This window comes from Nicotiana tabacum, chromosome 1 (genome assembly GCF_000715075.1).
Source record: "Nicotiana tabacum cultivar K326 chromosome 1, ASM71507v2, whole genome shotgun sequence".
NCBI lineage: Eukaryota > Viridiplantae > Streptophyta > Magnoliopsida > Solanales > Solanaceae > Nicotiana > Nicotiana tabacum.
In genome coordinates, this window is record NC_134080.1 from 195,628,226 (window position 1) to 195,916,583 (window position 288,358).

Genomic DNA, 288,358 nt, shown 5'->3' on the forward strand with positions numbered 1-288,358 from the left:
CTCCGTTGCCGTTGAGGATGAGAATTTTCCTACGGTGGAGGAGATAGTTTCTCGTATCAGGAAAATCAGGTGTGAGTTCTCAAAAATGCCTAAGGATGAGCCCGAGGTCTCTGAGTTGGCCATGAAGGAAGCTGACCTATTAGAATTTAGGGCAAAATTTGATATTTCTGCTCGTATCGACTTGGTCTATATAGTGCGGGATATGGTACAGGTCCACCACCCTGGGTACTACGCTTTTGTGACGACCCGACCAGTCGTCTCATGAGTTACCGCTTCGTTTTCCCCATTTCAACTCCTTTACACTTCGTTATCCGTGTTTTATGTGATCGGGTTGATTAGTTTGAGTTCGGAGAGGATTTTAGTAAGGAATGAAACACCTAGTCTCTTTTAAGAAGGCTTAAGTTGGAAAAAGTCAACCGGATATTGACTTATGTGTTAGAGGACTTGGATATGAGTTCTGATGGCTCGGTTAGCTTCGGGAGGTGATTTGTGACTTTGGAGCGCGATCGGAATGCGTTTTGGAGTTGTAAGATTTAGGCTTGAATTGGCGAAATTGATATTTTGGCAAACTCCGATTTATAGGAGACATTTTGATATAGGGGTCGAAATGGAATTTCGAGAGTTGCAGTAGCTTCGTTGCGTCATTTGGGATGTGTGTGTAAAATTTCAGGTCATTCGGACGAGATTTGATAGACCTTTTAATCGAAAGCATAATTTAAGACTTCTTGGAGTTCTTAAGCTTGAATCCTATGTTAAATTGGTGATTTGATGTTGTTGTAAGCGTTCTAAAGTGTTGAACAAGTTTGAACAATGTCATGGTATGTGTTGGTACAATTAGTTTGAAGTTTCGGAGGTCCCGGGTAGGTTCCGGGATATTTTAGGCCGAAAATCATAGTTGTAGAAGGTCCAGGAGGGTTGCAGGCCCCGGAACTCACCCACGCGGTCCGCACAAAAATGAGTGCGCCCGCGGTGAGTGCTTTGCGGACCGCACAAAAGCGGGCACGGCCGCGGTAGGCGTCGCGCGGACCGCTCAAAAGTGGGCACAGCCGCGGTGAAGAACCTTCCCACTGGTCCAACTTCGGAAGCTCATATCTTTTGAACTACAAGGAATTTTGAGGTGATTCAAAAACACAAGTTGTAGCCCTTCGTATCTAGTTTCAAGAAAGGTAAAAGTATTGCAATTTGGACATATTTAGAAAAGGTTATGGCCAAAATAGTAAAGCCTGTCACTGTAGAGGAAGGCCTATGCAGCCGCAGTCATTTTTGCACGGACCACACTGGCTTGTGCGGACCGCGGTCAATTTGGTGCGGCCCGCGGTAGCTAAAATCTGAGGGGTACCTATAAATACGAGGTTTTAGGTTTTATTTAATGTTTTGACCTAGAGAGCTCGGATTTTGGCAATGTTTCGTCGGTTATTCAAGAAATTCATCGGAGTAAGTGATTTTAACTCAGATTTGGCTAGAATACATGAATCTATCACTGAATTCATCATTTAATTCGTGATTTGGGATGGAATTTGGGAAGAAAATTGTGAAACCTTTCAAAAATGTAAAATGATGATTTGAAGGACCAAGTGGTATCGGAATTGGATAATTTTGGTATGGTTAGACTCGTGAGGGCATGAGGATTCTGAAAATGTAAATTTCACCCGATTCCGAGACATGGGCCCGTGGCTCGAGTTTTGCCAATTTTGGGATTTTTGATATTTTCGAATGTTTTCACTTGGGCTATGTTCCCTTAGTATATTGTGACCTATTCGTTCTGATTTTGGATAGATTCGACGCGCGTGGAGGCCAATTTGAGAGGCAAGGGCATAGCGAGCTAGAGTTTGGCCAGTTTGAGGTGAGTAATGATTTTAAATGATGTCCTGAGAGTTTGAAACCCGTGAACGTAGTGCTATACTAAGTTGAGATGCAAGCTGTGTGACGAGCGTGAGGTTCAATGCTATGGGGATTGTGACTTGGTCCATCCCGAATGATATTTTACTACATTTTTTGATTGAGACATATACTTTATTATTGTGAATTGGGCTTGTTTCCATGCTTGGGGCCTTGTGCCGACCTGTAGAACCCTTAGGGGATTTTTGACTGGTTTTCCTCACTTATTTTGTTAAAGAATTTATATCCTCAGTCATGTTTCCAATTGTTTAAGAATGAAATGAACCAGATTTTTGAAATGTTAATCATAAATAGAAAGAGATATGAGGGCTGAGATCCCGACCGTACATTATGCCCGAGAGGCTATGATTTTTAAATGACTGAGAGGGGTCGAGGACCCAATAATGAGGATATTTTGTATGATATGGATCGGGCTGCACGCCGCAACAATTACATATATGGACCGGGATGCACGCCGCAACAATAATATAGCGCTTGGTCTGAAGGAGCCCCTCCGGAGTCTGCACACCCCCAGTGAGCGCAGTTGAATATTATTATTATAGATCGGGTTGTACGCCACAGCGATATACGGATCGGGCTGCACACTGCAGCGGTATATATATATTTATTGATTCGATTATCGTGAGAAGTATATGAATTGAGAACTGAGGATAGGAACGAATAAATGAACTGAAATGCTTGAGGAGTTGATTTATACTGATTATATTTGTTTTACTTGGTTTAAAGAATTTCACATGATTTCCTCATTCACTGCTGCTTAAATGATTTTACTGTTTTGATATAGAACTGCTTAGTGCCATTACGTGATTTCATACTGTAAGCCATTATTTATTGTTATTACTCACTGGGTCGGAGTACTCACATTACTCCCTACACCATATGTGCAGGTACAAGTATTCCTGAGGCATAGAGCGAGCTTTCCTGCCGTTATGTTTTCATTGGAGTTATCGAGGTAGCTGCATGGCATTCGCAGACCCGATTTCTCCTTCTATCGCCACTTATTATTCCGCATTTTAGACATATTTCGGTATTAGATTGTTGAAACCATGTATTAGAGGCTCAGACTAGTGACACCGGATCAGTGAGCTGTTTCACAGAGATTTTTTGTGATTATGATTTCCGCACATTTCATCTGTAAAAATTCATACTTCTATTCATATTAAATTGTTATTAAATCCCAAAAATTGGTATTGAATTATAAAGAAAGAGATTGTGAGGTGTTAATTGGTCGGACTTGCCTAGCATTGTGTTGGGCGCCATCACGACCGGGGTTGGGGTCGTGACAAATTAGTATCAGAGCCTAGGTTACTTGGTCTCGCGAGTCATGAGCCGGTTTAGTAGAGTCTCGTGGATCGGTACAGAGACGTCTGTATTTATCCTTGAGAGGCTGCAGAACCTTTAGGAAAATTTCATATTCTTGAAACTCTTGTCGTGCGAACTTGTTGATCCGAGTGCTAAACTTTCGTTATTCTATTCTCTCGCAGATTGCGAGGACTCGCGCTACCGGACGAGGTGGATGACCACCAGTGCCACCCACTGAGGTCACCAGAGGCCATGGGCGCGGTCGTGGACGTGGTAAAGGCAGAGTAGCGAGGGCAGCACCTGTTGTTCCACCAGCTGCCCCAACTCCAGATCAGGCTCCAGCAGCTGCACCGGTTCAGGAACCGGCAGTGCCCATCATGATTCCGGGTCTACAGGAGGCCTTGGCTCAAATCTTGACAGTTTGAACAGGCCTGGCTCAGGCAGTTTCAGCCACCACAGCAGCAGCTATTTCACAAGCCGGGGGAGGCAATCAGACCCCCGCTGCTCGCACACCTGAGCAGGTAGTGCAGGGACTACAGACACCGGGGGCACCTCCTGCTCAGCCGGTTGCACCAGCTCAGGAGTTTGTTGTGCTAGTCATGCCGAACGATGAGCAGCGTCGTCTTGAGAGGTTTGGTAGACTCTAGCCTCCGTCATTCAGTGGTGCTGAGGGTGAGGATTCCTAGGGTTTTCTTGATAAGTGTCAGCGGATGCTCCGTACAACAGGGATTCTTGAGTCTAGTGGGGTGACATTTACTACTTTTCAGTTTACGAGGGCTACCTTCACTTGGTGGGAGGCGTATGAGAGGCGTAGGCTGGTTGGTGCAGCGCCCCTGACTTGGCAGGAGTTCTCCACTCTCTTCTTTGACAAGTATGTACCGCAATCTCGTAGGGAGGAGCAGTTTGAGTGGCTAAAGCAGGGAGATATGACTGTGTCATAGTATGAGGCGAGGTATTCCGAGTTGTCTCGTCATGCCGTTTGGATGGTTCCAACCTATCGGGAGAGGATCAGGAGATTTGTGGATGGCTTTAACTACCATCTCCGTATCTTGATGACTAGAGAGAGGGTATTGGGTGCTACATTCGAGGAGGTGGTTGATATCGCTCGGGAGATTGAGATGGTTCGCCGTCAAGATAGAGAGGAGAGGGAGGCCAAGAGGCCTCGAGGCTCTGGCAGTTTCAGTGGTGCTCCTTCGAGGGGCTAGTTCCAGCAAGGTAGAGGTCGTTCTTTTAGGCCTGCTTGTCGGCCCGTCCACAGTATCGTGGGGCATCCTCAGGTCGTGGTTATCATGGGTCGCAGCAGGGCCAGTTATCACTCAGCGCCCTTCCAGCTCAAAGTTCATCTCGTGCCCCATCAGTCCAGGGTTCTTCCGTGGCAGGTCCTTCTTCTAGCCATTCTGGTGCCAAGGGTTCCCTTCAGTCCCCATCTCCAGCACTGGCTAATTGTTACGAGTGCGGAGAGTTTGGGCATATGAGGAGGTAGTGTCCTTGACTTCACGATCGTCAGTATTAGCAAAAGGGTCAGCCCTCGACTTCTGCTCCAGTTACTTCACCACCCGCCCACCCAGCTAGGGGTGGAGGTCAGGCAGCTAGGGGTCGCCCTAGAGGGGGAGGTCAATCAGGTAGTGGCTAGGCTCGTTTCTATGCACTCCCAGGCAGACCCGATGCTATTGCTTCAGATGCTATTATCATAGGTATTGTTTCAGTCTGCCACAGAGATGCCTCTGTATTATTTGATCCCGATTCCACCTTTTCTTATGTGTCATCATATTGTGCTCGTTATTTGGGAACGCCCCGTGAGTTTCTTGTTTTACCTATTCATGTATCTACCCCGGTGGGCGATACTGTTGTTGTAGATCGTGTGTATCGGTCATGTGTGGTGACTATTGGGGGTTTGGAGACCCGAGTTGATCTGTTGCTATTGAGCATGGTAGACTTTGATGTTATTTTTGGCATGGATTGGTTATCTTCGTGTCATGCTATTCTAGACTATCATGTTAAGACATTCACTTTGGTTATGCCGGGTCTACCACAGATCGAGTGGCGTGGTGTGACTGATTATATCCCTAGTAGAGTGATCTCTTTCTTGAAGGCCCAATGTATGGTTGGGAAGGGTTGTCTTTCATATCTAGCGTTTGTGAGGGATGTTGGAGCTGAGACTCCTAGCATCGATTCGGTCCCAGCTGTCACACCTCCTTTTTACGTACCCGAGAGGGTACAAGGGAGTTTTTTCCAATTAAAGGACAATCGAAACGGGATTTATTTATTAATTTCAGAGTCGCCACTTGGAAGATTTAGGGTGTCCCAAGTCACCAATTTTAATCCCGAATCGAGGAAAGAATGACTCCATATTATAGTCTGCGTACCAGAAATCCAGATAAGGAATTCTGTTAACCCGGGAGAAGGTGTTAGGCATTCCCGAGTTCCGTGGTTCTAGCACGGTCGCTCAACTGTTATATTTGGCTTATTTATCTGATTTTAAATACAATATGAACTTATGTGCAAATTTTATCTTTCAACCGCTTTTATCATTTACTGTTATTTTTATCAAGAATTGCAACGTTATAAAATGTATCTCGAACCACGTTACAATCAATGTACCCGTGGTCGTCGACACACTTTGACTCCGTTGAGATTTGGATTTGGGTCACATCAATGTGCACCCGAGTTTAAGGAAATTAAATTATTAAAGGCGCGCCTAAAGCGACTAGCGTAGTTATTTTGGGTAGGACCGTGGAATTTTACTAAACGGTCCATCCCGAAGTCTAAACAATTTTTAAAGCAAATATTTACTGAGGGCCCCGCAATTTGTATTTTATTTGGCGAGGCTCATCTCATTCTTATTTTTTTAAAATGAATTTGCAACGTCATGTACACGCATCTCGAACCACGTCACAATCAATGTACCCGTGATTAGAAACACATTTCGACTCCGTTGAGAATTGGATTTGGGTCACATAAATGTGCACCCGAGTTTAAGAAGGTAAGATTTATTAAGGCGCGTCTTAAAGAGTTTAACATATTGTTATTTTAGGAAGAGGCCGTGAAGGTTCATTAAACGGCCAAATCCAAAGTCTAGTCAATGGTTATGTATTTTATTGAGGGCCCCGGCGGTTTGTGATTTATTTGGCGAGGCTCGTCTCATTTTTATTTTAAAGGATAAACCTATAGTGACTACATTTTTCTATTAAATTCGTCTCTAAAAATAAAAGAAAATCTCTTAATTATTTACATGCTGAAAAAAACGTAACTTATTAGTTATTAGTTTGACTAATGTGAACGAGAAATTGCGATCGAGTTTGTACAAGGAAAACTGCTTTAATTCTACATTCTATTATTTACTAATGCTATAACATGAGATAGATACACAATAATATCAAAGCAGATTAACTATTCTTCAAATAATTTAAACTAGCATTATTAGATGAAGAAATCATACATATGCAGCCTCATTACTCATTAATTAATCGACTACATTTTTATACAAAGAGAGGAAAATTAATATTCAAACACAGATCCAAACAAAAGAATTCAACAGGAACAGGAGCCTGATTAATATTTCATTTTTCGCTTCAAGCCAAGAGTGTACAAATGTGTACCTGGAAACAGCAGTACAAGAACAAAAGAAGTAGGAGTCAGCAACAGTAATAACGCGACAACAGCAGGTTCAGCAACACCGCAAAACCAGTAACAACCAGTAGAATAACCCAGCAACGGATTGAAAAATCAGCAGTGCCAAAGTGCAATCACAATCAAAGCAGAGAAGAGAAAAGATACGAGATGCAGTAGCTTCGGATTTTTGAATAACACTCGAAGAAAAACAAACAGAATTGTTCGAGTGAAAGTTCAAATTGTCTTTCTCTTCTACTATCACAAACTCTCTCAAATATCAAAGTATGTCAACTCTCCAAGTCTCTCTTAATAATATTCAAGTTCTAAAAACTCTCTTCTTTTTTCTCTCAAAAAAAATCCTCTAAATGTTCTCCTTCTAGTCCCCTTTTTAATGTCAAGAATGTCTCTATATATAGCAAGACAAGTCTTCCATTCCCAATCCCAAAATTATTCCCCCAATGGCATGTTTTGGCCCACTATTAAATGTCTTCTTTATTTTAAATTTTGTCCCCCATACCTACATTAAATAACTAACACATTCCCAACCCATTACAATTTGTCCCCCATGCCTATATTAAAAAAGTACAAGATTCATCCCCATTATAATTTGTCCCCCATGCCTATATTAAAAAAGTACAAAATTCCTCCCCATTATGTTTTGTCTTGTCCCCCATTATATTAAACAAATACCTCAAAAACCCCACCCCATTATATTTGTCCCCCGTGCTTAATATAAAGAATCAAAATAATGTTCAATTACCAAACTACCCCTCCGACCTTATTGCAATTACAAATCTACCCCCGAATGCAATGCAATTTACCAAATTACCTCTCTGCTCTAAACAATCAATTAATCATAACTCAACCAAAATATAGTCAAGATGACCAATTTCTCAACAATCTTCAACAACAATTTACATGAACATGATGAACAACACAAACTCCAAATTAATGGAATGAATTAACCATATCGGGAACCAATCCTGGTTAATTTAGATCATGAATGTATGAGCAAGAACACAACAATACAAACAACAATATGCATGATTCAAGTTAAATCAACAAATCACAAAACAAACATAAACTCACATTAAATCACTGGATTTAAACATGAACTTCAAACAAATATGAACATGAATTAAATCTGTTTTTAAGCAACAAACACGACGGATTCAAACAACATTAACATTTTCTGGAAAATTCATAACAACATGAAACAAATTGAAGAAATAATTAATTAAATTTCAATTTGAATCTAACAAGCATTAAACTAACAAATATTCACTTAAGCAACAATACGAACATGAAATAAACATGAAAAACAATTAATTAATCTTTCATTTGGAATCTGAAAAATTAATTTAACAAACAACACATGAACATGAACTAAAAATTAATTCAAACGATAAACAAAACAAACATTTGCCGATTTTAGATTCGAAAATATCAAAACAAAATACGGACAAAATAAAGCTCAAAAATCTACCAACCGGATTGAAATGACGAACAACAACAACTAACGACGAACTCGAACAATGATCGACGACCTCGTCCAAAACCCATCCATGTGCGCGAGGCAGAAGTGAAGAAGACGAAGTGAGGCAGCAACTGTTTGGACGCCATGGATGTGAGAGAGCAGAAACAACGACGGACAGCCATGGACAGCCATGGACAACCATGAACAACCATGGATGCCATGGACGTGAAGAGCAGAAGCTGTATCCTGGAAGGAAACAGAAGTAGCAGCACTACTTGGAGTAGCCATGGACGCACATCGCAGCTGGACACGGGCAGCAGCGTGACACAATGGTGTCGACTTGCCGGCGAATAAGATGAGGGAAGTAGCAGCAGCTCGATGGTTTTGTTCGGCTTAAGGACGTCGAAGGAGAAGGACGCAGCAACAGCTGCTCGAGTTCGGACGAGGGGGGAAGGTGACGACGAAGACGCAGATAAAGCCATGGGAGGCAGCCATGAACGGGGTTAAAGGTTTTTTTTTCCAGTTTTTCAAGAGGAAGGAAGAAGGTGATGAGATGGAGGGAGCTGGAAGTGGGTTGTTGTCGACGGGGGGGGGGGGGGGGGGTGCGACGACGATGGGAAGGTGTGCTCGTGTGAATGTGTTGACGCAGCTGTGTGTGTGTGCGTCGATGAGGAGCTTGGAGGTGGAGGGTGATGAGGCTTGGTGAGGGCAGCCATGGATGCTTGGTTGGAGCTTTGAAGGAGTATTGAGTTTGGGAAGAAGAAAGCCAAAAAGGGTGGGGGCAGATAGTTTTTAGGTTTTTTAGGGTTTTTTGGTTTGTCTTTTGACAAAATGAAGAGTGGGTCTTGGGTCAATGGGTTAATGGGGCAGACCGAGTCGACCCGGTCTGTAGTGGACTGGGTCGTGGACAATTGTTTGGGCCTGGGGTTGAAAATTCAAGAAGTGGCCCAATCCGATTTTTATTTGTATTTTTGTTATCTTTTCTTCTTTTATTTTCTAAAACTAAATTATAAGAATACTTAAATTATTATTAAGAACTAAATTAAGTTATAAAAGCGGAAATTAACTACCAATAACAATTAACGCACAATTAAGTAATAATTAAGCATAAAATTGTTCATTTGGACATTAAATGCTAAAAATGCAAAAGATGCATATTTTTTGTAAATTTTTTAATTTTGATAAAACTAATTTAATTACTAACAATTATAGAATTAAATCTTACATGCAAATGCGACATATTTTTGTATTTTTTATTAATTTAGCAAATAAACAAACACAGACAAATACAAATAATAATCCAAAAATGTCACAAAAATACTCAAAATTGCACACCAAGGAAAATCATTTTATTTTGCATTTTTTGGGAGTATTTCTCATATAGGGCAAAAATCACGTGCTTACAGCTGCCCCTCTTTGCCCGGAGACACGAAGGGTTTTCGTGCAAAGATAAAGCGAGCGATTTTTGCCCATCCGAGTACTCCGTGTGAAGCATTTTTTTTTTGAAAAAGATTTAACCGAACCTTTGCTTCAAAGGTTTCCTACATATCCCTGGCTAAAGGGGAATCAGGTTAATGTAGTTCGGGAAGTTTTGGTAGCTGGGACTACCGTGGGACTGCAATGTTACTGTTGTTGCATGCTGTTATCACTGCTTACTGATCTCCTTATTACACCGTGCTTAAAATAAAACAAGAAGCTAGGCTAGATTGAAATTTGTTCTTGTTGCCTTGCTTTCTTGTCGGCTTGTGCTTCTTCCGGTGCTTTTCTTCCTTGAACTTGGAATGATACTGGCCATTTGCTTTTCTGAATATCATTTTGCTCGGTCCGCTGGGGACATGGCTTTCTTCATTAAGCTTTTTGGCGGTTCCTCTGGTGGGTACGAATTTCTTCATCAGACTTGTTATGTTGGGCATGATTTAATGTTCACCAGCTGCTTCTTTCAAGACGCCTCTTTTCTTCCTTTTGACTCAGGCGCCTGAATTTGTGCTGGGATCTCTTGTTGCAACCTTCTGTTTCCCGGTACTGGGGATTTTATTGTTTCCTGCTGGGGATTCTTGTTGTAACCCTCTGTTTTATTGTCTTCTGACTTGATCTTGAAATGTATGCCTCTGTTGTATGGGCGGGCTCCCAACTTCAACACTTGAAAATTAAAGACTGAAATGTATGCCTCTATTATCTGGGCGGGCTCCCAACTTCAACGCTTGAAACATAAAGACTGAATGTATGCCTCTGTTATTATGGGCGGGCTCCCAACTTCAATGCTTGAAAGTAAAGACTGAATGTATGCCTCTGTTATCTGGGCGGGCTCCCAACTTCAATGCTTGAAAATAAAGACTGGAATGTATGCCTCTGTTATCTGGGCGGGCTCCCAACTTCAATACTTGAAAATTAAAGACTGAATGTATGCCTCTGTTATCTGGGCGGGCTCCCAACTTCAACTCTGGAAATATAAAGACTGAATGTATGCCTCTGTTATCTGGGCGGGCTCCCAATTTCAACACTTGAAAGTAAAGACTGAAATATATGCCTCTGTTATATGGGCGGGCTCCCAACTTCAATACTAACTTAGGAGGAAATGCCTCTCCTATGGGTAAAACTAAACTTAGGAGGAAATGCATCTCCTATGGGTAAAACTAAACTTAGGAGGAAATGCATCTCCTACGGGTAACACTAAACTAAACTTAGGAGGAAATGCATCTCCTATGGGTAAAAATAAACTTTAAGGAAGTGCGTCTCCTATTGGGTACAATAAACTTAGGAAGTGCGTCTCCTGTGGGTACAATAAACTTAGGAAGTGCGTCTCCTATGGGTAAAACTTACTTAGGAAGTGCGTCTCCTATTGGTGAAACTATTCTTAGGAAGTGCGTCTCCTACTGGTGAAATAACTTATCTTAGGATGTGCGTCTCCTTAGGAAGTGCGTCTCCTATTGGTGAAATTATTCTTAGGAAGTGCGTCTCCTTAGGAAGTGCGTCTCCTTTTTGTGAAACTTCTTAGGAAGTGCGTCTCCTATTGGTACAATGGATCTAGGAAGTGCGTCTCCTATGGGTAAAACTTAACTTAGGAAGTGCGTCTCCTATCGGTGAAACTTAACTTAGGAAGTGCGTCTCCTATTGGTGAAACTTTTTAGGAAGTGCGTCTCCTATTGGTGAAACTAAACTTAGGAAGTGCGTCTCCTATTGGTACAATGGATCTAGGGAGTGCGTCTCCTATTGGTAAAACTTAACTTAGGAAGTGCGTCTCCTATTGGTGAAACTTTTTAGGAAGTGCGTCTCCTATTGGGTGAAATAAAATTAGGATGTGCGTCTCCTATTGGTGAAACTTTTTAGGAAGTGCGTCTCCTTTGGTAAAAACTGAACTTAGGAAGTGCGTCTCCTATGGGTAGAACTGAACTTAGGAAGTGCGTCTCCTATCGGTAGAACTGAAACAAACTTAGGAGGAAATGCATCTCCTATGGGTGAAACTAAAACCAACTTAGGAGGAAATGCATCTCCTATGGGTGAAACTAAAACCAACTTAGGAGGAAATGCATCTCCTATGGGTGAAACTAAAACAAACTTAGGAGGAAATGCATCTCCTATGAGTGCAACTAAAACAAACTTAGGAGGAAATGCATCTCCTATGAATGAAACTAAAACAAACTTAGGAGGAAATGCATCTCCTATGGGTAAAGACGTGGAATGTATTCCCTTGTTATACAGGTGGGCGCCTAATGGTAAAGACACAAAATGTATTCCCTTGTTATACAGGTGGACGCCTAAAATATGAAATGCACAGACAAAAGTATTCCTCTCGTTATTCAGGTGGGCGCCTGTCAAGAAATTTAAAGACTGAAATGTATTCCTCTCGTTATACAGGTGGGCGCCTGGTAAGAAATTTAAAGACTGAAAGTATTCCTCTCGTTATACAGGTGGGCGCCTGGCATGGACAACAACTTTAAAAATAGAATCCTATTCGAGGGCGGATGAACCCAAAATATCCTATTCGAGGGCGGATGAACCCAAAATATCCTATTCGAGGGCGGATGAACCCAAAATATCCTATTCGAGGGCGGATGAACCCAAAATATCCTATTCGAGGGCGGATGAACCCAAAATATCCTATTCGAGGGCGGATGAACCCAAAATATCCTGTTCGAGGGCGGACGAACCCAAAATATCCTGTTCGAGGGCGGACGAACCCAAAATATCCTGTTCGAGGGCGGACGAACCCAAAATATCCTGTTCGAGGGCGGACGAACCCAAAATATCCTGTTCGAGGGCGGACGAACCCAAAATATCCTGTTCGAGGGCGGACGAACCCAAAATATCCTTAAGGCTTGAAAATGTCTTACCTCAACACTTGCTGGGGATTATTTACTTACCTTCTGGGGGATAAAATGTTATCAGCTGGGGGTACCTGACTTCCAGAAAATTTTTCTAAATGGAAGGAAAATTTTCTGCCCCAGTTTGATAATATCCCTTGTGGCATGCAGTTCTGGCATCAATGCCATTTCCATTACCTGCTTCAAATCAAACAAAATTTTGTTAGTTTAAAACGCGGTGGTTGGTTGTGATACTCCTACTGGGATGACTTTCCCTTTCTCTCTTCCTTGCTCTGTGCTCCACAACTTGTTGGGGATGATATTATGTGCTGGGGATAATCCCTTCCTGCTGGGGATATCCCTCTTCTTTCGTGGCATAGCTCGGAAACTGGCATTTCCCCGACCTTTTAGTCTAGCATGAATTTCCCCAAATCATGCACACTGCTTTCCTTGCTTTGTTCATGGGCCTTGGCCTTGAGGTTTATAACTTTTGGTAAAGGCGATGGTATCCCTCTTGACACTTGTCAATCTTTTTGTCAACTCCCTTTTGGGGATATCTTTTTGACACTGGCCTCGCGCTTGTTCCTTGACGACTATACCATTTGGGTGCACTAGTCAGATCTCATCTGGCATAATTGGAAAGCTGATGGCATATTTTGAAGTCAATTCACACTTGTTCTGACCAGACATACTCTATTGGGGATTTTTCTATGAAAGGAAAAAGATAAAAAAGGAACAGAATAAAAAGACCAAGGGAAAGACGACTCTTTAACAAAAGAAACTATAAATAAAACCTATCAAATGCAGATACCGACTCTAATGGCTATGACATGCGCATGTGGCCTATCCTTTACCGTCAATCATCTTTCAAGATCTTCAATTGGCGATTCCCCATCGGATTCTTAATCTTATTCGACTTGTAGTGCCCGAAGGGTTTTCGCTATCAAGTCTCTCTCATTTTTTGTTCCTCTCTCAGCTTTCATCGCCTTATGGTGCCTGTGAAGGTTTTCACCAATAAGACTCTCTCGTTTTATATCTCTCTCCAGCTGGGGATTTTGGAGTGTTTCTGGTATGACTCTTTCTGTTGGAGATTAGAGTCCTTACTGCTGTGGAACAGAATGTTATGTTCGCCGGTAAGACTCTTCATTTGTCTGACTTGGCATCTTTTGAAAACTGATCAGAAGGTCTTTCTTTGGACCGTAATGTGGGTTTTGGATACAGCTAGAAAGAAAGGGTATTAAAGGCTCAAAAGTGCATCGATTCTGGGTTATTAATTACAACTTTCGGAACCAGATTTATTTACAACGAATGCAACCTCTGCCCCAGTTTCTTGCTTGGGGATATCTTAATTGAATTTTTTTTTTTCAAAACTATGACCGAGCCGTGAAGTGCCTACGTATCCTCTTTGAGGAATCAGGTCAAACGTAGTTCCCAATTCCTCTTTTTCATTTGACTTTTTTTTGTTACCATTTTCTTCTTTTTTTTCGTTTTGTTGTTTTCTTTTCTTTCTCTTTTTTTTTTCTTTTGTTTACCTGCCGCACTTGCGTATTCTATTCGTTGCTACTAATTCCGAACGAGGGGTATGAAAGGAAAATAAATAAGGCTCAAAAGGGGTTAACGAAGGATAAAGTGTTTGGGTAGCAGAACAAAATGCCTTCGTCATTCCAGTCTTCAAAACATGCCAAGTGCAAACAACACAATTAAACAATAGATTTATAGTCTCTTCCGATGGTGCTGGACTTGACAATTATATTCAACATATGTTTGTTCATTTGTCACTTCTAAAGCACCGTTGGGCGACACTCTCATTCTTATTTATTATGAACGACCCTCATGCCAATTTAGGCGAATCTTTCTTTAACGGTTTTCTTTGTGTTTAACTTGCCCCAGTTCCACATGACTCGGGCTCCAAATAATCTCAAACCGTTCTTATTTCCTTTAAATGCTTTGATCACCTTCCCAGGGTTTTATGATTAACTTTTAAGACTAGGCCCAAACTGGGTGCGCATGTCATGTCCCTAGAATCGGCATTGAACAAAAATGATAAAAGGACTAAACAAAAAGATGACTGAAAATAATAAAAGACCGGATTTTGTATTAGACTACCGGTGAAATGGTTTAAATAACAAAACAAACAAAACAATCCAGAACAAAATCCTAAAACAAACTGGACAAGACAACATCCGACTTATAACCCTAATAATCCGAACAACAGAAATGACAACAAAATGAGCCACCACAAGCTTCTCTCTTGCTGACCAAGGAATGAAACGTCCTCCCACTTTATCAAAATTGGCATTTTAGCCACTGAGCTTTGCATCAATACTGCCGAGACCATTACCAGCTTCAATCTCATCAACCTCCGTCGGCAAGTTCTTGAGGGGGTTCGAGTGCTCCATGTCGCTGTTATTAATCACAACCCGCCCTTCTCGGATCATTTTCTCTACTTCCCTTCTCCAACTATGACAGCTCTCAATTGTGCCCTATGACATTGGAGTGGTAGGCGCATCGCGCTGCCGGATCAAAGCTCCTTGCAAGTGGATTTAGAGTACATGCGGGGAGTGGCTCAATCGAGCCAGCATGCCTTAGCCTTTCAAACAGACTGACATAAGATACCCCGATGGGGGTGAGAGCCTTTCCTCGTTTCAGCAGCCTCTTCATTCTTGCATGTTGACAGGGCCAGAAACCTGATCCAGGTGGCTTTTGGTAGGCTTGTGTATGTGGGTAGGCATTTTGTGGAGCCGGGTGCCTGGAAAGTGAAGTATGGCGGGGAAAGAAGTGGTGTTGGGGAGCGGAGAAGCATTGAGGAGTGATGGAGCTACTCGGGTAGCTGGGAAAGCTGCCATAAGTGGGTTGGGATGGAGAGTATGGGGGATCTTCCGTTATGGTGTTGGGTGCTTGGGAAATGACAGAGTTCAAGAGGCTTGGCGGTGGAGGGGGTGGTGCTTTTCCAGTTATCCATGCCTGATACATATCTGTCACATGTTGTCTCAGCATTTTCACTTCCTCTACCAACCCGTTATTCCGTTCGACCAATTGTTGTCGGTCATCGATACCGACCCACTCGGTTCTGCAGTTCTGAGCCATTGTTCTTTGATTTTGCTTTGTAGGGAAGAGCTACCACAACCAACCACTTTTCTATATATGAACACAGCAAAGGGAAGCCATCAACGTTAGTGTTAGGGCATTTGACAGACAATCATATATCAGAGATACAATTGTGCCCCTCCGAAAATTTCCCACACTTTCCTTTATTTATTTATTCTTATTCTTATTATTATTATTATTATTATTATTATTTTTATTTTTTTTAGTGGTGGTCGAATCTTGTGGAGATTGCCTACGTATCATGTCCCCGCATGAATCAGACCTTGCGTAGTTCGGACCAAATGAAAGGTAACAACAATGAGACACATTTTTTTTATCAATTTTCACAATAAAACAAACTGGGTTTCAAATGTTTAAAGATGAACTGCGAACTCGAAAATCAAACAAACCATATATTCTAAACAAGAGATTTATAAACTCAAAAACAAAAGGCTAGCTCCCTTTCTCTGTTCGACAAATGCAACCAAATGGTTATTTTTGCAAATGTGGTCGGGGAGGATTATTTAATGACACTTTACAAACTTGTCCGTTCTTTTACGAAAATAACCCTTCGACAACTGAAAGATACTCTATGGCTATTTCGGCAAGAACGGTTTAAGACGCGGCCGAAGCTGGCTCGGCTTATTTTGACCAAAAATCCAAACGGTATTCACCTGACCGCTGACTCTTTGTTTTTTTTTCTTTTCAAATTGCAATAAAAACCTGGTGTTGCAAACACGGCCCTTCAGCGCCTCAGGGACGAAGATTTTTTAAGGCTGTGTGGGTCAACTGTACCAAAATCCTAAACATGACCCAAAAAGGTGGCTGTTTATGCAAAGTCAGCCTTCCGGCATCCCTTTCGGGGACATTCGGCTATTTTTGACAAAATCAGCATCACCCTGACTTATTTATGACTCTTTTTATCATTTTTCAAAAATAGAAACTCAATATTGCAAACACGGCCTTTCAACGCCTCGGGGACGAAGATTTTTAAGGCTGTGTGGGTCAACTGGACCAAATCCTAAACATGACCCAAAAGGTGGCTATTTATGCAAAGTCAGCCTTCCGGCGTCCCTTTCGGGAACATTCGGCTATGTTTTGACAAAACAGCATAACCCGACTTCTTCATGACAAAATTTAAATTTTGACATTTTTTTTTAATTTGTTTTTGGCTATTTTAGCAAAATGTGGGGTTGGACCCGATGAGGGTTGCCTACGTATCTCACATCCGGTGAGAATCAAACCCGCGTAGTTCGGGCAATCAAGAATAAGTAGATGAACTAACTTTTTTTTTTTTTTTAATTTGCGAAAGAACTACTCTGAAAGAAGAAAGGAAGTATTTTTTTTTGATTGATTTTCCTTTTTTAAAAGAAAGACTTCTAAGATATATATTTTTTGAATTTTCGTTTTTTTTTATTCTAAAGAAAAGAAGAAAATATTTTTCGGAATTTTACCTTTAATAAAAGAAATGCTTCTCAAAATGTTTTTTTGAATTTTGAATTTTCTTTTCAATTTTGAAAGAAGAATCAAAATATTTTCGGATTTTTTTATTATTATTATTATTTTTTTAAAAAAACAATTAGAAAGACTTTCTAAAGAAGTCCATAATGGAAAATATTTTTGGATTTTTATTGTTTTGAAAATTGGGGGTCTAAAAACTTTTCTAGAATTTTTGGCAAGACAAATATTTTTGCAACAAATAAAGACATATATATATTTTTTTGGAAATAAAAAAACTTTTTGGATTTATATATATATACATATATATTTGTGACAAATAAAGAAAGACTCTTTTATTATTATTTTTTTATTTTTGCATTTTCATAAACAAATAAAAAAACATTTTTTTTAAAAAAAATAAGACTCTTTTCATGGCAAAACAAACTATTTTCTTTTCTATTTTTTTTGAAAAACAAAACAAAACAATGATGATTTTTTTTTATATTTTTCCTTTTAATAAAACAAACTAAACATTTTTTTCTCATTTTTCTTAAAATTTCGACAGAGTTTTGACAGTATTCGGGCATTTGGTTTTATTCAAAAATAAGCAATCAATTCTCTAACTGCTATTTCCTTTTTTTTTTCGCATTTCAAAATGTTATTCCTGATATTCACAAGACAGTCAACACACAAGTTTGAATCAAATAAATGCGCAAGTAGTAGCAAGTAAGATGCATCAGGATGGTCATTTCCATTTTTGGTACACCTGTCCTAGACAGACCCAACCCCTGTGTTGAGCCTCCAAAGTCAAATGCACGTGATGCAAACAAACGTTCCTACTAGGGATCCGACATGAAGTTGAGTTATTCTAGGTTCATAACCTGGGTATTTGTTCTAGACTGTGTACCCGAGCGGACAACTCGAGTCGAGGAGGGGGCTACGTACCGGGGACCCGCGGGATCGTCCGGCTTTGTAACTTGTCCGGCCTCTTTCTTATTTTCAGGTATTGACACTAACAGAATAGGGAATCTCGACCAGCGAGCTTCTCCCCTGGAGGTAAGAAGAGAAGGGTTTCGGCACAGTTTATATATACAGTCCAAACAATATCAAAGCGGTAAAAGCAACATTTAGCACCTTAGGCTCAAACATGTAAAAATCAGATAAAGCCAACTATAACAGTTATTTTAAGCTCGAATTTCTAACCCTGAACCAGTGGTTCTGGGTTTTACATCCCCAGCAGAGTCGCCAGAGCTGTCACACCTCCTTTTTACGTACCCGAGAGGGTACAAGGGAGTTTTTTCCAATTAAAGGACAATCGAAACGGGATTTATTTATTAATTTCAGAGTCGCCACTTGGAAGATTTAGGGTGTCCCAAGTCACCAATTTTAATCCCGAATCGAGGAAAAGAATGACTCCATATTACAGTCTGCGTACCAGAAATCCGGATAAGGAATTCTGTTAACCCGGGAGAAGGTGTTAGGCATTCCCGAGTTCCGTGGTTCTAGCACGGTCGCTCAACTGTTATATTTGGCTTATTTATCTGATTTTAAATACAATATGAACTTATGTGCAAATATTATCTTTTAACCGCTTTTATCATTTACTGTTATTTTTATCAAGAATTGCAACGTTATAAAATATATCTCGAACCACGTTACAATCAATGTACCCGTGGTCGTCGACACACTTTGACTCCGTTGAGATTTGGATTTGGGTCACATCAATGTGCACCCGAGTTTAAGGAAATTAAATTATTAAAGGCGCGCCTAAAGCGACTAGCGTATTTATTTTGGGTAGGACCGTGGAATTTTACTAAACGGTCCATCCCGAAGTCTAAACAATTTTTAAAGCAAATATTTACTGAGGGCCCCGCAATTTGTATTTTATTTGGCGAGGCTCATCTCATTCTTATTTTTTTTAAAATGAATTTGCAACGTCATGTACACGCATCTCGAACCACGTCACAATCAATGTACCCGTGATTAGAAACACATTTCGACTCCGTTGAGAATTGGATTTGGGTCACATAAATGTGCATCCGAGTTTAAGAAGGTAAGATTTATTAAGGCGCGTCCTAAAGAGTCTAACATATTGTTGTTTTAGGAAGAGGCCGTGAAGGTTCATTAAACGGCCAAATCCAAAGTCTAGTCAATGGTTATGTATTTTATTGAGGGCCCCGGCGGTTTGTGATTTATTTGGCGAGGCTCGTCTCATTTTTATTTTAAAGGATAAACCTATAGTGACTACATTTTTCTATTAAATTCGTCTCTAAAAATAAAAGAAAATCTCTTAATTATTTACATGCTGAAAAAAACGTAACTTATTAGTTATTAGTTTGACTAATGTGAACGAGAAATTGCGATCGAGTTTGTACAAGGAAAACTGCTTTAATTCTACATTCTATTATTTACTAATGCTATAACATGAGATAGATACACAATAATATCAAAGCAGATTAACTATTCTTCAAATAATTTAAACTAGCATTATTAGATGAAGAAATCATACATATGCAGCCTCATTACTCATTAATTAATCGACTACATTTTTATACAAAGAGAGGAAAATTAATATTCAAACACAGATCCAAACAAAAGAATTCAACAGGAACAGGAGCCTGATTAATATTTCATTTTTCGCTTCAAGCCAAGAGTGTACAAATGTGTACCTGGAAACAGCAGTACAAGAACAAAAGAAGTAGGAGTCAGCAACAGTAATAACGCGGCAACAGCAGGTTCAGCAACACCGCAAAACCAGTAACAACCAGTAGAATAACCCAGCAACGGATTGAAAAATCAGCAGTGCCAAAGTGCAATCACAGTCAAAGCAGAGAAGAGAAAAGATACGAGATGCAGTAGCTTCGGATTTTTGAATAACACTCGATGAAAAACAAACAGAATTGTTTGAGTGAAAGTTCAAATTGTCTTTCTCTTCTACTATCACAAACTCTCTCAAATATCAAAGTATCTCAACTCTCCAAGTCTCTCTTAATAATATTCAAGTTCTAAAAACTCTCTTCTTTTTTCTCTCAAAAAAATCCTCTAAATGTTCTCCTTCTAGTCCCCTTTTTAATGTCAAGAATGACTCTATATATAGCAAGACAAGTCTTCCATTCCCAATCCCAAAATTATTCCCCCAATGGCATGCATTGGCCCACTATTAAATGTCTTCTTTATTTTAAATTTTGTCCCCCATGCCTACATTAAATAACTAACACATTCCCAACCCATTACAATTTGTCCCCCATGCCTATATTAAAAAAGTACAAGATTCATCCCCATTATAATTTGTCCCCCATGCCTATATTAAAAAAGTACAAGATTCCTCCCCATTATGTTTTGTCTTGTCCCCCATTATATTAAACAAATACCTCAAAAACCCCCACCCCATTATATTTGTCCCCCATGCTTAACATAAAGAATCAAAATAATGTTCAATTACCAAACTACCCCTCCGACCTTATTGCAATTACAAATCTACCCCCGAATACAATGCAATTTACCAAATTACCCCTCTGCTCTAAACAATCAATTAATCATAACTCAACCAAAATATAGTCAAGATGACCAATTTCTCAACAATCTTCAACAACAATTTACATGAACATGATGAACAACACAAACTCCAAATTAATGGAATGAATTAACCATATCGGGAACCAATCCTGGTTAATTTAGACCATGAATGTATGAGCAAGAACACAACAATACAAACAACAATATGCATGATTCAAATTAAATCAACAAATCACAAAACAAACATAAACTCACATTAAATCACTGGATTTAAACATGAACTTCAAACAAAGATGAACATGAATTAAAACTGTTTTTAAGCAACAAACACGACGGATTCTAACGATTCAAACAACATTAACATTTTCTGGAAAATTCATAACAACATGAAACAAATTGAAGAAATAATTAATTAAATTTCAATTTGAATCTAACAAGCATTAAACTAACAAGTATTCACTTAAACAACAACAAATATTCACTTAAGCAACAATACGAACATGAAATAAACATGAAAAACAATTAATTAATCTTTCATTTGGAATCTGAAAAATTAATTTAACAAACAACACATGAACATGAACTAAAAATTAATTCAAACGATAAACAAAACAAACATTTGCCGATTTTAGATTCGAAAATATCAAAACAAAATACGGACAAAAAAAAAACTCAAAAATCTACCAACCGGATTGAAATGACGAACAACAACAACTAACGACGAACTCGAACAATGATCGACGACCTCGTCCAAAACCCATCCATGTGCGCGAGGCAGAAGTGAAAAAGACGAAGTGAGGCAGCAACTGTTTGGACGCCATGGATGTGAGAGAGTAGAAGCAACGACGGACAACCATGGACAGCCATGGACAACCATGAACAACCATGGATGCCATGGACGTGAAGAGCAGAAGCTGTATCCTGGAAGGAAACAGAAGCAGCAGCACTGCTTGGAGTAGCCATGGACGCACGTCGCAGCTGGACGCGGGCAGCAGCGAGACACAATGGCGTCGACTTGCCGGCGAAGAAGATGAGGGCAGTAGCAGCAGCTCGATGGGTTTGTTCGGCTTAAGGACGTCGAAGGAGAAGGACGCAGCAACAGCTGCTCGAGTTCGGACGAGGGGGGGTGACGACGAAGACGCAGACAAAGCCATGGGAGGCAGCCATGAATGGGGTTAAAGGTTTTTTTTCCAGTTTTTCAAGAGGAAAGAAGAAGGTGATGAGATGGAGGGAGCTGGAAGTGGGTTGTTGTCGACGGGGGGTGCGACGACGATGGGAAGGTGTGCTCGTGTGAATGTGTTGACGCAGCTGTGTGTGTGTGCGTCGATGAGGAGCTTGGAGGTGGAGGGTGATGAGGCTTGGTGAGGGCAGCCATGGATGCTTGGTTGGAGCTTTGGAGGAGTTTTGAGTTTGGGAAGAAGAAAGCCAAAAAGGGTGGGGGCGGATAGTTTTTAGGTTTTTTAGGGTTTTTTGGTTTGTCTTTTGACAAAATGAAGAGTGGGTCTTGGGTCAATGGGTTAATGGGGCGAACCGGGTCGACCCGGTCTGTAGTGGACTGGGTCGTGGACAATTGTTTGGACCTGGGGTTGAAAATTGAAGAAGTGGCCCAATCCGATTTTTATTTGTATTTTTGTTATCTTTTCTTCTTTTATTTTCTAAAACTAAATTATAAGAATACTTAAATTATTATTAAGAACTAAATTAAGTTATAAAAGCGCAAATTAACTACCAATAACAATTAACGCACAATTAAGTAATAATTAAGCATAAAATTGTTCATTTGGACATTAAATGCTAAAAATGCAAAAGATGCATATTTTTTGTAAATTTTTTAATTTTGATAAAACTAATTTAATTACTAACAATTATAGAATTAAATCTTACATGCAAATGCGACATATTTTTGTATTTTTTATTAATTTAGCAAATAAACAAACATAGACAAATACAAATAATAATCCAAAAATGTCACAAAAATACTCAAAATTGCACACCACGGAAAATCATTTTATTTTGCATTTTTTGGGAGTATTTCTCATATAGGGCAAAAATCACGTGCTTACACCAGTTGTGAGGGATTTTCCCGATGTGTTCCCTGCAGACCTGCCGGGCATGCAACCGGACAGGGATATTGATTTTGGTACTGACCTGGTGCCGGGCACTCAGCCCATTTCTATTCTGCCATATCGTATGGCACCAGCAGAGTTGAAGAAATTGAAAGTACATATTCAGAAACTCCTAGATAAGGGGTTCATTCGGCCTAGTATGTCCTCTTGGGGTGCACCAGTTTTGTTTGTGAAGAAGAAAGATGGCACGATGATAATGTGCATTGATTATAGGCAATTGAACAAACTAACAATTAAGAACAAGTATCCTTTGCCTCGCAATGATGATTTATTTGATCAGCTTCAGGGAGCGAGGGTGTTCTCCAAGATTGATCTCCGTTCGGGTTATCACCAGTTGAAGATCAGGGATTTAGATATTCTTAAGACTGCTTTCAGGACCGGATATGGTCATTACGAGTTCCTGGTGATGCCTTTCGGGCTGACCAATGCCCCAGCAGCATTCATGCATTTGATGAACAACGTGTTCCGGCGTTATCTTGATTCGTTCGTTATAGTATTCATTGATGATATCCTGGTGTACTTGCGTAGTCAGGAGGAGCACACAGAGCATTTAAGAGTTGTGTTGCAGAGATTGAGAGAGGAGAAGCTTTATGCAAAGCTCTCCAAGTGTGAGTTTTGGCTCAGTACAGTGGCTTTCTTGGGACATGTGGTGTCCAGCGAGGGTATACAGGTTGATCCGAAGAAGATAGTGGCGGTTTAGAGTTGGCCCAAACCGTGCTCTGCCACAGAGATTCATAGCTTTCTTGGGTTGGCAGGCTATTATTGCAGGTTTGTTCAGGGATTCTCATTTATCGCATCGCTCTTGACCAAGTTGACTCAGAAGGGTGTTTCTTTTGTATGGTCGGACGAGTGTGAGGAGAACTTTCAGAAGCTCAAGACAGCTTTGACCACAGCTCCAATATTGGTTTTGCGATCAGCTTCGGGTTCATATACCGTGTATTGTGATGCTTCGAGAGTTGGGATTGGTTGTGTATTGATGCAGGAGGGTAGAGTTATTGCTTATGCTTCTCGTCAGTTGAAGCCCCATGAGAAGAACTACCATGTTCATGACTTAGAGTTGGCTGCTATAGTTCATGCCTTGAAGATTTGGAAGCACTACTTATATGGCGTATCTTGTGAGGTGTTCATTGATCATCGCAGTCTTCAGCATTTGTTCAAGCAAAAGGATCTTAATTTGAGGCAGAGGAGATGGTTGGAGTTTCTTAAGGATTATGATATCACTATATTGTACCATCCGGGAAAGGCCAATGTGGTGGCCGATACGTTGAGCCGAAAGGCAGTGAGCATGGGGAGTTTAACATATATTCCAGTTGGGGAGAGACCCCTTGCAGTTGATGTTCAAGCCTTAGCTAATCGATTTGTGAGACTAGATATTTCTGAGCCCAGTCGGGTGTTAGATTGTGTGGTTTCTCGGTCTTCCTTATATGATCACATCAGAGAGCACTAGTATGATTATCCGCATTTGCTTGTCCTTAAGGACAGGGTTCAGCATGACGATGCCAGAGATGTGACCATTGGTGATGATGGCGTGTTGAGGATGCATGGCTGAATCTGTGTGCCCAATATGGATGGGCTTAGAGAGTTGATTCTAGAGGAGGCCTATAGCTCGCGGTATTCTATTCATCCGGGTGCCACGAAGATATATCAGGATTTGAGGCAGCACTATTGGTGGAGAAGAATGAAGAAAGATATTGTGGGATTTGTAGCTCGATGTCTCAATTGTCAGCAGGTAAATATGAGCATCAGAGACCGGGTGGCTTGCTTCAACAGATGGTTAATCCCGAGTGGAAGTGAGAAAGGATCACTATGGACTTTGTGGTTGGACTTCCTCGGATTTTGAAGAAGTTTGATGCTATTTGGGTGATTGTGGATCGGCTGACCAAGTCCGCGCACTTCATTCCTGTGTGTACTACCCATTCTTCAGAGCGGTTGGCAGGGATTTATATCCGGGAGATTGTTCGGTTGCATGGTGTTCCGGTTTCCATCATCTCAGATAGAGGTACTCAGTTTACTTTGTAGTTTTGGAGAGCCGTACAGAGAGAGTTGGGTACTCAGGTAGAGTTCAGCACAACATTTCATCCTCAGATGGACGGACAATCCGAGCGCACTATTTAGATACTGGAGGACATGTTGCGTGCCTGTGTTATTGATTTCGGAGGTTCTTGGGATGAGTTTCTACCGCTTGCAGAGTTTTCCTACAACAACAGCTATCAGTCCAGCATTCAGATGGCACCATATGAGGCCTTGTATGGGAGACGGTGTAGATCTCCAGTTGGTTGGTTTGAGTCCGGCGAGACTAGGATGTTCGGAACAGACTTGGTTCAGGATGCCTTAGAGAAAGTGAAGGTGATTCAGGAAAGACTTTGTACAAAATAGTCGCGTCAGAAGAGTTATGCGGACCGGAAGGTTCGAGATGTGTCTTACAAGGTTGGTGAAAAAGTCTTACTGAAGGTTTCACCCATGAAGGGTGTTATGATATTCGGAAAGAGAGGGAAGTTGAGCCCGTGGTTCATTGGACCATTTGAGGTACTTAAGAGGATAGGGTAGGTGGCTTATATGCTAGCCTTGCGACCTAGCCTGTCGAGTGTGCATCCGGTATTCCATACGTCTATGCTCCGGAAGTATGTTGGGGATCCGTCTCATGTTTTTGACTTCAGCACGGTTCAGTTGGATGATGATTTGACCTTTGATGTGGAGCTAATAGCTATTTTGGATTGTCAGGTTCGGAAGTTGAGGGCAAAGTATATAGCTTCAGTGAAAGTGCAGTGGAGAGGTCAGCCCGTGGAGGAGGCTACCTGGGAGATACGGAGCAAATATCCTCATCTGTTTGAGGCTTCAGGTATGTTTCTGTTTTGAGGATGAAAGTTTGTTTAAGTTGGGGAGGATGTGACAACCCGGTTAGTCGTCTCATGAGTTACCGCTCTGTTTTCCCCATTTCAGCTCCTTTACGCTTCGTTATCCATGTTTTATGTGATCGGGTTGATTAGTTTGAGTTCGGAGAGGATTTTGGTAAGCAATGAGACACCTAGTCTCTTTTAAGAAGGCTTAAGTTGGAAAAAGTCAATCGGATGTTGACTTATGTGTTAGAGGGCTCAGATATGAGTTCTGATGGCTCGGTTAGCTTCGGGAGGTGATTTGTGACTTAGAAGTGCGATCGAATGGGTTTTGGAGTTGTAGAAAAGATTTAGGGTTGAATTGTCGAAATTGATATGTTGGCAAACTCCGGTTATAGGCGAGATTTTGATATAGGGGTCGGAATGGAATTTTGAGAGTTACAGTAGCTTCGTTGCGTCATTTAAGATGTTTGTGTAAAATTTCAGGTAATTCGGACGAGATTTGATAGACCTTTTGATCGAAAGCATAATTTAAGAGTTCTTGGAGTTCTTAGGCTTGAATCCTATGTTAAATTGGTGATTTGATGTTGTTGTAAGTGTTCCGAAGTGTTGAAAAAGTTTGAACGATGTCATGGGATGTGTTGGTACAATTTGTTTGAAGTTTCGGGGGTCCCGGGATATTTTAGGCTGAAAATCATAGTTGTAGAAGGTCCAGGAGGGTTGCAGGCCCCGGAACTCACCCACGCGGTCCGCACAAAAATGAGTGCGCCCGCGGTGAGTGCTTGCAGACCGCACAAAAGCGGCCGCGGCCACGGTAGGCGTCGCGCGGACCGCACAAAAGTGGGCACGGCCGCGGTGAAGAACCTTCCCGCTTGTCCAACTTCGGAAGCTCATATCTTTTGAACTACAAGGAATTTTGAGGTGATTCAAAAACACAAGTTGTAGCTCTTCGTGTCTAGTTTCCAGAAAGGTAAAACTATTGAAATTTGGACATCTTTAGAAAAGGTTATGGCCAAAATAGTAAAGCTTGTCACTGTAGAGGAAGGCCTGTGCGGCCGCGGTCGTTTTTGCACGGACCGCACTGGCTTGTGCGGACCGCGGTCGATTTTGTGCGGCCCGCGGTAGCTGAAATCTGAGGGGTACCTATAAATATGAGGTTTTGGGTTTATTTAATATTTTGACCTAGAGAGCTCGGATTTTGGCGATATTTCGAAGGTTTTTCAAGAAATTCATCGGGGTAAGTGATTTTAACTCAGATTTGGCTAGAATACATGAATCTATCACTTAATTCATCATTTAATTCGTGATTTGGGATGGAATTTGGGAAGAAAATTGTGAAACCTTTCAAAAATGTAAAATGATGATTTGAAGGACCAAATGGTATCGGAATTGGATAATTTTAGTATGGTTAGACTCGTGAGGGCATGAGGATTCTGAAAATGTAAATTTTACCCGATTCCGTGACGTGGGCCAGGGCTCGGGTTTTGCTAATTTCGGGATTTTTGATATTTTTTTTGAATGTTTTTGCTTGGGCTATGTTCCTTTAGCATATTGTGACCAATTCGTTCTGATTTTGGATAGATTCGACGCGTGTGGAGGCCAATTTGAGAGGCAAGGGCATATCGAGCTAGAGTTTTGGGCAGTTTGAGGTGAGTAATGATTTTAAATGATGTCCTGAGGGTTTGAAACCCCGGATTTGCACAACATAGTGCTATACTAAGTTGAGATACACGTTGTGTGACAAGCACGAGGTTCAATGCTATGGGGATTGTGACTTGGTCCATCCCGAATGATATTTTACTACATTTTTTGATTGAGACATATACTTTATTATTGTGAATTGTGCTTGTTGCCATGCTTTGGGCCTTGTGCCGAACTGTAGAACCCTTAGGGAATTTTTGACTGGTTTTCCTCACTTATTTTGTTAAAGAATTTATATCCTAAGTCATGTTTCCAATTGTTTAAGAATGAAATGAACCAAATTTTTGAAATGTTAATCATAAATAGAAATAGATATGAGGGCTGAGATCCCGACCGTACATTATGCCCGAGAAGCTATGATTTTTAAATGACTGAGAGGGGTCAAGGACCCAATAGTGAGGATATTTTATATGATATGGATCGGGTTGCACGCCGCAGCAATTACTTATATGGATCGGGCTACACGCCGCATCAGTTATATAGAGCTTGGGCTGAAGGAGCCCCTCCAAAGTCTGCACACCTCCAGTGAGCGCAGTCGAATATTATTATTATGGATCGGGCTGTACGCCACAGCGATATACGGATCGGGCTGCACGCCACAACGATATAATGATATACGGATCAGGCTACACGCTGCAATGATATATATATATTTATTGATTCGGTTATCGTGAGAAGTATATGAATTGAGAACTGAGGATAAGAACGAATAAATGAACTGAAATGCTTGAGGAACTGATTTATACTGATTATATCTGTTTTACCTGGTTTAAAGAATTTCACATGATTTCCTCATTCACTGCTACTTAAATGATTTTATTGTTTTGATATAGAACTGCTTAGTGCCTTTACGTGATTTCATATTGTCAGCCATTATTTATTGTTATTACTCACTGGGTCGGAGGACTCACATTACTCCCTGCACCATGTGTGCAGGTACAGGTATTCCTGAGGCATAGAGCAAGCTTTCCTGCCGTTTTGTTTTTATCGGAGTTATCGAGGTAGCTGCATGGCGTTCGCAGACCCGATTTCTCCTTCAACCTCCACTTATTATTCCGCATTTTAGACATATTTTGGTATTAGATTGTTGAAACCTTGTATTAGAGGCTCCGACTTGTGACACCAGATCACTGGGCTATTTCACAGAGATTTTTCGTGATTATGGTTTCCGCACATTTCATCTATAAAAATTCATACTACTATTCATATTAAGTTGGTATTAAATCCCGAAAAGTGGTATTGAATTATAAAGAAAGAGATTGTGAGGTGTTAATTGGTCGGGCTTGCCTAGCATTGTGTTGGGCGCCATCACGACCGGGGTTGGTGTCGTGACAGCTTTCTACGCCTACTATTTCTATGTTGGTTACATTTGTCGTGTCCCTTTTTCTCGCGAAAGAGGGTTTTGACATGTGACAACTCTTTTAAATGGAGGAGGTATTAAAAGAGAAGAGCCGCCACCTAACAATTTTTAAGATGCGTTAAGGCAACTATTAATGAATTGGTACAAATTTAATGATTAAAATGATGCAACTACATTGGTCTATATTAAACGACTAAGAGTAGATAACAAGTACGTAAAGGAGGGTGGTCCTATGTTTTTTAGCCTAAAGGTTTACCCCGTGCAACATAAATAGTATTTCGCAACTCCCTTAAGGCAGGGGTTACTCATATTATTCAGCAACCACAGTCTATCATCTCCTGCTACCTAATTACTATGTTGAAGTTATTTACTTAAAGGCGTGATAATTCAATTATAAGTCATGTCTTATGTGTGCACTACCCGTCTCATGTGTATCGTCCATGAGGCTTTAGACCTCTATTTGGGAGGTTCTAGACTTACTTAGGCTGCTCAAAAATGATAAAACTAATCGCGCATATAAAACAAATAGAACTGCACATAATAGCAATGAGTGACTCATGTTAACCTCCACATATAAGAAAAGAAGTTGCATACTGATTTTTCAAATTAAGCAGTAGAACATTTTGAACTTAAGACTTTGAGTCCTTTGATCCTATAGGCATGATCTCTATATGATTCCAGTATCAAACAGGTAATACTGCATTGTTAGGCTAAAGTATGGACAAATTAAATCGTTGTAAATCCTATAGACATGGCTTCTAAGTGATTCAGAATTTAGCAATATACAGGAAACGAATTTGCAAATCACAAACCTATAGGCATGATTTCTAGGTTATTCACAAAGGATAGTGAAATGACACCAGAACCATGAACTAACAACGCTGATTTTAGAGACAAGTTCCTTAGGTAGGTGACAATGTCCTAGAAGCATGATATCTAATAGTTGGCGATTGACATTGATTTTATATAGTTTTTATTGTAGGCATGCTATCTAGATGAGTAATACAAATGATATGGCCAGCTGATTGATTATTAAACCTATAGGCATGAGCAGAACAATGATAATTGAGACAACTTATACATTAATCATTCGAAGTCCTATAGGCATGGAATCTAGGTAAGTAGAGTATTGCATTGCTATGCCCTATAGTCATGTTATCTAAGCAAACACAGTAGTAGAGATTGGTACATCAGATATTTGAAAGAGCATATGTTTAAGTGATATGTGTGAGAGTGACTCCTATATGCATGCTTTCTACTCATGAAATCAAAAACATCTAAAAGCAAATAGCGAATAGACCACATAGATCATATAGGTATGCTTTCTACCCACTTATGCAAGTACTAGAATGCCCTTTTTTTCCCAATTTTACTAAATCCCCAATTTTTTATAAATTATTATAGTCCCAAAATAAAAATAATATAGGTTCAAATATTGCAAATTGAAACGATCACAGGCCCAATACATAGAGCAGGCCTAAAAGAATATAACCCAGTAACACCTGGGCCTTCAGCCACCTTCTCCTTTTACAAGAGCAGTGAACCCAGGACCCAGCATGTTTCAGAGTGAGAATATATCAGTTATAAATTGGGTCCATACACAATTCATACCAGGCTTGAAAGGGGAAACAATACATGATAACCAATTGACAGCCTAAAGTCTATAGGTAATAGTCGTAATTCTTAGAAGCTAATGGAACAAGATTGGTTAAGCAAGAGGGCTTGAGCATGCCAACTGGGCAGACAACTTTGGCATAACAAGTTTGACATAGAAGAACTAACAACATGTTGATCAAACATTCGACAAACGGAAAGTTATAACATACATTAGGAAGGTTGAAGAGGCAAGTCTATAGAGTTAATCAAGACAAGCACACACATATGCTAATTTCTCAAAAATCATGTTTAGTCTGGGACATTAACCAAAATGTGAGTGAAGATTTTAAATAAGTGAGCCTTATTCGAAACAATCATAGTTAGAGGGATATGCAGTTTCACATGAAGATGACCATAAGCAGCATAGCAACAAACTAACTACATAGTCTACTATACACAACAGTTAAGGGGAATGAGACAAGCAGGCATAACCCTTCGTACCAATTACCTAGACGACAGAGAAACTAACATAGCAATTTGCCCTAAAAGTCATTCTAAACCAAACATGCAACAAAACTTAAATAGAAACATGCCTTATTTAATTAATACAGCCTTAGATATCTATCATATTGGGAAAGAGGAGCTTCACAAAGTCTAGAATACAAACATAACAATGCAGGACCTAGTAGAGAACACACATTGTCTAAAATAATAACTAAGGAAGCTGGAATCTATTCCAATAATGAAAGCATCTCAGATGTATTGAAACCTACTGAATTCGACTAATAGAGAACATAGAATTGCAAGGAATTATAAAACAACTTTATAGAAGTACAGTATTAGGGATTCATAAACAATAAAGAAACTGAATCATAGTTACAGATTTTGAACAACATTAGCACATAGAACACACATGTTATAAAACAAACAAAAGGAGAATAGTTTATATTGTAAGAGTCAAGGACACTAACCAGTAGCAAAATTAAATGAGCAAAAGAATAAGGAGTTAAGAATACTAGTAGCAAGGGAATCCCATATCCCCGATGCTTAAGAGTTCACAAGAGCCTCGAGAAGGGCTCCGAGCATTCTTTGCACCGAAGGAGGTTGTTTTAACAATATTATGGCCTTGGCTTTCAGTCGGCCAAGGATCCAAGGGTTTCAGAAAATATTCAAGTGTCTAAGTGAACGAGTGATATAAGAGTATAATGAGTGTAATAGCAGTGGAATTAGGTCTTTCTCGAGGGAAAATTGGGGAGGGGTTTATATAGTCTTCAAATTGGGCGGACGAACATGGAAAATCATCAGTCAAATACAAGAAAGGAAAGAATATAGCACATGCAATCAAAATCAGTAAGGAAAAAGGAAAATCTCAAACCCTAGTTGTGACCAATGGCCTTGAATCGAACCAGTAATGCAAGATCCAATGTGACGTGTATATAGATGAAAGTTCGTCCAGATCTTCACAAAATCAGAGTAAATCAGGTCTATTCTAGAAAGGCATTTCTTATCAAAAATGGGGTAAGAACTAAGTAAGACCACAGACACGCACATGCGTATCACAAAATAGGTAAGTATATCATGGATTGATTCCATGTTTGGATTAAAATCGGAGAGGATCAAAGGTAGAGCGGCTAGGGTTTCTCAGAGATGAGTGGAGTGGATAGGTTTCAGAGGCGGCTATAGGTGGGAAGTGAGGATTATTGTTTAGGGGTTGGGTTTATTAAAAGGGGAAATGAACGAGGGCCATTGATCTTGAGAGATCAACAACCATGATTAAAAAATGGAACCAGGCTGGTCATGGAGGTGGGTACAGACTGATTTTTAGTAAAGGGTCGTTTGGTTTGGGCTGGGGGTTGTTGGGATGAAGATTTGGGAGAAATTTGGTCCGAAATTGATTTAAAAACTGGGCTATAATTTAAATACACAAAATTTATCAAAGGATAAATTTCAGATCAATAAATGATAAAATTATTGTTTAAGTAGAAAAGTCTTAAAAATAATAGCTTAGTATTGTAAAAATATAGGGAATGATAGTTTAGCACAAATAATGTAATCACAATTATGTGTAAAATAGAGGTTATTACTGCAAAATTAGGTAAATAACTAAGAAATTTAAATGCAATCCTGTAAAAATGAAATACAAATGTTTAATACATGTATGTGGGTATAAATAACAAATTTGGATATTTAAGTCATAATAAATAATTTAAGGGGATAATATTTAAATAACTTAAATGCTAAAAATTAATTTTAAAACTCTAAAAATTGCGGAAAATTATGAAAATACTTGTATAAATCTTGTAAATAAAATAATGATGCAAAAATGACATTTTGACAAAAATATGTACTATATGAAAGAATGTGAGGGCAAAATTGGGTATCAACAACTGCCCCTCTTTACCTGGGAATGTTGATAGAGTTGTCGGGTAAATAAATGATGACCAATTTCGGCCGAATGGAGTGGGGAATGGTGTGATTGAAAAAATAGGGGCCGAACCCTGATTCATGAGTTGCCTACATACCCCTGGTGTTACGGGAAGCATGCCGTTCGTAGTTCTTGATCCAACGACGAACAGAACCAACGTAGTTGTTATAAGAATGGTCGTATATTTTGAAAAGGTTTCTTGGGTAAGATAGTGTTGTAAGTAACGAACAATTTTAGGCGGAGTCATGAATGCAAATTTTGGATATTATGGGCGTATAAGGCATATATTCGAACAGTCGTAGAGTAAAAGGTAGTAAAATGCTGATAGTCAGTTACGTCAAAGAATATGAACATTGTGAACGGAAACTAGAGCGAAGATTGCTCCCCGTTTGTAGGACGGTTACCTCTCGAATTACCTACAAAACTGAAAATACGGTTCATGGGAATATATATGGGTTACTGCGACAATTTTAAACATGATGCAAATTTTCTTTGGACCATGAAGGTTGTCTCTGGACGATGAGGATGATGTCCTTAGACCATGACGTCCTGGGCCATAAAGAGTATGATAAGGGATTTGCAGGCCATGAAATGGTGTCCTCGGGCCATGAGGATGGTGCCTCTGGACTATGACGCCTTTGAATAATGATGTGCAGTTTCAAGAGATCCTCAGGCCATGGAATGGTGTCTTCCTGGCTATGAGTATGGTGCCTTTGGACTATGATGCATTCAGACAAAATAGCGTTATTTCAGCCTATAAAGTGCAAAGAGATGATGCTTAGTTGTATGCGAGGTTGAGACAAGACAAGGCTTAGTCTTACATGAGGTGATGGCAGTGATTAGCCCTATGCGAAGGAAAGGGATAATGATTAGCCTTATGCAGTGTACTGGAGATAATGTTTAGTCTTATGTAAAGAAAGGAGACAATGCTTAGTCTCATGCAAAGAGATGGAGATAGTGCTTATTCTTAGGCAAAGGAGGGGAGACCATGCTTAGTCTCATGCCAAGAAAAGGCAGTGCTTAGCCATATGTAATTACGGAGGCAATGCTTAGCCTCATGCGAGAAGTAGAGACAGTTCTTAGTCCCATGCAAGAAAAGGTAGTACTTAGCCTTATGCAATTACGGAGGCAATGCTTAGCCTAATGCGAGAAATAGAGACAGTACTTAGTCTCATGAAAGGAAAGCCAGTGCTTAGACTTATGCAATTACAGAGGCAGTTCTTAGCCTCATGCAAGAAATGGAGACAATGCTTAGTCTCATGCAAAGAAAGGCAATGCTTAGCCTTATGCAATTACGGAGGCAATGCTTAGCCTCATACAAGAAATAGAGACAATCCTTAGTCTCATATAAGGAAAGATAGTGTTTAGCCTTAGGCAATTATGGAGGCAATGCTTAGCCTCATAGAAGAGATGGATACAATGCTTAGTCTCATGCAAGAAAAGGTAGTGCTTAGCCTTATGCGAGAAAAGCAAGGAATAGCTGTGAGGGAGTAAAATATTTCTTAGCTTGATGTGTTGCGTTTGGCAACTTGTTGTATGAAGATAGTGATTTTGCTGTGTGTATATATTTGCGAATATTCCTGTTGTGTTTATTGTGCCTGTATTCATATAAAAAATGTTTTTGAAAAATATGTATGCATTTGACAAATTATTTGTAAAATGTAATTCTTTAAAATATATGATAGTGCGTGAGATAAAATAATTTAGATGAACCGATGAATGTGATGCATTTTACAGACATTGCAAGCTTCTTGCTTTAGAATATTGAGGTTCCTCCTCAAAATTCTGCCCCAGTTTAAGTGCATACTCTTGACAACATGTTCCTTGGTTGTTCTATACATGATAAAGTTTGACGAACTCGCAATCTTGCCCCAGTTTTTGATCATGGGGAAATGAAGATTTTATTAAGATGTGGCCGAACCTACAGGACTGCCTACATATCCCCTCTTAAACTGGAATCAGGTCAATCATAGTTCAATTACATCAAATGAAAAAATGCAAACAATCTCAAGCATAGTATCTCTTAACTGCGTTTGAATTGATAGGTTTTGGTCAAATCTCTTTGTCCATTTCTACAAGTATAAGTGCTCCTCCTGTTAGTACTCGATGAAACATGTAGGGACCTTGCCAGTTAGGTGAGAACTTCCCCTTGGCTTGATCCTGGTATGGGAAGATTCTCTTTAGCACCAATTGCCCCTGTGTGAATTGCTTTAGCCTGACCTTTTTGTTGAAAGCTCTTGCCATTCTATTCTGGTAGAGTTGATCGTGACATATCACATTCATTTTTTTCCTATAAATGAGAGCTAGTTGTTCATAGCAGCTTTGTACCCATTCTGCATTGCTGAGCTCAGCTTCTTGTATGATTCTTAGAGAAGGGATTTCTACTTCGGCAGGAATAACCACTTCAGTACCATAAACCAGTAGGTAGGGAGTTGCCCCAGTTGATGTACGAGCTGTGGTGCGATACCCGAGCAAAGCAAATGGTAACTTTTTGTGCCACTACTTGTAGTTATCCACCGTTTTCCTCAATATCTTCTTGATGTTCTTATTGGCAGCTTCTACGACTCCGTTCATTTGCGGCCTGTATGATGTGGAGTTCTTATGCCTGATCTTGAATGTTTCACACATGGCCTTCATCGGATCACTGTTGAGATTGGCGGCGTTGTCAGTGATGATTGACTCTGGTACTCTGATCCATCAAACAATATGATCCCAAACAAAATCTACTACGACCTTCTTAGTTACAACTTTATAAGATAAGGCTTTAACCCATTTTGTGAAGTAGTGTATGGCCACTAGAATGAATCTATGCCCATTTGAAGCAGTGGGTTCTATTAGGCCGATGACATCCATATCCCAAGCAGAGAAAGGCCACATTGAGCTTGTTGCGTTGAGTTCATTGGGTGATACTCCTGTCATGTCAGCATATATCTAGCATCGGTGACACTTCTGAACATACTTGATGCAGTTTGTTTCTATAGTCATCTAGAAATACCTTGCTCTTTATATCTTCTTGTCTAAAATAAAACCATTCATGTGCAGTCCGCAAGTTCCAACATGTATTTCTTCAAGTAATCTGGAAGCCTCCTTAGCGATAGCATACTGTAGTAATCCCAGATCTGGAGTCCTTCTATACAGAATTCCCCCGCTTTAAAAGAAATGGTTGGCTAATCTTCGAAGCGTGCCCTTCTGAGTATGGGTAGCAGTCTCTAGATATTCTCCCTTTTCCAGGTAGTTCCTGATATCGTGGAACCACATATTTCCATCAATCTGTTCTTCAACATGTGCACAATAAGCTGAATTTTTATGAATTCCTATTGGGATAGGATCAATGAAACTCTTGTCTAGGTGTTGTATCGTGGAATACAGAGTGTCTATCGCATCTACGAACTCATTCTAGATCCTGCGAACATGCTTGAATTCTATCTTTGTGAATATCTTGATCAACTCTTGTACATAGTGCAAATATGGCAATATTTTGGTGTTCTTCGTAGCCCATCCCTCTAGAACCTGGTGCACCAAGAGATCTGAATCTCCGATTACCAGTAGCTCCTGAACATTTATGTCAATGGCCAATTTAATCCTAAAGATGCAAGCCTCATATTCTGCCATATCATTGGTACATGGAAACCTGAGTTTTGCGAAGACCAGATAGTATTGGCCGGTCTCTGATACTAAGACAACTCTGATACCCACTCCTTTGAAGTTTTCAGCTCCGTCGAAGAACATTCTCCAACTATCATATGCCTCGGTGATATCTTCTCCTACAAATGATACCTCTTAATCGGGAAAATACATTTTCAATGGTTCGTATTCTCTATCTATGGGATTTTCTGCTAGATGATCTGCCAATGCTTTCCCTTTGACTGCCTTCTGAGTTATGTAGACGATGTCAAACTCGCTCAATAATATTTGCCACTATGCTAACTTACCCGTGGGCATTGGTTTCTGAAAGATGTATTTTAGTGGGTCCATCCATGATATGAGATATGTGGTGTATGCACATATGTAATGCCTCAACTTCTGAGCTATCCATGTCAAAACATTGCAGGTGCATTCCAGCAAAGAGTATCGGGCTTCGTAAGGCGTGAATTTCTTGCTCATATAATATATCGCATGCTCCTTTCTTATAGTTTCATCATGTTGTCCCAGAACATAACCAAAGGCTCCGTCCTATGTGGACAAATAAAGTAGTAGAGGTTTTCCTGGTTTTGGTGGGACCAGAACAGGTTGTTTAGTTAGATACTCCTGGATTTTGTTGAAGGCTTTCTGGCATTCTTCAGTCCAGCTTGTTGTAGCATCTTTCATCTGCATCTTGAAGATTGTGCTATGAAGCGACTAATGTAATTAAAACACCCTAAAAAGCTCATCATGTATTTCTCATTCTTTGGAGGTGGCAAGTCCAAGTTAGCTTTGACTTTTGATAGGTCTAACTCAATCCCTCAGCGGCTGACGATGAATCCTAAAAATTTTCCACCAGTGACTCTGAAAGCCTATTTTATAGAATTTAGTTAAAATTGTACCACCGAAGCTAGTCGAAGAATTTCTTCAGGTCTGCTATATGATCCGAACTCCTTTTAGATTTGATGATAACTTCATCCACGTACACCTCTATTTCCTTATGTATTATATCGGGGAAAATGGTTGTCATGGCTCTCATTAGGTGGCTCCAGCATTCTTAAGGCCAACCAGCATATTTTGTAATAGTATATCCCCCACGCTATGATGTAGGCTATCTTTTTAGCATCCTCTTCATCTATCTAGATCTAATGGTACCTTACACAGCAATCCAGAAAGGATTTGAGTTCATGCTTGGCACAGTTGTCAATTAGTATGTGTACGTTGGGCAACGAGAAATCATCTTTGGGACTTGCTCTGTGTAGATCTCAGTAATCAACACATACTCTAACTTTCCCATCTTTCTTTGGAAATGGCATAATGTTTGCCAACCAAGTTGGGTATTCGAACACTCTAAGAACCTTGGCTTTGATTTGCTTGATGACCTCTTCTTTTATCTTCAAACTCATATTCGTCTTGAACTTTCTGAGCTTCTCCTTTACCGGTGGACACATGGGATTAGTGTGTAGCTTGTCAGCCACTGTGGATGTTCTCAAACCAGTCATATCGTCATAGGACCATGCAAATATGTCTTTCTACTCTTTTAGGAATCTAATGTACTCTTCCTTCTCTGATGGTGATTGGTGAATTCTTATGCGTGTTTGCTTGACCGCTTCAGAATCCCCTAAGTTAACTGCCTAAGTTTTCTCCAAATTAGACGTTGGTTTGTTTTCAAAGTTTTCCACATATCTGAGGATTTCCTCGTGTATGATATCATTTTCCAGAACCTCTGAATCACTATTCTTATGTTGTATTGTCTCATTACATGTCATAGTCGTAGGTTCATCGAATATATAATAAAAATAATGCTCTAAAGAAAATGTAAATAATAATACTAAATATGAAAAATAGTAATAAAATCTTAAAAACGTCAACAAGTGCGGCTCGATGACTCGAGCAATTATTTCAAAACAAAATACTGAAAAACGTCTAAAATGCTCAAAACTATTTTTTAAAGTAATTCATGCTTATTTGCCAGGCTACCCAGGAACTCGACGGGGCCGGGATAGTGTAGCAGTCCATTTGTTGAGAACAACTCATTTCTCCATGGTCTGAATGGTACGGTATTCCTTCCCCTCCTCCTCAACTATTGCATTGCAGTCCACATCTTCTTCGTCTAGGAATAGCTTCATCATGCCAGCTAAGACTTCATCTTCCTCAGATACCCACATCATGTCAGCTTAATGGAACGTCTGGTGCAGAGGTGGTACCGGTTGTTCTAGTTGATAATAAGGACCACGCCATGGTGCCGACCAATTCTGGTATTCTTTCCAAGTGTATTCATATCGGAGTCCAAAAGTTGTGCCATGACTCTACGGTTGTACGAGTTTGGCGATCCCTTGAAGGTTTTTGCCGAGACCTTTGCTAGGTTCATACCTTGTCCATAACAGTATGTTTTCTATCTTGTTGCTCCACCATCGGTCTTTCTGAATAGCATTGACTCACTCAATGCAATGGTATGTTTCTCCACCCAGCTTCTTCCTATTTTTTGATGACTGGAGCAGTCTGATTGGTGTAAATGGGGTTACTTCCATCTCCATGAATAATCATCTCCTTATGATTCCATTCAAACTTCATAGCCTGACGTAGGGTTGAAGCCACTGCTCTGGAAGTATGTATCTATGGGCCCATCTGTATGCTGAGGTTGATTTCTCCGATGGTGGCTCTTTATGATCCATCAAACGCCTTCACATTCATGCTTTCCGTCTGTATCTCGTGCACGCCTTTACCTAATCTCTTCAGACTAGTCAGTGGGAATATGTTTATACTTGAACCCCCATGTATCAGGACACTAGCGATGAACTTATCCTCAAATTGCACAGTGATGTGTAGTGCCCTGTTGTGACTTAGTCCTTCTGGCTGTAATTCATCCTCATGAAAGATGATTTTGTGGCTCTCTAATACCTGCCTAACCATGTTAGACATCTCCCCACTGGTGATGTTGGTGGGTACATAGGCTTCACTCAATACTTTCATCAAAGCATTCCTGTGCGTGTCAGAGTTTTGCAGTAGTGACAAGATGGATATCTAAGCAGACATTTTGTTCAATTGGTCAATAATAGAGTATTCTCTTGCTTGTATCTTTCTCCAAAGATCATCAGTGCTAGTTTCGATAATAGGTGGCTTAGATTCAGCTTCCTTGCTTGTTTCTCCCTGGTTCTCATGTGTATAAATTCTGCCACTCTAATCATGTCTTGTGCTGCATCTGTTTCCTCCTTTTTCGGTTTCCCTTTTATTCTTGCTTCCGCAACATAGTCCCATGGGATGGAATCAGACTTGTAGGATGATGTGGGAGCTACCATCATGGTGAAAGGTGTAGATACCTCAACTTAAAATGGTACTTAGGTTTGTACCGCAAATGGTACTTAGGTTTGTACCACAAATGGTGTTTGGGTGACTGGTGATGTTTTAGGATCATCTCCCTCTCGAAATGAGCCTGATTGACCCCTCCGAATCCCATTCTTCGTCATTCCCTATCATATTCACTCCCTAGCCTCTATGATTCGGGAGAGGATTGTTAAAAGCATTTGGTGCAGTTTCCTTTGCCTGTATGAACTTAGTGTCGATCAGTGTCTGGATATTGTCTTTCAATGTACGACACTCATCCATGGTATGACCCATCATGCCTGAATGATAGGCACATATTTTGTTGGGGTTGATCCACCGGGAAGAGTTCTCCATAGCAACGACAGAAATGGGAGTGACATAACCAGTAGCCTTCAGTCTCTCATAAGTTGGTCTATCGGTTTAGCAAATGGGGTGTATTGTCTAGGCGGCCTACGATCGAAGTTTGGTCATGGTTTTTGGTAGTTTTGGCGGGCGGGTGGTGGTGAATGGTAATATGCAGGTTGATTATTATATGCATGGTAGGTGGTGGCAGGCTATTGGTATCTATGAAGGTTGGTATGTGGGTGGAGGTGTTTGGTAATTGGGCGGAGGTGTTTGGTATGTGAGAGGAGACTTAGGACCCTAGGCTACCATTACGGAATCTACTTCTTTCTTTTTCGAAATATGTCCCGATTGCAAGGCCTTATTTGTGGTCTGTAGAGCCTGATTATTGGTCATCATCCTTGTAAGCACGTGATTTTTGCCCTTAATTACTCTCAAAAAATTCAAAAATAAAGTAATTTTTCTTGGTGTGCAATTTTGTGATATTTTGTGATATTTTTGAATAATTATTTGTATTTATCTGTGCATGTTTATTTGCTAAATTAATAAAAAATACAAAAATATGTCGCATTTTGCATATAGGATTTAATTCTACAATTGTTAGTAATTAAATTTGTTTTACAAAAATTAAAAATTACAAAAATAGACATCGTTTGCATTTTTAGCATTTAATGTCCAAATATACAATTTTATGCTTAATTAATACTTAATTGTGCGTTAATTGTTATTGGGAATTAATTTGCGCTTTTATAACTTAATTTAGTTCTTAATAATAGTTTAAGTATTTTTATAATTTAGTTTTAGAAAAATAAAGGAAGAAAAGAGAGCGAAAATATAAAGAAAGTCGGAATTGGACCTCTTCTTCAATTTCAAGCCACAGGCCCAAAAAATGGCCCAATCTTCTCTACGACCCAGTCCATTTCGAAATGGGTCGACCCAGTCCATAACCCAAAAGACCCAAACCCCTTTTGTCTTACATTTTACAACACAAAACAAAAGAAAAAAAGAAGAAAAAACCCTAAAAACTAAGGAAAGCATCTGCCATCCCCCCCCTATTCTCCTTCTTCTTCCTCACAACTCCAAAGCACAACCATGGCTGCCTTTTACCCCACCCCCTCTCATCCAAACACCATCAACAAACAGTTCGTCATGACCAAACGACCCCAAGAACCATAGCTACTGCTGTCCGCGTAGCTATCTCTGCGTCGTCACTTCATCTTCTTCGTCTTTCGTCAAGCTCGAGCTTGAGCTCGACATCCATGGCTGCCTAGTCGTGGTAGTTTGTTTCCGTCCCCTCCATCATGCTGCTGCTGCTCGTAACCATGGCTACTGTCTCGTCTTCTCCGGCGTCGAGTTTGAAGCTCGACACCCATGATAGTTGTTGCCTTAGTTTCGACCTCCATCGCACATGGCTGCTGCTGTCCGTTCTCTGAAACCATAGCGTCTTCCTCCTGCTTCGCTACGTCCAAACCCGCCTTGTTTTGCTGCGTTGTTGCCACGACGGGCAACTTATTTTGTTTCAGTTGCTGCTGCCACCATATCGTTTGGTCGAGTTTCAGCCGAGGTCGTCAAGCTTCGTCTTGAGTTCGTCGTTGAGTTTGTTGTCGAATCAGGACAGATTCATTCCCATTCGAGGTTCGTCGAAACAATCCGTACATATTTCATTTCGATCCGGTTAGTAGTTTTTGAGTTTTATGTTGTCCGTATTTTGTTTTGATATTTTCAAATCTAAAATCAACAAATGTTTGTTTTGTTTATCGTTTGAATTAATTTTTAGTTCATGTTCATGTGTTGTTTGTTAAATTAATTTTCAGATTTTAAAATGGAAGTTTAATTAGTTGTTTTCATGTTTATTTCATGTTTGTTTTATTGTTTAAGTAAGTATTTGTTAGTTTGATGTTTGTTAGATTCAAATTGAAATTTAATCAACTATTTCTTCAATTTGTTTCATGTGTATGTATTGTTAGAAATTGTTAATATTGTTAAGTTCAAGTTTAAGTTCATAATTGTTTCTTCGTCGATCTTGTTATTTGTTTAAAGAATTTAGTTGTATTAAAGGAATATATTGTTTTAATCGTTTAATCCGTCATGTTTGTTGTCTTAAAATAGATTCAATTCATGTTCATACTTTGTTTGATTGTTCTTGAATCCGAAATTTGTATAGTTTGATTTCTTGTTTATCATTTATGATTATTTCTTGAATTTGTCTCATAATCTTGTTGTTTAAGTTTAATATAGGAATTGTTGGTTGTAATATTGTTAGAGTTGATTTTAAGTTCAATATGATTGAATTTAGAAATCTTCATACTTTGTTTGTTGTTGTTGTTTCCGAAAATAGAATTGTTTGTTGCCAAAATATTGTTCAATCAAATTTTAGTTGTTCTTTGTTGTTCAATTTGTGTTCATGTGATTTGTTGTTGAAATGTTGTTAAAATCATGTTCATGTGATATTGTTGTTATGATGTTCATCCATGTTCATATTGTTGTTTGAACATTGTTAGAAATTGATCATATTGACTATATTTTGGTTATGTTTGATTAAATGATGTGTTATAGCTGATGGGTAATTTAGTAAATTTGTAGTACGTTCAGGGGTAGTTTGGTAATTTCAGTAAGGTTGGAGGGGGTAGTTTAGGAATTGTACATTTTGAAATTGTTTATTTGAAGCACGGGGGACAAAATGAAATGGGGTGGGTTGTGATATGATTATTTAATATAAAGGGGGGACAAGATTTAAATTAAAGGGGAATCTTGCATTATTTTAATTAAAGCATGGGGGACAAAATATAATGGGGTGGTGTGATATGTTTATTTAATGTAATGGGGATGAGTGGAAAGATAATAGGTTGGGTAGAGAAAAAGTATTGATTTAATTGATTAAAAGATTTATGGGATGAGATTATATATATGGGAAGTCTTGAAGACAAATGGGAAGAACAAGAAATACATAGAGAACAGAAATAGGAAGAGATACGAGAAAAAATACACACAGATAGAGAGAAAAAACGGACAGAGAATAGAAGAGATAAAAATTCCGAAAAATATTTAAGCTTTCAAAAATAAAAATAAAAACTAAAAATCTACTGCTTTCTTTCTTTGTTTGAAATTAGTATTAATGGTTGTTGTTTCATTTAAAGCTTAAAGCTTTTGTTTTTTGCGATTACTACTCCACCGGTCTGTACTGGGTTGTTACTGTTGCTGGGCAGTTGTTGCTGTTGTACTGTTATTACTGCTGCTGATTCTCATCTTCATTTTCTTTTGCTTCCGATATCAGGTACACAACTGAAAGCTGGTTATTGTAATCCGAATATGAAACATGAATACGAAAAAATAAATAGTTGAAATTTTGAATTAGTTTTAATTATATTCTGTATTTTATTTGTATGTATAATTCATTTAGTTTGCAAAAAAATCAGAATCGTGTAGCTATTTAATACATATAGTGGAATATCCGACGATAGCTTAACGATTGAACTACCTATATATTGCCAAAAATAAATAAATGGTGTAGTAACTTTGTCAAGTAAAAATCAAACGAATAAGCCATCTAGTAAGAATTTGGTAGAAATATTGTTTAGTTAAATAATATTGGTTAAGTTCATCATGTAAATGGTCTAGGATTAAAATTGGATTGCTATTTTTTAATTTGACAAATTGAGAACCTGCCTAGTATAATGTAACTAGGTAATAACATGTAAATAAATTAAGACATTTTCTCTTTATTTTGTAAAGAAAAATTTCAACAGAAAATGTAGGCATTTTAGTACTATTTTTTTTAATAAAATGAGATGAGCCTCGCCCAATAAAACACACTAATTGTGGGGTCCTCAATAACTGTTTAATTGATTACTTAGACTTCGGATGGACCGTTTAACAAATTTCACGGCCTTCCCCAAAGTAAATAAAACGCCAATTGCTTTAGGCGCGGTATAATAATAATTCCATTCTTAAACATGGGTACGCATTTATGCGACCCAAACTAATTTGCATAATTAGGGATGCGTTCGCGTGACTTGATTATACTTCTAAAGGCATTTCGGATTATGCGTTCGCGCAACTTCGAGCAAATTTTTATTAAAAAGGGGTTCTTCGGAGAATATCAAATTAATTTCATATAACCTGAGATGTGCAGTTCACTATTTAATCATACAAGAGCGACAGACGTTCTTAATTTTATTTTAAGCACAATTTCGAACTTAAGTCTATTTTTTATAAATAAATAAAAATTTCGAAAAAAAATAAATAAATTATATTATCAATATCATTGTGTATACGTACGCGTAACACGATTTTTCACGTTAAAAATATATAATATATAAAACGGATACACGTATGCGTGATTCGATTCGAAGAAGGGTCCTTAATTACAAGCAGTCTAAATAGAAGCGGTAACAATAAAATTGGGCAATAAATATGCATTTAATAAATCAAAGTCAAATATAATAACAGTTAAGCGACCGTGCTAGAACCACGGAATTCGAAAATGCCTAACACCTTCTTCCGGATTAACAGAATTCCTTATTCAGGATTTCTGGTTCGCAGAATAACAAACAGAGTCATATTCTCCTCGATTCAGGGATTAAAAATTGGTGACTTGGGACGCCTTAAAATTCCCAGGTGGCGACTCTGAAACAAAACAAATAAATCCCGTTTCGACTGTCCTTTAATTGGAGAAAACTCCCTACGCACCCTCTCGGGTATGTAAAAAGGAGGTGCGACAGCTCTGGCGACTCTGCTGTTAGTTTTTATTATTTGCAAAAAAGAGTCGTTGTTCTGTCTTGTTTTTAAAAAAAACAAATTTGAAAAAAAATAGTTTGTCTTGCCATAAAAACAAAAATGAAAATGAAAAAGAGTCTTGTTTTAAAATGAGTTTTTATTTATTTATTTGTTTAGATACAAAAATAAAAATAATTAATAAAATAAAAAGAGTCGCGTCGAAAGTGGTTTTATTATTTGTTGCAAATATGTATATATATAAAAATCCAAAAAGTTTTTCTTTATTTCCAAAAAATGTATATATATCTTTATTTGTTGCAAAAATATTTGTCCTGCCAAAAAGTCTAGAAAAGTTTTTTTAGACTCCCAATTTTCAAAACAAAAAATCCAAAAATATTTTCCATTATTGACTTCTTTAGAAAGTCTTTTTAATTATTAAAATATATATATATATATATATAATAAAATAAAAAAATCCGAAAATATTTTCCTTCTTCTTTAAAAATTGAAAAGAAAATTCAAAATTCAAAAAAAAAATAATTTAGAAAGCATTTCTTTTATTAGAGGTAAAATTCCAAAAAAATATTTTCTTTCTTATTTAGAATAAGAAAAAAACAAAAAAAAATATCTTCCTTTTACTTTTGAAATTCTCAAAGTTCAAATCAAAAGAAAAGGAATTCTTAGAAGTCTTTCTTTCAAAAAGAAAATCAATCAAAAATCCAAAAAAAAAATATATACTTCCTTTCTTCTTTTAAAGCAGTTCTTTTCACAAATTCAAAAAAAAAGAAGTTAGTTCATTTACTTATTCTTGATCAGCCCGAACTACGCGGGTTTGATTCTCACCGGATGTGAGATACGTAGGCAACCCTCATCGGGTCCAACCCCCATTTTTGCTAAAATAGCCAAAAACCAATAAATAAATAAAAAACATGTCAAAATTTTAATTTTTTTTCATAAATAAGTCGGGCAGTGTCCAGCCTCCACTTTTTGCTAAAACAAAATAGCCAAAAAAAAATATGTCAAATTTTAAGAGTCATAAAGAAGTCGGGTGACGTTGTTTTATCAAGACATAGCCGAATGTTCCCGAATGGGACGCCAGAAGGCCGACTTTGCATAAACAACCACCTTTTGGGTCATGTTTAGGATTTTGGTCTAGTTGACTCACACAGCCTTAAAAATCTTCGTCCCCGAGGCGCTGAAGGGCCGTGTTTGCAACACCAGGTTTTTATTGTAATTTGAAAAAAAATAAAAAAAAAATAGTCGGCGGTCAGGTGAATACCGTTTGAATTTTGTCATAATAAGCCGAGCCAGCTTCGGCCGCGTCTTAAACCGTTCTTGCCGAAATAGCCTCAGAGTATCTTTCAGTTGTCGAAAGGCTATTTTCGTAAAAGAACGGACAAGTGTGTAAAGTGTCATAAAATAATACTCTCCGGCCTCAAAATTTGGACGGGGCCACATTTGCAAAAATAACCGTTTGGTTGCATTTGTCAAACGGAGAAAGGAAGCTGGCCATTTGTTTTGGAATTTGTAAAACTTTTGATTATAATATGTGGGTCGTTTGATTTTCAAGTTTGTAGGTCATTTTTAAACCTTTGAAACCCAATATGAAAATTGAAAAAAAATGATTAGTATTGCTTATCTTTTATTGGTCCGAACAATGCAAGGTCTGATTCATGCGGGGTCATGATACGTAGGCAATCTCCATAAGATTCGACCACAACAAAAAATGAAAAAGAAAATGAAAAAAAAGGTAAAAAGATGTTGCTAGTAATAAGAACCGACTGAGTCCATTCTAACATGTTTTGTTTTGAATTGTGAAGAAAGTTGAGTTGGTCGGTTTGCTCAGAGGGTTCAACAAGAGTCTACTGTGCCGGAAAAATAGACTACTGAAACAGCAAATGACTGGAGTGTGTCAAGCATGGGCCAGTGGGCAAGGACAGCCTTGTCATGAGTCACAATTTGCGACACAACAAGAGCAGTACCACTCTCCTAAGTACCACCCGTACTCGTTTGATCTTCCTGCAAAGATTGAAGAGCCTGCCCGAAAGATGGTACAAGAAGAAATGACCCAAAGAGTGAAAAACTTAGAACAATGGTTGAAAAACAGGCAAGGGTTGTCTGGTCAAAAGAGTGTTGCCTTCAAAGATCTATGTATGTTCCCCGATGTCCACTTGCCGCCTGGTTTCAAGACTCCCAAATTTGAAAATTACGATGGACATGGAGATCCCATTGCCCACCTGAAAAGGTATTGCAATCAAATGGGAGGTGCGGGAAGAAATGAAGAATTGTTGATGGCTTATTTTATGGAAAGCCTTACGGGAGTAGCTTCCGAATGGTTTATGGATCAAGACACATCTCGCTGGTATGTTTGGGACGACATGGAACAAGCATTTGTCAAACAGTTCCAATACAACGTCGACATTGCCCCAGACCGCATTTCCCTTTCAAACCTGAAAAAGAAACCAAGTGAAAGTTTCAGGGAATATGCCATTAAATGGAGAGAGCAAGCAGCTCGAGTTAAGCCACCCATGGATGACCACGAGCTAATAACTGTCTTCCTTCAAGCGCAAGAGCCAGATTACTTTCAGAACATGATGTCCGCAGTTGGCAAATCCTTCTCGGAAGCAATCAAAATGGGAGAAATAATAGAGAATGGTCTTAAGACAGGAAAAATTATGAGTCAAGCAGTTTTTAAAGCTGCAACTCACGCTGTCCGGGTTGAGTCTGATAATTTTTGCGACACAAATGAGAAGCTTGAAGAAATCATGATGACCTCAGGGTCAAGAAGAGGTCCTAGGAGAACATCTCGAAGGTATGAGAAGCCTCCTAAAGTTATCTATGAATCCCCTGAGCAATATTATCCCCCTCAGAACCCACAACACTCTATTGTTCCACCTCAGTATGTTGCCCGACCACCAAAACGCCCCAGAAGGCGAGCACGAGCGTCACAAAATCTCCAGAAGCCTCCACATAACTTTCAGGTGCCCTATAACCCACATCCAAGCCAGAAGTATAAAGGGGAACGAAGGTTGAAAGATAATTTTACACAAATAGGAGAGTCCTATGAAAGCTTATTTGAGAGGTTAAAGCATCACGACATGATTGCATCTATTCCTCCAAATCATCTGGACACACGTGCAAGAAGCTTTGACCCTTCTAAAAGGTGTGAATACCATTCCAATGCCCAGGGGCACAATGTTGAAAGTTGTCGGGATTTGAAAAAAGAAATAGAAAAGATGATCCAGGAAAATCTGATTGTGATCCAAGGTAATGACACCCAGAATATCGCGCAGAATCCTTTACCTGCACATCATGATGCACACTTTATGGGGAGGATGCCTGGTAACATGGAATTTTAGAGTCATCCCGGAAAGCCACTAACTGATGATAATGATATCGAAGTTGGAAATGGTCTGGACAATACTGCAAAGCTCAGTGGCTAAAGATGCCAACTTTGATAAAATGGGAGGACGCTCCGTTCCTTGGTTAGCAAGAGAGAAGCTTGTGGTGGCTTATTTTGTTGTCATTTCTGTTGTCCGGATTATTCTTAGGGTTGTAATCCGAATATTGTCTTGTGTCAAACCTTCTTATCTTTCCAGTTTGTCATATCAATTTGTTTAAGTTTTGTCAAGGTTGTGTTAAGATTTTATTCTGGTTGTTTTGTTTGTTTTATTATTCAAACCATTTCACCGGTAGTCTAATACAAAAGCCGGTCTTTTATTGTTTCCAGTCATCTTTTGTTTAGTCCTTTTATCATTTTATTCAGCGCCGATTCCAGTGACATGACATGCGCACACAGTTTGGGCCTAGTCTTAAAAGTTAATCATAAAACCCTGGGAAGGTGATCAAAGCATTTAAAGGAAATAAGAACGGTTTAAGATTATTTGGAGCCCGAGTCATGTGGAACTGGGGCAAGTTAAACACAAAGAAAACCGTTAAAGAAAGATTCGCCTAAATTGGCATGAGGGTCGTTCATAATAATGAGAATGAGAGTGTCGCCCAACGGTGCTTTAGAAGTGACAAATGAACAAACAGATGTTGAATATAATTGTCAAGTCCAGCACCATCGGAAGAGACTATAAATCTATTGTTCAATTGTGTTGTTTGCACTTGGCATGTTTTGAAGACTGGAATGACGAAGGCATTTTATTCTGCTACCTAAACACTTTATCCTTCGTTACCCCTTTTGAGCCTTATTTATTTTCTTTCATACCCCTCGTTCGGAATCAATAGCAACGACTAGGAAATACGAGCCTGGAAGGTAAAGAAAAATCAAAAAAAAAAAATGAAAAAAAACAAAAACAAAAGAAAGTAAAAAAGAGGAATTGGGAACTACATTTGACCTGATTCCTCAAAGAGGATACGTAGGCGCTTCACGGCTCGGTCATAGGGTGCATAGTGTGCATAATGTGCATGGTATGCATGGTGTAATAAATAAATAAATAAATAAATAATTAAATTAATAATCCCCAAGCAAGAAACTGGGGCAAGGGTTGCGCTCGTGGTAAGCAAAATTGGTTCCGAATGTTGTAATTTTTAACCCCAAATTTATTTTGTTTTTGAGCCTTTAATACCCTTTCTTTCTAGCCTATCCAAAAACCCACATTACGGTCCAAAGAAAGACCTTCTGACCAGTCTGCAAAAGATGCCAAATCAGACAAATGAGAGTCTTACCGGTGAACATAACACTCTGTTCCACAACAGAAAAGACTCTAATCTCCAGCAGAGAGAGTCATACCGGCAACACTCCAAATCCCCAGCTGAAAAGTGATACAAATGAGAGAGTCTTATCGGTGAAAACCTTCACAGGCACCATAAGGCGATGAAAGCTGAGAGACAAACCAAAAATGAGAGAGACTTGATAGTGAAAACCCTTCGGGCACTACAAGTCGAATAGGATTGAGAATCAGATGGGGAATTGCCAATTGAAGATCTTGAAAGATGATTGACGGCGGAGGATAGGCCACATGTGCATGTCATGACCATTAGAGTCGGTGTCTGCGTTTGATAGGTTTTTGTTTATAGTTTCTTTTGTTAAAGAGTCATCTTTTTCCTTTGTCCTTTTATTCTGTTCCCTTTTATCTTTTCCTTTCATAAAAATTTCCCCAGTAGAGTCTGTTTGGTCAGAACCAGTGGGAAATGACTTCAAAATAGGCCATCAGCTTTCCAAGATAAGATCTGACTAATACATCCAAGTGATATAGTCAGGAAGGAACAAGCGCGAGGCCAATGTCAAAAAAGATATCCCCAGCAAAAGGGAATTGACAAAAAGATCAACGAGTGTCAAGAGGGATATCCTTGCCAAAATCAGAGGTTATTAAAACCTCAAGGCCAAGGCCCGTGGACAAACAAGGAGAGCAATAAGCATGACTTGGAAAATTCATGCGAGACTAAAAGGTCGGAAAAATGCAAGTCTCCGAGCCATGTCACGAAAGAAGAGGGATATCCCTAGCAGAACAGGATTATCCCCAGCAAATAATATCATCCCTAGTGGAATGCAGAGCAAGGAAGGAGAAAGGGAAAAGCCATCCCAGTGGAGTATCACAACCAACTACCACGCTTTAAGCTAACAAATTTTGTTTGAGTTAAAACAGGTAAAGGAAATGGCATTGATGTCGGAAATGCATGCCGCAAGAAAGATTGTCAAACTGGGGCAGAAAATTTTCTTTTCAGTTAGAAACTTTTCTGGAAAATCAGGTACCCATTTGGGGAAGAATAAAGATAGCACCAAGGAAGTGGTCTTTGAACCAGGGTTGCCCCCAACATAATAAGTTTCCAATGGAGGAAATTGATCCCCAGCAGACAGAATAAAGGGATGACGCTTGTGCTCAGAAAGCAAAAAGCCATTATCATCCCCAGCAGCTTCCAGAAGAATGAAGCATCGATTTGAAGGGATAAAATTCCCCAGCAGCGTTATCCTCAACAACGTTATCCCAAGAAGATAACACTTTTATCCCCAGCAGTGTTGAGAGAAAATAAATTCTAAAAAAAAAAAAAAAATTGAAGGAGGGGAAGAAAGAAGACTCCCGCAGTGGTATTATCCCCAGCAAGCAAGAACAAAGCAGCGCAAAGGAAAAAGAAAAGAAAAGAAGAGATTGCAAAGGTAAGTTTCTCAAATCATTGATCTTTACATTTTTCTCCTAGGATAAAAAGTCCTAGTATGATGAATTTCCCTCCCGAGTCAAAATCTTGGTCTGATGAAATTGTTCTCCCAAGATAAAATCTTAGTCGGATGAATCTTTCTCCTAAGATCACAACAAAATGGACCTAGTCTGACGATTTATCTCCTAGAGTCAAAATCTTGGTCTGATGAAATTGTTCTCCCAAGATAAAATCTTAGTCGGATGAATCTTTCTCCTAAGATCACAACAAATGGACCTAGTCTGACGATTTATCTCCTAGAGTCAAAATCTTGGTCTGATGAAATTTTTCTCCCAAGATAAAATCTTAGTCGGATGAATCTTTCTCCTAAGATCACAACAAATGGACCTAGTCTGACGATTTATCTCCTAGAGTCAAAATCTTGGTCTGATGAAATTCTTCTCCCAAGATAAAATCTTAGTTGGATGAATCTTTCTCCTAAGATCACAACAAAATGGACCTAGTCTGACGATTTATCTCCTAGAGTCAAAATCTTGGTCTGATGAAATTGTTCTCCCAAGATAAAATCTTAGTCGGATGAATCTTTCTCCTAAGATCACAACAAATGGACCTAGTCTGACGATTTATCTCCTAGAGTCAAAATCTTGGTCTGATGAAATTTTTCTCCCAAGATAAAATCTTAGTCGGATGAATCTTTCTCCTAAGATCACAACAAAATGGACCTAGTCTGACGATTTATCTCCTAGAGTCAAAATCTTTGTCTGATGAAATTGTTCTCCCAAGATAAAATCTTAGTCGGATGAATCTTTCTCCTAAGATCACAACAAATGGACCTAGTCTGACGATTTATCTCCTAGAATCAAAATCTTGGTCTGATGAAATTTTTCTCCCAAGATAAAATCTTAGTCAGATGAATCTTTCTCCTAAGATAAGATATCAAATCCTAGTCTGATGAATTTTCTCCTAGGATAATAATTAAAAAAAATGAAAAAATTGAAGAAGAAATCAGGCGTCCACCTGGAGAATGAGGATGAAGAATTAAAGAAGAAGTCAGGCGTCCACCTGGAGAATGAGGATGAAGAATTTAAGAAGAAGTCAGGAGCCCGCCTGAAGAGAGGAATGGCGATTATTTTCAAAGTTGTTGTCAGAAGCCCGCCTGAAGAGAGGAAAGGCGTTTTAAAAAAAAAGTTGTTGAAATCTTGCCAACCTAAAGAAAGGAATGGCGATGTATGGTTTGAAGTCAGGAGCCCGCCTGAAGAGAGGAATGGCGATTATTTTCAAAGTTGTTGTCAGGAGCCCGCCTGAAGAGAGGAAAGGCATTTTTAAAAGTTGTTGAAATCTTGCCAACCTAAAGAAAGGAATGGCGATGTATTGTTTGAAGTCAGGAGCCCGCCTGAAGAGAGGAATGGCGATTATTTTCAAAGTTGTTGTCAGGAGCCCGCCTGAAGAGAGGAAAGGCATTTTTAAAAGTTGTTGAAATCTTGCCAACCTAAAGAAAGGAATGGCGATGTATTGTTTGAAGTCAGGAGCCCGCCTGAAGAGAGGAATGGCGATTATTTTCAAAGTTGTTGTCAGGAGCCCGCCTGAAGAGAGGAAAGGCATTTTTAAAAAAAGTTGTTGAAATCTTGCCAACCTAAAGAAAGGAATGGCGATGTATGGTTTGAAGTCAGGAGCCCGCCTGAAGAGAGGAAAGGCGTTTTTAAAAAAAAAGTTGTTGAAATCTTGCCAACCTAAAGAAAGGAATGGCGATGTATGGTTTGAAGTCAGGAGCCCGCCTGAAGAGAGGAATGACGATTATTTTCAAAGTTGTAGTCAGGAGCCCGCCTGAAGAGAGGAAAGGCGTTTTAAAAAGTTGTTGAAATCTTGCCAACCTAAAGAAAGGAATGGCGATGTATTGTTTGAAGTCAGGAACCGCCTGAAGAGAGGAATGGCGATTATTTTCAAAGTTGTTGTCGGGAGCCCGCCTGAAGAGAGGAAAGGCGTTTTAAAAAAAAAAGTTGTTGAAATCTTGCCAACCTAAAGAAAGGAATGGCGATGTATGGTTTGAAGTCAGGAGCCCGCCTGAAGAGAGGAATGGCGATTATTTTCAAAGTTGTTGTCAGGAGCCCGCCTGAAGAGAGGAAAGGCGTTTTAAAAAAGTTGTCGAAATCTTGCCAACCTAATGAAAGGAATGGCGATGTATGGTTTGAAGTCAGGAGCCCGCCTGAAGAGAGGAATGGCGATTATTTTCAAAGTTGTTGTCAGGAGCCCGCCTGAAGAGAGGAAAGACATTTTTAAAAGTTGTTGAAATCTTGCCAACCTAAAGAAAGGTATGGCGATGTATGATTTGAAGTCAGGAGCCCGCCTGAAGAGAGGAATGGCAATTATTTTCAAAGTTGTTGTCAGGAGCCCGCCTGAAGTGAGGAAAGGCATTTTTAAAAAAAAATTGTTGAAATCTTGCCAACCTAAAGAAAGGAATGGCGATGTATTGGTGGAAGTCAGGAGCCCGCCTGAAGAGAGGAATGACGAATTATTTTCAAAGTTGTTGTTGAAGTCAGGAGCCCGCCTGAAGAGAGGAATGGCATTCATTTTTGTTGTTAAAGTTGGGAGCCCGCCCATAGAACAGAGGCATACATTTCAGTCTTTAATTTTCAAGCATTGAACTTGGGAGCTCGCCCAGATAACAGAGGCATACATTTCAAGTCTTTAATTTTCAAGTATTGAAGTTGGGAGCCCGCCCAGATAACAGAGGCATACATTTCAAGATCAAGTCAAAGAACAATAAAACAGAGGGTTACAATAGGAATCCCCAGCAGGAAACAATAAAATTCCCCGGCACCGGGAAGCAGAAGGTTGCAACAAGAGGTCACAGCACAAATTCAAGTGCATGTGTCAAAAGAAGAAAAGTATCGGAAGAAATGCAAGCAGACAAGGAAGCAAGGCAACAAAAACAAATTGTACTCTAGCCTAGCTTCTTGTTTTCTTTTAAGCACGTTGTAACAAGGAGATCAGTAAGCAGTAGTAATAGCATGCAACAACAGTAACAGTGCAGTCCAACGGTAGTCCCAGCTACCAAAGTTTCCCGAACTACATTGACCTGATTCCTGTTTAGCCCAGGATATGTAGGAAACCTTTGAAGCAAAGGTTCGGTCAAATCTTTTTCAAAAAATGCTTCAACGGAGTACTCGAATGGGCAAAAATCGCTCGCTTTATCTTTGCACGAAAACCCTTCGTGTCTTCGGGCAAAGAGGGGCAGCTGTAAGCACGTGATTTTTGCCCTATATGAGAATTACTCTCAAAAAATTCAAAAATAAAGTAATTTTTCTTGGTGTGCAATTTTGTGATATTTTGTGATATTTTTGAATAATTATTTGTATTTATTTGTGCATGTTTATTTGCTAAATTAATAAAAAATACAAAAATATGTCGCATTTTGCATATAGGATTTAATTCTACAATTGTTAGTAATTAAATTTGTTTTACAAAAATTAAAAATTACAAAAATAGGCATCGTTTGCATTTTTAGCATTTAATGTCCAAATATACAATTTTATGCTTAATTAATACTTAATTGTGCGTTAATTGTTATTGGGAATTAATTTGCACTTTTATAACTTAATTTAGTTCTTAATAATAGTTTAAGTATTTTTATAATTTAGTTTTAGAAAAATAAAAGAAGAAAAGAGAGCGAAAATATAAAGAAAGTCGGAATTGGACCTCTTCTTCAATTTCAAGCCACAGGCCCAAAAAATGGCCCAATCTTCTCTACGACCCAGTCCATTTCGAACTGGGTCGACCCAGTCCATAACCCAAAAGACCCAAACCCCTTTTGTCTTACATTTTACAACACAAAACAAAAGAAAAAAGAAGAAAAAACCCTAAAAACTAAGGAAAGCATCCGCCCCCCCCCCTATTCTCCTTCTTCTTCCTCACAACTCCAAAGCACAACCATGGCTGCCTTTTACCCCACCCCCTCTCATCCAAACACCATCAACAAACAGTTCGTCATGACCAAACGACCCCAAGAACCATAGCTACTGCTGTCCGCGTAGCTATCTCTGCGTCGTCACTTCATCTTCTTCGTCTTTCGTCAAGCTCGAGCTCGACATCCATGGCTGCCTAGTCGTGGTAGTTTGTTTCCGTCCCCTCCATCATGCTGCTGCTGCTCGTAACCATGGCTACTGTCTCGTCTTCTCCGACGTCGAGTTTGAAGCTCGACACCCATGATAGTTGTTGCCTTAGTTTCGACCTCCATCGCACATGGCTGCTGCTGTCCGTTCTCTGAAACCATAGCGTCTTCCTCCTGCTTCGCTACGTCCAAACCCGCCTTGTTTTGCTGCGTTGTTGCCACGACGGGCAACTTATTTTGTTTCAGTTGCTGCTGCCACCATATCGTTTGGTCGAGTTTCAGCCGAGGTCGTCAAGCTTCGTCTTGAGTTCGTCGTTGAGTTTGTTGTCGAATCAGGACATATTCATTCCCATTCGAGGTTCGTCGAAACAATCCGTACATATTTCATTTCGATCCGGTTAGTAGTTTTTGAGTTTTATGTTGTCCGTATTTTGTTTTGATATTTTCAAATCTAAAATCAACAAATGTTTGTTTTGTTTATCGTTTGAATTAATTTTTAGTTCATGTTCATGTGTTGTTTGTTAAATTAATTTTCAGATTTTAAAATGGAAGTTTAATTAGTTGTTTTCATGTTTATTTCATGTTTGTTTTATTGTTTAAGTAAATATTTGTTAGTTTGATGTTTGTTAGATTCAAATTGAAATTTAATCAACTATTTCTTCAATTTGTTTCATGTGTATGTATTGTTAGAAATTGTTAATATTGTCAAGTTCAAGTTTAAGTTCATAATTGTTTCTTCGTCGATCTTGTTATTTGTTTAAAGAATTTAGTTGTATTAAAGGAATATATTGTTTTAATCGTTTAATCCGTCATGTTTGTTGTCTTAAAATAGATTCAATTCATGTTCATACTTTGTTTGATTGTTCTTGAATCCGAAATTTGTATAGTTTGATTTCTTGTTTATCATTTATGATTATTTCTTGAATTTGTCTCATAATCTTGTTGTTTAAGTTTAATATAGGAATTGTTGGTTGTAATATTGTTAGAGTTGATTTTAAGTTCAATATGATTGAATTTAGAAATCTTCATACTTTGTTTGTTGTTGTTGTTGAATCCGAAAATAGAATTGTTTGTTGCCAAAATATTGTTCAATCAAATTTTAGTTGTTCTTTGTTGTTCAATTTGTGTTCATGTGATTTGTTGTTGAAATGTTGTTAAAATCATGTTCATGTGATATTGTTGTTATGATGTTCATCCATGTTCATATTGTTGTTTGAACATTGTTAGAAATTGATCATATTGACTATATTTTGGTTATGTTTGATTAAATGATGTGTTATAGCTGATGGGTAATTTGGTAAATTTGTAGTACGTTCAGGGGTAGTTTGGTAATTTCAGTAAGGTTGGAGGGGGTAGTTTAGGAATTGTACATTTTGAAATTGTTTATTTGAAGCATGGGGGACAAAATAAAATGGGGTGGGTTGTGATATGATTATTTAATATAAAGGGGGGACAAGATTTAAATTAAAGGGGAATCTTGCATTATTTTAATTAAAGCATGGGGGACAAAATATAATGGGGTGGTGTGATATGTTTATTTAATGTAATGGGGATGAGTGGAAAGATAATGGGTTGGGTAGAGAAAAAGTATTGATTTAATTGATTAAAAGATTTATGGGATGAGATTATATATATGGGAAGTCTTGAAGACAAATGGGAAGAACAAGAAATACAGGGAGAACAGAAATAGGAAGAGATACGAGAAAAAATACACACAGATAGAGAGAAAAAACGGACAGAGAATAGAAGAGATAAAAATTCCGAAAAATATTTAAGCTTTCAAAAATAAAAATAAAAACTAAAAATCTACTGCTTTCTTTCTTTGTTTGAAATTAGTATTAATGGTTGTTGTTTCATTTAAAGCTTAAAGCTTTTGTTTTTTGGGATTACTACTCCACCGGTCTGTACTGGATTGTTACTGTTGCTGGGCAGTTGTTGCTGTTGTACTGTTATTACTGCTGCTGATTCTTATCTTCATTTTCTTTTGCTTCCGATATCAGGTACACAACTGAAAGCTGGTTATTGTAATCCGAATATGAAACATGAATACGAAAAAATAAATAGTTGAAATTTTGAATTAGTTTTAATTATATTCTGAATTTTATTTGTATGTATAATTCATTTAGTTTGCAAAAAAATCAGAATCGTGTAGCTATTTAATACATATAGTGGAATATCCGACGATAGCTTAACGATTGAACTACCTATATATTGCCAAAAATAAATAAATGGTGTAGTAACTTCGTCAAGTAAAAATCAAACGAATAGGCCATCTAGTAAGAATTTGGTAGAAATATTGTTTAGTTAAATAATATTGGTTAAGTTCAGCATGTAAATGGTCTAGGATTAAAATTGGATTGCTATTTTTTAATTTGACAAATTGAGAACCTGCCTAGTATAATGTAACTAGGTAATAACATGTAAATAAATTAAGACATTTTCTCTTTATTTTGTAAAGAAAAATTTCAACAGAAAATGTAGGCATTTTAGGACTATTTTGTTTTTAATAAAATGAGATGAGCCTCGCCCAATAAAACACACTAATTGTGGGGTCCTCAATAACTGTTTAATTGATTACTTAGACTTCGGATGGGCCGTTTAAAAAATTTCACGGCCTTCCCCAAAGTAAATAAAACGCTAATTGCTTTAGGCGCGGTATAATAATAATTCCATTCTTAAACATGGGTACGCATTTATGCGACCCAAACTAATTTGCATAATTAGGGATGCGTTCGCGTGACTTGATTATACTTCTAAAGGCATTTCGGATTATGCGTTCGCGCAACTTCGAGCAAATTTTTATTAAAAAGGGGTTCTTCGGAGAATATCAAATTAATTTCATATAACCTGAGATGTGCAGTTCACTATTTAATCATACAAGAGCGACAGACGTTCTTAATTTTATTTTAAGCACAATTTCGAACTTAAGTCTATTTTTTATAAATAAATAAAAATTTCGAAAAAAATAAATAAATTATATTATCAATATCATTGTGTATACGTACGCGTAACACGATTTTTCACGTTAAAAATATATAATATATAAAACGGATACACGTATGCGTGATTCGATTCGAAGAAGGGTCCTTAATTACAAGCAGTCTAAATAGAAGCGGTAACAATAAAATTGGGCAATAAATATGCATTTAATAAATCAAAGTCAAATATAATAACAGTTAAGCGACCGTGCTAGAACCACGGAATTCGGAAATGCCTAACACCTTCTTCCGGATTAACAGAATTCCTTATTCAGGATTTCTGGTTCACAGAATAACAAACAGAGTCATATTCTCCTCGATTCAGGGATTAAAAATTGGTGACTTGGGACGCCTTAAAATTCCCAGGTGGCGACTCTGAAACAAAACAAATAAATCCCGTTTCGACTGTCCTTTAATTGGAGAAAACTCCCTACGCACCCTCTCGGGTATGTAAAAAGGAGGTGCGACAATCCTATTCTGTATCCCTTCTTCTATTCTTTCTCCTAGCTTGATGATGTCGGAGAATTTGTGACTTTCAATAACCATCAACCTTTCATAATACTACGGGTCTTGACCTCTGACAAACAACTTATTTATTTGTTCTTCTTCAAGTGCTGGACTTACTTATGCAGCTTCCAATCTCCAATAAGTAGCATACTTGCGTAAGGTTTTTGTCGGCTTCTTCTTGAGGTTTTGAATGTAGAAAACGTCTGGTGCATTTTTCGTGTCGAACGTGAATTTGTCCATGAAGTCTAACGCCATGCTTACCCAACTAACCCACTTCTTTGGGCTCTGACTGATACACCAAGATAACGCATCTCCTATGAGGCTCCGCATGAACAGTTTCAAGCGGATTTGTTAATTTTGCCCACTCCTACAAGTTGGTCACAATACGTTCTCAGATGCACTTTTGGATCACCAGTTCCATCGAACATTTCGAACTTGGGAGGTTTGTAACCCTCCGGCAGTTCCACATCCAGCTGAATACACAAGTCTTTATAGTTTAAACCTTCGATGTCTTTACCATTTTCGACACATTGAACTCTGCCAGTGAGCTTCTTGAGTTCCTCTGCCATGTTCTTAATGAGCAAGTCTTTCTCGATCGATTCAGGTATGTATAGGGTTTGTTGTGGGGTGTGGGGTAAAGGTTCCATATAAATTGGATTGCTTTGATGAACTATGGGAATCTGGGCATAAGGGTAGTCATTCGTTGAGTTTTGAGGATCAAAAGTAGGTTGTGGTACGTTCTAGGGAGTGTGATATGTAGTGGTTTGTGGGTATTGAGTTGGATGATGGTGGTGTTGTTGAGAAGTTGGTACTAGTGGAGGGTTAAGGTTCTGAGGAGGGATGGGGTACTGATGTGGTACATGAGGATTTAGTAGTGAGTTTTGATTTTGTTTGTTTTGTGGTGGTGTTTGGTTCTAGGTAGTCGAATTTTACTGGTTAATATCAAGGACATTGAGAGTGAGGGAAAGGTTTGCCAAATTTCGAGCCTGCTCAAGTTCGTCTTGTAGTTGCAGGATTTTCTGTTCCAGACATATGACCAGTTCATTATGTGCTGGAGTACTTCGACCATCTGAAGTTTCAACATTTTCTCCTATGATGGCGTTGTCCTTTCTAATACCACTCAAATCATCCTTTTTCCCTTTTCTTTTATTTTTGCTTTTGGGACCGGTTGGTTGAGGAGGAGGTGGATGACCTTTAGATCTAGTGTGATATGCTGATGATGCCAGTATGCACGAACCAATCTTGGGGATAGGAATAATCAAAAGAAAAAGCAAAAAGGTAACCAAGTTAGTAAGGGATATTGCAAGAATACTTGCAGTATTAAACATGTTTCGCAAAGTAATGAAATAATTCGCGTCCAAATTTGGGGACCTCATTGTTCTCGAAGTAGGCCTAAGCGACATAGACTTGGAGAAAATCGATGCCAATAATTGCGTCATTTCATTAATGTGAAAATGAGCCAAACCTTTACTAAATCGACAATAATAATAAAGTTACTAATGGAATTTATCCTTATAATAATCAAAATCTAAAACTAAGCTAGAAAGTAGTAAAAACATCACTTCCTAATCTACTTGGTCCCTGAAGGACCTTCTCCGTGCTTGGCTCTTTTGACTCCATCAATCAGGTTTTCCAGATTGCGCATATCCAATAATAAGTAAGTGTTTGCTAGATGCCTTCCTCCACTGCCATTTGTGCTTTGACAATCTGAGAGTCTCTTTCTCATCTTTCCCTCAAGCTCCATCAACCTTTGTTCCAAGTATTCCAATCTCTCTGTTGACTTAGTGGAAATTTCCTTCCATTCTTTTATTTCTTTCATGTCCACTTTGTGTTGTTCCAGATGTCTAGCTTCAGACTCGAAAACTCTTTGCGTAGCCTTTTATACTTAACATGTGCTTCAGCAACACCATCTATGATCGTGTTTTTTTAGATTGATTCTTAGCTTAACGTCTCCTTTTATATCATCCACTAAACATGATGGATAGAAGTACACATGACCGGCATGATACATGTCTTGCTCAATGGTTTCTTTTTCCACAATGATTTCTGGTTCCACATATGTTGTGCCTCAAACTTGAATGGAATGACGTCCCCTTTGAAAGCTGCATTGTACTGAGCCATGTTGGAAACTCGAGGTATAACCTGTTTTCTTCCCACTTGTCTTATTACCCTTATAGGAGCATAAGGATAGATGCCTCGCAACCCGATCAGTACCAGATGAGTAGTCTCTCTTTGACTTGATGATGAACTCACTTCTAGGAAACCACTCAAACTTACAACATTTCTAGGTTGTGCAAATCTAGTTAGGATAAACATCATTTTCTTTGGGTGATGGTAAGCTATGTAGTCATTCAACGGCGTCGTCGAAGCTCTTAACAATATTCTCCCCTCTGAAAGTGTTCTAACAGCTAGACTTACAGTACTAGATTACTACCTTCAAAGTGTACATATCACGGCTTGAACTGATCTAGAGCGCGGTACATTTCAGCTAAGATCATAGGGATGATGGTATAAATTTGTCCCTCTATGCCTTCCATCAAAGTCCTGGCGACCATGGCTAAAAAAGTATGAATCCTTCCTCCTTTCATTAGAAATATCCATAACCCTAAGAAGTAGACGATGAACACATAAACCTGGGGGTGCATCCAACCCAAAGAAGTAATGGCGAGTTCACCAGGATGAAGACGATGCGACTTACTGTGCCCATAACACTCGTAAAGAAATTCAAAGGGGATGTATGATCTCATTAAATAGAGCAGTTCATCATTTTTATTCAAACCCAGCATCTTTAGAAAATCGTGAGGGTGCGATTCTCTAGTACTAGTAATCCCGGACTATCCCATGGAAACTTAGCAAAGCCTCCTATTTCTTCTAGGAGATGAGTCATTTCTATTTTACCAAATCGGAAGATGGCTCTTTTCTCATCCCAAAACATGGTAGTGGCCTTGATCAATGCCCTATTTGGTAGGATGTTAAGCAAGGATGGTAGGTCACCAAGTAATCTTCTCACATGGTTCTTGTCGCAAGGTGCAAGGTCTTTCCACTAGCTAAGTTGCAAGTTGGGATGTTTTGGACCTTGTCGAACCTAGGGACTGTGCTTCATTTTCTGCAAACAAACAAAGGTTAGCCCTTTCCCCATCTAGATTTGACTACTTATGCCATAATGATCAATACGTTGGCATATTCTTTTCAAGTAATGCATATAACATGATAGTGTCCATTGGGATTGCGGAAATCATGTCGAACTTTGGACAAGGTTTATCTTAGCGGGCTATTACATTAATATCATTCTAACTCGTACTAGGTTTAGCATGATGCATGTACATTTTAAGTTGGAGTAAGGTTTCTAAGGTGATCTAGACTGGCAAGTGGACAACTGGAGAGGTAAAGGCACGAGACCGTTGATTGCACCGTTGATCGACTAGTCTACTGCAAATAAACCTTTCTGATTTAAAAGGGTAGTTTTGGAAGAATGCGGACACTCATCAAGTGCCGTTATATTGATAATTGGCACGAGTGGAGTATGATGTAGAACATGTTTTATGCAAAAATAATAACATGATGTCAAGTATTTGTATGATAAAATATGTAAAAGCAGTAAATAAGATAACAAAAGTAATCATAGAAAGAATAGAAAAGAAAGACAAAAAAGAAGAAGTCAGTTTTGTTCATGGAATATATGTAGGAATGTAATAAAGCAAGTAAAGAAGTAGGCATGATATAGCAATTTTTTACAAGATGAAGAGCGGGCATAACAGATAAAGGTGAATAGGGGAAGGGATGTACATGTCATAGCAGGTTTAAACAAATAAAGGTGAGTAGGGAAAGGGGTGTGCATGTCATAGCAGGTTTAAACAAATAAAGGTGAAGAAGGGAAGGTATGTACATATAACAAAGAAAGTAATTCACATAAGCATAGTTCATTATGGTAAGAGCCTCGGTGTAAATCCCCAGCAGGCTCGCTATGCTGTCGCGCCCCTTTTTCTCGCGAAAGAGGGTTACGACATGTGACAACTCTTTTAAATGGAGGAGGTATTAAAAGAGAAAAGTAGCCACCTAACGATTTTTAAGGTGTGTTAGGGATCCTATTATGCAAATAACTCTGTTTGACTAGTCAACGTCACCAAAAATAGGGTAAGGGCTCAAATTACCTCAATGAGAAGGTGTTAGGCACTCTTCAAGGTCCACAACAATGGGTCCCGGCCGAACTCAAAACTATGTGGATTAGGTAATGAGGCTAGGCGATCAAATTAAAAAAATATAACAATTGAAGAGTTTTATTATAGCACACAAGAATTGATATAAATCTTAATGCTTACAATGATACAACTACATTGGTCTATATTAAACGAATAAGTGTAGATAACAAGTATGTAAAAGGGGGAGGGGGTCCTATGTTTTTCAGCCTAAAAGATCACCCCTTGCAACATAAATAATTCTTCGCAACTATCTTAAGGCAGGGGTTGCTCATATTATTCAATGTGCACAGACTATCAACTCCTGCAGTCCAATTACTATGTTGAAGTTGTTTACTTAAAGGCGTTCTAGTTCAATTCTAAGTCTTATCCTATGCGTGCACTACCCGTCCCATGCGTATAGTCCAAGAGGCTTTGGACATCTATTTGGGAGGTTCTAGACTTATTTAGGCTGCTCAAAAATGATAAAACTAATCATGCATATAAAACAAATAGGAGCGCAGATAATAGAAAAGAGTGGCTCATGTTAGCCTCCACATATAAGCAAAGAAGCACGCAGACTGATTTTTTAAATTAAGCAGTAGAACATTTCGATCTTAAGAATTTGAGTCCTTTGATCCTACATGCATAATCTCTATATGATTCCAGTATCAAACAGGTAATGCTGCATTTTAGGCTAAAGTGTGGATAGATTAAATCGTTATAAATCCTATAGACATGGTTTCTAAGTGATTCTGATTTTAGCAATATACAGGTAACAGATTTGCAGATTACAAACCTATAGACATGATTTCTAGGTTGTTCACAAAGGGCAGTGAAACGACACTAGAACCATGAACTACCAACGCTGATTTTAGAGACAAGTTCCTTAGGCAGGTGACAGTTTCCTATAAGCATGATATTTAATAGTTGGCGATTGACATTGATTTTATATAGATTTTTTTTTCTATAGGCATGCTATCCATTTTAGGCTAAAGTGTGGACAGATTAAGTCATTATAAATCCTATAGACATGGTTTCTAAGTGATTCTGATTTTAGCAATATACAGGCAACGGATTTGCAGATTACAAACCTATAGACATGATTTCTAGGTTGTTCACAAAGGGCAGTGAAACGACACCGGAACCATGAACTACCAACACTGATTATAGAGACAAGTTCCTTAGGTAGGTGATAGTTTCCTATAAGCATGATATCTAATAGTTGGCGATTGACATTGATTTTATATAGTTTTGTTTCTATAGGAATGCTATCTAGATTAGTAATACAAATGATATGGGAAGTCGATTTATTATTAAACCTATAGGCATGAGCAGTACAATGATAATTGAGGCAACTGATAGATTAATCATTTGAAGTCCTATGAGCATGGCATCTAGGCAAGTAGAATATTGCAATGCTACGCCCTATAGTCATGTGATCTAAGAAAATATAGTAGTGGAGATTGGAACAAGATTGGTTAAGAAAACTCATACCAGGCTTGAAAGGGGAAACCATACATAATAACCAATTGACAGCCTAATGTCTATAGGCAATGGTCGTAATTCTTATAAGCTAAAGGAACAAGATTGGTTAAGCAAAAGAGCTTGAGCATGTCAACTGGGGAGACAACTTTGGCATAACAATTTTGATATAGAAGAACTAACAACATGTTTCTCAAACATTCGAGAAAGGGAAAGGTATAGCATACATTAGGAAGGCTGAAGAGGCAAGTCTATAGAGTTAATCAAGACAAGCACACACATATGCTAATTTCTCATAAATCAATTTTAGCATAGGACATTAACCAAAATGTCAAAAAAGATTTTAAACAAGTGAGCCTTATTCGAAACAATCATAGTTAGAGGGATATGCAATTTCACATGAAGATGACCATAAGCAGCGTAGCAACAAACTAATTGCATGGTCTACTATACACAACACTTAGGGGGAATGAGACAAGCAGGCATAACCCTTCATACCAATTACCTAGACAGCAGAGAACCTAAACTAGCAATTTGCCCTAGAAGTCATTTTAAACCAAACATGCAATAGAACATATATAGAAACATGTCTTAGCTAATTAATACAACCTCAGAGATCTATCATATTGGGCAAGAGGAACTTCACAAAGTCTGGAATACAAACATAGTAATGTAGGACCTAGTAGAGAACAAACATTAATCTAAAAAACAACTAAGGAAGTTGGAATCCATTTCAATAATGAAAGCATCTCACATGTACTGAAACCTACTAAATTAAACTAATATAGAACATGAAATTGTAGGGGATTACAAAATAAATTCATAGCAGTACAATATCAGGTATTCATAAATAACAAAGAAACTGAATCATGCTTATAGATTTTGAACAACATTGGCACATAGAACACCCATGTATAGTTGATATTGTAAGAGTCAAGGACACTAACCAGTAGAAAAATTAAACGAGCAAAATAATAAGGAGTTTAGAATACTGGTAGCAAGGGAACATGTCACACCCCAAACCAGGGAGGCATGGCTGGCACCCGGTGCCGTAGTGGCCCGAGCGAACCACTCTTTAACTTATTCATTCCTTTTGTAACTATCATGGGCTAGCATGGCTACAACCGTAATGTACAATTATAAGTGGGCAAATATTATTTCAATGAACCATCGTTCATAAAACATGAATATAAATATATAACGCCATATGGTCATGAGTCAATGTACATGTAAATGAATGCAATACATGACAAATATGTTAATAAAACCTCTCGGAACATTATAAGACCATTGTGAATCTGATTAATATCATAAAACAAATTTTATCAACTTACGTATTTTCTGAGACCCATGAACATACGATAGAATAATAAGACATATGGGAATTCAAGAACATAGACCTCCCTAATACTTCTATGAATAGAGTCATTCATGAATGTTGTGCATTTTCTCGTTTCGTTCGTGTCATATAGATCATGCCAAAAAGAAAGAAGGGATAGCCTTGACATACCTGAGCCGATTCTCTATCAGAAACAATCTCTCTACCCTGTGGGAGGTCACTACCCTCTAAACTTCCTAAATTGAGTTGGTCCAAAGTTTTTCCGGTAAAACTAGAAACGTGAATCAAACCTTTCAGCCCCGTGTTGTGAGCTTTCAAGAATTATCCACTTAAAAGATAGTGTGATAAATTAGATGCCAGCCCGATAGGAATTTGATAGATATGGGAATTCAAACCAATCAATGAGTAGAAACATGTTTAAATGCTTCAATTGAAAGTTGGTTTTCAATAAGTTCTAAAGGCTCCAACTCCCATGCAACTTATCATTATTCAGCTATTACCACATTACTGCTTTTAATAGTTCTTGACATATTGAAGTTATCATAATTCAATGTATTAAATCAAGCCATTTCAAATAATCAAAATCTTAACAAAAAAGAAGAAAACATTTTCGGACCATGAAAGAAGAACATTTGAACAGAAGAAAAGAAATCAAATCAAACACATTGAAAGGATAACTCAATGCTAAAAAAAATAGGAGGAGAAGACTTTTAAAGTACATAAATTGGAAATGTTATTTTATAGTCAAAATCCTAAATGAAGTGTCTTGGAATCCACATATTAGGTTGCCACCTTTTACTCGACTTTAAGAGTCATTGCTTTGAAAGTCAGGGGCTGCCACGTGGGGTGGGTAAGACTATCCAAAATATTGAATTAATTAATTATGTAATGACCCGTTATCGATAATTAACTAATTACCCACGTAATTAAAAAATTATCCCAAATTATATAAAATACTACTCACTTTTAATACACATTATACACCTTACTATAATATACTTTACTATCGTGGTCATGTGGTACCATATAAAATTAATACATACATTATTATTTTATTAAAATATCCATGTAAAAAATGCACATATTTTCTCAACTTTTAATTTTCCTAATCTCATAAAAAGAGTACAAATTTTCGTACGCTTAATTCTTAAAATTGTAAAAAGGTAACCTTCTTTTCATGTGAGAAAACAACTTCTATCTTTACAATAAAGAAAATCTCATAAACTTTCTCATATTATGCGTATAGTTGAAAGAAGTAATATTAATAACTATATAAAATAATATTTTTCAAACTATTTTTTTTCTTTACAAAAATGTTCCACTCAAAATACCATATCAAATATATATATCGTTATCAAGGTTGTTAAACCTACGGGGTGTAACATCCTTCCCCTCTTTAGAACATTCGAGGAAGAATGTTAACTCTTTAGAGATTTGCAAAATTTTTTACTAGGGTCTCCTCTATAAATTAAACTAAAACCAAAACTATATCTGATGTCTTGACTATTCACAACTTTTTGTACTTGAGTATCTCGTATCTTCTTTACCTTTACCTTGCTTACTTTTCAATCTCGCATCGTATCTTCTATTTCTTTCATAACCTCTCTTCCACATTACGCCTTAAAGCTTTAATGTGATACCTGTATCTCTGGTGGAGACAGTGCTTTGTCCCATGCAAGAAAAGGCAGTTCTTAGCCTAATGCAATTACGAAGGCAACGCTTATCGTCATGCAACAAATGGAGGCAATGCTTATCCTCACGCAACAAATGGAGACAATGATTAGTCTCATGCAAGTAAAGGCGATGCTTAGCTTTATGCAATTACGGAGTCAATGCTAGCCTCATGCAAGAAATGGAGACAATGCTTAGTCTCATGCAAGGAAAGGCACTACTTAGCCTTATGCAATTACGGAGGCAATGTTTAGCCTCATGTAAGAAATGGAGACAATGCTTAGTCTCATGTAAGGAAAGGCAGTAGTTAGCCTTATGCAATTACGAAGGCATTGTTTAGCCTCATGCAAAAGATGGAGACAATGCTTAGTCTCATGCAAGAAAAGGCAGTGCTTATCCTTATCCGAGAAAAGCGAAGAATAGCTGTGAGAGAGTAAAGTATTTCTTAGCTTGATGTGTTGCATTTGGCAACTTGTCGTATAAATATAGTGATTTTGCTGTGTGTATATATTTGCGAATATTCCTATTGTGTTTATTGTGCCTGCATTCAAAGAAAAATCATGAGTTTTGCGGAGGGACGGTTGGTTCGCGCCATTGATTCCTTGATTCGCCTTTACTCCTGTCTTGAAGTCTCGCTTGAGTCACCCTGGGTAATATCTGGTTGTCATAAAAACAAAGTTTTAGAAAAACATGTATTCATTTGGCTAATTATTTGTAAAAATGTAAAATTATTTGTAAAAATGTAATTGTTTAAAATATATGATAGTGCGTGAGATCAAATAATTTAGATGAACCAGTGACTGTGATGCATTTTAGAGACATTGCAACTTTTTGCTTTAGAATTTTGAGGGTCCTCCTCAAAATTTTGTCCCAATTTAAGTGCATACTCCTGACATCACGTTCCTTAGTTGTTCTATATGTGATGAAGTCAGACAAACTCGCGATCTTGCCCCAATTTCTGATCATGGAGAAATGAAGATTTTATTAAGATGTGGTCGAACCTACATGGCTGCCTATGTATCCCCTCTTAATGGAGAATCAGGTCAAGTGTAGCTCAGTTACATCAAATTGAAAAATGCAAACAATCTTAAGCATAATATCTCTTGACTCCGTCTAAATTGATAGGTTTTGTCCAAATCCTCCATCCATTTCTACAAGTATAAGTGCTCCTAATTTTAGTACTCGATGAACCATGCAGGGACCTTGTCAGTTGGGTGAGAACTTCCCCTTGACCTCATCCTCGTTTGGGAAGATTAGCTTTAGCACCAATTGCACCGGTATGAATTGCCTTAGCTTGACCTTTTTGTTGAAAGCTCTTGCCATTCTATTCTAGTAGAGTTGACCGTGACATACCACATTCATTCTTTTCCCATCAATGAGAGCTATTTGTTCATAACGTCTTTGTACCCATTCTGCATCGCTGAGCTGAGATTCTTGTATGATTCTTAGAGAAGGGATTTCTACTTCGGCTGGAATAACCGCTTCAGTACCTTAAACCAGTAGGTAGGGAGTTTCCAAGTTGATGTGCGAACTGTGGTACGATATCCAAGCAAAGAAAATGGCAGCTTCTCATGCCATTATTTGTAATTGTCTACCATTTTCCTCAATATATTTTTGATGTTCTTATTGGCTGCATCTTCGGCTCCATTCATTTGCGGCATGTATGCTGTGGAGTTCTTATGTCTGATCTTGAATGTTTTACACATGGCCTTCATCAAATCACTGTTGAGATTGGTGGCGTTGTGTGTGATGATTGACTCTGGTACTCCGAACAAACAAACAAATAATGCGCTCCCCAACAAAATCTGCTACGACCTTCTTAGTTATAGCTTTGTAAGACGTGACTTCAAACCGTTTTGTGAAGTAGTCTATGGCCACTAGAATGAATCTATGCCCATTTGAAGTAACGTGTTCTGTTGGGCGATGACATCCATACCTCAAGCGGAAAAAGGCCATGGCGAGCTTGTTGCGTTGAGTTCATTGGGTGGTACTCGTATCATGTTAGCATGTATTTGACATTGGTGACACTTCTAAACATACTGATGCAGTCTGTTTCCATAGTCATCCAGAAATACCCTACTCCTAGTATCTTCTTGGCTAAAATGAAACCATTCATGTACGGTCCGCAAGTTCAAGCATGTATTTCTTCAAGTAATCTGGATGCCTCGTTGGCGTCGATACACCATTGTAATCCAAGGTCTGGAGTCCTTCTATATAGAATTCCCCCACTTTGAAAGAAATGGTTGGCTAATATTTGAAGTGTGCGCTTCTGAGTATGGGTAGCAGTCTCTGGATATTCTCCCTTTTTCAGGTACTTCCTGATATCCTGGAACTACGATTTCCATCGATCTTTTCTTCAACATGTGCACATTAAGCTGGCTGCTTATGAATTCCTATTAGGATAGGATCAATGAAATTCTTGTCTAGGTGTTGTATAATGGAAGACAGAGTGGCTAACGCATCTACGAACTCATTCTGGTTCCTCGGAACATGCTTGAATTCAATATTTGTGAATCTCTTGATTAGCTCTTGTACAAAGTGCAAGTATGGCAATATTTTGGTGTTCTTCGGAGCCCATCCCCCTATAACCTAGTGCGCCAAGAGATCTGAATCTCCGATTACCAGCAACTCCTGATCGTTCATATCAATGGCCAATCTAATCCCGAAGATGCAAGCCTCATATTCTGCCATTTGTTTGTGCATGGAAACCTGTGTTTTGCGGAGACCGGATAGTGTTGGCCGGTCTCTGATACTTAGACAACTTTGATACCCACTCTTTTGACGTTTTCTGCTCTGTCGAAGAATATTCTCCAACCTTCATATGCCTCGGTGATATCTTTTCCTACAAATGATACCTCCTAATCAATGGTTTGTATTCTTTGTCTACAGGATTTTTTGCCAGATGATTTGCCAATGCTTTCCCTTTGACTTCCTTCTGAGTTACGTAGACGATGTCGAATTTGCTCAATAAAATTTTCCACTTTGCTAACTTTCCTGTGGGTATTGATTTTTGAAAGATGTATTTTAGTGGGTCCATCCTTGATATGAGATATGTGGTGTATGCACTGAAGTAATGCCTCAGCTTTTGAGCTATCCATGTCAAGCACAGTAGGTGCGTTCCAGCAAAGAGAATCGGGCTTTTTAAGGCATGAATTTCTTGCTCAGATAATATATCGCCTGCTCCTTTCTTCTAGTTTCATCATGTTGTCCCAGAACGCAACCAAAGGCTCCGTCCAATATGGCTCTTCCTAGTTCTGTTGGGACCAGAACAGGTGGTTTAGATAGATACTCCTTGATTTTTTTGAAGGCTTTCTGGCATTCTTCGGTCCAGCTTATTGCAACATATTTCCTCAGCATCTTGAATATTGGCTCACATATCATGGTTGATTGTGCTATGAAGCAGCTAATGTAATTGAGACGCCCTAAAAATCTCATCACATCTTTCTTATTCTTCGGAGGTAGGAAGTACAAGATAGCTTTGACTTTTGATGGGTCTAACTCAATCCCTCGACGGCTGATGATGAATCCTAATAATTTTCCAGCAGGGACTCCGACGGCACATTTTGCAGGATTTAGTTTCAAATTGTACCTCCAAAGCCGGTCGAAGAATTTCTTCAGTTCAGCTATGTGATCTGAACTCCTTTTAGATTTGATGATAACGTCATCCACGTACACCTCTATTTCCTTGTATATCATGTCGGGGAAAATGGTTGACATGGCTCTCATGTAGGTGGCTCTAGAATTCTTCAGACCAAATGACAACATTTTGTAACAGTATATCCCCCATGATGTGATGAAGGTTGTCTTTTCAGCATCCTCTTCATCCATCTAGATCTGATGGTACCTTGCGAAGTAATCCACAAAGGATTGGAGTTCATTCTTGACACAGTTGTCAATCAGTATGTGTAAGTTGGGAACCGAGAAATCATCTTTGGGACTTGCTTTGTTTAGATCTCGGTAATCAATACATACTCTAACTTTCCCATCTTTCTTCGGAACTAGCACAATGTTGGCCAACCAAGTCGGGTATTCGATTACTCTAAGAACCTTGGCTTTTATCTGCTTGATGACCTCTTCTTTGTCTTCAAACCCATATCCGGCCAGAACTTTCTGAGCTTCTACTTTACCGGTGGACACATGGGATTTGTGGGTATCTTATGAGCCATTGTGGATGTACTCAAACTAGTCATATCGTCGTAGGACCATGCAAAGATTTCTTCATACTATTTTAGAAATCTAATGTACTCTCCCTTCTCTGAAGGTGATAGGTTAATGCTTATGCGTGTCTCCTTGACTGCTTCATAATCTCCTACGTTAACTGTCTTAGTTTCCTCCAAATTAGACTTTGGTTTGTTTTCAAAGTTTTCCAATTCTCTAACGATTTCCTCATGTATTATATCATCTACCAAATCCTTTGAATCACTATCCTTATGTTGCATTGTCGCATTACATGTCACAGTCGTAGGTTTATTAGGATAGGTAATAATAATGATGTAAAGAAAATGTAAAGAATAATAATAAATACGAAAAGTATTAATAAAATCTTAAAAACGTCAACAAGTGCGGATCAATCACTCGGGCAATTATTTCAAAATAAAATACTCAAAAACGTCTCAAATGCTCAAAACTATTTTTAAAGTAATTCATGCTAATTTGCCAGGCTACCTAGGAACTCGACAGGCCCGAGATGTTGCAGCAGTGTAGTTCTTGAGAACAACTCCTTTCTCCAAGGCCTGAATGGTAAGGTCTTCCTCCTCCTCCTCATCCTTAACTATTGCACTGCACTCTATATCTTCTTCATCTAAAAACAACTTCCTCATGCCAGCTAAGACTTCATCTTCCTCAAATCCCCACATTATATCAACTTGACGGAATGTCTGGTACAACGGTGGTACCGGTTGTTACAATGGACAATAAGGACCATGCCACGGTGGCAACCAATTCTGGTATTCTTGCCAAGTATATTCATATCCGAGTCCAAAAGTTGTGCCATGATGTTGCGGTTGTATGGGTTTGGTGATCCCTTAAAGGTTTTTGCCGAGACCTTTGCCAGGTTAAAACCATGTCCATAGCAGTATGCTTTCTATCTTGTTGCTCCACCATCGATCTTTCTCAATAGCCTTGACTCACTCAATGCGATGGTATGTTTCTCCACCCAGCTTCTTCTTGTTTTCGATGACTGGAATAGTCTTATTGGTATAAATGGGATTACTTCAATCTCTATGAATAATTACCTCCTGATCATTCCATTCAAACTTCACAACGTGATGCGGGATTGAAGCCACTGCTCCTGCAGCATGTATCCATGGTTTTCCCAACAATAGGTTGTAAGTAGCAGATATATCTAGCACTTGGAACTCGATATCAAACCAGGTCGTGCCCATCTATAGGCTGATGTTTATTTTTCCGATTGTAGCTCCTTGAGATCCATTAAACGGCTTCACATTCATGCTTCCCATGTGTATCTCGTGCAGGCCTTTACCTAATCTCTTCAGATTAGGTAGTGGGCATATGTTGAGACTTGAACCCCCATCTATTAGGACCCTGGCGATGAACTTATCCTCGAATTGCACCATGATGTGTAGTGCCCTGTTGTGACTTAGTCCTTCTAAAGGTAATTCATCCTCATGAAAGGTAATTTTGTGGCTCTCCAATACCTTCCCGACCATATTAACCATCTCCTCACTAGTGATGTTGGTGGGTACATAAGCTTCACTCAGTACTTTCATCAAAGCATTCCTATGCTTGTCAAAGTTTTGTAGCAGTGACAAGATGGATATCTGAGTGAGCGCTTTGTTCAAGGGGTCAACAGTAGAGTATTCTCTTACTTGTACCTTTCTCCAAAGATCATCAGTGCCAATTTTGACAATAGATGGTTTAGATGCAGCTTCCTTGCTTGTTCCTCCCATGTTCTCAGGTGTATTTATTCTGTCAGTTCTAGTCATACCTTGTGCTGCATCCGTTTCCTCCATTCTTGCTCTCCTTTTTCTTCTTGCTTCCGCAACATAGTCCCATGAGATGGCATCAAACTTGTAGAATGGCGTAGGAGCTACCATCATGGTGAAGGGTGTAGATACCTCAACTTCAAATGGTGCTTGGGTTTGTACCATAACTGGTGTGAGGGTGACCAGAGATGTTTTAGGATCATCTCCCTCTCGAATGATCCCTATTGACTCCTCCGGATCCATTCTTCATCAGTCTTTATCACATTCACTCCCTCACCTCTGTGATCCGGGAGAGGATTATTACAAATATTTGGTGCAGTTTCCTTTGTTTGTATGACTTTTGTGTCGATCAGTGTCTAGATCTTGTCTTTCAATGTGCGACACTCATCCATGGTATGACCCTTCATTCATGAATGATAAGAATATGTTTTGTTGGGGTTGATCCACTGGGAATAGTTCTCCATAACAATGATAGGAATGAGAGTGACATAACCAGTGGCCTTCAGTCTCTCGTATAGTTGGTTTATGCATTCATAAATTGGGGTGTATTGTCAAGGAGGCCTGCGGTCGAAGTTTTGTCGTGGTTTTCGGTAGTTTTGGCAGGTAGGTGGTGGTGAATGGTAATATGCGGGTTGAGTATTATATGCGTGGTAGGTGGTTGTGGGCTGTTGGTATCTGGGGGATGAAGGTTGGTATGTGGGTGGAGGTGTTATGTATGTGGGCGGAGGTGTTTGGTATGTGAGAGGAAACTTAGGACCCTGGGCTACCGTTATGGCACCTACTTCTTTCTTCTTTGAAATACCTCTCGATTTCAAGGCCTTATTCGTGGCCTGTAATGCCTCGAAATTGGTCACCATCTCATTCTTAATCCCTTCTTCTATTCTTTCTCCTATCTTAATGATGTCGGAGAATTTTTTATTTTCAATAACCATTAATTATTCATATTATTGCGGGTCTTGAGCTCTAACGAAGAACTTGTTCATTTTTTCTTCTTCAAGTGCCGACCTTACTTTCATGGCTTCCAATCTCAAACGTTTAGCATACTCGCAGAAGGGTTTTACCGGCTTTTTCTTGAGGTTTGGGATGTAGAAACTGTCTGGTGCATTTTCCATGTTGAACCTGAATCTGTCCATGAAGTCTGACGCCTTGCTTACCCAACTGACCCACTTCTTTGGGTTCTGACTGCAATACCAAAACAACACATCACTTGTGAGGCTTCGCAAATAGTTTCATGCGGATTTGTTCCTTTTTCCCCACTAATACAAGTTTGTCACAATACGTTCTCAGATGCACTTTTGGATCACCAGTTCCATCAAACATTTCGAACTTTGGAGGTTTGTAACCCTCCAACAGTTCCACATCCAGCTGAATGCACAACTCTTCATAGTTTAAACCTATGATGCCTTTACCAGCTTCAACAATCTAAACATTGCTAGTGAGCTTCTTGATCCTCTGCCATGTTCTTAATGAGCAAGTCTTTCTCGGTCGATTCAGGTATGTATAGGGTTTGTTGCTGGGTGTGGGGTAAAGTTTCCACATATATTGGATGCTTTGATGAACTCGGAGAATCCGCGCATAAGGGTGGTAATTGGTTGAGCTTTGAGGATCAGGAGTAGGTTGTGGCGCATTTTTGAGATTGTGATAAATAGTGGTTTACGGGTATTGAGTTGGATGATAGTGTTGTTGTTGAGGAGTTAGTATTGTGGAGGGTTAAGGTTCTGAGGAGGTGTGGGTTACTAATGTGTTGCAGGAGGATTTGGTGGTGGGTCTTGGTTTTGTGTGTTTTATGGTGGTGTTTGGTTTTGGGTAGTCGGATTTTGCTGGTTAATGTCAGGGACATTGAGTGTGAGGGAAACGTTTTCCTCAAGTTCGCCTTGTAGTTCCAGGATTATCTATTCCAGAGGTAAGACCAGTTTATTCTGTGCCGGAGAACTTCGGCCATCTGAAGTTTTGGCGTTTTCTACCATGGTGGTGTTGTCCTTTCCGATACCACTCAAATCATCCATTTTCCCTTTTCCATTGTTTTTGCTTTTAGGATCGCTTGGTGGAAGAGGAGGTGGACCTCAGGATTTAGTGTGATATACTGACGATGCTAGTATGCATGAATCAACCTTGGGGATGGGATTAATCAAAAGAAAATGCAAAAAGGTAACCAAGTTAGTAAGGGATATTGCAAGAATGCTTGCAGTATAAAACATGTTTCGCAAAGTAATGCAATAATTCGCGTCCTAATTTGGGGACTTTGTTGTGCCCGAAGTAGGCCTAAGCGACACATAGACTTGGAGAAAATTGATGCCAATAATTGCGTCATTTCATTAATGTGAAAATGAGCAAAACCTTTACTAGATCAGCAATAATTATAAAGTTACTAATGGTATTTAGCCTTATTACAATCGAAATCTAAAAATAAGCTAGAAAGTAGTAAAGAACATCATTTTCTAATCAACTTGGTCCTTAAAGGACCTTTTCTGTGCTTAACTCTTTTGACTCCATCAATCAGGTTCCCCGGATCGTGCATATCCAATAATAAGTATGCCTTTTCTAGATCACCTCCTTCCCTGCCATCCGTGCTTTAACAATCTATGAGTCTCTTTCTCATCTTTCCCTCAAGCTACATCAACCTTTATTCCAAGTATTCCAATATCTCTGTTGACTTAGAGGCAATTTCCTTCCATTCTCTTATTGCCTCCATGTCCACTTTGTATTGTTCCAGATGTCTAGCTTCAGACTCGAAAACCCTTTTGTGTATCCTTCTATACATAACCTGTGCTTCAGCAGCATCATCTATGATCCTGTTTTTTAGATTAACTCCTGCCTTGACGTCTCCCGCTATATTGTCCACCAACCATGATGGATAGAAGTACACATGACCTGCATGATACCTGTCTAGCTCAATGGTTTCTTTTTCCACAATGATCTTCTGGTTCCACATATGTTATGCCTCGAACTTGAATGGAATGACGTCCCCTTTGAACTCTGCCTTGTATTGTACCATGTTTGAAACTCGAGGTATGACGTGCTTTCTTCTTGCTTATCTCATTACCCTTATAGGATCCTAAGGATATATGCTTCGCAACCCGATCAGTACCAGATGAATAGTCTCTCTTGACCTGATGATGAACTCACTACTAGGAAACCACTCAAATATCCAATGTACCTGCTCGTCTGTCAAATTTATAAAGAAATGCACCCAACTTACAGCATTTCGAAGTTGTGCAAACCTGTCTGGGATAAACGTCAATGGTAAGCTATTTAGTCATTCAACGGTCGTCGCAGAAACTCTTGACGATATTCTCCCCTCTGAAAGTGTTCCAACAACCAAACTTGCAGTAACAGATTACTACCTTCAAAGTGTCCAAATCCCTACTTGCACCGATCTAGAGTGCGGTACATTTCAGCTAAGATCATGGGGATGATGGTATAAGTTTGTCCATCGATGCCTTCCATCAAAGTCCTGCCGACCATGGCCTAACAAGTTTGAATCCTTACTCATTGCATTAAAAATATCAACAACCCCAAGAAGCAGACGAGGAACACATAAACCCAGCGGGGCGTCCAACCTAATGAAGTAATCGCGAGTTCATCATGATGAAGACGATATGACTTACTATTCCCATAATGCTCGTAAAGAAATTTAAAAGGGATGTATGATTTCTTTAAATAAAGCAGTTCATCATTTTTCTGAAACTTAGCTAAGCCTCCTATTTCTTCTAGGAGAGGAGTCATTTCTATGTCACCAAATCGAATGACAACTCTTTTCTTATCCTAGAGCATGGTATCGGCCTTAATCAATGCCATATTTGGTCTAATGTTAAGCAAGGATGGCAGGTCGCCAAGTACTCTTCTCACATGCTTCTTGTCGCAAGGTGCATGGTCTTTCCGCTAGTCAAGTAGCAAAGGTGGTATGTTTTGGACCATGCTGAACCTAGGGACTTTGTGCTTCATTTTTTGCAAACAAAAAAAAGGTTAGCCCTTTCCCCCTCCATATTTGACTACTTACGCAATAATGATCAACACGTTGGCAAATTTTCTCCAAGTAATGCACATAACATGATAGTGTCTATTGGGATTGTGGAAATCTTGTCGGACTTTGGACAAGTTTTTCTTAGCGGGCCATTACGTTAATATTGTTCTAACCCGTACTAGGTTTAGCATGATTCATATACATTTCTATTTGGAGTAAGGTTTCTAAGATGATCTAGACTGGTATTCTCAAGTGGACAACATGAGAGGGAAAGGTATGGGACGGTCGATTGCACCGTTGATCGACTAGTCTACCGCAAATAAGCCTTTTCGATTTAAAAATGCTATTTTTGGACGAGCGCGGACACTCATCAAGCGCCGCAATGTTGATAATTGGAACGAGTGGAGTATGATGTGGAGCATGCTTTATGCAGATATAATAACACGTTGCCAAGTATTTGCATCATAAAATATGTAAAAGCAGTAAATAAGATAGCAAAAGTAATCATGGAAAGAATAGAAAAGAAACACAAAAAGGAAGAAGTCAGTTTAGTTCATGGAATATATGCAGGAATGCAATAAAGCAATTAAGGAAGTAGGCATGATATAGCAATTTTTTACAAGATGAAGAGTAGGCATAGCAGAAAAAGGTGAATAGGGGAAAGGATGTCCATGTCATAGCATGTTTAAGAAAATAAAGGTGAGTAGGGGAAGGGATGTGCATGTCATAGCAGGTTTAAACAAATAAAGATGAATAGGGGAAGAGGCGTGCATGTCATAGCAGGTTTAAACAAATAAAGGTGAAGAAGGGAAGGGATGTACATGTACCAAAGAATGTAATCCACATAAGCCAAGTTCATTATGGTAAGAGCTTAAGTGTAAATCCTTAGCAAAGTCGCCATGATGTCGCGCCCCTTTTTCTCGTGAAAGAGGGTTTTGACATGTGTCAACTCTTTTAAATGGAGGATGTATTAAAAGAGAAGAGTCACCACCTAATGATTTTTAAGGTGCGTTAGGGGACCTATTATGCAAATAACTCTATTTGACTAGTCAACGTCACCAAAAATCGGGTAAGGGCTCAAATTACCTCAAAGAGAAGGTTTTAGGCATTCTTTGAGGTCCACAACTGTGGGTCCCGGTCGAACTCAAAACTATGTGGATTAGGTAATTAGGCTAGGCGATTAAATAAACAAAATTTAACAATCAAAGAGTTTTTATAACACACAGGAACAAATCTTAATGATTACAATGATAAAACTACATTGATCTATATTAAACTACTAAGTGTAGATAACAAGTACGTAAAAGGGAGGGTCCTAAGTTTACTAGCCTAAAAGATCAACCTGTGCAACATAAATAATACTTCGCACCTCCCTTAAGGCAGGGATTGCTCATATTATTCAGTGGGCACAAACTATCATCTCCCGCTACCCAATTACTATGTTGAAGTTGTTTACTTAAAGGCATTCTAATTCAATTCTAAGTGGTGTCCTATGCGTGCACTACCCATCCCATGCGTATAGTCCAGGAGGCTTTGGACCTCTATTTGGGAGGTTCTAGACTTAATTAGGCTGCTGAAAAATGATAAAACTAATCGCGCATACAAAACAAATAGGACTGTACATAGTAGCAAAGAGTGGCTCATGTTAGCCTCCACATATAAGCAAAGAAGCACGCAGACTGATTTTTCAAATTAAGCAGTAGAACATTTCGAACTTAAGACTCTGAGTCCTTTGATACTATAGGCATGATCTCTATATGATTCCAGCATCAAACGGGTAATGCTGCATTTGTAGGCTAAAGTATGGATAGATTAAATCATTATAAATCCTATAGACATGGTTTCTAAGTGATTCTGGCTTTAGCAATACACAGGCAATGGATTTGCAGATTACAAACCTATAGGCATGATTATTCTAGGTTGTTCGCAAAGGGCAACGAAACAACTCCAGAACCATGAACTAACAATGCTAATTTTAGAGTCAATATCCTTAGGCAGGTGACAGTGTCCTAGAAGCATGATATCTAATAGTTGGCAATTGACATTGATTTTTTTTCTATAGGCATGTTATATTGTCACTACCCCAAAATCAACCCGATCGTGATGGAGCCTATCGTGGAACTAGGCCAGCCTCAACTCAAGAATAAAACCGATAATAATAAGTTTGAAAATATTTATGGAAGCTTTTAACAGCTAAAGAACTATTTGAAACATAAAAAATTCCAAGAATAGATACAATCCAGTCCAAAATCGGGGTGTCACTGAGTGCATGAGCGTCTAAGGAAAATACAGTCTATTATAACGTCTAAGGGAGCAACTGAAATACAACTGTAAAGTAAGGTGGAGAGTCACGGCCTGCGAACATTGTGCAGATACCTCAATAATCTCCTATGTCAGAAGCCTCGATCAACAACCTCCACTGGATCCAAAAGTGCCTGAATCTGCACACAAGGTGCAGGGGGTAACGTGAGTACACCAACTCTGTAAGTAACAAGTCCAACCTATTGACTGATACTACAAACTCAACCTCATCAAAGATAACAGAAATAATGTACATAAACGTAGGCATGCTTTCAGTTAAATAAACAGCTCGAACAGTAAAATAGAGCAAGTATGAACAAGGTGAAGAAGTGTAACTCTGCTACATCTACATGTCAATGCACATGATGTGTGGAATGCACAATGCTGAGTGCCTCATGTGCCCACAATCTCGAATGCTCGTCCACTCAGTACAGTATATGGCTCCTAAGGCCCAGGGAAGATCCATCCTAGAATATATACATCTCTGACAGCAGTCACTCAGTACTGAGGAAGGCCAATCCAGCCTGTGAAGAAGATCCATCTCCAGATAATAACGATGATAACAACCTCCCAACCACTCGGTATTGTATATGGCTCACAAGTCCCAAGGAAGATACATCCCGGAATATATATACACATCACACACGATCGGTCTCCAGTACCGAGGAACAGGACAATCAACCTCATGGAGAAGATCCATCTCCAAACCAAGGGAAGTTCCATCCCTAAATATAATCAACTGCACTCACTAGGGTGTGTTACAGACTCCGGAAGGGCTCCTACAGTCCAAGCACTATCATAATAATCAACATAATCGTTGTGGCATGCAGCTCGATCCCATATCTGTTACTCACAATCAGGCTCTTGGCCACACTCAGTCATCACTCTCCACTCTCACATGCACGGGCTCAAAATGTCATGAAACTACCCCGAAACAATGATATGATGTGCCAATAATAATAACTGAGACTGAGACATGATATGATATGATATGCATGAGAAAGACTAAGTATAGAATATCAATGAATGTAATGAGATGATGTCAAGAAACAACCACTCGAGTCTCAACAGTATCAGCGTGAAGCCCTAACAGGATATCTAGCATGTTTTTACAGCACAATTACTTAATCACATGATAGAAACACGGATGTCAACAAGAGAGAGTTACTAAGCGGTGCCATGGAATGGTCCAGGCCACAATTCTCACGGTGCACGCTTACACGCCCATCGCATGGTATTTGCGTCACCTCGATAGTAATCATAGAACACATAGTTTGGGGTTTCAAACCCTCGGAACCATATTTAGAAGCGTTACTTACCTCAAGCCAAGCCAAACTCTAGCCCGCGATGCCCTTGCCCCTTGATTCAACTTCCAAATGCTCCGAAACTAACCAAAATCAGTATATTATCATCAATATACTCTAAAGGAGTGAAACCATATGAAAATTACCAAATTAGATCAAAAATCCTAAATTTACTCAAACCCGGCCCCCGGGCCCACATCTCGAAATCTGATAAATATCACAAAACTAGAAAGCTCATTCACTCACTAGTCTACCCATATAAAATTCACCAAAATCCGACATCAAATGGCTATCCAAATCCCTAAAATTAACTCTCCAATTCACCTCCACTTTTTCCCCAAACTTTCACCCTAAATTCCCAATTTAGATGTTACAAATCCAGACATAATCATGGAATTTAGCTAAAATTAAGTAAAGAACACTTACCTCAATCATTTCTCTGAAAACCCCTTCGAAAATCGCCTCTTGCCGAGCTCCCACTTCCATTTTATGTTATGAACTTGGAACTCTCGTTTGGATCTTGTAAATCTGCCCAGATACACAGCCATCGCGATCGCGAAGAGGAAGAAAAAGATTTCCTTGAATGACCCTACATGATCGCATAATAACCTTCGCAATCGCGTTAAGCACCACTGACTGAACTACGCGTTCGAGGAACTAACCTCGCGAATGCGAAGAGATAACCACGTTACCTCAGCTCAGACCCAACACTACGTGAACGCATGCTCACCAACGCGAACGTGATGCTCCATCTGCCACACCCTTTGAGAACACGGACCCATGTTCGCAAACACAAAGAAGAAACAAACAGCCTCAGACCTTTCCCTTACGTGACCGCGTCCTTCTCTCCGCGATCACGAAGAAAGACCTTCTGCAACAGAAATACCAGCAAAACTGCCAACTTTTCAAGTCCAAGTATGTCCCGTTGAGCATTCGAAACACACGCGAGGCCATCGGGACCTCAACCAAATATGCCAACACATCCCATAACATCATTTAAACTTAGTCGAGCCTTCGAATCACTCAAAATAACACCAAAACACCGAATCAACCTCGAATTCAAGCATAAGAACTTATAAACTTTAAAATTTCACAAACGACGCCGAAACCTATCAAATCACCTCTGAATGACTTGAAATTTTGCACAAATGTCTCAAATGGCACAATGGACCCACTTCAATTTGTCCGGAATTCCAACCTGAGCTCTTTATCAAGATTTCCAATGCCGACAGAAAAATGCCAAATTTCCAATTTCGCCAATTCAAGCAAATCTACCATGGACCTCCAAAATACATTCCAGATGCACTCCCAAGTCCAAAATCACCTAACGGAGATAACCAAATCATTGAAAACCAAATCCGAGATCGAAGACAAAAAAGTCAAAACTTGGTCAAACCTTTCAAATTTAAAGCTTCAAAATGAGAATTGTTCTTCCAAATCTATTTCGATTATCCTGAAAACTGAAACCAACGATTTAAATAAGTCATAAAATATCATACGGGGCTAGTCATGCCCGAGAACTGGCGAGCGAAGTGCAAATGCTCAAAATGACCGATTGGGTCGTTACATCCTCCCCCACTTTAACATACGTTCATCGTCAAACTTGCCCAGAGTTGTTCCAAAAACCATCAAATCGCTGTGTAACCTTACCATGCATATAACCGGGGGTGATCCCATGTTACCCTATCCCATATTGGTCCAATGACACAGCATAACTGAAATTTCACAATTCACCCTAGTCCTTAAACTTAGTACTAATTTTTCACTTCTGAAATTATCTATAAGATCAGAATCTCACATGTACACGCTGAATAAGTCTGAACACACTGTATCAAACCATAACCGCAATTAAAGATGAAAATCACATGATATACCACACAACTCAAGCACTTATAGGGATAACTTCTAGTAACAGCAGTTGTTCAAACAACCCAATTCCTGTAATAAACCTCTTATCAAACCAAGGCCTTATTCCAGCACTTTCGTATACTGCCAATGATTAATGAAACACACAGAAAGTCATAACCATTCCTCAGATCTACCAGTCGTGGAGCTCCCTCTCCTTCGTTAAGGACCATAGTAGATTCTAAGGCGAATCCCGATATTATCCTTCCAACATGCTGAAATCGAATCTGATAGTATTTATTCTAGATCCCAATGACCTCATCTCATCCAACACGACTGCTCTAGTGATATGACACATCGATACAATCTAAATCCACAACCCGTGCAACTCACGCACCAATAAGCAACAGTCCAAGTGTACTCAAATCATGGAAAAATGACTCAAATGAGAGAGTTGTAGCACAAGCTCACTAGTACCACCACAACACAATGATGAGAACCCATCACACGTCGTAGAACCAGAACCCACGAATCTAATCCGAAGGATCATACCTCCACATAACTTCGCTCCAATGCGCGACCTTATCCAAACACTGGTCCACATGAAACACCTCAAGTCACTATGCTCAAAATCAACAACCACGCGCAATTTGATGCCTAGTACCAAAAGCAAATCATCATAACCATGGTGAAGTAAATGACATAACACCACACAAACCCGAAAGGACATAACCAATACGCCATCTACCTAGCAATACCCAATACTCTTTCCGCTCAAATTCCATTATGAGACCCTAATAGAACTGCATAATATGTCCCTATAACCAACAAATCATAATGCCTCACATCACGGAAAGGTAACTCATAAATCACCCCAGAACAAGAATAAGCTCAATAACAATCGAACAACACATCCCTCAATAATAGCAATTCGGAGTCAACAAAGTCGACTCGATGCAGAACACACATCCGTATTGGCCTACCAATGAACCCCTTATCAAGGAGTTCCCGAAGCTGCTCCTTCAACTCCTTTAACTCCACTGGTGTCGTACGATACGGTGGAATAAAAATGGGCTTAGTGCCCAGCACCAAATCATTACCAGATTCAATAACCCTATCCGGTGGCATGCTCGGCAGGTCTGCAGGAAACATATCATGAAAATCCCTCACCACCAGAACTGAATCAATGGTAGGAGTCTCTATACTAACATCCCTCACGAAGGGCAAATAAGAAAGACAACCCTCCCAGGCCATCATCTAGGTCTTCAAAAATGAAATCACTCTACTGGGAACATAACTCGTCGAACCTCGCCACTCAATCCGTGGCATTCCCTGCATAGCCAACATCGTCATCTTAGCACAGAAGTCCAGAATTGCACAACACAGAGATAATCAGCCCATACCCAATATCACGTCAACATCTACCATACTAAGCGACAAGGATCCACTCAGGTCTCCAGACCCCCAATAGTCACCACACAAGACCGATATACGCGGTGCACAATCATGGCATAACCTGTCTATGAGAACTCCCAGTCTCCAAATCCATAAGGCACACGAATCACCATATCCGATCCCAACTCCACTTCTCGAACATCTAACATACATATGATACTCGATCATTCCATGAGGGATACTCCTATACTTCTTCTGTGCTACCAAGCAAACTTGAATATCAGTAGTCGATCCAACAACAGAGTGCCGCAATACTAATGAAGTATCCTTAACTCAAACACATTGCCCTTTCTAAAAATGTATACCCTCATCAAGCCACCCCAATTAGTAATATCATTTCCCTAATCTTCTGAAACTGCCCATGCTACCTAAGAATTTATGACCTTCCTTACAGAACTGATCAGTGACATTACACATGCAAATCTTAATCCTACACAACATACCACATATACCATACCATCCTAGGATAAACATGAGAACTTCATGTCCATTCCGAGCCACAAGCAACTACGTACTCAACTAGAAGAGAACTTTCCATTTGATCCCATCTAGAAGAAAATCACTATGCATCACATGATCCTCACGCCAGTAGAAAATATACATCTCTAACCATGGTAGAAACCATCAATAACTCTCTGAATTCCATTTGCACAAAACCAAACCGTCAGGACTGAACCCTCCTAACTCAACCAAGCTACGCAGGTCACCTAAAACCCAAGAGCATTGCCACGAAACACCTGTAGAAAATTATTACCTCATAAGCACCCAAAGAACTAATCATATCCCTTACCATGTTGATCCAGCCTACTACCATGTTGTCCTATATATCCAAGTTACATCTAAATTTCCTTCAAATTGATATCTCCTCTTGCCATAATACCGCAACCCTCAACCCAAACTCAACACATGATAGCAGGAAACCACACCGTCTAAGGCTCACAAGCCGCTGAATACTCTCTTAAATATTCCCAAAAGTACCACATTCAAAATACTTACCCTGAAGAGACTTCCTGTGAATCTAAAGCCATTACATTCACCTTTATGATACTGATGTGTAGAATCCATAATGATATAGAAATTCTACAAGTCTTAACAACCTCCAATGTAAACCTCAGTTCCTGGCCAAATACACCCCCTTAAGATCTCCAATTAACATATAAGTCTTGAATCCATTAAAACTATTCTCGGGAGTCATCCACTCTACTCAGATTTCAATTACACTAATCAAACGGACCGGACGACCTCTTCCCCATCAACAACACCTAAAGAAGTAACCCACCCTTTTAAGCAAACGAGTGATATCCTACTCCATACCCGTTATATCCCTTACAATAACAACTAATTCATCCAACATTTCTCATATACTCATGAAGTATAACACAACCCTTATCCAAATTTTCCTTTACTCGAGCCATCCTCGATCACAACCCCTACAAGCCACAACTAATTCACTAATATACCTCAAACTGAAACCAATACAACACATATTCATGCAGTCAACTAATCAATAGCAGACTCCCCCACTTGGTTCAAAGACATAGGTCAAAACACACAGAACTCACAATGCCCATACTCTACTACTGCCATAATACCATGGTGAGGTTAAACTAAATCCTTCATAAGCTCGTGCAACACAACCCATCTAGTACTTCAAATCATCTACAACACTCACATTCATCCTTGTAACAGACAAGCCCACTCTCATACACAATCTAAACTCAAACTGCAGCACATGTAATTAACTGGTAAAAGAGGACTTTCAACAAATAACATAGGGATCACACAAACTTTAGAACACTCCGCAGGAGATGACCCACCTGCTCCGCCTCAAACTAACTTCTCTTTATACCCTTCCACCGCCATAAACATCACACAATCACCCAATCTTCCTGAGTCTGAACTCAACTCATGATATAAAATCGACCTCACTCCCCAACTAAGCAACATGAAAATATCCTTCAACACACCCCTAACTCGGGGCTATATATCAAATCAAGATGGAAGTCAAGCACCAATTAGTTCTTTCTACCCTCAAGTAAACCCTTCTCGTTACATTCAAATCATATGAACACATCTCGCAATCACATCATATTCATCACATAACCATCCAGTCATCACTTCCACTAATAGGGACATTACCGAACATATAAATCCAGAAGCACATGCTCACACAATCAACACCTCAGTGCTCAAGCTACAAGCAAATCCCGGCCTCAAGTCCTCTAGACTGGCCCAACGTCAACACACAGAAATCACATCTCGCCCTTCGATTATTGAATCACAAGTCGTCGATGCACAACTGATACTGAGAAGTTGTGCGCGCATACAAATGCATGGAAGGAATTCAAAGAGTTACATTTCAAGTTGAATCAATGTCACACGATAATAATTCAAGAATGTTGGATTTCCTAAAGGTTCTACAGCCTCTCGAAGATAAGTACGGACGTCTCCGTATAGATCCCAAGACTCTACAAAACTCGCTCATGACTCGTGAGACCTATGTATCCTAGGCTCTGATACCAACTTGTCATGACCCCAAAACCGGCCTGGTCGTGATAGCGCCTATCGTAGAACTAGAACAGCCTCAACTCAACAATCAACCCGATAATAATAAGTTTAAAAACAAGTACAGAAGCTTTTAACAGTTAAAGAACTATTTGAAACATAAGAAATTCCAAGAATAAATAAAATCCAGCCCAAAACGGGGTGTCACTGAGTGCATGAGCGTCTAAGGAAAATACATAATATATTATAACGTCTAAGGGAGCAACTGAAATACAACTAGAAAGTAAGGTGGAGAGTCAAGGCCTATGAACGCCGTGCAGATACCTCAATAATCTCCTAAGTCAGAAGCCTCAATCAACAGCCGCCACTAGATCCAAAAGTGCCAGAATCTGCACACAAGGTGCAGGGGGTAATGTGAGTACACCAACTTAGTAAGTAACAAGTCCAACCTATGGACTGATAGGTAGTGACGAACTCAACCTCATAAACGATAACAGAAATAACATACAGAAATGTAGGCATGCTTTCAGTTAAATAAACAACTCGAACAGTAAAATAGAGCAAGTATTAACAAGGTGAATAAGTGTAACTCTACTACATCTATATGTTAATGCACATGCTGTGTGAAATGCAACATGCTGAGTGCCTCATGTGCCCACAATCTCAAATGCACATCTACTCAATACTGTATACGACTCCTACGGCCCAGGTAAGATCCATCCCGGAATATATACATCTCTGACAGCAGTCACTCAGTACTGAGGAAGGCTAATCCAGCATGTGGAGAATATCCATCTCCAGATAATAATGATGATAGCAACCTCACAACCACTCAGTACTATATATGGCTCTGAAGGCCCAGGAAAGATCCATCCTGGAATATATATATTCATATCACAGACCATCGGTCTCCAGTACCGAGGAACAGGCCAACCAGCCCCATGGAGAAGATCCATCTCCATACCAAGGGGAGATCCATCCCTGAATATAATCAAGTGCGCTCACTGGGGTGTGTTACAGACTCCGGAGGGGCTCCTACAGCCTAAGCGCTATCATAATCATCAACATAACCGTTGTGGCATGCAGCCTGATCCCATAATTATCACTCTCAATTAGGCTCTCAGCCACACTCAGTCATCACTCTCCAGTCTCACACGCACAGGCTCAGAATATCATGGAAATAGCCTGAAACAATGATATGATGTGCCTATGATAATAATTGAGACAGAGACATGATATGATATGCATGAGCAAGACTAAGTATAGAATATCAATGAATGTAATGAGATGACAGCAAGAAACGACCACTTGGGTCTCAACAGTATCGGCATGAAGCCCTAACAGGATATCTAGCATGTTTTTACAGAAGATTTAATTAATCACATGATAGAAACATGGATGTCAACAAGAGAGAGTTACTAAGCGGTGCCATGTAATGGTCCAGGCCACAATTCTCACGGTGCACGCCTACACGCCCGTCACTTGGCATTTGCGTTACCTCAATAATAATCATAGAACACATAGTCCGGGGTTTCGAACCCTCATTACCAAGTTTGGAAGCGTTACTTACCTCAAGCCAAGCCAGACTCTAGCCTGCGATTCCCTTGCCTCTTGATTCGGCCTCCAAATGCTCCGAAACAAACCAAAATCAGTATATTATTATCAATATATGCTAAAGTAGTGAAACCCATATGAAAACTACCAAATTAAATCAAAATTCCCGAATTTGCTCAAACCTGGACCCCGGGCCCATGTCTTAGAATCCGATAAAAATCATAAAACTAGAAAGCCCATTCACTCACGAGTCTACCCATATTAAATTCACCAATATCCGACGTTAAATGGCCATCCAAATCCCTAAAGTTAACTCACCAATTCACCTCCAGTTTTTGCCCAAATTTTCACCCCAAATTCCCAATTTACATGTTACAAATCAAGACACAATCATGGAATTTAGCTAAAATTAAGTGAAGAACACTTACCCCAATCATTTTTCTGAAAACCCCTTCAAAAATCGCCTCCTACCGAGCTCCCACTTCCATTTTATGTTAAGAACTCAGAACCCTCGTTTGGATCTTGTGAATCTGCATAGATACACAGCCATCGCGATCACGAAGAGGAAGAAAAATATGCCCCTGAATGACCTTACATGATCGCATAATAACCTTTGCGATCGCGTTAAGCACCAGTTATTGAACTATGTGTTCGCGGAACTGACCTCGCGAATGCAAAGAGATAACCATGATGCCTCAGCTCAGACCCAACACTACACAAAAGCGATGCTCCATCTGCCATACCCTATGCGAACGCGGACTGATGTTCGTGGAAGCGAATAAGAAACAAATAGCCTCAGACCTTTCCCTTACGCGACCGCGTCCTTCGCTCCGCGGTCGCGAAGAAGGACCTTCTGCAACAGAAATACCAGCAAAACTGCCAACTTTTCAAGTCCAAGTATGTCCCGTTGAGTATCTGAAATACGCGCGAGGCCCTCGGGACCTCAACCAAACATGCCAACACATCCCATAATATCATTCAAACTTAGTCTAGCCTTTTAATCACTCAAAACAACACCAAAACACCGAATCAACCTCGGATTCATGCCTAAGAACTTTTAAACTTTCAAATTCCACAAACGATGCTGAAACCTATCAAATTACCTCTGAATGACCTGAAATTTTGCACACACTTCCCCAATAGCACAACGGACCTACTCCAATTTCTGGAATTCCTATCCGACCTCCTTATCAAGATTCCACTGCTAACCGAAAAATTCTAAATTTCCAATTTTGCCAATTCAAGCCTAAATCTACCATGGACCTCCAAAATACATCCAGAGTGCTCCCAAGTCCAAAATAACCTAACGGAGCTAACCAAATCCGAGATCAAATACTAAAAAGTAAAAACTTGATCAAACCTTTTAAATTTAAAGCTTCAAGTTGAGAATTGTTCTTCCAAGTCTATTTCGGTTATTCTAAAATTCAAAACCGATGATTTACATAAGTCATAATACACCATGCGGGGCTAGTCATGCCCGAGAACTAGTGAGCGAAGGGCAAATGCTCAAAATAATCGGTCAGGTCGTTACATATATAGATGAGAAATACAAACAATATGGGTACCTGATTGATTATTAAACATATAGGCATGAGCAGTACAATGATAATTGGGGTAAGTAATAGATTAATCATTCGAAGTCCTATAGGCATGGCATCTAGGTAAGTAGAATATTGCATTGCTACTCCCTATAGTCATGTTATCTAAGAAAATACAGTAGTGGAGATTGCTACATCAGTTACTTGAAAGAGCATATGTTTAAGTGATATGTATGTGAGTGACTCATATAGGTAGGCTTTCTACTCATGAAATCAAAAACATGTAAAAGCAAATATCGAATAGACCACATATACCCTATAGGCATGCTTTCTACCCATTTATGCAAGTATTAGAATACCCCTTTTCCCCAATTTCACTAAATCCCCAATTGTTTATCTTACAAATTATTACAGTTCCAAAATAAAAAGAATACAAGTTCAAATATTGCAAATTGAAACGGCTACAGGCCCAATACACAGAGTAGGCCCAAAAGAATATAACCTAGTAACACCTAGGCCTTCAGCCAGCTTCTCCTTTCACACGAGCAGTAAACCCAGGACCCAACATGTTTTAGAGTGAGAATATATCAGTTATACACTCAGGTCCATACACAAACTCATACCAGGCTTGAAATGGGAAACCATACATGATAACCAATTGACAGTCTAAAGTCTATAGACAATGGTCGTAATTCTTAGAAGCTAAAAGAACAACATTGGTTAAGCAAGAGGGCTTGAGCATGCCAACTGGGTAGATAATTTTGGCATAGCAAGTTTGACATAGAAGAACTAACAATATGTTGATCAAACATTCGACAAAAGGAAAGTTATAACATACATTAGGAAGGCTGAAGAGGCAAGTCTATAGAGTTAATCAAGACAAGCACACACATATGCTAATTTCTGATAAATCAAGTTGAGCATAGGACATTAACCAAAATGTCAGAAATTTTTTGAAATAAGTGAGCTTTATTCGAAACAATCATAGTTAGAGGGATGCACAATTTCACATGAAGATGACCATAAGCAGCATAACAACAAACTAATGGCATGATCTACACAGCACTTAAAGGGAATGAGACAAGAAGGCATAACCCTTCGTACCAATTACCTAGATGACAGAGAAACTAACATAGCAATTTGCCCTAGAAGTCATTCTAAACCAAACATGCAACAGAACTTAAATAGAAACATGCCTTAGCTAATTAATACAGCCTCAGGGATCTATCATATTAGGAACTTCACAAAGTCTAGAATACAAACATAGTAGTGCAGGACCTAGTAGAGAACACACATTAGTCTAAAAAAAATAACTAAGGAAGCTGGAATCTATTCCAATAATGAAAGCATCTCACATGTACTGAAATCTACGAAATTCGACTAATAGAGAACATGTAATTTCAGGGGATTATAAAACAACATTATAGCAGTATAGTATCAGGGATTCATAAATAACAAAGAAACTGAATCATGCTTGCAGATTTTGAACAACATTAGCACATAAAACACACATGTTATAAAACAAACAAAAGGGGAATAGTTGATATTGTAAGAGTCAAAGACACTGACCAGTAGCAAAATTAAATGAGCAAAAGAATAAGGAGTTTAGAATACTGGTAGCAAGAGAACCCCAGATCCCCAATGCTTCAGAGTTCAAAAGAGCCTTGAGAAGGCTCCGAGCAGTGCTTGCACCGAAGGAGGTTATTTTAACAATATTATGACATTGGCTTTCAGCCAACCAAGGATCCAAGGGTTTCAGAAAATATTCAATTGTCTTAGCAAAAGTAAACGAGTGAGAAAAGAGTATAGTGAGTACAATAGCAGTGAAATTAGGTCTGTCTCGAGGGGAAATTGGGGAGGGGTTTAAATAGTGTTTAAAATGAGCGGAAAAACATGAAAAATCATCAGTCAAACACAAGAAAGGAAAGAATATATCACATGCAATCAAAATCAGTAAGAGAAAAGGAAAATCTCAAACCCTAGTTGGGTCCAACGGCCTTGAATCGAACCAGTAATGCAAGAATCCTCCATTGTAGCGTGTATATAGATGAAATATCGTTCATATCTTCACAAAATAAGAGTAAATCAGGCCCGTTCTTGAAAGGTAGTTCTTGCCAAAAATAGGACAAGAACTAAGTAACACCATAGACACGCATATAATAGTAGAGTATCACAAAATAGGTAAGTAGATCATGGATTGATTCCATGTTGGGTTGGAATCAGAGAGGATTAAGGATAGCGCGGCTAGGGTTTCTCAGAGACGAGTGGGGTGGAGAGGTTTTAAAGGCGGCTGTAGGTGGGAAGTAAGGATTAGGGTTTGGGGGTTGGGTTAATTAAAAGGGGGGAATCAACGAGGGTCGTTGATCTTGAGAGTTCAACGACCAAGATTAAAAAAATGGAACGGGGCGGGTCATGGAGATGGGTACCGATCAGGTTTTAGTAAAGGGTCATTTGGCGTGGGCTGGGGGTTGTTGGCCTGAAGATTTGGGCCAAATTTGGTCGGAAATTGACTTAAAATGGGCTATAATTTAAATACACAAAATTTATCAAAAAATAAATTATAGAAAATGACTAATAAATGATAAAATGTTGTTTATGCAGAAAAATACTTTAAAATAATTGCTTAGTATTGTATAAATATAAACAATGATATTTTAGCACAAATAATGTTGTGGACGCAATTGTGTGTAAAATATAGGTTATTACTGTTAAATTAGGTAAATAGTTAAGAAATATAAATGCAATCGTGTAAAAATTGAATAAAAATGTTTAAAACATGTACGTGGGTATAAATAACAAATTGGGATAATTAAGTCATCATAAATAATTTAAAGGGATAATATTTAACCAATTTAAATGCTAGAAAATTAATTTTAAAACTCTAAAAATTGCTGAAATTATGAAAATACTTGCATAAATCATGTAAATCAAGTAATGATGCAAACATGACATTTTGAAAACATATATACTATTTGAAAGAACATGAGGGAAAAATTGGGTACCAACAACACTCTCCCCCTTCTCCTACTTGCCGAGGAGTTGTGCCGCTTCTATGGCATTTGCCTGGCTCAGCTTTCACCGTACATCTACAAGCTCATCATAATGCTTACAAAGTTCGCAGAATTGGCCGGGGTCGATATCACAGTTCGGCATCTGATGCATCTCTTCGCCCCCAGTTTCTTTAGAGGGACGATGTTGCACCTTCGCCATCATAGAAGTAAGTGCCTGGTAGTAAAGATGGACGACAAGGCAAATCGTTAGTTCTGGCACAATGTTTTCTTCCTCAGAACCGAAGACGTGGGGGCCAATGTGGATAGTTCCCCGAAACTTGAAACCGCACTCGTAAGTTTAATTTTTTCTCGAGACATTTTGATGTATTTGCTCAAACTAGTTTTATGATATTTTGCTCATTTCTTGTGCAGCAAGGAATGCGCCACCTCCTTTGGTCGGGGATATTTCCTATTGGGTTGGCAGGCTTCTTTCTCATATTGCTGGAATTCGTGAATGGCCGGGCTTTTTTAAGAAGTTCGACTCTACTCCTTCTCTAACAAGTGAGTTAGTTCGTTTTCTTTTGTTCGTTGGCCTCTTGGTCTCCTATTTCCTTTATTTTCTTTTGTTGATAATGAACCTCTTTTGGTTCCTCCTTTTTTAGGTCGAGGACCTTTGAAGAGGCAGAAAGCTCCCTTTCATTCATTCAATAAGATGAAAGATGCCTCATCTTCAGCGTCTATTCCTTCTACAACTGAGGTTGGGACTACTCGCTCTTCCGTTTTCGTTCCCTACTCGATTGTGGCCAGGTCTGTTCGGTCTTCGGCCCCGTCAATCGCTGACTTGGCATTGGCTTCTTGAGGCCTACAAATATTTTGTCAGCGGGGCCTCCGACTTCCCCTTTATACCGTCTAATAGATGAGGAGGAGGAATCTCCGCCATGCAATGGAAATTTGATGCCCCACAATATAAGGGTGGCAGACGTTGGTGATGGGGTCGTCCGGGAAATAGATTCAACAATGGATGACTTAATCATCCGTGAGATGGCAAACATAATACTTGACGATGATGTCGAGTTGGCATCTAATGTTCCGATATCGGCGGAAGCCATTGAGGGCGTGCCTCTGTGGAGGTGGGAGATGATGCAGCGGTTGTTGAGGCTTCTAAGAATTTGCGGTAGGATGGGTCGTTGACTTCGCGGTCGGCTACTGGCGCTCCTTCATCGGCCAATGTGAGGTGCAAAGACATTTCGAGGATGGCTACGAGACAGGTTCTAATCTCGATGCTGATGAGATGAGGATGATGGAGAAGGAGTTTACCCAGCTTTAAGTGAGACCGTAGAGGTCCACGCAGGCCATTGCAATCCCTATGGACCGTGATTTACTGAAAAATTCAAAGAACGTGGTCCCTACTCTTGGTCCCCTTTGTTTCGACGTGGTGGGTGTAACCCTTGAGGAGTTGGATGATGCCACCTTGTCAAGGAGCATAGTCAGCCTCACTCTCAGAGTAAGCTTTCCAAGGCTTCTTTTTCTTACCTGCTTTATTTAGATTTTCGATCATTTTCAGTGTTTTGCCTTTGTTGGCAGAGACTTTCTTGTGTTTAACCTTTCATTTGTTGCAATATTTTTGTGGTTGCAAACCATGATTTTGGAAATTGAAAGTGCTCGGAGAGAGGAGAGGCGCAATGCTATTTTTATGAAGTTGAAGCGAAAATACTGCGAGTATCATGATAAGCACCGAGAAATTTGTAGGCGATTTGGTGATAGTGGAAATTTTTGGGCTCTTCGAGATGAAATGGAGAAGAAAGATGACAAGATGGTGAGGGTTATCGAAAAATGCAGCGTTCTCGAGGGGACGCTAAGAAATAAAGAAGAGGAGCTCGAGGTTAGCAGGGGTTGAAGCCCAGTGTAGCGATCTCCAAGCCCAAGTTGTCTCATATACCACTGCGTGCCTAGCTCGAAGAATGTCAATTCAAAGCGGGTTCTAAGTGTGGTGAGGTCGCCGAGAAGGTAGAGGATCTTGAGAAGGCAGAGTCTGCTCGGTCGGGGGCCATGAGGAAGGCGGAGGATTTTGACATCGTGATCCACATTCTTCGTTCTGAGTGAGAGAGTTCATTAAACACGGTCAAGCTAAAGGAAGAGTGGCTCGATGAACGGATTGGAGAATTGGAGAAGGAGGCTTCTGGCATTTATGACCGTGTCGCCGCTCTTGAGGCTGGAAGACCCAATTACTAGCTCGACCGACCTCTTCCCACACTTCTGATTTTTCTGATGTCCCTCTAGATATGTACGAGGAGTGGATTCACGTTGAGACCCAGCTGGATATATTTAGAGATCTAATAAGTGCAAGTACAGTTTCAGAAGCCGTCTTCGAAGATGTTCATATTAAGTCATATGGAGCACGGGTCACTTGTGGTAATGATCTCAATACACCGGAGGTCGGTGACGATGAAGAGGACGTGGTCATGGACCATATTAAAGAGGATGCCTAGTACGAGGATGTGTACCCTTGGGGCGGTGGTAATGGCGAGGGAGTAGATGGAGATGGCCCAGGTGGGCAAGCTGATGGCACTGCTGGGCCTGGCGGTGACCAGTAGTTTTTCTTTTTCTTTTTGTTTTGTTGTAAACTTGTACGTCTTTGTGGGTGTCTTTACGTGCCTTTGTAAAATCATTCTAAGTATAAAATGCCAGTTTGTTACTTGTACCTAATTCTGGTTCATGCTTTGATGTTTTTTGATTTTGTCGCTTGGTTGCCTTTATTTTCTCAGTCGTAGTCACTTAACTTGAATAAGGTTGAATCAAAACCTATATCTGATTAAGACCGAGGACCAGTAGATGTCAGTTTGAGCGAGGTCGAACATACCATGTTGAACTATGGCCGAGGGCCAGTTAGGTGTTGGTTCGAATGAGGTTGACTATAATGTATATTTAGTTATGGCCAAGGGCCAGTTAGGTGTTAATTCAAATGAGTTTGAATATAACCTATATTTAGTTATGGTCGAGGTCCAGTTAGGTGTTAATTCAAACGAGGTTGAATATAACCTATTTTTAGTTATGGCCGAGGGCTAATTAGGTGTTAATTTGAACGAGGTCAAATATAACCTATATTTAGCTATGACCGATGGCCAATTAGGTGTTAATTCAAATGAGGTCGAATATAACCTATATTTAGTTATGGCCAAGGGACAGTTAGGTGTTAATTCAAACGAGGTCGGATATAACCTATTTTTACTTATGGCCGAGGGCCAGATAGGTGTTAATTTGAATGAGGTTGAATATAATCTATAGTTAGTTATGGTCGAGGGTCAGTTAGGTGTTAATTCAAACGAGGTCGAATAGGACATATATTTAGTTATGGTCGAGGGCCAATTAGGTTTTAATTCAAACGAGGTCGAATATAACCTATTTTTAGTTATAGCCGAGGGCCAGTTAGGTGTTAATTCGAACGAGGTCGAATATAACCTATGTTTAGTTATGGTCGAGGGACATTTAGGTGTTAATTCGAACAAGGTCGAATATAACCTATATCTAGTTATGGCCGAGGGCCAGGTAGGTGTTAATTCGAACAAAGTCGAATATAACCTATATTTAGTGCATTGTTTGTCAACATTGTGAAGGCAACGTTGCCTTGGTTGCAAAATTTGGAGAAATAGGAATAAAATTCATACATTTGTTCTTTGTTCATACACTTGCAGAAATTAACATATTGTTTCGGGTGTTGGTTAGCGTTCCAGTCCCAGTCCCCAGTCTACTTAGTCCTTGATTGGTCGACCTGGAGAAGGCTTGCGAGGTTGAGCAATGAACTAGTCGTCCTGTGCCATCGTCTGTGCGTACTTTGACTTGAATTGTCCCTTTCGTCATCTTGTTAAAAACCTCATTGAGAAAACCCAATTGGAACAAAACTCAAGTGAGGAAAAAAAGAGTACGACTTGGGGAACTCTCTTTCTTAAAAGTTGAAGTGTTTGAGGTAGGTGATATTCCAGTTGTTTTGTAGTAGTTTTCCTTCCATTGTTTCTAGTTGGAATGTCCCTTTGTTCACTGTTGCCATGATTTTGTAAGGGTCGTCCCAATTTTTTCCCAGTTTACCATCCCGTGGGTGCTTCCTTGTGTTTTAGCTTTAAGCACGTAGTCCTTGCCTTTGAGTGGTCTGACCTTTGCCTTTTTGTCATATTAACGTTATGCCTGTTGTTTTTGTGTGACTGTCCTTATGGTAGGCTATATCCCTTTTATTTTTTGACTTCGTCTAGCTCTTGCCTTCTGCTTTCATCGTTCCTCATCCCGCTCTAGTAGGACTATATCAGACTAGGATCTCCAATTTCGGCCTGTATTACAGCATCAGTCATGTTGACTAACGAGTAAGGCATCTCTCATATGCTCACTTTTGGCATTGCCTCGGTAGTCCAGGAGTACTTCTGGTAATATTTTCGGCAATAGCCCTTTGGAGTCTTCGAGTTTTTTCTTCATGATGTTTAGTATCGACTTGTTGGAGTACTTCGCTTGCCCATTTCCCGCGAGGTGATACGGTGTTCAGAGTATTCTTTTAATAAGCCATTTCTCAAAATATTCGGCAACCTTTTTTCCTGTAAATTGGGGTCCAGTGTTGCAGTAGATTTCTTTGGGGAGGCCAAAACATCGTATGATGTTTTCCATATAAAGACGATCACTTCATGTTCGTGTATTTGAGCGAATGCTCCTACTTCTACCCACTTAGAGAAATAATCAGTAAAAACCAAAAGAAATCATATGTTATCTCGCCGCGCCAGGAGGGGTCTCATGATGTCCATTCCCCATTTGATGAACGGCCAAGGGGAAGTTACAGAGTAGAGGTGCTCGCCTGTTTGGTGGATCATTGCGGCGTACTTTTGGCACTACTCGCATTTTTTCACAAAATCCTCAGCCTCTTTTTATATGGTGGGCCAATAATGCCCTGCTTGTATGAGGCATCTATCCAATGCCTAATTTTTATAATAGGATCTGCAGTGGCCTTCATGGACGCGTCGTGTTTGATTTGGGCCCAGGCATTCTGCAAGTGGGCCGCCATACGTTCTCTTGTACAGGTCATTATGAATGATATTGTACCTGGCTGCTTGCATTCACTATTTCTTGGCCTCTTTTTTATCAACTGCGAGTAGGCTGACCTGCAAGTATGTAACAAGACGGTTGTACTAGTCCTAAGTCAGGTTTTTCTTACCTCGATTAGATCTATTGACGATTTGAGAAGGTGGACTATACTTTTATCTCTGGTTGCAATGTTTTTAGTGGTTACGGCTAATTTGGCAAGGTCATCCGCATCGACACTCTGCGCTCGGGGTATATAGTCGAGTTGACATTCGTCTAACTCGGGCAGCAGCTTGCAGATTTCATTTTGGTATTTTGGTTGACCTCTATTCCTTGATTTGGAAAGTCCCAGTGGCTTGATTGACTACGAATTGAGAATCATAGCGTAGTCTCAACCGTTTTGCCCCGTATTTAAGTGCCAGCCTTAACCCTACAACTACGACCTCATACTTGGCCTCGTTGTTAGGCATATCCGAGCATCTTATGGATTGGTAAATCACTTCGTCGGTGGGGACTTCGAGTATGAGTCCCAATCCGACGAATTGGATGCACCATCGGTGTACAGGACCCAAAGGTCTTGTAATTGGGGAAAAGCATGGACAACTTCTCTTTTGACTTCAGGAATTATTTTTGCGCTGAAATCGGTGACGATGTCTACAAGTACTTGTGACTTTATCACTGTTTGCGGCTGATATGTGATATCGTGCTCGCTCAGTTTGATGGCCCACTTGGCCAACCTGCATGATAGCTTAGGTTTATGCAAAATGCTTCTTGGGGTGGGGAGGGTGGGGGAGTAGTGACGACCGAGATGGGGTGGCATTGGAAATACGGTCTAAGCTTTCGTGATGCTACGACTAAGGCTAGAGCTAGTTTCTCGAGGTGAGGGTATCTCGTCTCAGTGTCGACTAATGTTTTGCTAATGTAATAGATGGGAGATTGCGTACCTTTGCTTTCTCGGACCAGGACTACGTTCATAGCCACTTCGAATATGGTGAGGGAGATGAGGGACATTACCTAAGCTCTGGTTTGGAGAGTAATGACAATGATGATAAATATATTTTTAATTCCTTGTTGCTCAGCAATTCTTTGAGGTGTCCCTGTCGAGGCATGTTTACGACCTCCTATATTAGGGAAATGCACTCCTCAGTTTTGTGTCCTCATTTTTGGTGGAACTCGCAAAGTGCATCCGACTTTCTGGTACTCAGATCTGACCTCATCTTTTGTGGCCACTTCACCTTTTGTCCGAGCTTCTCCAAGGCGTAGACTATTTCTATAGGTCACACACAAAACATTTGAGTAGATAACAAAGGGACCATACCTTTTTGTTCCAGTGATTCCCTGTACTTGGTCTAGGTGGGCTCTCTTCGTGGCGGGAGGGGGTGCAATGGCACTTCTGACATATGGTAGATATCGTTCCCTATTGGGTCGTGGAGATACAAGATCCCTCATGATATCATTTCTTCGATCTTTCTTGGACTTCAGCTTGTACCGAGATCAATTGATGGGCCATCCCATTGAGGTCGTCCTCATCTGCTCGGACCTCAGCACAATATGCATTGTGTATTTCATCCCAAGTAGTTGGGGGTACTTCATAAGCCGACTTAATAACTTTCTCGTTGTCCTTGAACCATTTCTGCTCAGCCCATTCTAAAAAGTTGCAACCGCCATCCTTTCGGATATATTCGACAAGGTCATACTTACCCGGTTGAAACGGGCGAGGATGTCCCTCAATCCCTCTCCCGGAGAATGTTTAATAGCAAATATGTCGTTTACTCTTGCTTCGGCTTTTTTGGCCCCAGCATGGGCCGTTACGAACTTGTCGGCCATTTCTTTAAAAGTCTCAATAGAACGCGCAGGCAGTTGTAAATACCATGTTAACGCTCCTCCCATGAGGGTCTCACCTAATTTCTTCAACCAAATGAAGGATGCTTGTTCCTTGGCGAGATCATTGCTTGTGACGGCGGTGACATAGTGAGTTACATGGTCTTCAGGGTCGGTTGTGTCATCCTATATTTTTATATAGGACGACTTTTTAAAGGTCTTTAGTATGACATGTAGGGCGGTGTAATCACTATATGGTTGCTCGACGAATCGACCAGCATCTCTCTTTGGCGAGAGCTTTGGGGCGCCCGGTATCTTATCGACGCTTTCTTGGTGTTCTCTCATTTGATCTCGAAGTGATTTGTTCTTATTCTCCATTTCCTCCATCCTTTTCAGAATGGTTGCGAAGGTGCCATCACCTACACTTGTAACGACATTATGAGTAATACCTGTCGTTGGAGGAAACTAGTCATGCTGCTCGTCCGCTGATGGTATAATGCAAGTCCTTGCATTTTTTGTAGTCGTGTCCCGAGCGGGCTTATGGAGGACACTGGTCAGCGTGTCAGTTAGCCAAGCCTCAAGGAGCTTTTTTACTACCGGCGACTCTTCCACCACGGACGTGGAGGCTTCTTTACCAAGAGATTTTGTGATGCTACAATGAGGAGGGGTGATCCGCTTCGCCTAGGGGAGGCGTTGGGCGTTGTATCCTCGTCCACTGCTTCAGAAGTCTCATTGATGGTATTCATGAGGTAGGTTAGGAGGTCGCTCATTATTCTTGTTCTTTGAGGTCGCTCATTATTCTTGTTATTTATTCTCTGTTACCTGCCATGTAAGATATGTGCATACAAAGAAAAGGAGGTCATGTTCTTACCCTCTTTTTTTTTTATGTTGGCGGTCCGTGTTAGTTATAGATCTAGAGGAAACTAAAATTTTAACTAAGAAACCCCCATAGACGGCTCCAAATTGTTTGATCAAAAAAATATTAACTTTTAACTAAAACGATTATACTTATTTCTTTTTGAAACAATGATTATACTTATTTATTGAAGGATTAAACCTAGTTAATGATAATATTCGTAGATAAGGACTTCTAATAGATGACTAATGTTAGATAGATCTAGGGTGGAGTTGGCAATAATATTTATTAAATATTTCAAAAAGTATGAGCAATGAAGGAGATATAACTAGCAATAAAATGCAATAAATGTCATTTATGTAAATAGGAGAAGGGGTTCACCCAAGAAATAATTAACTAGACGATGATCAATGACATTTAGATCTTAGAACATTCGAAATATACTTGAATTTGATGGAAAAGTGTTAATAACATAAGCAAAGATCTTGATAAAAAGGTATTCTTTGTATCTTTGCCAGAGTGGGAGAATCTTTTTTGTAAAGTTTGCTCTTATTACGGTGGATATCACATGCCTTTGGTCCTTCTTTTTTTTTCTATTTTTATGGGACATACCCCCAATAATCCTTAATAGTATAAGTGCAGAGAATATTCAATGGAATATTGTTTTTAATATTCTATTCTAATAAACTAGCTGTTACAACTCTTTTTGCGTTGCTCGACCTCGACTGTTGTTAGCATCTCGATCACGAGCCTCAATATTTCCTGATCTACTTCGGCTGACTCTTTTCTCGATGTTAACTTGCCCCTAGGCCCTAGTACTATGACAAATGTTGACGTATACAAATATAACACTTTGTATATTGATAATTATATATAGGAAATATAAATAAATATATTTCTACAAATTTATGCGCTTTTGACATGCTTTCTTATTTTTGCTGAACGTTATGTCTATTAATTATATTATCCTATTTCTGGGGTAATCTTGATGTATTTTTGGGAGAAACTTCGTACGTCTTTGCATCTTGTTTTGAGGCTTCATGAAGGGATTATATAATCCTTCGACGGTACTTAGTGGTTTTTAGAAATCCGAAATCATAAACTTTAAATTTTAGTTTTGCCTCTGTAATGATGGAGACCTATCAGATATATTTAGACCGGGAGACCTATAAGATATATTTACACCACCTTCTCCCTATAATTTATAAATGCTACCATACTAAAAGAATATCACAGACATAACTTTTGCTGGTGAAGAGTGAAGACTATGGAATTTGAATTGGCTCAACTATCTATCACCATTAGTCGGGACCACTGTGTAATAATATCTGCATACGGAATTATCATGTTTGTATTTGAGATAACCTCTGAAGAATTATTTGACCTCGGACACGATGGTTGGCAAAATCTCCATGGTCCTTTCGCCGTTTACAGTTAAAAAACAGTATTTAAAAATAAATATTACTTAAAAAACTCTTCTTCTTTCCACGCCATTGTTAGGATATGGGGATTAAAAACTAGGCTGGGATTTTTTTCAGAAAATAAAGTGACAGCTGTGGGATTTGAACCCAAGCACTTTCGGACCAGAGCCTAAATCTGGCGCCTTAGACCACTCGGCCAAACTGTCATATGCTTGAACGGCATCTGTTATAATTAAATGGATTAGTTAATTGTTAGATATGACACTATTTTTGAAGCATACACGGGATTCGATTTATTGAAAACCAAGTAAAATTTAATATAGTGATATTACACAATTCAAATTACGATGCAAATTACACAAGTAAGATAACCATTCAAATAACGATGCAAATTACACAATTTTTCGCCAAAGAAACGCAAAAATTTGGAGCTCACCCAATTTAGTGATATTCTTTCATGAACTTATATCCCCACCAGTTTCAATTTATGCGACACATTTCATTTTCGAAATTCAAACTGTCTAAAGTTAAACCGTTTTATCTTGCGAGGATAATATTTCAATACCTCGAATATTTAAAGGGAATAATTTTATTAAGGACACAATGGGCATTCAATGGGCTAGATTTAATTCCGATAATTATTTTCTAATTTTTGTTTCTAATAATCTTCAGTTTCTGCCTTATTTCTGTTCTTCTTGTTTCGGTTTTATTACAAAAATTTACTGTTATGTAATATTTTATTATAGTAATACAGATTCACAAACAATCTTAAAAAAATTATTATATATTGTAATCTGTATTCTGGCTTTGGAGATTAAAATCTTTGTCGTTTTTTACTCCTTCTGAATTTTTCTATTTCTAATTTGAAGATATAAAAACTTCATCGGAGTATTAAAATTCAGAAACGATTTGAAGAGCATAAAAACTGCATCTTTTTCTAGTGAAACAGTATATAAAAACTTCAGTTTTTTTATTAAACATACTATTTATTATTAATTACAGTACTGCTTACTGCTCTATTTTCTGCCATTAATTGAACTATTCTGTTATTGACATTGAGAAATGACAATTGAATATAGAAATCCTTCTACGACCGTTACGGCAACGCCGATAGCCTCGTCAAGCCGAACTGTTGTGCCATCGGCCGAAAACTCGGGAAAATTTTCTGGAGCCAACTTCAAAGGATGGCAACAAAGGGTGTTCTTTTGTCTTACCACGCTTGGTATGCAGAAATTCACCAGTGAAGACCCTCCAGTGCATGCCGCCGACATGCTAGACAACGAGAAGTTTATGATTGTTAAGGCGTGGAAACAAATAGATTTTCATTGCAAAGGCTACATCCTAAGTGTTTTTGTCACGACTCTAAAATTGACCCAGTAGTGATGGCGCCTATCGTGAAACTAGGTCAGCCGACACAAATTTCCAATTAACCATTTAATCAATAAAAGTTATTTTTTTAAGCCTTTAATTAATCAAATATCTCATAATGTATGTCTAAATGAACAGTGCGGAATAAATACACAAGCCCGATATCGGGGTGTCACAAGTCACGAGCATATACTAAGGTCTGAAAATATACTAAAAACAAACATAAGATTACAAGAGGGAGAAGAGCAGGGTTGCGAACATCGGGCAGCTACCTTGCTAACTCCAATGACTCTGCCACTGAGCAATCAACACCTGCTACCAGATTCAGAAATACTTAAATCTGCACACAAGGTGCATGGAGTAATGTGAGTATACCAACTCAGTAAGTAATAAAAGTAATGAAAGCTGAGTAGTAAGAAAACACGTAAACCACGTCAAAATGCTACAAAAAATGCAGGACAATTCCACCACAGTACAGAAATCATTTACTTTGTAAATCATGATCAGTTTCGGTAAAACCGTTTTAAAACAACTTTCAATAGTTTCAAACAAGTGATAAAACAGTGAGTAAAAATGATAAAAAATATAAACATCCCCTCGGGCAAAACATGTACCATAAACTGCCCCTCTGGCATAATATCAATAGAACCAGCCCCTTAGGCTACCTCACAATCACTCGTAATCAGACCCTCGGGCATAACATGAATCAAGAATCGCCCCTCGGGCAAAACATGGATCAACAACTGCCCCTCGTGCAATAATATGAAACAACAATAGCCCCTTGGGCTACATCATATCACTCACACTAGGTACTCGTGCTCACTGAGGGTGTGTAGACTCCGTAGGAGATCCTACAGCCCAAACGCAATAACAAGCCATCTCGTGGCATAATCAAACAGTCCCTCAGCCACATAACAAGCCACCTCGTGGCGTAACAAATCAGGCCCTCGACCTCATAATCATGAATTAGTACCACACTACTGCGGCGCACAGCCCGATCCCATAATATCCTCACAACACAAGCCCGCAACCTCACTCAGTCAGAAAATCTATCAAGCCACTCCGGCATAGTAAAACATGATGCTCAACCCAAAATATCATTTAAAATGTCAAAACGGAGTAAATATGGCTGAGTTATGAAAATAGTAGAATACCGCATGATTGAGTACAAATATGAAGTCAAAACAGTGAGGAATAGTAGTAAAAATCCCCTAAGGGTTCTAAACAGTTGGCCCTAGGACCAAATATTGCATTCAGCCCAAAACATGATCATACTTTCCAAAACACAATTGTATCAAATAGTTTTTAATCAAATACGTGACTTAACAGTCGTACGGGACGAACTAAATCACAATCCTCAACGGTGCATGACTCCACGCTCGTCATCTAGCGTGTGCGTCAACTCAAAGTAGCACAACGATGCGAAATTCGGGGTTTCATACACTCAGGACAAACATTTACAATCATTACTTATCTCAATCCGGCCCAAACTCTAGCCCGTGATGCCTTTGACTCACGACTCGACCTCCGAATGCTCCAAATCTAACCAAAAATAGATTCATACCATCAAAATATGCTAAGAGAACAAAGCCCACTCGAAAATAACTAATTTACACCAAGAATCCCAAAATTGGCCAAACCCGGACCCCGAACCCACATCTCGGAATCCTATAAAAATTACATCAATAGAATCCTCATTCCCCCACGAGTCCATACATACTAAGAACATCAAAATCGGACCTCAAATGGCCCCTCAAATTCCCAATTTACACTCTCCAATTTCAAGCCCTAATCCCCTAAATTTAGGCTTTAAATCTCACTAATTTCATGTTTAAACAAGTAAGAATCAACATAGGATCGAGTATTGAGTTCAAATATCTTACCTCCAAGTGTTCCCCTTCGATTCCCTCTTCAATCCTTCTCAAAAGCTCCAAAAATAGCTCAACAATGGAGGAAATAGACCAAAAATCGCGAAGCCCAATTTTAAACATTCTGCCCCAAGTATTATTTCCCTTCTTCGACAACCGGCCTCACTCTCGCATTCGTATAGCAAAATTAGCTACTGACCAAAATTCCTCCTACGCGAATGCGAGGACCATCTCGTGAACGCGATGCATAACTGACTTACCTTTTCACGAACGCGACTCCTACTACGCGAACGCGTAGAACAAATGCCTTGGGGTCCCAACTATTCCACTTCTTCTATGCGAGTTCGCGATGCACAACTGTATAGACCTTCGCGATCGTGGATCCCACTTCGCGAATGCAAAACACAAATCCTCTCTTGCCTCAAGTTCCCCTTCGCGAACGCAAAGAAGGGAAACCAACAACTAAATACCAGATTTTTCTGCAATTCCAACAAGTCCAAAACTAGTCCGTTAACCATCCGAAACCCACCCGAGGCCCTCGGGACCTCAACCAAATATGCCAACATATCCTATAACATCATTCAAACTTGTTTCAACCTTCGGAACACTAAAAACAACATTAAAACATTAAATCATCGAATTCAAGCCTATGAATTCCAAAAACTTCCAAATTTCGAATTCGATCAAAAAGTCTATCAAACCTCGTCTGAATGACTTGAAATTTCGAACACACATCAAAAACGATACAACAGAACTAGGGGTGTTCGTCGGTCGGTACCGTATGGTATTTAGATATTTCGGTTCGGTATTTTCGGTATTCAGTTTCTTAAAATGCAATACCAATACCGTACCTAATTAAATTCGGTATGGTTCGATTTTTCTCCTTTCGGTTTTGGTTTATTCGATTTGAATACTAACTAGTGCATAGAGTCATAGAATGTAATATTCTGAATTAAAGTACTCAAAAGTACAAAACGAAAAACATTTATTGACAAACGTTTTTGTCATAGCAAATATCAACTTAGAGAGAGAAAACTATACAAAAATAATAAATTTGATCATTAGAAATGTCTTGTTATTTAGTTAGAGTTAATTGCTGAACTTAGAGAATAAAGTAAAGTAAAATTTTAGATTTTTATATTTATGTTATAATTAATAATATGAGTATTGTGTAATATAATATATATATCGGTACAGTATCGGTATTTTGATATTTCATTTTAAAATACCAAATACCATACCTAATACCAATATTTTTTAAAACATAAACCAAATACCATATCGAATACCAAAATATCGAATATCAAATACCAAAATTTTCGGTTTCAGTACAGTAATTCGGTATTTACCAAATTATGCACAGCCCTAAATGGAACTATTCCAATATTCGGAATTTCATTCCGACCCCTATATCAAAATCTCGCCTATCAACCCGAAGACGCCAAAATTCCAATTTCGCCAATTTAAGCCTAAATCTACTCCGGACCTCCAAAATATATTCCGACCACGCTCCTGAGTCCCAAATCACCTAATAGAGCTAATCAAATCATAAGAATTCAAATCCGAGCTCATATACTAACAAGTCAAAACTTGGTCAAACCTTTCAAACTTTAAGCTTCAAACTGAGAACTGTTCTTTCAAATTCATTCCGATTACCCTGAAACTTAAAACCGACGATTCACGTAAGTCATAATACATCACATGAGGATAGTGATGTCGTCTCCCGAAAAAGGACAAGAAAATGGGACATGCCAACATAGTGAAAAAAAATGATGACATTGATGATTTGTGTGCAATGCTTTCGGAATGTAACTTAGTTGGAAATTCGAAGGAGTGGTGGATTGACTCTGGAGCCACTCGACATGTTTGTGCTGTCAAAGAAGCATTTGCCACTTACTCTACTGCTGGTCCGAAGAAGATTTTTCATGAGAAATACTGCAATAGCCAAGATTGAGGGTTATGGGAAGATATTCCTGATGATGACTTCCGGCAAGGTGTTAACGCTCAACAACGTTCTTCATGCTCTTACTATTAGGAAAATTTTAGTTTTAACTTCTTTATTTTTTAAGAATGGATTCAAATGTGTATTTGTATCTAACAAAGTTTTTGTAAGCAAGAATGATATATATATTGGAAAGGGCTACCTCACATAGGGCCTTTTCAAACTCATGTGATGGTTGTTTTCAGTATTAATAAAATTTTAGCTTCTTCTTATTTATTGGAGTCAAATGATTTATGGCATATTCGTTTAGGATATGTCAATTATAAAACCTTTCGGAAGTTAATTAATTTAGAAGTATTGCCTCAATTCGAGTGTAATAAACCAAAATGTCAAATATGTGTTGAATCTGAGTTTGTCAAATATCCTTATAAGTATGTTGAAAGGAATTCAAATCTTTTAGACTTAATTCTACTGACATTTGTGATATGAAGTCAACACCATCTCATAGTATGAAAAAGTATTTTATATCTTTTATTGATGAAGCAATTGATGATTAAAATGATTAGAAGAATGAAGTGGAGAAACAATTAAATAAAAAGATTAAAATGATTAGAAGTGATAGGGGTGGAGAATACGAATCTCCTTTTGCAAAAATATGTTCGGAATATGGAATTATCCATCAAACGACTGCCCCCTAAACACCTCATTCCTATAGAATTGTGTAAAGGAAAAATCGTACGTTAAAGGAAATGATGAATGCCTTATGAATAAGTTCCGGCTTACCGCAGAATTTGTTGGGGGAAGCTATCCTTACAGCTAACCGAATACTCAACAGAGTACCCACAACAAAAATACAATCTATTCCATATGAAAAATGGAAAGGAAGAAAACCCAACTTAAAATATTTGAAAGTGTGTGAGTGTATAGGTCAGGTACAAGTACCTTTACCCAATAGGGTAAAAATAGGACCAAAAATTGAGGTGTCATGACCCAAAATCCAACTAGTCATGATGGCACCTAACCCAACTCGCTAAGTAAGCCAACTAACAACATTTCCAACTTAATGAGGATTAATAAGAAAGGAAGGATAATACAACTACTTATATACAAAGAATTTCCTAAGAATTGGTAGTACAAATCATGAGCTTCTAAGATTTAGATTTTACAAAGCTGGTATGAAATAAATACATCATCTGTTTGTAATATTCTTGAACAGGTTAAAATGCTAAAGCTACCAAGGACAATAGGCAACTATGACCAGAATGTAGGTACATCTTACGATCCAGCTCCCGTCGTACGCAGCAACATCGGCATCCAACATCTGCACAGTCACGACCCAAACCGATGTGCTGCGATGGGCACCCGATACTTTACTTAGTCGAGTACCAATATAACGTATGTTTTTATGTCATACTATCATAGATAACTGAGCCGGAAGGCTACCGTTAGATAAATAGAATACAACATGTAATACCAACTTATACATAAGATATATGGGCCTCTAAGACCAAAATAACCACTCGTATACTGAACATAGGCTGGCAAGGCCATACAATCTTTTATGTACATGACATCTGTCTACAAGCCTCTAAGAATACATAATTTTTATAAATGTCGGGACAGAGTCCCGCCCGACCAAACAATACACGTCTAAATCATACTAACCAAACAAGCAACTCCGAAGCAAATGGAGCACAACAACATCTTCCGTTAATCTGATAGCCTACTTGGAGGGCTCTGGACCTGTCTATCGGGACCTGCGGGCATGAAATGCAGCATCCCCAGGAAAAAGGGACGTCAATACAAATAATGTACCGAGTATGTAAGGAATGAAAATCAGTAAATAATATACATGAGAGAAATATGGAGTAAGAGACTCGACATGTACGTCTGCATAGCTCTGTAAATCATTTTGTTTTTATAATTTCATGCACATGCGTATAAATGTCATACCATGCATAAGTATATGTTTCATAACATCATCAGGCCTCTGAGGGCATCCCATCATATCATCTCGGCAACTGTGGGCAAAATCATCAACGTATACCAGCTGATCAGGTGGTTGTGCGTATATAACGCCATAACCATTCTCCATATTCCATATAAATATAATATACATATATACGCGTATACAACATCATCTGGTCATGGGCCAATACACATGTATAAATGCATGAAATGCATAAGAAATACGTTAATAAGATTTTCTCAGAATGCTATAAAAAATCAATATGCCTTTCGGATAAACTTTATCAAATATGTATTTTTCTGAGACCCATAAATAGAAGATATAATAATAATTCACACAGGGAATCAAGAATATAGACACTCCTAGTATTTCTATGAATAGAGTTATTTATGAAAGTTGCGTATTTTGCTTGTTTCATTTGTATTATTTGGATCATTCCAAAAAGAAAGAAGGGATAGCCTTAACATACCTGAACCAATTTTCTTGACAATTTCTCTACGCACGTCTTTTGCAAAAATACGTATGGAGAATCGAAGTAGGGGAAAATCTATATGATATTCTTGAGAAAGATTGCACTGTACTCCCTTAGAATCGCAAAATCTCACGTTTCTAATGAGCTAAGAAATCTCGTTGGATTTGTTTTGTAGGAATTGGTTGAAGATTTCTTAGAAATCTCTTTGAAGACGTTAGGAATACTTATAGCAATTGTTACTGTCCGATTGTTAGTGTCTTTGAATTGGAAATGTTAGAATGAATTGCTAATGTTTGATTGTAGTGTTTTTGTAATCAAAACATGAGAAAATGAAGTGCTTTAACACTTCACTTTCATAGGTCTTTGTATTCCAAATATTAGGAATGATGGGTGTTATAATTAACACACTACTTGCCCCCTAGCCAAAATAACTAAGAGTCATTTGGTTAAAAAGCGGCTTGCTGCCACGTTTTTTCTTTGGTCCTTATCCAAAGTTTTTAATTAATTCATCATTAATTATTAATTAACTAGGTAATGTCCCATTACCCAATAATTAACCAAGATCTCATATAATTAAAAATTATTTCCCCTTACTTTAAATACTACTTACTTTTCACATACCTTATACACCTTACTATCATGGTCATATGGTACCTTGTATGGCAGTAGTCCATAAATACCGAGTATTTTAGCTCAGGCCGTATTTTATCCCAATATGTCAAACTTTGACGAAATTCATTTTCTTTGACTTGCTTCCCCTCTCACCTTCACAAATTTACTCATCATTTATTTGAAATAGTATAATGCTTATAATATCAAAATAATCCCATTCCCGACAAAACTTTAACATATGAAAATGCAGGATATAACATGCACGCAAGGTGCAGAAGTGTAACATGAGTACAACCGATCCCATGTACTCAATAAGTAACAAACCTAACCTTAAGTTGAAAGTAGTGACGATCTGGAATAAAGGTCGGAGTCCAACACCAATAGCCAACAACATTTCATAACATAATAAGAGTGCTAAAAGAAGTAACTCAGAGATAAAATGCTCAACTCTTTCACAGTTCCGGAAAATAGGCATGCTTTTCAAGTATCTCAATGAAAACCCCAAATCTTTTATCGAAGTCACCAAAAATATGATTAAGTTTGTAAAACTGCATTTTTTCCCAAAAGCCTTCAACATTAAACGTTTTATTTTCAAACGGCATGAGGAAAATACATATTTATGCGTATATGTCAATGTATGCATTCCATTAGTAATACCATGTAGTGATAAAACAATATGCATACTCTTGGTTCATCAATGCACTCAGTTCTCCCAATCACTCATTCCTCACAGCCACTCAATCCTCACAAACACTTAGTCCTCCCAATCACATGGTACTCGCACTCAGTAGGTACCTGCGCTCACTGAGGGTGCGTACAGACTCCGGAGAGGCTCCTTCAGATCAAGCGCTAAAACAAGCCAATCATGGCATAAATCAATAAAACATGTTGTAGCGTGTAGTGTGATCCCATAAATATCCTCACAATTAGACCCTCGGCCTCACTCAGTCATCACTCTCTCTAGTCACCCAGGCTCACAATGTCATGAAAATTATCCCAAAATAATAATGTGATGTATCAATAAATGGTAACAGAGACTGAGATATGATATGCATATGAATGCGTACGACCGAGTATGTAATTGCAATTCAAGCAAATAACTTAACAATAGAAATGACTTCAGTAGTTCCCAACAAAATAAACATATAGCCTAGATATGGTCTCTAACATGGTTCATAGCTCAATAGCTCTAGTACGTAGAGATTTCATGGTTATAGGTAAGATCAGGTAACTACACAATACCACAGGAATAACGGGGTCATAATTTACATGGTGCATACCCACACGCCCTATACCAAACACATAACATGTAATCCAAGGTTTCATACTCTCAACACCAAGTTTAGAAGTGTTTCATACCTCGAACAAGCCAAATCTAATACCGAACAAGCCAAGCAATGCTCCAAAAGTTCCATCCCACGCGTTCCGACCTTTGAACGGCTCGAAACTAGCCAAAAGCAACTCAAATACATCAAATAATGCAAAAAGAAACAAACCCAATCGATAAAGGTCGAATCTTTAATCAAAGCCCAAATATTATCCGAAAAGCCCAACCTGAGCCACACCTTGGAACTCGATAAAACTCACAAAATTCGACAATCCATTCAATTATGAGTCCAACCATACTAGTTTCACTCAAATCCGACTTCGAATCGATGTTCAAAATTCAAGAATTCAGTTTATAAAACTTTAGTCAAAACCCACAATTTCTCTTTAAAATTCATCAGCCAATTGCCAAAAATGAAGATAGATTCATAAAAATAAAATCAAAATCAAGTTAGACAGAAAATCTCATCACAAATGATGAAGATACAATACTGTTATATAACTACTCTCTAGTGGTGTTATCACAATTGACTACGTGAAGTCAAGAGATAACATATTGGATCCACTTATAAAAGGCCTATCTAGAGAGGCAGTTGAAAGATCATCGAACGGAATGGGTTAAGGCCTAGGACAAATTATCATGGTAGTAACTCTACCTAGCAAACTAGAGATCCCAAGTGCTAGGTTCAAAGAGATCAAACAAAGTTATGAATAAAGGTTTAACATTTTCAATTAACTCAACTCATTCTCATGATGAAGACAATATTCAGAAATTAGGGTAAAGCATTAAGGCTTTATTATGAGTAAATAAAGCTTAAAGCTTCTTAATGGTTTGCTAAGTCTAGCAGAAAATGACCAGATAGTGTGTCTATAGGATTACTCGTTTAGATATTACCTATGTGAGTGTGAAGTGTAAACACTTCAAGGGGAATTAAAGTAAAGGCCCATTCTCTAAGAACTGATGAAACCAGGCGGTGTTCATGGCTGAAACGAACATAACTATAAGAACCATAGATGGTTAAGGGTTGATTGGGTGACTTATGTTGTCTAGGTATAAAAAAAGGCTAGACGGTTCAAAGATATCAAATCTACCGATTGACCGAGTATATCTGATATACGTTTACTACGAAAATTTCAAAGGGAAACCAACTTATCCAGATGCAACTAATCCTTCCATGTAAATCACACATTAGTTCGTGCATTTCTTTGTCCTATAGTCATTCCCCATTCATGTGGGGAATTGTTGGGATTGAAGTTTGATGAATGGGAAATAGAGGGAAGAAATGTGAAGGGAAAATGAGCTCCCTTATGCTTTGGAAAGAGCAATTGTCCCTCATTGGTGGTGAAAAGAAAATGGAATGTGCTTATATTGAGAAAGTACTTCCCTTGGTGTAAATGGGTTGGAAAGAAGGTAAGCCTTGCACCGTCATAGTCGCTCGCTCACTCGGCTCGCTTCGGATTCGGTCAAAGATCGATTGATTGATTAATCTTTTTGGAAAAACAAATTTCAATTATTTAACTAATTAACAAAAAGTAACATAGAATAACCCATGACCCACGATTAGTTTTAATTTATTTTCCCAAAATATTTTAAACGGTAATCGTTCCCCCTGTTCCAACAGTCATGGTTGTTTCTGAAGGGTTGCAAATTTTTCAGAAACATTTCCAGAAAATGGCTATTAATATGCCTTGACCCAAGAATCTTTTCTTACGAAATTTTTGACTTCTTCTCCTTCTTCTGCACAAGAAAATTCCAGTGCAATTTACAGCCATTAAGTAGTTTGCCATTCACCTTCGTTTTTTGGTACCGATACTCTGGTGAGTTATATCGTTCTATCCCGCGAGGATAATATTCCAACACCTCTGGTACTTGAGGTAAATAATTACCTTAAATACATACTAATCATTCAGTGGGCTCGATTTCATTCCAATAATTATTTTCTAATTCTGGTTTCTAATAATCTCTAGTTTCTGCCTTATTTCTGTTTTTCTTGTTTCTGTTTTATGTTATAGAAATTTAATATTTTGTAATATTATATTATAATAATACAGATTTATAACGAACCGACCGGTCGTTTTGAGTGTATTAGCCTCGATCCCCTATTTACCACTTTCCTCATATCTTTTTCTACATATGTGACTTACTGGGAGGTTCTGTTTTTGGTTTCGCAATGTTTGGGACACTTAGTCCCTAAAACAAAAGCTTAAGTTCTAGGATTTTGACCGTAGTTAGAATTGTGTGAAGACGACTCCGTAATGGAGTTTCGTCGGTTTCGTTAGCTCCGTTAGGTGATTTTGGACTTATGAGCTTGTCCGGATTCTGAATTGGAGGTCTGTAGCTGAATTTGGCTTGAAACGGTGAAAGTTAAATTTTTGGGAAGTTTGACCGGAAGTGAAATTTTTAATATCACAGTCTGTGAGCACCTAATTTTTTACCACATTTAGAATTCTAACACTTTTTAATATTTAAATAATCTTTTACGTTTAATCTTTAAATTTTAGCCTTTATTTCACTTTTTACTATGTTTGTTTAATAAAATTAGAAATTACAAAAAAAGACTTACATTTTTAGATACTAGTTGTGTTTTATTTTCAAAAGAAAAGAAAATTTACAAAAAATATATGTTTCTTCTAATTTGATAAGACTAATAATTTTATAACTTTTCTTAGTAGTTTCTTATATTTCATCTAGTTTAAAATATTAGTGTAATAATTTAAATTTTTAGATTACCTTTAAAAAAAGATAAAAAAAAGAGCCAATGGAAAATTTTCACATGGCAAAAGATTCTCTCTTATCATTTGATAACTAATTCGCATGCACTATTCTAGTAATTTCCTACAAATAACACCTACCCTAGACAAACACACTTACACACTACAATAAAAGGGGAACGAGCAGCCACCCCACCTTTTCTAATCTCCAAAAGCCTCGCCCCCAATTCCCATCGTGACTCTCTCTTTCAAAAGAAAAAAAAACCAACAGCTCTCCCTTCACCAAGAACAACCATCGTCTCCATTCCTCTCTCGTTCGAAAAAAAACATCGTCTCCAATCCTCTCTCATTCGAAAAAAGGAACGCACACACACTTGCAAAAGAGAACGAACGGAGAGGGCAAAGAACAAAAATAGTGGCCTTCCTCTCTTTGGCTCTACCAGTTATTTGGGTTTCTATTTTTAGATTTTCTAGAATTGAACGCACACACACTCGCAAAATCGAATATGACTTTTTGGGACGATTTTTTAATTTCTTGCTTAAGCCTTAATTTCACTTATTAGAGTAGTTTCTTATAGTTATATTTATAGTATGTAAATACTTTTGGCTAGATTTGGGCCGTTCGGAGTCGGAAAATGATGGAAAAGGCATTCTTACTTATTGATTAAGCTTGGTTCGAGGTAAGTGGCTTGCCTAACCTTGTGTGGGAAAAATTACCTTAGGATTTGGTACTATTGTGTTATGTAAGCACCTTATATGTGAGATGACGAGTGCATACACGGTCTACTTGTTGTAAAATCCAATTTTTATTAAGTTATACCAGCATGTGTAGTCATCATGTTTAGCCTAATATCGCATGTCTACGTGTCTTAAATGCTTATCTGAACTCTGTGCAGCATGCTTAGTGGATTTCCTACTTTTTTTCTTGACTTGTACTTAGTCTAATCTGTAGGATTTTTTGTTATAACTGTTATTTCCATTGTTTTTGGGTTGCGTATTTACTTTGGGACTACGAGACGGTATCTCGGGAGATCTCCCCCCTTGTATATTTACTTTGAGACAATGAGATGGTATCTCAGGAGATCCCCTTGCATATTTACTTTAGGACTACGAGACGGTATCTCGGGAGATCTGCCCTTCATATTTACTTTTAGGACTACGAGCCGGTATCTTGGGAGATCCCCTACTGTTTTACTCCTGTGTACTGTACTATTATTTTTTTGTGATTTCCTCTTTGCTAAGTTCCAGTCTCTTATTACACTGTAATATTTTTTTCTGCCCTATTTATCATACATATGCCGGTAGGGCCTTGACCTGATCTCATCACTACCCGACTCAGGTTAGGCTTGGCACTTACTGGATACCGTTGGAGTGTACTCATGCTACTTTTCTGCTCATGTTTATGTGCAGATTCAGGTACTTCTTATCAGCCACGTCATCAGTGAGCAGCGAGATTTAGAGACTTCAAGGTATATTTACCCCATCCGCAGACCTCAGAGTCCCCCTCTATTCTCTCATTCGCTATTTACCTTTCTAGATCTTATTATTAGATTCTGGTGTGTAGAGATACTAGAATTCTTCTATAGCTTGTGACTTATGATGATTTTGGGGAAATATTGTGTACACTCAAGTGTTGGTTCTTGTACATGTCGAGCGGTATTTTTTTATTAGTTATTTAATTATCTGTTGTATTTAGTTGTTGGAGTTTTGCTTGAAGTTTTGTTATTTTCCGCAAATGTTTGGATTACCTAGTCGTAGAGACTAGGTGCCCTCATGACATCTCACGGAGGAAGGATTGGGTCATGACAAGTTAGTATCAGAGCTCTAGGTTCATAGGTGTCGTGACTCACAAGCAGGTTTAGTAGACTCCCGCGAATCGATATAGAGACGTCTGTATCTTCGAGAGGCTATGGAACTATTAGGAAAATTTCACTTCTTTGATTTCCTTGTCATGCAAAATTTGTTGACTTTGAAATACTAAACTTCTGTCTTTTATTCTCTCACAGATGGTGAGGACACGTACAACTAAATTATATGACCAGACACCCCCTCCCCCAACTAGAGTCACGAGAGGCTGGGGCTGGGGTAGTGGCTGAGGACGCCCATGTGGTATAGCCAGGGCAGAAACATGATATGCTACACAGGAGCCACCATTAGCTCCAGTCGGAGCACAGACATCTAAGATGCCTGTTACTGCACCAGCTCTTCAGGAGACCCTTGCACAGTTCCTGAGCATGTTCGATACTCTAGCTCAGGCAGGGTTGATTCCACTTGCTCCTACCACATCCCAGGCCGGGGGAAGAGCACAGACTCCCGCCGCCTGTACCCTAGAGCAACGGGTTCAGGTTGACCAGGTTCCAGAGGTTGTACCAGTATAGCCGGTAGAACTAGTTCATCCCTATCGCGCCCCCATTTTTCCTTGCGAAATCGAGTTTATGACATTTTGGGTTGGGACAACTCTTTCCTTTGAGGAAAGGGGGTTGCATTTTGGAGAGTCGCCACCTAACAATTTTTTAAGATGTGTTAGGGCATCTATAGGGTTCATTGATAACTACGTTTGGTAACCAGAGATAGGGTAAGAGCTTGAAATTATACTAAGGGGAAGGTGTTAGGCACCCCTCAGGATCCACTAGTGTGGTTCCCGGCCAGACCGTTTTTGTGCAATTAGCAAATAAACAAGTATGGCTCAAATAGTTGGGGATTTAAGTTTAAATACACAAGTGTTTGAAAACAATTAGTGAAAGGTTAAATTTTGGAAAGAATTATATTCTAAAGCATGATTATGAATGTAAAGGGGTGTCCTAGGTTTTGTTTGTAATATGGATCACATCAATGCAATACACGGTATGACACTCCTCAAAGAGGGGTCACACGTGGTATTAACGCACCAGTCATCATATCCATATCTACCTTCTCCCGCCCGTAAAGGTAATTAAAGCGAGGGTTGGTCTCGACCCCTATTGCATGCTTTTACCCGTCCCTTCCTATCAGTCCCGGAGGAATTTAGGACTTCTATCCTATAAGAAGGAGGTTCTAGGCAGACCCTCAGGTTTAAAGTCAAAATACTAAGGCGACATACAATGACAAGTAGGACTTCAATTAAGGGGAGTAGGGAAGACAAATAAAAAGCTCAAATATACCTCCACAACTAATGCACATAGACAGCATGACTACCGAAATCGAAAATTGAATCGAAATCGAAGCTTAATGGCTTATAAGTATCGGGTTAACGGTTTAATGGACGAATAACATATTGAATTTTTTTTATTAACGGCTTATCGGTTTGGGGGCGGATTATTCAATTTTCTTAACGGAAAATCCGTTAACCCGTTAAGAATATATATATATAAAAAAAAAAAATCAAAAACCATTCTTCCACTTCCAGTACTCTATCTACGAATGTTCCACGCTAAATATTGATCGATAAAATATCCTCAAAATATTAATCGGGTTTTATGCCCTTACAAGCCTAAATTCCTTCAACGAGATAATTTATGTTGGATAGAATTGTAATATTGAACTTTTCCAACTATTTTCGACGTTTGAATTCAACTAAACTTCTGTCTACTTGAATTTTTGTCAATCCACCAGGAATTTGAAATCGTTCCTGGTTCAAATTGATAACTGTTTCAAGCTCATATTTCTCCTCTTCATTGTTTTCGAGTATTAAGGTTTATATGCACTTATAACTTTTATCTTATTTAACATAATATCAAGACACATGATTTTCGTTTCAATTGTTTTGAATTATTAGTAGGTAATAATCTTATAAACTTTTTGTGATCCTACATTGTTTGATTCGTAAAGAAATCTCTTCCTATTCATTTTATATATAGTCGTCGTGTAGTAACTTTTTATATGTTTTATTTCTGTTCTATACAATAGAATTAAGATTTTAGTGTATGATTTTGTACTAATTGACACAAAATTATTCTGTGACTTCTACGTCTATAAATTAGAGATGCTAATTTTCACTTTCACCTAAAATTACATTTGTTTTTTCTTATTCTGGGCAAATATATCTTTATAAGTTCTAACTAACAAAACTCTTGGCCTAGTAATTTTGTCCAAGCAGATGACATGTAAAAATATACAGTATGCCCACTTCTAATCATAATATTAATATACCAAGAAATCTTTCACATGGACTAAGGCCAATGTGCATAAACATAAATAAGATTCTAGACAGATGATTTACCAATCACGATGTCTCTTCTGCTTCGTCTCTCTTAGTACGTCGACCACCTATTTAAACATACAGAGACTAAATTTTATTTAATTTTGATTGAATTAGGCTAATAAACCACCCGATAAGAACTAAACCGATACCAATCCGCTCGATATCTTATCGGGTGGCTAGCGGATTAATATATTTAAAAGCCGATAACCGATAAGCCAAACCGTTAAGAATAAATAACTGCCCAATCTGTCCGATAAGTAGCCCTACTAATACACAGTTAAAGTCTGAATTTAAATCCTATGCATGGTATCTAAGTGGCAACATCAGAACCAGATTTATTACATGACTCAGAAAAGAAGTCTGAATCAGGTTTGCCTACTAATTTTAGCATGCTGACAATTAAACAAGGATAATTCTATTTTTATTTAAGCAATTACCTAAGGCATGACTAGGCGTAAAACAATATGCAACAGTTATTCAGAATTATTAAAACAGTTTGGAGATGGTTTTTGCCTAAGAGCATGCTATTCTAATTCATACGAAAGCAGAGATTATTAATAATTTTATTCATAAAGCATCACGATGTGGGATTATTTTTTATCACCTTTTCATGAATTAGTAATGAACTAAGCGTCTTAAACAAAATGCGAACAGAATCCTAGAATATGATATCTAATATGCACATGCAGATGACAAGATTGTTAAAAAAAATCCCTAAGGCATGATTTCTAAATGCACACAAGAGTTACAGAATTATTGAAGTATGACTTCTGAAAATACAAGAGTAACAGCTTTTATGCTAATGTTGTTGTCGTCCTAGGAGTAGAATTTCTAAGTGATAGACATAAAACATGGATTAGTGACGGATGAGATGCTGAAGCAAGAAACATGGGACTAAGAGCATGATTTCTAATACATGTATAAACCCTAAGCATGGTTTCTCTTGCGCAATTAGGAATATAAACCTAACAACATGTTTTCTACCCCTTAACAATTATAGCATGCATATTTACCCCATCTCTTTTCACTAGCCAACCCCAATACTTGTTTGCAACAAGTTATTTCAGACCGACATTGAAACGAATTACCTAAGTGGCAATGAAAATAAGAAGTTACACTATAGGAAGCTTGATTAGGACTTCCTCTCTGAGTTATATAATCAATCACCTCAAGTGCCAAGATGGTTTCATAGCTTTTCCTCATCTCTAGGTGTGTCAGAGTTCTTTAAGGACCTCAAGGGATCCCGAGCAATGCTCACACCCAGATTTCATAGCCAAGACAGAGTAAGTGCAGTGTGGAAAGGCCAGCTTTCATGTGTCCAAGTTCAGAGGGAACTCAAGAGTCCCAAGGCAAGGCTCACACAAAAAGGGCAGAACCTAGTATTCTAAGAGTATAGTGAAAGTGCAGGACACATGTTTGAAATGAGTTTGTTTAAAAACTGGGCTGACAGGTCCATTTTGAAAGCGATCAACAACAGAGAGGGTTGAAAGAAGTTGTATAAGTAAGACAAAGTTCAAACACTTCAGGGTAAGACAACACATAGCAAGTGAATGAGTAATCACGCATGGGGGTAAAAGGGGGTTTGGGGATACATATATATTGCATACAGACACCTGACCTCAGCAGGAATTTTAGGACTAGTAGGGACCTGCTCAGAGATAGTTGGACACTGGCATAATCCCAAACCAGTCATGAAACACATAGAGGAGGGATAGGGGATTTGGGATTCACAAAATGGTAAAGTGCACAGTAGGTAAAAGAATACAATAGTCCAGGCATGCTCGAATCATATGAATTTAAAGGGAGGGGAATCGTATCCGCATGTTTAGATTCAAGCTTCACAACAAAAACCCAAGTAAAAGCAGGCCAGAAATAAAAGAAACTGAAGCAGGAATAGAAACATATTGTTGTTGAATCTTTAAATTAAACTAGGACATAACAATGAAGATTAAGGTAAACAAACGAAAGAACCAAGGCTTATAGATGATTAGCCTTGGCTTGCGGCCGGCCAATAGTAGTAGAATAACACAAAATTTTTCTTTTAGTGAGAAAGGGGTTTTTGAAAGCCAAGTCTAGTCTTGTTAATGAAAGACTTAGGGTATTTATAGCTTTGAAAATAGGTAGAAAATATGGTAACAAGTAAAGGTTTAGCACAATTATGGAAGTAATCACAATTAGAATCCAATTAATACAAGTACTCTCCTTTAATTAAGGAATTACAGCTTAAACAAATATCAACAGGGATAATTAAGGAAAGAAAATCAGTTTGAAAAAGATTGTTTTTTACCAAATAAGGGGTAGTAAAAGTATAGAGCATATGATTGAGTCTAAGTATAGAATATACTAATTTGAGGAAAGGATTCAGCAAGAATGAAGCACCACATCAAATAAGGGAATGAAATCAATCAACTTAAATAAACGAGTAAAATTTTAGGGGTTTACAAGAAAACCTTGCAATCAAACTGTAATATAAGAAAATTAGGATCAATCAAGAGGGAATCATAATTAGGCACTTCGACATATAAATAGAGAAGAATGCACAGGCGTATCAGACATGCAAGGTCAGCCATATCGACAAAAAGAAACAAGAGATAAACAAACTAGATGAACACAATCATACGAGTAGGCTAATGACCAAAAAGAACCCACTCGAAGCATGGTAATCAACAGAAACTTAACAAAGTCAAGTAGTCAGGGCTAACACATAGAACCAGAGTGAAGAAACCAGTCTAACACACAACAACAGGTAAAGAAGATCACGCCAACACACAGAACAAGTAAAGAAAGTCTTTAAAACTCACAATAACAAGTGAAGAAAATCTTTAAGAAATTAGGGGTTTTTACATAGTTGAATTAAAAAGAGGTAAGAACTTAGAATTGGTAAAGCTAAATAAAGAGAAAGGTCTAATTATAGAGAAATTAATTGAAACGGGTATACATACAAATCGCATAAGCAAAGACAGTTCCAGAACCCGGATAGAACAAAAATAATTAGGGTTTTCAATGTGATGAATCAGGTAGAAGAAAACATAAATAAACCGTTTAACATCATATGACAATACTGAAAATCAAAGGAGAAGTCTTTTAAAAAGAGGTTAAGAAACCCTAGTCTTTAAAGATGAAGAGTCATTTTGGGAAAAATTGGGAAAAACCTTTGAGGAAAATACTAAAAGCTCATAATATACACGAATCTAAAAGAAATTGGAAAATCTTTAGAGTTTAGGGTTTCAGAGAACCTAGAGAAGCAGAGAAAACCTTAGAATGTTACCGATTTCAGCCGGAAAAGTCATAGATCTTACTCGAACAACCATAGATGGCCGAAAAATGGCATGAGAAACCATGGGAGGTGAGTGAACCGCCTCTGGTTGACTTGAATGCCTCAAAACAATGTCACACGTTCAAGAGGGAGCCATAAGGCTGGTAGGTGGCGAGGCCACCATGGATTCAGGCAGGGAGATGGCCGGAGAAGGTGGATAAGGTTCATTAGAGAGGAGGGGAAAGAAGAAGGTTCTAGAGAGGACTAAAGATAGAGAGAGGTAGATGAGAGACCGGTTGAATGAATGAGAGAATAAGAGGGTTTGGAGGGGGGGTCATTTGGGTTTAATTTAGGAAAGGGAATGGGGACCGTTGATCTGAATGATCAACGGTCAAGATTGAATGGGGTAGGTGGGTCCAGTATGGTTTGGGTTTGGGCTTGGGTCCAGTGGGTTTTTTAAATTGGGTTTGGGGTCCATTTGATTTAGGCTAGAATTGAAAGCCAATTTTGGCTATAATTTAAATAGCTAGTTTTCCCTATTTAATTTATAGAAAATAGTAGATAATTTCTAAAAATAATTTAAAAAAGATAAAATGATTTATAATACATAATTAGCAATTTAAAAATACAGGATCTAATTTTATGCGTATGAAACATAATTAAATCTTAAAAGGGCGAATATTGCAATTATGTACAATTTAGCTTTAAAAATACCAAATGTAATTATAAAAATATGTAAAAATTACTTTATCCATATTTTGAAACAAATATAGAAATACAATAGATGAATTATCAAAATAACTATTTTGGAAATAATTATTGGGGATTTTATGGATAAAAAGTGAGAAAATAAATCAATTTAAAACTTTAAAAATTATGGAAAAATAATAAAACCTTTGGACATGCTTATATATAAATATATATGCTATTTTGAAGGTATTTTGCATGTTTAAAATATATAGGGAAAAATTGGGTATTAACAGTTGCCCCTCTTTACCTGGGAAAGATGAAAGAGCTATCGGGTAAAGATATGATGGCCAATATTGACCGAGCGAAATGGTTGGAAAAGGTTTAGGCTGCACCATGGCTTCTGAGTTGCCTACATATCCCTAGTTTCATAGGAATCAGGCCGCATGTAGTTCAAGATGCGTCGGCGGAGTATGCCGATGAAGACATTTCAAGAACGGACGCAATATCTAGGGCCGAGTGAGTAGACGGTTTACAGGATTGGTTAGGTTTGATATGGCTGCGGGAATTGGAGCGGGATTGCTCCTACCGGAATGGCCGTTGCTTGCCGGTTTACCTGCAATTAGAAATAATACAAGCGTATATGGCGCATAAATTTAAACATGATGCAAATTCCCATTGGACCATGAGTGTTCTCTTCGGACGATAAGGATGATGTCCTTAGAACATGATGTCCTGGGCCATGAAGCATATGATAAATGATTCGCAATCCATGAAATGATGTTCTCGGGCTATAAGGATGATGCCTCCGAACCATGGCGCCTTTAAATAATGATATGCAAAAGATTGAGAGGGATCCGAAGGCCATGACATAGTGTTCTCGGGCTATGAAATGGTGCCTCCGAACGATGACGCCTTTGGATGAGTTGGCGATATTTCAGCCCATGAAGGATGCAGTAGTATGATGCGGGCAACACAGGGCTTGCGAATTGATAGGAAGAACTTAGCCTGTAAGAGAAGCGAGATAAATAGCGCTTGGGATAGTGCTTAGTTTCGAAGAAAATTGGAGGCAGAGCTTAGCCTCGGAAGGCAGAATGGTAGCCTTAAGAAAATTTGAAGGCAGAATAGTAGCCTTATGTGTCGCGCCCCCTTTGTTTCTTGCAAAATAGGGTTTATGACATTGACAAATCTTTTAACAGGTATTAAAAGAGAAGAGTTGCCACCTAATGATTAAAGTGCATTAGGACACTAAGAAGAGTTTGATTTAGGAAAACCAGAAATTGGGTAAGGGCTTGAAATTATCCCAAAGAGAAGGTGTTAGGCACCCCTCAGGATCCACTAGTGTGGTTCCCGGCCATACTACAATTGTGACTTTAAGAAACAAGTAGGCAAGTAGAAGTCTCAAATAAAGGTTTTTTTTCCACATAATAGTTGCAAATAGATAAAACTAAAAGAAGTGAAAGTCAAGCTGAAATTTGAGAAAAACGGTTTAAAATTTTGAAAGGTAAACAACGAAACAAACAAGTAAAGGGAAGGAGGGGTCCTAGGTTTATAAATAATATGGATCACCCCACACAATGTCCGGTAATCGCTCCTCGACGAGGGGTTACACGTGACATTATCGCGTGGTCATCACATTAATATCTACCCTTTCCCACCTTGTTAAGGTGTTAAAGCGCAGAATAGTCTCGTTTACTTATTGCATGCTATTACTCGCCCCAATCCTATCAGCCCCGGTGGTGCTTGGGACTAGTAATCCTATAATGGTGGAAAAGTTGGCTTATTTGTGGTTTCAAAGGGTAAAAATACTAAGACAACAAACAAAAGCACGTATAACAAGTATGGGGCAAACACATAAGCAGATACGGCTCAATCAGACCTCCTTAAATCAAAGAAAAACATCTAGTTTAACATGTATTGCATGTACCGATTAGGGTTTGATTAAACTTAAAAGGGGAAAGCAGGCTAATTGTTTTCACATATTTTCAAATAAGAAGTCTTAGACCTGCCCGCTGGTTGTAATTACCAAAAAAAACTGGTGCAGTCATAACTTTTATCCTAAGGCTTGCCAAAGCGTGAGACGAATCCTATAGGTATGATATCTAATGGTTTCAGAAAAGATGAACTGTACTGATTTTAGAGGAGGCCGTCAGTTATTCAGGGAAGACGAGCTTTGACAAAAGATTCTGCAGATGTTGGACAATGATATTGCCGATTTTAGACTTATAGGTGAACAAAAATGTTTCATACTAGGTTGTTAATTCCTATAGGCATGCTTTCTAGGCGTTGTTGACTTTAAAAAGATTGTTATTAACATGCAGAAATCCTATAGGCAAGTCATCTATATGCAGTTAGTTATTTAACTCCTATAAACAGGTTTGCCTAATGACAGATGCACATGCAAATTGCAGGAAGTCTTATAGGCATATTATCTATATGATATGCATAATTTCAGAAATGACTTATGGACATGGTCTCTATATAATACAGAAGTGCATAAACTTATAGACATGGTCTCTATATAATGCAGAAGTGAAGAAACCTATAGACATATTATCTATATGAAATGCAGAAGTACAAAAATATAATAATTCCCTATGAAAATGGCATCTATATGAAATGCAGAAGTGCAGAAGTATAATAATTCCCTATGAACATGATATCTATATGAAATGCAGAAGTGCAGAAGTATAATGATTCCCTATGAACATGATATCTACATGAAATGCAGAAGTGCAGAAGTATAATGATTCCCTATGAATATGATATCTACCCCTTTGCATGCATGATTCCCTCCCTTTTCACTAGCCATCCCAATAGTTATTACAAGTTATTACAGCCCGGAATAAAATAAGAAAAGCTAAATTAAAAGTACAACCAAGGGGAGCCTAATTCAGACTCCATGTCCGAAATATAAGATGAACCAACTTTAAAGATCATGATCCAAAACCTTTCTCTCATCTTTGTATGTGTCAGAGTTCCCTAAGAGCCTCATATAGACTCCAGGCAGTGCTCACACCCAAATGTTACCAGATTAAGAACATAGTGCAGTGTGGAAGGGCAAGCTCTCAGGTGTCCAAGTTCAGAGGGAACTCAAGGTCCCAAGACAAGGCTCACAAGAGGGGGGCAGAACCTAGAAGCTAAGAGAGAGTGCAAGTGCCGAAGTGAAATTCTAAAAGGGGAAAAGGGGAAAAGGGAACAACTTAAAAAATAGTGCATATAGGGGTATAGAGGAGTAGGGAATTTGCAAGAACACAAGAGAAGCAGGATAATGGGCATACTCAGTAATGGGATATGCTGGCACACCCTCTAGCCTGTTAGAGGTTAGGACCTCACTGGTTCAGAACTCAAGTCATGGACAACAACTCATGTTGCCATGCCCTAAGTCATCACTTACAAACACATAGGGGTAATAGGGTAGGGAGCAAAGATTCACAGTAGAAACATGCAGTAGAATATAGGCATATTAAGTTAAATATTGAACTCTACATAAGCAGTAAGGTAGCCATGGATATAAAAACTTTAAGTAAACACATTGGGGTGATGCTGAAACTAAAATTAGGACATACCAGTTTCAGAGAAAACAAATAAAAAGAAAGCAGTAGTCTTGTAAAGCCAAATTGCAAATGAGCAATCAGAATGCTATGAGTTTAGAAGAGAATTGTGAAGTTTGAAGTGTAGAAGTATTGAATTGAAGGTGTCCTAAAGTGCAGAAGGATTTCGACTTAAGGAAAATCAGTACCAATCAATTAACCTTATTAAAAGGAATTTTGAATCAATCACAATTTCGAAAAACATTTTGAAGAAAGATTCCTCATATATAAAAGCACACAGACACGTTAAACATGAAGAAATTTGTCATGCTATTCAATAGAAGAGTCTAGTGTAGAAGAATCAGAATTGTGTGCAAACAAAAGAAGTTCACACTTAGTTCATAGACCCAGAAATAATTCTGAAAGAGTCAAGGGTCCTCAAACAGAACCCTAGTTTGATCATATGACCAAACTCGGAGGAAACCCCCAAATTCTAGGGTTTCCGACTCGAGTCAAATACAGAGATGAGGAGGCAACAGGCTCAGAGATTTCTTTTCAGAATCTCATGAGAAGACAAGAAAATACAAATAACATTCAAAGCAGACAGAGTGTAGGAGCATAATAAGAGAATAGTCACGACAGTAAAAGAAACGTGTTTAAGAAAACCTTTCAGAAGGGACTTAAACAGAGTTCAGTAGAAGGAAAACAAAACTTAAGAACACAGTAGGATATACATACAGTAGAAGAACACAAAAATACCGAAAAAGCATAGCAAAAGATCGTATAAGAAAATATAACAAAAAAACATGAGAGCATGGTACAAAACACAATAGAAAAATAAAGCACAAAAGAACATGTATAGCATAAGAAAGCAGTAGAAGCACATGCGTGACAAATACACACAAAGAAAGGAAAAGAAGAGTCGGAGAAACATTTTAAGCTTTTTCAGAAACCCTAAATCGGAAAGAAGTAATTTTTTGAAAGAAAAATTGGGGTAAACGTTTAAAAACTCAAGTAGAGAACAGATATAGAACCGATCTAAGAAAAAATCAGAGAAAACCTCGAATAGCTTAGGGTTTCAGGGGAACCCTAAAACGATAAAGGCTTTGAAAAGGTTCGATCTGCGTCGGAGAGGTTAGAACCATGCTCAAAACATCATTGTACGCCAGAGCAAACCGACAAGGGCCATAGAACCTTGTATCTGTAGAGATCTGAACGGACACCTTCGAGGTCAGACCTAGGACCTTCGAATACCAAGTGTTTGATAGCAGAGGGAGATGAGTTTAGGCCATCTATGGCTTGAGATGTCATGGTCCGGTGAGCTTGAGGTAGAAGACAGTGAGAGAGGCTAGGGTTTTGAGAGGGTTCAAGAGTGTTTGAGAGGAGAGGGATTTCAGAGGTAGCTGATAGAAGAGAATGAGGGGATTAGGGTAGTCATTAGGGAATTAAAAAGGTAAGGAATGATCGTGGCCATTGATCAAAATGATCAACGACCTGGATTAAGAGAAAGGGCGGGGCGGATCAGATAAGCGGGTCAGGGGTCGGGTTAAATTGAAATTGGGTTGGGTAATTTGGTATTTGAAATTGGGTTATTTGGGGATCAATTTGGGCTATAATTGAAACAAAATGGGGCTATATTTTAAATAGCCAGTTTTTCCCTTTTTATTTTATAAAAATAGTAAAATGATTTTTGAAAATAAATTAAAGGTACTAAATTAATTAATAATATATAGATATTATATTAAAAATGCTGGAACCAATTTTATAATTATACGCGCAATTAAATCTTAAAATAGGCTAAAATTGCAATTAAATGCAATTTAACTTTTAAAATACTAAATAAATTTACAAAAATGTGCAAAAATTATCTATCCTTACAAAAATGTGCAAAAATTAACTTAGCTATATTTTGGTATAAATATGAGAATAAAATAAATTATTCACCAAAATAATAATTTTGGGAATAATTATTAGTTTTTGTACTGCTAAAATAGGGCAATAAATTAATTTAAAAAACTTTTAAAATTAGGAAAAATACTAAAACATTTGGATATACCTATATATGCATACATATGATATTTTGAAAGTATTTTGCACATATAAAATATACAGAAAAAAATTGGGTATCAACATTATGCAATGCAGATACAGATGGAGGTAGAGCTTACCCTCGGAAGGTAGAATGGTAGCCTTATGCAGATTGGAAGGTATAATAGTAGCCTTATGCAATGCAGATGCAGATTGAGGTAGAGCTTAACCTCAGAAGGCAGAATGGTAGCCTTATGCAATGCAAATGCAGGTGGAGGTATAGCTTAACCTCAGAAGGCAGAATGGTAGCCTTATGCAGATTGGAAGGCAGAATAGTAGCCTTATGCAATACAGATGCAAATGGAGATAACGTTTAGTCTCGGAAGGCAGAATGGTAACCTTATACAGATTGGAAGGCAGGATAGTAGCCTTACACAATGCAGATGCAAGTGGAGGTAGAGCTTAACCTCGGAAGGCAGAATGGTAGCCTTATGCCGATTGGAAGGCAGAATAGTAGACTTATGCAAATGCAGATGGAGACAGAGTTTAGTCTCGGAAGGCATAATGATCGACAGAATAGTAGCCTTATACAAATGCAGATGGAGACAGCGTTTAGTCTCGGAAGGCAGAATGGTAGCCTTATGCAATGCAAATGTAGATGAAGGTAGAACTTAACCTCGGAAGGCAGAATGGTAGCCTTATGTAGATTGGAAGGCAGAATAGTAGCTTTATGTAATGCAGATGCAGATGGAGACAATGTTTATTCTCGGAAGGCAGAATGGTAGCCTTATGCAGTAGAGTTTTCTTAGCTGATAGTAGATTGCGGCGTTGTGATTACTAGGAGTATTATGACATACGGGACATCACTGGTGTGTGCTGATAGCAAATGTTGGCAAGTGCAACGGTTCAGAGAGTTGTATTCTTGAATAATGTTTGTTCCATAGGCGTACAGTATGTTTAATGATTTTGCAATCCTAGTGCCTGCATCCAAAGAAAAATCATGAGTTTTGCAAGGGGGAAGGTTAGTTCGTATCCTCGTTGGCTTTGCTTGCCTCGTTCAGCTCTGATATGGTGATACCGTCTATATGATTAGGGTAGCGTTGCTAAACAAAGCAGTTTCAATAATAATCATGCATAATGTTGTAAAAGTATGACATAAATATATAATTAAAAATAGCCTTTAGATGAACTGATGACTATGATATAGTTCAGAACATTGCAACCTCAACTGCTACGACATTTTGAGGGTCCTCAAATCTGACCCAGTTTGAGGGGGGTTGACGTTTCTGACTATTGCTCGTGCGGCGATCGGCTGAAATTACTTCAGAATTTTGAGGGAATGAAATTTTATTGATTTGTGACGGAACCCATAGAGCTGCCTACGTATCCCCTCTTAAACGAAAATCAGGTAAGGCGTAGTTCAATTTACATCATATAAGGAAAGCATAAAGATTAAACATAATAACACTTGACTGCATTAGAATTGATCAGCTTTGGACAGACTTCTCCGTCCATTCCTGCAAGTATGAGGGCTCCTCCTGTCAGAACCCGGTGAACCATGTATGGACCCTGCCAGTTGGGAGAGAACTTCCCTTTGGCTTCATCTTGATGCGAAAAATTTTCTTTAACACCAGCTGCCCCGGTGTGAACTGTCTTAACTTGACTTTTTTGTTGAAGGCTCTGGACATTCTGTTCTGATAGAGTTGACCATGGTAGATTGTATTCATTCTCTTTCCGTTTATAAGGGATAGTTGTTCATAACGACTTTTTATCCACTCTGCGTCGTCGAGCTCAGCTTCTTGTATGATCCTTAGGGAAGAAATTTCTATCTCAACGGGAATGACAGCCTCTGTACCGTAAACCAGCATATAGAGGGTTACCCCGGTTGATGTGCAGACTGTGGTACGGTACCCCAGAAGAGCAAATGATAACTTCTCGTGCCACTATTTATACTTTTCTATCATTTTCCTCAATATCTTCTTGATATTCTTGTTGGCGGCTTTCATAGCTCCATTCATCTGAGGCCTGTAGGCTGTGGAATTCTTGTGTTTGATCTTGAAGGTTTCACACATAGCTTTTATCAAGTCGTTGTTGAGGTTGGAGCTATTATCGATAATGATTGACTCTGAAATCCCGAATCGACAAATAATGTGGTCGCGGACAAAGTCTACCACGACTTTTTTAGTCACTGCTTTGTAAGATGCTGATTCCACCCATTTGGTGAAAGAGTCTATAGCTACTAGGATAAACCTTTGTCCGTTGGAAGAGGCAGGATCGATTGGTCCAATAACATCCATTCCCTAGGCAGCGAACGACCACGGTGAGCTTGTTGTGTTGAGCTCGCTCGAAGGTACCTTTATCATGTCTGCATGTATCTGATAGCGATGACATTTTTGGACATACTGGATGCAGTCCGTTTCCATAGTCATCCAAAAGTAACCAGCCCGAAGTATCTTTTTTGCTAAGACAAAACCGTTCATATATGGACCACAGGTCCCAGCATGAATTTCCTTTAGCAGCTTGGATGCTTCCTTTGCGTCGACACATCTTAATTATCCCAAATCAGGAGTCCTCCTATACAGGATTCCTCCGCTGTGAAAGAAGTTGTTGGATAATCTCCGAAGTGTGCCTTTCTGAGTAGGATTTGCAAGCTCCGGGTACTCTTCTTTTGCCAAATATTCCTTGATATCATGAAACCAAGGCTTTCCGTCTTCTTCCTCTTCGACATGGGCATAGTAAGCTGGGGCATTATGGACTTTAACTGGAATGGGATCAATGAAATTCTTGTCTGGATGCTGTATTATAGATGATAGGGTAGCCAATGCGTCGGCGAACTTATTCTGGACTTTGGGAACATGCTGGAATTTTGTCTTCGTGAACCTATTTCTCAATTCCTGTACATGATGCAAATATGAGAGTATCTTGGAGTTCTTGGTTGTCCATTCTACTCGTACCTGATGTATAAGCAAGTCTGAATCTCCAATCACTAGCAGCTCTTGAACATTCATGTAAATGTCCATTTTGAGTCCCAAGATGCAGGCTTTATACTCGGCCATATTTTTGGTGCAAGGGAACCTGAGTTTGGCAGACACCGGATAATGCTGACCAATTTCTGATATTAGGACTGCTCCTATGCCAACTCCTTTGAAGTTTGTTGCTCCATCGAAGAACATTCTCCAACCATCATAGGATTCCGCAATTGTAGACATGTGATTTTTGACCCTCCCCAAGATTTTTTATATTTTAGCATGTAAATATTTAAATTAGGCCTAATATCGCTATTTCAACTAAAAAATAGTTTCATTAATGTTTTGTAATCATATTTAATCTTGAAAAATACCAAAATAATTTTTTTTAACAGTCAGTCTTATTTTAAGCAACCCCCACTTCAAACCGAGAGGTTGTGAGTTTGAGTTTCCCTAAGAGCAAGGTGGGAAGTTCTTGGAGGGAAGGATGCCGAGGGTCTATTTGGAAACAGTCTCTCTACCCTAGGGTAGGGATAAGGTCTGCGTACACACAACCCTCCCCAGACCCCACTAAGTGGGATTATACTGGGTTGTTGTTGTAGTAGTCTTATTTTAATAGTTATTTAATTTAAGTAGGACTAATTAATAAATGAGGTCGTATATTAATCTCGTTCACAGGGAAAGAATAAAACTTGGGCTCGAGCAACCCATTTTTAAGTCTAATTTTGGACCTAGCCCATTGTTCCCAAGCCCATAATTCCTAGGACCAAACCTCTAACCTAATCCCTACCCCTATATAATAGTACCTAATCTCTAAATTGAGGGAGGAGACCTAAAAAAATCATATCCACCGTTGAACACATACAAAACCCCCCAACGAACTCGAGCTTCTTCCTCAACGAAAATGATAGAACTCTCCAGGGCGGTTTCTTCTTCTTCGATAAAACGAAACCAATGACCCCTCAGTTCTTTCTTCTTCAACGTCAACCAACATTTTGGAGTCTAAGCATCTCAGATTTGTTCAATTTGTTATCCCTCGATTTGCTGTGATATCGTCGTTCCTTCCGCCGGCGCGAGGCTCTGTTCGAGGTTTGTTATAGAGGTCGTTTGAATTTTGAAGTTTTTTCCTTCTGATTTCAATGAAGATGATTAAATTCTGCCCGTGTCGGAGTTTGTTTGAGTGTTCGTCGCCGATCGAGGTTCATTCATGGCTGTTAATTTCTGTTTCTTGGCTACGGTCTACATTGGATTTTCACCGCCAGATTCTTTTATACTTTGCTCCTAGAATTAATTGAAGTTTTGCAAATTCAGGTCCATTCCTTGATTTCCCCTTAATTTACTTGTGAGGTGACTAACGTATGATGAGAGCCTCGGGTAAAAGAGATGTAGGAATCTAAAACATATGGATCATGAAAAACATCCGTAGATTAAAGATTAGATGAGGTTTGCTTAATGATTAATGTGTGTACAAATACATGTTTCGATGCATTAGGATTCAATTACATGCTTCTGATATTAATAAGTGTGAAAGAAATTTTGATTGGAAGTCCATGCACTGTAGATTTATATCTTAGTGAGGATTACATATCTTGCAATTTATCTGAAAGTGGCCATTGATTTATTTTAATTGACAGTGGTTGTTCTATTTTGATTCAGTAACATGATAATTTTCTAACAACTGACCCAGATAAGCTTAGGGACCATGATCATGATGTTGTTAACTACGCTAGTCGCGCTCTCTTAACAGTTTAACTACTTAGTCCTTTCATTATTTTTGTGAGGTGTATGATTATGAGATTTATGATTTCTGTTTAGTTGTTTTTGTTCATATCATTGGTTAAGATTTACATGAATTATGTTTGGTTGATTTCGTGTTTATGATTCTAGATAAAATTGGCGAAATCTGGTTATTTTTGTCTATTCACGTTAGAATAATTTGAGGGGTGCCATTCCGAATAAAACCCCTAAGTCCATGGCCCTCGAGTAATCAATTTTAACTCTTTAGAAATCGAGGTGTGCCATTAGTTGAATTTTCCATGGCCCTCGCAAACTTAAAAGTGCGTGTTGCTTTAGGCGCACTATTTAAATTAATTTCCTTAAACTCAGGTGTGCATTTCATGTGACCCAACTCTAATTCTCAATAACGTTAAATAAAATGTGTCATGGACCGCGGGTGCATTTCATGTGGCGTGGTTCAAGGCGTGTTTTAAATAACATTGAATCTTCCTAAAAAATAATAAATAAAAGCGGTTTTAAAGTTAAAAATGCACATAGGTTTAAAAGTATTTTAAAATCAGATAATTAGGCCAATAATAACAGTTAAGTGACCGTGCTAGAACCACGAAACCTAGGAATGCCTAACACCTTCTCCCAGGTTAACAGAATTCCTTACCCAGATTTTTGTGTTCGCGGACTATAAAACAGAGTCAATCTTTCCTCGATTCGGGATTTGAACCGGTGACTTAGGACACCATAAATTATCCCAAGTGGCGACTCTGAATAAATAAATAAATCCCGTTTTTATTGTCACTTAAATTTGAAAAAACTCCCTTATACCCCTCTCGGGGTGTAGTGAAAAAGGAGGTGTGACAGTTCTGGTGACTCTGCTGGGGATGCGAACCCAGAATCTCTGGTTCAGGGTTCAAGAATTCGAGCTTAGAATAATTGTTATATTTGGATTTATTTATTATATGGTTTTAGTCACATGTTTGGGCTTAACGTGCTAAATATTTCTTTTTACCGCTTTGATATTGTTGAACTGTATATAAATTGTTACGAATCCCTCCTCTCTCTGAGTCTTCTAAATCATCAGGGAAGTGTGCACTTCGTGTGACTTCTCTTCTGTTAGAGTCATATTCCAATTTTAAAACGAGGTTCGGACAAGTTGCAAAGCCGGTGAAGCTTCTGTATTCCCGATACGCTGCCCCCTCGGCTCGAGCTGTCCGCTCGGGTAAGCCAGGTCTAGAACAAATAAACCCAGGTTTTTAAACCTAGAATAACATAGCCTCATGCCGGATCCCTAGTAGGAACGCTTGTTTGCATTGCATCTGACTTTGGGGACTCAACATAGGGGTTGGGTCCGTCTAGGACAGGTGTACCCAAAATAACAGACCATCTTGATGCATCATATGTGCTACATGTTGTATTTCTTCAAGGGTAAAAAGGTCATTTGGCAGACCAATGATAGTTGAGGGCAAATGGAAAAAGAAAAAAAAATGAGAAAGAAAAGAGGTTGAAGTATGAAAATGAAGCAAGTGGGGCCCAGTTATAATTTTCTTTCACATTTTTTTTTCAAAAATAAAACCAAAAAAATTGATAATGAAAAATCCAAAAAAAAGAGCTTGCACTTTCCCCGTCATTTTCTTTTAAAAAAATCAAAAAAAAGAGAAAAAGAAAATACAAAAAAGAGTTTACATTTTTCATCATTTTTTTTAAAAAGACAAACATATTTTTCTCTAAATTAATTTTTTTAATTCTCGCCCGTATCCAATCTGCCCGAACTACGCATACCCGATTCTCGTCTTTCGGGGCATGATACGTAGGCAACCCACATAGGGTCCGGTCTTCCTAGTGAGTCATAGATTCTTGGCTTCACGGGGTCTTAGCTAAATCTTGCATTTTAGCCACTTTTAGCCACATAGGTTAATTTTAGAAAAATAGTCACAATCATGTCTTGCATGTGTCTAATAGGAAGTGTTATTGTCTCACATAGTATTCTAAGTCTTTAATTCTATTTGGTCTTATTTTTCTCATACAGGTATGGATCTACTTACCATGACAAACACCCATCTGCTATATCAAGGAATTGCTCTTTGGAAAACAAGTGCACTGTTTTGTTATGAAATTGGGCTTTGATTATGGAAATGTCCTCATTCAGTCGGCTTTGATTGATATGTATGGGAAAAATGATGACATTGAAAAATTCAGTTTCTGTATTTTAGAGCTCCCCTAAAATAAGCCTCGAATGTTGTAATTCAATGATGTCATCTTTGATGCATCTTGGTGTCCCCAAGATGTGTTTAAGTTGTTCAGTTAGATGGTTTGTGAAAATATTGCATCTGATGAAGTGAGTCTGTACTTAATAATAAAGGCATTATCATTGTATAGATGTGATTTGTTGCACTGATGTGCAATCAAATCAGGTTTTGATTTTGATATTGTGGTATTATGTTCTTTGATTGATGCATATTCAAGATTTGGACAAATTAGGTACTCTTAGAAGTTTTTTGAAGCATTTCCTTCACCTAATATCATCGGTTTCACTTCAATAATTAATGCATATGCTCGGAAAGGAATGGGAAATGAATGCCTTGGATTGTTTGAAGAAATGATCCAAAAGGGCGTAAGACCAGATGAAGTAACATTCTTGTGTATGCTGTTGGGCTGCAACCATTTAGGTTTAGTTGAAGAGGGGAAAAAGATTTTTGGGTCAATGAGACTTCATGGGGTCTTTCCAGACAGGCGACACTATTCCTGTATGGTGGATCTTCTGGGCCGTGCAGGTCTAGTCATTGAGGCAGAAGAGTTGCTAACCATGCATCATCAACAGGAGATTCTGTGATGTGGAGCTCACTTTTGCGAAATTGTAGGATTTATCAAAATGAGCAATGTTGGAAGAAGAGCAACTATAAAATTAATGGATCTTGAGTCAGAGGATCCTTCTGTTCGGTTACAGGCCTCAAATTGATATTCTGAAATTGGGGAGTTCGAGACTGCAATATATTCGAGAGGTTGCAGTTGCGAGGAAGATGAGCAGAGATATTGGCCATAGTTTAACTCGGGTCCATGAGTGCCGCTAAATACACTTGAATAAAAGTGTGTAAAAAGGACATATGGATGGCTAATTGGCTGTTCGATCTGCAGTATACTCTGGATAAGCTTTTTCTTGAATATATATATATATGTTAGAATGGACACTTCCTCTGCCTCTATAATTTTAGGTTAGAGTTGCATGTATATTAAATATGTATGCGGGAAGGAAAATATCTTGTTCCAGTGGAAAAATAGGGCTTATAGGTAGCTGTGAGTTCTTGTAATCAGTGTAATGCAAGCAAATGATAATATATGTTGAAGAGGTGATTTTGAGTACAGATTACCCATCTTAAATTAATCCATATAATTCAGGCCATTATGATTAGATTACTCTAACCTATGTGATGTAGTATAGGTAACAAGCTGGGCAGAGGGGTTTTGAGTTTGCAAGGCTTTCAATTTGGGTATCAACTGGTGTAACTGATGCTGGGACTCGGAGTTCAATGTATATTGAAGTTTAAACACATGATTTCATGATACTTTCTATATGCAACTTTAAGGTATCAGCTTAAGAATTTACCTTATAAAAAAGAGTATCGGCTTAATAAAGAGAAAGCAGAGTGGATGATATATGTGATTGATGTTGGCCAGCGAGAGCACTTTGAAATGGTCTTTGCTTCTGCAAAACTTGCAGGACGGCTTCCCCAAAACGAGAATGACTTTCATAAGGCCAGACATGTAGGATTTGGTCTAGTTTTAGGAGATGATGGCAAACGATTTCGTACTCGGAGTACTGAGGTGGTTAAGCTAGTTGATTTACTTGATAAGGCCAAGAGCCGGTGTAAATTAGCATTTGAAGAATGAGGTAAGGCAACAGAATGGACAGCTGAGGAACTGGAGAAAACTGCTGAAGCAGTTGGATATGGTGCTGTGAAATATGCAGACTTGAAGAACAACAGATTGACCAACTATACATTTAATTTCGATCAGATGCTTAGTGATAAAGGAAATGTGACTGTGTATTTGCTGTATCCACATGCTCGAATTTGTTAGATCATCAGAAAGTTTGGTAGAGATATATAGGAGTTAAAGAAGGTAGGAGGTATAGTATTGGCTCATCCAGATGAACGTGCGGTAGGCCTTCATTTGCTCCAGTTTGCACCAACTGTCGGGTGGATGGTTCAGCGGAGGAAACAAGCAGGCTTCTGCTATGTGAGGCAACAACTGTTGTGATGAGAAAGTGTTTCCATCTATTGGGTGTGGGTCTAGAAATTAAAACAAAAGTTCTTTTGAGGTGGTTTTCTAAAAGGTGGTTTTCCTTTAGAAAATTAATACCTAGAACTTAAATTTAAAAAGAAAGTTGCTTTTATATTTTTGTTAATATATTAAGACTAAAAAAAAAGAATTTTCTTTTAGTACTTCTTTAAAAGTTTTCTTTAAGATATTAATTCCAAAAAAAAAAGATTTTCTTTTGAGGTTCTTCATTGGGAAATAGATGAAAATTGAAAAAAAAAATTCTTTTTATTTTCACTAGAACTTTAGAATATTGTACATCGAAAAAATATACTTTATATGTTGTTTATCTTTAGAGTTTCTTTCTTAGGTAATAAAAAACTAAAATAAAAAAATATATATTTTTTTACCTTTTTCATTTCTTGGTTCAAAATCTTTCCTTCAGGATATCACATAAAAATTCGAAATATTTTTTTTTGGTTCATTCTTTAGATTTTCTTTCTAAAAAAAGAATAAAATATTTTTCTCATTAGAATAGTCATTAAGGGAATAAAAAAAAAGAAAAAAGAAAAGAGAACGTTAGTTTGTTTACTTTATTCTCGATCTTCCCGGACTATGCAAAGATCTGATTCATGCGGCGTCATGATACATATGCAACCTACATAGGATTCGATCGAAATTTTTTATTTTTATGAAAAAAAAAGAAAAAAAGAGAAAAGAAAAAAAGGGGTGAAATTATGGGATGTGAGAAATAAGAGGAAAGAAAAGAGTGATAATTAGCAAAAAAAAAAGAAAAGAGGAAGGAAAATGAGCAAGCAAGTGCTAGAAAAGTAAAGAAAAGAGAAGATTGAAATGAACAAAATTGGGATGATGTCAAGTGACCTTGTGACCCTCGAAGTCATTCTAGAACTGATAACTGCGGCTAGGTGCATTGCACACAAAGTGAGATTATCACATGTTAAATGCCCTAACGCTAACGTGATGGCTTCATCTTCATAGCAGAAAGGTGGTTGATTTGTGCTTCTTAAAGTGGTAACTTTTCCCTACAACATAAGGTCGAAAGCCAATGACAAACCGCAACGGAATCGAGTTGGTTGATACTGGTGCCCAAAATCAATTGGTTGAACAGAGATATGAGTGGTTGAAGAGGTAAGGATGTTAAGACAACACATGGCAAACATGTATCAGGCTTGGATGACTGGGAAGGCACCACCCCCACCACCACCTAGCTTCTTAGATGTTACCCTTACCCAAACTTCGGTCATAGTGTCAGATGATCCCTCATACTCTTCAGATCAACCCGCTTATCACAGCTTTCCCAACCACCCTAGTAGCTTCGTCACTCATCCTCCAATTACCTCTCCCAAAAATTGCCCTCCGGTCATATCCACTACCTCATGATCACAACTTCTCAACAATCTTCCTTTCATAGATCCGATAATGAACACCCACTCAAAGCTCATGATGCCCAATATTACCCCTCATAGGTTGCCCACAAGGTTCCTGACTCATACAATTAGAGCCTTCGGAATGAGCCTCATGTTGAAAATGAAAAGTGTACAGGAAAAAAAGGGCGAGGTGAGCTATCCAGAAACCTGAAAGGGTCTAAAACGCTAAAGCTTAATTTATATGATGGACATGGAGATCCAGTAGCCCATCTAAGAGGTTACTGATGGAGGGAAAGGTAATTTGCTGATGGCGCATTTTAGTGAGAGCCTGAATGGGGCAGCTTTGAAATGGTATACTCGTCAAGATGTAAATAAGTGGTATACATGGGATGACATGGCTCAAGATTTTGTGTGACACTTTCAGTATAATATAGACATTGTCCCAAGCCGCTCCTTCCTATCTCAGATGGAAAAGAAACCCAAGGAAAGTATTAGCGAATTTTGGCTCAGATGGAATGAACAAGTTGCTCGGGACAATCCTCCCACCGATAGAAAAGATGTTGCTGAGCCCCGCCAATGACAAGATTGAATGGGCATTCCTGCTAAATGCTTTCAACCTCAATACTGACCCCATGAACATCCCCAAACTCCACATAATCCACCCCAGTATTATCTTCCGAACAACATCTAGCCATGTGTCCAACCACTAGGTCACTCCCAAAGGCGAGCACCAGCATCCCAAATTCTCGTGCGCCTTCACAACATTTTCAAGCATCCAACAATCCTAGAAAACTGAGGCATGGAGGGAAACAAAGGAAAAAAGATAATTTCACGCCCATTGGAGAATCCTACACAAACTTGTTTGAAAGGTTGAAACATTCTGGCCTGATTGAGCCTCTCCTCGGCTATACTCTGGGCCCGTATGCAAAAGGTTTTAATCCTACTGTACGGTGCATGTACCACTCTAATGTCCAAGGGCATAGCATGGAAAATTGTCGTGCTTTGAAAAGGTAAATAGAAAGAATGATTCAAGAAGGAATAGTTGTGGTCCAAGGCAGTAATACCCAAGTGTCACACATAATCCTCTATAGGTACATGACAATGCACAGATTGTTGGGATGGTTTGCAATGACAAAGGGTTGGTCAAAGGAGTCAATGAGCTACTTGGTGAAGACAATGTGATTGAAGTTGGTAATGGTCTTGATAATATTGATGTGGAGCTCAGTGGCTAAGATGTCGAATTTGGTAATTGGAAAGACGCTCCTTTCTTGGCTAGTCGGGGAGGAGTCTTGGTGGTTTATTTTGTTGTCATTTCTGTTATCTGGGTTATTCAAGGTTGTAATATGGATATTGTCTTATGACTCAAACCCTTCTATCCTTTTATTTTCCTAGTTCATTTAGTCGTAGTACCCTTTTTAGTGTTATTTAGGTTTTTCTAGGGTTGTAACCCCAATGTGTTTTGTTTGTTTTTTTTGTTCAAACCCTTTCACCGCCTGTCTAATGCAATTTTCTGCTTTCTGTTATTTCTAGTCATTTTTTGTTTAGTTCTCTTCTCCTTTTTATAGTTCTTTCCATGTTGGCTCTAGTGACATGGCATGCATGCATAATTCTAGGTCTGGTCTTAAAAGTTAGTTTAATCATGAAGCAATGAAATAATTTTGTAGATGATAGAGATGTCTGAGGGAAATAAGTACAGATTTGGACATTTTGAGATCATTTGAAGCCCGAACCATATGAAACTGGGGCAGATAGTTTGGAAAGTTAATGGGACAACAAGAATTTGTTACAAGAGAGTGCGTCCCAACTATTTGAAGCAAGAAACTTTGAGTTCAAGTGCATCTCAATTTACAAGATAAAGTCAAGAAAGTTTTCTCCAAATTAATGGAGGATATCCATTGTGAAGAGGGAATCACCCAATGAGGGTTCTGTACTTGACAAGGCGCTAAAGAAAAGTGGAAGGCATATCAGTGATATCAATGTCGAAGCCGCAAAAGAAGTATTGTGCATGATCTTCAATTTTCATCCTCAAGTTGCATGTGTTGTACTTGGCATTTTCAGGGATTGGGAGGTCCTCTTTCAGCTACCCAAACACTTATACCATTCGATACCCTTTTGAGCCTGTACTGATTTCTTCGACCTCCCCTCTTTTGGAGTCAAGTTAGAATCATACAGAAAATCAAATTCATGTCCCCATAGGTTTATTTTAGAACGTTCATTCCAAAATAAAAATTCAAAAAAGAGAAAAATAGAGATAAAGAAAAAAAGGAAAAAGAAAAAAAAGAAGAAAAAAAAGAAAAAACAAGAGAAAAGGAAAATAGTAACAAAAGTAGTTTTGTGAATTACGTTTGACCTGATTCTTGTCACCACAAGATACATAGGCAGCCTTACGGTTCGGTCATACCAAATAAAATATTTTATAATCCCACGAAGTTGAGAGTGAGGCAGTCTTTCTTAGAAATTCCATCTCAAAAAGGAAAAAAAAGACCTTTGTTTCAGAATTGGGGCAAAGTTTTAAAATGGATTCCAAAAGTTGTAAATAAACTAACCTTGTTATCTTAGTTGTTTTGAGCCTTTGTGATATCATTCCTTTCTAACCCTGTCCAAAAGCCACATTACAGTCTAAAAAGACCTCCCAGATTATCTTTGAGAGTGCTGAGTTAGCAATGCCAGGAGCGTATGATGTTTTTCCTATGGTCAATACCTTGTCATCTACAGAATCAGAGAAAAGAAGAAGAAAAGAAAAAATAAGAGAGTCTTAACGGTGAAAACCTTCAAAAGCACCATAAGGCGACGGTAAGTTGAGAGAAAGAACAAAATGAGAGAGGCTTAATGGTGAAAACCCTTCGGGCATTACAAGTCAAATAAGGATCGCGAATCAGATTGGATAATCAGAGCATTGAAGTCCAGTTTCACGATTTAGGGGTATAACACGAGTTGAACATCAGACTTGCTTGACAGATTAGGACACATGTACATGTCATGGTCATTAGAGTTGGTATCTACATCTGATAAGTTTCTACCTTGTAGTTTTCCTGTTAGGAATCATCTTTTTCCATCGTCTTTTACTCTGTTCCTTTTGTCTTGTTTACTTCCTCTTCCTGAGTCTATTTGGTCAGAGCAAGTGAGAAATGACTTTAAAATTTGCCGCCAGCTTTCCAACTACACAAAACGGGATCTAGCTAGCACATCAAAGAGGCATAAGTCAGGAAAGAACAGCGTGCAATCAACGTGTTTTGGGATTCATGTGAAATACAAAGGTTTGGTACATGTTAATTCATGAACAATGCAACAGATGGAGGGTGTTGGGTGAACGGATCAAAGGTATTTTCTGTGATAAGATTGACAAAGAAAGTGGTTAACTAGTGACAAACAAGGTCTTCTCCGTGGAAATCAAAGTTATCATGGCAAGTGAAGGAGCAATAGACCTCAAGGCCAAGGCCAGTGGTTTGAGTCAGGAAAGAACAACATGCACGCTGAGTGAGTGGCAATTGACTTGCTTTGGGATTCATGTGAAACACAAAGGTTTTGTAATGTCAATGCGTGAGCATAATGCAATAGATGAATGGTATTAGGTTTGAACGTATCAGAGGTATTCTCCGTGATAAGGGTGATAGAGAAAGTGGTCAGTCAATAAATAGGCAAGGTCTTTCAAGTTGAAATCGAAGTTATCATGGGAAGTGAAGGAGCAATCGCCCTAAAAGTCTAGGCCGCAAATCAACCACCATATTTATAAACTAACAAGTTTTCTTTGTTTGAAACAGGGACATAAATTGTGTCTAAATCAAAGCTCGAAAGTTTGAATTTTTTTCAAGTGTCGTGCCCAAATTTTGTCAGCACAAAGGCGGTTTGAGAAGGGGAAAGAAAATTTATTCAATCTACAGGAACCCTCCATGAGGAAAAGCATAGTTTAGGGGAAAGAAATTTTGTTCGTTTTGCAGAGATCCTCCAGGAAGAAAGCATGGCTCAGGTAAGTTCATTCTCGACTTTTTAAGATCCTCCTGGATAATGGGATTTAATTTAAAATTCTCAGGACCCTCCTGGATAATAGGACTTAATTTAAAATTTTCAAGACCCTCCTAGATAATGAGATTTAATTTAAAGTTCTCAGGACCCTTCTAGATAATGCGATTTAGTTTTAAGTTTCTAAGACCTTCATAGACAATAAGATTTAGCGTAAGTTTTACCTTTAGGAAATAGAATTTAGCTTTGAAGTTGTCACTCTTGAGATGAGATTTAATTTTTAATTTTTAGGACCCTCCTAGATAATGGAATTTAATTTTAAAAGAAAATTCAAGACCTGCCTGGATAATGGGATTTAATTTGAAGTTCTCAGGACCCTCCTAGACAATGAGACTTAGTTAAAATTCAAAACATTAATGAGTAACAAGATCTAGAATAAGCTCTACTTGAGAAAATATAAGTTGGTTTTGAAGTTTTCATTCTTAGGATGAGACTCAATTGGAAATTTTCAGGACCATCCTGGATATTGAGATTTAGTTTAAGACCTTCATAGATAACAAGATTTAGCAGAAGTCATACCTTTAGAAAATATAATTTAGCTTTAAAACTGTCATTTTACTAGGAGTTTTCAGGACCCTCTTGGATAATGGGATCTAGCTTTCAAATTCTTAGGGATATTTGGTAACATGGTTCAATTAACACCCATAGATGTGCCCAACAACCAAACTGGGGCAGAAAATTTTCTTTGTTTTGTCTGTTTTGTTGAAATCAGGAGCCCACCTGGAGAAAAAGGAAAGACAACACGAGCTTCAAAAATAGAAAGCAATTCAGGTTCAAGCAATCAGGCACCCACCTGAAGAAACAAGGGAAGACAGTTCAAAGAAAAGTAGTTTCAAGGAGAGGACAATTCAGATTCAGCAATCAGGCACCCACCTGGAGAGCAAGGGAATACAATTCAAGCATTGGTAATCAGGCGCCCACCTGGTGAGTAAGGGAATACAATTCAAGTGTTGGAAATCAGGAGCCCACCTAGAGAACAAATGGAAATCAACAACATTCAAAGGAGTTCAGCAATCAAGAGCCCACTGGAGAATAAAGGGAAGCAGTTCAAGTTTCAAGAAAAGCAGTGCAAGTGGTGGAAATCAGGCGCCCACCTGGAGAACCAAAAGGAAAGCAGCAACATTCAAAGGAGTTCAACAATCAGGAGTCCACTGGAGAATAAAGGGAAGCAATTCAAGTTTCGAGAAAAGCAGTGCAAGTGGTGGAAATCAGGCGCCCACCTGGAGAACCAAAGGGAAAGCAGCAACATTCAAAGTAGGTCAGCAATCAGGAGCCCACCTGGAGAACAAAGGGAAGCAGTTCAAGTTTCAAGGAAAAGCAATGCAAGTGTTCAGCAATCAGGAGCCCACCTGGAGAACAAAGGGAAAGTAGCAACATTCAAAGGAGTTCAGCAATCAGGAGTCTACCTGGGGAACGAATGAAAACAATTCATGTTTCAAGAAAAGCAGTGCAAGTGTTGGAAATCAGGCGCCCACCTGGAGAACCAAAGGGAAAGCAGCAACATTCAAAGGAGGTCAACAATCAGGAGCCCATCTGGAGAACAAAGGGAAGCAGTTCAAGTTTCAAGAAAAAGTAGTGCAAGTGTTCAACAATCAGGAGCCTACCAGGAGAACAAAGGAAAACAACAAGGTTCAAAGGTGTTCAACAATCAGGAGCCCACCTGGAGAACAAAGGGAAGCAATTCAAGTTTCAAGGAAAAGCAGTGCAAGTATTCAGCAATCAGGAGCCCTCCTAGAGAACAAAGGGAAAGCAACAAGGTTCAAAGGAGTTCAGCAATCAGGAGCCCACCTGAAAAATAAAGGGAAACAATTCATGTTTCGAGGAAAAGCAGCACAAGTGTTGGTAATCAGAAGCCCACCTGGAGAACAAAGGGAAGCATCAATGTTTAAAGGGAGACAACAATCAGGAGCCCACCTGGAGAACAAAGGGAAAGCAGAAAGTTTCGAAGGAAGACATGTTGAGTATTGGAAATCAGGTGCCTACCTGGAGAATAAGAGAATTCACTTCAGAATGCAATTCAAGTCAGCAACAAAAGAAACTCGCGACAAGAATGCGAGTCAACAGTCCGAGGTGATCAACAGAAGTTAGTCACCATAAAGAAAAAAAAGAGAAATGCAAGAAGTTAATCCAAATGCAGAAGTTGATGAAAGATGTGGGCTGCTCAAGACATGGCCAAGGTCACAAGCACTGCATGCCTAGTCTTGATCCGAAAAGCTGATGATGGATGAACTAGCACCTACAACTAGCAAGCGTCAATGTTCAAATCTAAAGTCTACATGAAGAACCACTCAAGACACAAGATCAAGCTTCAGAAGACTTATAGATAGGAATCTTGTAACTCGTAGTTGACAAGCTTAGTTAGTCTTTTTCATTTCTTTTGATTTTGATGTAATAATAGGAACACGGACCGGAACCTCGACGAAACGGCACCTCGATCGGCTCTTGACCTCGGTATACTCCATCATCTCACTCACTTTTGAACTACACATGGCCTGATTCCTATATAACCAAGTATATGTAGGCAGATCAGATACCAAGTCTCGGTTACATTCTCCTTTCTGTTAGCTTTTGGTCTCTTTAAATAAGGGTCTGGTCAAAAAACCTGTCTAGTCGTTCTTTGTCTGAAAATACTTCGTGTTTCCAGTCAAAGAGGGGCAGCTGTAGACATGTGATTTTTGACCCTCCCAAAGATTTTATATATTTTAGCATGTAAATATTTAATTTAGGCCTAATATTGCTATTTTAACTAATTTTGACTCTTTTACTTTATTTTATTAAAAAAATGAAAATTACAAAAAAATTGTTTCATTAATGTTTTGTAATTATTTTTAATCTTGAAAAATACCAAAATAGTTTTGTTTTAACGGTCAGTCTTATTTTAATAGTTATTTTATTTTAGTAGGACTAATTAATAAATGAGGTCGTATTTTAATCTCGTTCGCAGGGAAAGAATAAAACTTGGGCTCGAGCAACCCATTTTTAAGCCTAATTTTGGACTTAGCCCATAATTCCCAAGCCCATAATTTCTAGGCCCAAACCCCTAACCTAATCCCTACCCCTATATAATAGTACCTAATCCCTAAATTGAGGGAGGAGACCTAAAAAAATCTGATCCACCGTTGATCACATACAAGACACCCTCAGCGAACTCGAGCTTCTTCCTCAGCGAAAACGATAGAACTCTCCATGGTTGTTTCTTCTTCTTCGATAAAACGAAACCAATGACCCCTCAGTTCTTTCTTCTTCAACTTCAACCAGCATTTTGGAGTCTAAGCATCTCAGATTCGTTCGATTTGTTATCCCTAGATTTGCTGTGATATCGTTGTTCCTTCCGCCGGCGCGAGGCTCTGTTCGAGGTTTGTTATAGAGGTCGTTTGAATTTTGAAGTTTTGTTCCTTCTAATTTCAATGGAGATGAGTTAAATTTTGCCCGTGTGGGGGGTTTGTTTGAGTGTTCGTTGATGATCGAGGTTCGTTCGTGGCTGTTAATTTATATTTCTTTGCTCCTGGAATTAATTAAAGTTCTGCAAATTCAGGTCCACTCCTTGATTTCCCCTTAATTTAATTATGAGTTGACTAACGTATGATGAAAACCTTGGGTAAAAGAGATATAGGAATCTAAAACATATGGATCATGAAAAATATCAGTAGATTACAAATTAGATGAGGTTTGCTTAATTATTAATGTGGGTACAAATACATGTTTCGATGCATTAAGATTCAATTACGTGCTTCTGATATTAATAAATCTGAAAGAAATTTTGATTGGAAGTCCATGCACTGTAGCTTTATATCTTAGTGAGGATTACATATCTTGCAATTTATCTGTTAGTGGCCATTGATTTCTTTTAATTGACAGTGGTTGTTTTCTTTTGATTCAGTAACATGATAATTGTCTAACAACTGACGCAAATAAGCTTAGGGACCATGATCATGATGCTGTTAACTACGCTAGTCGTGCTCTATTAACAGTTTAACTACTTAGTCCTTTCATTATTTTTGTGAGGTGTATGATTATGAGATTCATGATTTCTCTTTGGTTGGTTTTGTTCATATCAATGGTTAAGATTTACATGAATTATGTTTGGTTGATTTCATGTTTATGATTCTAGATAAAATTGGCGAAATCTGGTTATTTTTGTCTATTCACGTTACAATAATTTGAGGCATGTCATGCTCAATAAAACCCCTAAGATCATGGCTCTTGGGTAATCAATTTTACCTCTTTAGAAATCGAGGTGTGCCATTAGTTGAATTTTTCATGGCCCTCGCAAACTTGAAAGTGCGTAGTTGCTTTAGGCGCGCTATTTAAATTAATTTCCTTAAACTCGGGTGTGCATTTCATGTGACCCAACTACAATTCTCAACAACGTTAAATAAAATATGTCATGGACCACGGGTGCATTTCATGTGGCGTGGTTCAAGGCGTATTTTAAATAACGTTGAATCTTCCTAAAAATAATAAATAAAAGCGGTTTTAAAGTTAAAAATGCACATAGATTTAAAAGTGTTTTAAAATCAGATAATTAGTCCAATAATAACAGTTGAGTGGCCGTGCTAGAACAACGGAACCTGGGAATGCCTAACACCTTCTCCCGGGTTAACAGAATTCCTTACCCGGATTTTTGTGTTCGCGGACTATAAAACAGAGTCAATCTTTCCTCGATTCGGGATTTGAACCAGTGACTTAGGACACCATAAATTATCCCAAGTGGTGACTTTGAATAAATAAATAAATCCCGTTCGATTGTCACTTAAATTGAAAAAAACTCCCTTATACCCCTCTCGGGGTATAGTCAAAAAGAAGGTGTGACAGTAATGACTTCTCCTATTAATGATATCTCTTCATTAGGAAAAATACGTTTTCAAGGGTTCGTATCCTCCATCCACGGGGTTTTCAGCAAGGTGGTCCGCCAGTGCCTGTTCCTTGACTGCTTTCTGAGTTACCTAAACAATGTCGAACTCACTCAATAGGATTTTCCACTTGGCTAGCTTGCTAGTGGGCATGGGCTTCTGGAAGATGTACTTCAAAGGATCCATCCTCGATATGAGATACTTAGTATAGGCGCAAAAGTAATGTCTCAGCTTTTGAGCTACCCAAGTCAAAGCATAACAGGTGCATTCCAATAGAGAATACCGTACCTTGTACAGGGTGAACTTCTTACTGAGATAATAAATGGCCTGCTCCTTCTTCCCCGTTTCATCATGGTGCCCCAGAATGTAGCCAAAAGCTCCATCTAATTCTGTAAGGTAAAGTAATAAGGGTCTACCTGGTTCGGGCGGGACTAAGACTGGTGGTGTTGACAGGTACTCTTTGATTTTGTTGAAGGCCTTTTGCCAGTTATCGGTCCATTTGGTAGCAGCGTCCTTCTTCAACATTTTAAAGATTGGCTCACTGATAACAGTAAAATGTGCTATGTATCGGCCGATATAGTTAAGCCTTCCCAAAAAACTCATCACATCCTTCTTGTTCTTTGGCGGTGGTAGTTCCTGAATGGCTTTGACTATTGATGGATCTAGTTCTATTCCTCGGCGGCTCACAATAAACCCAAGCAATTTCTCAGCAGGAACCCCAAATGCGCACTTTGCGGGGTTTAGTTTCAGGTTGTATCTCCGCAGTCTATTGAAGAACTTCCTCAGATCTTCTACGTGGTCAGTGGCCTTCTTGGATTTGATAATGAAATCATCTACATATATATCTATCTCCTTGTGTATCATATCATGGTAGTCATGACCCTCATCTCGGTGGCCCCTGCATTCTTCAGGCCGAATGACATCATCTTGTAACAGTACACTCCCCATGGCGTAACGAAAACTGTTTTCTCAACATCTTCCTCATCCATCCAGATTTGATGATAACCAGCAAAGCAATCTACGAATGACTGTAGCTCATGCTTGGCGCAATTTTCAATCAGTATGTGTATATTTGGCATAGGAAGTCATCTTTTGGACTGGCCCGGTTGAGATCCCGGTAGTCGACACAGACTCTGACCTTCCCATCCTTCTTTGGTACTGGCAATGTTGGCTAACCATGTCGGGTATTCTACTACCCTGAGAACCTTAGCTTTCATCTGCTTGTTGGATTCTTCCTTGATTTTCAAACTCATATCAGGCTTGAACTTTCTGAGCTTTTGCTTTACCGGTGGACACATTGGATCTGTTGGTAGTTTGTGAGCCACAATGGACGTACTTAGATCGGTCAAGTCATCATATGACCAGGCAAATATGACATCATACTCCTTTAGAAATTCTGTGTATTCTTTCTTCTCTGATGGCGATAAGTGAATGTTGATCCGTGTTTCCTTGACGTTTTCTGCATCTCCCAAGTTGACAATCTCGGTCTCGTCCAGGTTGGACTTAGACCTGTTCTCAAAGTTCTCAACTTCTTTGATAATCTCGTCAGGTATGTCATCTTCTTCCGAATCCATGTCCATTTGTTACGTTGTCTCATTGTATGTCAGAGTCATTAGTTCATCAAGACAAGTAATAGTAATGTTGTATTGGTTAAGCAAGGATAGAAAACGATAACAATAAATATTAATCCATAAGAAAAATCAGAATGCTTTTGATAGATTGAGTAACTGTTTTGAACACTGAAGATCTTATTGCGGGAATTGAAAAATGCGAAAAGAAAATCATTTAGTAAATAAAACAGTGAATAATGTTTGTTTTAGCCTTTCTACCCCGAGGCTCGTCAGGCTTTGGTTGTCCTGAGGGTCTAATTATTGAGATGTGCCTCTCTGCTCATAGCTTGTATGGAAGGGCCTTCCTCCCCTCCTCCTCAAGAATAATGCAACAATCTATATCATTGTCCGCCAGAAACAAGTTTTTCACTGCTTCAAGTGCTTCTTCTTCATCTGACCCATAAATAATGTCAGCTTGTTGGAAAGTCTGCTCCATATGCGGTATTGACTGCTCTAGTGGATAGTAAGGACTGCGCCATGGTGGTGACAAGTTATTGAATTCTTCCCAAGTGTAATCATATCCCAGACCGAAAGTAGTGCCATGTTTCTTGAGTTTTATGGGTTTAGAGATTCCTTGGAGGTTCTTGCCGAGGCTTTTGCCAGGTTCGTACCCACTCTAACTCGGTATACTCTCAATTTTTCTATCCCACCATTTGTCTTTGTCAATAGCATTAACCCGCTCAATGTGGTGGTAAGTTTCTCCACCTAGCTTACTTCTTCCCCTGATCGCCGTAATGGTCTGGAGACTATATATAGGGTTGCTACCGTCGCCATGAATGATCACTTCCTGGTGATTCGATTCGAAATTTTCTGCCTGATGCAGCGTTGATGCTACGGCCCCATAAACATGAATCCATAGCCGTCCCAGCAGCAAGTTGTAAGACGTTGGACATCTATTACTTGGAAATCAACCTCGAACCTGGTTGGTCCCATCTGCATGCATAGACTAATCTCACCAATGGTGGACCTATGAGAACCATCAAAGGCTTTCACATTTATTGCTCCATACTTTATCTCATGCATCCCTTTACCCAACTTCTTGAGTGTTACCAGCGGACAAATGTTAAGACTAGAACCTCCATCGATCAGGATTCTGGTGATGAAATAATCTTCTTATTGCATGGTGATGTGCAGTGCTTTTTTGTGCCCCATCTCTTCAGATGGAAGCTCGTCCTCATGAAGGTGATCTTATGGCTTTCCAAAACTTGTCCTACCATATTAGCTACTTCCCTGCTAGTGATGTTACTTGGTACGTTTGCTTCATTTAGCACCTTTAACAAAGAAGTCTTGTGTGCCTCAGAATTTTGCACCAAAGAGAGAATGGATATTTGTGCTAGCGTCTTATTTAACTGGTCGATGACCGAATATTCCTTGGCCTATATTTTCCTCCAAAGGTCATCCGGACCTGTCTCAATGAGGGGTGGTCGATTGGAGGCCTACTTGCTTGTTTCAACTAGATGTTCAGGGGTATAGACTCTACCAGTTCTTGTCATACCCTATGTTGCGACAGTTTCTTCAATCCTGACCTTGCCCTTCCTTCTCGCCTCGGCTGTATAGTCCCAGGGTACAACATTTGTATAGAATGGTGTCATGGTAGATATCGCCACTAGGATCGGCGTGGCTATCCTTACTTCCAATGGAACATGTGTCTTGGATGGCAAGACTTCAACCTCAAATGGTGCGGGTGGATTTGTCGGAGACACGAATTCAACCTCAATTGGTGCCGGTGTCTTTGCGGGTGGTGCTGCTTCAAATTCAAGAGGTACAAACATATTTACCTCAGTGTCGTCGGACGGTTAGATCTGGACTATGATTGGGTTGAGAGTAATATTCGGTTTCTTTGCCACAATGATCTTGTTATAAATCAAAGACTATATCTTGTCTTTCAAGGAACGACATTCATTGATGGTGTGCCCTTTCACCCACAGTGGTATGCGCAGGATTTGTTTGGGTTAACCCACTAAGAAGGATTCTTAGGGGTTGCAGCAGGGATGAGGGTGATATAACCAGCAACTTTGAGTCTCTCATACAGCTGGTTGATGGGTTCAGCGATGGCTATATATTGTTTCGGAGGTCTCCGATCAAAATTAGGTCGGGATCTACGGAAATTTTGGCATATGGTGATTGATAATGGGATGGTTGAGCATTATACGTTTGGTAGACATGAGCGGGTTGAGAGTATCTAGGTGAAGTAGGTTGATATGTAGGAGGTGGAGATGACTGATAAGTTGGTGGCAAAGCTTGGTATGAAGGTGAGAGTGCATGGTAATTTGGGGTTGGCTAGTAAGTGAGTGGAGGTGTTGGATATGTTTCGTATTTGAGGGGAGATTTGGTCCTCTATGCAATTATTACGGCCCCTACATCCCTTTTCTTGGACACACCACCGGACTGTAAAGCCTTATTTGTAGCTTACAGGGCCTCAAAATTTGTAACTATATCACTTTTAATACCTTCTTCAATTCTTTCACCTAATTTGATAATGTCGGAGAACTTGTGGTTCTCATTCATCATGAGTCATTCATAGTACTGCAGGTCATGCGCCTGGACAAAGAACTTGTTCATTTTCTCCTCTTCTAAGGCGGGTCTAACCTTAGCGGCCTCGGACCTCCAGTGAGTAGCATACTCGCGAAATGTCTCCGTGGACTTCTTTTTCAAATTTTAGATATAGAACACATCTGGTGCATTCTCCGTAAAGAACCTGAATCTATCCATAAAGTCAGATGCCATGCTTACCCAGCTTGACCACTTCTTGGGATCTTGGCTGATGTACCAAGATAATGCATCTCCTTTCAAACTCCTCATGAACTGCTTCATGTGGATCCTTTCATTCTTCCCTACTCCAACCAGCTTGTCGCAATATGTCCTCATATGGACCCTTGGATCACCAGTACCATCAAACATTTCGAACTTGGGAGGTTTGTACCCCTCAGGCAGTTCGACATCAGGCTATATGCAAAGGTCCTCATAGTTCAGCCCCTCAATTCCTTTGCTTCCCTCAATTCCCTGAATTCGGCTGGTTAGTTTCTTAAGTACTTCGGCCAAGTTCCTAATAAGAAGATCCTTTTCATCAGACTCAGGTGTGCCTGAGATAGGTTGGGTGGGGTGTGGCACGGTCTCCACGTAGATATGAGTGTTATGGTGGCCTGGTGTATGGGTGTGAAAATGGTAGTTTGTGGAGTTATGAGGTTCTGGGATGAGTAGTGGAGTGTTGTTTGAGGTATGGCAGGTGTTACATTGGTTCTTTGGTGGAGCAACGTGATGGTGAGGAGCGGGATGATTCTATTGTTTTGGGATATTTTGAGGAGGTGTAGGGTTTTGAGCCCTGGGGAAGTTGATATCTGGGGTGTTGAGGGAAAATGACAAGTTTGCCAGATTTTAAACCTGATCGAGCTCTTTCTGAAATTTCAACAGTTTGTGTTCCATGGCCATCAGTGGCCTCTACCCGTTCAACGGTGTTCTTCTTCCTGATGTTGTTCAAATCTTCCATCTTGCCTTTATTCTTGCCTTTAATGGGACTAAGAGGAGGAGTGGGTGGAAGGCCCTTGGATCTAGTGAAATAAGATGATGATGCCAGAGTGCACGAACTAACCTTCGGGGAGGGGAATAATAAAACAAAAAATAAAACAAAAGGTAATCAAGTTAGTAAGGATTATAAAAAGTATTGCAATATTTAAACACATAGTGCAAGAATGTAAAGTGTGTCCTAATTTGGGAACCCCTTTGTGCTCGAGGTAGGCTTAGCGATAAATCTATTTGGAGAACTTAGAATGCTAAATGCCTCATTTTATTGATAAAAATAGACGAATACCAAAACGACACTGAATAAACAAGAAATAAAAGTCACTAATGGCCATTGGCCTTATTATATTTATAAAGCGAAAAAGTAAATTCCTATCTATTTGGTCCTAGAAGGACCTTCCCCAGACTCGGCATCTCTGGCTCCTTTGAACAACTTCCCCAATTCACGAAGTCCTAGCAACAGGTATGCTCTGGCTAGATGTCCACCTTCGGTCCCTTCAGCTTTTTGACAGTCTTTAACCCTTTTGAGAAATTTTCCCTCTAGTTCTACTATGCCTCGCTCCAAGTATCCTATCCTTTTTTGGCACTAATAGCCATGTCTTTCCATTCCTCAATCAGCTTCTAGTTGGACTCTTGTATCTCGCGGTATTCGCTCTAGCATTCACGGATCCTTTTACGCAATTGGTTGTACTTAACTTGCACCTCGGCCTTTTCATTTATAATTCTGTGACCTCGAACGAACCTTGGCTGGCCTAGACCATCCCAATTGTCTTCCAACCAACCTGAATAGAAAGGATTACAACCGACATGATATCTTTCTGGCTCGATGTTGTCTTTCCCCATTACGGTATTGCAGTGCCACATGTGTTGGGCTTGGCACTTGTAGGGACTATCATCATTTTGGAAGTTAGCTCGGAATGGCTCATCTTGTCGACCCTGGGTATGACTTGCTTCCTACCTGCTTGCCTCATAACTTGAATAGGGACGTAAGGATATGTTCCTCTTAGACCAATCAGTGTCAGGAAAGGTACATCTCTGGATCGGGCGATGAACTCCTCTGTCGAAAACCACTCGAACATCCATTGAACCTATTCTTTAGTTAGATTATCAAAGAGCTCAACCCATCCTTTGGCATTCTCATGCTGAGCGAACATGTCGATGATGTAATTTATTCGCTTTGGATAGTGGAAAGCGATGTGATCATCCCAGCCCCTTCGCTGAATTTCTTGTCGGTATTCGCCCTTTTGAGATGTTCCATAAGCCAGAGCTGAAGTAGTAGATTGCAGCCTTCATAGTGTCTTGCTCCTCGTTGACACTTCTCTAGGGCTCGGTATATGTCTGCGATGATCATGGGCACAATGCTGAATGTCTGCCCACCAATCCCCTCCATTAGGGTCTTGGTTTCCATAGCCAACCTAGTATGGATTCTCCCTTTCTTCATTGGAAACACGATAAAACCCAGGAAGTAAAACATGAAGACGAATACCCTACGATGAATATGCCCCAAGGACGTGATGGCAAACTCGTCAAGGTAGGTACGGTAGGATTTGCTATGACCGTACCTTTCATACAGGTAGTCAAAATGGATGTACGATTCCTTCAGGTATACCAATTATGCATTCTTCTTCAAACCCATCATTTTAAGGAAACCCTTGCCTGTGCGGTTCTCAGGCATCAGAAACCCGAAGTTTTCCACGCTAGACCGGCCAGTCCCCCTATCTCCTCTAGCAAAGGAGTCATTTCGATGTCCCCAAAGTGGAACACGGCCCTTTCACAATCCCAAAATAATGTAGCGACTTTTATTATCATGTTGTTAGGCTAGATCTTTGGGAGGGATGGTAGATTGCCCAGATGTTTTCTGACGAGGGTTTTGTCACTAGAATGTAAATCTTTCCACCAACTTAGCAACCTTGGGTGGATGTTGGTGACCATGCCGAATCTGGGGACTTCGTGCCTCATATTTCTACAAGAAAAAGAAGGTTAGGCCCTTACCCCCACCATAATCGACTATTTAACATCAACAATTAGCATGATGCATTTAGTTCTCCAAATAAATGTACATAACTTGATGACGTCCGTTTGGGTTTACAGAAACCCAGTGGACTTTGGACGAGGCTATCTTAAATGATCATTATGTGGACAACATAACTGACCCGGCTAGGTTTGACCACGATGAATGCACAATTTAAACAGAGTAAGGTTTCTATGGGGTTTTAGACTAGTACCCTTGAGTGGAAAACTCAAGGGGGAAGGCACGGAACTGTCGACTACACCACTGATCGACTAGTTTTCCCGCAAATAAACCTTTCCGAATTTAAGGGGTAATGATATAGAAAGGGCGCAACCACTCATCAAGGGTTGCTATAGTATTTGTTTGGCATGATTGGAGTATGATGTTGAGCATGATTATGCAATAATTAAAAGCATGTTGACATGTATTTGCACATTAAGAAAGCAATAAATACATCAGTTTCATAAATTAAAGCAGTTATAAAGGAAGGAAACAAGAAAGATATGTCAGTTTTGCTTTTGAAAAAGAAATTAAATGCTTAAAGGAATTAAACAAATAATTGCACATAGCGAGGGGTACAAATTCACAAAACGGTATGAAATGGTAAAAGCCTTAATATCCCCAGCAGAGTCGCCATGCTGTCGTGCCCCCTTTTTTCCTCGCCGAATAGGGTTCATGACATTTTGGGTTGGGACAACTCTTTCCTTTTGGGAAAGGCGATTGCATTTTGGAGAGTCTCCACCTAACGATTTTTTAAGATGTGTTAGGGCATCTATACGGTTCATTGATAACTACGTTTGGTAACTAGAGATAGGGTAAGGGCTTGAAATTATCCTAAGGGGAAGGTGTTAGGCACCCATCAAGATCCACTAGTGTGGTTCCCAGCCAGACAGTTTTTGTGAATTTGTGCAATTAGAAAATAAACAAGTACAACTCAAATAGTTGGAGATTTAAGTTTAAATACACAAGTGTTTGAAAACAATTAGTTAAAAGCAAGATTTTAAAAAGAATTACAATCTAAGCATATTTGTGAATGTAAAAGGGGTATCCTAGGTTTGTTTATAATATGGATCACATCAATACAATACCCGGTATGACACTCCTCAAAGAGGGGCTACATATGGTATTAACGCACCGGTCATCATATCCATATCTACTCTTTTCCGCCCTATGAAGGTAATTAAAGTGAGGGTTGGTCTCGGCCCCTATTGCATGATGTTACACATCCGTTCCTATCAGTCCCGGAGGAATTTAGGATTCCTATCCTATAAGAAGGAGGTTCTAGGCAGACCCTCAGTTTAAAGGCAAAATACTTAGGCGACATACAATGACAAGTAGGACTTCAATTAAGGGGAGCAGGGAATACAAACAAAAGGCTCAAATATACCTCCACAGGTAATGCACATAGACATCATGAATCATACACAGTTAAAGTCTGAATTTAAATCCTATGCATGGTATGTAAGTGATAACAGCAGAACCAGATTTATTACATAACTCAGAAAAGAAGTCCGAATCAGGTTTGCCTACTAATTTTATCATGCTGGCAATTAAAGAAGGACAGTTCTGTTTTTATTTAAGCAATTACCTAAGGCTTGCTAGGCATAAAGCAATATGCAACAATTATTCAGAATTATTAAAATAGTTTGGAGATGGTTTTTACCTAAGAGCATGTTGTTCTAATTGATACAAATGTAGAGATTATTACTAATTTTATTCAGAAAGCATCACGATGTGGGATTATTTTTTTATCACCTTTTCATGAATCAGTAATTAACTAGGCGTCTTAATCAAAATGCCAACAGGATCATAGAACATGATATCTAATATGCACATGCAGATGGCAGGATTTTTAAAAAAAATCCCTAAGGCATGATTTCTTAATACACATAAGAGTTGCAGAATTATTGAAGTATGACTTCTGAAAGTACAAGAGTAACAACTTTTATGCCAATGTTGTTGTCGTCCTAGGTGCAGAATTTCTAAGTGATAGACATAAAACATGGATTAGTGATGGATGAGATGCTGAAGAAAGAAACATGGGACCTAAGAGCATGATTTCTAATGCATGTATGAACCCTAAGCATGGTTTCTATTGCGCAATTAGGAATATAAACCTAACAACATGTTTTATACCCCTTAACAATTATAGCATGCATATTTACCCCATCCCAACCCCAATACTTGTTTACAACAAGGTATTACAGACCAATATTGAAACAAATTATATAAGTGGCAATGAAAATAAGAAGTTACACTATAGGAAGCCTGATTAGAACTTCCTCTCTGAGTTATATAGTCAATCACCTCAAGTGTTAAGATGGTTTCATAGCTTTTCCTCATATCTATGTGTGTCAGAGTTCCCTAAGGACCTCAAGGGATCTTGGGTAGTGCTCAAACCCAGATTTCTTAGCCAAGATAGAGTAAGTGCAGTGTGGAAAGGCCAACTTTCATGTGTCCAAGTTCAGAGGGAACTCAAGGGTCCCAAGGCAAGGCTCACATAAAAGGGGCAGAACCTAGTGTTCTTTGAGTATAGTGAAAGTGCACGACACATGTTTGAAAGGAGTTTGTTTAAAAACTGGACTGACAGGTCCATTTTGAAAGCGGTCAGCAATAGAGAGGGTTGAAATAAGTTGTATTAGTAAGACAAAGTTCAATCACTTCAGGGTAAGACCACACACAACAAGTGAATGAATTCAGTAATCACACATGGGGGTAAAAGAGGGTTTGGGGATACATATATATTGACTACAGACACCTGACCTCAGCAGGAATATTAGGACTGGTAGGGACATGCTTAGAGATAGTTGGACACTGGCATAATCCCAAACCAGTCATGAAACACATAGACGAAGGATATAAGATTTGGGATTCACAAAATGGTAAGTGCACAGTAGGTCAAAGAATACAATCGTCCAAGCATGCTCGAATCATATGAATTTAAAGGGAGGGGAATCATATCAGCATGCTTAGATACAAACTTCACAACAAAAACCTAAGTAAAAGCAGGCCAAAAATAAAAGAAACTGAAGCAGGAATAGAAATATATTGTTGTTTAAGCTTTAAATTAAACTAGGACATACCAATGAAGATAGAGGTAAACAAATGAAATAACCAAGGCTTATAGATGATTAGCCTTGGCTTGAGGCCGACCAATAGTAGTAGAATAACACAGAAGTTTTCTTTTAGTGAGAAAAGGGTTTTTGAAAGCCAAGTCTGGTCTTGTTAATGAAAGACTTAGGGTATTTATAGCTTTGAAAATAGGTAAAAAATATGGTAACAAGTAAAGGTTTAGCACAATTATAGAAGTAATCACAATTAGAATCCAATTAATACAAGTACTCCCCTTTAATCAAGGAATTACAGCTTAAACGGATATCAACAGGGATAATTAAGGAAATAAAATTAGTTTGAGAAAGATTTTTTTTTACTAAATAAGGGGTAGTAAAAGTATAGAGCATATGATTGAGTCTAAGTACAGAATACACTAATTTGAGGAAACTATTCAGCAAGAATGAATCACCACAACAAATAAGGGTATGAAATCAATCAACTTAAACAAACAAGTAAAATTTTAGGGGTTTACAAGAAAACCTTGCAATCAAACCATAATTTAAGGAAATCAGGATCAATCAAGAAGGAATCTTGATTCTGCACTTCGACATATAAATAGAGAAGAATGCACAGGCATATCAGACATGCATGGTCAGCCATATCGACAAAAAGAAGCAAGAGATGAACAAACTAGATGAACACAATCATATGAGTAGGCCATGGACCAAAAAGAACCTACTCGAAGCATGGTAATCAATAAAAACTTAACAAATTCAAGTAGTCAGGGCTAACACATAGAACCAGAGTGAAGAAACCAGTTTAACACACAGCAACAGGTAAAGAAGATCAGGCCAACACACAGAACAAGTAAAGAACTCACAGTAACAAGTGAAAAAAATCTTTAAGAAATTAGGGTTTTTGACAGAGTTGAATTAAAAAGCGGTAGAAACTTAGAATTGGTCAAGATAAACAAAGAGAAAGGTCTAATCATAGAGAAATTAATCGAAACAGGTATACATACAAATCACATAAGCAAAGACTGTTCCAGAACCCTAGACAAAACCATAATAATTAGGGTTTTCAACGTGATGAATTAGGTAGAAGAAAACATAAATAAACCGTTTAACATCCTATGATAATATTGAAAATCAGAAGAGAAGTCTTTTAAAAAGAGGTTAAGAAAACCTAGTCTTTAAAGACGAAGAGTCATTTTGGGAAAAATCGGGAAAAACCTTTGAGGAAAACACTAAAAGCTCATAATATACACAGATCTAAAACTGATCTAAAAAAAATCAAAAAATATTTAGAGTTTAGTGTTTCGGATAGCCCAGAGAAGGTGAGAAAACCTTAGAATGTTACCGGTTTCGGCCGGAAAAGCCATAGATCTTACTCGAACAGCCATGGATGCCAGAAAATGGCATGAGAAACCATGGGAGGCGAGTTAACCACCTCTGGTTCACTTGAAGGTCTCAAAACGATGACACACGTTCAAGAAAGAGCCATAAGGCTGGTAGGTGGCGAGGCCACCATGGATTCAGGCAGGGAGATGGCCGGAGAAGGTGGATAAGGTTCATCGGAGAGGAGGGGAAAGGAGAAAGTTCTAGAGAGAACCAGAGATAAATAGAGGGAGATGAGAGACCGGTTGAGTGAATGAGAGAATGAGAGGGTTTGGAGGGGGTCATTTGGGTTTAATTTAGAAAAGGGGAATGAGGACCGTTGATCTGAATGATCAACGGTCAAGATTGAATCGGGTAGGTGGGTCTGGTATGGTTTGGGTTTGGGCTTGGGTCCAGTGGATTTTTAAATTGGGTTGGGGGTCCGTTTGATTTAGGCTACAATTGAAAGCCAATTTTGGTTATAATTTAAATAGCTAGTTTTTCACTATTTAATTTATAGAAAATAATAGATAATTTCTAAAAATAATTTTAAAAAGCTGAAATGATTTATAATACATAATTAGAAATTTAAAAATATAGGATCCAATTTTATGCATATAAAACATAATTAAATCTTAAAAGGGCTAATGTTGCAATTATGTGCAATATAGCTTTAAAAATACCAAATGTAATTATAAAAATATGTAAAAATTAATTTAGACATACTTTGGCATAAATATAGGAATACAATAGATGAATTATCAATATATTAATTTTGAAAATAGTTATTTGTGATTTTATGGATAAAAAGGGAGAAAATGAATTAATTTAAACCTTTATAAATTATGGAAAAATAATAAAACCATTGGACATGCTTATATATGCATATATATGCAATTTTGAAGGTATTATTCATGTTGAAAATATATAGAAAAAATTGAGTATCAACAATCCTGAGGGTAGGGCAATAGTTTCTGATGAGAAGCAGCGTAGGCTCGAAAGGTACAAGGAGTACCACCCTTCTACTTTCAGTCGCTTGGAGTCATAGGATGCCCAATGTATTCTTGAGGAGTGCCACCGTATCCTCCGTACTATGGGCGTAGCAGAGTTGAGTGAGGTTTCTTTCACTACGTTCCAGCTTAGAGGGGCAGCCTATCAGTGGTGGCGTGCTTATGAGTTGGGTAGTCCGGCTGAGGTAGCTTCACTTACATGGACTCAGTTCTCAAGTTTGTCCTTGGGAGAGTATGTTCCTCAGAGTCTCAGGGATGCTTGACGCCCAAAGTTTGAGCAGTTGCGCTAGGGTGCTATGACTCTGTCATATTATGCGATTTGCTTCAGTGATTTGTCTAGACATGCACCAGCCTTGGGTGCTACATTTCGAGAGAGGGTCCATCAGTTTATCGAGGGGCTCCATCCCAGCATTATGATTAACATGGCCCGGGAGTTAGAGATGGATATATCGTACCAGCAGGTTTAATGTGCCTAATAATGCTTCTACATCTATGTCTGTTAATTCTCATATTGTGCCTTCTTCTAGTGTTACTACTAATAAGCATGAAAACAAACTTAGAAGAAGTAAGAGGTGTAAAATTAAAACTAACTTTGGTCCTGACTTTATTACTACTTTCTTGAATGATAATATTGGTTCTGATATTTTGAGTGATGAATTAGTGTCAATCTATTTAATAGAAGAAGAACCCACGACATATAGTGAAGCAATGAGGTCAATAGATGCTAGTTTTTGGAAAGAGACCATTAAAAGTGAATTAGAGTCTATAGTTTCTAATCACACTTGGGACTTATCTGATTTGCCTAAAGGTTGTAAACTCATAAGTAGCAAGTGGATATTTAAGAAGAAATTGAGACCTAACGGTACAATTAAGAAATATAAGGATAGACTTGTTATTAGGGGTTTAATCAAAAGAAAGACATTAATTACTTTGACACTTATTCTCCTGTGACTAAGATAGCGACTATTAGAACTCTTGTTGCTTTAGCCGCTATTCATAATTTAGTAATACATCAAATGGATGCTAAAACGGCTTTCCTAAATGGTGATTTAGATGAAAAGATCTATATGTCTCAGCCTGAGGGATTTATGATCCAAGGATAGGAGAATAAAGTATGCAAATTGAGAAAGTCTTTGTATGGTCTAAAGTAGGCATCTAAGCAATAGTACGAAAAGTTTAACAACACATTAGTGTTGATACCCAATCTTTTCCTATATATTTTAAATATGCATAACTACCTTCAAAATAGCATATATATGCATATATAAGAATGTCCAAGGTTTTTATTATTTTTCCCATAATTTTAAAGGATTAAATTGACTTATTTTCTCCTTTTTATCCATAAAATCCCAGTAATTGTTTCCAAAATTATTGTTTTGATAATTCATCTATTCAATTTCTTTAATTAAGCTAAAATATGGCTAAGTTAATATATATATATATTTTCAATTACATTTAGTATTTTTAAAGCTAAATTGCACATAATTGCAATATTAGCCCTTTTAAGATTTAATTATGTTTTATATGCATAAAATTAGATCTCGTATTTTTAAATGGTTAATTATGTATTTCAAATCATTTTGGCACCTTAAATTTATTTTCTAGAAATTGTCTGTTATGTTTTATGAATTAAATAGGTGAAATTGGCTATTTAAATAACATCCAAATTCGGCTTTCAATTTTACCCAAAATTGGACCCCTTTCCAGCCCAATTTCACACCCAAACCACCCGACCCAGATCCTATACACGTCTATCCGACCCAAGCCATCCTAAATCCTGGTCGTTCATCTCTTAGATCAACGGCCCTCATTCAACCTTTCCTTTTTAATTCTGAGAGACCCCCTAACCCTATTCACTTTTCTAAGGGTGTCGCCCTCAGATGCTCTCGTCTCTCTTCTCTCTCGACCAAACCCTAATCACTTTTCACTGCCTCCTTCTCCAGTCATCTCCGGCGAACACCCTTTCAAACCCAAACCTCCAATGGGTCTCTCATCACCCTGCTCATCATCTCTAAGGCCCTCAAGGGTCCTAGGCAATGTCGATTTGGACCTAGAGTTTTTGTTCCTGTTACTTATGGGTCTCCGGTGTGATTTTGGGCAAAATCACACCTTATATGTCACGATCGGTGAAGTTTCAATAGGTTCCTTTAATTTTTACTTGGTTTTCTTTTTGAAACCCTAACTCTCTTCCGAATCTCTCAGATCTATGTTATTTTTATGCTTTAAGCCTATCTCCTTATATGACTTGCTTATTCTCGAGCTTTCTTCTGAAAGATCTTCTACTTTAAACAATTTTTTACTCCTTTTGAGAAACTAGGGTTTTCAGAGTTCTTTCTATACCTGTTTTGACTGATTTCTTTATGATTAAACCTTTTTCTTTGTTTATCTTGACCGATTCTAAGTTCTTACTGATTTTTAACTCAACTCTGTTAAAAGCCCTAATTTCGTAAAGATTTTCTTTACTTGTTTCTGTGTGTTGGCCTGGTCTTCTTTACTTGTTTTTGTGTGTTAGATTGGTTTTCTTCACTCTGGTTGTGTGTGTTAGCCATGACTACTTGACTTTGTTAAGTTTCAGTTGGTTACCATGCTTCGAATGGGTTTTTCTACAGAGTCCTTAGCCTACTTGTGTCATTTCTGTATGATTGTGTCCATCTGGTTTGCTCATCTCTTGCTTCTTTCTGTCGATATGACTGACCTTGCATGTCTGCTATGCCTGTTCATTCTTCTCTATTTATATGTTGAAGTACAAAATCATGACTCCCTCTTGATTTATCCTGATTTCCTTAATTTATGGTTTGATTGCAAGATTTTCTTATAAAATCGTAAAATTTTACTCGGTTGTTTAAGTTGATTGATTCCATTTCGTATTTGTTGTGGTGCTTCATTCTTGCTGAATCCTTTCCCTAATTAATGTATTCTGTACTTAGACTCAATCATATGCTCTATACTTTTACTACCCCTTATATTGTAAAAACAAGTCTTTCTCCAACTGATTTTCTTTCCTTGGTTATCCCTGTTGGTATCCGTTTAAGCTGTAATTCCTTGATTAAAGGGGAGTACTTGTATTAATTGGATTCTAATTGTGATTACTTTCATAATTGTGCTAAACCTTTACTTGTTACCTTATTTTCTACCTATTTTAAAATCTATAAATACCCTAAGTCTTTCATTAACAAGACACGAGACTTGGCTTTCAAAAACTCCTCTCTTACTTAAAAAACTCTATGTTATTCTACTACTATTAGCCGGCTGCAAGCCAGGGCTAATCATCTGTAAACCTTGGTTCTTTCATTTTGCTTACCTCTATCTTCACTGGTATGTCCTAGTTTAATTTAAAGTCTCAACAACAACAAGTTTCTATTCCTGTTTCAGTTTCTTTTATTTCTGGCCTACTTTTACTTGTGGTTTTGTTGTGAAGTCTATATCTAAGCATGCGGATATGATTCCCCTCCCTTTAAATTCATGTATTCCCTTTGTGTGATTCAATCATGGCTGGACAATTGTATTCTTTTACCTAATGTTCACTGACCACTTTGTGAATTCCAAATCCCCTATCCTTCCTCTATGTGTTCATGACTAGTTTGTGATTATGCAAGTATCCAACTATCTCTGAGCATGTATATACCGGTCATAATACTCCTGCTGGGGTCAGGTGTCTGCAGTCAATGTATATGTATCCTAAAACCCCCTTAACCCCACGTGTGATTAATGAATTCATTCACTTGCTATGTGTGGTCTTACCCTGAAGTGTTTGAACTCTGTTTTACTAATCCAATTTCTTTCAACCATCTCTGTTACTAATTGCTTTCAAAATGGACCTTTCAGTCTAGGTTTTTTATAACAAACTCCTTTCAAACATGTGTCCTGCACTTTCACTCTACTCCTAGTTAATAAGTTCTGCCCCCTCTAGTATGTGTACTGCTTTGGGATCCCCTTGAGAACCCTTGGAACTCTGGCATACTAAGGCTGGCTTTCCACACTGCACCGGTTCAATGCTTGGCTATTAAGTCTAGGTGTAAGCATTGCCCGGGGTCCTTGTGACCCTTAGGGAACTTTGATGCACCTAGACTCTGATTTGTCTATGGAAACAAGGATTGAAAACCATTGGAAGCTTTGGGTAACTATGGCCTGATCGTAGGCTCTCTATATAATGGCTTCTTAATTTTTATTTCACTAATGTAATTCATTTGTTGGCCTGTAATAATTTGCAAACAGATATTTAGGGCATTTAGTAAAAGGATGGGTAGATCTATACTTTATGGGGTAACTTGGGTAGAAATCCTGCTTTTGTATTTAATTTCGAATCTGTTTGCCTCACTAACTAAAGAACATGCCTATAGGGTTTCTGTTCATGTTGAAGCTGATTGCATTTGCATAGTAGAAGCATGCCTGTAGGGTTTCGCTTTCAATCTCATTTGCATCATAATAGAAACTATGCCTATAAGGACTTCACTTTTAATGTCACTTGCATCAAATACGAATCACGTTCTTAAATCCTGCATTTGTCATGTGGAAACCATGTTTCTAGGTTCCAACTCATCATGTTTAAATCAACTCAAGTGTAGATACTATGCCTATATGGTGTAATTTTGATTAAGCTAGCCTTTCATATGTTACTGCAAGTTGACTAAAAACAGTAATACGCCTAGATACCATGATCTAATTCGCAATTCTATTTGGTAATTCGAATTAGCCTAATAGATCGAATGTACCTCGCCTAGTTTACTTCTCAAAATCGGGCAATAACTCTTTTTTCTAAAATTAGTCCTTTCAAAACTGATGTAATCTCATTAGATATCCTACCTGTAGGTTTAAGAGGTATTATTTCAAAACTTGCTTGTTTCTGCATTAACATAAGTGTCAGTCCTGCATGTAGGTAAGCCTTAGGGCGTTTTCAAAAACTTGCACTACTCTGAAGCTGTTTCTGTCACTCAACGTTTCTGAATCCTAATGAGCTTTTAAAAGAGATCCTAGGCAACTAATAGCTTGTGACTTCTGCATCTGAAAGTGGTTTATTGCTGCATAATCATTTAGAAATCTTGCTTTAGGACTTTGATTGCTAAAGACCTTATTTGTGGTTGAGTCGTGCTGCATGTATGCTTGTTTGTGGAGGAAACTATGAGCCTTTAATTGCTCCATTTATGTGAAAGTCCTAAATTGCTTTTATTTGACTGTCGCCTTAGAGTTTTACCTTTAAGCCTTAGGGGTATGTCTAGAACTGCCTATAGGAAGAGGTCTTAATTCCCTCCGGGACTATTAAGAAAGGACGGGTAGCAGCACGCAATAGGATTCGGTGACCAACACTCGCTTTGCATGACCAATAAGGGGATGGGAAGGGTAGATGTGGGATATGATGACTATGCACTAGTGTCATATGTAACCCCTCATTGAGGAGTAGTTACTGGACATTGCGTGGGGTGATCCTGTAGGATAAACAACCTATCACCCCTCTTCACCACCTAACCTTCTCCTTGTTTAAAACTTTTCTTCATATGTGTTCAACCTTTATTTCACAACTTGACATGTTCAAATGTACTGCACCTATTTGACTCAATTATTTGTATAGACTAATTTGTAAAAATATAAGTTTGGTCGGGACTCACAGTTGTGGATCAAGAGGGGTGCCTAACACCTTCCCCTCGAGGTTATCTCTAGCCCTTACCCTAATCTCTGGTAATGCAAACCAACCCAAGAGTTAATCACTCTAGGTGCCATAACGCACCATAATCCGTTTGGTGGCGACTCTTCAAATACCCAATTCCACAAAAGGAAATGAGTTATCACACCCCATGGAATGTCGAAACCCGGACCTCTCTCCGCGAGGAGGGAAAAAGGGGACGCGACAGCATGGAGACTCCACTGGGGATATTTTTTAGGCTCTTACCATAACAAACTTGTCTTTACAAATTAGTCCAAGCATGCTTTATCCCGTACCCTCCTCCCTTATTTGAATTTAATTGTATGTTTCTTTTTAAGCATTTATGATTTCTTTATTACCCTAAAAACTGACTTGTCTCTTTGTTTTCCTTTTCTTGTAATTGTCTTTTCAATTATTTAAATGCTGTAACTATTTCTCCAATGTGAAAATACTTGCCTACATGTTATTAGCTTCTGCATAAATCATGCTCCACATCATACTCCACTAGTGCCAAACAAATACTATAGCAACGCTTGGTGAGTGGTTGCGCCCTTCCTATATCATTACCCCCATAAATTCGGAAAGACTTATTTGCAGTAAACTAGTCGATCAGCGGTACAGTCGACAATTCCGTGCCTTCCCCCTTGAGTTGTCTGCTCAAGGGTACCGGTCTAAAACCCCATAGAAACCTTACTCTGTTTAAATTGCGCATGTATCATGGTCAAACCTAGCCGGGTTAGTTATGTTGTTCACATAATGATCATTTAAAATAAAGACTTATCCAAAGTCCATCGGGTTTTCCGTAATCCCAACGAACACAACCACGTTTTGTGCATTAATTTGGAGAACTAAATGTCGATGTGCTAATCATAAATGTATAAATAGTCGAGTCCGGTAGGGGTAGGGTCTAACCCTTTTTGTTTTGCAGAAAATGAGGCACGAGGTCCCCAGTTTCGGTATGGTTAGCACGTCCCCACTCTTGTTAAACTGGTGGAGGAGTCTTCCATCGAATGGCCAAATGAATGAGTGGAAAGAGAGGGCCGCCAAAGCTAGCAAAAAGTTGGAATATCTGGAATACAGTTTGATGGAATTAGAAGGAAAAGTGAGGAAGAGAGTCACCGACTGCCAGAATACCGAGGGAAATGAAGGAGAACACCTAGAAAAGGCATTTTTACTGGTGAACCTATGCGAACTGGAGGATTTGATCAACGAGAGCATTCAACCTGAGGAAGGTCCTTCTAAGGCCAAATAGATTAGGTTTACTTGTTTTCCAAATGTAATAAGGCCAAGTGCCATTAGTGACTTATTATTATCTTTGTATCGTTTTGGGATTTGTCTATTTTTATATTATGAAATGAATCATTTATTGGCATTCAAAGTTCTTCAAATCTATTTGTCGCTAGGCCTACCTCGGGCACAAAGAGGTTCCCTAGTTAGGACACGCTTTACATTCCCGCACTATGTGCAATACTTTTTATAATTCTCAATGACTTGACTACCTTTTGTTTTATTTTTGTTTTTATTATTCCCCTTCCCAAAGGTTAGTTCGTGCACTCTGGCATCATCATCTTATTTCACAAGATCTAGGGGCCCTCCACCCACTCCTCCTCTTAGTCCCTCTAAAGTCAAGAACAAAGGCAAGTATAAAATGGAAGATTTAAACAACATCAGGAAGAGAACACAGCTGAACGGTTAGAGGCCACTGATGGCCAGGGTATTCAGGTTCCTAACGCGAATGTGTCACAACTTGAACAGAAACTGTTGAAATTCCAAGAAGAGCTCAATCAGGTTCGAAATCTAGCAAACCTGTCATTTTCCCTCAACACCCCAAATATCAACTTCCCCAACGCTCAAAACCCTACACCTCAAAACAGTAGAATCATCCCGTGCCTCGTTATCACGCTGCTCTACCAAAGAACCAATGCAACACCTGTCATACCCCAAACAACACTCAACTACTCATCCCAGAACCTCAGAACTCCACCCATACATCAGGCCACCATAACAGTCTTATCTACGTGGAGACCATGCCACACTCCACCCAACCTATCTCATGCACACCTGAGTCTGATGAAAAGGATCTTCTTATCAGGAACTTGGCCGAGGAACTTAAGAAACTGACCAGCCGGATTCAGGGCGTTGAGGGAAGCAAAGGAATCGAAAGGTTGAACTATAAGGACCTTTGCATACGGCCTGATGTCGAACTGCTTGAGGGGAACAAACCTCCTAAGTTCAAAATGTTTGATGGTAAGGGTAATCCAAAGGTCCATCTAGACATATTGCGACAAGCTGGTTAGAGTAGGGAATGATGAAAGGATCCGCATAAAGCTGTTCATAAGGAGTTTGAAAGTAGGTGCATTATCTTGGTACATCGGCCAAGATCCCAAGAAGTGGTTAAGCTGGGTAGGCATGGTATCTGACTTTATGGATAGATTCAGGTTTAATATAGAGAATGCACCAGACATGTTCTATATCCAGAATTTGAGAAAGAAGCCCACAGAGACGTTTCGCGAGTATGCTACTCATCCGAAGCTTCTAAGGTCAGACCTTTCTTAGAAGAGGAGCAACTGAACAAGTTCTTTGTCCGGGCTTAGGACCCGCAGTACTATGAATGACTGATGATAATTGAGAACCACAAGTTCTCCGACATTATCAAATTAGGTGAAAGAATTGAAGAAGGTATTAAAAATGGTATGGTTACAAATTTCTAAGCCTTGCAAGCTACGAATAAGGCTTTACAGTCCGGTAGTGTGTCCAAGAAAAGGGATGTAAGGGTCGTGATGGTTGCACAAAGGACCAAATTTCCCCTTAAATACCAAGCTTACCCAACACCTCCACTCGCATACCAGCCAACCCCAAATTACCAAGCACCCTCATACCAAGCTCTGCCACCAACTTATCAGTCATCTCCACCTCCTACATATCAACCTACTTCACCCAGATACTCCCAACCCGCTCAAGTATACGAAACTTATAATGCTCAACCATCCCACTATCAATCACCTCCTGCATGCCAAAATTTCCCTAGACCCCGACCTAATTTTGATAGCAGTCCTCCAAAACCATATACAGCCATCGCTGAACCCATCGACCAGCTGTATGAAAGGCTCAAAGCTGCTGGTTATGTCACCCCCATCCCTGCTGCAGCCCCTGAGAATCCTTCTCAGTGGGTTAACCCAAACAAGTCCAGTGCATACCACTCTAGCATGAAATGGCACACCATCGATGAATGCCGCTCCTTGAAAGATAAGATATAGTCTTTGATTGATAACAAGATCATTGTGGCAAAGGAGACCACTCCAAACATCCGCAACAACCCTCTGCCATACCATAAGGGTAGAGGTATCCACATGATCGAAGTAGAATATGACTGGGATCCCGAGGGATCAATCAGGTTGATCTCAGAAGGTGATGACCCTATGAAACCAACAATTACTCTCAATCCAATCATAGTCCAGATCCAACCCTCTAAGGACGCTGAGGTGAATATGTCTATACCTCTTGAGTTTGAAACAACGCCATCCACAAAGACACCGACACCAATTGAGGTTGAATTCGTCTCTCCGGCAAATGCACCCGCACTATTTGAGGTTGCAGTCTTGCCAACCAAGGCACATGTTCCATTCGAAGTGAGGATAGCCTCACCGATCTTAGTGGAAATGTTAACCATGCCACCATTCTATACAAATGTTGTACCCTGGGACTAAACAACCGAGGCCAGAAGGAAAGGCAAGGTCAGGATTGAAGAAACTATCGCAGCACAGGGTATGACAAGAATTGGTAGAGTCTATACCCCTAAACATCTAGCTGAATCAAGCAAGCAAGCCTCCAATCGGCCGCCCCTCATTAAGGCAGGTTCAGACGACCTTTGGATGAAAATACAGGCCAAGGTATATTCGGTCATCGACCAGTGAAACAAGACGCCGGCACAAATATCCATTCTCTCTTTGCTGCAAAATTCTGAGACGCACAAGAATGCTTTGTTAAAGGTGCTAAATGAAGCATACGTACCAAGTAACATCACTAGCGGGGAAGTGGCTAATATGGTAGGACAAGAGCTGGAAAGCCATAAGATCACCTTTTATGAGAACGAGCTACCACCTGAAGGGCTGGGAACAACAAAGCACTGCACATCACCGTGCAATGTGAAGATTATTTCATCACCAGAATCCTGATCGGTGGAGGTTCCAAAATCTTAACATTTGTCCGCTGGTAACACTCAAGAAGTAGGGTAAAGGGCTTCATGAGATAAAGGATGGAGCAATCAATGTGAAAGCCTTCGATGGTTCTTAGAGGTCCACTATTGGTGAGATTAGTCTATGTTTGCAGATGGGACCAACCTGGTTCGAGGTCGATTTCCAGGTAATAGTTGTAACAGTGTCTTACAATTTGCTGCTGGGGCCGTAGCATCAACACTGCATTAGGTAGTAAAGTTCGAATGGAACCACGAGGAAGTGATCATTCACGGAAACAGTAGCAACCCTATATACAGTCGCCAGACCATTCCAGCGATCGAGGGAAGAAGGAAGCTAGGTGGAGAAACTTACCACCACATTGAGCGGGTCAATGCTATCGACAAAGACAAATAGTGGGATAGCAAAATCGAGAGTATACTGAGTTGGAGTGGGTACGAACCTGGCAAAGGGCTAGGCAAGAACCTCCAAGGAATCTCTAAACCCATAAAACTCAAGAAACAGGGCACTACCTTCGGTTTGCGATATGAATACACCTGGGAAGAATTCAATAGCTGGTCGCCACCATGGCACGGTCCATAATACCCACCAGAGCAGTCGATGCTACATTTGGAGCAGACCTTCCAACATGCCGACATTATTTAGGGATCAGATTAAGAAGAAGCACTTGCAGCAGTGAAGAACTTATTTCTAGAGGACAGTGATATGGACTGTTGCATTATTCTCGATGAGGAGTGGGAGGAAGGCCCTTCCATTTAGGCTGTGAGCAGAGGGGAACATCTCAAGAATTAAACCATTAGGACAACCAAAGCCCTACGAGCCTCGGAGTAGCAAGGCTAAAACAAGCATTACTCATTGTTTTATTTACTAAATGATTCTCCTTTCGCATTTTGTTTCAATTCCTGCAATAAGATCTTCGATGTTCAAAACCGTTACTCAATCTATCAAAAGCATTTTGATTTTTTTATGAATTAATATTTATTGCTATCGTTTTCTCTCCTTGCTTTACCAATACATCATTACTATTACTTGTCTTGATGAACAAATGAATGTGACATGCAATGAGACAACGCAACAAATGGACATGGATTAAGAGGAAGATGACATACCTGACGAGATTGTCAAAGAAGTTAAGAACTTTGAGAACAGACCTAAGTCCAACCTGGACGAGACCGAAATTGTCAACCTGGGAGATGCAGAAAACGTCAAGGAAACGCGAATCAACATTCACCTATCGCCATCAGAGAAGAAAGAATACTCTGAATTTCTAAAGGAGTATGAGGACATATTCGCTTGGTCTGATGACATGACTGGTCTGAGTAAGTCTATTGTGGCTCACAAGCTTCCAACCAATCCCATGCCCACCAAAAAGCTAGCCAAGTGGCAAATTCTATTGAGTGAGTTCGACATTGTTTACGTAACTCATAAAGCAATCAAGGGATATGCACTGGCAGACCACCTTGCTGAAAACCCCATGGATGGAGGATACGAACCCCTAAAAACGTATTTTCCTAATGAAGAGGTAGTATTCATAGGAGAAGACATTGCGGAATCCTATGACGGTTGGAGAATGTTCTTCGATGGAGTAGAAAACTTCTAAGGAGTTGGCATAGGAGCAGTCCTAATATCAGAAACCGGTCAGCATTATCCGGTGTCTGCCAAACTCAGGTTCCCCTGCACCAACAATATGGCCGAGTATGAAGCCTACATCTTAGGACTCAAAATGGCCATTGACATGAACGTTCAAGAGCTGCTAGTTATTGGAGATTTAAACCTGCTTATACATTAGGTACAAGGAGAATGGACAACCAAGAACTAGATACTTCTGTATCTGCATCATTTACAGGAATTTAGAAAGAGGTTCACGAAGATGGAATTCTAGCATGTTCCCAGAATCCAGAATGAGTTTGCCGATGCACTGGCTACCCTATCATCTATGATACAACATCCCGACAAGAATTTCATTGATCCCATTCCGGTGAAAATCTATAATCAGCCAGCTTACTGTGCCCTTGTTGAAGAGGAAGCAGACGGAAAGCCTTGGTTTCATGATATCAAGGAATATTTAGCAAAAGGAGAGTACCCGGAGCTTGTGAATCCTACTCAGAAACGCACACTTCGGAGATTGTCCAACAACTTCTTTCACATCGGAGGAAACCTATATAGGAGGACTCCCGATTTAGGATTATTAAGATGTGTTGACACAAAGGAAGCATCCGGCTACTAGAGGAAATCCATGTTAGGACCTGCAGTCCACATATAAACGGTTTTGTCTTAGCAAAGAAGATACTCCGGGCTGGTTACTTTTGGATGACTATGGAAACGGACTGCATCCAATATGTACGAAAATGCCACCGCTATCAGATACATGTAGACATGATAAAGGTACCTCCAAGCGAGCTTTACACAACAAGCTCACCGTGGTCGTTTGCTGCCTGGGGAATGGACGTTATTGGACCAATCGAGCCTGCTGCTTCCAACGGATACAAGTTTATCCTAGTAGCCATCGACTATTTCACCAAATGGGTCGAAGCAGCATCTTACAAAGCAGTGACTAAGAAAGTCATGGCAAACTTTGTCCGCAACAATATTATTTGTCGATTCGGAATTCCAGAGTCAATCATTACTTATAATAGCTCCAACCTCAACAGTGACTTGATGAAAGCTATGGGCGAAACTTTCAAGATCAAATACAAGAATTCCACAGCCTACAAACCTCAGAGGAATGGAGCTGTAGAAGCCGCCAACAAGAATATCAAGAAGATCACAGAGAGTGGCACGAAAAGTTATCATTTGCTCTATTAGGGTATCGCACCATAGTCCGCACATCAACTTGGGCAAACCCTACATGCTAGTTTACGGTACAGAGGTTGTCATTCCAGCTGAGGTAGACATTCCTTCCCTAAGGATCATACAAGAACTTGAGCTCGACGACGCAGAATGGGTAAAAAGTCGTTATGAGCAACTAGACTTTATAGACGGAAAGAGAATGAATGCAGTCTGCCATGGTCAACTCTATTAGAATAGAATGTCTAGAGCCTTCAGCAAAAAAGTCAAGCCAAGACAGTTGACATTAGGACATCTGGTGTTGAAGAATTGTTTCTTGCATCAACATGAAGCCAAAGGGAAGTTCTCTCCCAACTGGCAGGGTCCATACATGGTTCACCGGGTTTTGACAGGAGGAGCCCTCATACTTGCAGAAATGGACGGAGAAGTCAGGCCAAAGCCGATCAATTTAGATGCAGTCAAGCGTTACTATGTGTAATCTTTATAGTTTCCTTATATGATGTAAATTGAACTACGCCTTATCTGATTACCGTTTAAGAAGGGATACGTAGACAGCCTTATGGGTTCGGTCATAATGTAATAAAATTTCATTTTCCCCCGCAATTGGAAATTGGGGCAGAATATTGAGGAGGGCCCTCAAAATTCCAAAGTAATTTCAGCCAATCGCCACACGAGCAACAGTCAGAAACGTAAACCCATCAAACTGGGGTAAAATTTTGAGGAGGACCCTCAAAATTCCATAGCAGGAGAGGTTGCAATGTCTTGAACTACATCATAGTCGTCGTTTCATCTAAAAGTTATTTTAATTTATGTCATACTTTTACAAAATCATGCATGGTTTTTATTGAAACTGCTTGTTTAGCAACACTACCCCAATAATACAGACGGTATCACCAGATCAAAGACAAACAAGTCAAGCAAAGCCAGCAAGGATACGAGCTAACCTTCCCCCTTACAAAACTCACTATTTTTCTTTGAATGCAGGCACTAGGATTGTGAAATCATTAGACATATTGTACGCCCATGGGACAAACATTGTTCAAAATACGATTCTCAGAACCGTTGCACTTACCAACATTTGCTATCAGCACACACCAGTGATGTTTCGTATGTCACAATGTTCCCAGTAATCACAACGCTGCAATCTGCTATCAGCTAAGAAAACTCTACTATCATTTGTTATCTTATTTCTTACATAAGGCTACCAGTAATCACAACGCCCCAAGAACTATTTATCTCGCTTCTCTTACGGGCTATGCTCTGCCCTTCAATTTGTAAGACTGAGCTCTATCTTGTCAGCATCATACTACTGCATCCTTCATAGACTGAAATATCGCCAACTCATCCAAAGGCGTCATCATTCGGAGGCAACATCTTCATATCCCGGGAACACCATGTCATGTCCTGAGGATATCTTTCAATCTTTTGCATATCATTATTCAAAGACGTCATGGTTCGCAGGCACCTTCCTCATAGCCCGAGAACATTATTTCATAGCATGCAAATCCTTCATTAATTCATGGACCAGGACGTCATGGTCTAAGGATTTCATCTTTAATCGTCCGAAGACAACCTTCATTGTCCAAAGGGAATTTGCATCATGTTTAAATTTTCTAAAATACATTTGTAGCATCTTCTATCTGTAGGTAATCAGTAAGTAACCGCTATCCTACTCGGAGCAATCCCACTCCAGTTCCCTCCAACCGTCCCGAGCCTTAAATGCCCACCGTAACCGCTTCCACACCTCGTGTCCGTTCTTACAAAATTTCATCAGCATACTCCGCAGGTGAATCCAGAACTACACATGGCCTAATAAAACCAGGGATATGTAGGAAACTCGGAAACCGGAACTCGGCCTCTGTTTTTCAAAACATCCCTTCCGGTCAAAATTGGTCATCATGTCTTTACCCATAAACTCTTTCATCCTTCCCGGGTAAAGAGGGGCAGCTGTTGATACCCAATTTTTACCTATATATTTTAAATATGCATAACTACCTTCAAAATAGCATATATATTCATATATGCGCATGTCCATGGTTTTTATTATTTTCCCATAATTTTAAGGGATTAAATTGACTTATATTCTCCCTTTTTATCCATAAAATCCGCAATAATTTTTTCCAAAATTATTGTATTGATAATTCATCTATTTAATTTCTATATTTATGCCAAAATATGGCTAAGGTAATTTTTATATATTTTTACAATAACATTTAGCATTTTTAAAGCTAAATTGTACATAATTGTAATATTAGCCCTTTTAAGATTTAATTATGTTTTATATGCATAAAATTGGATCTTATACGTTTAAATTGTTAATTATGTATTTCAAATCATTTTCGCACCTTAAATTTATTTTCCAGAAATTGCCTATTATTTTTTATGAATTAAATAGGTGAAATTGGCTATTTAAATAATAGCCAAATTTGGCTTTCAATTATAGCCAAAATTAGACCCCTTTCCAGCCCAGTTTCACACCCAAACCACCCGAACCTGATCCTATACAGGTCTACCTGACCCAAGCCATCCTAAATCCTAGTCGTTGATCTCTTAGATCAACGACCCTCCTTCAACCTCTCCTTTTTAATTCTAAGAGACCCCCTAACCCTAATCACTTTTCTAAGGGCACCGCCCTCAGATGTTCTTGTCTTTCTTCTCTCTCAAGCAAACCCTAATCACTTTTCATCGCCTCCTTCTCCGGTCATCTCCGGCGACCACCTTTTCAAACCCAAGCCTCCAATGGGTCTTCATCACCCTGCTTATTATCTCTAAAGCCCTCAAGGATCCTAGGCCATGTCGATTTGGACCTAGGGTTTCTGTTCCTGTTACTTATGAGTCTCTTATGTGATTTTGGACAAAATCACACCTTATATGTCACGATCGGTGAAGTTTCAACAGGTTCCTTTAATTTTTACTTGGTTTTCTTTTTGAAACCCTAACTTTATTCTGAATCTCTCAGATCTATTTTATTTTTATGCTTTAAGCCTATCTCCTTCTGTGACTTGCTTATTCTCGAGCTTTCTTCTGAAAGATCTTCTACTTTAAACCATTTTTTACTCCCTTTGAGAAACTAGGGTTTTCAGAGTTTTTTCTATACCTGTTTTGACTTATTTCTTTAAGATTAAACCTTTTTCTTTATTTATCTTGACCGATTCTAAGTTATTACTGATTTTTAACTCAGCTCTGTTAAACGCCCTAATTTCTTAAAGTTTTTCTTTACTTGTTTCTATGTGTTGGCCTGATCTTCTTTACCTGTTTTTATGTGTTAGATTGGTTTTCTTCACTCTGGTTCTGTGTGTTAGCCATGACTACTTGACTTTGTTAAGTTTCTATTGGTTACCATGCTTCAAATGGGTTTTTCTACTGAGTCCTTAGCCTACTCGTGTCACTTCTGTATGATTGTGTCCATCTGGTTTGCTCATCTCTTGCTTCTTTCTATCGATATGGCTGACCTTGCATGTCTGCTATGCCTGTTCATTCTTCTCTATTTATATGTTGAAGTACAGAATCATGACTCCCTCTTGATTGATCCTGATTTCCTTAATTTATGGTTTGATTGCAAAATATTCTTATAAAACCGTAAAATTTTACTCGGTTGTGTAAGTTGATTGATTCCATTTCCTTATTTGATGTGGCGCTTCATTCTTGCTGAATCCTTTCCCTAATTAGTGTATTCTGTACTTAGATTCAATCATATGCTCTATATTTTTACTACCCCTTATATGGTAAAAACCAGTCTTTCTCAAACTGGTTTTCTTTCCTTGGTTATCCATGTATGTATCCGTTTAAGCTGTAATTCCTTGATTAAAGGGAGTACTTGTATTAATTGGATTCTAATTGTGATTACTTTCATAATTGTGCTAAACCTTTACTTTTTACCTTATTTTCTACCTATTTTCAAAGCTATAAATACCCTAAGTCTTTCATTAACAAGGCACAAGATTTGGCTTTCAAAAACCCCTCTCTTACTTAAAAAACTCTGTGTTATTCTACTATTATTAGCCGGCTGCAAGCCAGGGCTAATCATCTGTAAACCTTGGTTCTTTCATTATGCTTACCTCTATCTTCATTGGTATGTCCTAGTTTAATTTAAAGTATCAACAACAACATGTTTCTATTCCTGTTTCAGTTTCTTTTACTTCTGGCCTGTTTTTACTTGTGGTTTTGTTGTGAAGTCTATATCTAAGCATGCAGATATAATTTCCCTCCCTTTAAATTCATGTATTCCCTTTGTGTGATTCAAGCATGCCTGGACAATTGTATTCTTTTACCTACTGTTGACTTACCACTTTGTGAATCCCAAATCCCCTATGCCTCCTCTATGTGTTCATGACTAGTTTGTGATTATCCCAGTATCCAACTATCTCTGAGATTGTCCATACCGGTCATAATACTCCTGCTGGGGTCAGGTGTCTGCAATCAATGTATATGTATCCCCAAACCCTTTTAACCCCAGGTATGATTACCGAATTCATTCACTTGTTGTGTGTGGTCTTACCCTGAAGTGTTTGAACTCTCTTTTACTAATCCAACTTCTTTCAATCATCTTTTTTACTAATTCCTTTCAAAATGGACCTTTTAGTCCAGTTTTTTTAACAAACTCCTTTCAAACATGTGTCCTGCACTTTCACTCTACTCCTAGTTAATAAGTTCTATCCCCTCTAGTTTGTGTACTGCCTTGGGATCCCCTTGAGAACCCTTGTAACTCTGGCATACTAAGGCTAGCTTTCCACACTGCACTGGTTCAATGCTTGGCTATTACGTCTAGATGTAAGAATTGCTCGAGGTCATTGAGACCCTTAGGGAACTTTGATGCACCTAGACTCTGATTTGTCTATAGAAACAAGGATTGAAAGACCATTGGAAGCTTTGGGTAACTATGGCCTGATCGCAGGCTCTCTATAGAATAGCTTCTTAATTTTTATTTCGCTTATGTAATTCATTGTTGGCCTGTAATAATTTGTAAACAAATATTTTGGGCATTTAGTGAAAGGGTGGGTAGATGTATACTTTATGGGGTAACTTGGGTAGAAATCCTGCTTTAGGATTTATGAATCTGTTTGCCTCATTCACTAGAGAACATGCCTATAGTATTTTTGTTCTTGTTGAAGCTGATTGCATTTGCATAGTAGAAGCATGCCTATAGGGTTTTGCTTTCGATCTCATTTTCATCATAATAGAAATCATGCCTATAAGGACTTCACTTTTAATGTCACTTGCATCAGATACAAATCATGCTCTTAAATCCTGCATTTGTCATGTGAAAACCATGTTTCTAGTTTCCAAGTCATCATGTTTTAAATAAACTCAAGTGTAGATACCATGCCTATAGGGTGTAATTACGATTCATCTAGCCTTTCATATGTTACTACAAGATTACTAAAAACAGTAATATGCCTAGATACCATGATCTAATTTGCAATTATGTCTGGTAATTCGAATTAGCTTAATATATCGAATGTACCTTGCCTAGTTTACTTCTCAAAACCGGGAAATAACTCTTTTTTCTAAAATTATTCCTTTCAAAACTGTTGTAATCTCATTAGATATCCTTCCTGTAGGTTTAAAAGGGATTATTTCAAAACTTGCTTGTTTCTGCATTAACATAAGTATCAGTCCTGCTTGTAGGCAAGCCTTAGGGAATATTCAAAAACTTGCACTGCCCTGAAGTTGTTTCTGTCACTCAACGTTTCTGAATCCTAATGAGCTTTTAAAAGAGATCCTAGGCAACTAATAGGTTGTGACTTCTGCATCTGAAAGTGGTTTTTTCCTACATAATCATTTAGAAATCTTGCTTTAGGACTTTGATTGCTAAAGACCTTATTTATGGTTGAGATGTGCTGCATGTATGCTTGTTTGTGGATGAAACTATGAGCCTTTAATTGCTCCATTTATGTGAAAATCCTAAATTATTTTTCTTTGACTGTCGCCTTAGAGTTTTGCCTTTAAGCCTTAGGGGTATGTCTAGAACTGCCTATAGGAAGAGGTCATAATTCCCTCCGGGACTATTAAGAAGGGATGGGTAGCAGCACGCAATAGGAATCAATGACCAACACTCGCTTTGCATGACCAATAAAGGGATGGGAAGGGTAGACGTGGTATATGATGACTACGCGCTAATGTCACGTGTAGCCCCTCATTAAGGAGTGTTTACCGGACATTGCATGGGGTGATCTCATAGGATAAACAACCTAGGACCCCTCTTCGCCCTCTAACCTTCTCCTTGTTTAAAACTTTTCTTCATAATTTGTTCAACTTTTATTTCACTACTTGACTTGTTCAAACGTACTACACCTATTTGACTCAATTATTTATATGGACTAATTTGTAAAAATATAAGTTTGGTCGGGACCTACAGTTGTGGACCAAGAGGGGTGCCTAACACCTTCCCCTCGAGGTTATCTCGAGCCCTTACCCTAATCTCTGGTAATTCAAACCAACCCAAGAGTTAATCACTCTAGGTGCCCTAATGCACCATAATCTGTTAGGTGGTGACTCTTCAAATACCCAATTCCCAAAAAGGAAACGAGTTATCACACCCCATGGAATGTCGAAACCCGGACCTCTCTCCGCGAGGAGGGAAAAAGGGGGGGTGACAATTAGTGGGTAATGGTTTTGTTGTTAATGCATCTAATACTTGTGTTTATTCCAAGATGATATGATCAGATTATGTTATTATATGTATGTATTTGGAATACATGTTAATCTTTGGCCCTAATGTGAATGTTGTTAATGGGACTAAGAATTTTTTGTCTTCTAAATTTTAAATGAAAGATCTTGGAAAAGTAGATGTGATTTTAGGGGTTAAAATCAAAAGAACTTCTAATGATTTTTCATTGTCCCAGCCTCATTATATTGAGAAAATATTGAAAAAGTTTAATTGTTTTGATGTAGCACCTGTGAGAACTCCTTATGATCCTAGCATACACTTGAAAAAGAATAAAGAATCTAGTATTTCTCAAACTGAGTATGCTATGATAACTGGTAGTGTAATGTTTCTCATTAATTATACACGACTTGATATTGCTTGTTCTGTTAGTAGATTGAGTAGATATACTCACAACTCTAGTAGTGAACACTGGAATGCTCTTCATCGTTTGCTGAGGTATTTGAGAGTTACTATGGATTGGTGTTTGCATTTTAATAAATTTTCTGCTATTTTAGAAGGATTTTGTGATGCAAACTAGGTTACTAACAATGATGAAGTTAGCTCCACTAGTGGCTATGTGTTTACTTTGGGTGCAGATGCTATTTCCTGGAAGTCTTCAAAACAGACTTGTATAGCACGATCTACTATGGAGTCTAAATTCATTACTCTTGAGTTGGCAGGGCAAGAAGCCGAGTGGTTGAGAAGCTTATTGGTAGACATGACTTTGAGAGGAAGACAAGCTTCCCCAGTTTCTCTACATAGTGACTCACAGGCGACAATTGGAATTGCCAAAAATAGTGTGTACAATGGCAAAAGAAGACTTATCCGCATTAGGCATGGTGCGGTAAAATGGTTGTTGAAACATGGTGTCATTTCCTTGGAATATGTAAGATCTGAAAGAAATTTGGCGGATCCTTTAACCAAGGGTTTGGCAAGGAGTGTTATTCTTGAAACATCAAGGAGGATGGGGCTAAAGCCCATGGATTGAGGAAGTATGGTGGATACCCATTTGTGATCAAATGAAGCCATATGAGACCTCAATATGCACTACATTTCCTATCCCTATGGTGTGTGGTAATGCTTTATAAGGTTGATAGACTTAAGGTAGTCTATGTGTAGATAGACTTGATAGAATCACCTACATGAGTGTAAAGGTGCGGTCGCCTTTTATGAAAGACTTGGGATGTCTTTCTAGAGCACTCGTGAGACCCAAGGTATGTGCATGACCAAAAAAGCACTTTGTTAGTATCGTGGAGTTTGCATAAAAATGAAGTATATAGTATGTGTTGTAGGGGTATAAACTAATGTCCATTCAGTTCAAGAGTACTTCACTTTGTGGATGTCAGTCGTTGCCTCATTTCACTATATATCAATTCAAATAGAAATATCTTAAGTAAATGTTCCTTCTTTTACCAGAATTGTTCTATTTTTGTCTTTGCATTAGTGGGGGATTGTTGGTTTTATTTATAATGCAAAGTCAAAGATTTCTTTTTGAAAATCCATTTACAACCAATAGCCATGGGTCTTTTTATTTTACAAGTGTCCTTTCTATTTTCAAGTGGCTTCTTGCATGAAGCCTTAAAGCCAAGTGTTGAAGGGCTTTGGCAAGTGGCTATGCAAATCTACCATGTGTCTTCATGCATGGAAGACAAGTTACACTTGTTAATATTGGAGCCAAGTGGACTAATATATTTGGACAAGTGTCAAAAGACTCTCCACACTTGTCATATATGCAACCTCCATAATTGCCTATAAATAGGTTATAGATTAGCTATCATTTCAACTTAATTTCTTAACAAAGAATTCATCTTTCTAATCATTACTTTCTTCCTACAACATTTTAATTTATGTAACGGCTACAGATTAACTCCTTCATCTGTAATTGTCTAACATCTTTGCCTATAAAAAGGCAGTCATCTTTTGTGAATTATCCAACACATAAAATATCTTAATCTTCTCTTTTTATGGGGATTTTTTTTGTTAAAATTCCAAACTTCTAGTCATAAGTACACGTGTTTGGAGGTGCTGTGTAATATTGGAAAGAGATTGTTCTTAATGATTTGCACCCAGTCCGGCCAAAAATGAGTATTGCTAGGAGAGTGGAGGGAATGCTTGCTCGGGAAAGAGAGGAGAGGGAGGCCAAGAGGTCTCGAGAGACTAGCTCTTATACTGGTACTCGTGCCTCAACTGTAGTTTGCTATGGTAAGGGCTATGTGAGTCGCCCTGTTCATTCAACACTTCTACCCACCAGTAGTATTCCAGCTACTCCTAGGCCCTAGGAGCCTTATTATGCACCGCCAGTATCTAGTGTACCTCCTACACGAGGTGCTTTCAGTTGTCAGTCTAGCAGACCTGGCCTGAGCCAGTGGCAGCAGCCACACCCTCTAGAGCTTTTTTTGAGTGTCGCGACACTCGCCATATGGTGAGATATTACCCAGAATTAGGAGGGGTGAACCTCCACAGACTTTTCAGGCACTGCGTGCTCCACTCGGTCATTAGACTATGATTACAGCACCAACTACCACTCCACCTTCTCAGCCAGCTTGAGGTGGAGGTCGAAGAGTTAGAGGTTGCCTTAGAGGGGGAGGCCAGGCTAGATATTATGATCTTCCTACTCATAAAGAGGCATTTGTGCCCGACTCTATGTGACGACCCAGTCAGTCGTCTCATGAGTTACTGCTCCATTTTCCCATTTTTGCTTATTTATGCTTTGTTATCCATGTTATGTGGTATCGGGTTGGTCGGATCGAATCCAGAATAATTTCGGTAAGGTTTAAGACACTTAGTCTCTTTTAAGGAAGTTTAAGTTGGATTCGGTTAGCTTCGGGAGGTGATTTGGGACTTAAGAGTGTGATCGGAATGAGTTTTGGAGGTTCAGAGTAGATTTAGGCTTGAATTGGCGAAGTTGATATTTTGGCAATTTCCAGTTGGTAAGTGAGATTTTAATATACGGGTAGGAATGAAATTCCGAGAGTTGCAGTAGTTTCGTTGGGTCATTTGGGATGTGTGCGCAAAATTTCAGGTCATTTAGACGTAGTTTGGTTGGGTTTTTGTTCAAAAGCGGAATTTGGAAGATTTTAGGAAGTTTGGCTTGAATCCGATGTGTTTCGGGGGATTTGATGTTATTTGAGGTGTTTTGATGATTGGGACAATTTTGAATAAGGTATTAGGATATGTTTGTTATTTTGGTTGAGGTCCCGGGGGGCCTCAGGGTGATTTCCGAAGAAGTGGCTAGGAGAACTGCATCTACGATGTCGCAGATGCGGGCGAGGAACCGCAGATGCGGATGGCTGAAACTTAAGTGATTTCCGCAGAAGCGGAGTAACAACAAATGTGGTACCGCAGAAGCGGGTATGGGACCGCAAATGCAAAAATGTCTGGGCAGAAGGTATATATTGTCTCCTTCACGAAATTTTTCTAAGCTAATCATTTTTGAAGACGGGAAAGAGGCTAAGACATAGGATTTCAAGAGGAATCAAAGGATATCAGTTGGGTAAGTTCCCTAAGCTTAATTACATGGGTTTAAGATCATTTTTCCATTTTTTTCATGGTTTTAGTGTAGATTAAGGAAGGAACATTGGGGATTAGGGATTGAGTTTAAGAGGCTTTTAATTGGGGATTTGAAGGACCATTTGGGGTCGGATTTGTGAATTTTTGATATGTATGAACTTGTGGGGAGATAAGGAATATATTGGTGTAAACATTATTGAATTTCAAGATGTGGTCCCGGTGGTCGGGTTTTGGTAATTTCGGGATTTGTGCCCTTTATTTATTGTTTTCGCGTGGGATTCGTTCCCTTAGCATATTTTGACGTCCTCGTTCTGATTTTGGATAGATTCGACGCGCGTGGAGGCCGATTCAAGGAGCAAAGGCATCGCGAGCTAGGGATTTAGTTGGTTCGAGGTGAGTAATGATTGTAAATGATGTTCTGAGGGTTTGAAACCCAGGATTGCACATCATAGTGCTATATTGAGGTGAGGCATGCGCTTGATGACTTGCGTGGGGTCGTGCACTATTGGGTGTTGTGACTTAGTCCGTCCTGATTGATGATTTTACCGCGTATTTAATTGAAAACTATTTGCTATCATCATTATTTGGGTTGAACGTCGTATTTGGGCTTCGTGCCAACTTTTTGAACCTTCGGGGATTTTTACTGATATTTCCTGACTATTTGACTTTATATTTGAACTCAGTCATGCTATTTTCCCACTGTTTTCATACTCATCCATGTTTACTCAGTTTTATTACTTAAATAATATTTTAAATGATGTTTGGGTTAAGAAACATTGTTTTACTATTGCCCGAGGGGCTTGTGAGGATTTTGACTAAGTATGGCCGAGGGCCTATGTTGTGAGGAAACACTAATATTGATTTGAGGCCGAGTGCCTGAGATATGTACGCCACGAGGTGGCTTGATTGATATGAGGCCAGGGGCGTAGTATTGATGCTACGAGATGGCTTGATATTGCTCTTGGGCCGTAAGGGGCCCCTCTAGGAGTCTGCACACCCCCAGTGAGCACGGGTACCCATTATGAGGTGAGATTGAGCCCGAGGGGCTGGTACTGTTCTGAGATGTTGCCCGAGGGGCAAATTTGTTGATACTGTGCCCAAGGGGTGAACCTTTATGTGTTTATTTTTCATAATTGCTTGTCTATTACCTGCTTAATTGTTGAAAAAGGCTTTTCAGGAAGTAAAATTTGATACAAAGGTTTTTGCCTATCTTTCACTGAATCACTGATATTTAAATGGTTTTACTGCTTCATTATAGAATGCTTTGTGCTTTACGTGATTTCTTACTTTCAGTCTTTATTTACATTTGTTACTCACTGAGTTGGAGTACTCACTTTACTCCCTGCACCCCTGTGTGCAGATTTAGGTGTTGTTGATCCTGCTAGTGCGAGTTGAGAGCTCCCGACGGACATTCGGAGTTCACGAGTAGCTGCTTGACGTCCACAGACCAGTTTTTCTCCCTCTTTATCATTTATATCTCTTACCAGACATTTGTAGCAGTTCGTAGACTTTTCAGACTTATATTAGATTTTATAGATGCTCATGACTTGTGACACCCCGGTTAGGGTTGTGTTGGGTTGTACTTCCGCATTTTTGTCGATATTATCTGCTACTTTATATTATTAATCATGTCTTAGACTGTTTTACTGTTGTTTTAACTGTTTAACATCAAATTGGGAATAATTGGATGGCCTTGTCTTCACGAGATGCGCCATCACGACCAGGTCCGGGTTAGGGTTGTGAAAAGTTGGTATCAGAGCCTAGGTTACATAGGTCTCACGAGTCATGAGAAGGTTTAGTAGAGTCTCTCGGATCGGTACGGAGATGTTTGTATTTATCCTCGAGAGGCTGCAGAACCTTTAGGAAATAATTCATATTCTTGAAAATCTTGTCGTGCGAATTTGTTGACCTGAGTACTAAACTTCTGTTATTTTATTCCCTCACAGATGGTGAGGACGCGCACTACCAGCCAGGGTGGATGACCACCAATACCACCAGTTGTGTCCACTAGAGGCCGAGGATGCGACTGTGGTCGCGGTAGGGGCAGAACCTCTAGGGCAGCACCTGCAGATCCACCAGCTACCCCAGTTCGGAACCAAGTCCCAGCTATGGACGCTCCAGCAGCACCAGCTCAAGCACCAGCTGTGCCCATCGTGATTTCGGGCCTTCAAGAGGCCTTGGCTCAGATCCTATCAATTTGCACTGGCCTAGCTCAGGTGGTTTCAGCCACTACAGCCACAACTACTTCGTAGGCTGGGGGAGGCAATCAGACTCCCGCCACTCGCGCACCTGAGCAGGTCGTGCAGGGAATTCCGACGCTGGGGGCACATCTAGTCCAGCCGGTTGTAGCTGCTCAGGATTATGTAGTTCCTACCATGCCGGAGGACGAGCAACGTAGGTTGGAGAGGTTTGGTAGACTTCAGCCTCCGTCATTTAGTGGTACAGAGGGCGAGGATGCCCAGGGCTTTTTTGGACAAGTGTTAGAGGATGCTTCGTACAGCAGGTATTTTGGACACCAGCGGGGTCACTTTTACCACCTATCAGTTTTCAGGAGCTGCTTTCACTTGGTGGGAGGATTTTGAGAGGCGTAGGCATGTTGGTGTAGCACCCCTTTCCTAGCAGCAGTTCTCCGTTCTCTTTCTGGAGAAGTATGTGCCACAGTCTCGCAGAGTGGAGCTGTGTAGGCAGTTTGAGTGGTTGCGTCAGGGGGAGATGACCATGTCGCAGTATGAGTTGAGGTTCTCCGAGTTGGCTCGTCATTCCATCTGGTTGGTCCCGACAAATAGGGAGAGGATTAGGAGGTTTGTTGATGGCCTCACTTATCAGCTTCGCATTTTTATGACCAGGGAGATGGTGACTGGTGCTAATTTTGAGGAGGTTGTGGATATCGCCCGTGAGATTGAGTCTGTTCATTGCCAGCAGCGAGAGGAGAGGAAGGCCAAGAGGCCTCGAGGATCTAGTAGCTATAGTGGTGCTCCTTCGAGGGGTCAGTTTTAGCATGGCAGAGGCCGTCCATTCAGGTCTGCTCAGCCAGCTCGCCCAGGTTATCGTGGGGCATCGTCGGGTCATGTATCTCACTGTTCTCATCAGGGCCAGTCATCACTTAGTTCCCTTCCAGCTTAGAGTTCGACCAGTGCTCCATCAGTTCAGGGCTCTTCTATGCCGAGTGCATCTACTAGTCACTCTGGTGTGAGGGTTTCCCTTCAGTCCCCTTCTCTAGAACCTGGGAGTTGTTATGAGTGTGGCGAGATGGGTTATATTTGGAGGCAGTGTCCTCATCATTTTGCTAGTTCATCTCATCAGAGAGGTCCGTCATCGACTTCAGCGCTATTTTCTTCACCACCACTCACTCAGCCAGCTAGGGGTGGGGGTTAGCCAGCTAGGGGTGGCCCCATAGGGGAGGTCGTCAGGGGGCAGTCAGACCCGTTTCTATGCACCCAGGCATACCTGATGCTATTGCTTGAGACGCTGTTATTACAGGTATTGTTTTAGTCCACCACAGAGATGCCTCTGTATTATTTGATCCTGGTTGCACCTTTTCTTATATGTCATCATACTTTGCTCATTATTTGGGTACGTCCTGTGAGTTTCTTGCTTTACCTATTTATGTATATACCCCGATGGGCGATACTGTTGTTATAGACCGTGTGTACCGGTCGTGTGTGGTAACTATTGGTTGTCTAGAGACCCAAATGGATCTATTAATATTGAGCATGATCGATTTTGATGTCATTTTGGGCATGGATTGGTTATCTCCATGTCGTGCTATTCTGGACTATCATGTTAAGATAGTCACATTAGCTATGACGGGTGTGCCACAGATCAAGTGGCAGGGTATGATTGATTATGTTCCTAGTAGAGTTATCTCTTTCTTGAAAGCCCAACGTATGGTTGGGAATGGTTGTCTTTCATATCTATCCTTTGTGAGGGATGTCGGAGCTGAGACTCCCAGTATTTATTTTGTTCATGTTGTGAGGGGTTTTCTTATGTGTTTCTTGCAGACCTGCCGGGCATGCCACTGGACAAAGATATTGATTTTGGTATTGACCTGGTGTCGGACACTCAACCCATTTCTATTTCGCTATATTTGGCACTAGCGGAGTTGAAGGAGTTAAAGGAGCAACTTCAGGCACTCCTTGATAATGGGTTCATTCGACCTAGTGTGTCACCTTAGGGTGTGCCGGTTCTATTTGTGAAGAAAAAGGACGGCAAAATGAGGATGTGCATTGATTATAGGCAATTGAACAAGGTAACAATTAAGAACAAGTATCCTTTGCCTTATTGATGATTTACTTGACCAGCTTTAGGGAGTGAGAGTGTTCTCCAAGATTGATCTCCGTTCAGGTTATCACCAGTTGAAGATCAGGGACTCGGATATTCTTATAACGGCTTTCAGGGCCCGATATGGTCATTATGAGTTCTTGATAATGTCTTTTGGTCTGACCAATGCCCCAACAGTGTTCATGCATTTGATGAACATCGTATTTTGGCCTTATCTCGACTCATTTGTCATAGTCTTCATTGATGATATTCTGGTGTATTTGCATAGTCAGGAGGAGCACGTGGAGCATTTGAGAGTTGTGTTAAAGAGATCGAGGGAGGAAAAGCTTTATGCAAAATTCTCCAAGTGTGAGTTTTGGCTCAGTTTAGTGGGTTTCATGGGGCACGTGGTGTCCAGCGAGGGTATTCAGGTTGATTTTGAAGAAGATAGAGGCGGTTTAGAGTTGGCCCAGACCGTCCTCAGCCATAGAGATTTGCAACTTTCTTGGTTTGGCAGGCTATTATCGACGGTTTGTTCATGGATTCTAATCTATCGCATCACCCTTGACCAAGTTGACTCAGAAGGGTGCTTCATTTGTATGGTCAGACGAGAGTGAGGAGAGCTTTCATAAGCTCAAGACAGCTTTGACCATAACTCCAGTGTTGGTTCTGCCATCAGCTTCAGGTTTATATACCGTGTATTGTGATGCATCGAGAGTTGGGATTGGTTGTGTGTTGATGCAGGAAGGTAGGTTTATTGCTTATGCTTCTTGTCAGTTGAAGCCCCATGAGAAGAACTACCCCATTCATGATTTGGAGTTGGCTGCCATAGTTCACGAATTGAAGATTTGGAGACATTACTTGTATGGTGTGTCTTGTAAGGTGTTTACTGATCATCGTAGCCTCCAACATTTGTTCAAATAGAAGGATCTCAATTTGAGGCAGCGGAGGTGGTTGGAGTTGCATAAGGATTATGATATCACTATATTGTACTATTTGGGAAAGGCCAATGTGGTGGTCGATGCCTTGAGCCGGAAGGCGGTGACTATGGGGAGTTTAGCATATATTCTAGTTGGGGAGAGACCTCTTGCAGTTGATGTTCAGGCCTTGGCTAATCAGTTCATGAGATTAGATGTTTCGGAGCCTAGTCGGGTATTGGCTTGTGTGGTTTCTTGGTCTTCCTTATATGATCGCATCAGAGAGCGCCAGTGTGATGATCCGCATTTGCTTGTCCTTAAGGACAGAGTTCAGCACGATGATGCCAGAGATGTGACCATTGGTGATGATGGGGTATTGAGGATGCAGGGCCGGATTTGTGTGCCCAATGTGGATGGGCTTCGGGAGTTGATTCTAGAGGAGGCCCATAGCTCGCGGTATTCCATTCATCCAGGTGTCGTGAAGATGTATCAGGATTTGAGGCAGCAGTATTGGTGGAGAAGGATGAAGAAAGACATTGGGGGATTTGTAGCTCGGTGTCTCAATTGTCAGTAGGTATGAGCATCAGAGACCGAGTGGCTTGCTTCAGCAAATGGATATTCCAGAGTGGAAGTGGGACAGGATCACTATGGACTTTGTTGTTGGACTTCCATGGACTTTGAGAAAGTTTGATGCTATTTGGGTGATTGTGGATCGGCTGACCAAGTCCGCGCACTTCATTCCTGTGTGTGCTACTTATTCTTTAGAGCAGTTGGCAGAGATCTATATCCGGGAGATTGTTCATTTTCACGGTGTCCCAGTTTCCATCATTTCAGATAGGGGCACTTAGTTTACATCGTAGTTTTGGAGGTCTGTGCAGCGAGAGTTGGGTACTCAGGTTGAGTGGAGCACAGCTTTTCATCCTCAGACGGACGGGCAGTCCGAGCATACTATTCAAATATTGGAAGACATGTTTCATGCTTGTGTCATTGATTTCGGAGGGTCATAGTATCAGTTTCTACTGCTTGTAGAGTTTGCTTATAACAACAGCTACCAGTCGAGTATCCAGATGGCTCTATATGAGGCTTTGTATGGAAACGGTGTAGATCTCTAGTTGGTTGGTTCGAGCCCAGTGAGGCTAGGCTATTGGGGACTGATTTGGTGCAGGATGCATTGGGAAAGGTGAAGGTAATTCAGGAGTGGCTTCATACAACGCAGTCGAGGCATAAGAGTTATGCTGATAGGAAGGTTTGAGATGTGTCCTACATGGTTGGTGAGAAGTTTCTATTGAAGGTTTAGCCCATGAAGGGTGTTATGAGATTTGGGAATAAAGGGAAATTGATTCCGCGATTCATTGGACCTTTTGAGGTGCTTCGGAGGATTGGGGAGGTGGCTTATGAGCTTGCTTTGCCACCCAGCTTGTCGAGTGTGCACCCGGTATTTCATGTTTCTATGCTTCGAAAGTATATTGGGGATACGTGTCATGTTCTGGATTTTAGCGCGGTTCAGTTAGATGATGACTTGACTTATGATGTGGTGCCAGTAGCTATTTTGGGTCGTCAGCTTCGAAAGTTGAGGTTAAAGGATATAGCTTCACTGAAAGTGCAGTGGAGAAGTCGGCCCGTGGAGGAGGTTACCTGGGAGATCGAGCGGGAGATGCAGAGCAGATATCTTCACCTGTTTGAGGCTCCAGGTATGTTTCTTGATTCGTTCGCGGACGAACTTTTGTTTAAATTGGGGAGGATGTGACGATTCGGCCAGTCGTCTCTTGAGATACCACTCCATTTCCCCCATTTCTGTTTCTTTATGCTTTGTTATTCGTGTTATGTAGTATCGGGTTAGTCGGATCTAATCCGGAAGGATTTCGGTAAGGTTTCAGACACTTAGCCTCTTTTAAGGAAGTTTAAGTTGGAAAAGACAACCGGATATTGACTTGTGTGTTGGAGGGCTCGGATGTGAATTCTGATGGTTCAGTTAGCTTCGGGAGGTGATTTGGGACTTAGGAATTTGATCGGAATGCGTTTTGGAGGTTCGGAGTAGATTTAGGCTTGAATTGGCGAAGTTGATATTTTGGCGATTTCCGGTTGGTGGCGAGATTTTAATATAGGGGTCAGAATGGAATTCCGAGAGTTGCAGTAGTTCTGTTGGGTCATTTGGGATGTGTGTGCAACATTTCAGGTCATTCGGACGTGGTTTGGTTGGGTTTTTGATCAAAAGCGTAATTTGAAAGATTTTAGGAAGTTTGGCTTGAATCTAATGTGTTTTGGGGGATTTGATGTTATTTTGATGATTGGAACAAGTTTGAATAAGGTATTAGGATATGTTTGTGCTTTTAGTTGAGGTCCCGGGGACCTCGGGGTGAATTTGGATGGTTAACGGGAAGTTTGGATTGTTGTTGCAGCTGCTGAATTGCTGTTTCTCGTATTTTCGCACCTGCAGATTTGGGACCACAGGTGCGGCGCTGCAGGTGCGAGAGAGGGGCCGCAAAAGAAGCTAGGAGAACCGCATCTGCGATGTCGCAGATGCAGGCGGGGAACCGTAGATGAGGATGGCTGGAACTTAAGTGATTTCCGCAGAAGCGGAGGAATAACCGCAAATGCAGTACCACAAAAGCGAGAATTGGACCGCATATGTGAAAAGGTTTGGGCAGAAGGTAGATATTGTCTCCTTCGCGAAATTTAGCTAAGTTCATCATTTTTGAAGACGATAAAGAGGCTAAGGCATAGGATTTCAAGCGGAATCAAAGGATATCAGTTGGGTAAGTTCTCTAAGCTTAATTACTTGGGTTTAAGATCATTTTTCCATTTTTTATCATGGTTTTAGTGGAGATTAAGGAAGGAAAATTGGGGATTAGGGTTTGAGTTTAAGAGGCCTTTAATTGGGGATTTGAAGGACCATTTGGGGTCGAATTTTTGAACTTTTGATACGTACGAACTTGTGGGGAGATAAGGAATCTATTGATGAAAAAATTATTGAATTTCAAGACGTGGGCCCGGTGGTCGGGTATTGGTAATTTCGGGATTTGTGCCCTTTATTGATTGTTTTTGCGTGGGCTTCGTTTCCTTAGCATATTTTGACGTCCTCGTTCTGATTTTGGATAGATTCGACATGTGTGGAGGCCGATTCGACGGGAAAAGTCATCACGAGCTAGAGATTTAGCTAGGTCGAGGTGATTAATGATTGTAAATGATGTTCTGAGGATTTGAAACCCCGGATTGCACATCATAGTGCTATATTGAGGTGAGGCACACTCTTGATGACGAGCGTGGGGTCGTGCACTATTAGGGATTGTGACTTGGTCCGTCCCGATTGATGATTTTACCGTGTATTTAATTGATAACTGTTTGCTATCATCATTATTTGGGCTGAATGTTATATTTGGGCTTCGTGCCAACTATTTGAAACCTTCGGGGCATTTTACTGATATTTCCTCACTGTTTGACTTTATATTTGAACTCAGTCATGCTATTTTCCCATTGTTTTTATTCTCAACCATGTTTACTCAGTTTTATTACTTAAATAATATTTTAAATGATGTTTGGGCTGAGAAATACTGTTTTACTATTGCCCAAAGGGCTTGTGAGGATTTTGACTGAGTAAGGCCGAGGGTCTATGTTGTGAGGAAGCACTGATATTGATTTGAGGCCGAGGGCCTGAGATATGTACGACACGAGGTTACTTGATTGATATGAGGCCGAGAGCCTAGTGTTGATGCCAAGAGATTGCTTGATATTGCGCTTGGGCCGTAAGGGGTCCTCTAGGAGTCTGCATACCCCAGTGAGCGCGAGTACCCATTATGATGTGAGATTGAGCCTGAGGGGCTGGTATTGTTCTATGTGATTGCCCGAGGGGTTGGTACTGTTCTGAGATGTTTCCCGAGGGGCGAATTTGTTGATACTGTGCCCGAGGGGCGAACCTTTGTGTGTTTATTTTTCATAATTGCTTGTCAATTACCTGTTTAACTGTTGAAAAGGCTTTTTAGGAAGTAAAATTTCATACAAAGGATTTTGCCTATCTTTCACTGAATCACTTATTTTTAAATGGTTTTACTGCTTCATTATAGAATGCTTTGTGCTTTACGTGATTTCTTGCTTTCAGTCTTTATTTACATTTGTTACTCATTGAGTTGGAGTACTCACTTTACTCCCTGCACCCCTGTGTGTAGATTCAGACATTGCTGATCCTGCCACTGTGAGTTGAGAGTTCCTAGCGAACATTCGGAGTTCACGAGGTAGCTGCTTGACGTCCGTAGAACCGTGTTTCTCCCTCTTTATCATTTCTATCTCTTATCAGACATTTGTAATAGTTTGTAGACTTTTCAGACTTGTATTAGGTTTTATAGATGCTCATGTCTTGTGACACCCCGGTTAGGGCTGTGTTGGGTTGTACTTCCGCATTTTTATCAATATTATCTGCTACTTCTTATTATTAATTATGTCTTAGACTGTTTTACTACTGTTTTAACTATTTAAAGTCGAATTGGGAATAGTTGGATAGCCTTTTCTTCACGAAAGGCGCCATCACAACTGGGTTAGGGTGGGTCATGACACTCTATCATTATAGGTATTGTTCCAGTTTGTCATAGGGATGCATCGGTTTTATTTGTTTCAGGCTCCACTTATTCCTATATGTCATCTTATTTTACTTTGTATTATGGCGTATCCCATGATTCTATGAGTTTCTCTATTTATGTGTCTACACATGTGGGAGATTCTATTATTGTTGACCGTGTGTATCAGTCGTGTTTGGTAGTTCTTAGTTGTTTTGAGACTAGAGCCAATTTATTATTGCTCAATATGGTAGATTTTGATATTATAATGGGCATGGACTAGTTGTCGCCCCATTATGCTATTCTTAATTGTCATGCCAAGACCCTGACGCTGGCTATGCCAGGCTTACCACGATTAGAGTGGAGAGGTACCTTAGATTATATACCCAGCAAAGTTATTTCATTTCTTAAAGCTCAACGAATGGTTGAGAAGGGGTGTGATGTATATCTAGCCTATGTGAAAGATGTCAGTATTGATACCCCTACAGTTGAGTCTGTTCCAGTATCAAAAGATTATCCTGATGTATTTCCAGTTGATCTTCAAAGTATGTTGCCCAACAGGAATATTGATTTCGGTATTGATTTGTTGCCAAGCACTCAACCCATTTCTATTCCTTCATATCGTATGGCTCTTCCTAAGTTGAAGGAGATTAAGGAGTAGTTACAGGAATTACTTGATAAAGGCTTTATTCGACCTATTGTGTCACCTTGGGGTTCTCCAGTCTTGTTTGTGAAGAAGAAGAAGAAGGATGGTTCTATGCGCATGTGCATTGATTATTGTCAGTTGAACAAAGTTATTATGAATAACAAGTATCCATTATCTCATATTGATGACCTATTTGATCAGTTACAGGGTGCCAAAGTGTTTTTCAAGATTGACTTGCTTTTAGGCTATCATCAATTGAAGATTAGGGAACCGAATATCTCGAAAACTACTTTCAGGACTCGGTATAGTCACTATGAGTTCCTTGTGATGTCATTTGGGCTGACCAATTCCCCAGCAACATTTATGCATTGATGCATATTGTATTTCGGCCCTATCTTGTCTTTTTCGTCATTGTGTTTATTAACGACATTCTGGTGTACTCTTGTAGTTGGGAGGATCATGAGCAGCAGTTGAGGACTATGCTTTAGACCTTGAGAGAAAAGAAATTATATGCAAAGTTCTCAAAGTATGAGTTCTGGCTAGATTTAGTGACATTTTTAGGTCACGTATTGTCGAGTGAGGGGATCAAGGTGGATCCGAATAAGGTGGAAGCAGTGCAGAGTTGGACCAGACCATTCTCAGCTACGGAGATCCAGAGTTTTCTTTGTTTGGCAGGATATTACCATTGATTTGTTGAGGGATTGTCATCTATTGCAGCACTGATGACCAGGCTGACCCAGAAGGGTGCTCCGTTCAGTGGACAGAGGAGTGTAAGGAGAGCTTTCAAAAGCTCAAGACAACTTTGACTACAGCCCCAGTATTGGTATTGCCTACTTGTTCGGGGTCTAATACTATTTATTATGATGCATCGCGGATTGGTCTCGGTGCGATGTTGATGCAAGATCGTAAGTTGATTGTCTACGTGTCCCAACAGCTGAAAGTGCATGAAAAGAACTATCCTGTCAATGACCTTGAGTTAGAAGCTATTGTTCATGCCATAAAGATTTGGCGGCACTATTTATATGGTGTCCCTAGTGAGATCTACACTAATCACCGGAGTTTGTAGCATCTATTCAAGTAGAAGGATCTTAACTTGCGTCAGCGGAGGTGGTTAGAGTTGCTTAAAGATTATGATATCACTATTCTATACCATCCCGGGAAGGCAAATATGGTGGCCGATGCCTTGAGTCGTAGGGCAGAGAGTTTGGGGATCTTAGCATAACTACTAGCAGCAAAGAGGCCACTGGCATTGGATATTCAAGCCTTAGCCAACCAGTTTGTTAGATTGGATATTTTGGAGCCGAGTTGAGTTTTGGCTTGTGAGGTCTCTCAGTCTTCTCTTTATGATTGTGTCATAGAGTGCCAGTATGATGACCCCCATCTACTTGTCCATAAGGACACGGTTCGACATGATAATGCTAAGGAGGTCACTATTGAGGATGATGATGCATTGAGGATGTAGGGAAGGCTATGTGTGCCCAATGTAGAAGGATTGCATGAGTTGATTCTTTAGGAGGCTCACAGTTTGTGGTACTCCATTCATCCGGGTGCTTGATGATGTATCAGAACTTGACGCAACATTATTGGTGGAGGAGAATGAAGAAGGACATAGTGGAATATGTAGCTTGGCGTCTAATTTCCAACAGGTGAAGTATAATCATCAACGGCCAGGTGGGTTGCTTCAGAAGTTAGAGATTCCGAAGTGGAAATGAGAGTGGATCACTATGAATTTTGTTGTTGGACTCCCACGGGCTCAACGGAAGTTTTATGCAGTTTGGGTGTGTGTGGACAGGTTGACCAAGTCAGCTTATTTCATTCCTGTGATGACTGCTTATTCTTTCAAGCAGCTAGATCGAGTTTATATCCACGAGATTGTCAGGCTTCATGGCATGCCGGTATCTATTATCTCCGCCAGGGTACATAGTTTACATCACGGTTCTAGAGGGTCGTACAACATGAGTTAGGTACTCGGGTTGAGTTGAGCATAAAATTTCACCCTCAGACGGAAGGACAGTCCGAGCGCACTATTCAAATACTTGAGGATATATTCCATGCGTGTGTGATGAAGTTTGGAGGTTCTTAGGATCAGTTCTTGCCACTTGCAGAGTTTGCCTACAACAACAATTAACAGTCGAGCAATTAGATGACACCTTATTAGGCTCTGTATGGTAGGCGGTGTAGGTCTCTAGTGGGTTAGTTCGAGCCAAACGAGGCTAGATTATTGGGTACAAACTTGGTTCAAGATGCTTTGGAGAAGGTAAAAGTAATTCAGGATCGACTTCACATAGCCCAGTCCGAATAGAAGAGTTATGCGGATCAAAAGGTTCGCGATGTTGCATTCATGGTTGGAGAGCGGGTCTTTCTCTGGGTTTCTCCCATAAAGAGTGTTATGAGGTTTGAAAAGAAGGGAAAGTTGAGCCCAAGGTTTATTCGCCCATTCGAGGTGTTGCAGCAAGTTGGGGAGGTTTCTTATGAGCTTGTCGTACCTCCCAGTCTAGCAGGAATTCATCTAGTATTCCATGTTTCTACGCTCCAGAAGTATCACGGTGATCCGTCTCATATGCTAGATTTCACCTCAGTCTAGTTGGACAAGGATCTATAATATATTGAGGAGATGGTGGCAATTTTGGACAAATAGGTTTGAAAGTTGAGGTCAAAAGACATTGCTTCATTGAAGGTTTAGTGGAGGGGTCAGCCGGTCGAGGAGGCGACTTGCGAGACCGAGCATGATATGTGAAATCGTTATTCTCATCTTTTCACCACTTAAGGTATGATGAAACAATCCGGCCATTTGTTTAGAGAATTAATGCCCCGATTCCCTATTAACTGCTTCCCTGTTATCTATTTCTGTTATTGTGACTTGCCGGGATGATTTGTTTTGAGTTTCGGAGTGTTTTGGGACACTTAATCCCTAAATGAGAGCTTAAGTCTAAGAATTTGGATCGTAGTCGGAATTGTGTGAAGATGGCTCCGAAAGGGAGTTCTATCAATTCCGTTATCTCCGTTGGGTGTTTTTAGGCTTAGGAACGTGTTCAGATTGTGTTTTGGAGGTCCGTAGCTCATTTAGGCTTGAATCGACGAAAGTTGAATTTTTGGAGTTTGGGTCCAGTAGTGGAATTTTTGATATCGGAGACAGAATCTGATATCGAAAGTTGGAGTAGGTACATAATGTTGAATAAGACTTGTGTGAAAAATTTGGAGTCAATCGGGCATGGTTTGGTTGGTTTCGGCATCGCTTGTCGAATTTGGAAGTTCTAAGTTCTATAAGTTTGAATTTGAGGGTGATTCGTGATTTTTGCGTTGTTTGATGTGATTTCAGGGCTCGACTAAGTTCTTATGATGTTTTAGAATTTGTTCGTATGTTTGGTTGAGGTCCCTGGAGCCTTAGGTGTGTTTCGGGTGCTTAACGAATTGGTTTGAGAATTATGCAAATGGTTTAAGTTGCTGATGTGCGGTAGAATTTCTGCACTATTGATACAAATTACCTAGATTTTAGTTTGTCTTTCAATGCATTTTTAGTTAACTCTTATCAAGTTTTGGTGTTTTGTAGTACATGAGACTTGAAGACCCAAAAACATGGAAAAGAAGTCAAAAAGTCACAAAAGGACATAAATGCAGCAAGTATGCAACCGCAGAAGTCAATGCAGATCGCATAACCTCCGCAAAGTGAAGCAGAGCTATTGGCCAACTGAAGAGAAAACTGTGTGGTCCATTATGTGGTCGCATAACGCTTCTGCGGATCGCATAATGACCGCACAATTCTAATTGAAGATGATGGGTAGCTATTTTGTGATGGTATATGCGGTCGCATAATGGATATGCGTACCACATAATTGGAACGCGACGAAGATCTGGGCTTCAAGACCTACAACTATGCGATGCAATTTCTGGTTATGCAGACCGCATACATGGTCTGCGACCATTATGCAGTCACAAAAGGTCTCTGCAGGGGCAATTTTATCCAATTTTGATCACGACTTTTGGTCCACTATAAAGATAATAACTAAGGTTTTGTGGGTCATTATGTCTGAAAAAGGGGCAAAGTTGAAGGCATTGAGTACTCCATTAATTTGGAAGCTTGTGAAGAGAGAATCTTGCACTTTTGAAAGTTTTATGTCTTTATTTATTGCTTTGCTTTTGTATTTTAGTATGAGTAGCTAGTATTAAATACTAAGGTCGTGGACCCTAAATGGGTGTTTGACATTGAATATATATTTAATGGTTGGTTGATATTTATTCATTTCTTGTGCTTTATTTATTGTTGGTGGTTGCAAACATTAACATATTCCATTTTACTCGTTCTTTACTTGGAAAATTGGGTTAGGGTTTGGTAGAAGTGAATATCAAGAACTGAAGACTTTAAACCTTGTTTAATAGAATCGCTTAGGAATAAGTGGGTTCTACTTGATATAAATTGGTTTTTCTTTATTGCAACTCTTTTATATTTGGGATATCATAAAGAGAAAGTACTACCAAACCATTGAAAAATATTGGGTAGTCATTTAGAAACCATTTACATATCAAAGGACTTTCCTTTAGAAATATATATTATTAACACTGATAGCTTTACATTTCACTGATGGGGACACAACCTTGGTTTCCTTAATCAAATTAATCACATTCTCATAACAAAATAGTTATCTTGTTAAATCACAATTATATCATTCTCTTGTTAAGCTAATGGAATAGAATTACGACCTAAGTCAAGTTTCACACTACTCAAGTAACCTTTTCACACCTATTCCATGGGGGATTTGACCCCAACCTTGTTGGGTAATTATATTTGACACCGACAACCTTACACTATTTAATTAAAGTGTAATTTGAGTGCATCAACTTTTGGCGCCATTGCCGGGGAATACGGTTTTGAAATTACTAATTATTGTGTGCTTTACTTTATGTCTTCTTCTATTCCATCACACTTTTCTTGTTTTGCTTGGTATTGACAGGAAAACATGGCCGAATATGATGACGAAGAGAATCTTTTTGCGGACATAGATGAGTACATTGAGGAAACAAATGCTATTGTACCTCCATGAGTTGATGCTGCCACTTTCAAGGTGGTACACTGTTTAATCCTAATGCTCAAGGCATATGGATTTTCTAGAAACTTCACCGATGATGATCTGACACAACATCTCAGAAACTTCTTGGGTGTGTGTGTGATGCACAAGGAGAACAACGTCTCAGATGATGCCCTTAGATTGAGGTGTTCAAGTACTCACTAACTGGAGAGGCGAGCAAATGGATTCAAAATGTACCGCCAAATTCCATTCATTCTTGGCCTGAACTTGTCCGAGCATTCCTAGCTAAATGGTTCCCGCAAAGCAAGAAATCTTAGCTCCGGGATAAAAAAAGAATTCAAGCAATTACTGGGAGAACATCTACTTGAGGCATGGGATCGGTTCAAATTATATTTGGTGAGGTTGTCGAATCATGGTTTTCCGGATTCTATCTTGTTGGAGAAATTTTATATGGGTTTGGATGCTATGAATCAATCTATAGCCAAGAATGCAGTTGATGGATCTTTTACGGATAAAACATTTGCGAGGATCACACAAAACCTTGACAAAATGGAAAACATAACCAAGCTTGGCACTCAGAGGACACCACAAGTGGAAATGCATATGGTACTCCTTACTTGACCAACATGATTAAGGAGAACCAAGAAAGAGATCAAGTAATTGCCGGACTTGCCACCAACGTCAATGTGTTGAAGATGTTCAACCCACATCAAATGAAGATTATGAGGAAACAAATTTTGTCAACAACTTTCAAGAAGGTTATCAAAGGCAACCATACCAAGGTTCAGGACAACAAAACTAATCAAGGCCTAACCCGCAAGGGCAAGACAACCAATAATGGTGAAATGACCAAGGTAGTTCAAATCAAGGGAATTGGAGTAACAACAACAACACCAACAACAACAACTTTTCAAATCGGAGTTCAAACCCTTATGTTCCACCGAAGGGGCAATATTCAAACTCTCCGCATTGGAAGGAAGATTCTTCAAGTGATTCCAAGTTGGAAAATATGCTTGAGCATGTATTGCAAAATAAAAATAGTCTGACACTTCAATGAGGAATATGACCGAGCTTGTCAGTTCTCATACCGCATCTATTCAAAAGTTGGATATGCAAATGAGAGTCCTCTGAAGAGAGAAAAATTTGAAGCAAAAGGGCATACTCCCAAGTGACACAATTGCAAACCCAAAAGGTAGTGGGAGTATTCCCACTTCTCGTTGCATGGAAATTACAACTCGGAGTGGGAAAGTACTTCAAGGAGAGAATGAACAAGTGGTCGAAGTGGAATATTCCGAACAAGAAGTTAGGCACAAGTTGAGGTTCCAATTATTGTTGAAGCTAAAAAGGTCCCGAAAGAGGTGAAAATTCGAGAGGTGAAAGAGACGCCAAAAACTATAGCACCTATTCCTAGACCTCCTCCTCCTTTCCCTTAAAGACTTTCTAGGAAGGTTGATGATAGAAAACTCGAGAAGTTCTATGACATTCTCAAGCAATTACCGGTAAATATTCCATTTGTGGAAGCATTTCAAGAGATACCAGGTTTTGCTAAGTATTTGAAAGACTTGATCACCAAGAAGAAAATCATCAACAATGAAGTGGTGAATGTGACTCACCGGTTAGTTCCATCATTGTAACAAAAAGAAAGAAGACCCGGGAGCTTTTATCATTCCATGCACTATTGCGGCGTGTGAATTTGCAAGAGCTCTTTGTGATAGTAGGGCTAGCATCAATTTAATGCCTTTTGCTATTTACAAGCAAGAGGGGTTAGGTATGCCGAGACCTATAAGTATGAGGTTGCAAATGGCTGAACGTTTAATAAAGAGACCGGTGGGAATTGTTGATGATGTTCTTGTGAAAGTGGGAAAGTTCCTCCTCCCCGCCGACTTTGTTATCCTTGATTGTGTTGTTGACAAAGTGATGCCTATCATATTAGGGAGGACATTTCTTGCTACCGGAAGAGCACTTATGGATTCGGAACGAAATGAGATCAAGTTCCGAGTTAATAACGAAGAGGTTACCTTCCAAGCAACCAAGGGTATGAAATTTCCACATGCATATGAAAGCATCTCAGTCATTGATGTTATTGATGAGGTAGAAGATGCAACTGAGATAAAGATGGAAGAACAATGCCTTGGTGAAGTGCTGGTGGCTATTTTGGTGAATTTTGATGGTGAAGATATGTAGGGGTACATGGAATCGGTGAATGCATTAGAAGGACTTGGGTCCTACACTTATGCTCCAAAGAAACTTTCTTTTGACTTAGAAAATAGAGTCACTCCTACCGCCAAGCCTTCAATTATTGAGTCGCCGTAACTTGTGCTCAAACCACTTCCACCGCACTTGAGGTATAAATTTCTTGGATCTAATGACACTCTACCAGTAATCGTTTCTTCTTTGTTGAATGATGTGTAGGTAGAACAACTGTTGAATGTCTTGAGGGAGCACAGGCAAGCTATTGGGTGGATAGCGGACATCCAACAAATTCCCGCCGGAATTTGTGAACATAAGATACAACTAGAGAAATAGAGCAAACCAAGTGTGGAGCATCAACGAAGGTTAAAACCTTCAATGCAAGAGGTGGTAAAGAAAGAAATCATCAAATGGTTAGATGTTGGGGTGGTCTACCCCATTGTCGATAGTTCATGGGTGAGTCCGGTGCAATGTCTGCCAAAGAAAGGAGGCATGACCGTGATTCAAAATGACAAAGATGAGCTCATCCCAACGAGAATAGTGACCGGATGAAGAGTTTTCATGGATTACCGGAAGCTAAACAGTGTGCAAAGACCATTTCCCTATGCCTTTTATTGATCAAACGCTTGATCGACTAGCGGGAAGGTCATTCTATTGCTTCTTGGATGGATACTCCAGCTATAACCAAATCAACATCGCCTTGGAAGATCAAGAGAAGACGACATTCACATACCCATATGGGACGTTTGCCTTAGCTGTATGCCTTTTGGGCTATGCAACGCTCTGGCTACTTTCCAACGGTGCATGATGTCAATCTTCCCGGACAAGGTGGAAGATTTCTTAAAGGTGTTTAGGGATGACTTCTCTATAGTAGGTGATTCCTTTGAGCATTGTCTTGACAACCTTAGACAAGTGCTCAAAAGATGTGAAGAAACTAACCTTGTGCTAAACTGGGAGAAATGCCACTTCATGGTGGACGAGGGCATTGTTTTGGGCCACAAAATTTCCAAGAAAGGCATAGAGGTTGACCGAGCAAAGATCAAAATCATTTCCAAACGTCCTTCGTGAACTTCAGTAAAAGGTGTTCGAAGCTTTTTGGGACATGTCGGCTTCTATAGGCATTTTATCAAAGACTTCTCAAAAATTGCAAATCCCATGTGCAAGCTCCTTGAAAAAGATGCAAAGTTTTTATTTGATGAGAAGTGTCTAAAGGATTATTGAGGAATTGAAAGAAAAGCTCACCACGGTACCTATTATTGTCTCACCCGATTGGTCTCTTCCATTCGAACTCATGTGTGACGCTAGATGTGTAGCTATTGAGGCGGTGCTTGGTTAACATCATAACAAGATCCTTCACCATGTATACTATGCAAGCAAGACACTCAATGACACTCAAATTAATTACAATGTGACTGAGCAAGAACTTCTCGCCATTGTCAATGCTTTTGACAAGTTTTGGGCTTATTTGTTGGGGTCCAAAGTGATAGTTTACACCGATCATGCTGCTCTTTGCTATATTATGGCGAAGAAGGATGCCAAACCAAGATTGATTTGGTGGGTCCTTTTGTTGCAAGAGATTGACTTCAAAGTCAAGGATTGAAAAGGGAGAGAAAATCAAGTTGCGGATCACCTATCTAGGCTTGAAGAGGCAGGGAAACCAAAAGAAGACCTTGAAATCAATGATGTCTTTCCAGATGAGCATATATTGGAATTGTCTAGCACATTTTCTCCTTGGTATGCCGACATCACTAACTTTCTGGTTAGTGACCTTATTCCTGATGGATTGGATACTTATCAAAAAAAAAAGTTCTTGCGGGAATGTAGGCAATACTACTGGGATGAACCCTTTTTGTTCCGAATTTGTGCCGACAATGTCGGCAGTGTGTTCCGGAAGATGAGGTAATGCCAATTCTCAAAGAATGCCATAATTCTTCGGTTGCGGTATCATAGAGGAAACCGGACAGCTGCAAAGGTGCTTGAATGTTGCTACTATTGGCCATCGATCTACCAAGACGCAAATCAAATAGTGAAGGTTTGCGATCAATGTGAAAGACAAGGGTCAATATCTAAAAGACATGATATGCCTATGAATTTTGTACTGGAGGTCGAGATCTTTGATGTGTGGGGGATAGACTTTATGGGCCCTTTTGTGAGCTCTTATGGCATGACCTACATCTTAGTGGATGTGGACTACATCTCCAAATGGGTCGAGGCAATTGCCTTTCCCAACAATGAAGTTGTTACGCCCCGCAGTATCACGTTGATGTTATACTCTATAGTATATATTACGATGATGTTACCCTCTGTAGTAATATATTACGATGATGTTACCCTCTGTAGTAATATATTACGATGATGTTACGTCCTGCAGTATTACATTACGATGATGTTACGCTTCGCAGTAATAAGTTACAATAGTATTACACCCAGTAGTATTACATGATGATGATATTACACTTCACATTAATAAGTTACGACAATGTTGCACCCTGCAGTATTTTACGTTGAATTTGTCGTAAAGTAATTGACATCAGTCCAAGGAAAAGATTATTTGGAGATTATAAGGATTATGCTATTTCAAACAAGTTATGAATAAATTTGTGAAGATGAAAGGGGAAGCAAGTCAAAGAAAATGAATTTTCATAAAAGTTTGGCATTTTGGGGTAAAATATGACCCGAGCTAAAATACACGGTATTTATGGACTAGTGCCACACAAGGTACTATATGACCATGGTAGTAAGGTGTGTTAAAAGTGAGTAGTATTTTAAGTAATTTGAGATAATCCATAATTATGTGAATTATTGAATAATGGGGGAATTAACTAGTTAATTAATAAATAATGGTTGATTAATTAGAGTCTTTGGATAAGACTAAGGAGCCAAAATGTGGCAGCCCACAAAGTCATAATATATGAGTCTTATATCATTATTCAAGGTGTCATTCTTAGAGAATTGGGTGGCCAACTAAGCTAAAAAGTGGGGCCCACTCCTAAAGGTTAAGAAAACCTTTCAAATTAATTTTTGAATCTCTAACATGAAGAAGGAAGTTTTAGCAACTTATTCAAATGTTATCAACATGAATTTGCTATCAACATGAATTTGAAGTAGAAGCATTTTGGTTCAAAACAAAAGCTTCATCAGAAGCAATTTCGTTCAAATTTCAAAGCGTAGAGGCTTAATCCGATTTTTGGGTTCTAAGTTTAATCCACGAAGGTTTCCAATAGAGTATTATACGGAGTTTAGCCTACTCCAGGTATGTTAAGGCTAAGACCTTCCTGCATTTTGGCATGATCTCATCATTATACAAGTTTGATAACGAGGCATAAAGAAAAATTCATATCCCGGAATTTGTGTATATTTTGCTAGTCTCACAAGTTACGTATATTTTTCTAGTTTTATAAATTACCATATTCTCTTTATGAGAAATTCATATTCAATTGAGTATTTCCTTCACCCAATCAAGAGAGGAGAGAGTTTACATATATATAATATTAAAAGTATTTTCATTACCATCGAGCTATAATCGATGGGCAGGCCCCTATTGGGCAACCTATGATCAGATGGTAAGTTATATATCGAGTCTACTGTGACCGAGAGCCTATGAGCGAGCTCAGTTGGTTGAGATACAGAGCCTAGTATGGCCGAGCGACTATGAGCGAGCCTACTACGGCAGAGCAGTTATATATATATATACTGAGCCTTATAGGGCTGGACAACTATTTTACTTACTATATTAAGAGAGTTGAGTCAGTATCAGCAGGTAAGCATATCTTCAGATTATCTTTGACTTCCAGCTACTTGCAGTTATTATATTATCAGTTCAGTTTTAACTTTCAGTATATTGCGTTACATACTCAGCAAATTATTTCGTACTAACGTCCCTTTTTCTGGGGGCACTGCATTTCATGCGTGCAGGTCAGACAGACAGACGGGTAGGCCTCTTCAATAAGTATTGCCCAAGTTCAGCTTGATCAGTAAGCTCCATGACTTTCAGAGTTTCCGGGTCTAGAGCCTTATGTACATCTTGTATATATATGTATATATGTTATGAGCCGGTCGGGGAGTTGTTCCAATCATAGTAGATCCATTAGTAGAGGCTTGTAGACATATCCTGTTAGTTACTGCAATATGTTGGGCTTACAAGCCTTGTATGTATATTTGGTTGGTTTGTCAGCTATAATAGTTATGACGGCCTTGTCGGCCCAGTTTTATATTTACATTTAGTCAGCATTCGTAGTTATCTTGCAATGTGTCCTATGGCCAAAGTATGACATCATATGTTCGGAGTTCCTTAGTTGCAAGTTGGTACGCAATGATAGGTGAGACACTAGGTGCCGATCTAGCCCCGCATGTTCGGGGCATGACAAAAGTGGTATCAGAACAGTTCTGTTCTAGGGAGTCTACAAGCCATGTCTATTAGAGTCTTGTTTATGGGTGTGTCGTGCACCACACTTATAAGCAGGAGGCTACAGGGCATTTAGGATTGTCACTCTTTCTTCTTACTCTAGATCGTGTGGTAGAGCTCACTTATAAGAATTCAAACTCCGAAATTCATTTTCATTAGTAATAAGATGATACCTACATCCGAAAAGAAGTTTGAAAAGAGAGATAGTTGGGAAAGAGCTGAGTCAGAGGAATTGGATTTTTGTATGATGCATACGATAAGTAAATGTGAGGTCTTTAGTAGATCATGGGTGTACTGAAAGGTGTAAGCTTCCTGATAAGAAGCCTTAAGGCAATAATGTCTATCCATCTTTATGGTGAAAGACAATGAGAGATTAAGAATATAAATACAAGTTTAAACAAGCAAAAAAAGCAAAATGAAGAAAGGTACAAGGCGCCCAGCTAATGAAGATTAACAGCGTTTAAAATGGAGAAAGAGGAACATAATCTTTTTGAGTTATACTCAATAGTAACAGAGGTATATACAATTCGTCGCACCCATTCCAGATATGCCCTATGGGGGATAACAGAAGTAGTATAAGAAGATATGATGGATGAATTGTTTGCATCAGTTGACATTTTCGAAGGATATTACAAAATCTGCTAATAGATATCCCTGTGAGACACCCAGATGGAGCAATCTAAAATAGTACAACTAGATATGAGTATTACAAAGATAGGCACTGGAAGCCTTAAAGGGATAAATATTACCTTAGTATAGCTCTTATCCCTAGTAGAACGAGAATGCTTGGCAACCTGAAGAGCCAATGGATGAAACAAGGGGATCTAAAAGCAAAAGAATGTCATGTGAAGTTTTCAAAAGAAAGTGATAGGCAGAAATATTAGCAGAGTAATGAGAAGAGAGATAAGGAAGAATTATGGGTAAGATGCGATACATGGATGACAACGGTAGAGTGTTACAGAACCTATAATCAAAAGTAGAAAGATATGAAAGGTGATGCTCCTTAAGACAATAAAAGAGTATAGGCCATACAGTCATATCCTCATTTAGGGAAATAAGTTCGCGACTATAACATGATTAACAAAAAGAAAAGATAGACCCTAGAGTAATAGAATACAGTATGGACTGGTGAATAAGATAAACTAAACATGAATAAGGAACTGAGTGATTTGATGATAGTCAGCATCATGAGAATTGCAGATTGCGTTCCGACGATAATAGAATGGACAATAGAAGAAGATCCATGATGAATTCAGAGAATGGTTATTCGGGGAGACTCTTCCATAAATCAAGCAATGTGAGCAAAGTTAAGCTTAAGAGACTGTATGTGCCAGTTACACTATGTGTCACCATCGCGAGCGAGGGATTTTGTTATCCTAGGTACAAAAGGATTACCGCAAGGTGAGTAAGGCTCATTGATAATGTGAAAGGACGCCAAAGATGAAGAGGAAAAACATCTATAGACAGGTCATCATAGCTCCAAGTCTTACTACTCCCCTATAGGGGGAATATGGAGTAATAAATGAAGAATGCGGTAAACACGAAAAAGGAATGAGATTACACTTATTCAGCTCCTACGTATATGCTACAATTCCAGAACATTATGCAAATACCATGTCAATGAGAGGAAGTAAGGGTCTCTGCCCGAGATGTTATTGATAGAAAAGGAGTTAGTGTGAGACATAAGTTAAGACAAAGGAAATAACCCAAAAAAGATTTCGCGAAATATTGACATGAGAATGGGCCAACGAGTAGTTAGTAGTTGATTCAGGAAGAGCCTAGTAACGACTATACAAAAAGTTACAGACAAATCGGCAGATCGTGCAAGATAAATGTAGTAAACCCCAACATGGAGAATTCAGCCCCGCAGTTATGACATTGTAATAATTGAGATATATTCATATATAAGTTAGAGAAGTTAAAAAGGTACTGTATGAGTGTTACGGAAATAAAAGAGAATGTCACTAGAAAGATGGTCAAAATATCAGTCCAGAAGCAACCCTACAAGCACAAGGGCATGGAGATAAGTAACTACGGATAAGTATAGGCAAGGAAGGACAACAAAAGGTCTGTCGAGTATACGATATAATAAGCTTGCATCTTTACAAAAGTCAGAGGATCCTCCCTAAGTACTACAGTGAAGGACTAGCTGAGGAAATGAGGAAAAAGGCTTCAACCTAAGCATAGTGACCTAATGAATAAATGGTCATGTAAAAGTAGTCTCACAACAAAAATTGTATGCCCTCCAAATGAAAGTGGCACCTACTGTGGCTAATGAATAGGGAGAAAGATCGAAGGTAATATTCGAGACTATATGAGGTGCACAAAAATTCTGGCATGTGTGGGAACTAGGATGAGTTAAGTATGTACGCAACAAAGGGCAGAGAGACCAGGAAAAGTAATTGTACACATTTAAAGAAAGCTGAGATGGAATGAAAAGAATTATTCGATCAATGATCCAGAGTTAGTACGTTATTGATACACTCAAAATTTTTGGATCATTATATTTGTTGACAATCATATAGCAATAGAAGACTCTGGTATAAGTTAAAAAGAAGAATTGAGCCCAGGGCATAGACAAAAGATTGAATTGTTTGAAGATTGTATCATGGATATTCCATAACGCCCATGAAAGGCTAAGGTAATAACTGATACCATGAGCCACAAATCAGAAGATAGCTTAAGCATACACAAAGGCTGATTGGAAGAAAGAGCAAGGTAAAGAATTACATCACCCAAGTAAATCAGGAGTACGATTATTGGACCTAGAAAAATTATAGAAGTTGTGCTTGATAACATGACATAATCACTGTTAATATCAGATGTTCAAGAGAAATAACACAACAACCATAATCTATAATGGCTCTACAAGAAAGCCAGTTAGAAGAAGTACCGGCCTCAAAAGAAGTCAGTACAAAGCTCCCATCAGATTATGTATGTAGCAGAGGTGCGAGTATTATAATAGAGCTTCAAGTTATGGACGTGAATTACACCTAGGTGGAAGGGAGGTCAGGAAAGAGATAGAAGATACGATGCAAAATTTTAAGGTATGTAAGGTAAAGGTTAACAATGTCCGAGATACTTAAAGGCAGAAGATTGTGAATAGTCCATACTTCAGATAGAAAGCTATAAGCACGGGGATCCAATAACAAAGAGTGATAGCGGAATCTTCGGCAACATTTCTTCCAGCCTACGGTTTCTAAATACTGAGAGATCTAGTCAAGAGAGTAGAAAAAAGTTGGAGACGATGTGATGTCTCGTTTGACGTTCCAGAATAACATAAGGAAATCTATGGTGCAAGCAAGTTGAAGCAAAGTTGCGAGTAGTATAAATGGACATGTATAAGTCGCAAGCTAAAGTATGGTAGAGCAACAAAGTTTTAAGTAAACATGAGTAAGGATGAGGAAAGGCAAGTGAAAAGGTGACGAGCATGGATAAGTCCTTGGGATTTAGTCCATGGAAACAAGAGAGGTAATGGTTCCTCTATGTTATTGAAAGTTCAGTGTAGCCTGAATGAACTCAAAGGAGTATAAGATTAATAGCATTTAGAAAGAATGAAATGCTGACCTAGTAATAAAATAAGGGTATAGTTGTGACAGATAAGGATGACATTTGGGCCTTCGTTTGAATAATGATTTGAAAAAAAAAAGAGAAGGAGAAAAATTGCGCTGGCAGCACGAAATTAGGAAACCCCCATATGATGAATCACATTGAGACACTATAAAATACGATTATGGGAATCACTTTGAATAATTCTTGATGTAAAGTAAGCTCTAGTGGCAAAGTATTACGTAAGAAGTTTCAAGTTATCAGTGGTATATTGTAGATCAATATTGAGGTGAATCAACAATGGATGGACAAAAGTGACAAAGTATGAGATGAGATTAGGCCGTCATTCTAAAGATGAGCAGTAATGAGGAAGCATTAAAGGACTTATATTTATACATATAGAATAAGCAATGAGAGAAAGATAGGATTTGGTAGCAGACCTCAGCAACAATAAATTAAAATAAGAGTTATGGTGGTAGATTCATATGGATGGCTAAACAGACCTATGCGATAAGATATAGCAATATTTATAAATTCAACAAAGTACCAAGCGAAGAACTTCAGTATACTCATAGATACCCATAGGGACATATTATCACGCTCTACATATGAAGCCTAGATATTCGGCACCTTTACAAGGTCAAAATTGTACAGGCTGCATGATAAAAGGTAGTAACAGTTACAAGATTGGAAGGATTGCGACTACAAGTTGTGGTGTAATTAGGAGGCCTAAGGGGGGTATGCCCTGGACTTTGGACTCATTCACAGGACAGTCACCTAGATGGTAAGAGAAGTTCTAAAGTATTTGAAAGATATAAGTTATGAAAATAATAAGTGCATCAGTCAACATTCGAGGATGAATGTTCCAAAGGGGGGAATAATGTTACGCCCCGCAGTATTACATCGATGTTATGCTCTGCAGTAATATATTACGATGATGTTACCCTCTACAGTAATATGTTACGATAAGGTTACGTCCTATAGTATTACATTACAATGATGTTACGCTTCGCAGTAATAATTTACGATAGTACTGCACCCAGTAGTATTACATTACGATGATATTACACTTCGCAGTAATAAGTTACGCCAATGTTGCACCCTGTAGTATTTTACGTTGGATTTGTCGTAAGGCAATTGACATCAGTTAAGGAAAAGATTATTTGGAGATTATAAGGATTATGCTATTTCAAACTAGTGATGAGTAAATTCGTGAAGATGAAAGGGGAAGCAAGTCAAAGAAAATAAATTTTCGTCAAAGTTTGGCATTTTGGGGTAAAATACGGTCCGAACAAAAATACCTGGTATTTATGGACTAGTGCCATATAAGGTACTACATGACCATGGTATAACATGTGTTAAAAATGAGTAGTATTTTAAGTAATTTGAGATAATCCTTAATTATGTGAATTATTGAATAATAGGGGAATTAACTAGTTAATTAATAAAAAATGGTTGATTAATCAAAGTCTTTGGATAAGACTAAGGAGCCAAAACGTGTCAGCCCACAAAGTCATAATATATGAGTCTTATATCATTATTCAAGGTGTCATTCTTAGAGAATTGGGTGGCCAACTAAGCTAAAAAGTGGGGCCCACTCCTAAAGTTTAAGAAAACCTTTCAAATTTAATTTTGAATCTCTAAAATGAAGAAGGAAGTTTCAGCAACTTATTCAATTGTTATCAACATGACTTTTCTACCAAAGACCAAACCATATTCTGTTTTTGGTTTAAAACAAAAAACGTTAAGAAGCAGAACCATTTTCATCCAAGATTTCAATCCATAGCAAACTTTAGTTTGAAAATTTTAATGAAAGCAAGAAGGATTCCATTCTTACTTTGAAGGGTTGGAAGTTAATTTTTTCATAAAGGAAATGTTGAGGCAGAAGCATTTTGATTCAAAACAAAAACTTCATCAGAAGCAATTTCGTTCAAATTTCAAAGCGCAGAGGCTTAATCCGATTTTTGGGTTCTAAGTTCAATCCACGAAGGTTTCCAATGGAGTATTATATGGAGTTTTCCCTACTCCAAGTATGTTAAGGCTAAGCCCTTCGTGCATTTTGGCATGATCTCGTCATTATACAAGTTTGATAATGAGGCATAAAGAAAAATTCATATCACGGAATTTGCGTATATTTTGCTAGTCTCGCAAGTTATGTATATTTTTCTAGTTTTGTAAATGACCATATTCTACTTATAGGGAATTCATATTCAGTTGAGTATTTCCTTCACCCAGTTAAGAGAGGAGAGAGTTTACATATATATAATATATTAAAAGTATTTTCATTACCATCAAGCTATAATTAATGGGAAGGCCCCTATTGGGCAACCTATGATCAGATGGTAAGTTATATACCAAGTCTACTGTGGCCGAGCGCCTATGAGCGAGCTCAGTTGGTTGAGATATAGAGCCTAGTATGGCCGAGCGACTATGAGCGAGCCTACTACGGCAGAGCAGTTATATATATATATATACTGAGCCTTATAGGGCCGGACAACTATTTTAGTTACTATATTAAGAGAGTCGAGTCAGTATTAGTAGGTAAGCATGTCTTTAGATTATCTTTGACTTCCAGCTACATGCAGTTATTATATTATCAGTTCAGTTTTAGCTTTCAGTATATTGCCTTACATACTCAGTAAATTATTTCATACTAACGTCCCTTTTCTGGGGGCGCTACATTTCATGCGTGCGGGTCAGACAAACAGACGGGTAGGCCTCTTAAATATGTGTTGCCCAAGTTCAGCTTGATCAGTAAGATCCATGCCTTTCGGAGTTTCCGGGTCTAGAGCCTTATGTACATCTTGTATATATACGTATATATGTTATGAGCAGGTCGGGAAGTTGTTCCAATCATAGTAGTTCCATCAGTATAGGCTTGTAGACATATCTTGTTAGGTAGTGCAATATGTTGGGCTTGCAGGCCTTGTATATATATTTGGTTTGTTTGTCAGCTATAATAGTTATGACGGCCTTGTCGGCCCAGTTTTATATTTACATTTAGTCAGCATTCGCAGGTATCCTGCAATGTGGCCAAGTATGACATCATATGTTCAGAGTCCCTTAGTTGCAAGTTGGTACACAAGGATAGGTAAGGAACTGGGTGTCGGTCTCTCCTCCCAGGTTCGAGACGTGACAAATGCAAGGAGTGTGACCGCATTCTTGAAGAAGAACATATTCACGCGGTTTGGTACTCCAAGGGCCATCCTAAGTTATGGTGGTTCTCATTTCTGCAATAAGGCTTTCACCGGGCTGCTGGAAAAGTATGGCATAAAGCACAAGGTGGCCACACCCTATCATCCTTAGTCGAGTGGTCAGGTTGACGTTTTTAACAAGGAAATCAAAAATATCCTAGCAAAAACTATCAATGCAAACAGGATTGATTGGTCAAGGAAGCTAGATGATGTGTTGTAGGCATATCACACAACATTTAAGACTCCCATTGACACTTCACCGTACCGGTTGGTTTTTGGCAAAGCATGTCACTTGATAGTGTAGGTTGAATACAATTTAATGATATGGAGGAATTCTGTCTCCATGCCTATGAAAGTGCAACCATGTACAAGGAGAGAAAGAAGTTTGTCCATGATAAGAAGATCTTGAAGCGGGAATTCAATTCCGGTGACTTGGTCTTACTTTTCAATTCAAGACTCAAGTTATTTTCGAGAAACCTAAAGCCCAAATGGTCTGGACCATTCGAAATTGTGAGTATGTTCCCCTATGGTGCTATTGAACTGGAATCGGAGGATGGAACTCGAACATTAAAAGTGAATGGTCAACGAGTCAAGCACTACCTCGGTACCACAAGAGAAAGGCATCTAATAGAAAAATTCGCTCTAAAGGATAGTCCAACAGTAGTCCCCACCATTGAATAGTCCAAATGGCGTCAACTGCGTCGTGTCGCGACGTTAAATCAAGTGCTTCTTAGGAGGCAACCCATGTGTGTTAACACTCTTTTGTTAGTTTTTCATTTATGTAGTTTAGTTGATAGTGTTGAGTAGGTTGACGTGCGTGTTAGAGTGCAGGTAGTCCAAAATATCATGAACAGGGTCCTAGTTCTGAGGAAAATGAAGGAAAGAAAGGTTCAGACTTTGCGACAACTATGCAGTCGCATAATGACTATGTGAACCGCATAGTCATCGCAGACACATGCAGAAAATTGGCCAGTTTGGTGTTCAAACATGCGGTATGCTTTTCACTTCTGCGGCCCGCATAACAACTTTGCGATGCATTATGCATCGTAAAGTAAGTTTGGGTTGCCTAGTCATTAGTTCATCGCACAACACATATGTGATCACATTATGTATTATGCGATGGACTTACGCGCCGCAAATTCTACAGGTACAAAAATGCTAACCTTCCGTATATCCATCCTCACTCTTATCACACACTAACACTGAAATAAAATCAAAAGAAAAAAAATTCAAGCAAGGAAAGAAAAGAGAAAAGATAAAAAAAATTACTCCCCAAGCAAGGAATCACATACTCACACGAAGCATATCGGACTTGCATAATCTTGCTCAACTTTCTGGCATGATTTTCGTCCCTCTCTCGTAATTGTGATTCTTGCTTCTTCCTAACTTCTGAGCTCCAAGGTCGTTTCCCTGATCCCCTAATTCCCTCTACTTATTGTTAACAACACGGTGAGGATTTGGTTGAGTGATTGTGTGTGTTATTATTGATGAAACAAAATGGGGGAAGTCTGAGTACCCCTCTTCTCTTAAATCGACTGATTGACCTATGACCACAATGGGGGAATCTATGTAGGTAATTTTCGGAAAGCATGTGGTGTGAATCAAGAACATGTGAGTGGGGTGTGCATATTGAGTGAAGAAGCACGTTTAAAATTATGAAGTCAATCTTTGTAGGATGCATAATTGATTTAAGGTCCACAACGCTATACCAAAAAGACCCCTAGGTGGTTTACTGCAAAATGATTATGCAATCGTGTTTGCGATCGCAAACCATTTATGCTGGCCACATACGTACCACAAATAGAGGCAGTAAATTTGCCCAACTAGTGAGATGAAATGCGACCACTTTGCGGTCGCATAACTTAATATGCAGTCACTTTTGCGATCCATAATAATTTTGGCCTTCTGGCTTATGAAATATTGCGACGGGTTTGCGGACCGCATAGTTGTTATGCGATCGCATAACCTATCGCACAAGCTACTTACTTCATTACTTTTGTCTCAATGTGATTTCAATGCTATTTCACCCACTCACACAATGTTTTATTTACAAGGATGGCACCAAAGAAGTCTCTTCCAACGCGATCACCGCTCGTGGAAAGAAACAGGCTGCTACTCTGAGCCAACAAGCGCAATAGTTTGCTCGTGGAAAGAAACAGGCTACTATTCTGAGCCAACAAGTGCAACAGTCCAAACGACAATGGGCTCAAACAATTCGCAGTACTTCCAAGCACTCTTCCAAATTTGAAGAGGAGGAGGCATAGAGTGACCTCAGGCCATCTATTGACCTACATGCTAAGGCATCATGGAAGATGTGGGAGGATCTTAATCTTAGGTTTGGAGTCACAGGCTCCGTGAACCTATACAAAAAAGGGATAGAAAAGAGAAAGATTCTTGAGGAGAAGTAGTTGAGTCTAAACAGACTGAAGAAGGACTACCTTCATATGATCAAGATCATCAAGCAGAGAAAATGGGAAGTCTTCACTGAGGTCCCCGATGAATATATTGAGATACTTGTAAGGGAGTTCTATGCTTCTTATGGTGCATCAAGGAATGCTGAGCAAAAGAGAAACATGATATTTGCACAATCTGTCCTAGTTCGAGGGGTCCAAGTACTCTATGATGACGCAAGTGGTACCCACAAATGATGTACAAATTATAGAGGACTTGACATACGAGGAAATTCTGGTTTCCATCCTAAACCGACAAATCCGCAAGCTATGAAATAAGGAGATAGTATCCGTGAAAGGGTTTATGGAGAAGTAAGAAGGTGGAAGACATGACGTGGGAAAGAGAGGAAGAAATGAAGTCTAAATACCCCCACCTATTTCAAACTGAAGATATGACTCGAGTGTATAAACTCACAGGCCAGTAGGTCACCAGGTAAGCTCTCATTTTTAACTCTCAAAAATTATAATGGACAGTTGTGTGGGGTCAAGTGTTGCTATTTATAGACAGTGGCAATGATGTGTGGCATGTATGTTAAGTTTTCTATCTATGTACGAGTTCGTTTTAGTCTAATATACAAAAGAGGCTCTGGAAAAAAATTCCCAAAGTATTAGAATAGACATTCGAAGAAGAATGTTTTTAAGGGGTGAGGATTTTACATCTCGCATTTTTCGCACATTAAAATTTCATCTTCAGTTAATTGACGTACACTTGGGGGTGAGATCATCTTGACATTAGTGTATTTACGCTATTTATAACAAGCGATAAGTAAGTTTCATGAAGGAAAAAGGGGTACAAGGATTAAAGAAAACGAGTTTCGTTGAAAGTGGACAATTTGGAATAAAATACGGGTCGAGCGATAATACCCAATAATTATGAACTGGTACCATGCAAGGTACCATGTAATTAGTATAATATATAAAATATATATGAAGTATTTTTAGAAATAAATAGAATTTTAAGTAATTTGAGGCAATTTTTAAATTATGCGGGTAATTAATTAATTATCGGGTAACATAACATTACCTGATTAACTAATAAGTAGATAAATTAATTAAATTTCCACCCCCCCACCCCACGTGGCAAGAAGCCACAATATTGGAAGATGACTAAGTAATCCTTATTACCAAATGGCTAATTAGAAAGATGTCTAAGATATGACATATTAATTCTTAGCAAATAAGACTTGTAACCTAGTAAGCAGTTCATTGAATTTAACTCTTAGCAAATGACTATACATTCTGTCTTTGGTTTTCAAACCAAAGATAATTAGAGGTAGAGTCATTTTCGTCCAAAATTTTCATTCCAATCCAACCCAAAACGTTAGAGAGCAGTATCATTTCATCCAACATAGCAAAGTTTTGTTCCAATTTCAAAAGCGCAGATACTTAAATCTGATTTTTGGGTTCTAAATTCAATCCACGAAGGTTTCCAATAGGATAATTATACGGAGTTGTTCCTACTCCAGGTATGTTAAGGCTAAGCTTTTTCTTCATTTTACCATGATATCATAATTACACAAGTTTGATAACGAGGCATAAAGAAAAATTCGTATCCCGGAATTTACATATATTTTTCTAGTCTCGCAAATTACATATATTTTCCTAGTTTTGTAAGTTACCATATTCTTCTTATCAGGACTGCATATTCAGTTGAGTATTTCCTTCTTCCGGTCAAAAGAGCAGAGAGTTCGCATATATACAGTATTAAAAGTATTCTTATTACCATCGAGCTATAGTCAATGAGCAGGACTCTATTGGGCAACCTCTGATTAGATGGTAAGTTATATACCGAGCCTGCTGTGGCCGAGCACCTATGAGCGAGCCCAGTTGGTCGAGATATAGAGCCTAGTATGGCCGAGCGCTTATGAGCGAGCCTACTATGGAAGAGCAGATATATATATGTATATCGAGCCTTATAGGGCCGGATAGCTATTTTACTCACTATATTGGGAGAGTTAAGTCAGTATCAGCTGATGAGCATATCTTCAGGTTATCTTTGATCCCCAGTTGCTTTCAATTATTATATCATCAGTTCTGTTTTAGCTTTCAGTATATTGCCTTTACATAGTCGGTACATTATTTCGTACTGACATCCCTTTCTGGGGGCTCTGCATTTCATGCGTGCAGGTTCTGACAGATAGACGGGTAGACCTCCTCAGTAGGTGTTGCCTGAGTTCAGCTTTATCGGTAAGATCCCCTTTTGTCGGAGTTGTCGGGTCTAGCAGTATGATGTATATCTTGTGTATATATGTAGATAGGTTACGGGTAGGTCGATGCCCTGTTCCGATCACAGTACATCTATCTGTAGAGGCTTGTAGGCATATCTTGTCGGTTAGTGTAGTATGTTGGGCTTGTAGGCCCTGTACATATATTTTGTTGTCCTATCAGTTGTAGTAATTATGATGGCCTTGCCGGCCCATCTTTATGATGACATTAGTCAGTGTTAGTCTCCATTTAGTTTTATATTTTGCATCGCATATTATCTTGTAATGTGGCCCATGGCCAAAGTATGACATTACATGTTCAGAGTCTCTTAGTCGCAAGTGGTACGCAAGGATATATGAGGCACTAGGTGCCGGTCTCTCCCCCAGGCTCGGGGCGTGAGATCATATTCAGGGAGCTGGGGATCAGAGCAAACCAAAAACAAACATCACTTCCATTCACATGCTTAATCACTGCTCTATGCAAAACTACGAGTGTGCCTCCTATGCCAAAGCGTGATCGACTTGAGAAAGCTCTTAAAGATATTGACATCACTCGGATCAGTGACGTAGGAGACAAGGAAACTGCAAATCAACCAGAGACTTCAATTCCTCCTCTATCAGACTCAGCAACACCTAAGGCCCCTACACTACCTGACACCTCACAAGCCCAAGCCACTCCACAGCATACCACTAAACAACCACATGTTCCCTTACTAGCTCTCTCAAAGCTTAGTCTACTCACCTAACATGCCAATGCTAAGGTAGACTGGTAGATAAAAGAAATCCCAAACCTCATCCGGCAAGCACTGATCCCCGTCCAAGCCTTAGAGGGTGTTCTTCAACAGCAGCATAAATCTTATGAGGATCGCCTAAAGCACTTTGAAGTTCATCTTGAGAAGGTCGAGCGGGGTGAGGTTGGAGATATGCCTTGGCTCAAGAAAGATCTTGATGTATTGAAATCAGAGCTGTAGAAGATGGATAATTTTGAGTTTGACTTGACCCCCTTCCTCCCGAAGGAAGATGAGCAGGGTGCTGGCACTTCTATTACAGGCTTGGAATTTTATTTCACAAACATGATGACAGCTCCGGAGGCATAGAATGTTGAGACCTCAAAGGCTCCAGCTCCTCCTGTACATATTTACATTCCTTCATAGGAGAAATCCGGAGAGGTGGAAGGAGAGTCCGATGAGGGATATTCAGAAGATGAGGAAACAAATGAGGATGCACTGGTCGAGGACACTGCAGGTCATCGAGACAAGGGTAAGTAAGTGGCTTCTTCTACAATTGCACATGATAAAGAGAAAGCAGCTGTGTAGACAGCAATTGCACATTCTTTAGCAGATATGCTCGTCAAGGCTCTTCCATCGATCACTCAGCCTTCACTAGGCGACGCTAGTATCTCTCAGGCCCCAAACCCAGCCTCACAGAAGGTGGAGCTTCCTGCTCTACATCCGAGGTTCCACCAGTTGTTGCCACAATGCTAGTAGATGACCCCACAGCTACCCCAAATGCTTCAGCTCCTCAGAGCATTTAGTGCGCCCCAGGAAGTCCCTCAGCTTCACTTTTATATTCTCCATGCTTTGGGGACGATGCATGATTTTTGGTTGGGAGTGGGGTAGTCAATTTTTGTGTCAACATTGTACATAAACTTTTTACTCTAGTAGTATAGTTTCATAGTTAGCAATGAATTCCCCTAGGTTTTTCTTCACCGGGTTCTTTTCCAAGGGTGTAATAGTAGAACCAAGGCAGTAGCATGAAATATTTTGACTTATTTGGTATTGATTATTCTACCTTCAAGCATGTGATGAATTGTGTAAATAAATGGTACCCTTCCTTGTTTTGCGTATATACATAAAAAATATTTTTGATTAGTCATTCTTGTGAACTTGAGGCTCGCTCTTTGACTTTATGCTTATTCAGAATCTTACATATTTTGAGATGAAAGTTTTGAGTTGCCTTGCATTCACTTGAGGGCTGAAACTATGTTGAGTTGAATAGTTCATGCGTTGTGAGTGAGTGAAGATTTGTATAAATAATGCATATGCTTAACTTGTGATGTCTAGAACTTGCCCGGTTGGTTTTTTAGTGCGACTCTCAGGTTAATGATTGGATGTTGAAATGATCTCTCTTTGTGACAACTAGCTAGTTTTGCCGAAATTGACCTCCCTGGTACATCAATTACCCTAGTTACCCCCATTGAGCCTCTACCCTTTTATTGGCTTCCACATTACAAACGTTTACCCCTTTTGTTAAATAATTCATTCTTTTGAACCCATCCCTTCTTGAATGGGTAAGAATGAGGCTAAAACCCTAAGTTAGGGGTGCCAGTACAAAGTGGAAAGTGGTAAGGATTACGAGTATGTGTAGAGAGAAAAAAACAACAACCTCAAAGTTGTGTATATAACGAAATGCAAGCTCCAAGAAAAAAGTAATTGTAAATACTTTGAAGAGAAAAAGAGTGGAGTCTTGTGGAAACTAAAGAAATACTTTGAGGTGGTTCTATGTCGGTAACTCGAGGTCAATAAATATTGTGTAGTAAAGAAGCAAAATGTATGTAGAGTTCAAGGAGGGTATAGCCACTACATTCCCAAATATTCATCTAACCCATCCCGAAGCCTTCATTACAACCTGTGAAAAGTCCTTAGTGATTTATAGTCAATCATTCCTGAGATAGCAGCAAGTTAAAATAAGGGCAAGCAAATGGACTGATACTTGTAGCATGTAGCTTTTGTTCCGAGTGAAGGAATGTTTTGATTGCATCCCCTGTACATATGTGTTAGTTGAGGATTTTCTTTATTGTGAGCACACATGAATTGTAAGATTAAGCTTGAGTTAGATTCTTGAAGTAAAATACAAGTGCACACTTAGCTATGAATAGCATTTTGTCATTTTAGTTGAGTCTCGAAGTTCACAAGTTGATTAGTCGAATGGTTAGATGATAGTTGTCATCCAGGAAGGGTAAATAAAAGAAGTTATATACTTGTTAGCTCTCAGTCAAAACCATTTACAGTCACTATTATTTTGTAACATGTCGGAAATAGAAGTAGTATAGAACAGGATAATTTTGTTTTAGTTGCTTGAGGACAAGCAAGAGTTTAAGTTGGGGTGTTGATGTGCCATAGAATTTCAGCAATGCTGATACAAATTACTTAGATTTTAGCTTGTCTTTCAATGCATTTTTAGTTAATTCTAATCAAGTTTTGGTGTTTTGTAGTGCATGAGACTTGAAGACCCAAAAATATGAAAAAGAAGTTAAAAAGTCACAAAAGGACAGAAATGCTGCAAGTATGCGACCGCAAAAGTCAAATGCGGATCGCATAACCTTCGCAGAGTGAAGCAGAGCTATTTGCAAACTGAAGAGAAATATGTGTGGTCCATTATAGGTGGCATAACGCTTCTGCGGATCGTATATTAACCGCACAATTCTAATTGAAGCTGCTGGGTAGCTATTCCGCGATGACATATGCGGTCGCATAACAGATATTCGGACTGCATAATTGGAACGCGACGGAGATCTGGGCTTCAAGACCTACAACTATGCGATGCAATTGTTGATTATGCGGACCGCCTACATGGTCTGCGACCATTATGCAGTCTTAAAAGGTTTCTGTTGGGGCAATTTTGTCAAATTTTGACCACGACTTTTGGTCCACTATAAAGAGAATAACTAGGATTTTTGTGGGTCATTAAGTCTGAAAAAGGGACAACATTGAAGGCATTGAATACTCCATTAGTTTGGAAGCTTGTAAAGAGAGAATCTTGCACTTTTGTAAGCTTTATGTCTTTATTTATTGATTTGCTTTTGTATATTAGTATGAGTAGCTAGTTTTAAATACTAATGTTGTGGACCCTAAATTGGTGTAATGTTAATGGGTGCCCGACATTATATATATATATATATATATATATATATATATATATATATATATATATATATATATATATAATGATTGGTTGATATTTATTCATTTCTTGTGCTTTATTTATTGTTGGTGGTTGCAAACATTAACATATTTCATTTTACTCTTTCTTTACTTGGAAAAGTGGGTTAGGGTTTGGTAGAAGTGAATATCAAGAACTCAAGACTTTAAACCTTGTTTAATAGAATCGCTTAGGAATAAGTGAGTTCTACTTGGCATAAATTGGTTGTTCTTAATTGCAACTCTTTTATATTTGGAAAACCCATAAAGAAAAAATGCTACCCAATCATTGGAAAATATTGGGTAGTCATTTAGAAACCATTTGCATATAAAAGGACCTTCCATTAGAAATATATCATATTAACACCGATAGCATTACATTTCATTGATGGGGACACAACCTTGGTTTCCTTAATCAAATTAATCACATTCTCATAAAAACAGTTATCTTATTAAATCACAATTATATCATTCTCTTGTTAAGCTAAAGGAATAGAATTACGACCTAAGTCAAGTTTCACACTACTCAAGTAACATTTTCACACCTATTCTTGTGGATTCAAGTTAAGTCCGCACCTGCGATGGTTTTTTCACAGGTGCGGGACCGTAGATGCGGTGGACCCCTCGCAGAAGCGAAAATCACTGGGGAGAAAAGGGGATTTTTGAGGGTTTGAATTTTATATCACAAAATTCGATTTAGAGCTCGGTGGAAAGCGATTTTTCAAGAGTTTTTTTGGGGGAAATCATTGGGTAACAATTCCTAATCCTATTTTGATCACATTTGATTAATCCCTAGTTGTTTTCTTCATTAAATTAAGGAATTGGAGTGAGGAAGTTGGGAAATTGGGGAAAACGTTCCCCAACTAAAAATCTGAGATTTGAGTGGGATTTAGGCGTCGAATTTGGATAATTTTTGCATGAGTGAACTCATGAGTAAATGAGTGTTCATAATTTATGGCTTTTACCCGATTCCGAAATGTGGGCCCGGGGAGGATTTTGGACTTTTTTCTATTTTCTTGCCTTTAGCTAAATTAGGTGCTTGTAGCTATATTTACATTATGTAATTAATTTGATTAGATTTGGGCCACTCGAAGTTGGATACTCGTGGCAAGAGTGTGATTTCGAATTGATTTGAGCTTGGTTCGAGTTAAGTGGCTTGCCTAACCTTGTGTCTGGGAACTCCCCTTATGATTTGGTATTATTTGATATATGAGTGTCGTGTACGTGAGGTAACGAGTGCGTACACGGTCTATTTGTTGAAAAACTCCATTTTCATTAAGCAAATATTTGTATTTCTTTAATTGAGAAATACTAGTATATGTAACTATCCTGTTTAGCTTAGGAAAGCATGTCTATGTGCCTTAACTGCCTCAACTGGCTTAACTGCCTATCTAGACTCTATACAACATGTTTAGTGAAAATTACCTGTCTTCTTTGATATGAACTTAGTCTAAACTGTAGAATTCCTTGTTGAAACTATTGTTTACGTTGATTAAGTTGCATCTTTACTTTGGTACTACGGAATGGTATTCAGGGAGATCGCCCTGCACGTTTATATTTGGGACTATGGCACGGTAATCTGGGAGATCCCCTTCCACATTTATGTTTGAGACTACAGGACGGTATCCCGGGAGATCCTCCTAAATGGTATATCTATTTTGGGACTACGGAATGGTATTTCGGGAGATCCCCCTACATATTTACATTTGGGACAACGGGACAGTATCCTAGGAGATCCCCAACATATTTATGTTTGGGACTATAGGACGATATCCTAGGAGATCCATGTTGTTATCTTTGTGTACTGAGCTATCATTTTTCTATGATTTTATTCTCGTTAAATTTTAGTATTTATCTTTACCACTATATTTCATTCTGAATTATTTTGTTATATACACCAGTAGGGCCTTGACCTGATCTCGTCACTACTCGACCATGGTTAGGCATGGCACTTACTGGGTACCGCTTTGGTGTACTCATGCCCTTTCCTGCACATATTTTTTGCGTGCAAATCCAGGTACCTCACATCAGTTGCACTACTAGTGAGGCAAGACGACTGTAGTGACTTCGAGGTATTGATTTCATTTGATTCCTTGTCGTGCGAGATTACTGACTTTGAAATTCTAAACTTCTTCTTCTATTCTCACACAAATGGTAAGGACACATGCTACCGGAGATGACCAGGCACTCGTGCCCCTACTAGAGCCGCTAGAGGCTAGGGCTAGGGTTGGGGTAGAGGTTGAGGACGCGCACATGGTGCAGCCAGAGCACTTGGGCGAGCTGCTATAGAGAAGCCACCAGTAGCTCCAGCCGGAGCGCAGGCACATGATATGCCTGCTACTACTACTCCAGCTCTCCAGTATACCCTTGCATAGTTCATGAGCATGTACAGCACTCTAGCTCAGACAGGGTTGATTCCCCTTGCTGCCGCCACATCTCAGGCCGGGGGAGGATCACAAACTCCTGTTGCCCGCACCCCAGAGCAGCGGGTTCAAGTCGATTAGATCCTAGAGGTTATACCTGTACCACCTCTAGCCCCAGCTCAGCCCGAGGGTAAGGCAGCTATTTAGAGGAGGAGTAGTGGAGGCTTGAGAGGTACAAGAAATATGACCCTCCTACATTCAGTGGTCTACCATTAAATGATGCTCAGGGATTTCTAGAGGAGTGCCACCGTATCCTCCGCTCTACGGGTAGCAAAGTCGAGTGGGGTTTCTTTCACTGCCTTCCATTATGGAGAGGCAGCCTATTAGTAGTGGCGTAATTTTGAGTTGGACAGTCCGGCTGAGGCAGCTTCCCTTACATGGACTCAGTTCTTGGACATGTTTTTGAGAGAATATGTCCCTTAGAGCCTCAAGGACGCATGGCACGCAGAGTTTGAGTAATTGCGCCAGGGGAATATGACTGTTTCAGAGTATGTCGTCTGTTTCAGTGACTTGGCTAGGCATGTACCGGCCTTGGTTTCTACAGTTCGAGAGAGGGTTCACCGGTTTATTGAGGGGCTCATTCCCAGCATCAGGTCTAGCATGGCCCAGGAGTTAGAGATGACCATTGCGTAGTAGCAGGTGGTGAGTATCGCTAGGAAAGTAGAGGGCATGCTTAATTGGGATAAGGAGGAGAGAGAGGCCAAGAGGTATCGAGAGTCGGGCCATTATTCTGGTGCCCGTGCCCCAGCTACAATTCATTCATCTCTTCCAGCCGCTAGTGGTATTCCAGCTCCTCATAGACCTTAGGATCCTTATTATGCACCTCTAGTATCTCGTGTGCCTCATGCATAGGGTGCTTTCAGTGGTCAGTCCAGTAGACCTGCCTCAAGCTAGTCACAGCTACCACGTCCTCCCAAAGCTTGTTTTGAGTATGGCGACATGCCATATGGTAAGGGATTTCCCTAGACTTAGGAGGGATGCACCCCTAGAGACTTCTCAGCCATAGCATGCTCCACCAGGTCCTCAGGCTATGATTATAGCACCAGCTGCCATTCCACCTTATTAGCCAGCTAGGGATGGAGGTCGGGGAGGTAGAGGTCACCCTAGAGGGGAAGGTCGGGCTAGATACAATGCCCTTCCTACTCGTACAGAGGTTGTTGCTTCCGATTCTGTCATTACAGGTATTGTTTCGATCTATAATAGAGATGCATCGGTTCTATTCGATCCAGGCTCCACTTATTCCTATGTGTCCTCTTATTTTGCCTCGCATTTAGGCATACCTTGGGATTCTTTGAGTTCCCTTTTTATGTGTCTACTCCTATGGGAGATTCTCTTATTGTGGACCGTGTTTATCGGTCGTGTTTGATTGCTCTTAGTGGTTTTTAGACCATAGCCGATTTATTATTGCTCAGCATGGTAGATTTTGATGTTACCTTGGGCATGGACTGGTTGTCACCCCGTTATGCTATTTTTGATTGTTATGCCAAGACTATGACGTTGTATATGCCAGGTGTACCGCGATTAGAGTGTATGAGTACCTTAGATTACAATCCCAGTATAGTTATTTCATTTCTTAAAGATCTTCGAATGGTTGAGAAGGGGTGTGACGCGTATCTAGCTTATGTAAGCTCTTCGAATGGTTGAGGAGGGGTGTGATGTATCTAGCTTATGTGAGAGATGTCAGTATTGATACCCTTACAGTTGATTCAATCCCAGTAGTGAGGGTTTTCCCTGATGTGTTTCCAATTGATCTTCCGGGCATGCCGCCCGACAGAGATATTGATTTTGGCATAGATTTGTTGCCGGGCACTCAACCCATCTCTATTCCTCCTTATTGTATGGCTCCTCCTGAGTTGAAGCAGTTGAACGAACGGTTATAGGAATCGCTTGTTGAGGGCTTTATTCAACCCAGTGTGTCACCTTGGGGTGCTCCAGTCTTGTTTGTGAAGAAAAAGGATGGTTCTATGCACATGTGCATTGATTAACGCTAGTTGAACAAAGTTACAGTGAAGAACTGGTATCCTTTACCTCATATTGATGACCTATTTGATCCGTAACATGGTGCTCGAATATTTTCCAAGATTAACTTGCATTCGGGTTATCATCAGTTAAAGATTCGGGAGCCAGCCATCCCAAAGACTGCTTTCAGGACTCGGTATGGTCATTATGAGTTCCTTGTTATGTTATTTGGGTTAACCAATGCCCCAACAGCATTTATGCATTTGATGCACAATGTATTCTAACCTTATCTTGACTCGTTCGTCATTGTCTTTATTGATGACATTCTGGTGTACTCCCGAAGTCGGGAAAATCATGGCAGCACCTGAGGACAGTGCTTCAGACCTTGAGAGAAAAGAAATATGCCAAGTTCTAAAAATGTGAGTTCTAGTTGAATTCCGTGGTATTTTTAGGTCACGTAGTGTCGAGTGAAGAGATCAAGATGGATCCGAAGAAGGTGGAGGCAGTGTAGAGTTGACCCAGACCATCCTCAGCTATAGAGATTTGGAGTTTTCTTGGTTTTGCGGGTTATTACCATCGATTTATTGAGGGATTTTCATCTATTGCAGCATCTATGACCAGGCTGACCCAATAGGGTGTTCTATTCAGGTGGACGGAAGAGTGTGAGGAGAGCTTTTAGAAGCTCAAGAGAGCTTTGACTAAAGACCTGGTATTGATATTGCCTACGGGTTCGGGGTCTTATATAGTCTATTATGTTGCGTCACGAGTTGGCCTTTGTGCGGTGTTGATGTGAGATCGTAGGGTGATTGCCTACGCATCCAGACAATTGAAGGTACATGAAAAGAACTATCATGTCCACGACCTTGAGCTAGCAGCTATTGCTCATTCCCTAAGGATTTGGAGGCACTATTTGTACGATGTCCCTTGTGAGATCTATACTGATCACCGGAGTTTGTAGTATATATTCAAGCAGAAGGATCTTAATTTTCATTAAAGGAGGTGGTTAGAGCTACTTAAGGATTATGATATTACTATTTTGTACCACCCGGGGAAGGCCAATGTGGTGGCTGATGCTTAGAGTTGCCTGGTATAGAGTTTGGAGAGTTTGGCTTATCTACCAGCAGTAGAGAGGCCCATGGCGTTGGATGTTCAGGCCTTAGCCAGCCAATTTATGAGATTGGATATTATTGCCAGTTGGTTGTAAAAACTGAGTAAAATTGTTTTATTCCTTTTTATGCATTCATAGTTAGCCTAAGCGTGCTTAAGCGAATATAAATGAAATCCTAAAGACATGGTATCTAATGTACAGGATGCAGACTGATGCAGAATCTAAGCAAGATTTCTATATGCATGAATATTGCAATGCTTAAACATGATTTTCAGGATATGCAGAAATGATATGTTTGTTTGTGTTGTTTAAGCCTAAAACAGGATCTCTTAGTGTACATAGTAGTAAGAACATGATCATAGAAACACCGGTTATTAACACAATTAACGCATGGTTTTATAAGTGATATGACAGTGAAATGGACATGCTGAAAACAGTAAGCGTAAGTCCTAGGGAACATGATCTCTAATGCATGAAATGAGTCCTAAGCATGGTTTCTATTGCGCAAGTAGGAATATAAACCTAATAACATGTTTTCTACCCCTTTTGATAGCTAGAGCATGCATAGTCACCACTTCCCTTTCCACTACCATCCCCTGAGTTGTTTACAAATTATTACAGAACGGATGATTGAATTACATAAGAAATGCAAAAATAAGAAGTTACAACCATGGGGAGCATATTCTGACTTCCTGTCTGAGTTATGTAATAAACCACTTCAATGTCAATGTTGTTCCAAAAAACCTTTCTCATGTCTGGGTGTGTCAAAGCTCCCTAAGGACCTCAAGGGATCCCGGGCAGTGCTCACACCCAGATTGCATAACCAAGAGTAAATGCAGTGTGGAAGGGCCAGCTCTTTTGTGTCCAAGTTCAGAGGGAGCTCAAGGAAATCGGAAAGCATTTGAAGTTAGGGTTTCGGAGAACCCAGAAAGATGAGAAAGACTTCAAAAAGTTACCGATCTAGCCGGAAAAGTCAAGGATCTGACTCGAATAGCCATGGATGGCCGGAAAGAGGCAATGGATGGGAGTTGAGCAAGGAATGGACCAGATCTCTTTGAGATCTATCCATGAAATCACACAAACGGGCCACCAGGAGACGTAGGAGACAAGTACACATCTCAAACAGCCATGGGAGTCCATGGATTGGGTGGGGGTTGAAGGGAATTAGGGTGGATTTGGGTGGCGGCGGCTAGGGTTTGAGTGAAGTTGCAGAGAGAATTAGGGAGGAAGGGGATTCAACGGTAGCTGGTTGGTGAGAATGATTTAGGTTAGGGTGGTCGTTTGGGTTAAAAAAGGTAAGGGTAAAATGTGGTCGTTGATCTGAATGATCAACGGCCTAGATTAAATGGGGTAGGTAGGGATCCGGGTTTGGGTAGGGTTCAAAAGGGTTAGGGTCGGGTTAAAATTAAAATTGGGCTGGGGGAATTGGGGTCCAATGTGGGCTAGAATTGAAATACAAAAGGGGTTGTTATTTAAATAGCCAGTTGTCCCCTTTTTAATTTATTAAAATAGTAAATAGTTTTTGAAAACTGAATTGAAAGGGCTAAAATAATTTATAATACATAATTAAAAATTTAAAAATACCAGACCCAATTTTATGAATATAAAACCTAATTAAACCTTAAAAGGGCTAATATAGTAATTATGTGCAATTTAGCTTTAAAAATAATAATGAAATTGTAAAAATATGTAAAAATTACTTTAATTAAATTTTGGCATAAATATAAAATCCAATAGATGAATTATCAAAAATAATAATTTTGGAAATAATTATTTGGATTTTATGGATAAAAAGGGAGAAAATAAATCAATTTAAACCTTTAAAAATTATGGAAAAATAATAAAACACTTGGACATGCATATATACGCATACATATGCTATTTTGAAGTTATTGTTCATATTGAAAATATATAGAGAAAAATTGGGTATCAACAGCTGCCCCTCTTTACCCAGGAAGGATGAAAGTGTTGTCGGGTAAAGATATGATGGCCAATTTTGACCAAGCGAAACGGTTTGAAGAGGTTAGGCCGCACCCTGGCTTCTGAGTTGCCTACATATCCCTGGTTTTATAGGAATGATGTCGTATGTAGTTCAAGATCCTTCGGCGGAGTATGCCGATGGAGACTTTTCAAGAACGGATGCAATATCTAGAGCCGGGTGAGTGATCGGTTTATGGGAATGGTTAAGTTTGGTATGGCTACAGGTACTGGAGCGGAACCGATCCTTCTGGGTTGGCCGTTGTTTGCCATCTTCCCTGCAAATAAGCAATACAAGCATATATTGTGCATAAATTTAAACATGATGCAAATTCCCATTGGACCGGGAATGTTGTCTTTGGATGGTTAGGATGACATCCTTGGACCATGATGTCCCGGGCCATGAAGCGTGTGATAAGGGATTCGCAAGCCATGAAATGATGCTCTCGGGCTATAAGGATGGTTCCAACCATGATGCCTTTGAATAATGATATGCAAAAGATTGAAAGAGATCCCCAGGCCATGATATGGTGTTCTCGGGCTATAAAGATGGTGTCTCCGAACGATAGTGCTTTTGGATGAGTTGGCGATGTTTCAGCCCATGAAAGATGTAGTAGCATGATGTAGACAACACAGAGCTTAGTCTTACGAATTTAAGGGCAGAGCTTAGCCCGTAAGAAAAGTGAAATAAATAATGCTTGAGGTGGCGCTTAATTTTGAAGAAAACTGGAGGCAAAGCTTAGCCTCGGAAGGCAGAATGACAGCCTTATGCAAAGATCCAAATGCAGAGAGAGGTAGAGCTTAACCTCGGAAGGTAGAATGATAGTCTTATGCAAGAATGCAGATGGAGACAACGTTTAGTCTCGGAAGGCAGAATGGTAGCCTTATGCAATACGAATGCAGATGGAGACAACGTTTAGTCTCCGAAGGCAGAATGGCAGCCTTATGCAATGTGAATGCAGATGGAGGAAGAGTTTAACCTCGGAAGGCATAATAGTAGCCTTATGCAAATTGGAAGGCAGAATGGTATCCTCATGCAAAATGGAAGGCAGAATGGTAGCCTTATGTAATGCGAATGCAGATGGAGACAGTGCTTAGTCTCGAAAGGCAGAATGATAGCCTTATGCAGAAAATAAAATAACAAATGATAGTAGAGTTTTCTTAGATGATAGCAGATTGCGGCATTGTGATTACTGGGAGCATTGTGACTATGGAGCATTACTTGTGTGTGCTGATAGCAAATGTTTGGCAATGTGTAACGATTCGGAGAGTCGTACTATTGAACACATGGGCGTACAGTATGTTTAATGATTTCGCAATCCCAGTGCCTATATCTAAAGAAAAATTATGAGTTTTGTAAGGGGAAGGGTTAGTTCGTATCCCCGCTGGCTTTGCTTGACTTGTTCGGCTTTGATCCGGTTATATCATCTATATCATTGGGGTAGCATTGCTAAACAAAGTGGTTTCAATTATAAATATGCATGATTTTGTAAAGATATGACATAAGTATATAATTAAAATAATTTTTAGATGAACTGACGACTGTGACGTAGTTCAAGACATTGCGACCTCTCCTGCTAACGGATTTTTAAGGGTCCTCCTCAAAATTCTGCCCCTGTTTCCAATTGCGGGGGAAATAAAAATTTTATTGAATTGTGACCAAACCCATAGGGCTGCCTATGTATCCCCTCTTAAACGGGAATCAGGTCAGGCGTAGTTCAATTTACATCATATAAGGGAAACATAAAGATTACACATAGTAACGCTGGACTGCATCTGAATTAATCGACTTTGGCCAGACTTGTCCGTCCATTTCTGCAAGTATGAGGGCTTCTCCTGTCAGAACCCGGTGAACCATGTATGGACCCTGCCAGTTGGGAGAGAACTTCCATTTGGCTTCGTCTTGATGCTGAAAAATTTTCTTTAACACCAGCTGCCCCGATGTGAACTGTCTTGGCTTGACTTTCTTGTTGAAGGCTCTGGACATTCTGTTCTGATAGAGTTGACTATGGCAAACTGTATTCATTCTCTTTCTGTCTATAAGGGCTAAGTGCTCATAACAACTCTTTACCCATTCTGCATCGTCGAGCTCAGCTTCCTGCATGATCCTTAGGGAAGGAATTTCTACCACAACAGGAATGACAGCCTCTGTATCGTAAACCAGCATATAGGGGGTTTCCTCGATTGATGTGCGGACTGTGGTGCGATACCTCAATAGAGCAAATGATAACTTCTCGTGCCACTGTTTATGCTTCTCTATCATTTTCCTCAATATCTACTTGATATTCTTGTTGGCGGCTTCTACGGCTCTATTCATTTGAGGCATGTAGGATGTGGAATTCTTGTGTCTGATCTTGAAAGTTTCACACATAGCTTTCATCAAGTCGTTGTTGAGGTTGGAGCCATTATCAATAATAATTGACTCTGGAATTCTGAATCGACAAGCAATGCGGTCGCAGACAAAGTCTGCCATTACTTTCTGAGTCACTACTCTATATAATGCTGATTCGACCCATTTAGTGAAATAGTCGATGGCTACTAAGATAAACTTGTGTCCATTGTAAGCGGCGAGCTCAATTGGTCCAATAACATCCATTCCCCAAGCGGCGAAAGACCATGGGGAGCTTGTTGCGTTGAGCTCATTTGGAGGTAACTTTATCATGTTTGCATGTATTTGATAGCGATGGAATCTCTGGACATACTGGATGCAGTCCATTTCCATAGTCATCCAAAAGTAACCAGCCCGGAGTAGCTTTTTTGCTAAGACAAAACCGCAGGTCCCAACATGAATTTCCTCTAGTAGCCTGGATGCTTCCTTCACGTCAACACATCTTAATAGTCCCAAATCAGGAGTCCTCCTATACAAGATTTCTCTGCTGTGAAATAATTTGTTGGACAATCTCCGAAGTGTTCATTTCTGAGTAGGATTTGCAAGCTCTAGGTACTCTCATTTTGCCAAATATTCCTTGATATCATGAAACCAAGGATTTCCGTCTGTTTCTTCTTCAACATGGGCACAATAAGCAGGCTGATCATGGATCTTCACTGGAATAGGATAAATGAAATTCTTGTCTGGATGTTGTATCATAGATGATAGGGTAGCCAATGCATCGGCGAACTCAATCTGGACTCTGGGAACATGCTGGAATTCCATCTTCATGAACCTATTTCTCAATTCCTATACATGATGCAGAAACAGGAGTATCTTGGAGTTCTTGGTTGACCATTCTTCTCGCACTTTATGTATAAGTAGGTCTGAATCTCTAATCACTAGCAACTTTTGAACGTTCATGTCAATGGCCATTTTGAATCCTAAGGTGCAGGCTTCATACTCGGCCATATTGTTGGTGCATGGGAACCTGAGTTTGGCAGACTCCAGATAATGCTGACCGGTTTCTGATACTAGGACTGCTCCAATGCCAACTCCTTTGAAGTTTTCCACTCTATCGAAGAACATTCTCCAACCGTCATAGGATTCTGCGATGTCTTCTCCTATGAATGATACCTCTTCATCAGGAAAATACATTTTTAGGGGTTCGAATTCTCCATCCACGGGATTCTCAGCGAGGTGGTCTGCCAGTGCTTGTCCCTTGACCGCTTTCTGAATTATGTAGATAATGTCGAACTCAATCAATAGTATTTCCCACTTGGCCAGCTTGCCGGTGGGCATGGGCTTCTGAAAGATGTACTTCAAAGGATCCATTCTCAATATAAGATATGTAGTATAGGCGCAGAAGTAATGTCTTAGCTTCTGTGCTACCCAAGTAAAAGAACAATAGGTGCATTCCAATAGGGAGTACCGGGCCTCGTACGAGGTGAACTTCTTACTAATATAATAAATGGCTTGCTACTTCCTACCCGTTTCATCATGCTGTCCTAGAACACAGCCGAAAGCTCCATATAACACTACAAGGTAGAGTAATAAGGGTTTACCTGGCTTAAGCAGGACTAAGATTGGCAGTGTTGACAGGTATTCCTTGATTCTGTCAAAGGCCTTTTGGTAGTCATCGGTCCATTTGGTAGTGGCGTCCTTCTTCAACATCTTAAAGATTGGCTCACAGATAACTGTAGACTGTACCATAAATCGGCTGATGTAGTTAAGCCTTCCCAAGAAACTCATCACACCTTTCTTGTTCTTTGGCGGCGGTATTTCCTTAATGGTTTTGACTTTCGATGGGTCCAGTTCTATTCCCCGACGACTCATAATAAACCCAAGCAATTTCCTAGCAGGAACCCCAAATGCGCACTTCGCGGGGTTTTGTTTCAGGTTGTACCTTCGCAATATATTGAAGAACTTTCTTAGATCTCCCATATGGTTAGTGGCCTTCTTGGATTAGATAATGACATTGTCCACATATACCTCTATCTCCTTGTGTATCATATCATGGAAAATGGTAGTCATGGCCCTCGTGTAGGTGGCCCTTGCATTCTTCATGTCGAACGGCATCATCTTGTAATAGTACATCCCCCACGGCATAATGAAAGCCATTTTCTCAGCGTCTTCCTCATCCATCCAGATCTGATGATAACCAGCGAAGCAATCTACGAATGATTGTAACTAATGCTTGGCGCAATTATCGATCAGGATGTGTATATTTGGCAAAGGGAAGTCGTCCTTCGGACTGGACCAGTTGAGATCTCGGTAGTCGACACAGACTCTAACCTTCCCATCCTTCTTTGGCACCAGTACAATGTTGGCTAACCATGTAGGGAATTCTACTACCCTGAGAACCTTAACTTTAATCTGCTTGTTGACTTCTTCCTTGATTTTCATACTCATATCAGGCTTGAACTTTCTGAGTTTTTGCTTTACCGGTGGAAACATTGGATCGGTTGGCAGTTTGTGAGCCACAATAGATGTACTCAGACCAATCATGTCATCATACAACCTGGCGAATATGTCCTCATATTCCTTTAGAAGTTTGGTGTATTCTTCCTTTTCTGATGGCGATAGGTGAACACTGATTCGTGTTTCCTTGACGTTTTCTGCATCTACCAGGTTGACAATTTCGATCTCGTCCAGGTTGGACTTAGGTTTGTTCTCAAAGTTCTCAACTTCTTTGACAAACTCATCAGGTATGTCATCTTCATCTGAATCAATGTCCATTTGTTGCGTCGTCTTATCGTATGTCACAGTCATTGGTTTATCAAGATAAGTAATAGTAATATTGTATTAGTAAAGTAAGGAAAGAAAATGATAGCAATAAATATTAATTCATAAGAAATATCAAAATGCTTTTGATAAGTTGAATAACTATTTTGACCATTGAAGATCTTATTGCGGGAATTGAAAATGCGAAAAGAAAATCATTTAATAAAAATAATGAACAATATTTGTTTTAGCCTTGCTACCCTGAGGCACGTCGGGCTTTGGTTGTCCTAGTAGTCCAATTCTTGAGATATGACCCTCTTCTCACAGCCTGTATGGAAGGGCCTTCCTCCCCCTCCTCCTCGAGAAAAACACAATAGCCATATCATTGTCTTCTAGGAATAAGGTCTTTACCGCTGTAAGTACTTCTTCTTCATCTGACCCATAAACAATATCGGCCTGTTGGAAAGTCTGCTCCAGATGTGGTATTAGCTGCTCTAGTGGATAGTAAGGACCGCGCCATGGTGGCGACCAGTTGTTGAATTCTTCCCAGGTGTAATCGTATCCCAAACCGATGGTAGTGCCATATTTCTTGAGTTTTATGGGCTTAGCGATTCCTTGGAGGTTCTTGCCGAGCCCTTTGCCAGGTTCATACCCACTCCAATTCAGTATACTCTCGATTTGCTATCCCACCATTTGTCTTTGTCGATAGCATTGACCTGCTCAATGTGTGGTAAGTCTCCCCACCTCTTTCCTTCTTCCCTCGATCGTCAGAATGGTTTGGCAACTGTATATAGGGTTGCTACCGTCGCCATGAATGATCACCTCCTGGAGATTCCATTCAAACTTTACTTCCTGATGTAGCGTTGATGCTACGGCCCCAACGGCATGAATCCATGGCCATCCCAGTAGCAAATTGTAAGATGCTGGCACATCTATCAACTGGAAATCGACCTCAAACCTTGTTGGTCCCATCTGCAAGCATAGAATAATTTCCCCAATGGTAGACCTCTTAGAACCATCGAAGGCTTTCACATTGATTGCTACATCCTTTATCTCATGCAGTCCTTTACCTAACTTCTTGAGTCTTACCAGCGGACAAATGTTGAGACTGGAACCTTCATCGATCAAGATTCTGGTGATGAAATAATCTTCGCATTGCACGGTGATGTGCAGTGCCTTGTTGTGCCTCATTCCTTCAGGTGGTAGCTCGTCCTCATGAAAGGTGATCTTATGGCTCTCCAGCACTTGTCCTACCATGTTAGCCATTTCCCCGCCAGTGATGTTACTTGGTATGTATGCCTCACTTAGCACCTTTAACAGAGCATTCTTGTGCGTCTCAGAATTTTACAGCAAAGAGAGAACGGATATGTATGCTGGTGTCTTGTTTAACTGGTCGATGACCGAATATTCCTTGGCTTATATCTTCCTCCAATGGTCGTTTGGACCTGTCTCAATGAGGGTCGGCCAATTGGAAGCCTGCTTGCTTGATTCATCTAGGTGTTCAGGGGAATAAACTCTACCAGTTCTTGTCATACCCTGTACAACGACAGTTTCTTCAAACCTGACCCTGCCTTTCCTTCTTGCCTCGGTTGTGTAGTCCCAGGGTACAATATTTGTATGGAATGGTATCATGGTTGACATCACCACTAAGATCGGCGTGGCTATCCTTAATCCGATCGGAACACGTGCCTTGGGTGGCAAGATTGCAACCTCAAATGGTGCGGATGCATTTGCAGGAGACACGAATTTAACCTCAATTAGTGTTGGTGTCTTTGCGGATGGCGCTGCTTCAAACTCAAGTGGTACAGACATATTCACCTCAGCATCCTCAATCGGTTGAATCTGGACTATGATTGGATTGAGTGTAATTGTTGGTTTCTTTGGGTCATCACCTTCTGCGATCAACCTGATTGATCCCTCGGGATCCCAGTCATCTTCTACTTCAATCATATGGATACCTCCATCATTATGGACTGGAAGAGGGTTGTTGTGGATGTTTGGAGCAGGTTCTTTTGCAACAATGATCTTGTTATCAATCAAAGACCGTATCTTGTCTTTCAAGGAACGGCATTAATCGATGATGTGTCCTTTCATGCAAGAGTGGTATGCATAGGATTTGTTTGGGTTAACCCATTGAGAAGGATTCTCAAGGGTTGCAGTACGGATAGGGGTGACATAACCAGCAGCTTTGAGTCGCTCATACAACAGGTCGATGGGTTCAACGATGGTTGTATATTGTTTTGAAGGTCTGTAATCAAAATTAGGTCGGGGTCTAGGGAAGTTTTGGTGTGTAGGAAGTGATTGATAGTGGCATGGTTGAGCATTATAGGTTTGATAGACATGAGCGGGTTGGGAGTATCTGGGTGAAGTGGGTTGATATGTAGGAGGTGGAGGTGACTGATAAGTTGGTGGGGGAGCTTGGTATGAGGGTGAAGGTTCTTGGTAATTTGGGGTTGGCTGATATATGAGTGGAGGTGTTGGGTAAGTTTGGTATTTGAGGGGAGACTTGGTCCTTTGTGCAACCATTACGGCCCCTACATCCCTCTTCTTGGACACACCACCGGAATTTAAGGCCTTATTTGTAGCTTGCAAGGCCTCGAAGTTTGTAACCATACTGCTTTTGATTCCTTCTTCAATCATTTCACCCAATTTTATAATGTCGGAGAACTTGTGGTTCTCAATCATCATTAGTCATTCATATTACTGTGGGTCCAGAGCCCGGACAAAGAACTTGTTCATTTGTTCCTTTTCTAAGGCAGGTCTGACCTTAGCAACTTCGGACCTCTAGCGAGTAGCATACTCACAAAATGTTTCTGTGGGCATCTTCTTCATATTCTAAATATAGAACACGTCTAGCGCATTCTCCATATTAAACTTGAATCTATCCATAAAGGCAGACTTCATTCCTACCCAGCTTGACCATTTCTTAGGATCTTGGCTGATGTATCAAGATAATGCATCTCCTTTCAAACTCCTCATGAACAACTTCATACGGATCCTTTCGTCATTCCCTACACCAACCAGCTTGTTGCAGTATGTCCTTAGATGGACCCTTGGATCACCCGTACCATAAAACATCTTGAACTTAGGAGGTTTGTATCCCTCGGGTAGTTTGACATCAGGCTGTATATAAAGATCCTCATAGTTCATCCCTTCAATACCTTTGCTTCCCTCAACGCCCTAAATCCGGCTAGTTAATTTCTTAAGTTCCACAGTGAGGTTCCTGATAAGCAGATCCTTTTCATTAGACTCAGGTATGCTTGAGATAGGTTGGGTGGAGTGTGGCATGGTCTCCACGTAGATAGGAATGTTATGGTGGCCTGGTGTGTGGGTGTGGAAGTGGTCGCTCGTGGAGTTTTGGGGTTCTGGGATGAGTAGAAGAGTGTTGTTTGGGGTATGGCAGGTGTTGCATTGGGTCTTTGGTAGAACAGTGCGATGATGAGGAGTAGGATGATTCTATTTCTTTGAGATATTTTGAGGAGGTGTAGGGTTTTGAGTGTTGGGAAAGCTGATATCTGGGGTGCTGAGGGAAAATGACAGGCTTGCCAGATTTCGAACCTGATCGAGCTCTTCTTGGAATTTCAGCAGTTTCTGTTCAAGTTGTGACACATTCTCATTAGGAAACCGAACACCATGGCCATCAGTGGCCTCAACCCATTCAGTTGGGTTCTCCTTCCTGACATTGTTTAAATCTTCCATCTTGCCTTTGCTCTTGTTCTTAACAGGACTAAGAAGAGGAGTGGATTGAGGGCCCCTAGATCTCGTGGAATAAGATGATGATGCCAGAGTGCACGAACTAACCTTTGGGGAGGGAAATAATAAAAACAAAAATAAAAACAAAAGGTAATCAAGTTAGTGAGGATTATAAAAATATTGCAATATTTAAACACATAGTGTGGGGATGTAAATCGTGTCCTAATATGGGAACCTATTTGTGCCCGAGGTAGGCCTAGCGACAAATTGATTTGGAGAACTTAGAATATTAAATGTTTTATTTTATTGATAAAAATAGATGAATCCCAAATTGCCACTAAATAAGTAAGAAATAAAAGTCACTAATGGCCATTGGCCTTATTACATTAATAAACCCAAAAAGGTAAATTCCTATCTACTTGGTCCTAGAATGAGAAATTTCCTTTCTAGTTCTATTATGCCTCGTTCCAAGTATCTCATCCTCTTGATGGCACTGACAGCCATGTCCTTCCATTCCTCAATCAGCTTCTGGTTGGACTCTTGTATCTTGCGATATTCGCTCTTGTATTCACGGATCCTTTTGTGCAGCTGGTTATACTTGACTTGCGCCTTGGCCTTTACATCTATAATTATGTGACCTTGAACGAACCTTGGCTAGCCCAGACCATCATGATTGTCTTCTAACCAACCCGAATAGAAAGGAGCATAACCAGCATAATATCTGTCTGGATTGATGGTGTCTTTCCCCATTATGATCTTGTAGTGCCATATATGCTAGGCTTGGTACTTGTAGAGACTATCATCATTTTGGAAGTCATCCAGAAATGGCTCATCTTGTCGACCCTGGGTATAACTTGCTTCCTACCAGCTTGCCTCATAACTCGGAAAGGGACGTAAGGGTAGGTTCCCCTTAGACAAATTAGTATCAGGAAAGGTGCATCTCTGGATCGGGCGATGAACTCCTCATTCGGAAACCATTCGAACATCCATTTAACCTGTACCTCAGTTAGATTATCAAATAGCTCAACCCATCCTTTGGCATTCTCAGGCTGAGCGAACATGTCGGGGATGTCATTCATTTGCTTTAGATGGTAGAAAGCAATGTGATCATCCCAGTCCTTCGCTGAATTTTTTGTCGGTATTCGCCTCTTTGGAGATGTTCCATGAGCCAGAGTTGAAGTAGTAAATTTCACCCTTCGAAGTGTTTCACTCCTTGCTGACACTTCTCCAAGGCTCGGTATTTGTCTGCAATGATCATGGGCACGATTTTGAATGTCTACCCACCAATCCCCTTCATTAAGGTCTTAGTAACCATAGCCAGCCTAGTATGGATTCTCCTTTTCTTCATCGGAAACACGATCAGACCTAGGTAGCAGAACATAAAGACGAAAACCCTACGATGAATATGCCCCAAGGATGTGATGACGAACTCGTCAGGGTAGGTACGGTAGGATTTGCTGTGACCGTACCTTTCATACAGGTAGTCGAAAGAGACGTATGATTCCTTCAGACATGTCAATTCTGTATTCTTCTTCAAACCCATCATTTTAAGGAATCCTCAACCTTTGTGGTTCTCAGGCATTAGCAAACCTGGAGTTTCCCATGCCAGACCGGCCAGTCCTCCTATCTCCTTTAGTAAAGGTGTCATTTCAATGTCCCCAAAGCGGAACACGGCCCTTTCACAATCCCAAAACAATGTGGCAGCTTCTATGATCATGTTGTTATGTTGGATCTCCAGGAGGGATGGTAGATTTCCCAGATATTTTCGGATGAGCATTTGGTCACTAGAGTGTAAATCTCTCCACCAGCTTAGCAATCTCGGGTGGATGTTGGTGACCATGCCAAATTTGGGGACTTCTTGCCTCATATTTCTACAAGACACATAAGGTTAGGCCCTTACCCCCACTAGACTCGACTATTTAATATCAACAATTAGCATGAAGCAGTTTTAGTTCTCCAAATAAATGCACAGAACGTGATGATGTCCGTTTGGGTTTAGGGAAACCCAGTGGACTTTGGACAAGGCTATCTTAAAGGATTATTATGTGGACAACATAACTGACCCAGCTAGGTTTAACCATGATGCATGCACAATTTGAACAGAGTAAGGTTTTTATGGGGTTTTAGACTGGTACCCTTGAGCGGACAACTTAAAGGGGAAGGCACGAAACTGTCGACTGCACCGCTGATCGACTAGTTTTACCGCAAATATGCCTTTCCGAATTTAGGGGGTAATGATATAGGTGGAGCGCAACCACTCATTATACCGTTGCTATAGTATTTGTTTGGAACGAGTGGAGTATGATGATGAGCATGATTATGCAATAACTAAAAGCACATTGACATGTATTTGCACATTAAGAAAGCGATAAATACAGCAGTTTTATAATTTAAAGCAACAGTAAAGGAAGGAAACAAGAAAGATACATCAGGTTTGCTTTGGAAAAAGAAATTAAATGCTTAAAGAAATTTAAATAAGTAATTGCACATAGGGAGGTACAAATTCAAAAGAACAATCTGAAATGGTAAAAGCCTAAAAATCCCCTGCAGAGTCGCCATGCTGATGCGCCCCCTTTTTTCCCTTTCGCGAAGAGGAGTCCGGATTTCGACAATCATGGGGTGTGATGACTCATTTCCTTTTGGGAATTGGGTGTTTGAAGAGTCGCAACCTAACGGTTTTTAAGGTGCGTTAGGGCACCTATACGGTTCAACAACAGCTATGTTTGATAACTAGAAATAGGGTAATGGCTTGAAATATCCTAAGGGGAAGGTGGTAAGCACCCCTCAGGATCCACTAGTGTGGTTCCCAGCCAGACAGTTTTTTGTCAATTTGTGCAATTAGCAGATAAACAAGTAAGGTTCAAATAAGAGGGGATTTAAGTTTAAATGCACAAGTGTTAGGAAACAATTATTGAAAGGCTAGATTTTGAAAGAGTTATAATCTAAGCGTACTTATAAAAATAAAAGGGGTGTCCTAGGTTTATTTGTAATATGGATCACATCAATGCAATACCCGGTATGACACTCCTCAGAAGAAGGGATACACATGGTATTAGCGCACCGGTCATCATATTCATATCTACCTTTTCCCACCCCGTAAAGGTAATTAGAGAGATGATTGGTCTCGAATCTTATTGCATGCTGCTACCCGCCCCTTCCTATCAGTCCCGGAGGAATTTTAGGACTCCTATTCCTATAAGAAGGAGGTTCTAGGCAGACCCTCAGGTTTAAAGGTAAAAATACTAAAGCGACATAGAAAACATATAAGACCGCATTTAAGGGGGAAACATATAAGCAAATAGAAGGCTCATTTATACCTCCGCAAATAATGCACATAGACAACACGACTTATATACAGTTAAGGTCTAAATTTAAAATCATAATTAGGGTGTTTAAGTCAGAACTAGATTCATTATATAACTCAGGAAAGAAGTCTGAATCATGCCTGCCTGCTAGTTGTAGCAGTTGATAATTAAACAAAGGCAGTTCCTGTGTTATTTAGGTTATTACCTAAGGATTGCCTAGGCACAAAACAAGGAAGTAGTTGTTCCGAATCATTAAGACGGTTTGGATATTATTTTTATTACCTAAAACATGATGTTCTAGGTGTTCAGTACATAGAATTATTGCCAATTGATTATAAAACTGAGTAAAATTATTTTATTCCTTTTTATGCATTTATAGTTAGCCTAGGCGTACTTAAGCGAATATAAATGAAATCCTAAAGACATGGTATCTAATGTACAGAGATGCAGAATGATGCAAAATCTAAGCAGCATTTTTATATGCACGAATATTGCAGCGATTAAACATGATTTCAAGGATATGCAGAAATGATATGTTTGTTACTGTTGTTTAAGCCTAAAACAAGATCTCTAAGTGTGCATAGCAGTAAGAACATGATCACAGAAACACCGGTTATTAACACAATTAACGCATGGTTTTATAAGTGATATGACAGTGAAATGGACATGCTGAAAACAGTAAGCGTAAGTCCTAGGGAACATGATCTCTAATGCATGAAATGAGTCTGAAGCATGGTTTCTATTGCGCAAGTAGGAATATAAACCTAATAACATGTTTTCTATCCCTTTTGATAGCTAGAGCATGCATAGTCACCCCTTCCCTTTCCACTATCCATCCCTAGATTTGTTTACAAATTATTACAGACCAAATGATTGAATTACATAAGAAATGCAAAAATAAGAAGTTACAACTATAGGGAGCCTGATTCTGACTTCCTCTCTAAGTTATGTAATAAACCACTTCAATGCCAATGTTGTTCCAAAAATCCTTTCTCATGTATGGGTGTGTCAGAGTTCCCTAAGGACCTCAAGGGAACCTAGGCAGTGCTCACACCCAGATAGCATAACCAAGAGTAAGTGCAGTGTGGAAGGGCTAGCTCTTATGTGTCCAAGTTCAGAGGGAGCTCAAGGGTCCCAAGGCAAGGCTCATACAATAAGGGCAAAACCTAGTATTCCAAGAGTATATGTGAGAGCGCTTAACATAGTTTGAAAAAGAGTTTGTGTAAAAAACTGGACTGTCAAATCCATTTTTTTAAAGCAAAAGATGATTGAAAGCAGTGGTCGTAGTAAACAAAACTCAAACTTCCTTAAGGTGGGATCACATACAGAATCAGTAGCCCCACAGGGGGTGCATTAATCTAAAGGGGAAGGGGAAACATAAACACTTGTCTGTAAGCACATGACCCCAGCAGGGGTCTGGTTTGGACATGCACAGCAATAGCTGATACTGGCATAATCACAAACCAGCCAAAAGAACATAAACACATGGAATGGATAGGGGTTTGGAAATCATAAGATAGCAAGTACACAATAAGTGATTGACAAAGTATACCTTAAATACACACAGGGGAGTGCATTAATCTAAAGGGGAAGGGGAAACATTAGAGCATGCTGGTAATATAACTTAACAAAACCATAAGTAGAAGTATACCAAAATTGAAAGAAGCTGAAACAAATAAGGAAGTATGTTGTTGTTGGAGATTTAAAATTAAACTAGGAGATACCAGTCAAAGAAGCAAAATGCAGAAAAGTAAAACGAGTAGAATCCCACAGTCTATCCTTGGCTTTCAGCCGGCTAGACAAAAAGTAGCACAAGTAGCAGAGAAAGAAGAAAGAGTTTGAGTGTTTAAGTGTATGTTCTGAACTAAATTGTTCGTGTCTTTAGAGAAGAGAGGGTAGGGTATTTATAGTTTTGAATACGAGTAGAAACTAAGGTAACAAGTAAAGTATTAATAAAAACATGGAAATAATCACAATCAGAATCAATTAATACAAGTACTTTCCTTTAATCAAAGAATTACTGTTCAAACAGATACTGACAGGAATAATTAAGGAAAGAAAATCAATTTGAGAAAGATTGATTTCTGACCATATAGGGGATATTAAAAGTATAGAGTAAATAATTGAGTCTAAGTACAAAATATACTTAATTGGGGAAAGGATTCAGTAGGGGGTACAACATCATAGCAAATAAAGGAAAGGAATCAATCAACTCGAACAAATGGGTAGAATTAGGGGTTTATAAGAAAACCTTTGCAATCAGTTGTAACTTGAGGAAATCAAGATCAATCAAGAAAGAATCATGATTTTTCACTTTTCCATATAAATAAAGAAGAATGAACAAGAGTATCAGACATGCAAGGCCAACCATATTAACAAAAGAAGCAACACAAACATACAGTAGTAGCAGGAGTAGGCTAGGACTCATTAATAAAAAAACCTACTCGAAGCGTGGTAGTTAACAAAGTCAAGTAGTCACATAGAACCAGATTGAAAAACTAAACCAATAGGTAAGAAGGTTAGAAACAAGTAAAGAACCCTTTAAACTAACAGTAATGAGTAAGGAAAACCTTTTAAGAAATTAAGATTTTAACAATATTCGAGTTTAAAATGGTAAGAACTCTGGATCAGTCAACAAAGAGGAGGATCCAAACATAAAGAACTTAATCAAAACAAGTATACTTACAAATAAACAAAGACAGCTTCAGAACCCGGATAATACCAAAAATACCTAGGGTTTTAACACGATGAACCAGGTAGAAGAAAAACATGAACAAATCATTTAAACATAGTAAAATCATAAAACAACACTGAAAATCGGAGAAGAGATCTTTTAAAAAAGGTTGAGAAACCATAATCATTGAAGACGAAGAGTCGTTTTGAAAAAATCGGAAAACCCTTATAGAAAACACTTGAGAGGTTCATAACATACACAGACCTAAGACAAATCTGAAAGAAAATTGGAAAGCCTTTGAAGTTAGGGTTTCGTAGAACCCAGAAAGATGAGAAAGACTTCGAAAAGTTACCGATCTAGCCGGAAAAGTCAAGGATCTGACTCGAACAGCCATGGATAGAGGTTGAGCAAGGACTAGACCATATCTCTTTGAGATCTATCCATGAAATCACAAAAGCGAGCCACGAGGGGAAGTAGGAGACAAGTACACGTCTCAAACAACCTTGGGAGTCCATGGATTAGGTGGGGGTTGAAGGGAATTAGGGTGGATTTGAATGGAGGCGACTAGGGTTTGAGTGAATTTGCAGAGAGAATTGGGGAGGAAGGGGATTCAAGGGCGGCGGGTTGGTGAGAATGATTTAGGTTAGGGTGGTCGTTTGGGTTAAAAAGTTTAGGGTGAACGGTGGTCGTTGATCTGAATGATCAATGGCCTAGATTAAATGGGGTAGGTAGGGATTTGGGTTTGGGTAGGGTTCAACAAGGTTAGGGTCGGGTTAAAATTAAAATTGGGCTGGGGGAATTGGGGTCCAATTTGGGCTAGAATTGAAATACAAAAGGGGATGTTATTTAAATAGCTAGTTTTCCCTTTTTTAATTTATAAAAATAGTAAATAGTTTTTGAAAACTAAATTGAAAGATCTAAAATGATTTATAACATATAATTAACAATTTAAAAATACTAGACCATATTTTATGAATATAAAACCTAATTAAACCTTAAAAGGGGTAATATTATAATTATGTGCAATTTAGCTTTAAAAATAATAAATAAAATTGTAAAAATATGTAACATTACTTTAATAATATTTTGGCATAAATATAAAAATCCAATAGATGAATTATCAAAAATAATAGTTTTGGAAACAATTATTGGGATTTTATGGATAAAAAGAGAGAAAATAAATCAATTTAAACCTTTAAAAATTATGAAAAAATAATAAAACACTTAGACATGCTTATATATGCATACATATGCTATTTTGAAGTTATTTTTCATATTGAAAATATATAGGGAAAAATTGGGTATCAATAGAGTTCATCCGGTATTTCATGTTTCGATGCTTCGGAGGTATCATGGTGAGTCGTCTCACATGTTGGATTTTAGCTCAGTCTAGATAGACAAGGATCTATCTTATGTTGAGGAGCCAGTGGCTATATTGAATAGGCAGGTTCGAAAGCTGAGGTCAAAGAACATTGCATCGGTGAAGGTTCAGTGGCGGGGTCAGCCGGTCGAGGAGGAAACTTGGGATACCGAGCAGGACATGTGCAGCTGCTATCCTGATCTTTTCACCACTTTAGGTATGTCTCTATGCTAGTTCGAGGATGAACGAATGTTTTAAGAGGGGTGATGTAACGACCCATCCGGTCGTTTTGAGAATCATCACCACTTGTCGGGATGATTCGTTTTGAGTTTCAGAGTGTTTTGGGACACTTAGTCCCTAAATAAATTTGGACCATAGTCGAAACTGTGTGATGACGGCTTCAAAATAGATTTCGGTCGATTCGGTTAGCTCCGTTGGGCGAATTGGGGCTTAGGTACGTATTCAGATTGTGTTTTTGGAGGTACGTAGCTCATTAAGGTTTGAAATGGCGAAAGTTGAATTTTTAGAGTTTCGGGCTGGTAGTGGAATTTTTTATATCAGGGTCGGAATATGATTTTGGATGTTGGATTAGGTCCGTATAATTGAATAAGACTTGTGTGCAAAATTTGGGGTCAATAGGATGTGGTTTGGTTGGATTCGGCATCGGTTGTCGAATTTGGAATTTCTAAGTTTTTTAAGTTTGAATTTGAGGGTGATTCATGATTTTGCGTTGTTTGATGCGATTTAAGGGCTCGACTAAGTTCATATTATGTTTTAGGATTGGTTAGTGTGTTTGGTTGAGGTCCCTTGGACCTCGGGTGAGTTTTGGGTGCTTGACGGATTGGTTTGAGACTTATGCAAATGGTTGAAGTTGGTGCACTTGGTGTAATTGCACCTGCGCACTTTGGACCGCAAATGCGACGTCGCAGAAGTGGACATCAAGCCACAAATGCAATTTTTGAGCTTGCCCAGCTGGGACCGCAGAAACGGTCAGAGTCTCGCAAAAGCGGACTGTCAGGAGCGGAGAAAGGACGCAGAAGCGGGCACGTAGAAGCAGCCCTTGACTGTAGGAGCGATTCTTGAGAACTTAAGTTAAGTCTGCACCTGCGATGGTTTTTCTGTAGGTGCGGGATTGCAGATGCGGTGGACCCCTCGTAGAAGCAGAAATCGCTAGGCAGAAAAGGGGATTTTCGAGGGTTTGAATTTCATATCACAAAATTTGATTTGGAGCTATGTGGAAGGCGAATTTTCGAGAGTTTTTCAGAGGAAATCATTGGGTAACAATTCCTAATCCTATTTTGATCATATTTCATTGATCCCTAGTTATTTTCTTCAATAAATTAAGGAATTGGAGTGAGGAAGTTGAGAAATTGGGGGAAACGTTCCCCAACCAAAAATCTGAGATTTGAGTGGGATTTAGGCGTCAGATTTGGATTATTTTTGCATGAGTGAACTCGTGAGTGAATGGGTGTTCATAATTTATGACTTTTACCCGATTCTGATACATGGTCCTAGGGAGGATTTTTAGGCGTTTTTCTATTTTTTTGCTTTAGCTTTGATTTATTATCTAAATTAGCTGCTTGTAGCTATATTTATGTTATGTAATTGATTTGATTAGATTTGGGCCACTTGGAGTTGGATACTCGTGGCAAGAGCGTGATTTCAGATTGATTTGATCTTGGCTCGAGGTAAGTGGCTTGCCTAACCTTGTATGGGGAACTCCCATTACGATTTGGTATTGTTCGATATATGAGTGTGTGTACGTGACGTGAGGAGTGCGTACGCAGGCTATTTGTTCAAAAACCCCGTTTTCATTAAGCAAATATTTGTCTTCCTTTAATTGAGCAACACTAATGTATGTAACTATCCTGTTTATCTCAACAAAGCATGTATACGTGCCTTAACTGCCTATATGGACTCTGTGCAGCATGTTTAGTGAAAATTACCTGTCTTCTTTGATATGAACTTAGTCTAAATTGTAGAATTCCTTGTTGAAACTATTGTTTACGTTGGTAGAGTTGCATCTTTACTTTGGGACTACAGAACGGTATTCTAGGAGATCCCCTTGCACTTTTATGTTTGGGACTATGGAACGGTATTCCGGGAGATCCCCCTGCACGTTTATATTTGGGACTACGGGATAGTATCTCCGGAGATCCCCCTATACTTCATATCTACTTTGGGACTATGGAACAGTATTCTAGGAGATCCCCCTACACATTTAAGTTTGGCACTACGGGACGGTATCCCGCGAGATCCCCTGCATATTTACGTTTGGGACTACGAGACGGTATCCCGGGAGATCCCATATTGTTATCGTTGTGTACTGAGCTATCATTTTTCTGTGATTTTATTCTCGTTAAATTTTAGTATTTATCTTTACTTCGATATTTGATTCTGAATTATTTTGTTATATATATATACACACACACACTAGTATTGGCCCTGACCTAATTCGTTATATTCGATATAAGATGTATATATAGTATAGTATAGTGTATATATATATATATATATATATATATATATATATATATATATATATATATACACACTAGTATCTATGACTTAATCTCGTCACTACTTGATCGAGGTTAGTCTTGGCACTTACTGGGTACCGTTATAGTGTACTCATGCCCTTTCCTGCACATATTTCCTGTGCAGATCTAGGTACCTCACATCAGTTGCACTACCAGCAAGGTGAGACGATTGTAGAGACTTTGAGGTATATCTGCCGCGTTCGCAGACCTAGGAGTCCCTCTTTACTCTTCCTCTAGTTAAAGACTTCTTGTATTTTCTTCTTGTATTAGACTTTGGAGTATGGGAGTACTGTGTCTTTTTTTTAGCTTGTTACTTATGACATTTTGGGTTTTGGGAGAGTTATATATACTATTCGGAAGTGATTATTATATATGCCGAGCGGCATCGCATTTCCTTGTTTAAAATTTACTCTTAGTTGATAGATTTTATGTTTTTTGTTCCTTTTCCGCAAAGTTAGGCTTACCTAGTCGTAAAGACTAGGTGCCATCACGACAGGTTCACAGAGGGAGAACTAGGGTCGCAACTTCTATGCTCGTAAGAGGATGAACGATTATTTAAAGAGGGGAGGATGTAACGATCCGGCCGGTTGTTTTGAGTGTGTTAGCCCCGATCCTCTATTTACTACTTTCTCCATACTTTTTATTGCTTATATGACTTATCGGGAGTTTCTGTTTTTGGTTTCAGAGTGTTTTAGGTCACTTAGTCCCTAAAATAGAAGGTTAAGTTTTAGGATTTTAACCATAATTGGAACTGTATGAAGATGACTCCGGAATGGAGTTTCGTCGGTTTAGTTAGCTTTGTCAGGTGATTTTGGACTTAAGAGCGTGTCCGGATTGTGAATTGGAGGACTACAGCTGAATAAGGCTTGAAATGGCAAAAGTTGAAATTTTTGGAAGTTTATCCGAAAGTGGACTTTTTTATATCGGGCTTGGATTTTGATTTCGTAAGTTGGAGTAGGTCCGTAATGTCAAATTTGACTTGTGTGCAGAATTTGAGGTCAATCAGACATGTTGACAGGTTTCGACATCGGTTGTAGAAGTTTGAAGTTTCAAAGTTCATTAATTTAAATTGGAGGGGTATTCGTGTTTTTAGCGTTATTTGATGTGATTTGAAGGCTCAACTAAGTTATTATGATATTTTAGGACTTTTTGGTATGTTTAGTTGAGGTCCCGGGGGCCTCGGGTGAGTTTCGGATGCTTAACGGATCGAAATTAGACTTGTGTAAATTGCTGAATCTTTCAAGCTTCTGGTGTTTTCGCACATGCGGTGAGGAGACCGCAGGGCGGGCTCGTACGTGCAAAAGAGAGCTTGTAGATGCAGCCTTGGTCTTGGAACCCAATGGTCGCAGGTGTGACAAAAGTAGCACAGAAGCAGAGCCACTCTTGCGGAAAAGGGATCGCAGAAGCGGAAGGCGAGATGAGTGAGGACTTTGTAGAAGTGGACCACTGTCCGCAAATCCGCACGCGCAGGTGCAGCCACCTCATCGCAGAGTGGACCTAGCCCTCTTAAGTCAATTCCACACCTGCGATGGAATTTCCGCAGGTGCGGCGTCACACGTGCGGCTAAAGTCCAGCATGTGCAAAGATTGCTGGGCAGAAAAGAGGGATTTCAAGGGTTTGATCTCATTTTACACTTTGGGACTTTGAGAGCTCGAATTTGGGAGATAATTTGGGAGATTTTCAGAGGAATCTTTTGGGTAACGATTCTTAACTCATTTATGGTTATATTCCACTAATCTATAGTTGATTTTATCATTTAATTAAGGAATTAGTTTGAGAAATTTATGGGAAAAGTTGGAAAGTTCTTCAACTAAGTTCTTGAGTTTTGATTCGGATTTTGATATCGGATTTGGATAATTTTGGTACGAGTGAACTTGTGAGTGAATGAGTGTTCATATTTTGTGACTTTTATCTGATTCCGAGACGTGGGCCTGGGTTGACGTTTTGAGGTGATTTTCTAACTTCTTGCTTAAGCCTTGATTTCACTTATTAGAGTAGTTTCTTATAGTTATATTTATGGTATGTAAATTCTTTTGGCTAGATTTGGGCCGTTCGAAGTTGGAAAATCGTGAAAAAGTCATTCTTACTTATTGATTAAGCTTGGTTTGAGGTAAGTGGCTTGCCTAACCTTGTACGGAGAAAATTCCCTTAGGATTTGGTACTATTGTGTTATGTGAGCGCCATGTACGTGAGGTGACGAGTGCATACACGGCCTACTTGTTGTAAAATCCGATTTTTACTGAGTAATAACCCGTTTCATCTCAATTGAGTTATACCAGCATGTGTAATTATCTTGTTTATCATAATATCGCATGTCTATGTGTCTTAAATGCTTATCTAAACTCTGTGCAACATGCTTAGTGACTTTCCTGTTTTTTTCCTTGACTTGTACTTAGTCTAAGCTGTTGGATTTCTTATTGTAACTGTTATTTTCATTGTTTTTGAGTTGCGTATTTACTTTGGGACTACGAGACGAGATCCCCCCTGCATATTTACTTTGGGACTATGAGACGGTATCTCGGTAGATCCCCCTACAAATTTACTTTGGGACTATTAGACGGTATCTTGAGGGATCCCCCTACATATTTACATTTGGGACTACGAGACGGTATCTCGGGAGATCCCCTACTGTTTTACCCTTGTGTACCTGTTATTTTTCAGTGATTTCCTCTTTGTTAAATTCCAGTCTCTTATTACACTGCAAAAAAATTTTATTGCCTTATTTATTATATATATACCGGTAGGGCCCTGACCTGAACTCGTCACTACTCAGTCGAGGTTAGGCTTGGCACTTACTGGGTACCGTTGTAGTGTACTTCAAGGTATATCCGCCGCGTCCGCAGACCTCGAAGTCCCCCTCTATTTCCTCCTTCGTTATTTACCTTTCTGTACCTTTTTATTAGACTCTAGTGTGTAGAGATATTAGCTTTCTTCTGTAGTTTGTGACTTATGATGTTCTGGATTTTGAAAAAATACTGTGTATAATCGAGTGTTGGTTCTTGTATATGCCAAACGGTATTTTTTTTATCTGTTATTTAATTATCTGTTGCAGTTAGTTGTTGGAGTTTTGCTTTCATTTTTGTTATTTTTCCGCAAATGTTAGGCTTACCTAGTCGTACAGACTAGGTGCCGTCACGACATCTCACGGAGAGAGGATTGGGTTGTGACAAAATTGACTAACAATATTAACCCTGTCAATTAATAAATCAAATAAATTAGTTAGAGAATTTAAGTCTAAAAGTCAACAGGATTGTTTGCTAACCCATAGCCCTGGAATATTTTCTCCTATTGAATTCGTATCTAAGCTTGCCTACATATTTTCTTTAATTTCTTAGTTTACTACTCTATATTAGTTTAGTAAAATAATCACACCTTAGGAATCACTTGAATAGATTAATTTCCTTAGTTTAATTTAGTAAATAGTTAATCACAAGTCTCTATGGGTATGATATCTGAACTTACAATCCTATATTACTTGTACAACCACGTATACTTGTGTGTACATTTGGGAGCAACAATAAGAAAATAAATCTATAAAATTGTGTATTTTATTTCCCGGATTAATGTGTTATTCTTTTTCAACTTTTTTATCGATCTTTTTATTGCTCTCCTATAAAAAGAATCAAATAACTAGTTAAAAAGCATTTGTAATGAGTCAAAACCGATTTCCTAACCAATTTAGGGCCCGTTTGGTATGAAGGATAAGGGATAATTAATTACGAAATTAAATTTGAGATGAATTTATCTCATGTTTGGTTGGGATAAAATCATGGTATAACTGATCCCGAGATTGTAATATCTTTTTATCTTTGTAGAAAGGTAAAATACCTAATTCCAAGATAATTAATCCCAAAATAATTAATTATGGGATAACTTGTTTTCTAACCGAACAACCCCTTAGGAGTGTTTATTAGATGGGATAATTTACGGACCTTCAAAGTGTTTTTTTTTAGGTTAGAAGTAATAATCTTGAACTCTCTTAAGCTATACATAGTCCATTGTCTAATGGTTTTTTATTTGAAATTTAAGTCAAAATCACTTCTAAAAAATGTCTTGTTACAATTGGCTTAAATTTTTATTTTATGTATTTGTTGCGTCCTTTTCTCTATTTTTCTATTTTGGTTTAGAGAATTGATTAACTTGTTTAAGACTTTAGTCTAGGCCTTGAAGCAATAGGCTGATGATCAATTTGTTTTTCGTAACATTTTATATCATGCTTGTTAGCACAAAGTTGTAACGATTTAATATATAGGAGCTTTAATATATTAAAATTTGTTACTAATTTTTTCTATGTCAAACCTTCTTGTAGGCAAATTAAGTGAGTTGCTTATACAAGTCAATTTTGACATGTCTAGTTCCGCTACAGATTTTGTGCCTTCGCACTCTTTTGCAGTATATTCGTCTACCGGCTTTTCTGGCATTTAACTTGCAATATCTTTGCGTTTTTGGTTTCTTTGGTTGCAGAGATAAATATAACCAAATTTCTGCCTTTAAAAACGGATCAAATTGATTGGTTCAACCCGAAATCCGCAAGACCTTTGCTAGCAATTTAGTAAAAATTTCAAGAATCGGCCAAGTACACTGAAAGATTCTACTTGTGCAAATCTAACTGCAGCCATGCTAAGTTAGGTGACATGTAGGGGTGCAAAATGAGCAGTTTGGGCTGATTATGGACCAGTCAAAATTAGGGTTACTTATCGGGCGGATTGGGCGGTTATTTATTTTTAACGGTTTGCCTTATCGGTTATCGGCTTTTAAATGTATTAATCCGCTAGCCACCCGATAAGATATCGGGCGGATTGGTATCGGTTTAGCTCTTATCGGAAGGTTAATCGGCTTAATTCAATCAAAATAAAATAAAATTTAGTCTCTATATGTTTAAATAGGTGGTCGACGTACTAAGAGGGACGAAGCAGAAGAGACACCGTGAGGGGCAAGTCATCTGTCTAGAATCTTATTTATGTTTATGCACATTGGCCTTAGTCTATGTGAAAGATTTTCAATTGTCATTGTTAAAACAAATGTTCGTCATGCTTAGAATTCTAGGATGCCTTAAAACCCAGGCAAAGTTGATGAAGCAGTGGTGTAACTGGTGTTGTTATCTTGTTTCAGACAGCAAATTCTGTCTTTTGTCACAGTTAGATGACTCCTTTTATTTGGCTTTCTTTTATTCTAATTCACTTTGATATAGTACGGGAGGAAGATGGGTTTTTGATTATTTAATATATATATATGGATAAAAATAAATTTTATATATATATATATATATATATATATATATATATATATATATATATATATATATTCTTAACGGGTTAACGGATTATCCGTTAAGAAAATTGAATAATCCGCCCCCTAAACTGATAAGCCATTAATAAAAAAAATTCAATATGTTCCCCGTTCGTTAAACCGTTAATCCGATACCAGTAAGCCATTAAGCTTCGGTTTCGGTTCGATTTTCGGTTTCGGTTCGGTTTTGATCCCACGTTCATAATATTCGGGAGAAATTTAAAAATAACCAGATTTATAAGTGGTCATTCAAAAATAGTCACAGTTTCAAAAGTAATCGAAATTTAGCCACTTTTCATGTAAAGATAAATCTGAACGAAAACACTGTTCAAAATCCGGAAAATACTCCAGCATAAGTATATTGGAACTCCAGCAAAGTATATTGGAACTCCAACATATTATACTGGAGTTCTAGCAAAGTATATTGGAATTTTCCGCATGTTGGATTTCCAGCTTATGCTAGAAGTTCATACACAAGTGCAAGATCTCCAGTATATTATGCTAGAACTTTTTATGTTGCAGCAAAATAGTGATTATTTTTCAATGACTTTGTAAACGCTGACTATTTTGAATGACCAATCCGAAAACTGGCAAGCCCGTGCTATTTTTACCTCAAAATGAGATGAATTAATAGATGAGAGGCCCGCTAAAGATTAGTCAACTTGCCCAACTCTTTATTTTATGCTCAGCAAAGCAACTAACCCCATGGCACGAAAAGTTTTATTTTGTGTCTCATACAACTTACACTAGTTGTATGAGGCTCCTTTTTGTCTCACAAATTTGTGGACCCCAATTTTATACTTTTGGGTTCATATAAATCTGGGTCCATAAAACTGTGAGACAAAAAAATTACCTCATACGGCTAGTGCCAGTTGTATGAGACACAAATTAAAATTTTCCCCGTGGCACTAGCAATCTCAAATGAGAGACGATAATCCCAAGCATGATACTATAAATTTTAACTTCAAACATGCATGTCTTAAAAGTGGGTAAATTTATAAATAATTTGAACTTCCACTGCAGATAAAATGGGGATCCTAAAATTCCATATATGTGCACTTCCCCATAGTCTAGTTTCTTTGTTTATTTTTATAATATTTTTTTATAAAAATAAAATATAATCTTTTTTCTTTATAGCTATATATAAAATATCATGCAAAAAGATTTAAAAAAATATTTCTACAAGGTTTTCCATCTATAAATTTGGGCTATATTTAGTCCAAATTTTTTAATGGTCTAAATTAGACAGGTCAAAATGGGTCCAATTAATAAATGGGCAGTTCATTTTAAACGGGGCATTTGCATCTATACCCACTTTTTGGGTCACGTTTTAACTTGTGCCCACTTTTGCAAAAATAATTGCAAGTGTACCCACTTTTTCGTGTAACTTCAGCATACGGGGCTGAAGTAGCAAAGTCAATCACGCAAAACTTCAGCATTCTAGTAAACGGGTTAAACTATTTTTTGTTTTTGTAACTGGCGAACTTTAGCTCTAGAGCTGAAGTTTTTATTTTGTAACTGGCGTACTTCGCTCTAGAGCTGAAATTTTTGTCTTTGTAACTGGCGAACTTCAGCTCTAGAGCTGATGTTTTTGTTTTGTAACTGACGAACTTTAGCTCTAGAGCTGAAATTTTTGTTTTGTAACTGGCTTATGGTTTTCATGCTTCCGAGAGGCTTAAACTAAACCATCCATCAAAACAGATGATGTTAAGAGATAGCACAAACAAAGGGGTTTTCGTTGTGATTCAAACTAGTTAGTCTCAGCATAAACAGATAAAAAATTCGTGCATTTTTTAAAAAGTGAAGTAAAATTGGAACCCAATTGCGTTTGTCAATTTCGAATCTAAAAATCTGGGAAAAATGTCTGGAGTCTGATTGAAATTTTACCTCTTGGAGGAGATTTAGATCACCATCTCTTATCTTCGTCTTGTGAATAAAAAAAAGTTCAAATTCAATTTTCTGTTGCTAACTAAATCCAGTATCACTGCTGTTGGAGTTAGAATTCACAAAGAAATCCAGAATTCGCGGTAGTCAACTAAAATAACTATGATATATGAAGCTCTCATCCACTAAAACTTGGATCATACTTTAGTCACGGACTTCAGAAAGAGATTGAGGGAGGAGAAGGAAGAGGAGAAAGGAGACTGAATTTGTTTAAAAAGTAGGTACAAATTAAAAATAAATTAAAAAAATGGGTATAGATTAAATGGGCGCGACCAAATAGGGCGCCCCATGCAATTTTTGCATTTTAAACTTAAATGAGTTGGGCGAGTCATATTTTCTTGAGGCTGATTTATCACTCCTAATAACGCGCAACTTATTTTAATAGGTGTGTGTTGTTGCTTGAATTGTTTGGTAGTATGAATCATATAACATGGGGCAACAACCAATTTGTGTATGTTTTGAGCATTATTCTTTTGAATGTCAGATCATTAAAAATTCTTGGAGAATGGCTATAATCAACAAGAGTCCGTTTGGGCTTGGCCAAACTTAGCCATGCAGCGTTGAACATTGTGGTCTTTATAACGTAGCAGCCTGTCGGGAGAAATTCAAAAATAGCCAAATTTATAAGTGGTCATTCAAAAATAGCCACAGTTTCAAAAGTAATAGAAATTTAGCCACTTTTTATGTAAAGATAAATCTGAACGAAAACACTGTTCAAAATTCGAAAAAATACTCCAGCATAATATACTGGAGTTTGGAGCACCGGTGCTCCAATCTCCGGTATATTATACTGGAGCCAGCAAAGTATACCGGTCCAGCATAATTTGATGGAAGTTCATACACAGGTGCACCGAACTCCAGTATATTATGCTGGACCGGTCTTTGTTGCAGCAAAATAGTGGCTATTTTTTAATGGCTTGGCAAAAGTTGGCTATTTTTGAATGATCAATCCGAAAACTGGCTAGACCGTGCTATTTTAACCAGTCCTTCGTATACTTTCGGGTACTTTAAAAGTGAAAAACAAAAAAAGCGAAAAGATTTTGAAACTGTAAGCAATGATTCTATTATTCATTATTTTCAACATATAAAATATCATCGAACACAGTTATGCCTTGTGACTAGAATTTTTGTAATGCAGATTCTGATGCACAATTAGCTTCTCACAACACCTCTATCCAAAACTTGGAGTTTTAATTAGGCCAAATCTCTCAGTCATTGAATACTCGCCCGAAGGGTGCTCTACCAAGTGATACGGTAGTGAACCCAAAGGGTGGGAACAATCATGTTATGGCAGTCACAACAAGAAGTGGGAGAGGCGGTGATCCGAATGCCTCTAAGCAAAAGCAGGTCATGGATGATGATGTTGAGTTGCAAGATGACGAAGTCCCTTTGGTAGTTGAAGATGTGGTTGATGAAAATGTGAACAATAAAGTGAGGATTGATATTCAAGAAGTCGAGGTGGAAACCCAAAATGATGTGAACCCGTCAAGGGAACACATAATTGACATGCCGGAGCCGGTTGTGCCAAAAGCCAAGGCTCTTTTGCCAAAGCCACCTCCACCTTATCCTCAAAGGCTCGCGAAGCAGAAGAATGATAATCAGTTTAAAAAGTTCATTGACATGATGAAGAGCTTATCTATTAATGTGCCTTTGGTGGAGGCACTTGACCAAATGCCGAGTTATGCAAAATTCATGAAAGACTTGGTTACAAAGAAGCGTTCTATAGATTGTGAAACTATAAAGATGACTCACCAAGTTAGTGCTATAGTGCATTCAATGGCCCCGAAGCTTGAAGATCCCGGTGCTTTCACCATTCTTGGCACCATTGGGAGTGTGGATTTTGCCGAGGCTCTATGTGACTTGGGAGCTAGTATCAATTTAATGTCCTACTCAGTTTTCAAAACTTTGGGTATCGGGCAAACTACGCCAACCTCAATGAGACTTTAAATGGTAGATTGATTTATGAAGCGACCTTTGGGCATTATTGATGACATGCTTGTCTGAGTGGACAAAATCATATTGTCGGCTGACTTTGTGATTCTGGATTGTGAGGTGGACGATGAGGTTCCTATTATCTTGTGAAGGTCTTTCCTTGCAACGGGGAAGGCATTGGTTGATGTTGAAGCGGGTAAACTTACTTTCCGATTGGGAGATGAAAAGGTCATTTTCCATGTTTGCAAGTCTATGAAGCAACCCAATAGCATTGAGGTGTGCTCATTTGTAGACCTTGTCACAACTGTGATTGTGGATGATACCAATGCTATGATCAATGTGGAGGATCCTCTTGAGGCCGTGCTATTAAATCTTGATGTCAATGAGGATGCAAGTAGAGTGGAGTGCGTGAATGCCTTACATGGGATGGACTCTTATTCTTATGAGCCTAGAAAATTGTCTTTGGATCTTGAAAACCGGAAAACTCCACCAACAAAACCATCAATTGAGGAGCCACCGGTGTTGGAGTTGAAACCACTTCCTCCACACCTCAGGTATTTCTTGGGCTCAAACTCTAATTTACCAGTTATTCTTTCTTCTTGCTAACATGTAGGTTGAGGCCACTTTGGTAGTGCTTCAAAAGTGGAAAAGGGCAATTGTATGGACTTTAGCTGACATTCGGGGAATAAGCCCCGCATGTTGTATGCACAAAATTATCTTGGAGGATGATGCAAAGCCTTCCTTGGAGCATCAAAGAAGATTGAACGAGGCTATGCAAGAGTGGTGAAGAAAGAAGCGATCAAATGGTTGGATACCGGGGTTGTGTATTCCATTTCTGATAGCTCATGGACTTCTCTGGTGCAGTGTGTACTGAAGAATGGTGGTATGACTGTGGTGACCAATGACAACAATGAACTTATTCCTACTCGGACAGTCACAGGTTGGATGGTTTGCATGTACTACCTGAAGCTACACAAGGTGACTCGAAAGGACCATTTCCCATTTCCATTCCTTGACGATATGCTTGATCGTCTCGCGGGGCGTGCTTTTTATTGCTTTTTGGATGGGTAATCGGGGTATAATAAAATCTTAATTGCCCCGGAGGACCAAGAGAAGACCACCTTTACTTGTCCGTATAGAACATTCGCTTTCTCTCAGATGTCGTTCGGATTGTGTAATGCTCCGGCGACATTACAAAAGTGCATGATGGCTATTTTTACCGACATGGTGGAAAATATATTGGAGGTCTTCATGAATGATTTCAGTGTGGTTGGTAATTCCTTTGAAGAATGTTTGAGAAATTTGGATAAGGTATTGGCCCGATGTGAAGACACAAACCTCGTACTCAATTGGGAAAAATATCATTTCATGGTTGAAGATGGTATAGTGTTGGGTCACAAAATTTCAAAGCGAGGGATTGAAGTTGACAAAGCCAAGATAGAGGTGATTTCAAGGCTTCTGCCCCCTATTTCTGTCAAAGGGGTGAGGAGTTTTCTTGGGCACGCGGGGTTCTACCGAAGGTTTATAAAATATTTTTCAAAGGTGGTAAACCCCTTGTGCAAACTACTAGAAAAGGATGCAAAGTTTGTGTTCGATGAGGGATGTATGCAAACATTTGAGCTTCTCAAGCTTAAGTTGACCACTACCCCAATCATTACCGCACCAAATTGGAGCTTGCCTTTCGAGCTCATGTGTGACGCAAGCGACGTTGCGGTTGGGGCTGTCTTGGGCCAAAAGGTTAATAAGATGTTTCATCCAGTGTACTACGCAAGCAAGACCATGAATGAGGTTAAAAGGCACTACGCGATTACCGAAAAAGAGTTGTTGGCTATAATATTTGCAATGGAAAAGTTTCGGTCATATCTTATGGGGGCCAAGGTCATAGTGTACACCGATCATGTTGCTCTTAGGTACTTGATGACAAAGAAAGACTTCAAGTCAAGATTGATGCGATAGGTGTTACTACTTCAAGAGTTTGATCTAGAAATTATGGACCGGAAAGGTAGTGAGAACTAAGTGGCGGACCACTTGTCCCGTTTGAAGGAGGACGGGAGGCCTTGTGATGTCCTTGAGATCAATGATTCATTTCCCAACAAACAACTCCTTGCGGTGTCAATGAATGATATGCTATGGTTTGCCGATGTTGCCAATTACCTTGTGACTGGAGTAATCCCATGTGAGCTCTCTTCTAACCAAAGGAAGAAGCTCAAACGAGATAGTTTGGATTTCTATTGGGATGAGCCATACTTGTTCAAGATTTGCACGGATGGTGTGATTCGTAAATGTGTCCCGGAGGAAGAACAATTGAGTATCTTAGAGGCTTGCCATTCTTCATCTTATGGTGGCCATCACGGTGGGGTGAGGACCGCCTCGAAAGTTCTTAGTTGTGGATTCTATTGGCCAACTTTGTTCAAAGACGCGGGTGATTTTGTGAAGAGGTGTGACGATTGCCAAAGAGCGGGTGGAATTTCAAAAAGGGATGAGATGCCTCTCAATACCATTCTTGAAGTGGATGTCTTTGATGTTTGGGGCATCTATTTCATGGGTCCATTTATTAGCTCTTGTGGGAATACTTACATTTTCGTGGTGGTTGACTATGTCTCAAAATGGGTTGAAGTTGTGGCTTTGCGTAACAATGAAGCCCGGAGTGTTGTTGCATTTCTTAAGAAGAGCATTTTCACAAGGTTTGGCACTCCCCGTGCGATTATTAGTGATGGGGGATCTCATTTTTGTAATAAAGCTTTCCACACGTTGCTTTCTAAGTATGGTGTCAATCACAAATTTCTACCCCCTATCACCCTCAAGCAAGTTGTCAAGGGGAAGTCTCCAACCGAGAAATCAAAAGCATATTGTCAAAGACGGTCAATGCAAATAGGACCAATTGGTCGAAGAAGTTGGATGACTCTCTATGGGCTTATCGGACGGCTTATAAAACTCCGATTGGGATGTCTCCGTATCGGTTGGTGTTTGGGAAAGCATTCCATCTTATGGTTGAGTTAGAGCACAAGTCCATGTGGGCTTTGAGGAAGTTGAATCTTGAATGGGATGTTGCATCCAATCTTCGTGTAGAGCAACTCAATGAACTCGATGAATTTAGATTCCATGCCTACTCCAGTTCGTCCTTGTATAAGGACAAGATGAAGTACCTTCATGACAAATATGCTCGTGGAAAGGAGTTCAACGTAGGTGATTTGGTTCTCTTGTTCAACTCCCGGTTACGTCTGTTTCCGGGAAAGCTCAAATCCAAATGGAGTAGACCGTTTGAAGTTGTGTTTGTGACCCCTTTTGGTGCTCTTGATTTGAAAAATAAAAATGGTGAAGTCTTTAGAGTTAACGTTCACCGGGTCAAGCATTATCTTGGGAAAATTGATGACAGCCATGTGGTGGCACTTCGTCACTTTAAATGATATGATGGTAACCTGCGTCGTGCCACGACGTTAAATCAGGTGCTTCATGGGAGGTAACCCATGTGTTTTTCTTCTTGTTGTTTTCTTTGATTTTCTTTGTAGTATAGGATTGATTTTTAGGCTAACTGGTTGTGAGATGTTGCAAGGATTGTGTTGATGCAGTGCAAGACATAATGAAGAAATTGTTCAGTCTCTGAAGTTGCCAGTGCGGCCGCACTATACTTTGTGCGGTCCGCACTGGTGAAGGCCAAAGTGATACCTCTCTGAAGTTGGCCACTGCGGCCGCACTACAATTTGTGTGGTCCGCAGTGGACCACTGCAGCCGCGGTCTATTTTGTGCGGACCACAGTAGGATAATTGGCCAAGTTTGATCATAACAGCTCAGTGCGGGCCGAGGTCCATTTTGTGCGGTCTGCACTAGTAGGTGAGAATGGGCCCCAAGGGTTTTTCTATAAATAGACCCTGAAGGCCTCCTTTTACCCTTTTCGAAAAATTGAACCTCAGAGACTCTAAATACTGTTCCTCTTCTTCTTTGATCATAATTGCTTGATTGGCACTATTTAACTTCACTTCATCTCATAATCTAGTAACATTACACCCATTTATTCTTTGTTTAATTTTGTAATTTTGTTTAAATTCCATTTTTCTTAACTTCTGTTCTTCTTCCCCCCGTAATTAGTTTGATTTCTAGGTTAGATTAGTTTAAATGTTGACTCCTGTGAACTTAGTAGTTTAATGGACTGGGTAATCGATTAGGGCCTCTAATTAGGTGGAAATTTGACCTTCAAAGAAAAATCTCAAACCCTAACTTAGTGCCACTTCTGGGCACCCTATGCGGACCGTGGTCATTTTTGTGCGTTCCGCGGTGCCCTAGTGCGGTCCGCAGTACCACTTTGTGCGGACCGCACTGATGAACTTCTGAAAGATAACCCTTGGGTAGTGCGGTCGTACAACATTTTGTGTAGTCTGCACTGGGCCAGTGCGGCCGCAGTACCATTTTATGCGGGCCACACTATCAAGATTCAGAGGGTGGGTATTCTGAACCCCACCCCTGCGCGGACCGCACTACCATTTTGTGCGGACCGCACTAGGCCCTATGCGGTCGCACTCCATTTTGTGTGGTCCGCATTGGGCAGCCTCTGAGTACTGTCTGCAACACTTTGATTCTATTCTGCAATTTGTTCTGCTGCAATAACTTGAACTGCCTTGATTGATACTAACAAATACATTGAATGATATTTGCAGACAATGGTAAAACAAAGAGGCAAGGGATCAAAACAACCCGGAAGGGGTGAATCTTCCCGGGGTGGAAAATAGAAAATGGTCAAATTTAATCCCCAAGCTAGGCAAAACATCAAGAACATGAGAAAGGCCATAAAAGTGGCTGATAGAGCCATTGACATGTAGGGGAGTGAGTACGAGCCCTCTCGGGAAATCTCTTCGGACTCAGTCCCAGAATACATCCCGTATCCAGAGAGGGCCAGACATAGAAACACCCCTCCCTCATCACCCACTGCCCAAGCACCAGGGCATGTTTCTACTGAGTCGTTTGAGGGCTCAGCAGCCGACAGTGGTGAATACTCCACCTCCCCCATAGCTTCATTATCCAGGGAGGGTGCAGGCGGAGGTGAGGATGAGGTACAAGGAGATGAGGAGGCAGTTGGAGGTGGTAATCCTCAGGTGGGAGGTATTGCCAGATCAAGAAAACCTGATGTTTGGGAGGATAGGTTCATGAGTGAGGTGGCGTACCACAAATTTCGGGATTGGTGGCCGGTGAGAAAGTTGATACCGGAGCGGAGTTTTATTGAAAATGATCTACTACCCCACAACCCTAACGTGTAGAGATAGTTTAGAACTAGAGTGGGCTGGGAGCACTTCTTAGATAACTGTATGGACGCCAACGAGCATTTGGTCAAAGAGTTTTATTGTAATGTAGCCCACATCAAAAAGGGCTCCAAAGTGACCAAAGTTCGTAATTTGAAAGTTTTGTTCGATGGGAAGTCAATTAATGAATACATGGGATTAGATGAGAAGAATGAGACTCTATATATGGCGAAGATGGAGATGGGCGAGGAGGTCCGTCCATGGTTAGCTCAGTACCTGGCAATCCCAGGTACTGTTCTGATTGGTTGACAGTTGGGGTCAAAATATTGCGGAGGACCTTAAACTTTGAGGCGAGGGGTTGGGAGACCTTTGTTTGCAGCTGGTTGGACCTAACCACTCATGAACACACCCTTCCTCTCCACCGGGCTATTTTGGTTGCTTCCATTATGGCGGGGTACCCCATCAACGTGGGGAATGTGATGTCCAGAGTTATCACTATTGTGGGAGTAGAGCATGACCAGAACTACCCTTTCCCCAGCTTCCTCACTGAGTACTTCACAGATCTAGAGGTGGAGCCGAGGCCATATGACATCAAGGTCAAGGCGACAACCCCGTTTTCCTGGTATATATTGAAGGGGAATGACAACCACAAGGACAAGAACTACAAAGCCTCTACTTCTGCCGCAACTGGCCAGTCTGAAGAGTCAGTTGTGGTAGAGGTCCCTGCTGAGCCTACCTCCACTTCTGCTAACTTACCCCCTGGACCTTCCACATCTTCAGCCATTCCTCCTGGCCCTTCCACATCAGTAGTCCCGGAGATCCCATCTACCCGGGCCCATCCCATTACTACCCACCGGCTGAGCCAGGCCCTGCTGAGTATAAACAACTGGATGCAGACTGCCTCATCCAAGTTGTCCACGTTGATTACTACTGTAGAGGCTCAGTCGGCACCTCAGCTAGCACAGGCCCCACAGTCGATAGAGGATGCTTTGAAGGAGATACTTGAGAACTAAAAGAAAATCCTCACCCCTCAGGATGCATTGGCCAATGCAGTTGATTCACACAGCAAGGCTCTCAAGGAGCTTGCTCGGGAGCACAAAAAGCTTAGGAAGACACGGGCCTCCAAGGAGTCCGTGAAGGAGCTGCGCGCAGATGTTGATAGACTGAAGACAGACCAGCTGCCTTTGGACCTGTTGCTTGATGATCCAGTCCCAACAGCTCATTCACAGCCGGAGCAGACCCAGAGGCCTCCGAAGAGGAGGAGGATTCCTAGAGCAGATGATGTCGTCATCCAGATAGTGGACCCACCATAGACTTCTTCCAGTCAGCCACCGGATGTACCAGTTTCATAGCCTGTCGAGGTCTAGGCCCCGGTTCCAGTAGCAGCAGAGCAGACCACCGGGAACCAGTCTGAGGTTCCCGAGCACACAGAGGACCCACGGACCACCCATGATCCTATGCAGATAGATACGGCTTAGGGAGTCTTCTATATCCTTTTTCTCTATATTTTTGGTGCTTAGTTAGATTATTTGGCATTGGGGACAATGCCAGCTTTCATTTGAGGGGGTGAGCCTTATTTTTTTTTGATGACTGTATATATTGATATTTTTTTATGCTTTCTTAATTTTTCACATTTGGTCTGTATATAATTTGATATTTAGTTACTTCTATCGCACTTTTTATCTTTCTTTGGGTCTGTATATAAAGTTATATCACATTGTATATATGCATCCCATTCGTTATATATTCAAATCCCCTCTTGTATATATTCATTCAATTTTCCGCAAATTTTTAGTCTTTAGCTTCTTATTTATGTTCATAGCTTTTTGTTTTGTTTTGGACGTTTTCAATAAACCTTTGGTTTTCTTAATGCCACGGTTCTTTCCAAAGATGGAGTGTTGTGTGAACCGGGTGGCTCTTCCCAATGATGGATGGCGAGAAAACCTTCTTAAGGGTTTGAGTCCATTTATCTTTTTGTTTTAGTAGTTTGTAGTTAAGGGTACCTCAAGCAAAGCTTCACTTGGGCCTAGCACATTTGCCTTTGATCCCATGGTCAAAGACAAACTGTTGTGTTTAGAATGGTGAAAGTCGTGACCTTGAGACTCTTGTGTTGACCGATAATCATCAAGTGGTTTTTCGGGACCATTGTGTGCTCAAATCGTATCTAAGGTCGTTGTGGGCCCTCGACTCTATGTCTTTAGCAATTCCTTAGCTTGTGTGGTGAGTCATTGAATTGCAAGTCTAAGTCCCGAGCCATTGGTCTAGAACATGCCCTGAATGTTAGTTGAGGTGAAATCATAAGTGAATTTTGACTTGAGGCATGATTATAGGCTCTCCTTGATCCAAATGATGTTTGAACAAATCCATAGCCTACCAATGATATGATCCCTAGTTAACCCTTTTGAGCCTTAGACTTTCATCTTTCAAGAACCATGATACAAGCCTATACCTGTTCTAAAAGATACCCTCTTTTGGCACTCGATCTTTCCTTTAGCACATGGCAAAAGTATACGTTTGGGGGGAGAGACGAGGATGGAAACAAAGTAGTAAAAAGGCACAAAAAATGAAGAGAAGAAACGGCAATGAAAAAGAAAGAAAAGCAAAAGACAAAAAGAATGATCAATGTGAAAAGGAATAAAGAGGGATAAGAAAGAGTGACAATGTGTCTTTCTAACCCCTTAGAAAAGAAGTGAAATGACTCAAAGAGTCAAGAGAATGTTTGCCAAATGAATCAAAAGAAGTGCTTAAGGGAAGATGGAACCCACTTAGACCAAAACATTTCCTACCATGAACAAAAATCCTTCACAATGACTCCACAAAAGCCCTATATGATCTTGAGTTGAATGAAGCTTACATTAGTGGATACTCACATAAGGGGCAAGCATATGGTACTTAGAGCCGAACTTGTGACTTTTTCTTGAGAGAGGTGAGTGAATTTCCATTAACCTCGGTTTGTGTGCCAATATTCTAAAAAGGTGAGGTTTGCTAGGGAGAGTTGAGGATGTGTGAGTTTGGGTTCCACAATGACCAAAGTAATTGAGAGAGTTCTTTGATGTGTTGAGTAAACTCTTGATGCTCTTGTGTCGCACTTGATCTATGGTTTTTCAAAGGTTAAATGTTGTTAATGATTCATTTATATTGAGGGCAATTGTTAGTCCTAATTGATGCTAGTTGAGGTTGCTTTAGGACAGCTGAAAATATCTTGGATTTTTTCTTAAGGGGTGGGTCTTATTTTATTTGCTTGAGGACAAGCAAAAGCTTAAGTTTGGGGGAGTTGATAACTAGGATTTTGACGCATTTTATGCTCATCCTTGCTTGCGCTTTGATTATAAATTCATACAAAATAGTCCCAAAAGTCTCATAAGTTGTGCTTGATTACAGGTTTGATCAACAAAGTGACAAGATGTCAAAGATCAACTCAAAAGGAGTGAAACTTGCACAAGTACCAAAGACAAGACAACCTTAGGAAAAACAGGCCTAGTGCGGCCGCACTACACTTTGTGCGGTCCGCACTAGAGAGGTTCAGAGACTCAGCATTTCAGGCTTTGAAGCAATGCGTCCGCACAACACTTTGCGCGGTGCGTGGTGGACCTCTGCGGCAGCACTCCCATTCTGTGCGGTCCGCAGAGACAAGGTTCAGAGAGATGCCAAGTTCAAAGGTTCAAGCCTGTGTGGTCCGCGGTCGAGTATGTGCGGACCGCGCTAGAAGCCTCAGAGGCCGCAGTCCATTTTTTGCGGTCCACGGAGCCTGGGTTCAGAGAGTCAAGATTGCAAGTTCAAGAGCCTAGTACAGTCGCACACCATTTTGTGCGGTCCGCACTAACCCCGCAGGGGCAATTTTGTCCAGTTCTTCCAGCTTAGTATAAATAGAACCTTTTTCCATTTTTAGGGCATCAGATATTATCAGACGTTAGCTGCGCTCGTGAGTAGACTTTTCTTAACTATTTTGGGAATTTTCACTTAGTTTTTATCATTGAATCTTTGTATTTACCTTAGCAATTAATTAATAGGTCTTTATCTTCAACTATTTCTCTGTTTTTCTCTTTAAACATGAGTAGCTAGACCCATTAGCTAGGGTTGTGGCGCAACCCTAGTGTGGGTAATTGATGGGTGTTGTGATTTAAGGTTAGATTGACTATGGGTGTTTGTTATTTGGGTCAATTTCATGGTTTAATCTATGAATTAGCGGTTGCAAATACTAGTTTGTGCTAAGTTGACTTGGGTTCTTCTTGAGAAAGAGAGCCTAAATCTCCGAAATTGACCCAACAAGAAATTGGGATGGACTCAAGAGAATTGATAGTCCCAATTAAATGGTTAAACCTCGAGAGAGTAATACCCGACTTGAACCCTAGTTGCTTGAGCAAATTTGCCTACCCTATTAGTCTAGAGAAAGTCAATTGGGCAAAATCACTCTCTCTACCGAGAGGTGTGAGAATGGGTAAAATTGTGCAACGGTTATAGCATATTCCCCAATCATGTCAATCGTGCCTTAGGTTCAATTACCCATCAATTGGCCACGTAGGAGGATGCCACTACCCTAGTGCCTTTTAAACTATTAGATACAACTTGTAGCTATTTACTCGTAGTTAATCTAGTAGCAATTGCAATTTGTAGTTCGATAATAGTAGAATATAAAGAAAACTCAAAAATAATTAGAAGTGATATTTGGAACAAATACGTAATTCCAACCTAAATAGATACTCGACTACATTCCTAGCTCTCTGTGGAAATCGATCCCGACCCACAAATCGGGTAAAAGCTATTGCGACCCTCTCTTCCTACTTTTTAGTAGTGTGGAGTAGGTTGTGATCACTCAGGGACTAACCTTTCAGACAAGTTCGAAAGGTTATCGGGAAACGAGTCCAAGAGACATACCCAAAGGCTACAGCCATATTAAACACTACGGTCATATAAAAAGGCTACGACCAAAATAATGTGGCTCGAAGACGTCTGACTTCCGCTATAAGTTAAAGGCCTTTAAATACTTTGAAAAAACGGTTAAATAAGGCTACCCTCGGCAAAGCAAATAAAAAAGGGCTTCGATAATATCAGCCCTCAAATAATTTAAAGGCTTCGATAATGTTTGCCTTCGAAAAAGGCTCAAGAGGTATTAAATTATCTTAACACAAACAAGTTAAGAAAAAATTGTGTTCTGATCGATTGAACCCTCGAAAAACCCAACGGGTACAAAAAACACATGCTAAGGCATAAAAAAAATTTCACTAAGTCTTTTACCCGAAAAGAGGGAAAAAATATAGCCATTTTAGATGCCTAATTGGCCCAATTTAAAGAGCCTAAGGGCTGACCTAAAAGAGCCTAAGGGCCAATATAAAAGAGCCTAAGGGCCAAAACATGTAGAGTTCGAGACCTTGCTCTCACTCAACTCGGACCTAAGAGTCCCATCATCCCGAGCTCGCATCTAATCAACTTAAGCACAACTTGAGGATTCATTAAGAAACCTTAAGAGGTATTCTATTATAAGTTCAAAGATCGCCCATTAATCACTAAAAAACCTAAGGGTTTGTCCTACTCTAAGTCCGATCCAGTGCTCACTCGATCATTGAAGTTATAACATCAAAAAGTTTTGCAAAACGAAGATGAAACAGAATTCAAAACAAATTGAAATTCCTTATATTCATAAAGGGTATTTACAGTGCCCACAAGGGGCCTTACAGAAAAACAAAAAACAAAAAACAAATTCCTAAGAGACTAATCTACTTGGGGAGCTGCATCTTCGGGAACTTCCTCCTCGGGGAATTCATCCTCATCTCCTCCACTCTCGGAACCAGTAGCGGAATCTTCATCATTAGAGAGAAAAGCGGCAGCCTCGTCCTCCAAAGCATCTCTTTTTTCGAGGCAAGATGGTCTATTTGCTGCTTCCACCCCAGGGTCTCGGCCTCTTTCACTTAACCTCCTCTCGAAGCTGCTTCACTAGCTCGCCCTTCTGCTGGGCCTGCAAAGTTGAAGGCGTTAAGCACTAAGTCAAATGAACATGTAACTAACTCCAAAAAAGGTTGCATTACCTGCTCAATGAGCTCAGTTTGTTCATGCTGAGCCCTTACTAGTTCAACTCCAAGATCGCTGATCTCCCCCTCTTTTTTGACGTAGAGGATCTTAAGGCTGTCCTTTTATTCCACAAGCTTTTTGAGTTCAGCCTCATATCGAGAAAGCTCGGCTCGAGACTTGGAAAATGCTTCTCGATGGAGCGTCACAGCCTTTACATAAAAGGAAAAAGTTAGACTCAGAACAACAAGAATAAAACACAGGCGTAGATTTGAAGACAGAAACTTACTTGTTTAAAAAGCTGCTAGCCTTGTCAAAAATAAACGAAGCATTCCTGAAAAATATCATTCCCTTCGTGGGACGTCTCCACGTCGGGAGTCTTCATGGCCCGAGCATCTCGGAACTGCCCTTCGAAAAACTCAGGGCCCGACGGGGATTCATCTATGTTAATTATCCCAAGTGATTCACTTGGGACATTTTCTTCTCTTTGAAGGGCCTCAGAGTTAGGCTCTTCGAGTTCGTCAGTCGAATCTCCTCCTAGGCGAGGAGTGGTTTTACCACCCGATGTCTCGGGGACTCTGCTCGAGCTCCCCTCGGAGATTTCTTCGATTCACGATTGAACCGCATTAGTCACCGCCGGGTCGGCGGCCTTCAAAGCTTCAGTGCTCCCCCTCTTCCGAGTCACCAATGGGAAGTCAGGCTTCTTCTCCCTCTTCATTGTCATCCCGAAGGTGTTGGACCGCTTCCGCAAATGGGGCTGTAGGATCGACCCTAGGCTTTCGAGCCTTATTTTTCTTGGGCATCGGGGAACTTGCTGGCGAAGCCCTTTTCCTTTTCTTCTCCTTGGTTGACTTCAAGATTTCCTCTTCACTGGGCGGGGGCGGTCTCATAGCAACAGTATCTCTAAGGCCTGCGTAAGGGGAAAGTAAGTATTCTACAGGAAAGCATCAACATATGAACAAGGGAACTCACCATGGTTTTTGGTTTCCCACAGACCCTTGGTCAAATCACGCCAACAACATTCTCCCTGTGAAGATATGGAGGCCAGGTCGGACCCAACCTGCGAGGTCCGATATCGTACCCAGAAACCAAGAGGAAGTTGCACCATAAAAAAAGAATTACATCGAGGAAAGGCAGGGAAAGAGGAGTAGTAAATATCATCAGTAGGGTTGTACTTATGTTACATGTTCCATTCCTCGGGGAATGGCTCAATTTCGGTGGGGATTAAGTCAGAGGTCTTGATTCGGACAAACCGGCTCATCCATCCTCGGTCATTATCCTCGTCGATACTGGAGAATAACGACTTCTAGGACCGACACAAGAGCTTTATCAAACTACCTCGATAGAGGCAAGGGCTGTATAGCCTGGTCAAATGGTCAAGTGTAAAAGGAAACTCCCATTGACCTTGCTCGAGAAGAACCTGAACAATTTTATGATACGCCAAAAAGAAGGGTAGATCTTGCCAAGGGTCACCTGATACTGGTGACAGAAATCAAGAATGACTGTATCTAAGGGACCAAAAACCGGATCTACAGGACCCTGTGTGAAAGGATAAGTATACATACTTAAGTATCCTTTTACATGGGTAGTGATGTCCTCCTTGGGGGAAGGAATCACCACTTCCTTGTTCTCCCAATTACAGTCCTCTTTCATCTGGTTGAGATCGGCTTAGGATATCGAGTAGATGTATCGGGACATGGGCTCGCATCGGCCTGGAACCGATGCAGGTTTGTAGATTTTGAAATCATAAGATAGCTCACATGGCTCGGGAATGCACTCTTTGATACGAGGTGGCACCGCCGTTCTACCACCAGCCGGGCGCGATGATGAGGAGGCTTTTTCTTTTTGAAGAATGATTTTAGTTGTTTTGGCCATTACTGTTGAGAAATTCAAAAGAAGAGAAGAAGTTGATACTGTAGCAAGGACAAGTTGAAGTAACGATGAAATCAGGAAAGAGGAAGAAGCTAGTGAGAGATTTTGAGAAAGATTTGAGAAGTAAAGATTGTAAAAGTTGTAAACTTGACCTATTTATATCGGTCGCTTTAACAGTTTGGGAAAGCTAATGGCCAATGGCCGACCATCAACCGCCTTCAATTAATGGCCTTGGGAACTATGCATATGCGACCTTTCAATCACTTCAGTCGTTGACATCACGAGATTGACGTTATGATCGAGGCATCGAGGGAGCAAGTATCAAATCGTTTCTTATCATCTTATTCTAAGAAACGCGGGGACATCTGTATATGGTAAAATTGTATGTACCCGATTTTGTAGGCTCGAGGACTCACATCGAGGAACAAACTCGACATGGCTAGGCTCGAGTCCAAGGGAAGAATACAAGGCTCGAAGATCGGAGTACGCGATGAACACCAAGGCCGAGTATGACCGACCCAGAGATGATGCCGTCATGGGATTGTAACAGAAAGAGCAAGATTCTCGCCACGTCCCCAAGATCATGGCATAAATTCCGGAATAGATTTGTACGAGTTAGTACGAATCCGTACTAGGTGGTTAGACAACTGTCCCAATAAGATTCCTTACTGTAAATAGAAATGTACCTTATTTAGGGTTCCACTACTATATAAAGGGGATCCAATCATTTGTAACAATCATCAATCATTGGAAAAAGAATATACTCTTTTACTTTCTTACTCATTATTCATTAGAATTGTCTCTTAGCTTTATTGTCTTTACTTCTCTATTTTTGTGGACCAACCTCGAGGTCATCACAGCTCGAGGTCAAGATTGGCCTAAGCACTGGTTTGATTCAACTTATTTCCTTAACTTACATGTTTAATTTCTTGGTTATTGATTAATATTGAATTAAATCACGTATCTTTAAAACCATAAACAAATTTAATTGTTACTCGTATTTTCGAGGTAAACAATGTCCTTGTGCTCATTCCCGATGTTTTCGTAGGAATTATATTAGTCATGGGCGGCTTTTCAGTCGTGTCCCATGACCCCTTGGGCGCGCCCCGTGGCGTCCTAGCAAGCCATCCAATGCCTAGTGCCATGGACGGCCCCATGGTCTTGGCCGCGCTAAGTGACAAACCCGCATGTGCCTCTGTCGCCCCACCGATATCCCTCGCAAGCGCCCAACCGCAGGCGGATGCCAACAGCGCCGCGCGCGCAGACCCTGATGCCAAAGACTATACTGCTGACAACGGACCTGTTTTTGCCTTATAGAAAATTAATTCTTTTTCATTGTAAATATAGAGTAGTTTTATTCCATGTACTTCCATTATGTTTCTCTAGCTTAATCAAGTCTAGTCTTGTAGCTTTGGTTTATTGTTTTTAAGCATTATTAGGGGGGATCAAGCAATCAAACTTTCTAGCAAGCAAACAATTCTCTATACTGGTGTCTCTCCCCCTTGACACCGCGTTGCCTTTCTGTAATTGCTTTCATTAATGCAATCAAGCTTTCTTTCATTCTCAATTCTCATTCCTGTTCTCTCAATTGCTCTTGACATTAGTTTTCCCGTACGGCACTGACAATCTAGTCTAGCATATAGAGGGGACCTCAATTGGCGGACATTAACTGCATTGACATCTGTTGCTTAGCCTTACGTCGCCCTTCCAAGGAATCTCAGGAAGGAGCCGCGTAACAGTTGGTATAAGAGCCTAGGCTCGACATTGGACGAGGGAATGCATTGCCATTACCACCATTTCTGACCATGGTGAATCATAGGGACCGCATTGCGACCCTTGAACAAATGGTTGACGGATTACTGCCCATCATGGATACGGTGCTTGAACTAAGAACCAGCCTAGGGCAAAGGTTGGACGACCTGGACCGCAGGGTGCTCCAGGCCGAAGTTGACATAGAAAACATCAGTCGTGACTCCGAGAGAGACCGGCAAACGGCATCCATAGAGGCAACCGAAATTTTTGGCAAATTCAAGGGACTCCAACATGAGCGTGCCGAGGATTTAGCTTACAGGGTACAAGAGACAGACATGGTGACTTCCATGTAACAAACTATTGACGACTTGACAGACAAGCTCAATGTCGTCAATGCTGCTTTACAGGGCCTGCTGCGAGGCGGTGGAAACCAGATTGGGGGCGCTGCAAACCCCACTTCCGCGACACAAAAACTGAAAATTCCTGAGCCAAAGCCATACAGTGGAGCTAGGAATGCCAAGGAAGTGGAGAAATTCATCTTTGATGTCGAACAATATTTCGATGTTGTTGGGGCCCCAGAAGAATCTAAGAAGGTAGCAACTGCTGCCATGTATGTTCAGGGTGATGCTAAACTCTGGTGGCGGGTGAAATACGAAGCCATCAAGGCCGGTGAAGATGCTCTCGAAACATGGGCAGAACTGAAGGCAGCCATACGCCTATAGTTCTTCCCCGAAAATGTTGAATACAATTCAAGGAGAAAGCTACGAGATCTCTGCCAGACCAAATCCATGCGGGACTACGTGCGGGAATTCTCCGTGCTCATGCTAAGCATACGCAACATGGGGGACAAAGACAAGCTCTTCACTTTCCTAGAAGGGCTGAAACCTTATGCCCGTATGGAGCTACAAAGACAACGGGTAGATACCCTACCCAAGGCAATCCAAGCAGCTGAATGCCTTGGGGACTATCAAATGGAAAATCGGAAGGATAGACCTCAGTCGCCTGCCCGAGCGGGATTCAAAGGGGGCCAGTCTAGCAATGGTGGCCCAAGCAGAAGTGGGGGAGATCGGGGCTCAACCAAACCTAAGGCTCCCTCCACAGGCAGCAATAGTGCTGCGTCTAGCAACAATGATCGGGGGAGGAAGCCTCCTTCAGGATGCCGTCATTGCGGCGGATCACATTGGAACAATGAGTGCCCACATGCATAGATGAACGCCCATCAGACTTTTGATGATGGGACTGATGGCGACTCAGACGATGCGGATCAGACTGAACTAGTAGGTGCCTTCAATGCAATTGTTGGCTCCATTTCTGAGGCATTAGTAGAGACTAGTGCTGGTATCCGTAAGAAGAAGGACCCATGTCCAGTCACCAAGAAAGGGAAAAAGAAGGCGGATGATGAGACTCCTCTTAAGCACGAGAGGACCTTAATGTTCGTTTAGATGAAGGTTAATGGCAAGCCCATTCGGGCCATGGTAGAAACGGGTGCTACCCACAACTACTTAGCCTTGACTCAGGTGGAGTGCCTTGGTCTAGTTGTAGGGAAAGGAAGAGGCCGTGTCAATGCTATCAACTCACCTCCCCAGCCAGTGGGTGGAATAGCCAAAGAAGTACCGATGAAGCTTGGCCCTTATGAAGGAAAATTCAACCTGCGCGTGGTGATCATAGATGACTTCGAGTTGATAGTTGGATTGGAATTCCTGAGGCAAAGCAACACCATGCCTGTACCGTATGCTGACATGTTACTGATGATGGGAGCAAATGGGACCAAGCCCTGCATTATCCCGTGCATGCCCATGAAGATGGCCGTTGAAAACATCTCGGCCTTGCAGTTGAAGAAGGGGGTCAAAAGAAATGAACCCACGTTCCTAGCAACCCTCTACATTGAAGTTGTAGAACGCTCCTCGGGCCCCATTCCTAAGCCCGTGAAGGAGCTACTACTAGAGTTTGAAGATGTCATGCCAAAAGACATGCCAAAGCGACTACCGCCTAGGCGCACTGTGGACCATGAAATTGAGCTGGTGTCGGGCGCGAAGCCACCCGCCCGGGTGCCTTACAGAATGTCACAACTCAAACTCACCGAGCTTTGGAGACAATTGACGTAAATGCTAGACACAGGGATTATCGTGCCCTCCAAATCCCCATACAGGTCCCCTATGCTATTCCAAAAGAAACATGATGGTAGTCTACGACTTTGTGTGGACTATCGGGCTCTAAACAAAATTACTGTGAAGAACAAGTACCCTATTCCGCTAATGGCAGACTTGTTCGATAGACTGGGTGGTGTGACGGTGTTCACCCAAATAGACCTGAAGATAGGTTATTGGCAAATTCGGATTGCAGAGGGTGATGAGCACAAGACGACCTGTGTGACAAGATATGGGTCGTACGATTTCCTGGTTATGCCATTCGGCTTGACCAATGCCCCAGCTACGTTTTGCACTTTGATGAACCAAGTCTTCCGAGAGTACATTGATGAATTCGTGGTGGTCTACTTGGATGACATTGTGGTATATAGCTAAACATTGGAGGAACACCTGATGCACTTGCGGAAGGTCCTAGCTCGATTGCGGGAGCATGAACTATATGCGAAGCTATCTAAGTGCTCCATTGCTCAAAAGTAAATTGACTTCTTTGGACATGTCATCGAGGAAGGGCGGATCAAGATGGACCAGCAGAAGATTCAAGCAATCATAGATTGGCCGCCGCCTAAGGATATCCATGCCTTGAGGGCATTCCTTGGTCTATGCAATTTCTGTTGGCGATTTGTGAAAAAAATACTCCCTCATTGTAGTACCATTGACAGAACTCCTCAAGAAGGTCACACCTTGGGAATAGGGACCCAAGCGAGCGGAGGCCTTCAACGCATTGAAAGCGGCTATGTCTAGTAGCCCCGTCTTGGCCCTTCCTGATTTGGCCAAACCATTCGAAGTACAAACAGATGCATCTGACTATGCCCTCGGTGGAGTACTGCTACAAGAAGGGCATCCTGTAGCATACAAGAGTCAGAAGCTGAAAGATGGAGAGTTGCACTATGCCGCCTATGAGAAAGAATTATTAGTTGTCGTCCACTACTTCTGGAGGCACTATCTACTGGGGGCCCCATTCGTGGTCAAGACAGACAACACAGTTGTTAACCATTTCATGACCCAGCCAAAGTTGAATGGTCGACAGGCCAGGTGGCAGGAACTCCTAGCTGAATTCCACTTCAACCTGGAGTACCGAAGTGGGAAGACCAATCATGTTACTGATGCACTCAGTCGGAGAGCTGATCTAGCATCGGTGTGCCTACTCGCCACCCTAAGGGGGAGCGAAGTATCCACCTCCATCAAGGACCAGATACAGGATTTACTCATCAAGGATCCTGCTGCACAGTATTTGGTTGATTTGGTAGGACAGGGCAAGACTCGCCAGTTCTACATAGAAGATGGTTTTCTGAAAGTGAAAGGGAATCAACTTTATGTTCCTAAAAGAGGAGATCTGTGAAGGACTCTTTTGGCTGAATGTCATGATACTCTGTGGGCCGGCCATCCTGGTGAAGAACACACCATGGCGTTACTTCGTCGTGCATATTATTGGCCTCAAATGGCCGATGACGTTGCTCAGTATGTGAAGACTTGTCTAGTATGCCAGAAGGACAAGTCAGACCGCTTAACACAAGCGGGACTCTTGGAACTACTAGCTGTCCCAAAGAGACCTTGGGAAAGTGTTTCCCTAGATTTCATCACCGGATTACCCAAGGTCGGAGATCTAACAACTATCTTGGTTGTGGTAGATCGGTTTTCCAAGTATGCTACCTTTATTGCTGCCCCACAATATATATCAGCAGAAGATACAACTCAACTCTTCTTCTATCATGTCGTCAAATATTGGGGCCTACCCAGAGACATTGTTAGTGATCGTGACTCACGCTTCACTAGTAACTTTTGGACCCAACTCTTTAAGTGCCTTGGGTCGAAGCTGAGTCACAGCTCAAGTTTTCATCCACAATCTGATGGCCAGACGGAGCGGTTCAATGGTATGTTGGAGGAATATCTCCGTCATTTTGTAATCGGATCGCAGAAGAATTGGGTGAAGCTTCTGGATGCTGCTCAACTGTGTTTCAATTTACAAAAGAGCTCTACTACAAACAAAAGCGCTTTTGAAATTGTTACCGGACAGCAACCGTTACTCCCACACACAGTCAATGCAACAAATATGTCTAAATCTCCTCGAGCTGCTAGCTTCTCAAAAGAGTGGAAGCGAAATTTGAAGATAGTGCGGAGCTATATTGTCAAGGCTCAAAAGCGGATGAAGAGGCATGCTGATCAGAATCGTCTCTTTGTTGAATACCAAGTAGGAGACAAAGTGATGGTCAAAATTCCAAAGCGTTACTTATTTGCGGGGGTCCATGACCCTCGCCTATTGCAAAAATACATTGGACCCTTGTACATTGAAAGGCGCATTGGGAAAGTTGCATACCGGGTGGATACCCCAGCTTGGTGGAAAGTTCATCGTGTCTTCCATGTCAGCCTCCTGAAACCATTTCGGGAAGACACGGAGGATCCTTCAAGGAGCCAACTCACAATACCCACTATTCGAGGGCCCAATTCAACCGGGAAAAGGCGTGTTGAAGCTATCCTTGATGATAGAGTGATTCATGCCTCAAGGAAAGATCACCAAGAGTTCTTGGTGAAATGGCAGGGCTGTGATACAGATGAGAACACTTGGGAGAGGGGAACAAACCTCAAAGCCTACAAGAGCCTAATTGAAGATTATCTTGCAAGTAAGGCGCCGAGGATGTCGCCAACTCAGGTGGGGGAGAATGTCATGGGCGGCTTTTTAGCCGTGCTCCTTGACCCCTTGGGCGCGCCCCGTAGCATCCTAGCAAGCCTTCCAATGCCTAGCGCCACGGACGGCCCCGTGGTCTTGGCCGCGCCAAGTGACAAGCGCGCATGTTCCTATGTCGCCCCACCGATATCCCTCGCCAGCACCCAACCGCAGGCGGATGCAAACAGCGTCGTGCGCGCAGACAATGCCGCGCGCGCAGACCCTGTTGCCAAAGACTATGTTGCTGACAACGGACCTATTTCTGCCTTATAGAAAACTAAGTCTTTTTCATTGTAAATATAGAGTAGTTTTATTCCATGTACTTCCATTATGTTTCTCTAGCTTAATCAAGTCTAGTCTTGTAGCTTTGGTTTATTTTTTTAAGCATTATTAGGGGGATCAAGCAATCAAACTTTCTAGCAAGCAAACAATTCTCTGTACTGGTGTCTCTCCCTTTCGACACCGCGTTGCCTTTCTGTAATAGCTTTCATTAATGCAATCAAGTTTTCTTTCATTCTCAATTCTCATTCATGTTCTCTTAATTGCTCTTGACATTGGTTTTCCCGTACGGCACTGACAATCTAGTCTAGCGTACGGAGGGGACCTCAATTGACGGACAACAACTGCACTGACATCAGTTGCTTAGCCTTACGTCGCCCTTCCAAGGAATCTCAGGAAAGCGCCGCGTAACATATAGCATGACAGGGTCACTGTTTTTTCACAGTAAGCCTTTTGAAGCCGACAGAGCAAAACATATTTTACTTTGGGGGAAGAAGTTTACTAGAGTACCTCTTTTCTCTTTATATTCACAACTTGCATTTGAATGGTGTTCTTCCCATTTTGCAAACCTAATGTACAGGAATACCTTATTTTATTTGCAAGTCCTTGGTTTTTTCTAATTGTATTCTCTCTAATCTTTTTTTTTCCGTAAAAAAAATATACAATGGTTTATTTTATGATGGACAAAATAAGAATTATACAAACTATCGTGAGAGGGGAGTGGAAATTGTATGGGACGATAATGGTGTTAATATTCTGAAAGCTGCCCACCCTATAGTTTTTCAATAAAATAAATAGATTAAGGGGTAACCATTAAAGACAAGGATATATGATGCGAATAAAAAAGATAGATTAAGGATGCAGAATAAAAAGAACTAGAGAAAATGAGATATCCATCTTTTACAATCCCTAATTATAGTAAGGGAAAGAATTGTATACTTAAATTTTACAAAATAGCCGCATGTAAATTTTAAAACGAGATACTACTAATTGGAGAATTTAAGATGAGGACTTGCACTGAATTTGAGTTGTGGCTTTGTATTGGTGTAGAGACAAGAAATTTACTACTCCTAACTCCTAAGTCCTGTCATCCTTAACAAGTAGGGAAACTTGGTTGAATTGATGGCTAAGCCTAGATCAGAGCATAGAGGTTAATTTACAGGCAAGTAAGTCCGTACGTAAATGAGCAATCCCACCAAAGTAATAAATCACTCAGTTCTCAGTCTTTATGCAAGAACAGAAAAGAAGAGCTTGTTTCTTACTCCCTCTGTATATATCAACCTATTTTATTTTTGGTCCGTTCCAAAAAGAATGAACCCTTTTTAAATTTGGTAACAATTTAGCTTAAAGTTACAACTCTACCCTTAATGAGAAGCTTTTATAACCATACAAATACTCTGGGCCCCATTTGGACTTGTTTAGGACCAAAAATTTCAAAAGTCTTCATTTTTTTCTTAAACTTCGTACCCAGTCAAACAGGTTCACATAAATTGGAACGGATGGAGTATCATTGTTCATATTTGACCCCATGATCAGCCAAAGCTTTCTACAAAGACCAGCCTGTTACTTTTGCTCTTTCTAGAGTACGTACTAGATTACTATCAGCCAGCTAATTATATAGCCTTCTCTTCTCGAGCTTTACATCGAGACGAATGTATAATTTTAATTTAATAGGTCCAGTTTTTTAAAAATTTAGCATTGCATTCATTGTACTGTTAAAATTATGAGTTCAAATTTAATATTTGTTAAAATTTTGATAGAATTTTGTATATAAATTCATATTTCGTATCGAAAGTTATGAGTTGAACCTATAGCTGAAATGCTATATTCGCCCTTGGCTTTACATGTTCCCCACCAAAAAATAAAAAAGTACAAATTGGTGCTTCTCAACCTGTATTACCAAAAGATGAATGAAATGTACGGTTAGAAATGTGAAATTCTATGTGTATCAATTTAGACCATGGTTAGCCCTTGATTGAAAATAGACTTTGCTATGTGCATTGAATGTACAGATGGTTCGTGTACTATATTTGTAAAATAATTCTGGAAAAGAAAATAACGTATAAACAGAAATGTAAAAGCAGTAAAACTTAATCCGAACTCATTGAATTGATAGTGTTTCCTTAAAGAACTTAATCCCCTCCTAGTATCCGAGGTTGTGGATTATTTCCTCTCAGGATAAAACGAATTTCACACTTGTGTAGCGGTACTTCAAACCCCCGTATTTCAACAAACACAAATAGCGGCAGCAAATTACACTTACGTTGTTTGTTTTGTAATAAAACAATGCAGAAAGAAATAGAAGGATTCAAAAATTTCGTAAGGAAAATATGAGGGAATGGTCTGATATTTATAGCCAACATGTTGAGTTTAAACGAAGAGGTGCAACTCTTCAGAAGGTCTGTTATGACTGTTAAAGTAAAACGGCCAAAACATAAATGGCTATTTACGTAAAATAAAACGGAAATTCAAAACGTGGAGGAAAATTAATTTTTCGTTACAAAAAACGGATAATTTGGATTAAATAATATTACGTTAATCTTTAATATTAACAAATAAATTTGGTCCAAAAAATTAATCAATCGATCGATCATTTGACCAAAACCAAATCCAAATCCAATGTCGAAGCTGAGCCGAGCGAGTGACGATGGCGACGACGCGAGGCTTTCCTTCTTCTTAACTCATTAAGAGCTAGAATAAGAGCAATTATATATGTACCCATCAAAAGTCTGTTTCTTCCTCCAATATGGGACAATGTCTCTTTGTCATGAAGGGAAAATTAAATTTTTATTTTTTTCTCTATTTCCCATTCACCCCCTTTAAAGCTAAAATAAGCTTAAAACCCCAACAATCCCCCACATGAATGAGGAATGACTGTATTACGAAAATATGCATGAAAAACTGTGTGATTTGCAAGCAAGGATTAATTGCATCTGGATAAGTAGGTTCCCTTTGAACTTTCCATAGTGAACTTATGTCGGATGTACTCGGTCAATCGGTAGATTTAATATCTTTGAATCGTCAAACTTTTGTGTATACCTAGACAACTATAAGTCACACAATCAACCCTTAACCGTCTTTGGTTCTCATTGTTGTATTCGTTTCAGCCGTGAACACCGCCTGGTTTCATAAGTGAATAGTCACTAATGACTTTGTTTGATTTACTTGAACTTAGATCTTGGGATCTCCAGTCTTCTAGGTAGAGTTACTGCCACAATGACTTGTCCTCGGCCATAGTCCCATTTCCCTCGATGATTTCTCAACTACCTCTCTAGTTAGGCCTTTCGTAAGTTGATCCGACACATTATCACTTGGCTTTACGTAGTCAACCGTGATAATTTCTCTAGAGAGTAATTGCTTAACGGTTTTATGTCTTTGTCGAATATGACTAGATTTACCATTAGACATAACGCTCCCAGCCCTTCCAATTACCGCTTGACTATCGCAATGTATACATATTTGGGCCAATGGTTTGGGCTAAATTAGAATATCTTCCAAGAAATTTCGGAGCCATTCAGCTTCTTCACCGGCTTTATCTAAGGCTATGAACTTACCCTCCATTGTAGAGCGAGCAATACATGTTTTTTGGACGACTTCCAAGATACCGCTCCTCCACTAATAGTGAATACATATCCACTTGTGTATTTAGAATCAGTTGAACCGGTAATCGAATTTGCATCACAATATCCCTCAATCATCGCAGGATATTTACTGTAGTGCAAAGCAAAGTCCTCGGTATGTTTTAAATATCCCAAAACTCATTTCATTTCCATCAAATGAGATTGACCTGGATTACTCGTGTATCGACTAAATTTACTTATAGCACAAGCTATATCTGGTCATGTACAATTCATCATATACATTAAACATTCCAACACACGAGCATAATCCAATTGTGATATGCTTTGGCCTTTGTTCTTTGCTAGTGCAAGATTTACGTCAATTGGAGTCTTTGCAACTTTAAAATCTAAGTACTTGAATTTTTAAGTACAATTTTAATATAATGAGATAGTGACAATGTCAGACCTTGAGGAGTCTTATGGATCTTAATACCCAGAATTAAGTCGGCAACTCACAAGTTCTTCATATCAAACTTGCTAGTTAGCATACGCTTAGTCATAGTTATGCTAGCAATTTCATTACTCATTATCAGCATATCATCCACATATAAGCAAACAATGACTATGTGATTTGGAATATTTTTAATGTACACACATTTATCACATTCTTTTATCTTAAAATCATTTGACAATATTATTTGGTCAAATTTTGCATGCCATTGTTTGGGTGCTTGTTTTAGTCTGTAAAGGGACTTCACAAGTCTACATACCTTTTTTTATTTACCTAGAACCACAAACCCTTTAGGTTGTTTCATGTAGATTTCTTCCTCCAAATCTCCATTTAAGAAAGTCGTGTTAACATTCATTTGATAAATTTCAAGACCATAAACTGCAGCTAATGCTACTAATGTTCGTATGGACGTAATTCTTGTAATTGGAGATATGTATCAAATAGTCAAGACATTCTCGCTGTCTATACCTTTTGACCATAAGTCTTGCCTTATATTTATCAATAGTGCCATCATCTTTCATTTTCATCTTAAAAATCCATTTAGAACCCAACTGTTTATTTCCAAGAGGAAGATCAACTAATTCCCATGGTTCTATTTCACTATTGACTGCCTCTTTCCAAATAATGATTCCGAAGAAGACATAACTTCTTTAAATGTTCGAAGCTCATTAAGAAAGTCACAAAATCTGGTCCAAATGAAGTAGGCGTTCTTTCACGTTACTACTTCTTGGATCCTCCTGATCAAACGTACGTTCTTTTGTTTGTTCCCGAGATCATTTAGATCCTTCACCAATTGACTCACATTCTTTTTTATACGGATATATATTTCGAAGATCTCAGCATTATCTGATTCTATAACTGCATTATTATGAATGTCGGGATTTTCTAATATATGAATCAGAAATTGATATGCTTTCTATTGGTCGCATATCCTATAAAAACACAATCAACGATTTTCGGTCCTATTTTTACCCTTTTGGGTTTAGGAACTTGCACTTTTGCCAAACACCTCCACACTTTAAAATAATTTAAGTTGGGCTTCATTCCTTTTCATTTTTCATATGGAATAGATTGCATTTTGAGATGGGGTACTCGATTTAGTATCTAGTTAGCCGTAAGAATGGTTTTCCCCCGACAAGTTATGTGGCAAACCAGAACTTATCAACAATGTGTTCATCATCTCCTTTAATGAACGATTCTTTCTTTCCGCGATCCCATTAGATTGGGGTGTGTAAGGGGCCGTTGTTTGATGAATAATTCCATATTTTAAACATATTTCTTAAAAAGGAGATTCATATTCACCACCCCGATCACTTCTTGTCATTTTGATTTTCTTGTTAAGTTGCATTTCAACTTCATTTTTGTATTGCTTGAATGCATCTATTGCTTCATCTTTACTATTAAATAAGTAAACATAGCAATATCGAGTATTGTCGTCAATAAATGTTATGAAATACTTCTTTTTACCGCGAGATGGTATTGACTCACTACTAAAAAATCAAGTTTTAGCGATAGACTAATTCTGTAGCTAAACAGAAACATTCGTCGCTAATCTCATTTAGCGATGAATTATCAAGAAATTATGCTAGCTACGAGCGTTTTAGCGACGACGTTCGTAACTAATTCAAGTTTTTTTTTGTAGTGACTCTATGTCGCAAATATCTTTGTGGATTAAGTCTAAAGGATTTGAATTCCTTTCAACTGATTTATAAGGATGTTTAACATACTTATATTTCACATATATTTGACATTTTGATTTGTCGCATTCAAACTTAGGCAATACTTCCAAATTAATCATTTTTCGCAAGGTTTTATAATTGACATGTACCAAATGTATATACCATAAATGATTTTACTCATGTAAGTAAGAAGAAGCTGAAATTTTATTATTCTCAACGACCATTATATTCAGTTTGAAAAGGCCCTCAGTGAGGTAACCTTTTCCTACAAACATCTCGTTCTTACTCATTACAACATTATCAGATACAAAAATGCACTTAAACCGGTTATTAACGAGAAGTGCAGTAGAGGCTAAGTTCTTCCTAATATCGAGAATATGAAGGACGTTGTGCATTAGGACATTTTTAAGAAAGGTTTGAGTTGGAAAACCAGAGTTCGGGTAAGGGCTAGAAATTATCTCGAGGGGAAGGTGTTAGGCATCCCTCAAGATCCACTAGTGTGGTCCCGACCATGTTACAATTGTGACTTTACAAATAACAATCAAGGCTCAAATAAGGACTCGCATATAACATTGCAATTAGGTTAAAATTTTTGAAGGCAAGTAGAGAGGGCAGAAATTTATGAAAAAGGATTTGAATAGCTTTACAAAAAGAGATGAAAGCAAATAAAGGAAAGGGGGTCCTATGTTTATGATTAATATGGATCACTTCAATGCAATATCCAGCAATCACTCCTCAGAAAAGGGGTCGCACGTGATATTAGCGCACCAGTCATCATATCCATATTCTACCCTTCCCACCTTGTTAAGGTAATAAAACGCGGAATTGTATCGTTACTTATTGCATGCTATTACCCGCCCCAATCCTATCAGTCTCGGAGGCATTGAGACTACTAATCCTAAAGGGGAGGGAGTTGGGGCTTTTCAGAGTTAAAAAGGGTAAAAGTCTAAGGCGACAAACAAAAAAAACACATAAGCAGTTAGGGGAAAACAAATAGCAGTTAAAGGCTCAAACAAACCTCCTCACTTAAATACAGATTGTTTAGCATGTCTTGCATGTACTGATTAGGTCTGAATTAAACTTAGAAAAAAATGCATGAGGCAGACTGATTTATTACATATTTTAGATAAGAAATCCGAATCAGACCTGCCTGCTGGTTGGAATTATCAAAGACTGATGCAATTATGGTTTTACCCTAAAGCTTGCCTAGGTGAAACCTATAGGCATGATATCTAATAATGCAGGAGAGAAATATACTAACTTTACAGAGGGAGATTTATTAATTGCAGGAACATGAGTTCTGCAGATGTTCAAGCATTGCTATTTACCGATTTTAGACTTATAAGCGAGTTGAACGATTCTGATTTAGTTGATAGCTCCTATAGGCATGCTTTCTAGGCGTTATTGATTTTAAACGTTTATAGAAGTGTAGAAGTCCTATAGACATGGTATCTGAAATACTGATTGTTATTTAAACCTATATGCACGTTTTCCTAATGATAGATGCATATGCAGAATTCAGGAAGCTCTATAGATATGTCCTCTATATGATAGGTAGAAATGTAGAAAACCTATAAGCATGGTATCTATATGAGATGCAGAAGATATAGACATGATATCTATGTATAAATGCAGAGACTTATAGACAGGATTTCTAGAATGCAAAGTGCAGAAGTTTATATATAGGATTTCTACATGAAAATGTAGAAGTGCAGAACCTAAAACAGGATTTTCGAAATGCAGAACTTGCCATGATTTGCAGAAATAAAGACCTAATGAGCATGATATCTACCCTTATGCATACATAAGTGACCCTCCCCTTTTTCACCAAAACCACATAAGTTATTACAAATTATTACAGCCCAAAATGAATAGAGAAAAGTAAAATAAAGTTACATCTGAAAGCTAAAAATCCCAACCAAGGAGAGCCTGATTCAGACTTCTGTCTGAAGCATGAAGTAAACCAACTCCAGAGATCAAATTCCAAAGCCTTTCTCTGATTTGGGATGTGTCAAAGTTCCCCAAGAGCCTCAAAGGGATTCAGGGCAGTCCTTATACCCCAAATATATTGCGGAATTAGATTATAGTGCAGTGTGGAAATGCCAGCTCTCAGATGTCGAAGTTCAGAGGGAACTCAAGGTCCCAAAGCAAGGCTCAAAAGAGAGGGGCAGAACATAAAATCTAAGAGTAGGTGCAAGTGCAGGGGGAGGGGGAGTGATAAGCTAGTGGTCATGCCAAGCAACTTGAAGTACTTGCACACCCCAGACCAACTTGTCATTTCAAATTGAGGGGTTAGGGCTTATTGAAAGCCAGGCTCAGGCCTGGGCGGCCATTTAAGAGGCTACCAGACCATGAGCCTTAACTCAGCATACATAGGGAGTAAGGGTAGGGGATTCATAACAGAAATAGTAGACAAAGGAAAAGTGGGAAAAGGACATGATCAGCAATAAAATATACTGACACCCTTTACTTGGGGTTAAAATTCAGTTCATGGACAACAACTCATGTTGCCATGCCCTGAATCCCCATTTACAAACACATAGAGGGTAAAGGTATAGGGATCAAGCATTCGCAAGAAAGTAAAGCAAACAACAGCATATGAACATGTCAAACTTTGCAGGTAATAGGCATAGATGTAAAGGTTCTAAGTAAGCACATTAGGATGATTGCTAGGAACTGAATCAAGACATACCAGAAAAAAAAAGCAAGAGCAGAGCAAAGACAAAGTAGTAGCAGTATATTAGCCTTGACTTTCAGCCGGCTAATAATAAGCTAGAGCAGAGAACAGCAGTAGAGAAAAGAGCAAGAGGGAATGCAGGTTTTGAGAGTAGTAGTGTGTGTAAGAGTATGCAATTTGAAGTGTTGAAAAAGTATTGAATTGTTAGTGTCTTAAAAATACGGAAGGGTAGTCCCTTTTATAGTACAGGGAAACAAGTAAGAAAGGTAAGAAAATAAATTGCAATCAATCACATAGAATTTCCCTTCAGTTAAGGATTTGATTTCAAACGGGTAAAAGGTAATTAAGGAAAGAATTTTGGTTAAAAACTTTTCAAAGTAGCACAAAAGGGGTAAATACATAAAGGCTATTTAAGGACAGGGTCTTGACCGTACATGGTTGTAACCTTTAAGGAAAGAAAATCAATTAACAGCCAAGAAATCAGAAGTCGAAGATTTTGTATGAATGAACCAAGTCAGAAAGAGGGGAAAGATTTCAACTTAAGGAAAATTAGCAAACAATCAATTAAACCTTTTTAACAGGAATTCTGGATCAATCACTAGCTTGAAAACCCTTTTGAAGAAAGATTTGTCACATATAAAAGCATACAGACACGGGAAAGAAAGATTGTCATGCTCTTGTGAAATCAGTAGAAAGAATCTAGTGTAGGAGAATTTAAAAGTCCAGAATTGTATGAAAACAAAGGGGTCCTAACTCAGTTCAAAGACTCAGAGATTAGTTTGAAAGAGTCAAAAGTTCTCAAATAGAACCCTAGTTCAATCGCACGATCAAACCTCGGCAGAACCCCTAAATTCTAGGGTTTCCAACTCGAGTCAAATACATATATGAGGAGACAAGTAGTCGAAGTAGGCTCAGAGATTTCTTTCAGAAACTCATGAGAAAACAAGCAAAAATAGTAGAAAGTTCAAAGCAAACAGAGTGAAGAAACAAATTCGAAGTATAATGAGAGTAGAAGAAACAGTAGAGGAAAACATGCTTAAGCAGGTCTTTTCAGAAGAAATTTTAAACAAGGAAGTAGAAGAGAAAACAGTAAGCACTTAAGAACATGGTAGAAGGGTACAGAAGGCGAAGCATATCAGAATATAGCAGAACATATTGAAAACGCATGTGAGACCATAACATAGTAGAAGAAAGGACGGAAACATAAGAGCACAGTAGGAAAACATGCGCGATAAAAGGGAAATATAAGAACACAGTAAAAGAACATGCGCGGTAAAAAGAAAACCTAAGAACATAGTAGAGACAACTACACACAAAGAAAAGTCATAGAAACATTTTAAGCATTTTCAGAAAACCCTAAATCGAAAAGAAGTGATTTTGAAAGTAATTTTTGAAAGAAAAGTTGGGGAAATCATTTGAACACTCAAGTAGAGCATAGATACACAACAGATCTAAAAGAAAATCGAAGAAAACCTCCGAGGGTTAGGGTTTCAGAAGAACCCTAGAAAAAGCTTTGAAAAGGTCATTGATCTGAGTCGGAGAGGTCAGAACCAGGCTTAAAACACCATGATATGCCGGAACAAGGCCGGCGATGACTCTAGAACCTTGAATCGGCAGAGATCTGGGTGAAAACCTTCGAAGTCTGGCCTCGATTCCTCAGGTATCAGGCGTGTAAGAGCAAAGGGAGGTGAGTATAAGGTTTCCATGGCCTGAGAAGCCATGGATTCCGATGGGTTTTGAGGTGAGGATAATGGGAGGCTGCTAGGGTTAGGGGAAGGTTCGAGAGAGTTTGAGAGATGAGAGTATCCAAAGGCGGCTATCAGAATGAAATGGGGGGATTAGGGTAGGGTTAGGTGAATTAAAATGGTAAGGGAGGATCATGGCCGTTGATCAAAACGATCAACGGCCTGGATTAAAAGAAAGGCCGGGCGGGTTAGTGAATGGGTTAAGGGGGTCGGGTTAAAATGAAATTGGGCCGGTCCAATTGGGTGTTAAGATTGGGTTAATTTGAGAGCTAAAATTGAAATGTAAATAGGCTGTAATTGAAATGAAATGAGGCTAAATGTTAAATAGCCAGTTTTTCCTTTTTATTTTATAAAAATAATAAAAATGATTTTAAAAGCAAATTAAAAGTACTAACCCAATTAATAATATATAAATATTAATTTAAAATATTGGGACAAATTTTACAATTATAAAATGCTATTAAATCTTAAAGTAGGCTAAAATTGCAATTATATGCAATTTAACTTAAAAAGTACCAAATAAATTTGTAAACATATGAAAAAATAACCTTAATTATATTTTGGTATAAATATGGGAGTAAAATAAATTATTTACCAAAATTTATGATTTTGGGAATAATTATGGATTTTGTACTGCTAAAATAGACAATATATTGATTTTAAAAATCTTTAAGAATTAGGAAAACTACCAAAACTCTTGGGGCATGCTTAGATATGCATATACATGCTATTTTTAAAGTATTTTGTATATAAATACATAGGAAAAAATTGGGTATCAACAGCTACCCCTCTTTACCCGAGGATGATGAAAGAGTTGTCGGGTAAAGATATAATGGCCAATTTTGACCGGAAGTGGCGATTTGAAAGTAGTTTTGACCGAGCTCTGGTCTTTGAGCAGCCTACATATCCCTGGTCTTACAGGAATTAGGCCATATGTAGTTCAGGAACCATTGACGGAATATGCCGATGGAGATTTGAAACAAACGCGATGTTTAGATTGAGAGAGATTTCTGAAAATCGATAGGCTGTGGGAACCGGAGCGAGATCTCTCCTGATGAGACAGCCTTTGCTAGTCGATTTACCTGCAAATGAGCAATACGAACATATATTGTGTATAAATTTAAACGTGATGCAAATTCCCATTGGACCATGAATGTTGTCTTTGGACGGTTAGGATGATGTCCTTGGACCATGACGTCCCAGGCTATGAAGAGCGTAAATAAAAATTTGCAGGCCATGAAATGATGTTCTCGGGCCATGTAGATGATGCCTCCGAACTATGATACCTTTGAATAATGATATGCAAAAGATAAAATGGGGTCCTCAGGCCATGGCATGGCGTTCTCGGGCTATTCAAATGGTGCCTCTGAACAATGACGCCTTTGGACAATTTGGCGATCTTTCAGCCCATGAAATGCATAAGGTGGCGATCTTTCAGCCTATGAAATGTAGGATTTGGCGATATTTCAGCCGATGCAAGACGTAAATAAAAGGTGGTGATATTGCAGCCATGCAAGAGAGATAAGGTGGCGATCTTTCAGCCGATGCAAGAAAATAAAGTGGCGATATTTCAGCCATGCAGGATGGAGACAGAGCTTAGTCTCGGAAAGCAGAAAGATAGCCTTATACAATGCAGGAAATGCAGATGGAGGTAGAGCTTAACCTCGGAAGGCATAAAGGTAGCCTTATGCAAAATGCGGATGGAGACAGAGCTTAGTCTCGAAAAGCAGAAAAGTAGCCTTATGCAGATGATGATGGAGGTAGAGCTTAACCTCGGAAGGCAGAAAAGTAGCCTTATGCAAAATGCAGATGGAGACAGGGCTTAGTCTCGAAAGGTAGATAAGGTAGCCTTATGCAATGCAAGAAAATGCAAGATGGAGACAATGCTTAGTCTCGAAAGGCAGAAAGGTAGCCTTATGCAATGCAGAGAAATGCAGGATGGAGACAATGCTTAGTCTTGGAAGGCAGAAAGGTAGCCTTATGCAATGCAAAGATATGCAGATGGAGGTAGAGCTTAACCTAGGAATGTAGAAAAGTAGCCTTATGCAGTGCAAGAATGTAAAAGGACGATTAGTAGTGAGATCATTTAGCTGATAGCCGATTATGACAATATAACTGCTGGGGAGATTGTGTACGGATAGCAATTGCGGGCACGTGATGGTTCTGAGAAGTTGCATTCTTGGGAAAGTGTGAGTGCATAAATATATCTTATGATATTGCGAATTGAGTGTCTGCATCCAAAGAAAAATCGTGAGCTCTATAAGGGGAAAAGGTTAGTTCGTCTTCCCCGGGCTCTTGACGTTGTGTGTCATTGGGGTAGCGTCACTAAACAACAGCAATACAGATAATAGTTATGCATGATTTAGTAAATATAATGTAAGTATATAATCGAAAATAGTTTTCTTTAGATGAACCAACGACTGCGACGTGGTTCCAGACATTACAACCTCTTTGGCTCCGGAATTTTGAGGGTCCTCCTCAAAATTCTGCCCAGTTTGCTGAGCGGACATTTCTGACGATTGTGCTGAAATTATCCTCCTCAAAATTCTAATAGCAGGGGGGAAATGGAATTTTTATTAAATTGTGACCAAACCCATAGGGCTGCCTACGTATCCCCTCTTAAATGGGAATCAAGTCAGGCGTAGTTCAAATTACATCATAAAGGGAATCATAAGTGGTTACACATAGTATCGTTTCACTGCATCTGAATTGAATAGCTTCGGCCAGACTTCTCCATCCATTTCTGCAAGAATAAGGGCTCCTCCAGTTAGAACCCGGTGAACCATATATGAACCCTGCCAATTGGGAGAGAACTTCCCCTTGGCTTCATCTTGATGTGGGAATATTTTCTTCAACACCAGCTGGCCCGGTGTAAACTTCCTTGGTATAACTCTTTTGTTGAAGGCTCTGGACATTCTGTTCTGATACAACTGACCGTGGCAAACTGCATTAATCCTTTTCCCATCTATAAGGTCTAACTGCTTGTAGCGACCTTTTAACCATTCTGCATCATCCAACTCTACTTCTTGTATGATCCTTAAGGAGGAAATTTCTTCCTCGGCGGGGATGACCGCCTTTGTACCATAAACCAGCATGTAGGGAGTTGCTCCGGTCGATGTGCGGACTGTGGTGCGGTATCCCAATAAGGCGAATGATAACTTCTCATGCCATTGTTTGTGCCTTTCGACCATCTTCCTTAGTATCTTCTTGATATTCTTATTGGCTGCCTCCACAGCTCCATTCATCTAAGGCCTGTAGGCTGTAGAGTTCTTGTGTTTGATCTTGAATGTTTCACACATTTCTTTCATCAAGTCGCTGTTAAGATTGGAACCATTATCGGTGATGATTGATTCCGGAATTCCGAACCGACAAACAATGCGGTCGCGGACGAAATCCGCCACAACCTTCTTAGTGACATCCTTGTATGATGTTTCTTTGACCCATTTGGTAAAATAATCGATTGCCACTAAGATGAAACTGTGCCCATTTGATGCGGCAGGCTCGATAGGTCCGATAAC

At 39.5% G+C, this 288,358-nt stretch overlaps 1 long non-coding RNA gene and 1 pseudogene across 1 annotated transcript; both read left to right on the forward strand.

The window, feature by feature from the left end:
• Positions 1-131,356: 131,356 nt before the first annotated feature.
• LOC107768455 (uncharacterized) lies at positions 131,357-134,672 on the forward strand. The gene is made up of 2 exons (XR_001644148.2): positions 131,357-131,606; positions 134,275-134,672. It is a non-coding gene; the product is annotated as an uncharacterized LOC107768455 (long non-coding RNA).
• A 139-nt stretch (positions 134,673-134,811) lies between these two features.
• LOC107768454 (arginine--tRNA ligase, chloroplastic/mitochondrial-like) lies at positions 134,812-139,122 on the forward strand (annotated as a pseudogene).
• The last annotated feature ends 149,236 nt before the right edge of the window (positions 139,123-288,358 follow it).